We start from the raw sequence: 288,358 nt of genomic DNA on the forward strand, positions 1-288,358 counted from the left end.
CAAATTTAGAGAAACTGAAAGATTAATTTAACTTTGTTCATATCTTCTATTTACCATTTAACGAGTTTCTGTTTTATCGGTCGATCATCTTTTGAGCAACATTTACACGAAAAAGGGCTCAAGAAATCAAAAAGAAATAACGTTCGCAATTTGTTCAAATAAAATTTTGGCATATATATGTTACTATTAAAAGATTTGATAAAACTATCACCCAATCGGGACAAGGTTTACCCACTGAAAGTGTATATATCGTCATGTAACCTATTTTCGCGATGTGCGTTCACAATTTGTTCCATGCAACATTTTCTGGGAATCGTGAAAAAATTAAAGAATTTTCATTCAAATAAATCAAATACATGAATTTGTTGTTAATGAAAAATACCAAAAAAAATGCAAGAAATGGTCATAAATTTGGACTATGTTAGTTGAAGTAAGATTTTTAAATACAATTTATGTGGGTTTTTCCTTATATTAGTCGTGTCTGTAATTATTTTCAAGCGTAGTAATGTTAGTAAAACAATATACTCGGAGCGCATGCGTGTGACGTCATCACGAGAACCGCGTTCTTAATGTAAACAAAGTGATCGACTTTTGGTCATGCTCGACTCAAGGTAATTGGAGGATATGTAATTTTAATCTTACTTGATTTCAAAACGGAAACTACTGTGATCTTAAAAATGTATTCTTGTTTCATGCAGAAACATTTTGGAAATTGCTTTAGATGTTCAATAAAATGTTTGAGAATATTGAATGAAAAAGTGTTTCCCTTATACAGGAACTGCCAATTCTATGCTCATTAGTTTTATTTCGTTTTATGTGCCTTTTGATGCCGAGGTGAGAACCCGCCCGTATTCCCCGATGAATAACTGATTTTTTTTTGCATTTGTTTAAAATACCCAAACTATGCGAAATAAAAAATGATGTATCTCAACAGAATTAAATTATATTAGCTAATATAAAAACACTGGTTGACTATCTTAGTTGTGCAATACAGCCTAAGGATGTTGGCCGTCGGGATATATTTCTTCTCACGTATTCTCTTCACTTTACTAAATGCCTCTTTGGTGTAGAGGTAAAGCATACGCATAAGGCCATTTAGGTGTCGTTCCGATTGACCAGCTTTACACCTGTTATACATTCGTCGACGTTCCATGGACTGACTGAGGCTTACAAAACGGACGAGGATGTACACCGCCTGGTAAGGAGAGCAGCCGTTCTTCCGCTTGTGTCTCTCGAGTCTGTGGAAGATATGTGGTTCAATGTCCCCACAGACGTGGACCTTCCCGCAGCTGTAGAGAGCTTATCCGACTTTGTCACTGAACAGTGGGTCGAAGGCGAGAAGATAGTATAGAACCATTTCGACACACACTGTCCCACAACAACTAACAACCTAGAGGGATGGTAGTATGCTGAAGAACGTGGTTCATCGACCGCGACCAAACATTTATAGCATCATCCGAACGCAACAACAAATAGAAATTTAGCTACATCAGACAGCTACAGTACTCAAAGGGGGGGGGGGGGGGCACCCGACACATCAAGAAGAGAAAATACAAAAACGTCGACCAACAACGTGTTGCCATGAAAAGACTATGTACTCAGACTGTGAAGGTTGTTCAGTACGAGGATGCGTGCTCATACTTTGTACATCTGTGAATTTCTTGATTTGGGCAAATCTTAATATGGAAATGAAAAATCCCTGTTTGATACTAATAAATTTCATATGTTGTCAATGAAACAATTGTCTGAGATTGTCTGAATGTTCAATACATTCATATTACACTTTCTTTGGGAATTTAATCTATTGGTTGTAAGATATAATGTGTTAATAAAGAAAAGAAAAATGTATTGAGTAGCATTTTTGTGTTTATTATGCTAGAAGCATGTTTGTGTTTATTTTGTTAATTTAATGAATTAAATACACGAAATAAATACACAAAACAATGAAAGAAAAACTCCGCAGTTAACCCGTTTCCGATCGAGATCGACTATACGATGTAGCGTAGAAAGTGGACCACAATTTTAAGCTAACTGTAGTTGGATATTTGCCCCAGGCATGCGACTTACCTGTATTTTCCGATATAATTGATGTTTAATCCTAAAAATCAAAATGCGGGACAATCGGGAGTAAATCATCAAACCCCCACCCCCAAGTCAAAATTCGCCATTATACATCATAGAAAAAAGTTTTTAATTCCAGGGTTTTTGGCAATTAATGATAATTGTATATGTTTAAATGTTTGCCACAATTCTCAATTTCATCATGATTGTGGCATATTCATTTGTTCAAACGTTGGTACACTTGCAAGTGAAGCTGGTACTTAAAATTTGAGGGGTAAAATAAAATATATTTCTATTTTTCAATCATGGATACATCTCTAAAAAGTTATTTATTTCCAAAATGTATTGGTTTAATCACTCTTACTGGAACTGGCTTTTAAGAACATTTTGGGACCTGATATATACAAATTTCACTGACAACACGGCTTTAATTGCTTAAAATATAGTCCGTAATACAATTGTTGCGTTATAACTCGTATACAGATAACTCTATTGATAGTTCTGTGTTCTTTATTCAGTTCTTTACATAATGTTTCAAAGTCCAATACATCCAAGTCCAAAAGTTAATCAACAAGATATTACAAAATCCGTTCAAATCCATCCGTATGAAATTCTAATTAAATAATGTATTGAATTAATACATCAAGCAAATATACTCTAACTCTAACGTACATTTAGTCGTGATAATATGTCAATTGCGGAAGAGAAACCTATCACCGAAGACGTAATTTATCATATATATCGGTCATTTTGGTTTGCGTATAAAATAAATGGTCTTTTTAATTGAAAAGGCGGACGAAATCGACTAAGGATTTAATATAAATTGACATTTTATCTCTCCATTTGGAGACCGTTTACATAATTAACGAAATTGGCCTTTAAGTTGCGCTGCTTACCATTTTAATATTTATATAATTAAATAATAATAATCTTATACCTTAATGTATTTATTATAATTGAACATTTTCTTTGAGGCCAATTTCTACACAATTTAAAATAAACCGCTCTGTTTCATTTACATAATTTATGTTTATTTACTTAATCATACGCTAATAATCATATTAAAGATAATTTCTTAAAAAAAAATAATAATAACAGTTCTGTTTTATAAACATGATTTATGCATGCATCAATATTGAGTATATTCTTTAGGATAATAGTTTCAACTTAATAATCATATTCTGCATAACTATTTTCTATATGATTTAGACTAAATTTTAGTAATTGTTCTCAATGTTAACTATATCAGGTAAATACGACACTCAATCAATCAATTAACACAGACCGTTATCTCTTTAATCTCTTAATTAATCGACAACGATCAATAAAAGCCAGTTGCTACTTCACACGCGAGAATTATTGGAAGTTGATCAGTTTAGTAAATTGAATATTGATGATGTTTTTATTGAGATTTAATGATATTTATAAGAATTTTAAATTCATTTGCCTATGCAGGGATCGACAAGATTACAAGAAATTAGATAATCCGACAGACGGTGGTTATATATTGCTGAATGAAAGAACCATAAACAACGCAAGAAGTTACACTCAAAATCTCTTTGATGCACTTTATATTGTGTACATTATAATTTAGAGTTTACATACTCACAAGTTCCAAATAGTTTATTATAAATGATTATAGCTAGTAATAATGATAAAATAATAAAAACTGAATAGTTATATTTTATTGAGATGTCTTTATTATATACAATTGACAAATTAAATTAAACAAACCAGTTCCACAGAGCCGATGCTGCCAACGTTCACAAACGTCGCATGTAACCGCATGTTGTCTAGGTCGTACCGCCAAATTGCACGAAATGCACAACACATTATCCATTTTTGAAATAATAGAACCAGACATTTGAGCTCCATTTTATATACTGGGATAATTCACAGTTAGGTTATTCCGAACATATCAAACAAAAAAGTATTACCAAAATATAAAAGACGGCGCTCTTTAACTTGTAAGCGTATTTGTAACAAAGGCCAGTAATATTCCCTAATTGCTTATTATATTAATTAATGATGAAATCTAAGGTACAAACTTGCTTACATGTGTGAAAAATCAAGACGGCGCTCCATAACTCGTAAGCGTGTTTGTAACAAAGGCCAGTAATTTTCACTAATTGCTTACTATATTAATTAATGAAAACTTAAGGTTCAAACTTGCTTATATGTGTGAACAATCAACAGTTCCCGATATGCAAATGATAATATAGGGCGAACGGACCCAGGGCGAACGTGTAACTAGGGCGAACGGACCCGATACCGGACCTGACTTTCAAACTACAAACAGATCGTTCATATGTTAATGGGTTTGACACGATATAATAAATACTCATCTTTAACAAAGTTTATGTGTCCTTCAATATTATAGATTTATAGCATTTTATGTGGGCGCAATTTAAGTGTTTTCTTATCCACATAACTTACTGTAGCCTTATACTTGTGTTGTTCAAAAACACCTGCCAACCATCTGAATCTATTAATCTACATGTATTTTTTAGAAGATAGGTTGTGGGCTGGCTCATATACGATATAATAGAATATTTATCAGCTCTTTTCAGTAATATTTTAATACATTTAATGTTTTATTCTGATATGAACTTTTGTTTGACCATTCTTTTTTACCGTCTTTTCAGAGGATGCAGATGTCAGAGGGCGGTAATAAGTGCATTTGTCGTTGCAGTATTTGTAATTAGGCACGAACCAAACACAAAAATATAAAGCTGATGCTTGTAGTGTTATTATATAGTATACATACACAAATCTGAATATAAGTGCTACTTAAATACACTTTTTGTTCCGTATACATGTCAAGACGCTAGTTCATTATGTTTTTTTTTTAATTTAAATAAACCATTTTATTATGGTATATATAAATGTGAAACAACACTTTACGAGTTTTTATTATTGTAAGGGAACACGAATTTACTTTGAAGTTGACTATGTAAACAGCAAAACAGAACAACATTTATAACCATCTTCTTAAAAGAAGTTTTTGTAAATATTGCCAAGTATATTTTGTTTATTCGTGCCGTGATTTATATGCTCTTGTTCATTTGTTTTGGCCATGAGGCCCAGTTTATTGATGTTTCAAGTGTCTAAGGGAACAATTTTGGAGGTTTGTTGAGTGTTTTTAGAATGCATCAACGACATTTATGTGTTTACTTATACCATTGATTTATTGCATTTGTGTGATGTTATGCGAAAATCCCTTGTAACAGACATGTGGCAGGCTGTAAAATGTATGATTTAAGTCCACATTAAGTGTTTGCAATTTATTATTGAATTTAAATGTTCAAGGTTATAATACCCTTGTTTTATAACCAGACGTCTCGAATGTAAATATAACTCTCTCGGTTAGACAATGTCTCTGCAAACATTTTCAAGTGTACTCGGCACTTACATACATGATACAAAAACCAATAAAAACCAACACTGTACATCTTAAAAAAATGTATTTCTTGTTTATAGTACGCTTTGACAAATTGACTAAAAAAAATAAATTGAGACATGTCCAGTTTCTTCATTTCTATGTTTTACTCTGGGAAAATGGGGTTTAATGCATGTGAGAAAAGTGTCGTCCAAGATTGGCTTGTGCAGTCCACACAGGCTAATCAGGGACATCGTTTTCCGCTTTTATGGAATTTTTTGTTTAAAGTAAGACTCTTCTTGCCGAAAATCCAATCTCAGAGGAAAGTGTAAGGACTGCACAGGCTCACATGGGACGACACTTAACAAACATGCATTAAGCCCAGTTTTCCTAGAGCGTAGCTCATATGTCCTAATGGTTCATCTGGATAAAAGTATCAAGCCTTTAACGCTGTTCAATACTGTTTTGGATATACATGGCACATGTTTTGGCCAAGTTTCATTAAGATTAGGCAAATGTTGCCTTCAGAGGTTTCACAAGGCAAATGTTTAGGGCAGATGACACACAGAGAAATGTTTATCATAAAAGCTCACCATATGCACTGTGACCAAAAACACATTAATATATATGCAACAACATACCCACTAAGTCACAGACAGAAATATAAGAAATTAAAATAATAACAACAATAAGTAAGTATTTAATTTATTACTTAGCGGAATTATTTAAAACTCAAAACAAACAATTGCATTTTAAACAAAGAGTTCTAACAAACACAGCAACACCATAATATTTGACAGATTTAAATCAATACACAAGTAAATATATAAATAATGAACTTTTAAATCAAGCACAAACATGGAGATTAAAAAGTAACTTGGGTCCATAAAACAAAGTACTGTTAAACATTACATATTTAGAATACATGACTGTGGCTGGAATGGAGAAATAATGAAAAGGAAAACTTTACCGAGAGCCCACATGCCCTGCAACACTAACTTAAGACCAATACAAACTTAATTGTTCTGGTCAGATATTCCTTTCTCTGGCAGTCAAGTTTTGGTTTCAATGGTTTGGAACCATTCAAGCTTGGATGAGATATCATAAAGACATATATTTTGAGCAAGATTAATGTTCATTTGGTAATATAAGTGGCATTTAGAGTGCTCATAAGGTAAATGTTGATGATGAACAACGACAACAAGTACACGTACCTTATCACAAAAGCTCCAAATGAGCTTAAACAAGGGCTGTTTGTAAAACATGCATGCTCCCCCCCATATGGGCTGTCAGTTGTAGTGGCAGCCATTGGGTGAATACGTTTTTGGTCACTGTGACATTGACCTTTGACCTAGTGACCTGAAAATCAATAGGGGTCATCTACCAGTCATGATCAATGTACCTATAAAGTTTCATGATCCTAGGCGTAAGCTTTCTTGAGTTATCATCTGGAAACCATTTTACTGTTTCGAGTCCCCGTGACCTTGACCTTTGACATAGTGACCTGAAAATCAATAGGGGTCATCTGCGAGTCATGATCAATGTTCCTATATAGTTGTATTATCCTAGGCGTAATCTTTCTTGAGTTATCATCCGGAAACCATTTTACTGTGTCAAGTCACCGTGACCTTGACCTTTGACCTAGTGACCTGAAAATCAATAGGGGTCATCTGCGAGTCATGATCAATTTACCTATGAAGTTTCATGATCCAAGGCGTAAGCGTTCTTGAGTTATCATCCGGAAACCATTTTACTGGTTGGAGTCACCGTGACCTTGACCTTTGACCTAATGACCTAAAAATCAATAGGGGTCATCTGCGAGTCATAATCAATGTACCTGTGAAGTTTCATGATCCAAGGCGTAAGCGTTCTTGAGTTATCATCCGGAAACCATTTTACTGGGTCGAGTCACCGTGACCTTGACCTTTGAGCTAGTGACCTTAAAATCAATAGGGGTCATCTGCGAGTCATGATCAATGTACCTATGAAGTTTCATGATCCTAGGCGTAAGCGTTCTTGAGTTATCATCCGGAAACCATTTTACTGGTTCAAGTCACCGAGACCTTCACTTTTGACCTAGTGACCCTAAAATCAATAGGGATCATCTGCGAGTCATGGTCAATGTACCTATGAAATTTCATGATCCTAGGCGTAAGCGTTCTTGAGTTATCATCCGGAAACCATTTTTCTGGTTCTAGTCACCGTGACCTTGAACTTTAACCTAGTGATCTGAAAATCAATAGGGGTCATCTGCGAGTAATGTTCAATATACCTATGAAGTTTCATGATCCTTGGCGTAAGCGTTCTTGAGTTATCATCCGGAAACCATTCGGTGGACTCACCGGCGGACGGACGGACGGACCGACCGACATGTGCAAATCAATATACCCCCTCTTCTTCGAAGGGGGGCATTAATATAACAGAGCATCTAAGTATGCAATACATAGAATAGTTTTTAAACAATTAATCATATGCGTGAACATTTCTAAATATGTAAGTACTGTTTAAACCATAATACTGACTCATCCTGAGAAGAATGTATACCTCAATTCAAATAAAAAATAATAAAACACACCGCAAACTCAAGCACACTATGTCATCTTTAAAGAAAAGATATGCCATTTAATAGCTAAACAGATATACAAAGCTATGTAAATCAATAACCAACTATTTGAAATTTGTTAACATAACAACTGCAACAACATGTGGAGGTTACAGTAACAACCAATTGAAGAAACTAACTTATCCCAGGAAAAAAGGGCATACACATGTACTTGTATGCAAATAAAGCTAAAATGTCAAGATTGCTACAAAGGGACTTATTACAAACATCAGACACAAGCTTTCCATTTGACCACAGCAAACACTTGCAGACCCATCATTTTGAAACATACCATGCTAAAACAAGACAGCTGTCACAGACGGAGCATCCTTGGCTATCCGTTCATTGTTGTGGAAAGGATACAATAAGAATGTTCATGAGTCCTGATATTGGCAGTTGAAATTCATCAAACAATAAATACTATAATCTATAAATCTTAATATGCAAGCAACGTAAGAATGCACCATGAAAAAGAACAATTACAGTTTGGATAAATCAATAATACTGTATAACACACACTTTCTGCAGAAGAAACTTAATAAACGTTGAAAAATATACACCTTGCAATTTATGTTAACACCACTATAAAAAAGCGTAGTATGCAGACAAAATGATAGCAATGTCTCTATATCTAATGTAAATGTGACAAACAATATGGTTTTGTTATAGTTCCCAAACAAAAGATAACGCGTTTCTTTGAGAAACACCATAGAGTGTGATCAATTGCAAAAGTTTGTCTAGGCTTATGAGCTAGTTGTTTTCATGGCAAGTTCTTGTCAAGGGAAAATGAGACATATTTGTGAGGGTCACACCTGTATTGCACACCTTCCATCTCCATTATCATGTGTTTTAGTCACTAGGTCATAAACGCCTTCTAAAAGATGAAATCACAGTCTAGAAAAGCTGTAATGGTCACATTTGACCTTTGACCTCTTAGCATGACCTTGACATTTGAGCTAGAGACACAGATTTTCTGCACAACACACAGTCTCCCTACAGATAATTTGTGGAAAGTTATTTTGGAATTGCATGATAAGTGATTAAATTACTGATCAAACAATTTTTAAGGATGTACATGCGTGTAGACAGGCACAAATTGCATTCCATAATGCCCCCAGCTATGTGCGCATGTGTGTGTGTGTGGGGGGGGGCGGGGTGGGGGTTATAAAAAATATCGAGAGTAACTGCTTTTTTATGGAATTATTATGTTTAGAAGGTCCCAGTAATGGCAGGTTACCAGCAGATCCTGGTTAAAAAAGGACTCTGATTAATGGCAACAGCTTATCTAGAAGAGGTCAGAATAACTGGCCAATAACTCCTCGACTTTACCATTGTGGGTGTGAATCTCACTCACAGGTACTTGAAAAAAAATGTTTGGTCCTTTTAAAGAATGCCACTTAGACATAATTATTACCTAAAATATCATTTTCCCAAGGATTGCTCAATTTCTGTTTTCATAGCAATCCTATTATGCTGTGATTGTGTTCCATACATGTTGCTTTGGTGCTTTAATACACATTACAAGTCCCAGGTAGAATAAGTCAGGATGTTATCTGAGGAAACATTATTGAAAATGTCAGCAGGAGACTATTAATGCTAATTGATCCCTTAAAATGAGGTAGGAAGTCAATAATTACTTAAGATGAGGTAGTAACTACATAATTACTAACAACTTTGTTGTTATCAGACTTTTTATGCCTGTGCCAGACTTATTAATTTATGTAAGACATGAAGCTTGTGTTATAAACTCCTCTGTTACTCCTGGGTGGATTGTACTCAAACTTTCACAGTTAAAAATAATGTGTAGATGATCGTTAGGAAAGCCATTATGGCTGCAGCTAGTTTTGGCAGAATTATGGCCATTTGTCTGTTTATCCATATAAGAATATATATTCACCATAAGCTTGTGTTTTAAACTTCTCTATGGATCCCACTCACACTTCCACAATTAAGTGACCTAAATGTGTAAATGATCTTTGAAGAAAGGAATTTGGGCTGCAAAGAGTTTTGGTAGAATTATGGCCCTTAGGTTCTAAGTTTTTGAAAAAACACAGCTGCCAGAGGCGGGATGTTGATTTAATGGTTACTGTGTATTGTTAGACAAGGTTTGATCAATAGTTTCTTCTGGCTTAAGTTGAACTGATGGTATTTGTAGCTTCTTACTTTTATGTCGATTTGTTACCTGTGCTTATTGTCATAACAGTCTTTGTACAAACGTTTTCCATAAAGATACATCTTAGTTTTATAATATTTATTGCTTTTCTTAAAGATTCTTTTAAACAGTATTTTATATTATTGAATAACAAATTAATAACAAATGTCATATATATTGGTTTACATTGAAAGTCTGGTTCCAACTGTTCATCTTTTATATATTAATCATACAAACTGAAAGTAAGATCATAACATAAGATGATCAATAACACAACTGACAATCACTCATTTACAATCTTAATTTCTTGAAATTAAATAATTTCTTAAATTTTGATATAGTTTCATTAAATTATTTTATTGAAAACAGTTGAAATAATTATTTAAAAAAAGCTTTTACATTTTAAAATTTCAATATATGTCCTTGTGACAATATTGTTTTGATTTAATGTGTCATTTTGGAAATGATAATTATTGTTAGATTCCCTTCTCGAAAAAGTGCACTAAATGCGCATTTAATGCGCATTAAATGCACATTAAATGCGCATTTAATGCGCATGTTATTGGCACCGTATTTTTTGCTTAACAAGTGCATTTTAATCTGTTAAAAAAAAACACTTTTTACTAGTGTGTTTATACATTTAAGTGTATTTTTTTTCCACGAAATAATACACTTAAGTGCGTTTATTATGATAATAAGTGCGCTTAAGTTTATTTTTAAGTGCATTTATACACTTGAGTGTATTTTAAGACATACAAATAATACACTTCATGGTCAAAGTAAATTTTTTAAAGCGCATTAATACACTTGAGTGCATTTCCAGTCATTCAAATAATACACATTACAGAATTAAAAGCAAATTATTTAAGCGCATTAATGCACTTGAGTGCATTTCCAGTCATTCAAATAATACACTTCATTGAGTATTCAAAGTGAATTTTTGTAAGCGCATTAATACACTTGAGTGCATTTCCACTGATACAAATAATACACCTTACAAAATTGAAAGTGACTTTTTTTAAGCGCATTAATACACTTGAGTGCATTCCCGGTCATACAAATAATACACCTTACAATATTAAAAGTGAATTTTTAAGCGCATTAATACACTTGAGTGCATTTTCAGTCATACAAATGATACACTTTTTGAAGTGTTGGAAGTGAATTTTTTAAGCGCATTATATGCTCAAGTGTACTTTTCATCACTTCAAATTAATATGCTTAAAAATTAACCAAATTTAAAAAAAATCCCAGCATTTTGAAGTCAGCATTCATTCTTTAAATGAAAGGTTAGTGTAAACACATACATAAAAAACAAAAAGTACAATTCAATAGATAAATACACACTTTTATTAGAATGTTAAACCTTAAAAAACAAAAACAAATGTTACATATCTACATAAAAGAGAGGATTCAAACGGGCTATTGCCTATCTGGAATTAACAATTGAAAATATCAAGCTCATACCAGTGATTTTTCTCCCCCCTGATTATCGGTAACTGATTAACAGCCAAATACAGGTGGTTTCCACTTCAAAAATATTAAAGATTTCCCCTCCTTAAGCTGAAATGTTTTCCCTATCATTTACTAGATTTTTATATATTACATTAATTCCTTTTTAATATGGACAAAAGCAGTACATTTAATTCAATCATATTCTGGATCCTAATATATGATAAATGAACAGTATTCATGAAATTTATATAAATCTATACCTTATTTTTAAGATCTTCCTTTTTTTGTTCATTATTGCGCTAAAACATGCCCTTCTGAGAGCCAGTACGTACAGGTTGTTTTGAATTTCCAAAGAAAATCACTGCATACATGCTGACAATATTTAGCAGCTTAGCCCCTGTCACTATATTTGTTGTTATACACTGTTCCTTACAAAGAATGCATTCATAAACAACCCTTATAGAGCACTTCACCAGCTGATCAGGTCTGAATACTACTGTCATGGTCTGCGAGGCGCTTCTCGTGCATGATCTCATTTGAGATCAGGTCCTGAAAGATATTTTATAATGTAAGTGTTAAATATTGCTGTTATGGTAATCTTGTTCAACAGTTGCTATAAATATCATAAATTTAAATCAAAACAAGTTGTTGTTTTTGTTTGTTTATTTTCGCAATTTTAATCTCGTGATCACATGTGACTTAACGCTTTTCATAAATAATTTAAAGAAATTACGTTTGATAGAAAATACTGTTAATAAATGTACTAATATATGTGGTCTCCTTTGGCTGTGTGGACTGGTCGGAAGTGTGACTTCTTTGAATTGCAATAACCTTTATTATATAGTTTTACCTCTCAACAAATCCATCTTTTCTTGGTCAAGGACAAGCTACAGGGCACGGTTTCCCACTCCTGTTCCCCTCAAGTTGGCCTGGTATACATGTCCATACATCAGGTAGTCCCCTTTTTGCTCCCTTTTTTGGCAGGCGATGATGCACATTCTGTCCAATGGATCTTCCGATCAATGTAAATTTCACCTTGGGGTTTAACCTTCAAATATAAAATATTAAAGTTCTGATTAAATATGGGGGAAAGAAATCTGTTCATTAATGACAAGAAATAGGTATAAATAAATTTTAAGATGACAATAACCATAAAATACAGCCATAATAATTCAAATGGTGTTTTTTTCCTTAAAATTGCATTACATTTACTCATCCAGTTACATTTCCCAGTGACAATACATAAATATGATAATGATCATAATTAATTTAATTAAAAAGAGATGCAGAAATGAAAATACAAACCTGTTACAGCTGTTCTTCAGCATTCCAAAAAAACAAAAACGGCAGTTGTTGATCACTTTAACCACCCACTTTGAATCTTCTTTGCAACAAACTTATTGTTGATTTACACATTGTAGTAAATACACATTGTTTTCATCACACAATAGTTCATGTGCTGAAAGAATTTCAAGACATTTGACACTAGAATTAATGTTGCTGAATTATACCTAAAAATTTAGCTCAATTTAAGTTGCTGAAACCAAATTGTTTACAAAAATAACTTCCTGTGCTCCAAATAACTTGCTGTGCTCCAACCAATCAAAAGTGGTTTGTTTTCAAATAGATGGTCCCAGAACCAATCAAAATTCTATAAACACCCCTTTGTTTTGGCTAGATGGAGCACTGATAGGGATTAGTGTTTATGATGCTAATTGATCTCTTATCTGATCCTGATCTTATCTGATATTTATTGAATAATACACAGCACACTTAGCATATTATATTTAATTGTGAATATTTCAATATAACATACTGAATGGTGTTAGGAAATAAATATAATATTATAAATATTATTTAAATTGTCTTTTAAAATGTATGTTAATAGTCAATGTGGTAGACATTAATTGAATTGGGGTTAAATATCAGTGTAAGAAAGTTCAAATACTTGTTTTTTATGTTGTGAAGATATAATTGATTCTGGCAAGACCACATAATTTTTTTGACACTTTCAATATTTTTAATTATTTACCCACAGCCTGATTTAGTTGTACTTTTCCCTTTAAAAGCTGCTCTACTGAATCACATATTTTATGAGCAGACAAATTGTAATAATAAGACCATAAACATTATGTGAAGATAAAAAAGAATTCAGTACAATCCTCCTATTAAACACTATATCTCTGTCCTTTAACTTCAGTTATTTGCTATAGTGTTGCTCTTTTTTATGAAGATGCACTAAAACTACACTTGTACAGAAAGAATATTTTTTTTGCAAATCAGAAGATACACTAATATGCACAAAAAATGCACTTCATTGAAAAAATGCACTTATTGCATAAAAAGATGCACTTTGTCTACAGAAGATACACTTAAAGTACAGTAAAATACACTTAAAGATAATGAAAATACAGAAAAAATGCACTTTAGTGCACTTAATTATGAAAAAAATGCAGAAAAAATACACTTTTCGGTAAAAATGCAGAAAAAATACACTTTTTAAAGCGTATTTTGTTAAAAAGTGTATTTTATTTTGAGAAGGGTTTGATACTCACATAAATATGTTTGAACAATAGCTGACACACAGACAAAATTAATGAAAAAGTATAACAGTACTTAACATGCATATTATGAACACAATCATGATATAATATATAATATGCATGAGTAAACTAATTATCTTACACAAAATCATTCCATATACTTAGTTAAAATTAAAGTAAGTAGTCATTTCCTATGTGCATTATCAGTATATATAGTTTAATTCGAATTTCATAATGATATTGATATGGTGAAGACTGGTTTTATGGGAAATTTCTATTTTTTTCCTACATGAAGATAATTAATGTGTCCTATTACAACAGGCACTTTGTCTTATATGCACTGTATACAAAACTGGAACACCATTTTAAATGACAACTCATATATATGATTGTAAATATTATTATAAATGAGCATCATCCTACACCAACAGTCACTGTGACTCAAACACTATAATGTCATCATTGCCACTCATTCCCACAATGAGTGAGCCTGTATGCTTCCTGTAGTAAACAGATGAAGGGTAAGTAACACCATCCTTCTCTGTGACCACCTCTGCCAGTCTCTGTCTCCCATCCCTGTCTACCTGGATGATTTTGCGGGACCGTACTCCACACACCAGAACTTGTCCTGAGTCTGTCACATGGAGGGCAGAATGGGCATTCCATCTCCAGTCCAGTGCAGGGTCAGTGAATCTGGAGATTACTGTGCCATCCCTGGACAGTGTCACCAGCTGATTACTGGTCAGGTTGGCCACATATATCCTGTCTCCATCTGGACTCACTGCACAGGCTCCAACTGTGGTATAGAAGACAGGGATGAGTTGTTAGTTATATAACAAAGGTCATGATATAAAAAGTAGTTACCGGTAGTCTAAAGTTCTTCTATAAAAAAAATCAGCTTTGTGTAGTATTTGGAACATATGTTAAACACTTGATAAAATTAATAAACATGCGTAAATATGCATACACAAATTATTTTGACATAAAGTGCAGTTAATATCAACTTTAAAGTCCAGTTGCATTATGAATGTTACTTATTGAGGTTATTTATTTCGATAAATTGGTTTATTATTTGGGAATAATTATTTAAGATATCATCGTCTAGCTTTAATATTATATTGGTAATTGATTAAAAATAATACTCTATTGATTTTCAAATCATCTGTATTTGTTAATATGCATGAAAAACACATGTTGTAATTTACTTCAACATGTTCTGCTACTTATTTACAAAACATACATTGTTTGATAAGATTACTGGTATATGAAGCTTATTACTTCTTTATTTAAATTACAGATGAAGCATGGGTGTTAAAAGTTTAGAAAATTAGAATAATGACAGTGAGAATTATTACCTGTCCATAAATCTGATGTATTCTCATACATCTTGCTCACCATGAGTCTTCCAACCACAGTATAGCGATACAGAGCACTACCACCTGCAATGTACAGATTACCCTTGTGATGGGCAATACTCGTGCAGCTATGTTGGAGCTTCAGTATTTTGTTCTTTACCAGCTGACCATTGGTCACTCTGATGAAATGGACCTCACAGTTATTCAGAATAACAGCCACAGCACTTGAGTCAATGCTGCACATGGACCATGGTGAATCAGGCAAGTCACAGTGGGCCACCACCTTGAAGGTCTGATCCAGCAGCTTTGCACAGTTGTTATCGTAGTCTGAGATGAGGAGTTCTCCAGTGGCTGTCTCACATATACCAGATATAAAGCAGTTGGATGAATCCCTCACTATCTTCACATTATACTTCTTACTTCTATTCACTTTTATGATTGGATCAGGTTCGATTACTCCACCTGGTTGACATCCCTGGATCAGCAGGTGTGATAAACTTGCTACCGGATCTGACACATGACCTGACTTGGTCACATCACTCGTTTGGTTTCCAGTGCTATACTGTCTAGATGAACTGGATTCTGGATTGGATTTTTTTACTTTGAATCCTGGAGTTGTTTGGTTTTCAGTGTCAGACTTGCTGGATGCTGAAAGTTTATTCTGTCTGGTTTCTGTGTTCTGTGTTGTCCTTTTAGCAGGTTGTGATTGTTTCACTGTGCTCAGTATTTGTCCCAATCCTGAGAGGGTGGACAGGGTTTGTTGGATGGTTGTAGCAGGATTAAAGGTTAGTGTCCTCTCATTCTTATATGTCATTTCTTGTAAAACTGCTTCTACGTTGTGGGACTGGTCAAGGCATTTTCTATACTTGATAAAACTCAGTGCTTCACTTTTGTCTTTTATTGTTTGCAAATCTTGTTCTAAGCATGTTATATTTGTGATGGACTTTGAGCAGATTTCAATGTCAGTTTGAATAGATGTCCTCATGGTGGCCAGTAATGTATCCAACTCCTTCTTGGTATTCTTCTCCAGTAGATCCAAAGAATCATTAATTGTCTTGCGTAAAGCATTCATTTCTTCCAGAATTTTTTGGTAAGATTTCTCAAGAGACTTCATATTTTCCTCAAAGTCGTCTTTCTTGTGTATCAAATGCTGTTGTTGTGTTTTAACAGTGGCTGACAACTGCTTGAAGTCTCCTTTTTGATGTAGGTTTTTCACTTTGTCAGCTATATGTACCACATGACTGCATTTCCTGCAAAACAAACCCACTTTTCATCATGTATGTGCTGTGCTAAGGATTGTAAATATTTTAAAATTAATTTTGAATAATATTTAGTTTTCACATGTATTTTCTTTAAAGAGACACATTTAGCCTTATTTTTGTAACGTAAGAATGTGAATTTAACTTCTAAGAGAAATATCTAAACTGTAATTCTTATCTTATATCTTGAGAAATGCTTTGACCTAGGATCAACCGGTTTCTTGGGTGGAAAGGAAAACGCATATGGAGTTTAAGGTCATCAGGTCAAATTTAAGGTCACATGGGGCTTGTATAATGAAATTAGTTTTTACTCATCTAAATTGTTATGCTGGTTACTTGGGAGGACAGAGAGTTTCCTCTTGAATTCGTCAACAAATCAAAGATCAAGGTCACTTGTGCTTGTAACATGAAATTTGTTTCCACACAATATAGACTAGAAATGGCGCGGCAGAGGCCGACGCATATCCCCACGCTGCATGTTTGACCCAGGGGACACGCCAGGGTTGGTAATAGGGCCATGCATAGTTGAGATTGACCGTATTGTCATAAGAGATGTTCAGTATCAATTGGAAGTGAATCGGAGAAGAAATGAAGAAGTTAATGTAAAATATCATAAAACACAATGTCCCCTCCTGCGCTGCTTTGGTTTATTAAAAAAAATCATCATTTGGCAGGTTCATTACTTACCTCCCTTTAAAGCTTATTACTTCCCTTGACCTTTCACCACTCAAAATGTGCAGCTCCATGAGATACACATGCATGCCAAATATCAAGTTGCTGTCTTCAATATTGCAAAAATTATAGCCAATGCACCATACCGGGGGCATAAAAATGAGTGAAAATCTCTGACCCGGCCCACACCAACCCCCATAACTTTTGACTCAGGGGTCAGATCAAAATCCAAATAGTGCAGGGTCCCACATATGCTCATAGCTACCATGTGTGTAAGTTTCAAGGTTCTAGTGCTTATAGTGTAGGAGGAGAAAGTGGCCAGGACAGACGGACGGACAGACGGACGCTTAGAATCATATTAATTAGTACACTGGTTGGTCTTGATTAAGGATCACCCATTAGTATTTTAAAGTCAAGAGATCAAAGCTGATGGTCACAAGTACAACTTTTCTGCATTCATGTTTTACTAACATCTCTTGTTTTTTGAGTGATGTGGTGTATAAACATTTATGATCTACCAAATCCAACAAATATTCTTTTATTTAATGAGTTTATGAATTTTCAACAGTCTAGGGGTCACCGTGGTGTAGTGGATATGGTGTCCTCTTAGCAACCAGGAGGTCATGGGTTCGATCCCCACTGTTGGCGTGTTCATTAGATAGACATCAAGTACTTATTCCAGTCCCAAGAAACAGACTCAAAAGCGTTTCAAATAAGCCTAAAGTAAGGCTTTAGATGCAATCGAACAAATAAAGAGGTTTAAAATAACAATCTAAAAGTATTTATGATCAAATTTCTGTGAATGAAATACCTGATGTCAAAACAATGAGGTAATTTCACAAGTTTTGAATGCGATACCATCACTTATACATTTACTGTATTCATTTGGGAATCAGGAAAATGTTGTTTCAGTGAAATGTCAAAATTAATGACAATGTTCATATTTCTTTACTTCAAACGCAAGATAATTGCTTCAGGCAGCTCAAGAGACCTATGTTATGCTTTCAACCCTGCCCAAAGCCAATCTCGCGTTGGCTGGTAAATGTTTGAATATCAACTCCGGATATTCACGTGGAATTTATTGTTACAAAAAAAAAACAACTAGCATTTTGTATCTCGTTAAATTTATATTACCATAGCACATCTAGCGTTGATATTTTGGCTATTGCTATGAGGAAAACTGCTTTTTTTATGTTGTTTTTTTTATACAAAATACGTATATTTGTTGATTTTTTAGTATTTATGGGGCTTTAATTACCTTTAAATCATGGTTTGCAGAAAATAACTTGTATTATAAAATACTTTATGCTGAAAGATGTTAGGTCCCTGAAAATTGAAATACATGTATCAAGAGAATAATTTGACCTAAGAATATCCAAGTTTGTATGTTGGGTGCCAGTGAAGTGGAAGAAACCTATCAGTTTTTAGGTTGACCAGTTGGTGGTCAAGGTCACAACATTAACACATATTTAGTATGACTTTTCAAAAGGCTGCCAGTTGGACACACAATTGCTTTATAAACATCTTTTGTTATGATTTTGTCAACGCATAACTTTTAATGTATATGCTAGAATGCCAACATGCTGTTAGTATTGCATTAATGCTTTACAACTGCGCCTACATTTGAGGGATAAACGTATTTTTTATCCCGCTTTTTTTGTGAACTTTTTTTTGAATTTTAGGAAGATGTTAAGTTATATCTGATACTTGAAATAAAATATCAGGTATCAGGTGAGCATTCTGTGTCCTTTAGGGCAATCTTGTGTCATTTTTACAATGTTAGAAGAGATATGAAGGTTGATCAAAGCTTGGTTGAGCCGTGTGCAAAATTTGATAAAGAGTACCTAGTACTTACTGATGATTGTTGATATGGCAGGCATGACATATCAGCTCACTGTGGTCCTCACAGAATCCTGTCAGTTTTTCTTTCTTGTGCTCCTGACATAGCTCTTGTGAATCCACATTGTTCTCTGGCCACTGGCTGATGTTTACCTTGCCCAATGTTGCATGCTTCTTAAAAAGTGAGTTATGGAGCTTCACACATTTCCCACAAAAAAACTTGGCACATTCCTCACAGTAAAATTCAGCCTCTGTGTTTCTTTCATTTTCCTGACAGGTGAAACAAGAAAAATCAAAGTCTGATCCTTTATTAATTGAACTCTCCAAATAGGAAGCCATTTTTGTCACTATTGATAATTTCTTTCGTTGTTAACTTAAATATTAAAATTTTATCTGAGTTACCAATGTAAGGTGATATCGGGTCATGTGACTGTGTATCGTGTCCTACTTTTGTTGTTACAAGTATACCCTTATCAATGGATCGCTTAACTTAACAGTTAGATGAGGTTTAAACAAGTTTAAAGAACACTTTGTATACACTGTTCTATTTGATTAGTCTAATCAATTATCAATGGGTTGATTAGCAAACATGTAGAAATATTTACAGTATGGCAGAGTTTAAAAGGTTTAAAGAGCACTTTTTATATATGCTGTTAAATTTGATTAACGGTAGTCAATAAATTATATACTAGTATTTATCACAGATATACATGTATATTTGTGACTGTCATTGTCAGATTTAATTTATTAGGCACTTAATAATTATATGTGTAAAAAGTAAATAACAATTGAAATTGAGTAAATAAACTCTCAATCTGAAATTGAGGGCTGCTGTTCATATAACTTATGAGATCTGGGCAACTGCACAAGTTAACAATAAAGTTATCGGGTAGTAGTCACCTCAGAGCAACGTGTTCATGGGGAGCTTAATTGTTAGGTTCAGTGTTATGTGTTGTTATCAGTCCATGCGTGAATGAGTGTGTCACCTTTTTCTGTTAATGACTTCTCCTGAACCAAAATGCAAATTTTAATGAAACTTCACAGGAATGATCCTTGGATGATTCTTTCAAAGTTGTTCTAATCATTCTTGTCCATTGCACAATTATGTAGTTCACCGGAGCTAAAAATAGATTTTAAGAATTAAAATATCACAAATCTTCTTTGAAACTACAAGGGTCAGGGCTTAAGTATTTGGTTTGTAATATAGTCTAGAAGTCCTCTATGAAGTCGGTTGAAGTCATGCACCTGGAGTCAAATAAGATTACTCCCTAGAGTTTAAAAACCTCTCTTCAATAATACAGCTCAGGAGTGAAATATTTTGCATGTAATATGTATTGTTGTAATCTACCATGTTTGTATAAATAATCTCAGGTCAAATTTGCCCTGACCAAGAGCTGTCTGGTTATAATATGTATATAGTAATACATTTAAAAATCTTCCATGGGAAATAAAATAATTGTATTCAAGGATTCATCGGTTGGCTCAAAAAACGTTTTATTTGGCAAAGATGTGGACATGATACAAATGTCTACCTTTTAGAATCTTTAGCTCACCTGAGCACAGTACATCTTTTTAAAACGATATTTCTTGTTTATAGTATGCTTTAAACACATTTACTGAAGACAATAAATTGAGACATGTCCAGTTTCTTCATTCATAGGTACATGTATTACTCTGGAAAAATGGAGTGTAATGCATATGTGAGAAAAGTGTCGTCCAAGATGGGCTTATGCAGTCCACACAGGCTAATCAGGGACATCGTTAGCCACTTTTATGGATTGTTTGTTTAGAGAAAGTCTCTTCTTAAGGAAAATCCATTCTCAGAGGAAAGTGTGAGGACTGCACAGGCTGACCTAGGACAACACTTAACAAACATGCATTAAGCCCAGTTTTCCTAGAGCATGGCTCACATGTCTGAATGGTTCATATGGATAAAAGTATCAAGCCTTTTAACGCTTCAATACTGTTTTTGATATAAATGGCACATGTTCTGATCAAGTTTCATTAAGCGCAATAAATGTGGCCTTTAGAGGTTTCACAAGGCAAATGTGAAGTACAGATGACAAACAGAGAAACAGTCATCATAAAAGTTCACAGTATGCACTTTGGCAAAAAACCATGTGAATATATATGCACCATCATACCCACTAAGTCACAGACACAAAATTATTAGAAACGAGCTGTCAGAGGACAGCGCGCTCGACTATTCGAGTGCTTGACAGTATAACGTAAGCCATCATGGAGAGGGGGGGGGGTATAATGTGGGTGTGTGAACATTTAAAAGATGATCTTTCAAAAATAAGAAAAAAAAAAGATAAAAAAATAGTGGTTTTTTTTGGGGGGGGGGGTTGTTCTGGGGTGGGGCGTGGGGGATGGTTCGGGTGGAGTGCATTGTGGTATGTCAGGTAGGTAAGTGTTGTTTTGTCAAAGTATGAATCAAATGTGATCGTAAATAAAGGAGTTATGGCAATGTAAGCTTTTGACCTTGAGAGTCAATGTCATTCAAAGGTCAAGGTCAAATAAAACTTGCCAGGTACAGTACCATCATGGTAGTAAGAAAGTATTTGAAGTTTGAAAGCAATAGCCTTGATACTTTAGAAGTAAAGTGGACGTAAACACAAAATTTAACAAAATACTGAAAGTTACTAGGACAAAAAGGGCCATAATTCCGTTAAAAAGCCAACCAGAGTTATGCAACTTGCCCAGTACAGTCCCCTTAAGCTAGTTAGCGAGTTTACCAAGTCTGAAAGCAATAGCTATGATACTTCAGGAGTAAAATGGACCAAAACACAAAACTTAACCAATTGTTCAATTATCGAAGTATAAAAAGGGGCCATAATTCTGTCAAAATGCTTGATACAGTTTCTTCTCTTGTTTATAGATTGGGATCATGTTGGTAAAGAAGTATGCAAAATATGAAAGCAATATGTCAAAGGACATAGGAAATATTTGGGATAGTACGCAAACTTTAACATAGATTTATCAATAATATGCATATTGACATATTCTAAGTATAAAAGGGGCCATAATTCTGTCAAAATGCTTAATACAGTTGTCTGCTCATGTTTATAGATTGGGGTCATGTTGGTTAAGAAGTATGCAAAATATAAAAGAAATATGTCAAAGGACATAGGAAAAATTTGGGGTAGTACGCAAACTTTAACATTGATTTATCAATAATATGCATATTGTAAGTATAAAAGGGGCTATAATTCTGTCAAAATGCTTGATACAGTTGTCTGCTCTTGTTTATAGATTGGGGTGATGTTGGTTAAGAAGTATGCAAAATATAAAAGCAATATGTCAAAGGACATAGGAAATATTTGAAGTAGTACGCAAACTTTAATATTTGCACGCTAACGGGAAGGCTAACGCCGACGCCGGGGTGAGTAGGATAGCTCCACTATATATATTTCATACATAATAGTCGAGCTAATAAAAATAACAGCAATACGTAATTATTTAATTTATTACTGAGCGAAATTATTTAAAACTCAAAACAAACAGTGGCATATACAACAAAGAGTTCTAAGAGACACAGCAACATCATAATAATTGACAGAATTAAATAAATACACATGTAAAGATCATAAATAAGTTCCTTGGATCCATGAAAACAATGTTCTGGTAAACATAATATATTTAGAATACATGACTGTTGCTGGAATGGAAAAATAATGCAAAGGAAAGCTTTACGAAGGGCAGAGTTGCCCATACAAATGCTTACCTAAGGTCAATAGGAACTTAACTGTTCTTGTCAGGTATTCCTTTCCCTGTCAGTCAAGTTTTGGTGTCAATGGTTTTGGAACCATTTAATCTTGGATGAGATATCATTAGGACAGATATATTGAGCAATATTTATGTTGATTGGGTGAGCAAGATTAGGTAAATGTTGATGATGCACAACAACAAGATGTACATGTATCAAATCACAAAAGCTTTAAATGAGATTTAAACAATAACAGAGTATCTAAGTATCCAATATATAGAATAGTTTTCAACAATTTATCATATTTGTGAACAATTCTTAATATGTCAGTTTTGTCTAAGACCATACTGACTAATCTTTATAAGTAGGTATAACTCAATTCAAATAAAAAAAAATAATAAAACACACCACAAACTCAAGCACATTATGACCATCTTTAAAACGCGCTATTACCATTTAATAGCTAAACAGATATACAAAGCTTTCTAAATCAATTACAAACTATTTGAAATTTGTTAACATTACAACTGCAACAACATGTGGAGGTTACCCACTGTAGAAACTAACTTTTCCCAGGTTAAAAGGGCATACAAGCATATACATGTAGCTGAATGCAAATAAAGATGACTAGCCAAGTTGGCTACAAAGGAACTTATTATGTTCATTAGACACAAGCTTTCCGTTTAACTACTGCAAACACTTGCAGACCCATCATTTTGAAACATACAATGATAAAACAAAAAACTGTCACAGACAGAGCATCCCTTGCTATCCGTGCGTTGTTGTTGACAGAATACAGTTAGAACTTGGGATGGCATTTTAACAAAAAACAAGAACTCGTACATTTTCATGAGTCCTGAAATTGGCAGTTGAAATTCATCAAATAATTCGTCAAATAATAAATACTACAATCTATAAATCTTCAAATGCAAGCAAATTAAAAAATGCACCAAACATTATGCAACAGAACAATTACAGTTCGGAAAAATCAATAATACTGCATAACACACACTTTCTGCAGAAGTAACTAAATAGACATTAAATAATATACACCAAACAGTTTTTGTTAACACTATAAAAAAAGTAGTATGCAGACAAAATGATTTCTCTATGGCTTATGTAAAGGTGACAAACCATTTGCTATTGTTATAGTTCCCAAACAAAAGATTACGCTTTTCTTTGAGAAACACCATAGAGTGTAATCAATTGCAATAGCCCATCTAGGCTTATGAGCTGGTTGTTTTCATGGCAAGATCTTGTCAAGGGAAAAACTAAGACTTATAAATAGCGTATTTCCATGGCAATACATAATCTAGAAGAGGTCAGTGAAATAAGCTGGTATCATTGCAAACTTTATATCCTCAATAACAGTTCATTGATACTGTTTCTATAGTTTTCTATGCCATAATTGTGAAGGACACACCTGTTTTGCACACATTCCATCTCCATAATCATTTGTTTCAGTCAGTAGTTCATAAACGCCTTCTAAAAGATGAAATTACAGTCTAGAAAAGCTCTGTAATTGTCATATTTGACATTGGACCTCTTAGCATGACCTTGACATTTGAGCTTGAGACGCAGATTTTCTGCACAACACACAGTCTTCCTATCAGATCTTTTGTGGAAAGTTATTTTTAAATTGCATGATAAGTGATTAAATTACTGATCAGACCATGTTTGAGGATGTGCATACATGCAGACAGACAGAAATTGCATTCTTTAATGCCTCCAGCTAAGTATGTGTGTGTGTGTGTGTGGGTGAAATATATATACATGTATCAAGAGTAACCGATTGTTTTTAAGGCATTATTATGTCTAGAAGGTCCCAATAATGGCCGCTCAATAGGAGATCCTGGTTGAAAAAGGACTCAGATTATAATGGCAACAGCTTATCTAGAAGAGGTCAGAATAACTGGCCAATAACTCCTCCACTTTGGCATTGTGGGTGTGAATCTCACTGTTCTTCTCACCGATGTAAGCGGTGATGAAGTCCTCTAGAGCTGAAACAACAACAACTCACAATTACCCACAGGGTAGTGGCTTATGTTTGATGGATTTTATCTAAAATGTGGTTCTGAAAAAACACAATAAGTAATATAATAGAAAATTGATGTGAAATTCATTGATAACTTACAGAACTATAATGTTCTTATAATTATGTGAGTCATTGATTGAAAAGAGTGCTAAAATTATGGTGAAATTACAGTAAATGGCGATGAAATGTTGCTCCTTAATATAAAATGAGCAGAAAAGTGGTTTGGTGATTGTAATGTGAGTCTAGATGTTGCTCAATGTTTGTAAATAATCTAAACCAAACTGAGGCGTGTCTTTTTTATACAAAAGAGAGCAAAGATGTTGCTCCATGTTTGTAAACGATGTTAAATGAGCAGAGATGTGACTCAGTGACTTGTATGAGAGTCTAGATGTTGCTCCATGTTTGAAAATAATGTAAACTGAGCTGTTGCATAGCTAATTGATAGTTTAGTGTGTCTAGATGTAGCTACGTGTTTCTACTGCACATGCCAATGCAGGGGGTACCTGGGTGCTGGTCCTGCTTGGTTCCATCAAAGCTGATGAACTGAGTGCCGTTGTAGAACCAGCCTTCTGGTAGGGGGTCCAGATGATGGTCCTTCTGTAATGTTGAAGGAGAGGAGATTATGAAAAATGCCATGCAAGTGGAAAGTGTCGTCCCAGATTAGCCTGTGCAGTTCTTAACCCACATGTATTACCTCCCGATTTCGTAGAACAAGGCTCATGTAAACTCTTATTTATGCTTAAATGGAATTTTACATTTAAAGGAATTCCCATTTAACCGTAGGCCCAGTTTAGGCACAGTGTTGTCTCTGATTAGCCTGTGCAGACTGCATATATTTATCTCAAATGTCGCTGTACACACATGCATTTAGCCGAGTGTTTCCAGAACAAGTGTCTATTCTGTCATTTGGCAATAACTCAACTGTTTGGTTTCCCAACTGTATTCGTACATGGTCATTTTAAAGGACATCAACTACTGGCACCTTTGCACATGCTCATCAGGGGTTCTTAATTTAAATCCATTTCTATACACTAAGTGTATTGTAAACTAATTTGATAAGTAGTTATAAAGATATTTAGAGACTTAGCAGACTATATTTGAGGTAACGGTATTACGCATCTATAATGAAACTTAAAATCACCAACACAATCTAATGACCTACTTACATGTATTTTCTTGATCACATCCTGTCTGACATCCTTCCTTGAGATCAATACCTTCTTTTCTGGCTTCTGAAACAGATTGAAACAGATTTAAATAATGTTCCACCTAACCCTCAGCTCCAAATTCTGGGGAAACTGGGCAAATATATGTGCGTAAAGAGTCAGCCCTGATTTGCATGTGCAGTCCAGTCCGCACTGGCTTATCATGGTAATACATTGATTTGATGATCAACAATTGATTTCAGAGAGCAATAAGCTTATTTTTAATCCATAACAAGAGATGTGTTTGTCAGAAACAGAAACTGCGCCGCTTTGAAGCCATATATTTGACCTTTGACCTCAAAGGATGACCTTGACCTTTCACAACTCAAAATTTGCAGCTCCATGAGATACACATGCATGCCAAATATCAAGCTGCTATCTTCAATATTGCAAAAGTTATCACAAAAATTTAACAAAGGTTAAAGTTTTGGGACACACAAGACAGACAGACAGGCCAGAAACAATATACCCCCGATCATTCGATCCGGGGACATAAAAAATGCATCCAAGGAGACACGTTTAAAACAATTAAGGGACCTAGTAAACATTATAGGCGTATTTGATACATGAACAGTGTTTATTTTTAGTAAAATATCAGACCTAAATTCTGCTCCATTCCCAATATCAAAAAGTATATAATTTTCCCAATTGACAATCTAATATACCCAATAAACAGGTTCCACACAAACAATTTTTATTTACATTAATGTCACAATTTAATTTATTCAGTTTAGTTCCCAATCCAGCTGCATTAGCTGAACCTTAATAACGCTTGATTGGTCATTGTTGGCACTGGGACTACTTAAATGTACCTGGGTACTCTTAAGTATACTTAAATGTACCCCGGGTACGCAAAATATACTAACACGTACCCAGCCAATTTAGATAGTACCAGAGTTTTATTCCCATACAAAATCATATGTTGTAAAACGCGTGAAGGAAATTTTTTTTATATATCTTTGAGCAAACCTACCTCAACCGTTTTTTTTTTGAGTAGGTGTTTGGATAATATTTAGGCCTTTGTACAGAATTTTGACATAAATATTAATAAGGGCTGTTTAGAAAACATGCATGCCCCCATATGGGCTGTCAGTTGTAGTGGCAGCCATCGTGTGAATACTTTTTTTGTCACTGTGACCTTGACCTTTGACCTAGTGACCTGAAAAACAATAGGGATCATCTGCCAGTTATGATCAATGTACCTATGAAGTTTCATGATCCTAGGAGTAAGCATTCTTGAGTTATCATCCGGAAACCATTTTACTGTTTCGAGTCACTGTGACCTAGTGACCTGACAATCAATAGGGATCATCTGCCAGGCATGATCAATGTTCCTATGAAGTTTCATAATCCTAGGCGTAAGCATTCTGGAGTTATCATCCAGAAACCATTTTACTGTTTCGAGTCACTGTGACCTTGACCTTTGACCTAGTGACCTGAAAATCAAAAGGGATCATCTGCCAGTCATGATCAATGTTCCTATGAAGTTTCATGATCCTAGGTGTAAGCAGTTTTGAGTAATTATCCGGAAACCTTTTTACTGTTTTGAGTCACTGTGACCTTGACCTTTGACCTAGTGACCTGAAAATCAATAGGGGTCATCTGCCAGTCATGATCAATGTACCTATGAAGTTTCATGATCCTAGGCGTAAGCATTCTTGAGTTATCATCCGGAAACCATTTTACTGTTTCGAGTCACTGTGACCTAGTGACCTGAAAATCAATAGGGGTCATCTGCCAGGCATGATTAATGTTCCTATGAAGTTTCATAATCCTAGGCGTAAGCATTCTTGAGTTATCCTCCAGAAACCATTTTACTGTTTCGAGTCACTGTGACCATGACCTTTGACCTAGTGACCTGAAAATCAAAAGGGATCATCTGCCAGTCATGATCAATGTTCCTATGAAGTTTCATGATCCTAGGTGTAAGCATTTTTGAGTAATTATCCGGAAACCATTTTACTGTTTCGAGTCACTGTGACCTTGACCTTTGACCTAGTGACCTGAAAATCAATAGGGGTCAACTGCCAGTCATGATCAATGTACCTATGAAGTTTCATGATCCTAAGCCTAAGCGTTCTTGAGTTATCATCTGGAAACCATTTTACTATTTCGAGTCACTGTGACCTTGACCTTTGACCAAGTGACCTGAAAATCAATAGGGGTCATCTGCCAGTCATGATCAATGTACCTATGAAGTTTCATGATCCTAAGCCTAAGCGTTCTTGAGTTATCATCCGGAAACCATCTGGTGGATGGACAGACAGACAGACCGACGGACCGACATGTGCAAAACAATATACCCCCTCTTCTTCAAAGGGGGCCATAACAAAAATAATTTGAAAAAAAACCAACAACGACAAATTTAGCGTAAGAATTCCCGGGTACGTTTAAGCATATTTTCCGCACCCAGGGTACATTAAAGTATACTTAAGAGTACCCGGGGAACATTTAAGTAGTACCCAAGCCAACAATCACCAATGGAGCCGTAATAACTATAATAGTAAAACACATTTATAGGCTATTTTTAAGTATTTGTTAGCAAAATAACTATAACACTAATTTTCCAATTTTAGTAAAATCAACACAATTTTTTCTGAATCCATAGGGCTCCGGCCCCATTGCCAAAATAATGAGAGAAAAAAGGATGAAATTGTGTGCTGTAAATCATTGAATTTCCACAAACCGGTGGTGCACACTCTCTCAGCCAGTCTTTCAGGTTCCTCTGTGACAGCTGACACCCCGTGAACACGACCACGTTGCCAGGACTCTGTGACTTCTCTTTGGCCGACTCAGTGTAAGGGAAGAGAACAAGCCTCCCACTCAGAGTCGTGTACCTTAGCTCAACACACTCAGAGGCCTTTGAGTCTACCAATTTAACAAACAGAAATGATGACTGTCATATATGAGCAGTTTTCTTGGAAAACAGGGCTTAATGCATTTGTGTAAAGCGATGTCCCAGATTAGTCTGCAGAATTCACACATGCTAATCAAGGATGACACTTTCTGCCTTAACTAGATTTTGTTTAGAAAGGACTCCGTTTATACAATGACTTTGATAGAAGCGTCAAGTGCCGTCCCTGATTAGCATGTCCAAACTGGATAGGCTAATCTAGGACGACACTTTATGCACATGCATTAAGCCCAGTTTTACCAGAACACGTCTTTTTTGATGACTGTTAGTGTAATCTAGAGTAAAAAATATATCCCCACATGTGTTGCTGTATTCTATTGCACATTGCACAAATTCATATTATAAGAGAACTAATTAAAAGGTTCTATGTTGAAAAATAAAAAGTGTAAATGTCTTCGTCTGACAAGTTTGTGTGTACAGACAGAAGTACAGACAGCATCCTTGGTGATTGAAGTTACACAATAAATCATTTATATTTAACTAGCATTATCTACTAAGGTATCGTTACTACTGAGTATTAATACTGTCTGTTGTACTAATTATGCATAACATGTAATCTGGCAATGACCTTATGCTTTGGTGACCTTAAAAACACATTTATATAAATGCAATTTTCGCTTGACAGGAATGTTTCAATTTACACTTTCAAACTTGTTTTCTCTGAACGTAGACAATATATAATTAATAAATGGTAAAAAGAAAGCTTAGTGTAAAAGCTGTTCTTATATGATAAATGAGAAAACCAACATTGTGCGAAATAGATAAACTCTACAAACCTGTCAATTTAATTTTTCCATGAACATTATAAACATTGCCTGTAAATGGTGGCCCCACCAACTGAGCCTTTAGACCTGAAAAAAACAACAACATGTTTTGTTGTTAAAGCAGAAATGCATAAAAAGTCACATAAATATAGGATCTGGCACGAGTTGTCATACCATACCATATTCTATTAAACGAGTTCAGGAGTTTTGTTAGTAAGCTCGCCAAATAACGAATTTCCTGGACGAGTTTAATAAAATATGGTATGATATGACAAGTGTCAGATTTTTTCCCCACATGCTTTTAAATGAGCAAATTTAATAAATATTTACGCAAACATAATGATAAATCCCGAATGTTGTTTACATTTTGTGATGTCATTTGACGTTGCAATGTCATTTCAGCAAAATAACAAAATGTGATTGGTCAAAAAACGAAAACTAAGCCAATGAAAACGCTTAAAACGTATATTACATATGTGTAATATAAAATAATATATAATTGTTATATTAGATGCGAAAGAGGGTATGGCATGTGATAAATACTCAAAATCAATGAATATTTTGTCAATAAAGTTAACCCATAAAAAAATCAGTGTTCCTTATAGCAATAGCCAAAATTTCAACACTAGATTTAACGAGATACAAAATGTTTGTTTTATTTTTTGTGTCACAATATATTCCATGTGAAATTCACGTGATGATATCCAAACATTTATGAGCAAACACGAGATTGGCTTCGCTCGTAAATGTTCAGATATTTTCGCATGTAATTAGCAAGTTTATTTCCCTAACCTTGCTTAAACCAAGATGTTGTACTTATTTGTTTGTTATATGCCTGTATTAAATTGGTGGTATTTAACCCTTTCCCATTCAGAAGCAAAGTAAAAATGGAAATACACATCCAGCATAAAACCAGAACAGCCTGCAAATTACTTGCATTGTGTTTATGTTTTATGCTGTTTGCTGCTGATCAGTATGTCAGAGTAAGAAAGAAAGCCTTTAAAACTTGAGTAAGAAGTGTCTATATTTAATTTTGATTTGGGACTACAAAAGCTTCAAAATGTGTATCTTGGTTGTGAAGGAATAAAAAACAATGTTGCTCTGCATCATTCTGTTATAGCGCAAGTAACCAACATACTGTCCTTACTTGATTTACATCAGAGGAATCACACTCTATTGTGTGTATCTAAACTATGTAATAAATAATTACCACATCATTATTATTTGACCTATGTCAATTCAGGTTTTTTAATTTTTGGTAGCTATAAGTGATTAAGATAAAATTTATGCAAAGTTTTTGTTTAATGTTTGTATGAATTCCATTTCAAACAATACATATCAAGTTAAACATGTCCTGGGAGAGGAATTGAGCAGCGTTCAGGAAAATATGGGCTGAATTAATGTGAGTAAATTGTCATCCAAGATTAGCTTAGGTGCTTTGCACAGGCTAATCAGGAACAAAACTGTCTGCTTTCATGGAATTTTTGTTTAAAGTAATTCTCCTCTAAACAAAAATCCAGTCTAGGCTGAAAGCCTCGTCCCTGATAGACCTGTGTGGACTGCACAAGCTTATCTGAGATGACACTTTATGCACATCCATTAAGCTCTATTTCCCAGAGCAAGGCTCACATCCAGTTTGAGCCTACCCCTGAGCCTGTTGATCAGTTTCTGTCGGTCTAGAGGCAAAGAAAAGTTCAGCTGAACCGTCCTCATTATCAGGAGGCTGGGTGATGCGGGCACAAGGGTGCTGCGCCAATCCGGGCACGACAGGTAGCGGGCTCGAACCTTCCCAGCTTGTGTAAAACTGTCCTCACTTAGAATTGCCTCTAGATCCATGCTCCTGTGTAGTAAAGGAGGCACATTTGGAAACTATTCACATTATATAATTTAAGTTGATTTTTTGTTTTTGATATATGGCCAATTACAAAAATGGCTATTCTTATGATATATGGCAAAAATAGCTAAATTGCTGCTCTCCTGTTTAACTAGAAATGTGTCAATAGAACAGGGATGCCCCTGCTATACATGTATGTCACTGGAAACAAATAAGGGTTGTTGTGACAGATATAAAGTGTGCCCTCGTGACATGACCGTCAATGTATCCAAATTATTTTGAAATCCCAATATGTACAAGCTAATAGACATGGCAGTAACACACATCTACTACAGTCAAACCTGAGAACAGCAGTCAGTCATGACCAAAGTGACCATTGTCCACAGGTGACCGTTGAATTCGGATCACAATTTTAAGATGGTTGGTCAGTTGGTAGTATTGCTACGTCGTTACCCCACCCAGTCGTTTGCATACAGTGTAAAACAAAGGCTCATTGCCATTAACTAAGCATAATAACAGAATTAACTTACATTGAATAATACAGAATAATATCTTATAGATTGATTTAATTGCAATTATTAAACTAAAGCAATGACTTTATCAACGTTAGTATAATTGTTTACTAATGCATTTCGTTCATTCAGTAAATAAAGCTTGTCACGTGCTGTTGACATACTCAATGTTGTAAACACATTTACTAATTAGCGGTCATTTAATTAGCGATAATTACTTTAAACGTGTCACAAACTCTGACATATTTTCTTTTGAAGATACCCCCACAATTATCCCCATAAAAGAAACCTTCTCAACACCTTAATATTTGTTTACTCAAAGCGGGCCGCTTTTATAATATCAAAGGCAATTACCGCTATCAGACGCTTTAACCGCAAAATAGACGGACACATGATGTGCTGTCTTTTTAATTTTCGCGACTCGAGGCAACTGACGGGTGACTGTTGATTTCAGGTCAAACATGAATTTTGGAGTTGAATATAGTGGCCGTTGGCCGTTATGGACAGGTGGCCGTTATTTTCAAGTGTAATTTAGTGTTTTTCGTCGGGGGGATTCCAGACTGACCGTTGTCTGCAGGTTACCGTTATTTTCAGGTGGCCGTTAGGTCAGTTTCGACTGTATTATTATAATTGAGCCGTGCTTTGTGAAAAGGAGGTTAAATGCATGTGCATACAGTGTCATTCCAGATTAGCCTTGCATTCCGCACAGGTTAATCTGGGACGACACTTTCCACTTTCATGATATTTTTTGTTTCAAGAAAGTCTTTTCTTAGAACAAATCCTGTTTAAGCAGAAAGTGTCGTCCCAGCTTGATTAGCCTTTGTGGACTGCACAGTCTAATCTGGGATGACACTTTACACACATGCATTAAACCCCTCCAGGCAACACATTTTCTTCATATGAATATAATATGCCAGTTGATTTTGAAATCCCATCATGCACTATAAAGTTATGGGCTAAATAGGAACATCTACTTTCACTTCATTCATATGTAAATATTCCCAAGACCTCAAGTTTCCTCCCAGACTGTCACCTGAAAGTAACTTGACTGTCACAATGTCCCTGATATTACACAAATTAGTTATCTATAAGCAAAGCTGCATGCTTTCATTCATTAGAAATATTATATATGATTTAGGTTGTAGAATGTGCTGTCAAAGAAACTACTGTCAAAGTTAATAAAGAGCCCAAACGGCAGATAAAGGTCATTTAAATTGGCAGGTTCAACAAATTTTAACATGTGTGTGTGTGTATCGGGGGGGGGGGGGGAAGGTCAGTAAGAAGGTCACATCACTTTTGACTCACCTAGACACATTTCCTTGCTCTGCCAGTAAGAAGGCCACATCACTGTTGACTCACCTGGACACATTTCCTTGCTCTGCCAGTAAGAAGGCCACATCACTGTTGACCCACCTGGACACATTTCCCTGCTCTGCCAGTAAGAAGGTCACATCACTTTTGACTCACCTTGACACATTTCCTTGCTCTGCCAGAAAGAAGGCCACATCACTGTTGACTCACCTGGACACATTTCCTTGCTCTACCAGAAAGAAGGCCACATCACTGTTGACTCACCTGGACACATTTCCTTGCTCTGCCAGTAAGAAGGCCACATCACTGTTGACTCGCCTTGAAACATTTCCTTGCTCTGCTAGTAAGAAGGCCACGTCACTGTTGACTCACCTGGACACATTTCCTTACTCTGCCAGTAAGAAGGCCACATCACTGTTGACTCACCTTGACACATTTCCTTGCTCTGCCAGTAAGAAGGTCACATCACTGTTGACCCACCTTGACACATTTCCTTGCTCTGCCAGTAAGAAGGCCACATCACTGTTGACCCACCTTGACACATTTCCTTGCTCTGCCAGTAAGAAGGCCACATCACTGTTGACCCACCTTGACACATTTCCTTGCTCTGCCAGTAAGAAGGCCACATCACTGTTGACCCACCTGGACACATTTCCTTGCTCTGCCAGTAAGAAGGTCACATCACTGTTGACTCACCTGGACACATTTCCCTGCTCTGCCAGTAAGAAGGCCACATCACTGTTGACTCACCTTGACACATTTCCTTGTTCTGCCAGTAAGAAGGCCACATCACTGTTGACTCACCTTGACACATTTCCTTGCTCTGCCAGTAAGAAGGCCACATCACTGTTGACCCACCTGGACACATTTCCTTGCTCTGCCAGTAAGAAGGCCACATCACTGTTGACCCACCTGGACACATTTCCCTGCTCTGCCAGTAAGAAGGCCACATCACTGTTGACCCACCTGGACACATTTCCTTGCTCTGCCAGTAAGAAGGCCACATCACTGTTGACCCACCTTGACACATTTCCTTGCTCTGCCAGTAAGAATGCCACATCACTGTTGACTCACCTTGACACATTTCCTTGCTCTGCCAGTAAGAAGGCCACGTCACTGTTGACTCACCTGGACACATTTCCTTGCTCTGCCAGTAAGAAGGCCACGTCACTGTTAACTGATCTCAGCAGGTGTTGGATGGTCTCCAGGTCCTCATTCTGAAAACACAACACAGGCAACTCCATGATGATTATATGAGCCGTACTCTGGGAAAACAGGGCTTAATGCATGTGCGTACAGTGTTAACCTACATTTACCTGTGCAGTCAGCCTCTGCAGTTCGCACAGACTTATCAGGAACAATATTTTAAGCTTAATGGATTTTTTTTTATGAAAGGAATCTCTGAGTCCAAGCGCAAAATGTAGTCCCTGATAAGCCTGTACAAACTGAATAGGCCATTATGGGACAACACTATCAGCACATGCATTACGCCCAGTTTTCCCTAAACAAGGCTGAAATGTATTTGGATAATTTAGCCTTGGGCATACATTATCTAAAAACTACCACATTTACATGCAAAATATAAAATGGCCTACTTGAGTGAAATCAAGATGGAGGATACCTTGAGTTCGGTTGATGAAGTCATGACAATCTGGTTGACCCAGCCCTGGGCGCACATGTTCAGAAGGTATGGCAGGGTGCGGCAGTGTTCCATAAACACATTCAGAGGGTCAACACACACAGTTATGGAACCTGGAGGCAAAACATATCAAAATCTTCTGTCACCTTGTTTGTTTGTTTGTCAACCTTTTTGATTGTTTGCCATGTTCAGCAGTTGATTGTCAATGGCTCAAAACTGAACAGCTCGAAGTCTCAACTAAGGATCAATTTTTTATTGCTATAAACTTAAATAAACTATTATTGTTTGGCTTGAATTTGTGAGTGTTGAATTTTCTGAGGGCTCAAAATGTTTGCTCAGTCCCAGTCACAATTTTCATACCTCTAAAAACAAGACTATTGCCAAGCAATAAAAGTCCCCTACCGGCTCCACCATTGAAAGAAATTCCACCATTGTCAGAATATTTTGTTTATTTGTTGCCATAGCAACCAGAATTTTTGACTGGGAACAAAATGAAATGACCTGCATAATGTACATATTGCCATCTACCCATGTTCCAAGTTTCATGAACAAATATTAAGAACTTTTAAAGTTATCGCAAGATCCAGAAAACCACCATTTTCAGCAGTATTTCTAGTCTATTTGTTGCCATAGCAACCAGAATTTTTGACGTATGAACAAAATGAAATGACGTGCATAATTTCCATATTGCCATCTATCCATATTTCAAGTTTCATGAAAAATATTAAGAACTTTTAAAGTTATCGCAGGATCCAGAAAAAACACCATTTTCAGCAGTATTTCTCTATTTGTTGCCATAGCAAACAGAATTTTTTACGTAGGAACAAAATGAAATGACGTGCATAATTTCCATATTGCCATCTATCCATATTTCAAGTTTCATGAAAAATATTAAGAACTTTTTAAGTTATCGCAGGATCCAGAAAAAAACACCATTTTCAGCAGTATTTCTAGTCTATTTGTTGCCATAGCAACCAGAATTTTTGACGTAGGAACAAAATGAAATGACGTGCATAGTGTCCATATTGTCATCTATCCATATTTCAAGTTTCATGAAAGAATATTAAGAACTTTTTAAGTTATCGCAGGACCCAGAAAAGTGTGACGGACAGATGGAGACAAAACCATAAGTCCCCTCCTGTGAAACCGTTAGGGGACTAAAAATCAGTTATTAACCTGTTTTTTCTGGTCTAGCAATACTCACCTATTGCACAATGAGCCCTGACCTCTGCATCAGGATGACACTCAATTGCCTGCACAACAGCCACAATATCTGTGTACCTATCAATATAAGTACAGGAATACACATTTAGCTATATCATATCAGATTTCATACCATAATGTAATGTTATTTCATATGCAAATGTTGTTGCTACTTAAGTGCATGCAAAAAATAACCACAGATATTGGGTTAAATGTTCACAAACATACTTTTAACTAGCCCAACTTTTTTTACACATGAATCTTTGATAGGATAAAGACATAATAAGCTGTAAAATAAGCAAGAAATAAAAGCAGGACAATTAATTTAGATAAAAATTGCTCAAAGTTGATTTTTTCCATGCAACTTACAATGTGGTAACTGAATTTATTGTTCATCCTTAACATCGGGAATATAGGAAAAAGCTGCTGGTATATAACTACACATTTGCAATTCTTGAGATATGATATGAGATGCATTCTGGGAAAACTGGGCTAAATGCATAAGAGTGAAAAGTGAACACAATTCCCGATGTTGATGCTGTGAGGACAGCACAGGCTTACTTAGAATGACACTTTATACACATGAATTAAGCCCTGGTTTCCCCGAGCGTGACTTTTATGCATACATGTTATACATGTTATTATTGACTGAGTGAATGACACTTTAAAGTAGTCGATACATACTTACAAACGACCATACAGAACAAGTACATACCCTGGTACGATATACAAAACACGCGTGTTCTTCAAGGCCATCTGGGCCTGCTTGCGACGCCTGTGTACGTTCAGGGTGGCCTTCAACTTGGCCTGTATGTCTAGAGGCTGAAACTGTTGACTGCTGTCCACACTGGGCTTCAGTACGACATACCTGCAACGTAGGAGAGATCGACAGTCAAGCCTTGTTCTGGGAAAATTGGCTTAATGCGAGTGTGTTAAGTGTTGTACCAGATTAGCCTTTGCAGTCCACACAGACTAGGGATTTCTCCACTTTTAGGGAATGTTTTGTTTAAGAAATAATATGTTTCTATCATGGTTTGTTGTCGAATAACCCACAGTAAGGAGTATAGATGCGTAGGAATTAAATCACGAGTGCGAAGCACAAGTGATTTGATAACACGCATCTATACTCCCTACTGTGGGTTATTCGACAACAAACCATGATAGAAAAATATTATTTCGATTCTAACACGATTCTGATTGATTTGGTTCAAGCTTTTGGACATGAACTATATTTTTCAATACTCCGCCCTTTTTAGTACAAAGTTCACTATTTAGTGACGTCATTGAATTGTACAAACATATGACGTCGTTTTCATTCATAAATATTTTGCAAATGACGTCACTTTCATTGAGAACAAACATCATAGAAACTAAATGATGTCACGTTTATTGATGCTACTGAAAAGCTTACATGCTATATATTTATCTTAATTACGTTTCCTAACAAATACATTCTTTGCAGGCGTGGTTATGCCACTTATCACCAAATATACAATTTGTTGTTTCATTACATTTATATACATGCTACATTTATTACATTTCTTTTAGAGCGGGTTTTAGCACGTGCATTCTACTGCAATATTTTCTTTATGTATTCGGAACTATTTTCGAAACATTAAGCTCCGCCCATACATTATTGCAGAATAACCCACACTTGATTTCCTTCTTTGTCTATAGAAAACAAGTCGCGTGCCGTGTTAGAATTAAAGATATACTGCACAGTCTAATCTTTGATGACACTTTATGCACGAGCCTTAAGCCCAATTTCTTAGAACCAGGCTTAGTTGATAACTTTTAACACAGTTAGCACTCTAATTTTGAAGGAATAATGTTTATACATGCTTCAATTTTGTTTTGTTTGTTTATCTGTAAAACAGATATCACCGATATTTTAGCTTACTCAAGTGTAAAAAAGCACATACGATGAAACATTGATTACAAGTTTGACCTGATTGACCAAATGTACTGCAGTGTCTTCAAATGTTATCACTGTTTAATTTGTTTTATGCAGCAAAATCACCAATCCTTTTAACACAATTAAAACTGTACTTACAATTTAAGATTCCATTGGCGAGTTGAAATAAATGTGATGCAACAAAGAAACTTCAAACTGAATTACAAAGTGATGTGTGGACTGCACAGGCTAACCTGGGAGCATATGCATTAAGCCCCGTTTTCTCAGAACGATGCTTGTTTGTTCCAATGAATCCAGAATGGACTGTGCTATTGAAATTACATTGGTGTATTCAATGACCTTTTGTATTTGGTCATATATCTCTTAATATGACTTACTATTGTAGTTTAATTACCTGTTTTGTTCCTTTGAGAGGCTTGTAAGAACATCACACATGTTTTGTTGGTGTGACCCTGGTACTCCACTCAGTATGGTCACCACAATCTGAAACATACAGAGAAGCATAAAAACATACAGGAACAAATATGATGACAATGCGTGTATCACACATATTTCATTGGTGTACTAGTAAATGTGAATGTTAATGTGTGTAAATATATACAGGAATATACAGGACACATCATCTCTGTACTGGTTCCATGTTCTTGAACCATGGCTATGTCAGACTTAGGTATCGGTTCCTAGCCTATACTACTCACTCACCGCCATGCCTGATTCTGAGTCTGTACTGGTTCCCTGTCCCAGGACCATGATTATGTCAGACTCAGGAATTGGTTCCCAGCCTATAAAACTCACTCAATCAATCTCTGTTTCTGTCTCTGTACTGGTTCCCTGTCCGTGGACCATGGCTATGTCAGACCCAGGTATCGGTTCCCAGCCTATACTGCTCACTTACCTCAATGTCTGTTTCTGTACTGGTTCCCTGTCCCAGGACCATGGCTATGTCGGACTCTGGTATTGGTTCCCAGCCTATACTACTCACTTACCTCAATGTCTGTTTCTGTCTCCGTACTGGTTCCCTGTCCTTGGACCATGGCTATGTCAGACCCATATATCTATTCCCAGCCTATACTACTCACTTACCTCAATGTCTGTTTCTGTCTCTGTACTGGTTCCCTGTCCCAGAACCATGGCTATGTCGGACTCTGGTATTGATTCCCAGCCTATACTACTCACTGCCAGGTGCTCCAGAAAACTGAAAGTTGATAGCGCAGATACAAATATGAGAGAAGAGACAGAACAGTGTCATCATAATAAACATTTTATGTTAAAGTTTGTCATAGAATTATTATCATTAGGTTTTCATGTTAAAGTCTAGGATAGCTGCAATCCATGAAATTTGATCATGTTGAAGTTTGAGATATAAATTATGTGAACCTTCATCTTCTGAAGGTATTATTAATTTAGTTATCTGTGACTTTATCATGTTGAAGTTTCATATAGCTTCCTTATAAGCAACTTCATCATGTTGATGCACAAGATATTTTAATAATGTGGAATTTATAATGTTGAAGTTTCAGATAGGTTTATTATCCAGAAATTCCTCAGAAATAGCTAGATAATCTGGAACTTTATCATCTTAAAATTAAAATTAGCTTGATTATGCAAAACTTACTACATGTATGTTGAAGTTTGAAATAGCTGAAATATCTGGAATATTATCATGTTATAGGTAGATTATTTGGAACTTGGTTTTTGTTTGTTCAGTTGGAATTTTTGCAATTTTCAACAGTGTATCCTTGGCTTGCTGGTTTATCAGTACTTGGTGCACACACTTAATACAGTAACAGACAACTGCTCAACTTGAATCAGAAGTACGGCAGAATGGCTGTAGAAAGCATTTCATGCCCATTTTCACACAAGGTAAAGGGGATGGTACAAGCCATCCTTGTATGGAACACTATTACTGACTTCATATGACTGTTGTTGTTGTTTGCAGTACATTAATCATTATTTTCAGTGGAATATACATTATGCTTTGTGCAATTTTCTTTACGTTCGGTACATTCGTCGTTGTATGCAGTAGTTAAAGCATTACGCAAAGTAGTAACAACATTATGTTCTGTCCAAACTTCTTGACGTTCTGTACATTCAACATTATGTGTAGTAGTTATATCATTATGCGCTGTGCAAACGTCTTTACGTTCTGTACATTCGTCATTGCGTGCAGCAGTTACATCATTAAGTGCAGTAGTAACAACATTACGTGCTGTGCAAACTTCTTTCCGTTCGGTACATTCGTCATGACTCATTATGTGCAGTTGTTTTATCATTATGCGCTGTGCAAACTTTTTTCCATTCGGTACATTCGTCAGTATGTGTAGTAGTTTTATCATTATGCGCTGTGCAAATGTCTTTACGTTCGGAAGTGTAAAATGTAAAGAAGTTGCACAGCACGTAATGTTGTTACTACTGGACTTAATGATGTAACTGCTGCACGTAAAAGCGAATGTACCAAACGTAAAGACGTTTGCACAGCGCATAATGATAAAACTACTACACATAATGAGTCATGACGAATGTACCAAACGGAAAGAAGTTTGCACAGCAGGTAATGTTGTTACTACTGCACTTAATGATGTAACTGCTGCACGTAATGACGAATGTACCGAACGTAAAGACGTTATGACAAATGTACCGAACGTGAAGACGTTATGACGAATGTACCGAACGTAAAGAAAATTGCACAAAGCATAATGTATATTCCACTGAAAATAATGATTAATGTACTACACACAACGACAACAGTCATATGAAGTCAGTAATGGCGTTCCATATCCTTGGGTTTGTAGTCAGCACTCTACCAACTGAGCGGTTCAGAACTTATTCATGATAACATTTGAAAAAGCTGGAGTATAAGAACTGAGAATATTTGAGATCTTGACCAAACACTGAACAGCCTGTACATAACCACAGAGGAACAGAAGAAACTAAAGCTTCTCCAAGTAGTGAGGAATACCCCCTTTGATCAAAGTTAGCATCATAAAGTAGAAGAAATTATATGTTTAAAAAGGATTGTAACTAGAGCAAATTTTGAAAGTTAGACAAATAAAAAAAACAAGAAAAATAGCATATCATGGGGAACAAAAAAAGCAAGATTGAAGGTTTTATGCTGAAAAAATGTAGAGGTACTTTGACTGACAAGTTCGTGTTTGTATTTAAGGACAGACAGATGTACAGATGTCAATGCAACAGGGTTTTTTTCTTCAGGCAAATTTGGGCCCAAATTTCAGTTCACTTCTCACTCGATAACACTTCTTTTTCTTCTTAATAGGTTCAAACATTTAGTTAATCTTCTTATGACATTCTATAAGTTGATAAGATGGTTAATTTAATATTGAAAACACTTTTATTATATATATTAAGTATATATAAAGTATTTGTTACCCTAAAAATCAAAAACACTCAGTTAAAACGTGATTTTTCCCAATCCAAAATGCCCCGGCCCCATTCCAGAAATGATGGAAAACACACAAGATGATTTCATTATATCCCCCCTACTTCATAGCAGGGTGAACCCACTTTTCCATGCAGTGTTCAGGTACCTGTTGAGGTGAGGCAGAGGTGCTGCAGCCTTCTGTAGGGCAGTCTTCACCTTGGTGCCGGTACCGAGAGAGTACTGGTGCTGGAGCAGTCCATGACTGGAACACAATCCATTGTTTAAAGCCCACAGGTAAAAATCAGCTATGTTCTGGGAATACCAAGCTAAATGCAAGTGCCTAAAGAGTCTTCCCAGATTAGCCTTTGCAGTCTTCACAGGCAAATCAGGGACGGCACTTTCCATGTACACAGACAATACAAGCTGATCTTGGAAACACTGAATGAACATGCTTTAGGCCCAGTCTCACCAGAACAAGGTTCAAATAAACAAAAAAATATGTGTAAGCAAAATCTTTTTTTATGTCACACAGATTGAAATTAATAAATAAGACTATTGCCAAGCAATATATGTCCCCTACTGGCTCCACCATTGTCAAAAATTCCACCATTTTCAGAATTTTTTTAAATAAATATTTGTTGCCATAGCAACCAGAATTTTTGACATAGGAACAAAATTAAATGATGTGCATGATGTCTATATAGCCATCTATCCATGTTTCAAGTTTCATGAAAAATATTAAGAACTTTTAAATTATCGCAGGATCCAGAAAACCACCATTTTCAGCAGTATTTATAATATATTTGTTGCCATAGCAACCATACTTTTTGATGTAGGAACAAAATGAAATGACGTGCATAATGTCCATATTGCCATCTATCCATGTTTTCAAGTTTCATGAAAAAATATGAAAAACTTTTAAAGTTATCACAGGATCCAGAAAAGTGTGACGGACAGACAGACAGACTGACAGACAGAGCACAAACCATAAGTTCCCTTCGGTGAAACCTGTAGGGGACAATAAAGTTGACCATATTGAATATTGTTAAAACAAGATATGTGTTTGTCAGAAACACTATGTTTCCTTTTGCGTCTCTTTGAAGCTATATATTTGACCTTTGACCTTGAAGGATGACCTTGACCTTTCACCACTCAAAATGTGCAGCTCCATGAGATACACATGCATGCCAAATATCAAGTTGCTATCTTCAATATTGCAAAAGTTATTACAAATGTTAAAGTTGGGGCAAACAAACACACAAACAAACAAACCAACAGACAGGGCAAAAACAATATGTCCCCCATTATTGTGGTGGGGGATATAAAAATTTGGTCCAACACATTTAGGTGTTCTCCTTCTCAACTGCAAATTTTATGAAAATCCGCCACTTAAAAATGTTAATTAATCAAGTATAGCTTCCTGTTGACCATCAATAATCTTAACAAATCAACAATGTCATTATACTTTTCTAATTTTTAATATGACATTCAAAAATGTTCGAGGTAAACTAAACAATTTAGCAAAAACAAAAAAAAACTATAATAAGAAATCCATGATCAAATGTTAATATCCAGTAAGTGTGGATGTTCATACAGCAATGAGCAGTTATCAGGCATGGTGTCTACCCTGCGGACCTTGGGGGAGTCCGAGTCTGCCCTCCACTTGTGTAACACCTATAACAGCATCACAATATATGATTATCTCTGGAATACAAAACAAGAGCACCGAATAATGGGTGCCACGCTCGGCTGCAGTTGCAGTTTTGAATAAATGAAAGCTTGTCAGATTTATTTTATATTTTAAGAGGTCACAGTAATCTTGACCTTTGACCTAGTTATGGGTGTCGCATGTAGAACTCCTCTAGGTGCAGCTACTTATGAAGTTTAAAAGTTTTAAGCACTTTGATTTTAGAGCAAATGTTCAAAACCTTAACAAAATGTTAAGGTTTTAGCACGAAACGGACGTCGGAAGACCAGCTGGCTATGACAATACCTCTGGTTTTCTCCGAAAACAGCTGAGCTAACAAGAGCTGTCTGAGGACAGAGCGCTGGACTTTTCTTGTTCTTGTCAGGGTTTCTGAGCTTTGTAAAAGATCCTCTAAACATTGATTTTAACTTGAAACCATTTTCTATAATACTAGCCTTGATTGTTGGCATTGACTGTTGGCCTTGACCCAATATGCCCTATATGCGAACAAAAATAAAATTGTACAATGTATATGCTTGCATCACAACAGCATAATTTTTTCTTAAAAAGCCCCCTCAAAGGTGATCACATAATTTGTCAAGACTTTTAAAAACTGGCCTATAAAAAGGCAAGTTTAGACTTATCCAGTTAAAACAGTTTTAAGCATATTCAGCAATTCATGATATGGTATTCATTCCATTCTTAAGCATCTTAACACAATTGGGACATGGTATTGATACTCACTTCTGAAAACAGATGTTTGTAGGCCTTGGATTTAGGAGTGAACATGAGTATCAGCTGACAGTCCTCGTTATGCAGGTGGAAGGGCAGGAAGGGAATGAACGTAGACTGGTACTGCAGGACAAGCAGGGCCACTGTGTTGGACGAGTCCTGAAAATAGGTGATACACACAAACCGGTCACAAAAATAATTATCATGGTTCAATGAACCAAACACGTAAACCAGTCAGGGATATAATGATCATGGTTCAAATATGATAAAATCTTAACCATTCACAGAAATGATTATCCAGTTTCAAATGAACCTACCTAGTAAACCAGTCAGGGAAAAAAGATCATGTATTTAAGATATGTAAACCAGAGAAAAAATTACCAATGCTTTGTGTAAGAATTATCATGGCTTAATAAATGCATCATGTACATAAATATAAATGAGCGTAGAAACTTAGCAGTTACTGTTAATTTTGATGCCACATTTGAAATAATAGCTAAGATTTAACAAATGAACTTATACAGCTTTGTATGCATTTAACAAAACATGGCAAAATTCATAAGAGATCATAAATTGAAAAATATAATTCTTAACTTAATCTAAATTAATTCTTTTATGAGCTTTGATTTTAGATAATTTGTACTTTAGTGGTCCTTGGATAGGCTACATTTTGCGTATGCATAAACGTTGCTACGCCGGACATGTTTAGTTCCTGTCAGCTGCCTTTTCGTCATAGTATTTATTGCAAAAATATCTTATCAACCGGGACAAATATAATCAATACAGGGTTTGAGTTTTAATAAGTGGGGATATGGGGACTGCAGCACACAAAATAAGTCATTCAGTAGGATTAAAAGCATTTGATTTGTGGTTTATGCATAGAACAATACTGCAGAGTAAAACAACTGTTGTTTTGGAATAAATTTGCATTTAAATAATAAAAGGTAAATGTGTGTTAATATTCCAAAGTATTTTTATCTAACTATCAGTAAAATGGTTTTTGTTCTTTTCATGTTATGGGTTATACTTAATTATATTTTACATTTCTATATTATTATTTTCAAAATGTCTGCAGTTTTTGTAGAACGCTGTTAAATATTAAAAACATGCACAATCAATTTAATATTTTGTGAATGCATTATAAAGTTAATTAAACCTTTTCAAAAAAAATCATAATCATAATTTTTGGTTATTTTTGAATTTTGTGAGCAATTTTTTAAAATCTTCGGCTATGACTCAGATCCCTTAATAATAATTTATATACACATACTTGGTCCTTAGCTACGTAGAATACAAGTGTTATTTCCATGTAATGCTAGAGTAAAATTGTCCCTCCGATTTCTATTATTTAAATCTTTAAAAATTAAAGAGTTAAATTCAGAATGTTCATATTTAAGGAATATGGTCTTCTATCTCTATGATAACCCCCAATACTTACCCCATCATAGAACTCTGCTGTGCGTATATGGATTCCATGGAGAATTATAGCACCATACTGTGGGCATATTATCACCAGGCCGTTCTCAAAGGCATACAAGATGGCTGAAATACATGCACGTTAGAAGTTGTATAAGCAATACAGCTAAACAAAAATTATTATCTCTTCATTTAGTGAACCCCTTTAACGGATTGACACATTGACAAATTATCAAAAATTTGGGTCATATATTTAAAAAACAAAACAAAAACACTATGCTTATATCAGCGTCAATCTTGACCATTATAGTCACCAAGTCAGACTCTTGATGGTTGTTGTGTGTTTGCAATCCAGCAATTTTCTTTTTTAACGCTTACTTTAAAGGAATAAATATTGGGGTGGGGGTTGCTCTGCATCACAAACTAATCAAATTGAAGACATTTTAAGAGCCTTTTACAAGTTTTGAGTCAACAAAAGGTTGTTACTCCTTTTTTCTGAAGACATTCTTCCCACTTCCATTGTGTGACTTTTTTATAATCATGAAATGCATGCCATAACTCTTCAGACCAATTCTGGGACATTGAGCTCAATTTTCCGAGACTTTTGCCGATTTTCCGGGACATGTATACATATAGCGATATATATAGACATATATGCACTTTGGGTACGCATTTTTTTTCACATCGTAAATTGCTAAGTTCGAAAGCCTATCCGAAATACACTAGATCTATTAACGTCAAATTAAACATTACTATTTCCGTTACTAGATACAAGCAAGGTGTTTTTCGTATTAGAAAAGAGCACCAAATTGCCTTTGTGGACATGTCACGTCATCTGCATCAAACGCATGGGCGTATCCACGGCCGCATAAAACTTTGTAGCGCATTTGTTACTATTTAAAGATGTGATGAAATAACCTCCAATCGGGGCGTTTTTTCCTCATTGAACACGCGTAAATCGCCTGACGTGATGTTCATGTTTTTATACAACACAAAATACATCCACACTTTCCATGCGACGTTAGATACATGTCTGCATAATTTTCACGCGCTTTTTATTGAGACAAAGGATACAGCACTGTTTATTTGACGCAAGTACTTGTCTATGTCGCGTAAGCATTTAAATTGCGTGTTTCGGATTACAAATTGAAAAGTGCTTATTGAGAATCGAATGAAACATTTACAGTTGTGCGTAATTAATTCAATAAACTGCAATATAATCACACCAGTATGAAAATTACGTCACTCGTCGTCTGCATGATCTTACTGCAGGTACAGATATGACTGCTTACGAGTGTTGTCGCTCATTCAAAGCGTGCGCAAACAAACTGCAATAAAATCAGTATACAAGTATTCAAGCCAATTAACAACCACATTAAACAATGACGCCTTTTCGGTTTGACTGCCAACGTGAGACAATCAATATGATAAGAGGACCCCTGTTAATTGATCGAGTTTGACACATAGCGTAGTCACCTATTTGGGTTGGCATTGCCATGGAAATGCTGTGGATCAGTGTGAATACAGATTCGAGGTGCAGTTATGCGTAAGATAAGGTACATGTATATATGGATTTTGTAAACTCCGGGACATTTGACAGATTTCCGGGACTGCAGGACATGTTATTCATTTCCGGGACAATCCTGGACAAATCGGAACGTATGGCCTGTATAATCATGAACATGATCGCATAATTTGTTTTAACAATTGCATAGGCACACGTATTTCAATCAGATTTTATGCTAAAGTTATGAAATATATTTTGATTATTTATAAACCTATATATCAAACATCTATAAAATACTCCTTTTAACAAAATAAGAAATTCAATATTCCTATTTGCTGTACACTGTAAAAACTAGGCTTGATGCATATGAATAATTATTATCCCAGATAAGCCTGTGCAGTATGCAGTAATAAGGGACATAGAACGCGGCTCAAATGGAACCCAACAAACCTTCTTCTGGTGGCAGACAGAAGGTGCGACCACACCCCAGATGGACTGTGTCCCCAGATAGAAGCAGGGAACCAAAGTTCTCATGTAGACTGGGACCCTCTAATTTGTCTTGAAGGCACTTCCTGTCATCTGGCAGACTGGTACACTGTTTATAAATATGAGCTTAAGTTTGTTGTAGAAAGTTAAGAAATGTAATAAAGGTTTTGTATGACTAAGCATGATGTTGAAGTTTGTTTTTTTAATTTGCTTATATAGTTCCTGTCATAATAACACTGCCATCAAATACTGTATGACTGCATAACAGTTATTAAAAAAAGAATCAAATAAACATTTAATTATTATTATTTCCAAATTTCTAAAAATTAAAAAAGGCTTCCTAGCAAATAAATTGAATTTTGCAAGCAGAGGTTCAACAATTTTGGATGTGATTCAATACGGCAGTCATCTAAGAAGTTCAAGCTCTTGCTAGTATTATTACATTATATTATTGCTGGTGTGATAGAAATCGCAAGTAGCCTGTCTATATAAATTATATATGAGATTGCCAGTTAATCATAATCCTTGAAAATTTTGTCAGTGTGTCAGGCATTTAAAAAAACATTTTATATTGATTATAAGTCCTTTGTTTATGTCTGGATGCCCTTTAATTATTTGTTGCTATTAGCCTTGTTAAAAGTCTGTCATGCCATTCAATGAATAGAGGATTATTTTAATTTTAACTTCAAAATATTATTCTGTGCACTGCAATGTTCTGTTAGACATGCCTTATCCACTCCAACATAGTCAATTATGGCATTAAACATTTTGCCCATAAAACTAAACAGGTGATGTTTATTTCATTATGATAAATGTTCTTTGTTATGCTCGTTGTAAACTTCATCCCCGATCCAAGTCATTAAAACTTTGCTTTTAAGAAAGGCGGTGATACATTTAATTAAAATTATTTTATGTGATTTTTAACTGCATGTTTCTTTTGTTTACCACATAACATCCACCCAACTCATTCAATACTGGTCGTGATTAATTTCCATCAATATGTGACCCTGATCCTAAAAAATTACAGCAAGAAAAAAAGAGTCTTCTTGATTTTGTGTAAAACTCAGCCCTGTATTATTATAGAGCACAATTTGGGCAGAAAATATAGGAGCCTGCCAGACAGAACTTGGAAAAGTAAAGCCCTACCTCCATCCATAACATTTCTCATTAAATATACATCATTTTTTTAAAGTACCCCAGGCAGCTTTACAACCTGAAATCCACGAGTTTGTTGAAGATACTGTTCCCTGATATATCAAGAGAATCTGAACTAGCCAGTTGTGCAAAATTGAACAGTGCAAGACTAATGGGGTTGTTATGCTTTCTATCAGTGTGAGCCCTGTCCTGGGACAATAGAGCTTAGTGCAGTGCATGGGCATTAAGTGTTGTGCTAGATTCAATTGTGCAGTCTGCACAGGCTTATCAGGGAAGACACTTTCCGCTTATATGGTATTTTTGTTTTAAAAGAAGACTCTTCTTAGCAGAAATCCAGTATAGACGGAAAGTATTGTCCCAGATTAGCCTGTGCAGAATACTAAATCTGGGACGACACTAAACGCATTTGAATTAAGCCCAATTTTCCAAAACAAGGCTCCAATGAGGACTTACCGCCCAGGAGCGATATCGGGGGATGTGATCTGTCAGCAGCAGGAATGAACCGTCCAGTCGACAGCTGCCATCTGACACAGCAAGAATAAACAAAGAATTTGTTAACCCTTTTATCCCTCACATCCAGCATAAGGCCATAAGAAAAGCACATAAAATTAAAGATCCTTCTTGCTAGATTCTAGTTTGAAAGGCTTCATTTCCAACCATAAGATTGGATTGATGAGCACTAAAACCTGAACGAACTACAAGATATTTCCAGACTGGTCTGGTTTTATTTTGGTTGCATGTAGTCATTTTCACTATACTATTGAGCAGGCAACTGTTAAGTAAATGCAAGTGGAAGCAAGAGTGATGGTGACACACTTCTTTTTTCAATTTAATAACAAATAACTGCTTTTAATGAACACATTTGCAGCACAGATTTTACAATCCTAATTGTGTCAGAAAATAACATAATCAAGTCTTCTTTAACAGAAACTGTGAATATGAGAACGTCCTTTTTAAAATGTAAGCATTACATTAAAACAGTTTTAATATTGACACTGCATTCTCAACAAAGAGTGTCAATGTCCTAACAGTCTGTTAAACTCTGATGTTTGAGTCTATAAATGACTCTGAAAAAACAAGTGATTCCAGGGTGATGAAGTAGTCCGGCACTCAACCAACTGTGCACACTGACCCGAGAAATGAATCTGAGAGGGCCATCTTAAAGAATTTACCAATTTATGTCAATTTGCATTAATATTAACCACTGAATACTGTAACAAAGAATGTGAGCAGCGCCCTTGGAAAATGGATCTTAATGCAAGTGCGAAAAGTGTTGTCTAAGATAAGACTGTGCAGGCCGCACAGGCTAATTAGGGATGACACTTTCCGGTTTTATGGTATTTATTTAAAGAAAGTCTCTCCTTCTAAACAAACAAGATTAGGCAGAAAGTGTCTTCCCTAATAAGCACCTGCAGTCCGCAAAGGCTAATCTGGGACAACCCTTTACGCACATGCATTAAACCCTATTTTCCCAGAGCGTCACTCTATGTCAATGCTGTACCAGTCTGCAAGACCCTGATCTCTGAGTCTACAAACGACTCTGAGAAGACGAGAGACCCCAGGATGTGGCCAGGCTGGGAGACGCTGTGAACGTCAGAGATCACTATGGAGGCCATCTTGACCAGCAGGCTCCTCTCACCCTCCAACAGAGGCTGCTGTCTGGATACAGGGATAACACATTGTTGATAGTATGAGATGCATTCTGAGAAAACTGGGCTTAATGCGTGTGCGTAAAGTATCGTCCCAGATTAGCCTGTGCTAATAATATGAGCCTTGTTCTGAGAAAACTGGGCTTAATTCATGTGCGTAAAGTGTCATTCCAGATTAGCCTGTGCAGTCCGCACAGGCCAGGGACGACACTTTCAGCTTTTATGACATTTTTCGTTTAAATGAAGTCTCTTCTTAGCAAAAATCCAATTTAGGCAGAAAGTGTCGTCCCTGATTAGCCTGTGCAGACTGCACAGGCTAATCTGGGATGACACTTTACGCACATGAATTAAGCCCAGTTTTCTCAGAACAAGGCTCATATGATAATATGAGTCTCGTTCTATGAAAACTGACTTATGCATGTGCGTAAAGTGTTGTCACAGATTTGCCAAAGCAGTCCACAGAGGCTAATGAGGTAAAAAACTTTCAGCCTAAAAAGGATTTTTATTAAGAAGAGACTTTATTTGAACAAAAAATCCATAAAAGCGGAAAGTATCGTAACTAATTAGCCTCATCTGACTGCACAGGCTAATCTGGGACTACAATTAAAGTACAATTAAGCTTTAAAGTCCCGTTTTTTTTTCAGAACCTTGCTCATATCAAAATTTAGCAATTACACCAAGTTTAACATGATTTTGCAACTCTTAAATGTAAAAACAATTAATAATCTTCATTGTTAACAATTATTTTATGGTTACAAAAATATATGACATTAAAAAATTACACACTACATGCAGATTGCTTAATCAGCATTGCAATTAATATATATATTCGCTGATTCAAAACTGTCTGTCCTTTATTCATGTTTGAAGTCAGAATGACTGTGGACAAAATTTACAAATGTTATTGAATAAATCTGGAAGCAATGTTCAACAAGAGGTCCATGGGTCCTAAGGCACTCCCCTGAGACCATAAGGATATAAACTTTTCTGACAAGGTTGAGTTCAAAATATTGAAATACTTTATGAAACATAAAGTATACAGTATAAAGATGCTTTTAAAAATCTGACCTAGTGACCTATTGTTGGTGCCAGTTTCAACCTCAGCCAGATGTTCATTAGGACAAATGTTCTGACCAAGTTAAATTAAGATTGGCCAATAAATGCCATTAGTGTTAACAGGGTTTCAATATACCCATAAAAGGAAAACTGACCCGCCCCATGGCAGCCATGTTTTTTAAGGAACTGAAAACATTCTTAGAATTCAAAGATATCATTAGAGCAAATGATATGAGCAATGTTTTGTGAAGATCGGACTGTAATTGTGCCTTCTACAGTGTTAACAAGGTTTACTATAGCTATAAAAGAAAATTGCCCTGCCCCCTGGCGGCAATCTTTTTAAATGGACCAAAACCATATTTAAACTTGGCAAAAATATCATTAGCAAAAATCTTCTTACCAAGCTCCATTAAGATTGGACAATAAGTTGGTGTTATTAAGGTTTTACTACAGCTATCATAGCAATATTAGGAAAACTGCCACGCCCTCTGGCAGCCATGTTTTGCACCAGACTGCCACCATATTAAAACTCAGCTCAGATATCCTTTGAACAAATGTTCCCCCAAGTTTAATGAAGATTGGACTTAAAATGTTACATCTGCAGTGTTAACAATGTTTTACAATAGCTAATATAGCCATATAAGGAAAACTGTCCCGCCCACAGACAGCCATGTTTTTTTTTAACAGACCGATACCATTTAAGAACTCAGCCGAGATATCTTTCAAACAAATATTCTGTCCATGTTTTATGAAGATTGGGCTAAAATTAAGATTTGTAGAGTGTTAACAAGGTTTTACTGAAGCCATATAAGGAAAACTACCCCGCCCCCTGGCGGCCCTGTTTTACAACGGAATGGAACCTATTTCCAACTCAGCCTAGATATTACAGGCACAAAATGTTCTGACGAAGGTTCATGAAGATTTGACAATATATGTGGCTTCTAGAGTTTTAACAATTAGGGTAAATGTTGACAATCCACAACGGACAAAAGGCAATCACAAAAGCTCACCATGACCATGTTGTGCTCAGGTGAGCTAAAAATGCGAGTATCAAGCACACAGTCTATAGATGACAATCCTTACCATACTTGTCATCAGCACACATTCCCTATATAACATTACCTGCAATTCATGTCTGTAGCACACATTCTTTATATATCGTTACCTGCAATTCATGGCTGTAGCACACATTCTCTATATGACATTACCTGCAGCTCATATCTGTAGCACACATTCTCTATATGACATTACCTGCAGTTCATGTCTGTAGCACACATTGTCTATATAACATTACCTGCAATTCATGTCTGTAGCACACATTCTCTATATAACATTACCTGCATTTCATGTCTGTAGCACACATTGTCTATATAACATTACCTGCAATTCATGTCTGTAGCACACATTCTCTATATAACACTACCTGCAGTTCATGCCTGTAGTACACATTCTCTATATGACTTTACCTGCAATTCATGTCTGTAGCACACATTCTCTATATAACATAACCTGCAGTTCATGTCTGTAGCACACATTCTCTATATTAAATTACTTGCAGTTCATGTCTGTAGCACACATTCTCTATATGACATTACCTGCAGTTCATGTCTGTAGCACACATTGTCTATCATTACCTGCAGTTCATGTCTGTAGCACACATTCTCTATATGACATTACCTGCAGTTCATGTCTGTAGTACAAATTCTCTATATGACATTACCTGCAGTTCATGTCTGTAGCACACATTGTCTATCATTACCTGCAGTTCATGTCTGTAGCACACGTTCTCTATATGACATTACCTGCAGTTCATGTCTGTAGTACAAATTCTCTATATGACATTACCTGCAGTTCATGTCTGTAGTACACATTCTCTATATGACATTACCTGCAGTTCATGTCTGTAGTACACTTTCTCTATATGACATTACCTGCAGTTCATGTCTTTAGCACACATTCTCTATATGACATTACCTGCAGTTCATGTCTGTAGCACACATTCTCTATATGACATTACCTGCAGTTCATGTCTGTAGTACACATTCTCTATATGACATTACCTGCAGTTCATGTCTGTAGCACACATTCTCTTTATGACATTACCTGCAGTTCATGTCTGTAGTACACATTCTCTATATAACATTTCCTGCAGTTCATGTCTGTAGCACACATTCTCTTTATGACATTACCTGCAGGACATGTCTATAGCACACATTCTCTATATGACATTACCTGCAGTTCATGTCTGTAGCGCACATTCTCTTTATGGCATTACCAGCAGTTCACGTCTGTAGCACACATTCTCTATATGACATTACCTGCAATTCATGTCTGTAGCACACATGGTGAAGAAGGTCTTAGATGATGACTGCTTGAATGTGTCTACCACACAGTCTTTGGCAGACCTGCAGGTCTCTTCAAATGTCTCCAGGGCAACTTCTTCAGCCTGAGAACAATTATACAATATCAAACTGGCTTTGCAATTTCTTATTCATTATTTTATATTATACATTTATGAACAATTAACTAGAATAACATTTCAGTAGAATTTATTTCAGAACATTTGTGTACATAAGATATGAACAACGTTTGGAAATCCCAACTCAAACACATGAACAGCAAACATGTTAATATGTTGGTTTTAGCACAACACTATGAATTTCTTTGTCAGTTATTTCCGGAAAGAAATCAATGCTGGAATTATTTTACATTCATCTATCTATTTATATAAAAAAATTAATATTGTTCATAGATATTCAGCGTTTTTATAAGCCATGGTCTTACAATGCAATTGAGCAAACATAAATATTAGGGATGGCAAAATTATTCGAATAACCGAATATTCGATGAATGGTCAGCATTCGAATAATAACAAGAGCACCGCCTTGCGGGTGCAGACCGCTCATCTATTTTCTTTTTAAAGGTTCATTTTCAATCACAAAGGAGGGAGGGGTGGAGTGAAGAGGGGTGTATTGTGTGGGGGTGTGGACATTTATTACATTATCTTCCAAAAATGCGAAAAAAAAATGGGGGTGGGGGGTGGGGGGGGATTCTTGGGTGCGATGGTTGGATGGTATTTCAAACATAAAACGTTTTTTTAACCGTTTCAAAAAAAAAAATGGGGGGTGAGGTGGGGGGGTATAGTGTGAGGGTGTGGTGGTAATGATGATCTTAAAAAAAAAAAAAAAAAAAAATTAGGGGGGGGGGGGGGGGGATTCGGGTGGGGGGAGGGTGGGTGGGGGTGGGGATTCTTGGGTGCGATGGTTGGACGGTATTTCAAACATAAAATAATCAAAATAAATAGTTTTGTTTTTTAACCGTTTAACAAAAATAATTTGGGGAGGGGGTGGGGTGGGGGGGGGTATAGTGTGAGGGTGTGGAGGTCATTTGTGAGATGATCTTAAAAAAAAAAAAAATAGGGGGGGGATGGGGGGGGGGGAAGGGGGTGTCACGGGCGATGGTTTGGGTGGAGTCTATTGTGGTATGTCAGGTAAGAGTAGTTTTGTCAAAGTATCAATCAATTCTAATCATAAATAAAGAAGTTATGGCAATTTTAGCAAAATTTAATAATTTGACCTTGATAGTGAAGGTCATTCAAAGGTCAAGGTAAAATTCAACTTGCCAGGTACAGTAACCTCATGATAGCATTAAAGTATTTGAAGTTTGAAAGCAATAGCCTTGATACTTAAGAAGTAAATTGGATCGAAACACAAAATTTAACCATATATTCAAAGTTACTAAGTCAAAAAAGGGCCATAATTCCGTAAAAATGACATCCAGAGTTATGCAACTTGTCCTTTTACTGTACACTTATGATAGTTTGCGAGTGTTCCAAGTATGAAAGCAATATCTATGATACTTTAGGGGTAAAGTGGACCAAAACACAAAACTTAACCAAACTTTCGATTTTCTAAGTATAAAGAGCCCATAATTCCGTCCAAATGCCAGTCAGAGTTACATAACTTTGCCTGCACAGTCCCCTTACGATAGTTAATAAGTGTTGCAAGTATGAAAGCAATAGCTTTGATACTGTAGGAATAAAGTGGACCTAAACACAAAACATAACCAAATTTTCAATTTTCTAAGTATAAAAAGGGCACATAATTCTGTCAAAATGCCAGTCAGAGTTACATTACTTTGCCTGCACAGTCCCCTTATGATAGTTAGTAAGTGTTGCAAGTATGAAAGCAATAGCTTTGATACTTAAGGAATAAAATGGACCTAAACACAAAACTTAACCAAAATTTTCAATTTTCTAAGCATAAAAAGGGCACATAATTCTGTCAAAATGCACGCCAGAGTTATCTAAGTTTGCCTGCCCAGTCCCCTCATGATAGTAAGTAAGTGTACCAAGTTTGAATGCAATAGCATTGATACTTTCTGAAAAAAGTGGACCTAAACGCAAAACTTAACCAAAATTTTCAATTTTCTTAGTATAAAAAGGGCACATAATTCAGTCAAAATGCACGCCAGAGTTATCTAACTTTGCCTGCCCAGTCCCCTCATGATAGTAAGTAAGTGTACCAAGTTTGAATGCAATAGCATTGATACTCTCTGAGAAAAGTGGACCTAAACGCAAAACTTAACCGGACGCCAACGCTGACGCAGACGCCAAGGTGATGACAATAGTTCATAATTTTTTTTCAAAAAATAGATGAGCTAAAAATGATATTCGCATATTCGCATTTTTTTTCCAAACATAATTTCACCAATATTTAATGAACTGCGAACCGCTTACTAAAAAGCAACCAAAATCACTTGGGAGTAACATGTTTGACGTGACGTTCTTCGTGTCAAACTGATAACGCGGCCCGTATCGGTGTTGATTGCGCAATGCAATATACACGCTCTAAGAAAGGCCCTGACTGTTGTTTGCCAATGGGGTGCCAATTCATGGTTTCAATAGACTGGCGAATAATAATTAAGTTTTGTGATCACAGTATGTACAGCCATTAAAATGTGTGAATTACTCAAATCGCGCAATGCAATATACTAACTATACGAAAGGGCCCGAACTGTTGTTTGTCAATAAGGTACCAATTAAGGGCTTCAATTTACTTATGAATAATAATTTAGTTTTTGTGATCACAGTTTGAACAGACATTTAAATATGTAAATTACTCAAAAGTAACAGATGATATAAATTAAACAATCATCAAGGAATCATAATTCAAATCTGAAAATGCCACCAGCCCCTTCTGCAGTATGGAATACTTTACATGGTCTGTGGATAAGAAGACCGCAACGTGTAATGTGTGTAAACTTATTTTTACATATGCGCGGTCTGCTACAAATCTTTGGAATCATTAAAAAATAAATAATCTATGACACGATGTTTTTCATTCTATTTGTGCCCGATTACAGTGTCGGTCATAGTATTAGTCGAAAGCGATACAATTATTCGATAGCAACGTTAATAAACAGCCTCGTATTTAGCAAACGGATATAACTTACAAACCAATGGAAATTAATACATAACAAGGTAAAAGCAATCCAGCCGTATTATGCAAATATTCGAATATTCGATTGAATGAATTTGCGAACATTCGAATACCGATATTGGTATTCGATGCCATCCCTAATAAATATATTTAAACTAAAATTATTTATAGAAGAATGGATTTTATACCTGTTTGCAAGACAGTGTGCTACTATATGCCTGTATGCCTGTAAGTACTGCATCCACCATGGCCCCATAGAGCACAGCTAGCAATCTACAAATAGAGCACATGACAGCCATACATGAATGTGATATTGCTCTTATGACATTCTAAAACAGCAATCTAATACGATACTTGCTAATTTTCTGAAAACAAACTTATCCGCAACAAAACTATTTATCAATAATGAAAAAACAGAGACTAAAAACTTTAACTTTGTAAAAAAACAAGATGTGTTTGTGAAACACAATGTCCCCCTATATGCCGTTTGACCTTGTAAAATGACCTTGACCTTGACCCTTCACTTCTCAAAATGTGCAGCTCCATGAGATACACATGCATTTCAAATATAAAATTGCTAGCTTCAATATTGCAGAAGTGACATTACATGAGCAATTTTGACCCATATATTTGACCTTGAAGGATGACCTTGACCTTTCACCACTAAAAATTTGCAGCTCCATGAGATACACATGCATGCCAAATATCAAGTTGCTATCTTAAATATTGCAAAAGTATTCATAAAATTAGCGATTTGGGCCACATATATTTGACCTCTGACCTTGAAGGATGACCTTGACCTTTCACCACTCAAAATGTGCAGCTCCATGAGATACACATGCATGCCAAATATCAAGCTGCTATCTTCAATATTGCAAAAGTATTCATAAAATTAGCGATTTTGGCCACATATATTTGACATCTGACCTTGAAGGATGACCTTGACCTCCCTTGACCTTGACCTTTCACCACTAAAAATGTGCAGCTCCATGAGATACACATGCATGCCAAATATCAAGTTGCTATCTTAAATATTGCAAAAGTATTCATAAAATTAGCGATTTGGGCCACATATATTTGACCTCTGACCTTTTAGGATGACCTTGACCTTTCACCACTCAAAATGTGCAGCTCCATGACATACACATGCATGCCAAATATCAAGTTGCTATCTTCAATATTGCAAAAGTGTACATTAAATGAGCAATTTTGACCCATATATTTGACCTTTGACCTTGAAAGATGACCTTGACCTTGACGTTTCACCACTCAAAATGTGCAGCTCCATGAGATACATATGCATGCCAAATATCAAGTTGCTATCTTCAATATTGCAAAAGTTATTGCAAATGTTATAGTTGGCGCAAACCAACCAACCAACACACCAACCAACAGACCAACAGACAGGGCAAAAACAATATGTCCCCCACTACTATAGTGGGGGACATAAAAATAATCAAATAAAGGATATTTTGCAAAAATGAATCACAAATTACTGTACGTCTTCGCTTATAAGACGGTTTGACTATAAGACGAGACCCCAACTTTAGGTCCCAGATCAGCTGTATTTTGCTTGGCCTCGCCAATAAGACGGGGCAATTTTTTAAGTACGAAAATCGGTAAAATTTCAATAGTCAAAATTTGTTGGTCGGCCATTTTGTTAGTAAGTACAATACACCAAGTAAGCTCGTTATCGGATTTGTTCCCTGATTTATGTCGTCCTATTTTAATGCCGAGTTATATGTATATTAATATTTTTTAGTTTAGTTTTTCAGGTACCTGTACTCGACGTTTATGGCTATTTGTAACATTTATTTATACTTACATAATAATCATTGTATTATTCTTTATCGCACGCTGACAATGCAACTTCAACAAGAACAACAGAAGATGGAATTCCTTTTATATCAATTGTATTTGTAGAGCATTTTTATAAGTTTGGCATGATCATATGTATACATAAACAGCACGGCAGCACAGTTGGTGTATGATTTCGCATACTCAACAACCTTGAGCTTAAAATTTACGTCATATGATGCTCTCTTTTCCTTCATGGACATCTTTTAGCGTAATGATCAATCGAGTGCAATATAATACTTTGGAAATTAATGACGATTATGAAAATCGGTGCGTGTAACATCTCTGATTGTATGATTGCGTTCTGTAAGTTTGCAACCAATCAAATTACTAAACAATTAATGTATGCATCATTTTGACCTATCAAATACAAGGTAAGTCACTTTATCTTAATAAATAAGTGTTGGAGGTATAATGCCATCTGCGTCAATTTAACACCCAATTAACGGCTAAATAAACACAAGTATCGTCTGTTAGTTAGTTGTTGGCTGTTTATAGCACCAGGCCATGTGTAAGCCAGTAAGGGGTCAGTACTATCTGTACTATGTGTCAATAAAATTGCGATTTAACGGCTAGATAACGGGTACACATGTTGATAGTCAGGCAATAAACAAACTGTCATCTTTGAGAATAGTGTTTTTACAACATTGGGAGTTTTATGGGAATTTGACGAGTGCTTTTTGCAACAATTATTATGGTGGTATTATTATTGTGGCATGCTGGTAATTAGATGCCCTTTTTTCTGTAAACACTGAAACAAATAGGTGCTTTATTTTTGAAAAATTACTGGTACAGATTTTGAAGAATGACGTTCGGTTACCCTGCATTCCCTGAAAATAGAACAAAATATGCAAAACAGTATTCATCAAAATGAAAGTGATAAATATAAATAAATAAACCTATATTTTGGATTTTTACAACAAACGCCTCCAAACTAATCAAATTAATGACATAAGCGATCTAACGCTGATTCTTCACCGCCACAGTAGAAACGATCCGCAGTAAATTGCTGCAAATAGAAAAAATAATAGAACACTGATAACAGTTTTTACTCATTTATACACATGTGTTTAAATAAATCTATATTTTTATTTAATAATAAACTCGCGTGTATTCCAAACAGATTAAAAACATAATGATATAAGTGGCGTATCTGCTATCAGAACGAAAGTAGTTTCTTATTGTCATCAGAAATACGGTTATCACATCGCAAAAATCGGTAAAAACTCAGTTTTTTTCTGAGGACGCTCTTATAAGACAATCCCCCCACATTATGCCTTACAATTTCAGGAAAAAAAAACATCTTATAAGCGAAGACGTACAGTAAATAATATTCTTTTTCAACCCATACTACGGGTACAATGTGCTCTGTAGAACATGTCCCGTCTGTAGATCTGCCGCGGAATCATATGGAATTCTATGGAAATCGTTTGATGGAATTCCGTGGAGTATTGGCACTAACTTTCCATCCGATTCCATGCAATCAATGGAAAAGTGAAAAAAAAACAGAAGAGGGACTTGATATGGGATGGAATTCCATAAAATGCCGTGGAATTCCATAGAATTCCGTGGCATTCCATAGAATGCCGTGGAATTCCATAGAATGCCCTGGAATTCCATAGAATGCCGTGGAATTCCATAGAACGCCGTGGAATTCCATAGAACGCCGTGGAATTCCATAGAACGCCGTGGAATTCCATAGAACGCCATGGAATTCCATAGAATGCCGTGGAATTCCGTGAAAAGGTATGGAATTTAATAAAATGCTGGAATAAAATAGAAAAAAAACAGATTATAGATTAAAGGCATTTCATTGATTTTGAAAAACAAATGTGAATGTAACTAAAGGTTTCATCATAGAAGTTAAACAAGAACAAGATATGGCATCAATCATAAATCACACACGTGCAGTCACAGTACATATTCAAAAATGAGTGGTTTTACATTTTCTTAAAGTACCAACTCTCTTAACCACAGGCATGCATGCACACATTCAAAAACACATCCATAAACATGCACACATATACAGGTGAGAAAAGAAAAACTTATAAAAGGCACAATATAAAACATAGAAGTAGAATTTTACATTTCTCTTATGACAAGTATACTTCCTTTCTCACATATGTTCATAAACACACACAATTACATGCACACACACACATCACGCACAATTGTTCTCAAGTTTTTTCTCATAAATTTTAACGTTCAACAACTGTTCCTTATTAATTCTAGAACACTTTCAGTATGATAACAGAAGTTCAGTTTTAGTTGATGTGTTCCAGTACAATTCTAGAAAAGTTCCGAAGGTTAACTTCAAATATTTAAGTTTGAAACCAACTTTCTAGAAAACAAATTCGCATGCAGACAGCCAGTATTCAAGTACTGAGCATAGTTAATAATAATACATAACAAATTAACAATTGTTGTAAATTTGTTATTTATTATACTATGCTCAGTAATGTTGAACACGGACTTTATTCAATTATCCAAGTTTCAAATTCCTAAATTAAAAAAATATAATAAATTAAGACAAAAAACAAACACAAAATACAATTCACAAAATAAATAACTGGTCTTTTTTATACAAGAAGTAACCAAAATAAAACATGTCACCAGCCACAGACTGCCAGGCTTAACACAGAGGCTAGTTTTTAAAAATGTTTGTCCAAGTCTTCCACTGCCATTTTCCTTTTCTTCTGAGAATATTGAACACCAGTCACTGCCTCCGGGTTCTTTTTGGTATGAGGTACATTGTATACTGCTCACATGTGCTCTACAGAATAAAAAATCATAAAAATGTCTAAAGCAAAGAGTTATTTTCATTCAAACTATAACAAGAGATTGCAAAGAAATATGGCCCCCTACTTGTTAAACTTCACTATTTTAAGTTTGTTAAATATATTTGTTGCCATAGCAACCAGAATTATAAACAACATGAAATGACGTGCAAAATGTCCTTATTGTCATCTGTTCATGTTTCAAGTTTCATGAAAAAATACTTAGAATTTTAAAAGTTATCACAGGATCCAGAAAAGTGTAACTGACTTAGACCAATATATTGAATTCCAAAAAGACAAAATACTTTCAGGTGGTTAACATTCAATAACTTATCTAGCCCAGGGCATGACAATATTTACCATGAATTTGTGGCCCTGTAAGTCCTTTAGGTAAATGCGCTTAAAGAGCCGCTTTGCTGTTGGATTATTTCCCTGCCAAACTCTGCAGTATCTTCCATCAACTGGTCAATGGTAATTAAAGCACATTATGAAAATGTATAGGGAACGTAATTCATGAATTGTTTTAAATATTTAGTTGTTAAATGGTCTTTAGAAAGAGAACTAAAAACAAAGTGAATTCATCGCAAAGCACTAAGCATAACTTAATTTGTTGGTATGATTAGTACAAATTCATTATTGCTATAATTAGAATGATGTGTAATTCTATTGGTATGAAGATGCACACTCAGATACCTAAAAACCAATTCCATTGGTTTAATTTTTTATTTACAAGCAAATATGTTGAATTGATATCCCCCGCCAATATGCTTCTGGACACTATTATATTTGACACTCAAACAAGCATTTTTTAAAGATACAAAGGGCCATAACCCCGTTTTTAACAGATGGTGTACAGTGCCATTTGGCGTGCATCATCCTCTTATCCATATGTATACTCGAACCAGGTTTCAATGAAATCCGCCAAAGCACTTCCAGGATATGGCCTTGGACACACAAAAAAGCATTTTTTCAAGATACAAAGGGCCATAACTCTGATATTAACTAATGGTGTACAATGCCATTTGGCATGCATCATCCTCTTATCCATATACATACTCACACCAAGTTTCAGTGAAATCTGCCAAAGCACTTCCAAGATATGGCTACGGACGGGGGATAATAATAAACATTAACACCATTAATGAGCATTGAGTGCTCAACATGCACAGTACAAAACTTCCTTAGCCTCAGGTCTATAACCTTGCTAGATAAAATTCTGATACTACATTCAACGTTATTAATTTCTCCACATAGGTCTTATTACTTCCTTTTTCAACCTGCAAACTCCACTAAGTGAAAATTTGGGTGACAGCTGCTTTTTAACTAATATTTGCCATACTAAAACCTCAAATATCACATAAAAAGGTCTACACTAATGTCATAAGAAGATTAAATTTAAAGGAATATTTAGAAATAATAAAAATCACAAACCTTCAGTTGTTGTTCTATTCCTAGACAGACTGCTCAAACACTGTATGCATCACTCTTTAACAATAATTCATGTCACTTTCCAAATGATATAAATACATAAGTATTTTAAGAAAGTGTTTTTAATGGTAAAAATAATGAACTCTTCTGTTTGTTAAATTTCTTTAACTTTATTTTAACAAGTTAAACCAGTACATTTTCCACCATGTTTCATGTTTCAATCTAACAGGTAAACTTTCTGTATTTGAATTCAGCCAATTAGAAAAGGCTGTTATATCTTATAACCAATAGATTTGCAGCAAACATACCCAACATCTGACTCACTGCACAAGCTGGGCTTATCAGATAGATTGTTATTTGACAACCTGGACTGGCTGAGTTTGATATTGAGAAAAAACAGTGTGTATACCACATGGACAGGGTTAAGGAATTTAAACTTGTAGAAATTGCTTTGAAAGTAACAACTACTCCTACTTCTGCAGAACTACTACTTTAATTACTACAGCATCAACAACACCACCACCAACAACAACAGCAACAATAACAGCAGCAACAACAACATCAACAGCAGCAACAACAACAACAGCAGCAACAACAACAGCAGCAGCAACAACTGCTACTACTGCAACAACTGCTACTACTGCTACTTCTATTGCTACTACTATTGCTACAGAAACTGTTAATGCTACTACGTCTACTACTACTACTACCACCACAACCTCTACTGATATAAAAAACACTACTGCTACTACATCAATTACTACAACAACAGCACCTACTACAACAACAACAACTACTACTACTACTAATACAGCTACTACATCTACAACTACTACTGCTGCTGCTGCTGTCGCTACTATGAAGTCTATTTGGCTATTTGTAAGTGTAAGGTGTTCTATATGTGTTCTTATTCCCAATTAGAACTTTTGTAGAACTTACTGGTTCTTAAAGCATTCTAGATGTGTTCTAGAACTACATTTTAAAACATTTTTAGAAATTTCTTGACCATATTTTTTCCTTGAAATGTTCTAAAAAGGTTCTTGAAATTATTGGAACAGTTTCAGTCCTAAGCCATTTTCCATAAATGTTCTGGATTTATTCTAAAAAAACTGTTTTGGAACAATTCCAGAACATTCGTTTTAGAACACAAATATGGAACAGTTCCAGAACTGTTCCAATTTCTAGAACAAATTTATATAATCTTTATTGCATTTTCTTTTAAATACAAAATACATGATGCAAATAAATTCATACATGTTTTAAAATACAAATACATTTCAGACAACCACAAAAATTTTCTAAGTTATTTTCCATTGATTTCCATCCAAAAAAATGTATAAGTTATTTTCCATAATGATTTCCGTTGATTAAAATGGCTAAGTCCAACTTTCCATGGTGTTTTCCATACATTCCGTGGAAATGCATGGAATTTTAGTCGAGATTCTGTGGAATTCCATAACAGCTTCAGATGGAAAATTGGCAAGTGGATGGAATTCCATCAAATTCCATGGATTTCCATCAATTTCCGTAGAATTCCATAATATTTTCTATGGAATTCCATAGAAAAGTGCTAATGACTATGGCAGATCTACAGACGGGGTAACAGCTATGTGTGCTGAGAAAATATTACCCTTGCATGGAAAACAGGGCTTATTTTGCAAAGGCTTTACCTCATGTCATTGTGCTCTGCATATTCAGTGATCTTCTGCTCTGAAATAATAATAATCACAAAGACATAATTAACCTAAATAAAACAAACTCTTACAAATAAAGCCTAGAATACAACAAAATGTATCACTAAGACACTAATGTCACCACTAAATAACTAAATAACTCTGGGAAAAGACACAAGTGTTGTGTTACAGACATAAGGTGAACTTAATTTATAAAGAAAAATCACTTTGTTATAGTGATCATTTTTACCATGTATTTCCTCCCCAATGCCAAATTACGTTATTCTTCAAATGCAAACATCTATTTCATAATATCAACATAAATGCATAAACTTAAAATTTCTAGTGTGACCTTAACCTTTAAGCAAGCAACATAGTTAATGCATGCAACGGTTGGAAAACCTTTGTTCCAACTCTGGCGTAAATTCTTTTTAACCAGTCAAGGAACAGGCTTCATTCACCACCACAAAACCTCATTAACCTGCACACTGAACATGAAAGAAAGCAACTTTTTGGCCAGCAATAACAAATACCAAAACATAGAACTACTCAAATATTTGGTAGATTAGGATAATTGGATGCAGTTATTGTCAGAAACAAAAGAGAAACAATGTTAATTTGCCCCTTAACCATAATGGTATGTCATTTTCAGGAATGCATTTACTGGAACAATTTTTCACAAATATCAGTTGGTTCTGTTATTGGCAAATCACCATTATGTTGGTGACACATGAGTTTTAATTTTTTTAATAAATCTTATTGCAAATATATTCTTGAACATAAAATAGTCTCTGTATTGGTATAAAATAATATTTACAACTGTACATGAAGTACTCTAAAACCATCAAAAATAAATTCAAATAAACACTAAAACATGGCCACCAAATTACCAGATACGATTCATGTATCCTTTCAAAATCATAACGTGTTAAGACAGATGAAAACGAGAAGTATGACAACACTACAAAACCAGGTTTGAAATGATTAGCTTGTTAATTAACTTTTATTTACAAAATATAAACTTCAAGCGCATACGCAATTTTGGAAACATTACTTAATCCAAAATCAAAATTTTCATGAGCAAAACACCATTTTTGAATTTTTCAGTTACAGTGACCTTGACCTTGATCTGACTGGCCAGAAATGGCATTTTAGGCAAGGTATGCATGTAAACACAAAATGAAGCTATTTTAGGCAAGGTATGCATGTAAACACAAAATGAAGCTATATTTTAGGCAAGGTATGCATGTAAACACAAAATGAAGCTATTTTAGGCAAGGTATGCATGTAGACATAAAAAGGAAGCTATTAAGCAAAAAACATTTTTCTATTTAAAAAAACAGTGACCTTGACACAAATTGCCAACAATACAAGTTTGTTGCTTGATTACAAGATTGTAGAACATTTTATTCATTGAACATATGTTAGATAAACTTAAACAGTAGTAAACCTTTTTAATAAATTCTATTAAAGCCACACACCTTGAAATAAAATACACGTTAATTAATACATATGGATGCAATTTGAAAGTGTGCAAAATTGTCGTTAAATCTATAGCCTAGTTAGCAAGTAATTTATTATTTTTCAAACGGCTTGTAAAACCGAAAGTAGGATTTCCACGTATACATGTGTGCGTCAATTTCGAAAAACGTGATTATTTTTAAGTTTTAAAGCTCAAAAAAGACGGATTTCTATCTTCTAACCACCATATATATTATAATTGGCTTAGATAAAATTAAATCTATAGCCTTGTTAGCAAATAATTTATTATTGTTCAAAGGGTACCGCTTTTTAAAACCGAAAGTAGGTTTTCTAGACGTATACGTCCGTTTCGACAAACGCGATAATTATTTTTTTGTTATTAATCGCAAAAAAGACAGATTACTTCATTGTAACCACCAGATATATTCTAATTGGCATATATAAAATATGTTTCTTATTTATTCTTAAATTTACTATGCCAAATAAGGTGTGTGGCTTTAACAATTTAACAAGTCTCTATTATATTGGTCATTTTCTTCTTTTGAGAAACATGGGCACATAAAAGTGCTCAAGAATTTCATAAACACAAATGTTCCCTCTTTGTTTCAAGTCTAAAATAAATTTGGGCACATACAATTATGTAAGTATTGAAAGATTTTATGAAATAAACGTCCATTCGGGAATGGGTATTCCAATTGAACATGGGTATATCACCTATGTGTGCACACAGTTCTAATGCAGATAATTTCATGCACAATTTTCTGAGACAGTGTAAGTAGTTTTTTTGGAAATCAAATAATAAAAGTGTTTTGTTTACACTAGCTAGTGCAGTCGTCTGCTCCATTTGCAATCTATGTGGAAGTTTAATGAAGAGGACAAATCAAATGTATGGAATATGGATACATTTGGATTATTTTAGTTGAAGTAAGATTTTGAACTGCAATCATACCTAGGTTTTTTTATTTTTGTTGTATTTGTACTTATTTTCAATCGTAGTATTGGTAGTTAAACAAAATAATCAGAGCGCATGCCTGTGACGTCATCATGAGAATTTTGCTTTTAATGTAAACAAAATCGTAGATAATAGATACCTATCGATTATAGGTCACAGTTAGATAATTATGTGACCCTGGGGTGTGACGATTTTTGACCCCAGGGGTATGATTTGAGCAATATTTGTACATTTTTGACCCCAGGGGTATGATTTGAGCAATATTTGTAAAGGACACAAGACAATGTTTCACACCAAATGTTAAACCACTGACCCTTGTGGTTTATGAGAATAAGATTTTAAAAGTTATATACTATATAAATAATGCGAACTCTGGGGCACTGCGCGTTTTCACTCCAGGGGGCATTATTTTTAGCAAAATAAGTTGAGGACCAGTAGATGATGTTACAAACCCTGATCCTTAAATCATGTGACCCCTAATAATGGCCAGTTTCCACCTCAAGAGCATGATTTCAACAATAGTTGGGGACCACTAGAAAATCTTACAAATCAAATATTAAAGTGATATATATTATGGGCATCTAACTGTTTATAGGTGTCTATATTTTTGGTGTTTTCACTTCATATATACTTATATTTGTTAATACAGCATCAACATACTAAAACAATATCCCTGAAAGAGAAAAATAATGCATTTGAATATCAACCGTATTTTAGTTTTGACAGCTGACAACAGAAATGATTCGATTTACGATGTGAATCTAAATTGAGTTTTAGTGCAGATTCGTTCATACGATACAAAGAAACTATTTTGTTTTACGGATCATTTCGCCTTAGAGGACTGGGTTAGTCATGTAAAATATTGAATATAATATATATTTATATAAACAACTGGTAGACAGAGGAGTTGCAGATAATTGGTCAGTAACCACATTTTAACTAACTATTTTAACCTGTTAATTCCTTTCAGCTCAATACAACAGTAAAAAATGCACATAATATCATTTTAAACTTAGCATTGCTGTTAATTAAGGAGAAGATTTGTTAAGTTTCCACTTTAAAAATCTAGTTTTAGCTCTGACAACCTCAATATGCAGTGGACCAGAAAGATTCAAACAACTGTGAAAGAGGGTCATCCAAGGATCAATCATGTGACGTTTTGTAAAAAACAACAACAACCAAGCAACCACCATACAGTGTAACACCAAATATATAACCATAACACTTGTGGTTTCAGATATTGTTTAAAGTTATTTACTGCGTTAGTCATTATAACTGATGTAACCTGTGAGGCGTAGCCCCTTTTTACCCCGGGATATAAAAAATTAAGTAGAGGACCACTCGACAATCTAACGCACTTAATATTAAAGCCCAGACTCTAGCAGTTTTAGAGAAGATGTTTTTTAAGTTTTCTGTCAAAGGGTTAAGGAGAAGAAGTTCTTTGAAGAAAAAGTTAGTGCACAAACCTAACACACTTCAGCTACTAACTGAGATCTGACATCGCAGGATCTTAAAAGCTCCCCATGGGTCCTATGTACTCAGGTGAAAGTGAATGACCCAAGGGTAAATTCTGTGAAGTTTCATTCAAATCTGCCATGCGGAGAGGTCCTTAAAAAAAAGGGCTTTTTGTAAAACATGCATGCCCCCCCATATGGGATGTCAGTTGTAGTGGCAGCCATTGTGTGAATATGTTTTTTGTCACTGTGACCTTGACCTTTGACCTAGTGACCTGAAAATCAATAGGGGTCATCTGCCAGTCATGATCAATGTCCCTATGTAGTTTCATGATCCTAGGCGTAAGCATTCTTGAGTTATCATCCGGAAGCCATTTTACTGTTTCGAGTCACTGTGACTTTGACCTAGTGACCTGAAAATCAATAGGGGTCATGTGCCAGTCATGATCAATGTACCTATGAAGTTTCATGATCCCAGGCGTAGGCATTCGTGAGCTATCATCCGAAAACCATTTAACTGTTTCGAGTCACTGTGACCATGACCTTTGACCTAGTGACCTGAAAATCAATAGGGGTCATCTTCCAGTCATGATCAATGTACCTATTAAGTTTCATGATCCTAGGCGTAAGTATTCTTGAGTTATCATCCAGAAACCATTTACTATTTCGAGTCACTGTGACCTTGACCTTTGACCTAGTGACCTAAAAATCAATAGGGGTCATCTGCCAGTCATGATCAATGTACCTATGAAGTTTCATGATCCTAGGCATAAGTATTGCTGAGTTATCATTCGGAAACCATTTGACTATTTCGAGTCACTGTGACCTTGACCTTTGACCTAGTGACCTGAAAATCAATAGGGGTCATCTGCCAGTCATGATCAATGTACCTATGAAGTTTCATGAACCTTGGCATAAGCATTCTTAGAGTTATCATCCGGAAACTGTTTTACTGTTTCGAGTCACTGTGACCTTGACCTTTGACCTATTGACCTGAAAATCAATAGGGGTCACCTGCCATTCATGATCAATGCACCTATGAAGTTTCATTATCCTAGGCCTAGGCGTTCTTGAGTTATCAGACCGACAGACTGACGGACCGACATGTGCAAAACAATATACCCCCTCTTCTTTGAAGAGGGGCATAACAAGTTGATAGTACATTAATATATAATTATTTCCAAACCAATTTTCGCGCACCGAAAAACAAAAAACTAGTTGGCTAAAAGAAATTTTGGGACAGCGCTAGCCCTGGTAGATAGACCCCACAACACCAGTACATAATATAATCTGCAAATGTGGTCCTTTGGAAGCATAAACTGCATCCAAGAACGAGTCAATGTGACCTTGACCTTTGACCTAGTGACCTGAAAATCAATAGGGGTCATCTGCCAGTCATGATCAATGTACCTATGAAGTTTCATGATCCTAGGCGCAAGCGTTCTTGAGTTATCATCCGAAAACCATCTGGTGGATGGACAGACTGACTGACCTACCAACATGTGCAAAACAATATACCCCTCTTCTTCGAAGGGGGCATAATAACGCACATGTACAGACTGACGGACAACTGACAACATGGTTCCCTAACACCTCTTTATGTAGACTTTGTGACTTTCTGATTATATTTAAAGACCACCATTCAGTTTGTGTGTATATTTAACGAAATATTGATTTGAATCGACATTTGAATTTTACATTTAAACATATTTAGTTCCTGAAGTTTAACACTTTCCATTAGTCAACAAGAGATGGGTTTGACAGAAACACAATGCCCCCTACTGCACCGCTTTGAAATAAAATTTCTATTTATCATTTGGCAGGTATAGAAATCATATCCCTTTAAAGCTTATTACTTCCCTTGGATTTTGTCCAACCCTTATCAATGGACATATTTTTTTCTTTTTCATAAAATAATTAAAATAATAATAAAATAAAATAAAACATAAGTCCACAGGTATGCAATGAACCCTACAATTCACAAATTAGTACAGGAAAGAAATGATAATTATATCATTTAAAAAAAATCTTTGACAAATCAATGATTTGAGTTATAAATAATCAAAATAAAAAATCTGTACAGTAACTGTGAAAAGAACTTAAATTCTTGGTAAGGATATATATAATCTGAGATTTATAATTATATAAATTACGTCCCTTGAAAATAATTGTCTCTAACAAATCTCTATTTTTAGTAGCAAAAAATTAAAAGCCTCTACTGTGACTGTAGATTCGCCACTCAAAATGTGCAGCTCCATGAGATACACATGCATGCCAAATATCAAGTTGCTATGTTCAATATTGAATAATTATCTCCCTTTAAAGCCTATTTTTTTCCCTTGGATTTGTATTTTTGACCTTAGACCTTGAAGGATGACCTTGACCTTTTACCAGGATGTGTTTGTCAGAAACACAATGCTACCTACTGCACCGCTTTGATTTATTTAACAAAAATATATACGTGGGCAGGTCAGATAACTATGTCCATTTAAAGCTTATTACTTCCCTTGGATTTGTTTTTTCGACCCCCTGACCTTGTTTTTGACCCGGCATGACCCATATTCGAACTTGACCTAGATATTGTCTAGATACAACTTCTGACCAAGTTTCGTAAAGATTGGATGAAAACTATTTGAATTAATGAGCGGACACAAAAAGTGTGACAGACTGACAGACAGACAGACAGACAGACAGAAAGACAGACAGACAGACAGACAGACAGACAGACAGACAGACAGACAGACAGACTGACAGACAGACTGACGGACAGTGCAAAAACTATAAACCCCTTTTCTTCGAAAGGGGGCATAAAAATATACTATGTATTTCAGTAGATTATTTTATCATTGATGTGTCTCATCAAATTAAACAAAATATACAAAGTGATCTTTAATCATTTAAAACCATATCACACTGAAAATAGATTAACAATACCAGTACCAGTATGGTATGGGTACCTGTGATAACTGAAGTAGGACAAGATACACACTCACATGACCAGATTTCGCATGACATGGGTCAACTTGATTGAATATCAACATTTCAGCTAACACAAGACTTGATCAATAGTGGCGAAATGGCTTCCAATCTGGAGGGCTCAATTCACAGAGGATCAGACTTGTTCTATGAATTTTATTGTTTCATCTGTCAAGAAAATGAAAGAAATACAGAGGCTGAATTCCACTGTGAGGAATGTTCTAGATTTTACTGTAGCAAATGTGTAGAGTACCATAACTATCTTTACAAGAAGCACACAATTCTGGGCAAGGAAAACATCAGCCAGTGGCAGGAGACCAGTGTGGATACACTAGAGCAATGTCAGGAGCACAAGAGGGAACTGACAGGCTTCTGTGAGGACCACAATCAGCTGGTATGTCACGCCTGCCATATCAACAATCATCAGTAAGTACTAGGTACTCTTTATCAAGATCTTTTTGCGCACATCTAAACCAATTTTTAATCATCCTTCATATTTCTGCAAATGCTGTACAAATAACACAAGGCCCTCAATTAAATTGTTTGCCCATTAGTAAAACATAAAGAGTACTTAAATATCTTTTAAAAAGATATGCTTTGACAAAATCATTAATTAAGTATTGTTGAAAATGGATGCTCGCCTTGGTTTGACCTTGAGAAAATCTATTATTAGCCTTGATGAACTTGACCCTAGTGACCTCAAACCTCATCAAAAGGTAGAGGTCCATGCAAGATACCTACATGCCAAATATGTAAGAGAGCGCTTAATGAGAAACTGTAACAAAAGTGTGACGAAAGGAAGGAAGTAAGGAAGTAAATAAGGACAAACTGGCAACTAAATGCTTCCCGAAAATTTTCAGGGAGCATAAAAATATTTTTCTAAAAAAATCAGGTCCACATTTCAAGCCATAACAAAGTCATCATATTTGGGATAGTGTTGTAACCTTGACAACCAACTTGTTGATCTGAAAACTGATAGGCTTCCTTCTTTCCTCACTAGTAACAAGCATACTAACTTGGGTATTCTCAGGTCAAGGCATTCTCTAAATACAGTGAAACCTTGCTATTAAGACCACCTGTGGGACTTTTGAAAAGTGGTCTTAATACAGAGTTGGTCTTTTTATTAATTTGATGGACAGATAATACAAAAACATTAATATTCTATGAATTTTAATATTTTTGCATAAAATATAACAGTAATTCATTTATGCAGTGTACAAAGATAATATGTCCAGTAAGGGTATCACGTTTACCAATTTTTCTAAACGTTTAAACGAAATTAAATAAACGAAACGTTACCGTTTAAACGGTATCCCTATGTCTGTTTTAAAAGCATCAGTGCCATCGCATCTCCAAACTGGAAGTAGCAATTATTTCCGGAAATTATTTAGTGCATATCCCATTCGCGCAATGACGTCATATTAAAACCAACTGTTCTCGTCGTTGTCGAACCATTGGGTCACACTTTGTCTACTTACATGCCGTAATATTTTGTAACAAAGACGAATTAATATCGAACCAACATTCCTTAAATAAGAGTAAACCGGTTTTTAAGTTGTCAATGTTTTACTTAACACGATGTACATCAAAAGATGCATACTTCAATTTACTTCAAAATATTCCTATACGGAGATTGTTCGCCATATATCTTGAAATGAATGTTGATGAAGAAACGTCGGAAAAATTTCCTCGTGCACTTTGTGCCGACGCGCGTCCAATGGTCAAGGCGATTCGAGTCATGCTCATGCAACAAAAGGCGGGAATTTCGTGATGACGTGCGTTAAATATTCAAGACCTCTAGTCCGTACATGGTGTATTGTTATGTTAACGGTATTGTGAATAAGGGGCATGTGGTGCACGTGATACAATAAGTTTTTAATACGAGTCTTTGTCAGCAGCTGTTAACAAGCTTTGCAACGTCGTAACGTAATGAACTAAACTGATTTATATTGATATTGACTTTCGTTTAAACGTTTACAGTTTTTGTAAACGTTTTTGACCAAAACACGAATCGCAACCATTTAAACGTTGAAACGTGATACCCTTAATGTCCAGCTTTTCAAACAAAAAGTGGAAAATACGTGTACATGTACTTTTCATCATGACACTATCCTTTAGGTTTACTTAAAGAATTCAGCTGTTTTTTTTAGAATAGCTTGAACCTACAAAGTAAAATAAGAATATTTAGTATGGCTTATACAATTAAATGCTAGGATTGCAGACGACATTTCACATCTGACATATTTTTTCAAACAGCTAGAGCTTAAACAGTAGTTTATCACAACAGGCAATTTCTATTAAAAGCGCAATTTTTTTCTATGTTTTTTTTAGATTTTCCATCACTCACGTTGATCAAATCAATCTTCTTTTAAACACCACAATTTCCGTTTTCCCTTATCCCTTTTGAATAACAATATTGTATACAGGTTAGTTATTATATGCATCACGAACAAAACCATCTTACTCAATTATGCTAACTGTTAAATTATTTGCCGTATTTAATCTTCAAAGTGTGTACCAAACAATGACCAATTCACCCATTAAATAAGCGATTATAATAGCTAATTGTCAATCACGAATCAAATGTTAAAAAGAATAACAATTGCCGAAAATCAAACACCTGCATCGCAAATCGATGCCAAAAACAGTTGTCATGAATTGTGGTTAATTGGGTCACAATTGCTTCGTACACAAACCCATTCGAATCACAACACAAAATCAAGTAACTTGTGAAAATTACTGGTTGTTTGGCCGGTGTCAATTTAGAGCAATTTTGTTCATTGGTACTGATTAAAGTCAGGGGCGTAGATAACCTCCAAACATTGGGGAGGCTGTCCAGTTTCTGTACTGGGGACATAAAGAGGTTTTAGTGTATTGTCCATTACCTGGGTACTTTGTAGTATACTGAAAAGTACCCGTGGTACTTTTGAGAAGTACTGAAGCGGACAATAACCAATCGTGTGTTATTGACTCATTTGGCATTTGATATATATACTAATACACCGGTACCATGTTATATTATATTCTACTTGTGAATGTCTCATCATTTTCTATGGCCCACTTATCTATAAGAGTTCTTAAATATGATCAGGTATGTACACCATTTTAAGGCAAATAAATCTAACAATATATGTATTCAGTACCTTTGTCCAATTCAAGAAATTTGTGAACCAAATGCTGATGTGATCCCAGGACGGTTTTGTTTAACGGTAGACCACGTCACACACAGCATACCAAGTCTTAATGTCAGACTAGTTAAAACATTATTTATAACAGTGAATAACAATAAAGTCAACGTTTAAGATGTATAATAATAACGCAATGCGTACTTTTATCCAATGCAAATGCAGAGCTGAAACTAATCAGCAAAATTAGAAGAATAGCCCGTCCTTTATCAAAACACCAACAGTGCAATCACAAAAAAGAAAAAGAAAACAATTAACGCAATGACATTTACCAGGGACCCTGGTTTATGACACCTAACAAGGGATATGGACACATCACTATTGGCAACCTCGGAGCAGATGGAGAGGGGACACATGGCTTCTGCACTGAAAGCGCGTGATTACAAAAATACTGGGTTTGGGGAGGCGATTTTTTGGGGATTTTACGCTTTATTTATATAACGATGACTAGCCGAAATATTGGGGAGTCGGCCGCCTCTTCTGCCTCCAAATTATCTACGCCCCTGAAAGTGATCGTAATAGCGGATTAGTGGGTTGGTCAGATTAGTGAGTGTAATGACCATTAAAATATAGAAGGAAAAATCAGGACTATAAAATGGTGGTCGTCTTAGCGAGTTGGTCTTAATACCAAAGTGGTTGTAAAGAGAGTTTTTACTGTATCTAAATTTCAATTATCTTTCAACATTTAATAGTTTTGAACAACCGTTATTTACTGCAAACCATGGTCAAAAGGTATTTATTTAAATCAAAACAGGGAAATAAATCTTCCCAAAGTTGTGTAATTTGTAACCATAAAAACATATCTGTATTTTATTTTGTTACAATATGTAACAACAAGAGCTGTCCCATAGGATGACTTATGCCCCCTACAAACGCTTGATAGAAGTTATGAGCTTTTTTTCGAAACCTTAACGCAGATTTCGAAACCTAAACAAAGATTTCGAAACCTAAATGCGGACCCTAAGTTCAAGGTAAAGGTCACAGGGGTCAAAATGTGTGTGCGTCAAGACTTTGTTGTGTTACCTTTGGTCTGTAAATCATGAAAAACTAGAGCTTTGTCACAGACGTGACATATACCCCCATGTGCCGCATTGACACAGATTATTTTGCATGCTGTCTTCACAAAACAAGAGAATCTAATTTATGGTGATTTTTAAGAATTATTATGCCATTATCATTTATGGCCATATTTGACCTTAGAACTAAAAGTGTGACCTTGACCTTAGAGATATTGACGTAATTCTTTCGGACAACACACTGTCCAATGATGGTGAACAAATATGCCAAATGATTTTAAAATCTCACAATGAACAACATAGTTATGGCCCAGATAAGCTCATTTATGGCCTTTTTTTACCTTTGAACTCAAAGTGTGACCTTGACCTTGGAAATATCAACGTAATTCTTTCGCGCGACACACTGTCCAATGATGGTGAGCAAATGTGCGAAACGATTTATAAAATCTCACAATGAACGACATAGTTATGGCCCAGACAAGCTCATTTATGGCCATTTTTGACCTTTGAACTCAAAGTGGGACCTTGACCTTGGAGATATCGACGTAATTCTTTCACATGACACTATGTCCAATGATGGTGAACAAATGTGCCAAATGATTTTAAAATCGCACAATGAACGACATAGTTATTGCCCGGACAAGCTAATGTATGGCCATTTTTGACATTTTAACTCGAAGTGTGACCTTGACCTTGGAGATATCAACCTAATTCTTTCGCCTGACACACTGACCAATGATGGTGAACAAATGTGCCAAATGATTTTAAAATCTCACAATAAATGACAAAGTTTGAGCACGCGCGGTAGGTACAAACAAAAGCTGACTAGCATATTTTAAAAGAGAGTGAATCAATAATTTCTCTCATCCCTGAATAGTAAACACCTCTTTTTTTGCTCAAACGTTTGTTATAGTTGTTAAAAATACCATGATTTAATCATTTTTCTGTAGATGAACTTATCTCAAACGTGTTTAATTTATAAGTATACTATGTAACAAGATATAGTGCTGCATGTACATGTATACAGCTTCTGTCTCCTAACTATGTAATTGCATACTGTGCGTAGGCCTGGGCATACAGTTTTAATGGAAGTTTTTCAACCAACCTACCAAGACATTGACTCCATTGTATATATATTATACTATTAAAATATATTTTAAATCATACAGACAAGTACCAAACATCAAAAACCTTACTATCCTCAGTCCATGCGTAGTAATAGAACTAATATATCATTCCATATCAGTTGGATATGTATATGTCTTTTGATATAGCTCTATTGTGATGCTTTTCTTTAATCTAATCTGAAAAGTAAAGAAAATTATTCGCTAAATATTAATATTAGAAGACACATCACTAACGAGCTTTACCATTTACATCACTTTTATTTGCTATATCTATAAAGCGTGCAAAAAAACCAAGAACATGAATAATGTTTTTCAGAACAAATATTGCATATGTCAAGCCGTTTGTATATAGGTTCCTTCATTACCATACAGCTGACAAAGTCTGTTTTTCATGTCCTTTAAGGATCTTAGCTACTGGACCCATTTGTATAGGCGGCTGCACATCTGAACGGTGTATTTAGACTTTAATTCTGTATTAAACGTCTGACATACATGTATATCAGTGTTAGATTTGTTATGTGTAATTATTCATAATAATAGTAATAGTAATAACAACAAACGACTTGAATTTTGACATTTCCTAAAAGAAACACTACTGTTGTTTAAATACTTATTATCCACTACTAAATGTGAAGCAAAAAAGATATCAACGTAACTGGTCATAACTGTATAAATGACAATGTTTGTACCTCCCGCGCGCGCTCAGGAATCGGAAAACCCAACAGCGTTGAGTTCCGAATTAAATCTATTACTTTGACATCCGAAATAACATTTAAAAGAAATTTGCTTGCAAAGATTGTTAAAAAAGCATTAAAGCATAAAAGAAAACGTGTTGGTTATAGTAAATTATTGATTTTACCCACTACATCTCTCATGAAAGAAGATATATTTGTAAGATATTTAAAAATTAACGTTGCCCTGTGACCTTGACCTTTGATCTCTTGATTTGAAAATCATTATGGGTCATCCTATCAAGACAAACCAGCAATCAAATGTAAATGATTCTTAGTATTCTCTGGATATTGTGTGGAAGCAATTCTCATGTTACAAGCACATCTGACCTTGATCTTTGTTCTGTTCACAGGGTCCAGTAAAAAAAAAAAAAAAAAAAAAAAAAAAATTGTTTATGTAAGAAAAAGGAATTCCTTTTATTCCTTTTTCTTACATAAACAATTTTTTTTTTTTTTTTTTTTTTTTACTGGACCCTGTGGTTCTGTTGACATAAAAATCAATACAGAAAAAAACACATATAGCGTGCAGTTTTTAAACTCAAAGTATCAAATAAATAGTTGATGCTTGTAGTACATTAATACAACACTATCCTGGCTGTATCTTGGCTGCTTACTTTCTAAAAATGTACTACATTATCGTAAATAATCATAAAAGATCTTTTAGACCTATGTGCCCTTCTGGTAAGTGTAAGAATTACCCTGTTAAAATATTTATTTTAAAATTAAATTCCCATCTTTAAGTTAAAACATCACAGGGAATATGTTTTTTTAAGACATGTCATGTGACAAATTTATTTGATTCAAAATAATTTGTTTATTAAATAATGCTTAGCAAAACACATACATGGCGTTAAATGGGTTTGTTTTTGTAGGAAATGCAGTCATGTGGTACTTATAGCTGACAAAGTGAAAGACCTTCATCAAAAAGGAGACTTTGAACATTTGTCAGCAACTGTTAATACGCAACAACAGCTGTTGAAAAACATGAAAGATGACTTTGAGAAAAATATGAAGTCTCTTGAGAAATCTTACAAAAAAATTATGGAAGAAATCTATGCTTTACGCAAGTCAATTAATGATTCCTTGGATCTTCTGGAGAAGAATACCAATAAGGCGTTGGAAACATTATTAGCCACCATGAGGACATCTATTCAAACTGACATTGAAATCTGCTTAAAGTCCATCACTAATATAACATGCTTAAAAGAAGATTTGCAAACAAGAAAAGACAAAAGTGAAGCACTGAGTTTTATAAAGTAAAGAAAATGCCTTGACCAGTCCAATAAGGTAGAAGCAGTTTTACAAGCAATGACAACAAAGAATGAGAGGACACTTACCTTTAATCCTGCTACAACCATCCAACAAACCCTGTCCACCCTCTCAGGATTGGGACAAATAATCGACAAAGTGAAACCTGCTAAAAGGAAAACACAGAATACAGTTACCAGAAAGAGTACACTTACAGCATCCAGCAAGTCTGACCCTAAAAGTCAAATAACTCCAGGATTCAAGGTACAACAGTCCATTCCAGAATACAGTTCATCTCCACAGTACAGCACTGGAAACCAAACAAGTGATGTGACCAAGTCAGGCCAGGTGTCTGATCCAGTATCAAGTTCATCACACACGCTGGTCCAGGGATATCAACCAGGGACAGTAAGCGAGTCTGATACAATCATAAAAATGGAGAGAAGTAAGAAGTATAATGTGAAGATACCTTTGGAATGGAGGAATTCAGTAAAATGTAGTGTATCAAGCATCTGTGAGACAGCTAATGGAGAACTCCTCATCACAGACTATTTTAACAACCGTGTAAAGCTCCTGAATCAGACCTACAAGGTGGTGGCATACTGTGACTTGCCTGGTAGGCCATTTTCCATTTGCAGCATTGACTCAAGTCTTGTGGCTGTTACTCTGAGGAACAGAGAGGTCCATTTCATCAGAGTGACCAATGATCAGCTGGTAAAGGACAAGATACTGAAGCTCAAACATTACTGCTATGGCATTGCCCATCACAAAGGTAACCTGTACATTACAGATAGTGGAGCTCTGTATTGCTATACTGTGGATGGAAGACTGGTGAGCGAGATGTATGAAGAAACATCAGGTGGAATCACAGGTAATAATTATCCCCACGTTTTTTTGAGAAAAAGTGGGGATATTGTATTGATGTGTGTCCGTCCGTCCGTTCGTCAGTCCTGGCCACCTGCTCCTCCTACACTATTAGCACTAGAGCCTTGAAACGTACATACATGGTAGCTATGAGCATATGTGCGACGGTGACAGTGACGGAATTTTGATCTGACCCCTGGGTCAAAAGTTATGGGGTTGGGGCGGGGCCGGGTCAGATATTTTCACTCATTTTTATGTTATTTTACATTAACTTCTTCATTTTTGCACCGATTTACTTCAAATTGATACTGAGCCTCTCTTATGACAATTAAAGGTTGATCTCAACTATGCATGGCCCCATTACCAACCCTGAGGCGCCCTGGCCACATAGGCCACGCCCACCCATAATTGCCTTTAACTATAATTTCTTCATTTCTACACTGATTCACTTCAAATTGATACTGAACTTCTCTTATGACAATACTGTCAATCTCAGCTATGCATGGCCCCATTACCAACCCTGGGGCGTCCCGGGGACATAGGCCACGCCCAAATCGGCCACGCCAACCCAAAATTGCCTTTTACTATAATTTCTTCATTTCTACACCGATTTACTTCAAATTGATACGGAACCTCTTTTATGACAATACAGTTAATCTCAACTATGCATGGCCCCGTTACCAACCCTGGGGCGCCCCTCCCACATAGGCCACACCCACCCAAAATTGCCTTTTACTATAATTTCTTCATTTCTACACCCATTCACTTCAAATTGATACTGAACCTCTTTTATGACAATACGGTCAATCTCAACTATGCATGGCGCCATAACCAACCCTGGGGCACCCCGCCCACATAGGCCACGCCCACCAAAAATTGCCTTTTACTATAATTTTTTCATTTCTACACCGATACACTTCAAATTGATATTGAAACCCCTTTTATGACAATACGGTCAATCTCAGCTATGCATGGCCTCATTACCAACCCTAGGGCACCCCGCCCACATAGGCCACGCCCACCCAAAATTGCCTTTTACTATAATTTCTTCATTTCTACACCGATTCACTTCAAATTAATACTGAACCTCTCTTAATTATGACAATACGGTCAATCTCAGCTATGCATGGCCCCATTACCAACCCTGGGGCGCCCCGGCCACATAGGCCACGCCCACATAGGCCACGCCCACATAGGCCACGCCCACCCAAAATTGCCTTTTACTATAATTTCTTCATTTCTACACCCATTCACTTAAAATTGATACTGAACCTCTCTTATGACAATACAGTTAATCTCAACTATGCATGGCCCCATTACCAACCCTGGGGCGCCCCGCCCCCATAGGCCTTTCCCACCCAAAATTGCCTTTTACTATAATTTCTTCATTTCTAAATTGATTCACATCAAATTGATACTGAACCTCTTTTATGACAATACAGTCAATCTCAACTATGCATGGCGCCATTACCAACCCTGGGGCACCCTGCCCACATAGGCCACGCCCACCCAAAATTGCCTTTTACTATAATTTCTTCATTTCTACACCCATTTACTTCAAATTGATACTGAACATCTCTTATGACAATACGGTCAATCTCAACTATGCATGCACCATTACCAACCCTGGGGCACCCCGCCCACATAGGCCACGCCCACCCAAAATTGCCTTTTACTATAATTTCTTCATTTCTACACTGATTTACTTCAAATTGATACTGAACATCTCTTATGACAATACGGTCAATCTCAACTATGTATGGCCCCTTACCAACCCTGGGGCGCCTGCCCATAATAGGCCACACCCACCCAAAATTGTCTTTTACTATAATTTCTTCATTTCTACACCGATTCACTTCTAATTGATACTGAACTTCTCTTATGACAATACGGTCAATCTCAACTATGCATGGACCCATTACCAACCATGGGGCGCCCCTGGGTCAAACATGCGGCGTGGGGATACGCGTCGGCCTCTGCCACGCCATTTGTAGTTATCACTGTCATTATTCTAATTTTTGCAAACTTTCAAGACCCATGCTTCTTCTGTAATTGAAATAAAGAAGTAATACGCTTCATATACCAGTAATCTTATCAAATAATGTATGTTTTGTAAATAAGTAGCAGAACATGTTGAAGTCAAGTCCAACATGTGTTTTTTATGCATATTCACAAATACAGATGAATTAAAAATCAATACTATTATATTGAAGTTAGACAATGATATAGTTAATAATTATTCCCAAAGTTTAAAACTTAACCAATTTATCAAAATAAAGAACCTTAATATGTCAAATACATAATACAACTGGACTTTATAGTTGATCTTATCATCTCCTTAGGTAAAAAGAGTTTTCGTCTCCTGAGGTAAAAAGAGTTTGTGTATGTATAGTTACGCATCTTTATTAATTGTATCAAAGCTGTACTTTATTATACAAAAAAAAACTTTAGACTTACTACTTTTCACATCATGACCTTTGTTATATAACCAACACCTGATCATCACTGTCTTCCATACCGCAGTTAAAACCTGTGCAGTGAGTCCAGATGGAGAAAGGATATATGTGGCCAAGTGGATCAGTAATCAGCTGGTCACACTGTCCAGGGATGGCACAGTAATCTCCACATTCACTGACCCTGCACTGGACTGGGGAGATTTGGGTGTCCTATCTGTCCTCCATGTGACAGACTCAGGACAAGTTCTGGTGTGTGGAATAGGGTCCCACAAAATCATCCAGGTAGACAGGGATGGGAGACAGAGACTGGCAGAGGTAGTCACAAAGAAGGATGGTGTACATAACCCTACATCTGTCTACTACAGGAAGCATACAGGCTCACTCATTGTGGGAATGTATAATAATTATGACCTATTAGTGTTTGAGGCACAGTGACTGTTGGAGTAGGATGATGCTCATTTATAATAATAAATACATTCATATATAGAGCTGTCATTTAATATGGTGTTACAGTTTTGTATACAGTGACACAGTGACTGTTGTAATAGGACAGATTTATTATTTGCCTGTATGAAAATAAATGAGAAATTTCCCATGAAACCAGTATTTACCATACCAATATCATTATAAGATTTGAATTGAACGATGTTCATATATTATGCACACAGGAAATAACTATTTATTTTTTGGTAGAATGAGGAATTTGCAAGGATTTTGTATGAGAGAATTTGTTTACTTATTCATTATATGTGTATATTATTATTATTTTGTTCATAAAGTGCATGTTAAGTACTGTTATCACTTTTTTATGAATATTGTCAAAGTCAGTGTGTCAGATCACAGGTGGTTAGCGTGTTGCTATGATATTAACTAGTGAAAACATCATTTTGAATGATAAAAAATCATATTATAACGAAAAAAAATTTTTTTTTTTTAATAATTCACTATCAAATATATATATAACAAGGTATGCAACTCAAAATCACCCCAAAACGGGGTGCTTTGCTTTGAACAGCCATATCTTCATAAATTGTGCAGCGATTTTCACGATCTTGGTCTTATTCGACGCAGAAATGAATTTCCTTTCTGGAAATGTATATGTCTTGCAATATGTTTACAAATGCTGGGTCAACTTTTAAGAAATAACACGATACACAACTCGCATGACCCAGTTGACAATGATCATGCAGTCTTTTAGACTGAAATCTTCACGGAGTAAAGGGCATCTTCCCTACAAAGGTCATGTACCTCGATACCATAATTCAATAAAACGTATGAAAAAACATTATTACCGTTCTTGTCGTTACATTATGCATCAAGACTAACTGTCCAGCGCCGTTTGAAACCTTTGTTTACATACATTTCAACTAACTGACATTTTAAACACACGAGTGATTTCATTGGTCCAATTCGGAAGTGTGTCTTTAAAACTGGAGATTTCATTCATAAAGACTGCATGATCATTGTCAACTGGGTCATGCGAGTTGTGAATCGTGTTATTTCTTAAAAGTTGACCCAGCATTTGTAAACATATTGCAAGACATATACATTTCCAGAAAGGAAATTCATTTCTGCGTTGAATAAGACCATGATCGTGAAAATCGCTGCACAATTGATGAAGATATGGCTGTTCAAAGCGATGCACCCCGTTTTGGGGTGATTTGGTGATTTTGAGTTGCATACCTTGTTATATATATATTTGATAGTGAATTTTTTTTCCATGAAATTTAATTTTTCGTTACAATATGATTATTTATCATTCAAAATGATGTTTTCACTAATTAATATCATAGCTACACGATAACCACCTGTGTGTCAGATTACTCAACTATTGTTTAAACATATATTTAAGCGAGTATGATATCTAACAATTTTTATCATTTTCCAAAAGGACACATCAAAACAAAACAATATTGTCGAAAGGATACATTTTGAATTTTTATTTAGTTTAAGTTTGTTTGTTTTTTAAATAAATATTTCAACTATTTTCAATCAAATAATTTAATGAAACTGTATCAAAATTTAAGAAATTATTGAATTCCTAGAAATTAAGATTATAAATTAGTGATTGTCAGTTGTTTTGTTTATCATCTTACTTTCAGTTTGAAGGGTGAATATTTAAAGATGAACCAGACATTCAATGTAAACCAATATCAATGACATTTGTTTGTATTTGCAATAAAATAATATAAAATACTGTTGTTAAAGAATCTTGTAAAAAAAGCAACAAATATTTAATAATTCAGATGTTTCTTTATCCAAATGTTGTACAAAGACTGCTATGACAATAGCCAAAGGCGATAAATTAACATAAAAATAAGATTAGCTACAAACACCTTCAGTTCAACTTAAGCCAGGAAAGACTCTTTATCAAACCTTGTCTTATAATACACAGTAATTCCAAAAGATCAACATCCCCGACTCTGGCGGCCGTGTTTTTCAACAAACCAGAACCTAAGGGCCATAATTCTGCCATAACTCTTTGCAGACCAAATTTTCTTTCTTACAGATCATTAATACATTATGGTCACTTAACTGTGGAAGTTTGAGTGAGATCCATACAGCAGTTAAATAGAAGATCAAAAGACAAGCTTTAAGGGACTGTATATTCTTAAGTGGATAAACAGACAAAGGGCCATAATTCTGGCAACACTAGTCACAGCCAAAACTCCTATCTTTACTATCAGCTACACATTCAGATCATCTAACAGTGAAAGTTTGAGCGCCATCCACCCAGCAGTTAAAGAAAAGTTCAAAACACAAGCTACAGGTTTTAAGCACATACACATGTAGGGACAAGAGCAAAACTTAATGCTCCCTTTTCTCTGGGAGCATTAAAAAGTCTGAAAGCAACCAACTTGTTAGTAATTATGGAGTTACTACCTCAGCTTAAGGGAACAATTAGCAATGATAGTCTCCTGCTGACATTTACAATAATGTTTCCTCAGATAACATCCTGACTAATTCACCCTGGGACTAGTAATGTGTATTGGAGCACCACAGCAACATGTATGGAACACAGAGCAACATTATAGGATTGCTTTGGAAACAGAAATCGAGCAATCCTTGGGAAAATTATATTTTAGGTAATAGTTATGTCTAAGGGGCTTTTTCTTAATGATCATTCCTTTGAAAACTTTAACAACATTGTAGGATATAGCAGGTTTTTTTTTGGCCCGATTTTAAAGCCGAAATTCAGCTATGTTCCCAATCCCAAAAAGTATACTTTTTTCCCAAAATGTGGCATAAAATTCCCAAATTAAAATTATTTTTTTTTTGAAAGAAGTGTCTTATGCGTATTTTATCTCAATTTTAATTCAATTACATCTAACAAAGTATTATATGATTTTGTTCTTTAAATTTGAATGATTATAAAGAGTTATGTAAAATTTAGTATTTCCATAATCAGTGGACTTTTCGTGTGGAAAAAAATGGCTCATGAATTTATTTTCCCAATTTCATGAAAATGCCGATAAAATTCCCAATTCCAAAGCCATGGGCTATCTTCCCAAAGAGTGGGAAAAAAACCTGGATATAGGTCATATTGATAAAGCATCACTGCATAATTTACAAACTAGGCAAAAAGAAAGAAGCACAATGACAATATTAAAGTTGCATCATTATAACACCATTACTTGCTACACCTTAAGGGGACTTATTAAAGGAGCACCATATACCGTATTTTACCATGCATAGCGCGCAGTTTTTTACCTTCAAATTTCAAAATAAAAATTCAGTGCGCGTAATACATTGACACAACGCTTTCCTGGTTGCTAAATTGCAAAAAATCCATTTCGTAATCGTAAATCTTCACAATTGCCGCCATTTTTGTTATTGCAAAAAAACTACACCCTATAATGTTATAGACTGAAGGGGCCGTTGTAGAAACAACAAATAGCGGGAAAGGTTAGGAATGAACGGGGTAGTAATTGTTTTGACAAAAATTAAAAGATGAAAAAAAAATGTCTTTGTTGGTGTTTTCACACTTCTTCATTGATTGTTCATTAAAAAAAATCGAGGTATATCGATCCCTGTGCGCCGCGGTATTGTTTGTTAAAGTTTTCGTTGTCATGAAAACTCGTTGATTTACAACGCAAAACGTCTTATTTGAACTAAGGCTAATTATTTCAATAAGTATTTCTCAACTTCGCTTTTGCTTTATTTTGATAATTTAATCCAAAGTTTAATGTTAGCATTTCCGAAAATTTGCACTCCATGTGAATTGACAGTTTGACGTCATCAAAGGAAAGCCGCTTCCTGTCTGAAGCAATAAAGCGACAAGTTTCTCGCCGACAAAATTGGCTTCCTTTGTCTAGCAATCAACATGCCGAACCAATCGTGTGTTTGCTCCTCAATGGCAATCGTCCAATTTAATAATAGCACGTGCAAAGCTCCGCCTTCGAACCTTTTGCAAAGAACGGAGGTGGAGTTCAACGGTTAATTGAGCAAGTGTTTTACGTAAGTTGAGTTCCGATTTGCCAAAATTACTAGGCCCTAAGCATTGAAACGACGAATACATTTATCAATGATTTTCCGATCTCTGCATAAATATGCTACTGTGCGAGTATACTACGTAGGTTACAAACCAACAATAGAGATATAGACTCGTTTTATTTTCTTTCAATAGAGACAAGCAAATGATATTTGTCAAATGGCTTTACGCGGATAACGCCAACTGTATGGAATTGAGCGTTCGGGTGTATTGTTTGTCTTACTATAAATACTTATCAACTAGACGCAGTGAAAGCGCGAAATACTGGGTCAAACTGGATTTATTGGGGAGCATCTCTTAATGGGGAAATATTTAAGTCGATGAAAAATAAAATGGGATCCACGGACGATTTGCGTAAAATTGGACATTGAGATGTTGCGGGTCTGCAGAAGAAGATGTCATACGATGTTGTGAGCGGCAGGTAATGAAAATGTTACACTGTTCAAATGTGAGGAATAGGTAATAGTGGTTCGAATTTAACGCAAACATGCGCAGCGGAAATAAGGACATAACGGTGTTCTCGAGAGAATAATCTTAAAAATTGTCGAAAATATAGTGCTTTGCAACCCATGCTCCTGATCGTATAAACGCTCCCTACTTTAAAACAAAAAATTAAGCGCCCGAAAAACTCAGATTAAATGATTGCGCAATATAAGAATGGCGGCCATTTTCGGCCAAATTTTCAGGTTTTTGGTCTTGAATTTTTTTTTTCTCCATTTTGGCTTTAAAAAATCGCATGCGCGTTATACATGGTAGCGCGCTATACATGGTAAAATACGGTATACATTACAGGAGCACTACACATAGATTAACATCCCATGCCAAAGACAAAAAATCTTGCAAGACATGAGGTTCGAAAACTTTTTAAATTTACCATGCAATATTTGACTGGTTCTAAGAATAGCATTTGGAGGTTGTTACGTCGCCAGAAAAGATAGCAAGATTGATAGGTTGTTAAAATCCATATTAATGCAAACAATCTATTGAAGAAAAACAAAAACAATCCAGTCCGTATTTTGTTCATATTCCTATTTGTTTCCATTTTCATCCAAAACAGTTTTACCTATTGTGTTTATTTTGTTGTTTTTTTTGTCTGAAAAATGACTCACAGTTTTAGGAATACAACCAAACCTCAGCAAATATTATCGGAAATGTGCGAGGTCCCACGTTTTTTGCATCATGGGTTGCATTAAAGAAGTGCCATAGATATATTAATGGAGCTGCATATATATAATGAAAGAGCAGTATAGATACATTTAAGGAGTGTCATTGATATACCAAAGTAGCACCAAGTTAATGGAGTGCTGTACATATATTAAAGAAGAACCATAGATATAACAGGAGCTGTGTTTGTAAAACACAATGCCCCAACCCATATATCTGACCTTCGACCTTAACCTTTGACCTTGAAGGATGGCCTTGACCTTTCACCACTAAAAATGTGCAGCTCCATGAGATACACATGCATGCAAAATATCAAGTTGTTATCTTCTATATTTGACCTTTGACCTTGACGAATGACCTTGACCATTCACCACTCAAAATGTGCCACTCCATGAGATACACACGCATGCCAAAAACCAAGTTGATATCTTCAATATTGCAAAAGTTATTGCCACGATTAAAGTTTTCGGACAAACACACAAATACAATGACAGACAGCCACACACATACAATGACAGACAGACACACACATACAATGACAGACAGACACACACATACAATGACAGACAAACAGGCCAAAAACAAAATACCCCCGATCATTTGATCTTGGGGCATAATAAAGAAGAACTAAAGAGACATTAAAAGAACAGAAGATATATTAAAGGGTCACATACACACTTTAAAGGACCACCAAAGATATATTAAATGAGCACCATACAATTATTAAAGGAGCACTATAGACACATTAAAGGAGTGCTGTAGATAAACTATAGGAGCACCATAGAATTATTAAAGGAGTACATAATAGACACATAAAAAGGAGTGCTGTAAATAAACTATAGGAGCACCATAGAACTATTAAAGGAGCACTAAAGACTATTTAAAGGAGTGCTGTAGATAAAAAATAGGAGCACCACAGATTTACTGTCCAACCTGCCTGAGAGACCGCCTGTTAATAGCGACCACCTGTCAATCGCATCGTTTTCCCCCGAATGATTTCACTATACATTGAACCTGTACATAAAGCCTGCCTGTCAACAACCACCAGCGACCACCATTTTTAAGTCCCAAAGTCGATTTTGATAGCTAACAATGACCACTTCAACGACCACCATTTTACATTCCCAAACATTTATCGACTTACACAATCGTTTAAATTCTCGTAATATAACGTTTTATAACAAATAATTTGGATTTGACAAAACACCATACATTTACATAATAAAACAATGAAACAATATTTTTTGCAGCATTTTCTATTAAACACTGTACGTTTTCATCGGTTTGAAAAAATAAAAAATCTTGTATTACTTGAAAGAGGCTAACAACGACCACTTCAATCATAACAATTAACGATTTCACAATTGTCAATAAAACAATGGCTGCCATCATGCTGTGATAGTCACGTGATAAACATCTTACCAGTGCACTGGTCGGACGCTATGGAGATATTGGCAAGTGACAATTTACTCAACTCTATAGCAGTTTTTTGTTTATTTAACACACATTGCTAATTGGTAACCGCCTGCTTCTTTTAAGCATTTGACACTTTGTCGAAAGCGTAAGAAGTTTCCTTTTAATTTTAGTGACTCGCGATTAAGGTACTTATTGCCAAAAAATATAAAAGAAAAGATTTTGGCCCACATCAATTACTCATTAAGGAAATTTATGGTTTTGTTACAATTACGTTTGCAATTACACACATACATTATGATATTCATTCCCTTCTTAAATTTCTCCGTGATAAGACGTGCATAAATAATAGAAAAAAGTAAATTGTCAGTTACCATTATGGTATCCAAGCGTAAGTTCTTGATGTTGGATGAACACGTTACAGTGATTAGTATGTTAGACATAAGACACAGTTGTAGGCAAGTGGCTAGTGATCTTGGTGTAGGCAAGACTCAAATCAAGAACATTCTGAAGCGGAAACAGGAGAACGCCCTAAGCGTGAGTCGGAATACACATCAGTGAATGACTTAGCCCACAAGTGGTTTATGGACGCTAGTGCAAGGCTCGTGCCTGTGTCTGGACCTATGATCCAAGAGAAAGCCTTGAAGTTTGCGAGTGAGTTGGGGCATTTAGACTTCAAGGCAAGCAATGGCTGGCTTGAATCATTTGTAAAACGAAACAACATTGTGTTTAAGACTCAGAGTGGTGAGCGTGGTGAAGTGAAGAGTAACATTGTAAGCGAGTGGAAGCAGAGGCTTCCCACTGTTTGTGCGGGGTACGAAGCCAAAGACATTTTCAATATGGACAAGAGCGGCCTTTTCTTCAGAGATTCAACCAGGTCAACTAACTTCACCAAGGGTGAATCGTGCACCGGCGGCAAGCGATCCAAGCACTTTTGCATTCTGCTCCTCCATGACTGCCGAGAAGCTGAAGCCGCTCGTTATTGGCAGGTCCAGGAAGCGGCGCTGCTTTTGTTCCAAGGACATACGGAAGCTACCGGTCCGTTACGAGGCGAATTGCAAGGCTTGGATGGTCATCCCCCTGATGGAGGATTGGCTCAGGGACCTCGATCGTTAGATGAGGAAGCAGAAGCGCAACATCCTGTTGCTGCTGGACAACGCCCCAGTCCACCCCGACATCACACTTAAGATCGTACATCTACATTTCCTTCCGCCAAACACGACGTCTTTGGTGCAGCCTATGGATGCGGGCATCATTCAGGCGGTAAAGCTTAAGTTCCGGAAACGGCAGCTCCAGCACGTCCTTGCAGAGATTGAGCGTCATCCAACCAAGCTTGGTCCCAAAATTTTACGCAACATCTCGATCCTCGACGTCATCTATTGGACCTCGGCTGCTTGGCGCGAACTTTCAACAGAGACGATTTCCCTAAAGAGTTGCCTCACACCTGACTTCCTAACAACTGGCAACAATGCGACCCTCATGAGTGATTACGCTGATTTTGACCCTGAAGATGATGTACCCCTCTAAATGATCTGTGTGTCTAAGGAACTCTTCGACTGCGCAATCAATGAACTCGGCCAGATTGGCAACAACCTGTCGACTTGCAATACGGAAATGGATTTCTGGGAGCAACCGGCACCCCAGATCCTCGCCAACCTCAATGGCAATACCACCACCGCCAAGAGTGACGACCAACATGAAACAGAAGCACCCAAGTGTGTAAGTCTTGGTGAAGCAGCTGAGTGCTTTCAGAACCTGCGCACGTTTGCACTACTCAAAAGTACTGTTTACTTAACTCAATTATGGAAGCTCAGAATGTGTTTGACAAATTTAGGATGGACTCTAGTGTCAAGCAGAGTAAAATCAGTGATTTTTTAAAATAAGTGATTTGATTATGTGTGTGTTTGTGGGGGGGGGGGGATGTCGTTGTGCTTATTTTTTGTTGCTGTTATTCTTTTATGTTTCAAAATTGAAATAAAACATGTTAATTCAAACATATTTGTTTAAGTAAGTGATTTGATTGTGTGTGCGTGTTTTTGTGGGGGAGGGGTGGTTGTGTTAGTTCGTATTGTGTTTTGTTGTTACTACTGGTATGCTGATTATCTGTCTGGTATCTTATTCTTTTATGTTTTTAAATTGAAATAATACATGTAAATATAAAAACAAAACTGTGTTTTCAATCCTTTATTACATTATACATGCTTTAGTATTCCCCTATTTAAACAATAGAGCACATACATAGATAAAGTACCTGGTAGAAGCCTACTAGCATACATGTATTTTGCAAAGTTTCAATCGACCCTGCCAATAAAGACCACCTGCGAACAAAAGCCACAACGACCAAATCCCTTGAGTGGTCTTTATTGGCAGGTTGGACTGTATTAAAGAAGCGCCATAGATATATTAAAGGAGCACCACATATATATTAAAGGAGCACCACATATATATTAAAGGAGCACCACACATATATTTAAGGTGCATCATAGATACATTAAATGAACAACAAATATATATTAAAGGAGTGCCAAAGATACATTAAAGAGCCTCATAGAAAAATGTGGGGGGGGCTGAGGATAACTCAACTTGAACCTCGTTCTGGGAAAAACCTGGAATGCTTTTGCATTATCAGCATCATCCCAGATTAGCCTATGCAGTCTGCACAGGCCTATAAAGAACAACACTTTCTGCTTTTATGCAGTTGTGGTTTTAAGGGTGTCTTTTCTCAATGAAAATACAGTCTTTGCGGACAGCACAGGCTAATCTGTGACTACACTTTAGGCATACATTAAGCCCAGTTTTCGAAGATCAAGGCCCATTAAAATGTTGTACCTGTTTTGATACCGAATTACTAAATAAGGGACTGCTTAACATTTACAAATGAGACATTGATCACATTTTAACTATCCTCATTAAAGAGAAATAGCATTTTGAGATTATATTTTTATTTATTTTAAACTAGCTTCAAGGTACCAAGTTGCTGTTAAACAAATATGCTTGATCAAAGCAACACTGATCACTCCACCTTTCTGTTACTTCAACAAAATTACATGGTTTTTCATCATTTTCCACTTTTTTATTTACCTATATTTTCAAACTCCATCCTTACATGTATACATTTTTTAAGTGAATACATTTTGAGGCACAAACACTTTCTATGACCGTCTGCACCTATTAACCTCTATTTACACCTTTTAACAAATTAATATTGCTGCACATAATAATATTTTATAATATATTATAATTTTGTAAGCAGAAAACATTTGCCATCAAGAAGAAAAATATTATGTTTTCACTATGATACAACTGAAGATCCGATATCCCTTGGGAGCTATGTGACTACTGGCCAAGGTCACATGTCACATGAGTTTTGAGATCTTACCGTATTTCTTCGATTGTAAGACGGGGTTTTTTCCCGATTTGTTAAGGCATAAAGTCGGGGGGTCGTCTTATAAGAGCATCCTAAGAAAAAACTTATTTTTTTTACAATATTTGTGCAGTGATAACCTTATTTCTGATGAAGAAAATAAACTACTTTCGTTTAGATACATTATTTGCCGCTTATATCCTTTTGTTATTATATATTATAAATGATATGTCTGTTTGAAATACTCACGAGTTTATAATCGAATAAAAGTTAATTTATTAATTTTTCCATTACATTAATAAAAATGCATTGATTAAAATAATGACATTCAAAACAATGTATTACCGGTAATTATAGACCAAATCGGCAGAGTTGTAATCATACATGTTAATCCCTTTTGTATAAACACCCCAGACAGCAGTCTACACAATAATTATGTCAGTAGACGTGCTATGCGTGTTTTCATAACGCCCAACACCTACTCCAGTTCTGTCCAGATGTTCTCTTGAATCAGTAAACAGTACAATTACTGTTTCAATAATTACTCAAATAATAGACCGTAACGATAAGGATACGGCGTGTTTGATTTGAAATCAATTTAAAAGAAATATCAAATTATTCGCGATATAATTGTGTTAAAAATACCGATGAAACATTTAACCGAAATCAACAGAATTCAATGTTTTCTGCGCTACACAGTTTGTATAAACAAGAGGGCCATGATGGCCCTGTATCTCTCCACTGTTTTATTATGCGAAAAAAAACGTGCAATGCGCATGGGTTGAAATGTACTCAAGCATGTGACTTTCTCTTTCTTTCCCTCGTCCCACTGGGCGCTTAAAGTTGGAAGGGTGAGCATTTATATATGGAAAAAGTTACTACCGTGTTAACTAAACAGACTAAAAAGCCCGTGAATTGTTGCACAGGTCCTTTGCTTATAACGAAGGTACATTTATCTCTCCAAAAGATATATACTCGTTCTTTCTATTTCACATATTTTTAGATGCTGAAGATCAAATCTACGCATTTGATTTGAAACAGATTCACAAGACCCATATGAATCAAAATGCCTTAACCCTTTACCAAACGACACATTTTGGACATTCCCAATTTGAAAGAGGTTGCAGATGACAATAAAATTGTAATCGAATCTGAAGGAAATGATCAGGTAGGGAAGAAATCATTGTGATAAAAGGAGAAATTGCTCATCTTGAGCAATTTCTCCTTTTATCACAATTATTTATAAAGTCGTCAGCTACAAACCTTTAAAATCCTGTTAGTGTTTGGTAAAGGGTTAATAATCTCTGGTTCCTTCTTAAGAGCCTTTCACACATTTATAACAAATACAATAGACGCATCTTTCTTTGTAAAGAATCATCTCAAAATATAACAAGGGCTGTTTGTAAAACATGCATGCCCCCCATATGGGCTGTCAGTTGTAGTGGCAGCCATTGTGTGAATATGTTCTTTGGCACTGTGGCCTTGACCTTTGACCTAGTGACCTAAAAATCAATAGGGGTCATCTGCGAGTCATGATCAATGTACCTATGAAGTTTCATGATCCTAGGTGTATTAGCTTTCTTGAGTTATCATCCGGAAACCATTTTACTGTGTAAAGTCACCGTGACCTTGACCTTTGACCTAGTTACCTGAACGTCAATAGGGGTCATCTGCAAGTCATGATCAATGTACCTATTTAGTTTCATGATCCTAGGTGAAAGCCTTCTTGAGTTATCATCCGAAAACCATTTTTCTAAGTTGAGTCACCGTGACCTTGACCTTTGACCTAGTGACCTGAAAATCAATAGGGGTCATCTGCGAGTCATGATCAATGTACCTATGAAGTTTCATGATCCTAGGCATAAGCATTCTTGAGTTATCATCCTGAAACCATTTTATTATTTCGGGTCACTGTGACCTTGATCTTTGACCTAAAGACCAAAAAATCAATAGGGGTCATCTGCGAGTCATGATCAATGTACCTATGAAGTTTCATGATCCTAGGCATAAGCGTTCTTGAGTTATCATCCGGAAACCATTTTACTATTTCAGGTCACCGTGACCTTGACCTTTGACCTAGCAACCCATAAAATCAATAGAGGTCATCTGGGAGTCATGATCAATGTACCTATGAAGTTTCATGATCCTAGGCATAAGCCTTCTTGAGTTATCATCCGGAAACCATTTTACTATTTCGGGTCACCATGACCTTGACATTTGACCTAGTGACCTGAAAATCAATAGGGGGTCATTTGCGAGTCATGAACAAATTTGATAGAGGACTATTAGATATCACTACATACCAAATTTAGTAGCCCTAGGCTCTATAATTATGAACAAGAAGATTTTTAAAGTTCGCACAAAATAGGCTTTATTTAAGCATATGTTCATTTTTGTGACCCCCCGGGCCAGGGTCAAATTTGTCCCCAGGGGTATAATTTAAACAAACTAAGTAGCGACCTTTTAGATGTCACTACATACCGAATTTGGTAGAAATAGGCCCAACAGTTATGGACAAGAAGATTTTTAAAGTTTGCACAAAATGGGCCCAATATAAGCATATGTTCAATTTTGTGACCCCTGGGGAACGGTCAAATTTGATCCCAGGGGCTTAATTTGAACAAACTTGGTAGAGGACTATTAGATGTCATTACATACCAAATTTGGTAGCCCTATGCCATACGGTTATGGACAAGAAGATTTTAAAAGTTTGCACAAAATAGGCCTTATACAAGAAAATTTTCAATTTTTTGACCACTTGGGGCAGGGTCAAATTTGACCCCAGGGGCATAATTTGAAGAAACTTGGTCAAGGACTATAAGATGTCACTACATACTAAATTTGGTAGCCCTAGGCCCAATGGTTATAGACGAGAAGATTTTTAAAGTTTTCACAAAATAGGCCTTATATAAGCAAATTTTCAACTTTTTGACCCCCAGGGCAGGGTCAAATTTGACCCCAGGGGCGTAATTTAAAACAAGGGACAAAATTGTCACAAAACCAGGTTTTCATTGTGAAAAAAAAATCTGATAAAGGGAGAAAACTCAAACTGAACTTTTGAAATGACCAAAAAAAATTAACCCCCTTTGTAAGTTTTTTTTTTTTTTAAATCTATTTTTAGTCGTGGCGACCTTGACATTGGAGATATTGGCGTGATTCTTTCGTGGGACACACCGTCCCATGATGGTGAACAAATGTGCCAAATGATTTTAAAATCTCACAATGAATGACATAGTTATGGCCAGGACAAGCTCATTTATGGCCATTTTTGACCTTTGAACTCAAAGTGTGACCTTGACCTTGGAGATATCGACGTAATTATTTCGCGCGACACACCGTCAAATGATGGTGAACAAATGTGCCAAATGATTTTAAAATCTGACGATGAACGACATAGTTATGACTCGGACAAGCTCATTTATGGCCATTTTTGACCTTTGAACTCAAAGTGTGACCTTGACCTTGGAGATATCGACGTAATTATTTCGCGCGACACACCGTCCAATGATGGTGAACAAATGTGCCAAATGATTTTAAAATCTGACAATGAACGACATAGTTATGGCCCGGACAAGCTTATTCCGCCAGCCCGCCAGCCAGCCAGCCCGCCCGCATTCGCCAATCTAATAACCAGTTTTTTCCTTCGGAAAACCTGGTTAAAAAACTTGGTAGAGGACTATAAGATGTCACTACAAACCAAATTTGGTAGCCCTAAGCCCAATGGTTATGGACGAGAAGATTTCTAAAGTTTTCACAAAATAGGCCTTATATAAGCAAATTTTCAAATTTTTTACCCCCCCCCCCCCCCTGGGCAGGGTCAAATTTGACCCCAGGGGCATAATTTGAAGAAACTTGGTAGAGGACTATAAGATGTCACTACATACCAAATTTGGTAGCCATAGACCCAATGGTTATGGACAAGAAGATTTTTTTAAAGTTTTTACAAAATAGGCCTTATTTAAGCAAATTTTCAATTTTTTGACCCCCTGGGGCAGGATCAAATTTGATCCCAGGGGCATAATTTGAAGAAACTTGGTAGAGGACTATAAGTTGCCACTACATACCAAATTTGGTAGCCCTAAGCCCAATGGTTATGGACGAGAAGAGTTCTAAAGATTTCACAAAATAGGCCTTATATAAGCAAATTTTCAATTTTTTGACCCCCCAGGGCAGGGTCAAATTTGACCCCAGGGGCATAATTTGAAGAAACTTGGTAGAGGACTATAAGATGTCACTACATACCAAATTTGGTAGCCCTAGGCCCAATGGTTATGGACAAGAAGATTTTTTAAGTTTTTACAAAATAGGCCTTATATAAGCAAATTTTCAAATTTTTTTACCCCCCCCCCCCCCTGGGCTGGGTCAAATTTGACCCTAGGGGCATAATTTTAAGAAACTTGGTAGAGGACTATAAGATGTCACTACAGACCAAATTTGGTAGCCCTAGGCCCAATGGTTATATACAAGAAGATTTTTAAAGTTTTCACAAAATAGGCCTTATATAAGCAAATTTTCAATTAATTGACCCCCGGGGCAGGGTCAAATTTGACCCCAAGGGCATAATTTGAACAAACTTGGTAGAGGACTATAAGATGTCACTACATACCAAATTTGGTAGCCCTAGGCCCAATGGTTATGGACAAGAAGATTTTTCAAGTTTTCACAAAATAGGCCTTATATAAGCAAATTTTCAATTTTTGACCCCCCAGGGCAGGGTCAAATTTGACCCCAGGAGCATAATTTGAACAAATTTGGAAGAGTTTCACCCCAGGTACATTCCTGAGAAATTTCATCAGAATTGGACCAGTAGTTTAGGAAAAGAAGATGTTTAAAGAAAAAGTTAACGCACGGAAGGACGGACGCACGGACGCACGCACGACGGACACAGGACTATGACATAAGCCCCGCTGGCCTCTGGCCAGTGGAGCTAAAAAATCAATGCACGCACGCTCTCCATGACCTTGTACATAGCGGCATAATTTTCGCGCTCTTATGTCGGGAAATATACATGATGACTATATTGGAAGCATTTGTAAACGTTGTGTTAACATTAAACAAGAGCACCGCCTTGCGGGTGAAGACCGCTCATCTATTTTCTTTTTAAAGGTGAAGGGACTCTCATTATCAATCACAAAGGAGGGAGGGGTGGAGTGAAAAGGGGTGTATATAGTGGGGTTGTGGACATTTATTACATTATCTTCCAAAAAAGCGAAAAAAAAAAAAATCGGGGGCAGGGAAGGGGGTGGGGGGGGCGATGGGGGGGGGGGGTATTTTTTGGGTGCGATGGTTGGACGGTATTTCAAACATAACCATTTTTTAAAAAAAATGGAGGGGGGGTATAGTGTGAGGGTGTGGTGGTAATTTGTGAGATGATCTTAAAAAAAAAATAAAAAAAAATAAAAATAAAAAATAAAAATTGGGTGGGGGGTGGGGTGGGGGGGGGGTGGGGTGGGGGTATAGTGTGAGGGTGTGGTGGTCATTTGTGAGATGATCTTAAAAAAAAAAAAAAAAAAAAAAAAAAATTAGGGGGGGGGGAGGGGGGAGGGGGGGGAGGGGGGGAGGGCACGGGGGATGGTTTGGGTGGAGTCTATTGTGGTATGTCAGGTAAGAGTAGTTTCGTCAAAGTATCAATCAAATCTAATCATAAATAAAGAAGTTATGGCAATTTTAGCAAAATTTAATAATTTGACCTTGAGAGTCAAGGTCATTCAAAGGTCAAGGTAAAATTCAACTTGCCAGGTACAGTAACCTCATGATAGCATGAAAGTATTTGAAGTTTGAAAGCAATAGCCTTGATACTTAAGAAGTAAAGTGGATCGAAACACAAAATTTAACCATACATTAAAAGTTACTAGGTCAAAAAAGGTCCATAATTCCGTAACAATGACAACCAGAGTTATGCAACTTGTCCTTTTACTGTACCCTTATGATAGTTTGTGAGTGTTCCAAGTATGAAAGCAATATCTATGATACTTTAGGGGTAAAGTGGACCAAAACATAAATCTTAACCAAATTTTCAATTTTCTAAGTATAAAGGGCCCATAATTCCGTCCAAATGCCAGTCAGAGTTACATAACTTTGCCTGCACGGTCCCCTTATGATAGTTCATAAGTGTTGCAAGTATAAAAGCAATAGCTTTGATACTGTAGGAATAAAGTGGACCTAAACACAAAACTTAATCAAATTTTCAATTTTTAAGTATAAAAAGGGCACACAATTCTGTCAAAATGCCAGTCAGAGTTACATTACTTTGCCTGCACAGTCCCCTTATGATAGTTAGTAAGTGTTGCAAGTATGAAAGCAATAGCTTTGATGCTTAAGGAATAAAATGGACCTAAACACAAAACTTAACCAAAATTTTCAATTTTCTAAGTATAAAAAGGGCACATAATTCTGTCAAAATGCACGCCAGAGTTATCTAACTTTGCCTGCCCAGTCCCCTCATGATAGTAAGTAAGTGTACCAAGTTTGAATGCAATAGCATTGATACTTACTGAGAAAAGTGGACCTAAACGCAAAACTTAACCAAAATTTTCAATTTTCTAAGTATAAAAAGGGCACATAATTCTGTCAAAATGCACGCCAGAGTTATCTAACTTTGCCTGCCCAGTCCCCTCATGATAGTAAGTAAGTGTACCAAGTTTGAATGCAATAGCATTGATACTTTCTGAGAAAAAAGGACCTAAACGCAAAACTTAACCGGACGCCGACGCCAACGCCAACGCCGACGCCAACGCCAACGCCAAGGTGATGACAATAGCTCATAATTTTTTTTCAAAAAATAGATGAGCTAAAAATCGGGAGTGTGTTTCGGATTATAAATTATTATTCTCATTTGGGAATTTAACGGAACATTTATACTTGTGGTATATTTGTTATGAATTAAATATTAATTTGTTACAACGCTTTACGTGTCTAAAAATATGTTTTGATAGCATTATGCATTAAAAGCACAAATTCCAGGAGGATAACACCGGTTGACTATCATCAGCCTCTTACGTAACTTGCCATGATTTTATCGAGGTGAAGTGCACTGAACAGACCGTTTAATGTGGTAGGTAAAACAAAGCCATAAAACTGCAATAAACCCCTGAAATAATCGATTGATATTGACATGTTGCCACCTTGGGGTGGGCTGTAAAACACGCATTGTGTAAACCATTACAGGTATTTTGACTGTTGAAATTTTACCGATTTTCGTCCGTAAAAATTGCCCCTTCTTATTAGCGAGGCCATGACAATACAGCCAATCTGGGACCTAAAGTTGGGGTCTCGTCTTACAGTCAATCCGTCTTAAAATCGAAGAAATACCGGTTTCTCCTTTTATAGGATTCCCACCATTCCCAAAGTATATCCGAGTCCATGAAAATATCATCCATGTATGATAATAACAAGTGTGTCAAACAATAATATAATATAAGAAAGCAATATGATGTAATGATGATTTCCATATAAGACATAAATGACAGCATTTGGCTGCCACTCCTAAAACTAGTAAAAACAAGGGACAAAATTGTCACAAAACCAGGTTTTCATTGTGAAAAAAAAATCTGATAAAGGGAGACAACTCAAACTGAACTTTTGAAATGAACAAACAAAATTAACCACCTTTGAAAGTTTGTTTTAAAATAAATCTATTTTTAGTCGTGGCGACCTTGACATTGGAGATATTGATGTGATTCTTTCGTGCGACACACCGTCCCATGATGGTGAACAAATGTGCTAAATGATTTTAAAATCTCATAATGAATGACATAGTTATAGCCCAGACAAGCTCATTTATGGCTATTTTTTACCTTTGAACTCAAAGTGTGACCTTGACCTTGGAGATATTGACGTAATTTTTTCGCGCGACACACCGTCTAATGATGGTTAACAAATGTGCCAAATGATTTTAAAATCTCACAATGAACGACAAAGTTATGGCCCGGACAAGCTTGTTCCGCCCGCCCACCAGCCCGCCAGCCAGCCATGCAGCCAGCCAGCCCGCCCGCATTCGCCAATCTAATAACCAGTTTTTTCCTTCGGAAAACCTGGTTAACAAAACATGCTGTCAATCTTCAAGGACATGTTGACAGATTGAATGCTATTTAGAGAAATCTTGGCTAAATGCATAAGTGTAAAGTGTCAACCCATATTACCATGTGCACTCAGATTTCTGCTGCAACTGGAATTTCTTTAATAGAAGACCTCCTGTAAACAAAAAATACCATTAAAGCGGATATTTTTGTCCCTGTCCAGACTGCACAGGCTAATCTAGGATGACACTTTGCACACTTGCATTAAGCCCCATTTTACCAGAACAAGGTTCAATGAGTTAGTTCATGGCATACCAATATGACCATTAATGACCAATACTGACCACTTTGACCACTGCTGCCACTTTGGTAACTAAAACACTCTGCCAGATGGTCAATCAGGCACATGGGATCTCTATTGCCTGGTCAGTCATTATTTTACTATAATTGCTGTCTGTTTTCATTAGCTTTGATGGGCACACTTGTAAAGAGGGATAACATTTGGACATGTTTTAATCCTCCCATAACACAGGGGTGGCGAAATCTCAAAAAACTATACTTGTCCACGGACAACCATTTAGGAAATTTAACTTGTCCGTTGCTGAACTACACTTGTCCGTTAATGTTTATATAAATTATAAACGCATTTATTGATGAATGTAAAATAATGTGGAATATATCAAAATGAGTATGATTTGCTTGTTTTGTTTATAGTTGTATTTCAATGGTTCATTCATTATAACAGTATATTATAAACAATATAAAGACTTTGTCAAACTTTTAATCTTGCAAAGCTAGTGTTATTAAAACACGTGTTGAACATTAGTACATCGTTATCTTAACAAATTAGACTAGTCCAATATGTCGACCTCATCAGACTGAGGCTCTGCACCGCTACTGGTAGCAATTTGATTATCATCAACTGGTACCCATTGAAAATCTGTAAGCCAGGTTTTTTGAAAAGTTCTGGTGCGTTTACTTAGATCATATTTTTTATCATAATCTTTCTAGTATTTTTGGGAGGTGGACTGCTCAAGCTTCGTGTTTCTTCTCTGTTGTTGAATATTAAAAAAAAAAAATGTTCCATCTTTACCATAAAGTCGTCTGAAATAGCAAGGTAGACCGTGTTTTGATTATCTTAGTTTGATACTTTTATTTCCGTCTGATTGTAAATATAAAGAAACCAGTCTGTACACTGTCTAACAGTCGGGCCGAATGTTGAAAATGCGGCATGCTCCCGGTCTCTTGTAGAATAAGGGAGATCACTGCGCAGGAGAGTGCCCGTATTTTAGCTTGATTGCTCCGCAAATAGCACTGACAATGTAATCGCGTGTCAACATCCGGTTTTGTAAAACTTAATTACGGCTTAATACAATGTATTTTTTTGTATACCTGGACCCGACTTTAAAAAACTTGTTGTCCACGGACAACTTAATTGAAAAATATCAGTTGCCCAGACAAGCAAATGTACGACTCGGGCAACTCGGACATTTGATTTCGCCACCCCTGTAACACCCATGATCCCACCCCAAGGGATTGTCAGAAGTCATGACCCTTGCAGGATTCTGTGGAATAACAATGAGTGTCACACTGGGAAGAAGGGGCCTAATGAATGTGCGTACAGTGAAGAAGGGGCCTAATTAATGAGTGCACAGTGAAGAAGGGGCCTAATGAATGTGTGTACAGTGAAGAAGGGGCCTAATTAATGGGTGTACAGTGAAGAAGGGGCCTAATAAATGTGCGTACAGTGAAGAAGGGGCCTAATTAATGAGTGTACAGTGAAGAAGGGGCCTAATGAATGTGCGTACAGTGAAGAAGGGGCCTAATTTATGAGTGTACAGTGAAGAAGGGGCCTAATGAATGTGTGTACAGTGAAGAAGGGGCCTAATTAATGAGTGTACAGTAAAGAAGGGGCCTAATGAATGTGCGTACAGTGAAGAAGGGGCCTAATTAATGAGTGTACAGTGAAGAAGGGGCCTAATGAATGTGTGTACAGTGAAGAAGGGGCCTAATGAATGTGTGTACAGTGTCATCAATGATTAGCCTGTGCAGTCCTCACTGGCTGATAAGGGACGACACTTTCCGCTTTAATGTATTTTTTTTTTAAAGGAAAATTCTCTTTTTTAACAAAAATCCATTTAATAATTCTGATATTTCACACTCTGTATTCAAATTGGCTTCAATAACCAGGCAATTATATGACACCATTAATCTTTATATCATGATGATGTCACTATTAAATTAGACATTATCTAATTTTAATGTTCTGAATAAATGCATAATTTATTGTAATGTTGATCATGATTGCGAGAAGGTGTATAATAATTTATTGTTGCATGATTGTGTTGTTCTGGTGTATTGTATCACACTTGTTGATTGTGTGGCATTGTATGTGCTGTATTATTCTACAGAATCAAATTGTGCAATACATTCCATGGAAACACAAATAAATAGTAGTAGTAATAACTGTAGAAATAGTAGTAGAAGTAGTAGCTTTCACATAGTAAACATATCACTTTTACAAAATAGCGTAACAAACTGAGGGTATATGCAGATTTGAGTGATTCACTGTTGTTGCCCTAAAAAGGGTGTGACAACAAGAAAGCATATTACGACAACAATTTGTAAAATAATTGTATTTAAGTCTGTCAAGGAAGCAATGGAATTTAATAAAGTGTTCTGTTATTTCCCTCTAGTGTTAAAAACACTTCTTTTACAAAATCTAGGGTGCTTTTTGATTTAAGGAAGTCAGCATTGCTAAGTAGAAGGGAATTATAGACACTATTGAGCCATTTTTAGGGAAGAACAGGTACTTGGTGGCTATAGAGTTCATTAAAATGCTAGAACCCCTATTAACTTACAGTCTTAATGAACCCTTTCCCACTCAGAAGACAATTGAAAATGGCTATGTGCAAACAGCATTAAACCAGAACAGCCTTCGAGTTACTCCCAGTCTGTTCAGGTTTTATACTGTTTGCTGCTAATAAATAACTGAGGGTTGGAAATGAAGTCATTTAAATTTGAATCCAGTAGGGTATTAAATTACATATATCTTTCTGAGGGACTACAAATGCGTCAAAATACGTATATAAGCGGTTAAGGGTTAAAATAGTAAAAAAGTGGAGGAAACTGATTGGAAAATCTAAAATATTTGTTATAATATGTAATTCTTCTGAAAAAAAAAGCAATTAACACAATTAACAACCTTTGGAACACAGTTTTAAATTAGTAGGATTACAATATGTAATGCAAATTATATAAAAAGTTGCTTGGAATATATTGTCAGAAAAAATAGACACCATGTACTGGTAATAATTTCATCAGATATTAAAACAGGAACCTATAATAAATTGAATCTTCAACCTTAGTCTGTGATTGACGTATGCAATGTAAGTAAATTGGGACCAATTTTTTTAATGTTCAGTTCAGACAAGTTTCACTGTATATGCAAGTATTTTTATTGTTTGCTTCCTTTTTGTAAGTATATATTGTTGCATCCAAATAACAGGTTTAAGAGTGTTATGCAAACATTGTATCATTATTTTGTGTTTACTTTATCACTTAGGATTAAAATTAAATAAAATATTTGTTTGACTTTGGATTTAAGAAAAACTATTCATTAAAATTTCAAACAAGGCTATTAAATTACTAAACATAAAAATATTTGTATATTATATCAATTTCACATGGAGGATGCAAAGTGATTCTTAATCAACCCAAAAAAATATTTTCTGGAATAATTCTATTTTGGGACAGAGAATGTTATATTATTATTGGCAAGACACTAGAGTAAATTAGATGTCATCATAACGTCTTATTTCTTGGTAAATAGAGATTGATTTGACAGACTTGTCAGTAACAAATGTCATTACCACTGCCAGATACATTCTAATGAGATGGAAATGAACATTTCCTTAACAAGCAAAGCCAACATGAGTCTTAAAGTAAAAGCAATTTGTAAACCGAAAAAAGCGATTTTTACCCAGCAAGTGACAAAAGTAAAGAGTCAATAAAAACAATGCCTTGAGGCTGGTTGGAGTTACAGTATTGATCGTGAGGGACATAGAATACACCAGTATCCAATCACTCACTTGCAAATCACTATAGTAACTGAAGCATTTTTCTCCAATATTGTGGTGACTCTGCTACGACTACATAATCTATTTCCGAAGAAAGGCAGCAGGCCAATAGGATAGGGCAGGAAATGTGTGACTAGTAAGCACAGTGCAGAGAAGAGGAGATGTTTCTATCTGGGCGGATTATCATTGATGTATGGCCCTGCATTTCCAGTGGAAAATCGTTGATATATAGCCCTGCACATTTCTGTGGAAGTCTTGTTTGAAAATAGCCTGCAGATTGTTGTGTATATCATTGTGTAACCTCATGACAGGAGTACCCAGTTAAAAGCTGGTGATAGATTCCAGGTAAGCGCTGAGAGATTCTTGCAATGTGTTTCTAATAATACTGAAGATTGATAAAAACCTTGTAATGTATTACTTGCACAATGTATTGAGTTAATCTACTGTAATAGTAATTTTGTTATAGCGTTCAGTCATGCAAGCTTTAATTGCTTATATTAAAGTTCAAAAAGCTTATTATTATTCTGAATTATTATTTTTTTCTAAAATATATAATTATAATCATTTACGCTTATAACCATGTCATGTTATGCTACCAACACAAACTTTGTAAGGTATGAACAGGATGTTTTTGACCTGTATCATAACTTTTGACACGAGCAATTAATGTGTTTAACAATAAAATATATTTAAAATAATAAAAAAATATTATTATATTGCACCTCAGTTTTAACTCTCTATATATGGCACAATGTGCAATACTTAATAAAATTTCACTCAATGGACTCATAATATAGATTTAATTTACAACATGCAAAAATTATTTGTCAGAAACAAAATGTCCCCTAATGCGCCGCTTTTTTTTACCTTTGACCTTGAAGGATTACCTTGACCTTTCACCACTCAAAATGTGCAGCTCCATGAGATACACATGCATGCCAAATATCAAGATGCTATGTTCAGTATTTCAAAAGTTATTGCAAAAATTTAATGTAAGGATAAAGTTTTGGGACAGAATGAAAGAGTGACAGATTGACAGACAGACAGGCCAAAAACAATATACCCCCGATCATTCGATCTGGGGGCATAAAAAGATATACACGGTTAAACAATAACATGACATAAAATCAATATCATAGAAATATCAAAAGAAAAACATTGCCTGCCAATGTTCTAATTCTAAAGCATTCTCCCATGAACAGATTTTCACTTTCTTTCAGGGGCCCTACCATCATTCCATCAATAGCTTACAATATTTATTTTGTTGATGAAATAATGCAAGTGAGTCTCCCTCGAGGAAAACTGCGATGTATACATGTGGGTCAAGTGTGGTGACAGATTAGTCTGTGAATTCTGCAAAGGCTAATCAGGGAAGACGCTTTCTGCTTTTATAGCATTTTTATTTAAAAGAAGTCTCTGTGAAAATCCAGTTAAGGCGGAGTGTTGTCTTGATAAGCCCGTGTGAAACTGCAAGGGCTAATCTAGGAAAACACTTTTCACACATGCATTAAACCCCATTTTTAGAGAGCAATCAGGCTCAAGTAGTTAGAGCCACATATATCATCCCATTAAAACAGCTCTGTCACTAACTATGTAAGCTGCCATACTCATTATCACCTGCATGCCTTTGAGATGCATTTCATGTTGCACCAATATTGATCCTTGAATGCACTGTTTAACACCCTTGGGCACTGCACAAGCTAGTATTGCAGTATTTCAGCCTGGGCCTTGGCTTAAAATCAATATCTCACAGCCCAGTCCCCTGTATAACAAAGCACAGTTAAAGCACAATTGTTAATATAGAATAATAGGCTATAAATAGCAAGATATCACCTGTAATAATACAGTGTTAATGAGAAAGCATCAGGTGAAAGAAAGTCTGTTACTGCCTTCTTTGTTCATCATGCTGTTAACACATAATTGTTTTCGTTTTCAATCTTTTTCTGACCCAGTATTTCATGATGTGAATTCTTTCACATATCAGTTACTAGGTTCAGCAGGGGGTTTTTCACAACAACAAACCATGTACTTGCATGCAGACAATATAATATGCCAATGGCAATGGAGTCAACTATAAGAATGGTGAAGAGCTGCAGATAAAGAGTATTTCTCTCATGACTTTTTAAGCTGATAAGTAAACTACAAAATCAAAGACAAAAGTCTTTAATTTTGTATTTTATAAAAAAAAACATGTAAATGTATTAATAGTAAAGAACATCTACTCTTGTTTACATAAACATGCATTTTGAAATGGCTGATCAAATAATCAAAATTGGGGCACTGTTGGTCCAACTTATAATTGCACAACATGCGTATGCAAATTTTTATGATGATTTTCTTCACTCATCAAAAGTAAAATTCATGCGTTTTGGGAAATATTCCATGAGTATTTTACGCAAATACGCATATTATCTGGACCTCTGGAATGGTGACACTTTAAAATAGTTTGTATAGAGTAAAAGGAAAACCAAATAATGACTTATGCAATTATATTATTTACTATATTAAATAAACGTTATTTCACTAAATGAGCCTGAATACAATTGTTGATCTATGAATAATCACTTTAAATTAGAGGTTTCTCGTGATATTGCTTGAATCGTTCCAAAAAACACTAATAGCACTTTACCGTGTCAATTTAAATTGAGACCTATGAAGAGGTTGGTGTGTATTTCACAGCAGCAATCGGAATCAGCCAATAAGAATGCATATGCACATGAGAGTTGTTGATTACGTTATTCTGGTCTGACCTCACTCAGAACCCACACTATGTCATTGATATAAAATTTGGAAATGCTGAAATGACTCCCCCCCCCCCAATCGCGTAAAACATATAATTAGCACTTAACATAACTACAAATATCTTATGAAAACGTAAGGCCAGCAAATTTGTAGTGGCCATAAAAGACAGTTCATGTACTAAGTCAGTTGGTTTCTTTATTGAAAAAAGACTGCAAATGAACCCTCTTGACATGGATTTTATTTTGATTTATCAATAATGCTTTGTTGTTCCTTTTTTAAAAATAACGTCCTATTTAATTGTTATCATTTATAGTATAACAACATACAGTTAAAGTCATTTAGATGATGCGAGTTGCAACAAGTTTTTTGTATTTGTTCACAGTAGGTGGAGTAACATTTTAAGGTTAGGTAAGTTAAAACACTTACTTTCCTAAGAAAGAAGATTTATTTTTGACTCCATGCTTTGAAATTCTTGTGAGAACTCTTTAGTTATAATTGATAACAATGTAAATGATGTGACTCGATTTTTCCTAAATCTACAATATGCAAATTCCAAGTTTCAAGGGTACCAGACCCATTCCCAAAAGGACCAAACGGGCTTTTTAATATTTATATCATTTTATGAGAATGTAAAATAGCAAAAATGTAGGATAATTTTGATACAGTAAGATAAACTATTACAAGAAATACAACGCTGTTATGTGAACAAGAAAGCCCTGTATATTACAAAACAAAACACCTCCAATATTATTGCTATTATTGTGGTCCCACAATGACAACACATGTTAATTTCATTCAGACCACACATGCTATTGTTAAATCTCAGTTCCTTCACAACCAATTAGAACCATCTGACAGTATATTCAGTTACTCTTACCCACCCACCCTCCAAACTTAACCCTTTCAGTGCTGGAACCGAATTTTGAAGGCCTTTGCAAACAGTTTGGATCCAGATGAGATGCCACAGAACGTGGCGTCTCATCAGGATTCAAACTGTTTGCTATTCTGATAGTATTCTTTGAAAAAAAATAAAAAAAAAATGCTAATTTTAGAAATTCAGCAGACAACATTTTAGCAAACGACAAATTTCCCAGCATGCAAAGGGTTAACCAAGTCCCTGACCCAAAAGAATTCATCATAAACTTGCTAACTCAGTTGTATTATAAAAGTGTTACCTAATTATCTCTTGTAAGCTTAAATCTATACCCTCATTGGGAATAATTGGAATATTCTCAAACTGACGAATGGTGTAATTGAGCAGCGTACTGGGTAAACTGGCCTTAATTAAAGCTCATAAAGTATCATTCCTGTCCACAAAGGCTTACAGGAACGACACTTTAAGTATCATTCCTGTCCGCAAAGGAATGACACTTTCTGTCCAGACTGGATTTTCAGTCAGAAGGGACTTTCTTTAAATGACAAAAATCCATAAATTAATATGGAAAGTTTCATCCCTGATAAGGCTGTGCACACTGCAAAGGCAAATCTATGGGCAACACATTATGCAAATGCATAAGGCCAGTTTTCCCAGAACGCAACTTAATTTCACAACTTCTTTTGCCATTCATAAAGCCCATTTTTCTGTTTCGTGCAGATGTCTTTAAACACAAAGTTTAATGTTTACTGTAAACAATGTTTATTTGTTTTTCAATTTCAATTTTGAGTTTTGTTACAAGTATCTCCCTCTAGACATAAGCCTCTAGTGAATGTTTGCTAAACCTTTGATCTAAAAATGCACACACAGACATATTAAACCCCTTACAATATTTAACAGAGAAGACATTGGTCTTTTGGACAAGGGGCCTTTATGTGTACTACACTTAATCCTTGATATTTAAAAATGTAAAAAAAACATGGCATTGTCCACACAAGAACATCATATTTGAATGCAGGCATACTTGAAAAAAGTTAATTTGTTATAATCATTTAGTTAATGTTCATTCAATAATTTGTGTACATAAGTAAATTCTGTTCTATGGATTATGGGATTGGTGAACAAAACATATAAGAAACAAGAAATGTACGTGTTTGTCAGAAACACAATGCCCCCTACTGCGCCGCTTTGAAGCCATATATTTGACCTTTGACCTTGAAGGATGACCTTGACTTTTCACCACTCAAAAAGTGCAGCTTCATGAGACACACATGTATGTCAGATTTCAAGTTGCTATCTTCAATATTGCAAAAGTTATGGCCAATATTAAAGTTTTGGGATGGACACACAGACTGACAGACGAACTGACGGACAGTTCAATTTCTATTTGCCACCCTACTGGGGGAATACAAATTAAAAACATTTTTTTCCATGTAAAGAATTTGATGACGATATTATGGAATGTTTGTTTTGAATTTGCTTACTTTAAAGTATGTGGTAAATTTTGGCATTTTTTGACGATTCATCTTACGCATTTTGTATGCAACATAAATTTCAACTAGACTACTTTGTTTGCAACATTTGTGAAAATTATGCGTTTAAATGGTAATTTCACGGCCTACGCAGAACACTGCCAAGTAAATTACAGTGTCATCCATCTCTTATGATAAAACAGTTGAATTTCCGAAAGTCAGCAATACAATCTCTATTTTTAACCAAAAGATAAGGTTTTTTCAACACACCATTGATGTACCATTTCTTCGACCTCGTTGAAGCCATGAATATTTAATCACACAACTTCCAAAGCTCAATTATTTTGACACTATTTTTTGCAGATAACTAGCTTGACAAATCTCTTTTAACCATAATTTTCTGTTCAACACAAACCTTAACCCTTACAGTGCGGGAACCGAGTTGTGAAGGCCTTTGCAAACAGTTTGGATCCAGATGAGACGCCACAGAACGTGGCGTCTCATCTGGATCCAAACTGTTTGCTATTCTGATAGTATTCTTTGAAAAAAAATCGAAGAAAATGCTAATTTTAGAAATTCAGCAGACGACATTTTAGCAGACGACAAATTACCCAGCATGCAAAGGGTTAAACACTTTGGTTATGCACCATTCTTCAGACCTCTTCAAGCCATGAATATTTAATCACACAACTTCCAGAGCTTGATTATTTTGACACTATTTTCTGCAGATTACTAGCATGATAAATCTCTCCACAGCAAAAACAACAGCCAGAAAGACTTAAATAGAATCAGTAATTAGATTACTACTCCTCACCATTTTACTCCTTGTTATTCTGTATTATGTGCATTCGGAAGACATCAAACTTAGAATGGTCATCATTTTGGTAATTTTCGCTAACAAAACTTTGTATTCATGTTCCGAATATATTTTTAAATATTTTGTCAAAACTTCCAGTGTAATGAGCACTTTTCCATGACTTTTACCATAACTTATTTTAACTGTACTTTTTTATCATTTTAAGTGTATTTTTAAACTGTATTCAAGCTGTCATGGACGTCATTTGATTTTTTTAAGATGAATAAACAATGTCATTTAACATTAAGTTTTGTAGTAAAATCAATGTAAAAGATGTTATTAAATATACAAGAGTCTATTTTACTTTTCTTTGACACAAATTAATAAATACAACAGGTAAAACTGCATATAATGCATTTTGAAAAAACGCAGTTTATTCCAAGATTGATATCTTATTCCAACTTCACATTATTGTTTGTTTTGTAATTTTACTGTTACCTTTGACCATATGAGAGGCTGTATGTTTACCAGTTGATTTTTTTAGTATGAGTGATTATATGTTTAATTCCAAATGTTTGCAACATGTGCTTACCATATGCATGTGCAGACTGCTTAGGCTTATGGGACACCAATTTACTCAAATGTATTCAGCCCTGTTTGTCCAAAGCAATGCTCATATGTTATATACGGAATATGCTAAAACTATAGTGCATAATAGTGCTATAAATAGGTAAATAATTGCCAAAGAATAACTTGACACTAATCCAAATACTTGGCACAGAACAGCATAATAGTATGTTCTGATAATTGTAGGATAAGTCATGCTGCAAACAATTAACATAAACAACCAGAACATTTACATCGACATTTATTTATTACCAACAGCTCAAGAGTCAGTGAATGCCTAATTGAGTTTGAAGCGATGGGTCTATTTCAAGCAAACAATTACCTTTTGGTAATGAGTATTTTCTTATATCTTAGATACAAAAAGCAACAAGAATCCAACGTTTTACCCTTGAAAAGATGGAAGATGGCTAGAAGAATAATTCACAACAACAACATAGTAGAAAACATATCTGCTGTTTACAACCTATTGACTTTAAAATTCAAATTGCTGATCCATCTTCTTGGAAAACTGGGCTTAATGCAAATTAGTAAAGTGTCATCCCAGATTGTACTGTGCAGTCCGCACAAAAGATGGACAACGCTTTCCGCCCACACTGCATTTTCGTTCAGTATAGACCTTCTTTAAATATTTTTTTTATAAAGCAATTAGTGTTATCCCTGATTAGCCCTGCAAACTTGTCGGGCTAATCTGGCACATCACTTTAAGCACATGCCTTTAATGAAGTTTTTCCAGAACGCAGCTCAATGGAGGTTGAAATTCAAATGGTTCATATAATGAGTGCTGACATATCCCATAATAACATTTTTTCCAGAAGAGACAAATTATTCTGCCAGTCTTGAATTCACCGTGGCACCCAAAGTTCCTAATAATGTGGTCTCCCTCTGGGAAAATTGGTATTAATTCATGTGCGAAAAGTGGTGTCCCAGAAAAGCCTGAATAGTGCCCACAGGCTAATAGAGGACAACCCTTTTTTTCCTAGACTGAATTCTTATCTAGAAGAGACTTCATTCAAATGAAAAATTCCATTTAAACAGAAGAGTTATCCCTGATTAGCCTGTGCAAACTGCATAGGCTTATCTGGCATGGCACTTAATGCAAATGCATGTAGCCCAGTTTCCCCAGAGCATGGCTCACTTAATCTTAGACTTAAGCTTCTGTTGACAATTTAAAATCCTCCTAACAACTAGTGATCATAATTTATTGACGGTTTCTAATGTTTCTAGTTTAAACTTTAGAAAAGTTGAAACAAGAAATGTTTACTGTTACATGTTTTGAAAATTGGGGGAAAGAAGCCAGCTGGATAAACAATTCATCAGATACATTCCATTTGCTTCAAATAGACTGTTAAGCAGTAAAAATATCTTTTGGAAAATTAATTGATCTTATTATGATATACAATGCTGAAAAAGTATTTGTGTAGATTTCGTTTCCATGTTTATATGACATTGGATAGCAAGTAATCATAATCATATATGTACATACAAGCTCACAATGTATATCCTGAATGAAGCAATTGACCCGCAGCACCAGTCAGTCAACCTGTTCATCTGAACACAATATTGTAGAGTATATGTGTACACAAATTTCACTATACACTGTACTTAATATGAGCCTTGATCTGGGAAAACAGGGCTTAACGCATGTGCGCAAAGTGTTGTTCCAGATTAACTTTTGCAGTTCACACATGGTTAATCAGGGATCACAGATTCTGCATCTCTGGTATTTTCAATTTACATGTAGTCCCATTAAAGAAAAAATCTAGTTGAGGCAGGTGTCATTCCTGATTAGCCTGTGCATACTTTTAACACACATGCTTTAAACCCCATTTTCCCAGACCAAGGTTCATGCTATTGACAACGTCCATGTCAGTTATCTCATAACAAGCAATCTGCTAAACAAGATTTTCTCCTTTAGTTTCAGCTCCAGACACTGTGAAAGGACAATTATTCAAGCCAATTTTCAACCGACCTATATGCCGCACATCTACCATCAACTCGCATAAACAGTGCGACTCGCTGAACAACATTCACGGTCACGATGAACGGGGCCTATCACTCCACGGTGTACCGTGACAAACCCTTGGTGCTACTTCCCCCCTTGGAATGCATCACGCCCCACACAGACTGCTACCAGGGGGTTCAGAATGCGTCAGGCACTATGGAGCACTGGATGGAAATCTCCAACTATGTCTGCTACGTCGCCTTTCCGGTAATCCTGGGATTCGGACTGGTTGGGAACATCGTTAATTTTGTGGTGCTTCTAAAACAGTTCCGCACATCCATGGACACGTATTTGCTGGGATTATCCATAGCGAGTGTGCTCTTTATCGTGTCAACAATAGTTTACAATGTCCAGCATTATGTGGGATACCAGGATTACCTGGTTGCTGCACAGAAATATGCCTTAATTACTCGAGACTGGTTCTGGTTTGTTACAATATGGCTTCTTATATTGATGAGCCTGGAAAGGTCGATAACAGTCACATCACGTAAATCACAATCCTTGTGTTCGCCTACTCAGGCAGCTATAGTGGTGTTCCTAGTGTATCTAATCGGCGCTATAAGCGCCCTGCCGCGCTATTGGGAGTACAACATCGTTCGTCAGGGAAGCCTTTACCATGATCAAACATCCGCGCTTCTCCGTAAAACTTCAAACTCAAATATCGAGGATTACAAAGCCATATACTACTGGTACATAACCTCCATTACAATCTTCCTTCCAACACCCCTACTGTTCTTCATGCTATTCCCACTCTGTTATGGCACACGACAAACTGTCGTCTCAAGGAACTATCTGTTTATTAAGCACAATGCAAGCACCGCGCTCATTCTGAATCGTCGCCTGAAAGAAGAAATTATGCTGACCAAACTGGCGATTGTTATGGTGTTTCTATATCTGTTGCTTGTGGCACCTTTTCTTTTCTTTGATCTCCTCTCCCACTTTGCTCCAAGCCTAACACAAACTGGGACACCTTACTTCTTTGCTTTGTACAATATATTCACTGTTTGTTTTCACTCGTACTATATGTGGCACCAGCAAATCTACTTCTGTTGTAACAAACTGTATCGACTTCAGTTTCTTTCTTCCTGTTGTTGCTGTTGTTAGCATTATACTGTCATCTTGTTTTTCTCGTCATCAATTTAATTATTACCTTCATCATCATTCCAACTCTTGCAATCATATTTATTGTATCATCATTATCATCATCATCATAATCATCATCTTGTTTCTTTGTTATTGTTTCCTTCCTTATCATCCTTCATACTTGACATTAATATTTATTGTTTTTAACAGCACAATATGCCTAGGGCTTATAAGGGCGCAATTTAAATCCATTTTATATATTGTATTTAACCATAAGAGAATATTTATATTATCTTTATACAAGTATTTATTTATTAAACACATACAATATTGTGCATGGATTGGCTTTAGTTATATATATTGAGTTTCAGCTTCCTTGTAACATAGTCATTTTGAAGACATCACCACAAGCAGTATTTAATTGAATTTTAAGCCTCCAGCAATTCCAAAGATCAAAATTGACCATTGACAAGTTTCAAAGTCCATTTGATAACCATGTTAATGTGCATTGAGTTAGAATATTTTTTTTTTAGAAGACTGAATCATACCCCTGCATCTGCCTGATATAAAAAAGCCAGATATATTTTTATACAAGGGACAAAATTGTCACAAAACCAGGTTTTCAGTTGAAAAAAGTCTGATAAAGGGAGACAATTTTAAATTGTGTATTGTTAACCCCAATGTGTAAAATTGACCTTGATTTCAATTAGAAAAAAAAAGTCTGATAAAGAGAGACAACTCAAAATCAAAATGTGCATTGTTACTGATTGTTCATATTTACATAGTTGTTTTAAAATCAATCTATTTTTAGTTGTGGCAACCTTGACCCTTGGAGAAATTGACGTAATTCTTTCGCGCGACACACCGTCCAATAATGGTGAACAAATGTGCCAAATGATTTTAAAATGTCACAATGAATAACATAGTAATGGCACAGACAAGCTCATTAATGGCCATTTTTGAACTTCAAACGCAAATTGTGACCTTGACCTTGGAGATATTGACGTGATTCTTTCGCGTGACACACCGTCTAATGATGGTGAACGAATGTGCGAAATGATTTTAAAATCTCACAATGAATCACAAAGTAAGGGCCCGGACAAGCTCATTTATGCCTATTTTTGACCTTCAAACTCAAATTGTGACCTTGACCTTGGAGATAGCGACGCAATTCTTTCGAGCAACACACCGTCTAATAAAGGTGAACAAATGTGCCAAATGATTTTAAAATCTGACTATGACCGACAAAATTATGGCCCGGACAAGCTTGTTCCACCCGCTTTCAAAATCAATCTATTTTTAGTTGTGGCAACCTTGACCTTGGAGATATTGACGTAATTCTTTCGCGCGACACACTGTCCAATAATGGTGACAAATGTGCCAAATGATTTTAAAATGTCACAATGAATTACAGAGTCATGGCTCAGACAAGATCATTAATGGCCATTTTTGACCTTCAAACGCAAATTGTGACCTTGACCTTGGAGATATTGACGTGATTCTTTCGCGTTACACACCGTCTAATGATGGTCAACAAATGTGCCGAATGATTTTAAAATCTCACAATGAACAACATAGTTATGGCAACGACAAGCTTTTGGGACAGACCGACCGACCGACCAACCAATTGGACGGTGTGTCGCGCGAAAGAATTAGGTCCATATCTCCGAGGTCAAGGTCACACTTTGAGTTAAAAGGTCAAAAATGGCCATACATGAGCTTGTCCAGGCAATAACTATGTCAATCATTGTGAGATTTTAAAATCATTAGGCACATTTGTTAACCATCATTGGACGGTGTATCGCGCGAAAAAATTACGTTGATATCTCAAAGGTCAAGGTCACACTTTGAGTTCAAAGGTCAACAAGAGCACCGCATAACTGGTGCCAAGCTCGTCTGCGAAAGCTTGTAAGAATTATTATTTTTTTTAGAGGTCACTGTGACCTTGACCTTTGATCTAGTGACCCAACAAGAGATGAGTTTGTCAGAAACACAATGCCTCCTACTGCGCTGCATTGAAATAAAATTTATATCTATCATTTGGCAGGTATAGAAATCATCTCCCTCTAAAGGTTATTACTACCCTTGAATTTTGCCCAATCCAACCACGGGGGGGGGGGAGGGTCTCACAGTCAATTACATCACTGACAACCAAGGCCTGTGCTTTAAAAGAGATCATAGCCAGAGTTGATCATGTATCCATGGACATAAGTCCACAGGTATGTAATATACATCAAAGAAATGATAATTATATCATCTAAAAAAAACTTTGACGAATCAATCATTTGGGTTATAAATAATCTAAATAATAAATCTGTACAGTAACTGTTAAAAGAAGTTCAATTCTTGGTAAGGAAAAATATAATATGAGATTTATAATTATATAAATTACTTCCCTTTAAAATAATTGTCTGTAACAAATCTCTATTTTTAGTAGCAAATAATTAAAAGCCACTACCGTGACTGTAGATTCACCACTCAAAATGTGCAGCTGCATGAGGTACACATGCATGCCAAATATATAAAGTGGCTATGTTCAATATTGAATAATTATCTCCCTTTAAAGATTATTACTTCCCTTAAATTTGTATTTTTTACCATAGACTGTAAAGAATGACCTTGACCTTGTCCTTTTACCACAATGGGTTTGTCAGCAACACAATGCCACCTACTGCGCCGCTTTGATTTATTTAACAAAAATATATACGTGGGCAGGTCAGATAATTATGTCCATTTAAAGCTTATTACTTCCCTTGACTTTGTTTTTTCGACCCTAGACCTTAAAGGATGATGTTCAGCTTGAAATTTTACCACTCAAAATGTTCCATAAGATATCTCCAAGGTAAAGGTCACACTTTGAGTTCAAAGGGTCAAAAATGGCCATGAATGAGCTTGTCTGGGCCATAACTATGTCGTTCATTGTGAGATTTTAAAATCATTTGGCACATTTGTTCATCATCATTGGACGGTGTGTCGGGCGAAAGAATTACGTTAAAATCTCCAAGGTCAAGGTCACACTTTGAGTACAAAGGTCAAAAAAGGCCATAAATGAGCTTGTCTAGACCATAACTATGTCGTGCATTGTGAGATTTTAAAATCATTTGGCACATTTGTTCACCATTACTGGACAGTGTGTCGCCCGACAGAATTACATCGATATCTCCAAGGTCAAGGTCAAGGTCACACTTTGAGTTCAAAGGTCAAAAATGGACATAAATGCTAATGGCATAATAATTGTTAAAAATCGCCATAAATTAGATTCTCTTGTTTTGTGAAGACAGCATGCAAAATAGTCTGTGTCAATGCGGCAAGTGGGGGTATACGTCACGTCTGTGACAAAGCTCTAGTTTTATTCAAAGCCTGCACCTGATATATTACACAACAATACGGTAGTAACCTGCCATTCTCTATTTCTCCTAATATAATTATGTTCTAACATGGGTTAAATAAATATATACCTCTCAACTGATATTTTCTGAAAATTAGGAAGTTTGTCTGACACATTCATACATAACATCAAGATCTTATTTCACTAAAACAGCAATACATGTAGTAAGGACTTAAAGAAATGAATTCCAACATTTCACATTTTCTATGGAAATTGTTGACCACAGCCAGTCATAAAGAAGACAACACTGTTTTCGACATGAATATAAACATATTTGTTTATTCTACAAACAAAAATTAAGGTTACTACTCAAAGATCTAACACAAATAATTTGATAATACAAAAAAAATACAAGGGGTGACGAATGTATGGTGTCTGGCAAATGTCCCTGTGGTTCTTGTTTCAATCATTTATTGGAACCTTTATCAAGACCATTTTACTTAAACAGAGTACTTGTTCTACCCTGGACACAAACACAATAATATACACTTTAACACCGTTATTTCGAAGTCATCGGGACCGCTAAAAAAACTTCGGATTAACGATAATTCGAAATAAACATTTGACAGAACACTTCTTTGATTCTGTAAAAATAAAACCTTGTGGAATTCGCATGGTTGGGTTACACGCTACTATTAATAATTGTTTTACTTAAAAAACGTCAGATAGTCAGATAGCAATAGATTTCTACTTGTAACAAACAGAGAAATAAAACAATTATTTTTCTACTTTTTATTTTTTCTCTAATTACAGAACATATAAAATATAATGGATAACACAAATTATCAGAACATATAAAATATAACAAATAGCACATCATACATGTAAATACATATGAATACATTTTCGGAAATGAATTACTCAGAGCTAACTTGACAAGTTTTTTTGTTTCTAAAGAATGCAAAACTACATACCTAGTAATTATCGGCTTTAGACGACATTATAAAATTAACACGCTACGCGCAGATGGCAAAGGTGTAGTTATCGGCTTTTGACATGCAACGCACAGACGACAAAGGTGTGAAATTACACTCAGTGTTTTGCAGTTTTGACTTCAGATTAAAGATTGATAATTAGGTGCGAATTGGGACTGACAGAATCACTTCGAATAAACGATTTCTTCTGTTTAACGAAGTTCGGATTAACAATGAAATTTTACATTAAACAAAGAAGAACCACTATCGGGACCCGAAAAATACTTCGAAATAATGGTGACTTCGGATTATCAGTGTTTGAAATAACGGTGTTGAAGTGTACATATAAGCCTTAGGATTTCAATGCAATCTCATTAGTTTTGCACAACCATGCAACAGACACATACACAAGGTATAGGTGCAGCTACCAAAAAAATGCATCAAAATGCATGGAACACACACAATAAAGGGTTAAAGATATCCTTAAAAAGATACATCATTCCCACAAAAAACACAACTTTGTTGACAACTGTAGGACAGCATTATTGATGACATACAGCTATTCCTGTGAGTAAATCATTGCAGTGACCCTTTCTAGTTTGGATGACTCCAATCATATATTTAATCCTGTACTGACACCAAACTATAGCTTTAATGTCTACAAGAAGAATCACAGAATTAGGCTGGACTAACAGGGCTGTCTCACCCAGACCATGACTTAACACTTTTGCCACTTATAAACCCACTTTGATGTGTTTGTAGTCCCTTAGAAAATTTTATGAAATGTTAAATCTTCTGTACCATAATTAAGTTTGAAATGCTTCACTTCCAAACTTAAGATACTGATGAGCAGCAAATAGAATAAAACCTGAACAGACTGCGATTTACTAGCAGGCTGTTCTGGTTGTATGCTGGTTTCAAAAGCCATTTTCACTTTGCTTATAATGGGTAAAGGCTTAAGCTACAATATAAAATGTTCTTGAGTTCAAAAATGTCTAGGCATTTTGACTTGCTATATCTAAATCTATTATTATTATGTACATGTATTATTTGTAGAGGATAACTTACTACATTGATCGATACTCATGTTGGGTGAAATAGTTAAATAATCCAACATTTAAAATCATTTCCTTTTTTTCTCTTGATACTGCCTACTTCTGGGAACAGACTTTGAGTGTCAAAAAATAACAAATAAATCCTCGCCAGATACATACATAAGAATAATGCTCTCAATGGAGAAAAGAAACCTGAAATTGAAGTTTTATTGATGCTGAAAGGACGAAATATTACTTGTAATTACATTTCAGAGCAAAAAAAAGAAAACTCATTTCTAAAATGGCCATTGGTTTCATATCCAAGACAAATTTGAAATAAGACAATTTCCCATTCAACACAATTTTCTCTGCTATGAGATACAAAAACTGGCAATCAGGCAACATTGCAAACTTTGAGATAAATTTCCCAATAGATGCATAACAAATATTTTACTAAGGCTGGCGTTTGGGTCAGAATATTACTAAATGTATGAATGTTACTCTGAGCTGATATTTCAAGAAATCAGTTGCAGAACCTTGTCTTACAAGAGCACAAAACCAGTAAAACCAAGTGTAATCATTTTAGGTGACTCATAATCCCGAACACGCTTTCACCCAGTGCCAAATTGACACCGAAGGACTGAAAAAGATTGGCTTAACTATCACCAATTGAATCCATTACAAACACAAATTAGCTGGGCCTTATTAGTTTTTCAAAGAGTATGTTAGTAATTATTTGTCCCAGATCAGCCAATATAGTGTATTAAGTTAATAATAGTAAATTAATAATTAAATTATTTAATGCAACATTCTCCTGCATAAAGTGTCTTGTGTTAACAAAACACAAAACACCAATCACATTAATATAACAAGACATGCATTTTAGGCTAACATCAAAAAGGTTATCAAACACTGAAACAGCACAGCTGTCATGTTTGTATAGTTTCTTGGCTATACCCTTGCCTAATGAGATAGCAAAGAAATATGTTTGAGCATTGCTCTGTGAGACTGCACAGGAGATTCTGGGACTGGAACGGCACTTTACGCACATGCATACATTCCCCATTTTCACAGAGCGAGGCTCATATCTAAGCCTACCTTGAAAGGGGTCCACAAACTGCCTGTGCATGAAGTACGTCCGGGAGCAGACCAGGGGACTACGAGGGGACACCACCTTGCACACCTGTGGAATACACAGACAGTGAAATTCAGCCCATTTCCAATCTTAACAAAATATTATCAAATTACTGTCTAAAATTCCTTATTGAAGGCTTCCAAAATTAAAAACAAGAGCACCGCATCATGGGTGCCACGCTGGGCTACGGGTGCAGTTTTGAATAAATTAAAGCTTGCCAGAATTTTTTTTTTTCACAGGTCAGTGACCTTGACCTTTGACCTAGTGACCCCAAAATGGGTGTGGCGTGTAGAATCCATCAAGGTGCATGCATCTACATATGCATTTTCAAAGTTGTTGGTGTCAGCAATTTGATTTTAGAGCCAATTTTCAAAACCTTAACAAAATGTTACGGTTTTAGCATGACGCGGACGCCGGACGACGAGCTGGCTATGACAATACCTCGGGTTTTCTCCGAAAACGCCGAGCTAATAATAATAACATTTTTTATTTTAATATATGCTATTTAGTTTATTTCAGCTTTTTAATTTAAACTTTAGTAAATATAATATTGAAAATACATTTATACTCCATTTTGAATTATTTTTAAGCAGAAAAAAGCACAACACCAATTTGTCAACTTTAATCAAAGTGACATGATTCAATCCAATCAGATGGACACAAGCCCCATTCCTAAAATGGTGAAAACAACCACTGATAGAGAAATACACTCAAAACAAGTTCCATCAGCACCTGCCTGTTCATGCATCATTAGGCAGGTATTGTGGAAATAATCCATTTTAGAATAAAGTTAGGTTTATTTAAGAATTGCAAGAACGATATCAAATTATCAGATACAAGACTCATAAGAAACCATAAAATTTATCTTAACCCTTTGCATGCTGGGAAATTTGTTTTCTGCGAAAATGTCGTCTGCTGAATTTCTAAAATTAGCATATCTCCAAAAAAAAATCCAAAGAATACTATCAGAATAGCAAACAGTTTGGATCCTGATGAGACGCCACGTTCTGTGGCGTCTCATCTGGATCCAAACTGTTTACAAAGGCCTTTAAAATTCGGTTCCAGCGCTGAAAAGGTTAAAACAAAGTGTGAACCCTCACCATAAAATTGCAAGCATCTTTTCCGACAGTAGTGGTGTTAAAGCTGCCAGTGGGTTTCATGATCTTACTGGATGCCTGATCGAGCAAGTCGCTGTGAGTATTTCTGCCAAACAGCACGTACGGTGTGTTGGACGAAGGCTGGTCTCCCCCTGCCATGTTGGCCTGACCGTGCACGTAGAAACTCCTAAGCGGCTGAAAAAATACAGGTGAAGTTCATATGTGCCTTGTTCTGGGAAAACTGGGACTAATACATGTGGGTAAAGCATCGTCCCATATTGACCTTCAATACTTAAGTTACCATTCTTTCTTCTGTTTCTGCTGACTGTTTTTGAACACAATTTAAAGGATTTGCCTGTAAATATCATGGTTCAGGCTTCTATAAACAAAAGACTTTCTAACTTGAGTTTTTTTACTTCATTTGTTGTTTGTGTTAAAAAGTCTCTGAAGAAAAGATTTGCCTGTTTACATCATTGTTCAGGCTTCTATAATCAAAAGGCTTTCTAGCTTGAGTTTTATTTCACTTCTTTTGTTCCTTGTGTTTAAAAGTCTCTGTAGGAAGGATTTTCCTATAAAAACATTTTAGTCTGCTAGTTGTTTGATATGTTTTATGTGTGGTAAAACAAATACTATGTGCTTTAGGCAACTGCCAACAGCTAGGTTGGGTCAGGATTAAGGTTTCTTATTATAAACAAAAAATGATTGCGGTATAACATTTGGTTGCACATTTAAATAAAAGCCCCATTCCACCAGTACTAACACTTTTTCATTGAAGAGAGAGGGAGGGCAGTGCAAGGAAAAGTCAGTATGCTTAAACACTTGTCTTTTGGGTTGGCCTTAATCAGATAGTGAGTGCAGACATAACAACTTTCAGGAACAGTAAACACATTACATATTCTTTTATAAAAACGTTATTTTGCAGACAATTAAAATTTAACAGAATTTCTGGCCTGTCTAATCTTTCAAGAAAACTTTCCCAGACCATAGTCTTCTTAATGACCTGCTGTCAGGAACGATTTAACCAATGTATTTGCTTACTAGAAAAAGAGGCAGTATATAAACACTAATTAAAATTCTAGGGGGTCTGTTTTACCTCTCAATTAAGTGAGAATTTGTATTTCCAGGACAAAATGGGGAAGATCTTCCTTTTTAAAATTTGTTCAGGATATTATCTGATCAAAATATAAAGTGAACTTCTGCTAAAAATATGTATCAGATAATGAAACTTAAGATGTTAAAATTCTTCAAAAAATAATACACTATGCACTAAGTTGAAGCTGTTTAGCTAAACATTTTCAAATTGTAACAGATCCGCGCTCGATGATTACAGGGCTTAAGGCATGCACCTAAAGTGTTGTTGCAGATAAGCCTGTGCACTCTGCACAGGCTAATCAGGGAAAAAACTTCAACCTACACTGAATTTTTGTTAAGAAAAGAGACTTCCCTTAAAACGAAAAAAAAATCCATAAAAGCTGATATTGTAGTCCTGCATATTCTGAGCGGACAGCAACGGCTATTCTGGGATAATGCTTTAAGCCCAGTTTTCCCAGAATGCAGCTCACTCAATTATTCCTAGCATGCTTCTGTCAATTACCAACAGACATCCCAAGTATTTTTGTTTTTGTTTCAATCAAAGTTTTAAACAAGAGGGCCTGAAAGGCCCAAAGTTGCCCACCTGAGATAACAAGATATTATTGGGACAAATCTTTTGACCAAGTTTCATGAAGATTGGAAAATAAATGTGGCCTCTAGAGTGTTAACAAGGTTTTACTATAGCCATATAAGGAAAAATGCCCCGCCCCCTGGCAGCCATGTTTTTCAACCAACCAGCATCATTTTTGAACTCGTCCAAGATATTATTGGGATGAATCTTCAGACCCAGTTTCATGAATGATCGGACAGTAAATGTGGCCTCTAGAGTGTTAACAAGATTTTACTATAGCCATATAAGGAAAAATGCCCCGCCCCTTGGAAGCCATTTTTTTCATGCAAACATAATTATTTTCAAACTCACCCAAGATATCATTGAGACCAATCTTCTGACCAAATTTCATGAAGATTGGACAAAAAATGTTGCCTCTAGAGTGTTAACAAGGTTTTACTATAGCCATATAAGGAAAAATGCCCGGCCCCTGGTGGCCATGTTTTTTAAGCAACCAAAACCATTTTCGAACTCATCCAAGATATCATTAAGACAAATCTTCTGACCAAGTTTCATGATGATCGGAAAATAAATGTGACCTCTAGAGTGTTAACGAGGTTTTACTATAGCCATATAAGACCCGCCCCCGTGGTGGCCATGTTTTTCAACCAACCGGCATCATTTTTGAACTCGTCCAAGATATTATTGGGATGAATCTTCTGACCAAGTTTCATGAGGATCGGACTATAAATGTGGCTTCTAGAGTGTTATAAAGATTTTACTATAGCCTTATATAGCCATACATATAAGGAAAAAATGCCCTGCCCCATGGCGGCCATGTTTTTCAAGCAAACGTAACCATTTTCAAACTCATCCAAGATATCATTAAGACAAATCTTCTGACCATATTTCATCAAGATTGGAAAATAAATGTGGCCTCAAGAGTGTTAACAAAATTTTACTATATATAGCTATATAAGGAAAAATGCCCCGCCCCCTGGCGGCCATGTTTTTCAACCAACCAGCATCATTTTTGAACTCATCCAAGATATTATTGGGATAAATCTTCTGACCAAGTTTCATGAAGATCAGACAATAAATGTGGCCTCTAGAGTGTTAACAAGATTTTACTATAGCCATGTTAGCCATATAAGGAAAAATGCCCCGCCCCTTGGCAGCCATGTTTTTCAAGCAAACATAACCATTTCTGAACTCATCCAAGATATCATTGAGACCAATCTTCTGACCAATTTCATGAAGATTGGACAATAAATGTGGCCTCTAGAGAGTTAACAAGTCAAATGTTGACGCCGCACAACGCACGATGCACGACGGACAAAAGGCGATCACAAAAGCTCACCATGAGCACGTTGTGCTCAGGTGAGATAAAAAAAATCTGCATTCCATTGTTAAACCTGCGCAATAATCTATACAAATTTGTGTATAATGGTATGAGAACACATTTTAAACATGTACTTTTAATACTGAAACTAACATTTCATAGAAATGAATGTATCTTGATAGGTAAGATATTAAAAAGCAATTAATATAGTTTAAAATTATGTTAAAAATAGTACTCTTGGTGAACTTACTACTTCACAAGTCTGTGTGTAGCTGTCAAAAAACTAAGGATGCATCGGGTTACAAAATACACTAACCAGTTAACCTTTTACTGTTACCGGTTAACTGAACAACCTAAACAAGTTAAACTGTTAAGGTATACTTAAAACAAGAGATGTGTTTGTCAGAAAAAACAATGCCCCCTTCTACGCCGCTTTGAAGCCATATATTTGACCTTTGACCTTGAAGGATGACCTTCACCTTGACTTTTCACCACTCAAAATGTGCAGCTCCATGAGATACACGTTCATGCCAAATATCAAGTTGCTATCTAAAGGGACAAAGGAGTTATGAGCATTTTTCGAAACCTAAACGCAGAAACCTAAATGCAAAGTGTGACGGAAAGACAGACGGACAGACGGACGCAGGGTCCAATCACTATATGCCCTCCTTTGGGGGCATAAAAAATATCACAGTGCTTGTACATGTACTGTCTAGAGAAAAGAAAGATATTTGACATTGCTGGCATTGATAACATAAGCCGTCCCATCAGTTTCATATTACAAATGGATTATAAAATTTATTTTAATAATTTTTTAAATGTACTTTAGATTTTGTATTTATTTTTGTGGCGCAAAGCATATCAGTAAAAAGTTATCAGAGTTTCATATTATTCATTACAAATGTCATTATTTTTGGTGGAATGGCTTATATGGATGCTGTGATTCATTGTGCATTCTGTTGAAACTTCCAAGCAACATCAATATTATTTTTTATAACTATTTGATTGTTGTTTTGTAAATAAATTATTTTAGAACTTAACCTATTAATTAAAACTTTTATTTCACCTTTGTGGTAGCATCGTTGATGACGTATATTACTACTAATAATTTAAATTCTCGCAAATAAATACGGAGTTGAATGGTCAAGGTTTGAACAGCAAATGCCAATGTCGATTAAATTGCAACTTGTAAACATTTTATTTTTGCTAGCAAGGAGTGTTGAATATTGATTAACAAAACATCAAAATAAGCTTCACAACTGTTTTTAACTGCAAGTAAAATAAACGTGTCAATTACGTCCACGCTAATAGCCCCCAACATAACACAGTTTGCATGTTAATTTTTGGTGAGAACAAAACAGTGCAACTTATCAATTATCATATTTGTAACCACAAAGGTACCAGTGTATTGCTTTTTATCATACCTACGCATTGATATCTGCCTGATATAACGTTGCCTGATATATTTTTTTATATCATGGTCAACAGGAAGTTCTTATATCAGTCAATGTTTGGAGTTACGTGGGATTTGCAATAAAGTCAACTATTCTATCAACATGAATCAGGTTCAACAAAACAAACAATTTGATCCCAAAAACGTACATATTTTATTCTAGTTTAAAGTCATAAATCACAAAAACGTTTATTTTTTTAAATCACCACAGCCGCACTACAGAAGTTAAATGACGTCATCAATGGGACGATTAGTCTTAAATATCGATATAGTCGTTGCACTCGCAAGTGTAAGTGTTGCACAGAAAGTCAAGACAAATGATAACTGTATGCTAATTCTCAACTATTTGAACAAACGATTAAATGCGCTTATGTCAATGTTGACACCATCATAAAATGTCAATTTCAATACACATCTCCAAAATGGTGTCTCCAAACTATTCGGTGAAGTGTGTTCTTCGATTAAATTTGTCGTTGCAATCTATTCCTGATATCCAATTCAAGACGTTTATAATTAAAGCGGGTGTACTCTTCCCATTCGTAGTGAAAACAATACGATGTTTAAACTAAGCGATTATTCGTGTCGTCTTTTAGAACGCCGTCGCTACATGTATGTCAACGTGTAAAAGCCGGATCAGCAAAATCAGCATACATTTTAAATATCAAAAATGGATTGTTTTGCAGATTTTTAGGAAAGTGTGGTATGATAAACAGAAAAACAGGTTACTGTTCCATCGTTTTGTAATATATCAGGCTTGGCACGAATAAAATAACGGCTCGGCAAGCCTCGCCGTTATATTATTCTAAGCCTCGCCTGATATATTACAAAACGATGGGACAGTAACCTGTTATTCTCTATATGACTGTGTTGACTTGTTATTTATAACTATCTTTGGTATCGTGGCATGTTGTTCTAACTACACGCCAGTGTAAGTTAGCAGTATGTAGTGCGCAAAAAGTAAAATCATACAATTTATTCCATGAAAAAGCAAAATTTAAAAACAAATCCGAAAAATGTAACCAGTTAACTCATTGTTTTAGTAGGACAAATTGTGAACCTCTTGCATTCCTACAAAAAACAAATTTTCTAACTGTGAATGCCTACAGAAGACCCTCAAACTCAACTAAGGTTCAAGTTGAACCAGTTTGTGGCAGTTTCAGTATGGTTTAAAAGGAGTCAATTAATAACTGAGAGCATTGAACTATTTGGATTACATAATTTGAAGGTGAATTCTTGTTTTTATTAAATTGCCAAAGTGTCTTTACTTTGATGTTTTACCATGTGAATTCCAATCGATGTCAAATACATCAAAGTTGAAGCAAAATTCAGGACCACATCTTAAAGTCAAATCACCATATAACCAAGTAACAAGGGCTGTTTGTAAAACATGCATGCCCCCCATATGGGCTCTCCGTTGTAGTGACAGCCATTATGTGAATATGTTTTTTGTCACTGTGACCTTGACCTTTGACCTAGTGACCTGAAAATCAATAGGTACTGCCAGTCATGATCAATGTACCTATGAAGTTTCATGATTCTAGCCATAAGCATTCTTGAGTTATCATCCTGAAACCATTTTACTAATTCGGGTCACAGTGACCTTGACCTTTGACCTAGTGACCTGAAAATCAATAGGGGTCATCTGTGAGTCATGATCAATCTACCTATCAAGTTTCATGATCCTAGGAATAAGCGTTCTTCAGTTATCATCCGGAAACCATTTTACTATTTCGGGTCACCGTGAACTTGACCTTTGACCTAGTGACCTCAAAATCGATAGGGGTCATCTGCGAGTCATGATCAATGTACCTATGAAGTTTCATGATGCTAGGCATAAGCGTTCTTGAGTTATCATCCGGAAACCATTTTACTATTTCGGGTCACCATGACCTTGACCTTTGACCTAGTGACCTCAAAATCAATAGGGGTCATCTGCGAGTCATGATCAATGTACCTATGAAGTTTCATGATCGTAGCCATTAGCGTTCTTGAGTTATCATCCGGAAACCATTTTACTATTTCAGGTCACCGTGACCTTGACCTTTGATATAGTGACCTGAAAATCAATAGGGGTCAACTGCGAGTCATGATCAAACTACCTATCAAGTTTCATGATCCTAGGCATAAGCGTTCTTGAGTTATCATCCGGAAACCATTTTACTATTTCAGGTCACCGTGACCTTGACCTTTGATCTAGTGACCTGAAAATCAATAGGGGTCATCTGCGAGTCATGATCAATGTACCTATGAAGTTTCATGATCCTAGGCATAAGCTTTCTTGAGTTATCATCTGGAAACCATTTTACTATTTTGGGTCACCCTGACCTTTACCTTTGACCTGAAAATCAATAGGGGTCATCTGCCAGCCATTATCAATCTACCAACAAAGTTTCATGATCCTAGGCATAAGCGTTCTTGAGTTATCATCCGGAAACCAATTAACTTTTGGGTCACTGTGACCTTGACCTTTGACCTAGTGACCTGAAAATCAATAGGGGTCATCTGCGAGTCATGATCAATGTACCTATCAAGTTTCATGATCCTAGGCCTAAGCGTTCTTGAGTTATCATCCCGAAACCATTTTACTATTTCAGGTCACCGTGACTTTGACCTTTGACCTCAAAATCAATAGGGGTCATCTGCGAGTCATGATCAATGTACCTATGAAGTTTCATGATCCTAGGCCCAAGCGTTCTTGAGTTATCATCCGGAAACCACCAGGTGAACGGACCGACAGACCGACCGACAGACATGTGCAAAGCAATATACCCCCTCTTCCTCGAAGGGGGGCATAATTATGGCATAACCAACAAACATACATTTTACATTTAATATATAATGTACCCACCTCAAATATCTTTTCCTCAGTTAAACCACTAGAATTGCCAGATCCACTGCAAAACAAATCAAATGAAGATAGAAAAACACAGAAACAATAAAAAAAAAAATACAAAAGTAAAAACACAGTATGTCCATATTTTAACTATGCACGCTTAAACTAGCAATATAACAAAATTCTTTCAAACATGACTCAATTGTATTGCTGCTTTAAATGTTGCAAAAACAAGAGGGCCACAATGGACCTAAAGCGATCACCTGAGTTCTAGGTACAGTAATTTTAGAAGGCTTGACCTGGTGACATAGTTTTTGACCCCACTTGACATACCCATAGTGATACATGGCCTTGATATTGTAATAAAACAAGAGATGTGTTTGTCAGAAACACAATGCCCCCTAATGCACAGCTTTGAATTAAAAAAAAAAATAATTGACCTTTGACCTTGAAGGATGACAGTGACCTTTCACCACTCAAAATGTGCAGCCCACTCAAAATGTGCAGCTCCATGAGATGCACATGCATACCAAATATCAAGTTGTTATGTTCAATATTGCAAAAGTTATGTAGAAGGTTAAAGTTTTGGTCAAAGTTTTGGGACACACACACACACACACACACACACACACACACACACACACACACACACACACACACACACACACACACACACACACACACACACACACACACACACACACACACACACACACACATACAATGACAGACAGGCCAAAAACAATACACCCCCGATCATTTGATCCGGGGGCATAAAAATCAAGACTGAGTCATCAAAATGGCATTTAGAGTGGTTACATGATTTTCCTTATTTGTCCTGGGTACCTTATTTTTTTGGCAAATATTAACCAGAATCAAACTCAGCCTAGACATTCACCAAGTGTCATAAATACTGAATCTGACATAAATGTGGTTACAAGGTGTTTTTCTCAAATTTGATTAGTTTACCAAGTTTTCTGATGCATGTGATCAAGATTAAAGTTCAGACTAGATATTTTCAAGGTTAACACTATAACCAAGTTTCATCAAGATTGAGTCATAAATGTGATCGGTGACCTAGTTTTTCGGCACATTTGACACAGATTCAAAATCAGCCTAAATAATTTCAAGATAAATATTCTGAACATGTTTTTCTTCAAAATTGAGCCATAAATATGGCCTTTAAAGTGGCTACAAGATTTTTGTAAGATTTAACCAGGTTACCAAGTTTTTGGGTGCACCCAGAGTCTAATTTGGCCTTGATATTTTCAAGATAAACAAATACAACTAATGTGATAAAGATTGAGTCATGAATGTGGCCTTTCGAATTCTTACAATGTTTTTCAAAATAATGGCCAGGACTTAGTTTTTATACCCACATGATCGAGATTTTAAGTCAGCCTATATATTGTGAAGCTCAACAGTTTGACCAAGCCTGACCAATCATGACTGTCTCATACAATTGCCCAATAGCGTGGTTACAAGGTTTATCTAACATTTGACCTTGTGACCTGGATTTAGAATGCACGTAATCCAGATTTCTAATAATTCTAGATATTGTCGAGAGGTGAGCAAAAAGTAACACTTCTATTTAATGACCAACGTCTGTACTTAGTAACTTACACACAAATCTCCACAGTTGACAGCATTGTTTGCCACTGCCTTTCTAGTTTTGATACTTGCTGAAACAGTCAAAGTAGTAGTAATATTATTGAATTCATGTTTAGCTTCTGTATAAAAAAAGATAAAATTGCATGTGACCTTAGTCTTATCAATACAGTGAAGAAAATAGTTCCACACACTAAACATAAGAACTTTGAATTGCTTTCTAAAATGTTTACATACTTATAGATCATATTGTCAAAATCAGAGCAAAAATGACTATGATAAACAGTTAAATTAAAATAAATTCACATGTATAAGTTCTTTGTAGAACAACATGAAAATGTAAATTCAACATTTATAACATTTCTATAATTTATTTTACTCATAATATGTTTCAATGAAGAAGTATTCATACAACCTCAAATAAATCAACAAATTCAACAATTTAACATTTGTTTAATACAGCACACTTCTGACTAATCATGAAAGACCATTAGAGTCAGTTTTCATTCAAAAGGGACTGCCTTAACTCTTTCAGTGCTGGAACCGAATTTTGAAGGCTTTTGCAAACAGTTTTGATCCAGATGAGACGCCACAGAACGTGGCGTCTCATCAGGATCCAAACTGTTTGCTATTCTGATAGTATTCTTTGAAAAAAAAAATCAAAGAAAATGCTTATTTAAGAAATTCAGCAGACGACATTTTAGCAGACGACATATTTTCCAGCATGCAAAGGGTTAACAAACAAAAAATCCATTAAATGAGGAAAGTGTCATTCCTGATTAGCCTTTGCAAACAGCACAGGCTAATATGGGAGGACACTTTAAGCACATGCATTGTGCTCTGTTTTCGCAGGTTACAGCTCAACTGTAGTCAGACTGTGTACCTCTATGACGAGTGTCTCCAGTGCCACTGGGTCCATCCACGAGTACAGCCGGTGTACAGAGCTGCTCACGTCTACCACCTCATGTTGCATCGTGAAGAAGCCACCTCTGAAATCACATTCACAGAAGTATGACTGCAGGAATTTTAATCACTGAAATAACTGGTCTTGAATTGACAGAAGTTTGAAGGCATAATTTTTTGCCCCGCTCAAGGAAAGCAGGGCTTCATGCATGTGCGTATAGTGTCGTCGGAACCAAACTTACCGCTTTGAATGGATTTTCATTTAGAAGAGACTTCCTAAAAAACAAAAATTCCATAAAAACAGAAAGTGTTGTCACTGACTACAGGCTAATCTAGTATGGTATTGTATGCACATGCATTGAGTCAAGTTGTCAGAGCTAGGCTTATTTTCTTAGTATCCATACTTTTCTTTTTGCAGTCATTGAAATATGAAAACTTCCAAAAAAAATGCTCAAGATTCATGACATAAAAATAATCAAAAATCCAGAAACATTATCAGAAGAGTAATAGATGTAACCATAAGCTAATATTATATGATAAAGGAACAACAAACACCTTAAACTTTGAAGTTAGGACTTCAAATGTACATGCCATGATAATTATTATTCTATATTAAGCAATAGGTCTGAAAAATTAAGATTCCATTTTCTTCTACTTATGCATAATAAAATCCCAAGTATCAAGATTCTGAAAAAACAACAACAGACCAAGCTGCTTTCCCATGACCACATTTCCACAATTCTTCCAAACTCAAAGCCAAAAAAATATTCCCTGACTGTTGCATATCCCTGTATGAGGAGAGTACCTACCCTCCCACCTCCTCCACGCCGTACACCTGAATCATTGGCCATTCCTCTACCTTCCCTCCCACCTCCTCCACGCCGTACACCTGAATGATCGACCATTTCTCTACCTACCCTCCCACCTCCTTCACGCCGTACACCTGAATGATCGACCATTTCTCTACCTACCCTCCCACCTCCTCCACTCCGTACACCTGAATGATCGACCATTTCTCTACCTACCCTCCCACCTCCTCCACTCCGTACACCTGAATGATCGGCCATTTCTCTATCAACATGGGGTCGAACTTGTGAAGGCGATCTGCAGCAAATAAGGATGATATGAGTATGTTTATGAATGCATGCACAATGTCATTTGGATCATGGGTGTTTGATCCTGTGGCCTTTTGTTTTGGCTTAATTAACAACATGTTCTAAATGCAGGTTGATGTAGATAGAGGTGTTTAATTCCAATGTTGACTCAAAAGTACAGCAATTCTTGAATATTCCAATTGTAAGAGTATTTTTTATTTGTGGACTTCAGTTAAATAATTGTTAGGTAAATTTAATAGGTCATAATGCTCATCCTAGGGTAAAATTTTAGGGACAAAATCCATCATCATCATTATCATCATTATAATAATCAATTGATAATAATTATGGTTTAAAATTCTAACACATACTCTATTATTGCAAAACGCTCAATGAAATGCAACAAACAGTCTGCACAGGCTAATAAGGGATGACACTTCCCACCTAAACTGGATTTTCTCTTACAAGAGACTTCTATGAAACAAAAATTTCCATATTAGCGGAAAGTGTCGTCCCAGCTTGACCTGTGCAGACTGCAATAAAGCCTAGTTTTCTAAGAACGCAGCTAAATTTATAGTTTTGTTTACACCAAAAGAGAGGGTTTCATTAATGATAGTCTTACTTGAATTGCAGTAAGGAATTCCAATTTTCTTATGGTTTTTCACCATGGATACAAATGAGGAAATCTTGAAATCTTCTGCCTTCTCTTCATCTCCATACTAAAATATTTCAAACATTAATTCATCAAAAATGTAAGTGCCATGTTTATTGATCGATTATATATATAGAAAATACCAGTGCAACATTTATTCTACAATGAAAAAGAATACAACAAGCACAATATTTATTTATTAATAATGTAGAATATTAGAAACATGTAACAAATATTGATGCCCTGACAACATATTTTAAGCAAAATTCGCCAAGCAGTAACAGGAAATTGAAAAAATTAAATTATGGGACTAAATATTCTATAGTGGAAAAAACAACAAATGGCCATGATTTTGCTAACACTCATCGCAGACATGATCACCAGCAAAATAAGGTCATTCAACTGCGAGATTCACCCAATAGTAAAAGTAGAAAACATTAAATTTAAACCTGAGAACAGTGGTCAGTCAAGGGAAATGAAGAAAAAGACCTTTGGAGACAGGTGACCATTGTTCTCAGGTGACAACTTATTAGATGATTTGTCAGTTAGTAGTATTGCTAGGCTTTACCCCACCCAGTCGTTCACACATAGTTTAATGTAAACAAAGGCTCATTGCCAATAATTTAGTATCATTACACAAATTATATCCATTTAATTATTCAAATTAATATCTTATAAATTGATTTACATTCGTACCTATTATTAAACATATAAGTTTATCAACAACAATATTTATATTAACTCATGCATCTTGTTCATTAAGTAAATCCAACAGTTTGTATTACTTATGGAAGATATTTTTTAATAATGGTCATCACATGTAGTTGACATCATGTCCAAATCTCTGTTATAAACCAAAAGTAAAGCATAGCATTGTTCTCATTTAAAGAACCAGACACCAAAAGTTGGTAAATATTAATGTGTATGCAAACATCACACAATCCACATTTTCATTCAAACAACCACAAAAGCAATACAGGTTTCAGGACTTGCTGATAACATGTGGTGTAAGCTTGTTGCCTGGAAATTTAACAGGAGTTTTACATGAACAGATCCATTTGCATAAATGCAGAAAGTTTGTTGCAAAGGTTGCAATTAGATGTCTGTTTTGTCACAATTGACTATTATTAATCCTTTTATTACCTGCTAATTATAACACTCACTAGCTAATTCTCTAATTGTTGACATCTTATCATCGATAAAGATCTATTTATTTTGTCACACACTCACATGCTATGGTGTCATAGCCGCGTCAGAGATAAGAGAAAAGAAACGCAGATAAATTTGAGTGTTTACTTTTGCACCTCGAAACAACTGACTTATTACCGCTATAGACGTATGAAAAATGTCTTTGGGAATGAAAAAAACTGGGAGTTGGACGTCATAGACAGGTGACCGTTATTCTCAGGCTTAATTTAGAAGAATAATCATTAGGGGGAATGCAGACTGACTGCTGTATTCATGCAGGGGACTGTTGTTCTCAGGAGGCTGCTTAGTCAGGTTGAACTTTCTATCTTCCTTTGTGATAAAATTGACAAAAGGGCTATAATTTGCCAATACTCGTTACAGCAAAAGTTCCTTCTTTTAAATCATTAACACATTAAAGTCATCCAACTGTGAAACTTTAAGCAAGATCCATAAAGTAGATAAAAGGCATTTGAAAACACTTGATTTGGAAGACGTACAGATTGACAGACAAATGAAATGCTTCATGCCTCTTACCCCGTGGGGGCATAAAAACCAGCACATTATTTATTTCTAAATGACATAAAATAAAACAAGTGATACATTTATTAATTATCAATTACACAGAATAAGATATGTATATTTAATCAATGCTAAACAATAAGAGTAGTCCAACATTTAATAATTATAAATAATAGGCAAAAGGACACCATTGATTTAAAGACTGAGGCAAGTGCTATGATTAGAAATGAGAAGGACACTTTACAATCATGGTCGTATATAGCAGCATACAATTATACTTATTATATTTGCACCTTCAAAGATTAAAAATGTATAATTTTCTTTTTTTATTTCTGTAGTTATGCCTGCACTATAATACATCATGGAAGAGAAATGAAATCACTCTAGTCACTCTAGTCAGGGTGCAATACTTACCTCTAGTCACTCTAGTCAGGGTGCAATACTTACTGGGAAAACACAGGCTAATCAGGAATGACACTTCTGCCTTAACTGGATTTTTGTCTAGAAGAGACAATGCTTTGAAAACAAATTTCATTAAATGCCGAAAGTGTCATCACAGATTAGCCTGTGCAGACTGCATAGGCTAATCTTGAATTACACATTACACAGATGCATTTAGCCCTAAAGCCCTGTTTTCCCTGAGGGTGGCTCATTTTAAGGGTGCAACAAGTTCCTACAGCTACCTCTTCATCAGTGAGGCAGTGGAAGGCCACATTCCTCCAGTGGCTGACATAGGGCAGGAGGTAGTGGTAGTTCACGGGGTTACAGTACACGTCCACATGGTCATACTGTATGCACAGCAGCACGTCTGAAGCAACACACAAAAAACAGATGAGCTGTGTGCTGGAAAAACTTTAAGTAACCCTAAATTGAAAGGATGTGGACGGAAAAAGTCGAAAAAAATGACTGAGTTGATCTAACAATTATGTATGAACAAAATAATATGCAAAAATTATTGGACCAGGTCCTCGTATTAGGAAAAGGGGACGTCCCTAACTATATTTAAACCAAAAATCATAAAAAATTAAGTGTCAGAGGAACCCTTATATAATTGAGCCTCATTGTGGTAAAACTGATCTTAATGCATGTGCATTTAGTGTCGTCCCAGATAAGCCTGTGCAGTCTGCACAATGCACATGCATTAAGTGTCGTCCCAGATAAGCCTGTGCAGTCTGCACAATGCACATGCATTAAGTGTCGTCCCAGATAAGCCTGTGCAGTCTGCACAATGCACATGCATTAAGTGTCATCCCAGATAAGCCTGTGCAGTCTGCACAATGCACATGCATTAAGTGTCGTCCCAGATAAGCCTGTGCAGTCTGCACAATGCACATGCATTAAGTGTCGTCCCAGATAAGCCTGTGCAGTCTGCACAATGCACATGCATTTAGTGTCATCCCAGATAAGCCTGTGCAGTCTGCACAATGCACATGCATTAAGTGTCGTGCCAGATAAGCCTGTGCAGTCTGCACAATGCACATGCATTAAGTGTCGTCCCAGATAGGCCTGTACAGTCTGCACAATGCACATGCATTAAGTGTCATCCCAGATAAGCCTGTGCAGTCTGCACAATGCACATGCATTAAGTGTCGTCCCAGATAAGAATGTGCAGTCTGCACAATGCACATGCATTAAGTGTCATCCCAGATAAGCCTGTGCAGTCTGCACAATGCACATGCATTAAGTGTCATCCCAGATAAGCCTGTGCAGTCTGCACAATGCACATGCATTAAGTGTCGTCCCAGATAAGCCTGTGCAGTCTGCACAATGCACATGCATTAAGTGTCGTCCCAGATAGGCCTGTGCAGTCTGCACAATGCACATGCATTAAGTGTCGTCCCAGATAAGCCTGTGCAGTCTGCACAATGCACATGCATTAAGTGTCGTCCCAGATAAGCCTGTGCAGTCTGCACAATGCACATGCATTAAGTGTCGTCCCAGATAAGCCTGTGCAGTCTGCACAATGCACATGCATTAAGTGTCGTCCCAGATAAGCCTGTGCAGTCTGCACAATTCACATGCATTAAGTGTCGTCCCAGATAAGCCTGTGCAGTCTGCACAATGCACATGCATTAAGTGTCGTCCCAGATAAGCCTGTGCAGTCTGCACAATGCACATGCATTAAGTGTCGTCCCAGATAAGCCTGTGCAGTCTGCACAATTCACATGCATTAAGTGTCGTCCCAGATAAGCCTGTGCAGTCGGCACAATGCACATGCATTAAGTGTCGTGCCAGATAAGCCTGTGCAGTCTGCACAATGCACATGCATTAAGTGTCGTGCCAGATAAGCCTGTGCAGTCTGCACAATTCACATGCATTAAGTGTCGTGCCAGATAAGCCTGTGCAGTCTGCACAATGCACATGCATTAAGTGTCGTCCCAGATAAGCCTGTGCAGTCTGCACAATGCACATGCATTAAGCCATGATTTCCCAGAAAACAGAATCATCCATTCATGTTAAGTCTGGCGGTACAAATTTAATTTGTAATGGTTGCTTGTGGGTGATAAATATTTATCTAACAAAAACAGGTGATATTGTGTAATTTTCTTAAACTATTTGGTTTCTCCAATCAGATACAACAATTAATTTTTGGGTTGAAGAGACAACAAAAAAATGGATGAAGAAAAAAGGAGAGTGATGTCATCAATACTAGTATGTTGATCACATAACAACTAGAACAGTTGTGAAGCTTTAAATCAGGGGCAATAAGGCAGCAAGTCAATACTTCTGACTTACCATCAATTACTTCCTCTTCAAATCCAGAACTGAAAAACAATCATCACGTAAAGTATTTTTCACTATGTAGATTAAGCCTACGGACATTACAATCTAAATATTTGCATGCATATTTCTTTCATTTAATAGATCACATACACAATGCCACACAACAATTACACCATATAACATTAAAAGTGTAAATTACAAATAATGCGATACATGGTCCAATATTATTACAAACAAAAAATGAAAATGTAAGTACAACAACAATTTTTACCCTTCAAATTCTGATTTTCGTAATTCAAAAAATCCAAAGAGCAGGTAGTTGATGAGCTCCATGGACCCGTCATTGTATCGGCTATCAATCCCTGTAAAACAAGCAAATTTGTTGAATTGATATCCACCTCCAATATGCTTCTGGACACAAAAGTGTTATATTTGACACTCAAAAAAGCATTTTTTCAAGATACAAATGGCCATAACTCTGTTATTAACAGATGGTGTACAATGCCATTTTGCTAGGTATCCTAGTATCCATATATATACTCATACAAAGTTTCAATGAAATCCGTTAATGCACTTCCAAGATATGGCTCCTAACGGACGGAAAGACGGACAGACGTACAACACCAAAACAATTTCTAAAATATTTAGGTCGTGTATGAAATTTTGCAGTCTGCACATGCTAATCTAGAACAACACTTTAAGAACATGCATTAAACCCCTTTTTCACAGTGCGCGGCCCATTTCTTAATGGAGAAATATGTTTGTCATGACACTTAAAGCAGATACATTAAGCCCTATTTTCCTAGAGCTAGGCTGAAATATAGAGCATTGTATGGGACTATGATTAATTGTTATGTTCAATACTGCACCAAATCCAAAGTTTCATACCGAAACAAATCAATTGCAACACATTGAAATGTTTCAGACAGTTGTACACACTTTGAATACGTCTGACAGATAAGCAAAAAAGGTTTGTCCAACATAATTATCTCAAGTACTTAGCATTTGAAAGTACTTGCGAGTCTGAATTTCAATCTGGTTGTGTGAGATAATATCAAAGGCTTTTAGAGCCATAGATAGTGTCGGCCATCTGCAGAGCCTTTCTTATGTTGTGCATTGTCCAGAAATAATACTTATATAAACCTGCTATGCAGAGCAAAGCATCTGGAGCGTCTTTCTTCTCTGATGATCCATCATTTAGGAGACTCTGCACCCGTCTTAGTCGACTCCCACTGCAAAATATTAACTGAGTGCTAACAGTTCAAACCCAGGATTCCATTGGCCCAGAAAAGTTGTTGCAACTTAAATTTGCCAATTATATAAGGTTGCATTATTTTTGTGCCACATTGTGAACAAATAATTACCAAGTAATAACTGGTAAAAATAATTCTAAATAAATGTGCAAAGTTACATTTTGATTAAGTTTTATTGCGCCTAACCAATGTCAGAGATAAGCTTCAGCACAACTATGAAGCAGCAGCCACTCTTATCTAGAACAAATGAAATAGTTACATGATCTTATACCAAACAATGTCCCAGGTGAATGTATAAACTGACTAAATACATCCAACAGTTGACAGCCAAAATCTGTCTGTACAATAGAGCTGCTTTTACCATTTAAGTAACAGTACAAAAACAAAAATCGTCTTTTGAAAATGGCCAACTATGAAAACGTGTTGTCATTTCGTTTGATTGTGTCGCCATTGGTGACGATTGCCATTGACAGCTAAGACAAGAAAACTATTTATTTTGCCTATATTGTATGTAAAACTTATTGCTTATCAAAACTCTGTGGGGTACATTTCTTGGGTAGAGACAGTACTTAGAGCTTTTGAAGAAGATCGCGAGTTCACTCCTTAGAAGAGATGCAACTGAGGACCTCTGATTGCTTGGTGAACATACTATCAACCACAACCATACCACTTGTCAGTGTTAAATTGAGATTTATGCTAAAGGCAAGTTAAGTTTTTGGGTTAGAAATAACCAGTCAGTTAAGATATTATTGTCATCATAGTGTTCTAGACTAAACAAAACCTCAAAAGTATTTCTCAAACAAATTGTCTAACTCTGTTAGATTCTTGTCAGATATTAGGTCAATCTCTCTTGATTCATGTGCATTTTGCAAATGTATAGTCAGTTTTTCCAAAAAAACGTCGGTCCTCGGATTTTTCCGATAGTTGAAAAATCCGGAAATGATTCTTATATTGCAGGACCTCGTTTCCGATAATAAAATTATGGCAAAATTTGGAATCCCATAAGCTATTTTCAGAAAAGTTTCAAGTCTAAAGTTAGAATTTACTGAACTATTAATGAATACTCCAATGATGTAAAATGTTTTTTTTATTGGTTGCATTTTTTTATATTGAAAGTATCAGTTTTTTACGTCATCACTACATGAGTCCTTTCAGCAAAGGGAATCAAGACATGTGCGTTTTAGCTCCCGTTTTATTGGATTATTTCATACATAAGCAGGGCACAAAACAAAGGTCATTGTGAAATTATCGCAAACTGTCAACATCATTACAGGAGTAACTATACAGTTCCGTAACATTAATTAAAAAAATGAACACAAAAACAAGTATTTAAGTGAATTTTTAACTTGCTCACAATGTCATAAATAAAGTGAAGCTCTCAGGCGTATATTATTTGGTAAAGAAGAATTAAGTTTTAAATAAAGTGAAGCTCTCAGGCGTATATTATTTGGTAAAGAAGAATTAAGTTTAATTATTTGTCAGTGACATTTATGAATATTGATATTAAATAGTTACATTATATAATAATATTCAAATATTGTTAACAAATATCATTTTTGTCTTTAATGATCATTTTTATTTTTTGGGCCGGCAATGATTAGTCCAGGCAGGCAAAGGCTGCATGATTATAGGACCTTCTGGCCGGCAATTAATTTTCATTTTGGGAAGGACTGCATTAACACCGTTAAACAGTTTCCGGTACATGTGGTATTTAGGTTAGAAACCACTAAAACAGCCTGCCTGTCTTGGTATAATAATAATAATTTATTTTGTGCACATAACATAATACTACAATCCATATGAACAGTTATTAACAATTCAGAAATATCGCAGATAGTCACCATCATAGATAATAATACATATATTTATATGGTTTATATTCTATTACACTTTATCACACTTATTGGTCAAAATTAAATTATATTGAAATATAGATATAAAAGTGCACTGGATAACCCGTAAAGTTTTGACGAATGATCGTACAAAACTTATTTCCAACGGGGTCCAAAGCCGTCACATGTAGATCTGAGTGACGTAATATTATATCATAAATTCGTAATATATGATGGAAAACAGTGACAACGGTCTCACAATGTCATATTATGGTATTAATGAAATAATTCTTGTTTTAAAATACGAAAACACATCGTATGATGATGAACCTGACAGGATCGCATAAACACAGTTTAAAAATGTATTACAAAATAGTTTACAGTTTAAAAATGTATAGCAATATAGTTTACATTTTAAAAATGTATTACAATATGGTTTACAGATCTAAAACCAAATGATAAAAAGTTAATAATACAGATACTCTTGTTTCTCAACTTTTTCCATTTCTTCTAATAAATGTTTCTTAACAAGTTTTTTTAACGTATTCTTAGACTTTGTGCATCGTATATTTTTTGGCAAGTTATTCCAGTCTTATATTGCATTATGGTAAAAAGATTTGGAAGTAAAAGTATCAACTGGATGTACGTGATAATCACCCTTATCATTAGATCTAGTCCCGTAAGAATGGATATTACTACATTTAGTGAAATTGTTGTGCATATAACTGGGAGCTATATTGTTAAAAATCTTATATACATGATTAAGTCGCAATTGTTTACATCTATATTCAATATTCAGAAATGTAAGATCCTTAAAATCTGCAACACGAAGTGATGTTCTACAATGGTAGTTCTGAATAAAACGTACAACTTTGTTTTGAGCTACCTGCAGTTTCTTTTTTAAAGTTTGTGTAAGACCACAGAACCAGGAAGATGATGCGTAGTCTAGATGGCATTGTATTAAGGAATTACAAAGAGTCTTCCTAAGGGACTTATTTAACAAGAGCACCGCCTTGCAGGTGCATACCACTCATATATTTTCTTTTAAAAGGTAAAGGGACTCTCATTTTCAATCACAAAGGAGGGAGGGGTGGAGTGAAGAGGGGTGTATAGTGTGGGGGTGTGGAATTTATTACATTATCTTCCAAAAGTGCGGAAAAAAAAACGAAAAAAAAAATAAATAAATCGGGGGTGGGGGGGGTGTTTTGGGGTGGGGGGAGTGTGGGGGGGGGGGATTATTGGGTGTGATGGTTGGACGGTATTTCAAACATAAAATAATAAAAATAAATATTTGTGTTTATTAACCGTTTCAAAAAAAAAAATTGGGGGGTGGGGTGGGGGGGAAGGGTATAGTGTGAGGGTGTGGTGGTAATTTGTGAGATGATCTATAAAAAAAAAAAAAAAATTAGGGGGGGGGATTCTGGTGGGGGGAGAGGGGGGGGTGGGGGAGGGATTCTTGGGTGCGATGGTTGGACGGTATTTCAAACATAAAATAAAAAAAATAAATATTTGTGTTTTTTAACCATTTAAAAAAAAATTGGGGGGGGGGTATAGTGTGAGGGTGTGGTGGTCATTTTTGAGATGATCTTAAAAACAAAATTAGGGGGGAGGGGGGGAGGGGGGATGGTTTGGGTGGAGTCTATTGTGGTATGTCAAGTAAGAGTAGTTTTGTCAAAGTATCAATCAAATCTAATCATAAATAAAGAAGTTATGGCAATTTTAGCAAAATTTAATAATTTGACCTTGAGAGTCAAGGTCTTTCAAAGGTCAAGGTAAAATTCAACTTGCCAGGTACATTAACCTCATGATAGCATGAAAGTATTTGAAGTTTGAAAGCAATAGCCTTGATACTTAAGAAGTAAAGTGGATCGAAACACAAAATTTACCCATATATTCAAAGTTACTAAGTCAAAAAAGGGCCATAATTTCGTAAAAATGACAACCAGAGTTATGCAACTTGTCCTTTTACTGTACCCTTATGATTGTTTGCGAGTGTTCCAAGTATGAAAGCAATATCTTTGATACTTTCGGGGTAAAGTGGACTAAAACACAAAACTTAACAAAATTTTCAATTTTCTAAGTATAAAGGGCCCATAATCTGTCCAAATGCCAGTCAGAGTTACATAACTTTGCCTGCACAGTCCCCTTATGATAGTTATTAAGTGTTGCAAGTATGAAAGCAATAGCTCTGATACTGTTGGAATAAAGTGGACCTAAACACAAAAAATAACCAAATTTTCAATTTTCTAAGTATAAAAAGGGCACATAATTCTGTCAAAATGCCAGTCAGAGTTACATAACTTTGCCTGCACAGTCCCCTTATGATAGTTAGTAAGCGTTGCAAGTATGAAAGCAATAGCTTTGATACTTTAGGAATAAAATGGACCTAAACACAAAACTTAACCAAAATTTTCAATTTTCTAAGTATAAAAAGGGCACATAATTCTGTCAAAATGCACGCCAGAGTAATCTTACTTTGCCTGCCCAGTCCCCTTATGATAGTAAGTAAGTGTACCAAGTTTGAATGCAATAGCATTGATACTTTCTGAGAAAAGTGGACCTAAACGCAAAACTTAACCGGACACCAACGCCAACGCCAAGGTGATGACAATAGCTCATTTCTTTTTTTCAAAAAAAAGATGAGCTAAAAAACTTTGTTGACGATATAAAAATTTAATTCTTGAATTAACTTTACTTAAAATACTATCTACAATAGATATACCTGACAAATCTGAATCTAAAAATGAACCGAGATATTTAACTGTACTTGTAGATTTTATTTCCTGGCCATTACATGAAATAGAAAAATTTTGGATTTTGCTTAACTTTTTCTTGGATCCAAAAAGAATACATTCTGTTTTCCCAAGATGCAAAGACAGTTTGTTATCAATTAACCATTTACTGCAATTTTCTAGCTCTTTGCCTAGAACCTGGCTAATATAAGATGGATCTTTGTGGGAAAACAAAATGGCACCATCGTCTGCATAAAAAATAAGTTTGCAAAACGAACTAATGCTTGTGCTCATATCATTTATATATGCCAGGAACAATAAAGGCCCAAGAATACTGCCTTGTGGGACACCGCACAACACCGACCGGAAGTCTGACCTTGCATCATTTATGTGAACAGACTGAGTCCTATCAGACAAACATGAGCGGAACCACTCAACCGACTCCAAGCCCATCTCCAGGAGCTTTCGACAAATGATGTCATGGTCCACGGTGTCGAAAGCCTTCTGAAGGTCAAGCAAAATCGTACCCGTGAACATACCCCTAGAGGTCTGTGCACGAATGTGATCTGTAAGATGGATAAGGCAGGAGTCGGTAGAGTACCTCCCCCTAAACCCACTCTGATATTCGTACAAAATGTTGTTTTTGACAAAAAAAGACTCCAGCTGGTTGTATACGGTGCGCTCAAGAATTTTTGAAACTATTTACAATATACTAACTGGCCTATAATAACAAACATCAGATCTATCATTCTTCATAAAAAGAGGCTTAACTTTGGCACTTTTCATAGCATCTGGAACAGAATTATTTACAATAGAGCTATTAATTAAAAATGTAATGTGAATTTTCATAAAGGATGATGAATCTTTCAAAAATCGGCCAGGTATATCATCTAAACCTGTGCTTTTCGAACAATTTAACTTACGTAATTCCTTGTGAACAAATTGTTCGGAGATTGTACGGAGTTTAAACGACTTAGCTTCAGGATTTCTTTTTATGTAAAAAGCTTTAAAAGCATCAGAGGCTACATGAAAACAATTTGGAGCAGCTGGAAGTTTGTCTACCAAGACGGCGGCTACCGTGGTAAAGAAATGATTAAAATGATCAGCTATATTTTTAGCTTCAAAACAAAGACGGTCTTTTATTTTAAGGACAACATTTGGTGAATATTTACTTGTGTCACTATATCCTAATGATTTTAAATGAGCCCAGAGTGATTTTGGATTGTGTTTAATTTATTCTAGCTGCTCGTGGATATAGGTTGCTTTTGCCTTTTTAACTGCCTTTTGGACTTTATGTCGATAAAAACAGAATTGTTTATAAAATTCTTTTTCCCCATATTTCTTGAATTTATACATACCTATATTGATCTCTTTTTTTTATTAGATCTAAAATGTGTGAGTCAATCCATGGTTCTGTTCGTTGTTTTAAGCGCACTTCTTTTATTGGTGCAACCTCTTTCAAAACTGATAAAAAAGTGTCTCTAAATATTATCCAAGACTCTTGTGTAGATTCGGAAGTAAACATTTTATCCCAATCCTTTTGTTTTAACTTTGTGGTAAAATCGTCGGCATTATAGTTCTTCATGCATCTAACATTGACAGTGTTATGTTTAAAAAAATTCCCTTTTGTCACTTTCCTAGTACAAAAGATCGGAAAGTGATCGCTTAAATTCAAAGGAAGTACGCCAGACTGAGATATCTTATCTGTATGACTAACTAGAACATGGTCTAATAAAGACTGAGTGGTGTCTGTTACTCTTGTAGGATCAGTAATCAGTTGTGTAAGAGTGAATAAGTAAAGCAATTGACTATACTTAGAAAGAAGACTGTTCTTTTTCTTCAACTGACAGATGTTAAAATCACCCAAAATGAACCATTCTATATCACTTCTAAGTTTGGCTAAAACATTTTCAAATTCTTCAATAAAGTTATTTTGATCTGGTGGTCTATAACATCACGGACTCTAGATTACACAGTTAAGAAACGGGACCGTTACGCCAAATATCTTGTTGTGTCTAAGTCACGTGACCGTGTCGTAACTATCTATCTTTTATCGAAGCGCCGAGGTTAAACATTTGATGTACCCACTCATGTATTTTGTTAAATTATAGTTTCATTTCTAGGCCGATTTTGACAAATTATATATCATTAGAAAGCTTACGTAACGTAGTTTTCAGATATATAAATATATATTATGTTTTTCTTCTGCGTTCGGCAGCCCGGCGAGTTATAACTTTAACTTTTGCAAATGTCATACCGTTTTGGAGTTTTAGAATCTAGATTTACGGTTGACATGTTCGTACTTTATACCGATTCGTAGCGTTTATATTTGGAGTTCAGTTTTAAAAATAACATCTTGCTTAGGAGAATAGAATTCTGTATATGATAGAGAAAAAATAATGGTTTAAAAATGAAAGCAAGTAAGGAATGAAGGCGGAAGAGAGTAGCGCGCGGTCCTAACGAACCGAACTGATGCTAAGGTCTTGGCGAATATGCTTTTGTTTAGATACCGGCCATTGAATTTCCTTTGCCATGATTATTATATTATTTTATGAAATATATTGAAATATTTTGTTCTAGAGACATATCAACAAAGCTAAGTATTAATGAAGCTTAATCAATTAACGATTTCAGCTCTTGATTAGAACACAGAAAGGGTGTTAATTTTATGATGAAACAGCATGTATAGAGGACCCTCTTGATATTTTTCGGCTTTGCATACTTCAAATATAATGGGTGTCAAAACATTCATCGTTTGTTGTTTATTATCAAAAAGGTAATTATGTAAAATTATATGAAAGGTTATTAACCATAAATTATCAATAAATTAAAATTATTTAAAGATTCTTGAAAATCACGGTCAACTGTCTATGCATGTATATTGAAATATCTTTATAAGTTATCAGAGTTATAAATATATAGAATTCTAAATTAAAACTCTGTATTATTTGTATTTTTCGGAAAGATTATTTAACCCCATTGTGGTCAAATGAGAATGCTGTTTTTAATCATGTTGTTCCGTACACTACAATACACTCTTTATAGGACTACGAAATGACGGAGTTTTTTACCGGTACCCGCTAAATACGTTAAATGTTAAGTATTAGATTTTTTAAATGTTTAAAATGTACATGTATAGGTATTAAGCACTTATAATTATTATGATTAAGCTGGCTGATATCTATACAGTATTTAGTTTATGGCAATCTGTATGGGCAAATGACTATAAATGTTTTCGATACGCTACACATCTTATAAACGCAAAATTGAGTATTTGGCGTTACATTACTCCAAGAAATGACCACTAATACCAGAAGAAGACATGGAGGTATCATAAAAAGTGTAAACTGACCAGACATTGCCACCTGTGGTTAGGGACCAATATACAAGTATAGGTCCCTGCTGTGGCGTATGACATCATAGTGTTATTTAGTATTGGTCGGCACAGTATCTGATCATAACGAGATAGTTGGTTTGTGCTGAACACAGGCGCAATAAAACCACAGATCTATCAATAAACAAGATTATTGAGATATCTTTTATTGAACACGGCGATAAAAATGCTCAAACCCAGAGCTCCAGATAAGGATTTGTGAAATAAGTAGCGGTACTGCCACTGACAGAAAGAAAAGGAGTAACGCTTAAAATCAATTACCGGTAGTACCTGTACTACCGTATCCAAAAATACAGGTAGTACTGTACTACCCGTGTTCTTGGATATTGAAGGGTGTATAACTGACTTTACAGAAACATTTGCAGCAATTATAATAAATATATGTAGCTTCTTAAACAGTTACTTATTAGGTTGTCCATTCTGAATTATGATGCTAATACAACTACACATTAAAACTCATGACTAAAACTATTTCTTCATTTTTCTTGACAAGAAAACACAAGCCAACTAGTAAGCTAAGTAAATGAACACTTATTTCACTGTCTCATCCGTTTTCCATCGTGTTTTCTTATGGTTACAAGACAACGTATGTAGTCATTATGTGACAACAAAATGTTGTTTTGAGCCGCTTTCGGTTAAGCCGGCATTCAATTGCGCGCAGACATATCGTTTTTGATGGATTTACAAGTTACATGAAATCACGCGACAGAAAAGACAATAATATATAAACCCAGTCTATAACTGTTCGGTAATTTAAATTAACGAAAAGTGCCGTTAGGTTAGAGACCAACAAATCACGCCGCGCTGACTTAGACGTATCGGTACAGCCAGATTTTTTTCGTAAATGCGTAAAATGGATATTAATGTCGTAATTGTACGTCCAGATTATAAAAATAAATGCGTAAATCTTCATTAAAAAGGCGTATTTACGGCTGTACGGCCCTTATCTGGAGCTCTGCTCAAACCACGGACTCTAGATTACACGGATAAGAAACATGGCAACATTCTCAGAATTATCACTGCTATATCTGAATCACCTAACAATTCTTCTAAAAATAATTTATATAACTGATTTTTAATAGTTGGACATGATGCCCTGATGTCAAAATACGAAATGACCCGCGTAACACCAACCGTGATTTTCAAGAATCTTTAATAAATTGATAATTTAAGGTAAATAACATTTCAAATAATTATACATAATTACCTCGTTGATAATAAACAGCAAACGATGAATGTTTTTGACACCCATTTTATTTCAAGTATGCATGCAAAGCCAAAAAATATCGAGAGGGTCCGTTATATACGCTGTTTCATCATAAATTTAACACCCTTTCTGTGTTATAAAAAAGAGCTGAAATCATTAATTTATTAAGATTCATTCATAATAAGCTTTATTGATATGTTTCGTGAACAAAATACTACAATATATTCCATAAAAATATAATAATATGGCAAAGGAAATTCAATGGCCGGTTTCTAAACAAAAGCATAATCGCCAAGACCGTAGCATCAGTTCAGTGCGTTAGGAACGCTCGCTACTTTTTTCCGTCTTCATTCCTTAATTACTTTCGGTTTTAAACATTTTTTTTCTATTGTATACAGAATTCTATTCTCCTAAGCAAGATTTAATTTTTAAAACTGAACTCCAAATATAAACGCTACAAATTGGTATTAAGAACCAACATGTCAACCGTAAATCTAGATTCTAACACTCCAAAACAGTATGATATTTGCAAAAGTTAAAGTTATAACTCGCCGGGCTGTCGAAATCAGAAGAAAAACGTAATATATATTTATATATCTGTTTACTACGTAACGTAAGCATTCTAATGATATATAATTTGTCAAAATCGGCCGAGAAATGAAACTATAATTTAACAAAAGACATGAGTGGGTACATCAAAATGTATAACCTCGGCGCTATGCTGTACACTAATTGCATAAGATTGATAGCCACAACACGTTTAAACGCGCGTGGTAAAACATAAAATGTGTATTTCTTGTGTTTAACTCGCTATAAATCCATTAATAACAATGGGAATATACTAAAAGTTATATTTTTTTGAAAGAGGAATTAATAAGAAACAAGATAACGTATAAAGCAATAAAATCGGATGAATAGTTTTTGCATAAGATTGAATTTACTACAATAAGGGTCAAATACTCGATTCATCTCCTATCAATATACACTCCGTGATAACATGAACTAATTAAAAGTGGTTTGGTTTTCGCAAGGTATAGTTTTACCCATACAGCTTCAATTGTGTCACTCTGGAGTTCAGGTTTTTCCGAAAAAGCAATATCTTCATGTATATATAGACACACTCCACCTCCAGATCTGTTCCTATCGCAGCGAACAATATTGAATCCAGGAATAGCCACCTCATTGTTGGTGACTGAATGTGATTATATGACATTAAACGAAATTCAAACATCACTTTTTTCTCTTTTTTTTTCTTTTTGAAGAAATGGGGTGGCAGACGTTTCTCCCCCAAGATGTTTCCTCCCCAGACGGTTCACCCCCAAAATGGGGGTGAAACATCTGCATAATATGTAAATGTATATTTGCAGTAGTTATTTGTAATAAAGTGAAAATAAAGTATTAGTATATTAATTGAGTGCATTTTATGTGTAAAAAAAATGATGTTAGTTGAGTCCTGACTATTTAAAATATTAATTAACTATTTTATATGGTTGTTTAGGGAAGCCTCTAACAAATTTAACAAATAAATAGATCTAATTATACTTGATTTTATAAGTGCCTTAAATTGTTCTTGCATTAATTAAGCTCATTGAAACACGTCTGCATAATATGTAAATGTATATTAGCAGTAGTTATTTGTAATAAAGTGAAAATAAAGTATTATTATATTAATTTAGTGCATTTTATGTGTAAAAAAATGATGTTAGTTGAGTCCTGACTAATTAAAATATTAATTAATTATTTTATATGGTTGTTTAGGGAAGCCTCTAACAAATTTAACAATTAAATAGATCTAATTATACTTGATTTTATAAGTGCCTTAAATTGTTCTTGCATTAATTAAGCTCATTGAAACATTGAGTAAAATCAAAGCTTTGATGTTCTTTGATGGTCATTTTAAATGGAATAGTATGTTACAAATTAAAATAATTATAACTATTGTATTAATCAATTGAGTAAAAGCACGCCTTTGATGTTCTTTGATGGTCATTGTAAGTGGAATAGTATGTTACAAATTAAACAATTATAACTATTGTATTAATCAATTGAGTAAACGAACACCTTGTTTACATGACATTTAAATTATAATTTATTACAGCCAGTATTGAATTGTAGTTCTCAAAATAATTTTGATAAATAACTAAGAAATGCATGAGAAATTACTAAGTCAGCGTGAGACCGTCATTTCATGCCAAAAACCAAGAGACTCACGGCAAAACTGTGAGACTTGACAGGTATGAGAGTGTCGGGTTAAATTTTAACACTAGGTTCACTTTAGTTGCCACATCAATTTTAGGAATTACATCAGTTCCAACTAAAATATGAGAAATTCTATAAAGAAAGCATTTTAGTAATGCACTTTGCAGTATTCTTGTGAATAGTATATAGACCGGCGTCTCTCGTTAAAATTTGAAACTTTCCCCACCCACCATTTTAACAAATGACTTGTTGAAAAGCGTTATTAGCAACGAGGGATATGTCTGAACAATAAACGTTTATTTAGCGCAAGTGTATGTGCATGCAAAGGTGTACCTCACAAAGTTACTAAATGTTTCGTGTTGTATGTTCCTACGCGCAGACGAGGGCCGTTTGACTCTTGAGTTCATTTTAGTATCAAATTATTATGAATCTTCCATTTGCAATCGGGTAGTGTTTTATTAGAAACCAATACCGAATAGTACTCATTAGCCGTACAGCATGATTTTAGGTCCATTGTCGACATAATTCATACACAATTTCCGTAAACGGAACATTGCGTTCATGATTTTGATTTCTAACATATATATTTAAACTAAAATGTATTATTCAAACTAATAAGAGCATCACTCTTCCTGGTGTTTTAACGGATAACCTTTATTCTATGACCAGCTCCTTAATATGAAAATCGTCGTGGGAAAGACTTGAAGTGCATTTTCCGTACCCTTGGTACAATGATGCGTTTTTTATGCAGAATCAGGGACCTAAGGAAATTGTGTGATAATAAGTATGTTTTAAGGTTTAAATACAAATTTAACGCAGTTTATATTAATTGTTTTTATACATTAATCATAGTATGTTGAATTCCCATCAGCAGCTTGGGACCCTCACACACAGACATATATCCAACAGTTAGAGGCTGTGCAGCGAAGAGCAGCGCGATTCATCACAGGCAATTGACCAGTCGCCAAATTATCGATCGCTCCGCCCACATAGTCACGTGGTCTAGTGATTAGAAAACTCCGACAAGCAGATCGCAATTATAGCGGATTACGTGAGGGAAATTCTATACTTGTAATGATGTATTATGCTCTTTTCTATAATATAAATTATTAAAGCCGCACACTAAACTAAACTGCTTTGTAAAACGTTAATACAATCATAAATACTTTAGAGAGAAATGGCGTAATCAAAATAAATGAGTTAACGGCAGACTGACTATCAGAAACGTTTCTTATACATATTATATAGGGAGTTGATGAAAAATCCGTTGTAAAAATGAGCATTTATTTCATATTGAATTTGAACTTGTATTCAACCGTCTGACAGTGAACCCGGTGGCTATGCATATATAATTTTGAAAATATTTTTATTAAATGCAAATGATATATCCATATCATGATGGGTTTTTTGTTTGTTAAAAATGTTTAGATCTTTGTTTTATTGTGTTATTTTTAAAAAGACACCGATTTTTTTATTAAGATATAAATTAAATTTTGATTGTAACCATAATTTAATACAGGCCTAATTTCGTGGTTTCATTAACAGATAGTCTAATATGCATTTTATTTCATTTATGTTTAATGCGAACCTGTTACATATCACAATCAAAAAATGAAATGTTGGTATTACGGTGCTGTTCACGAACATTCGAATTGAATACATTTAGCATATTATGCATTTGCTTATTTATAACAAGATGGCCCTTATATGTTAATTGCAATTTTCACATTTCTCCCCGAATCAATATATGTTGTATTAGAAATGTTCTTGTTGTATTATAAGCCGTACATTTTACACTTGAAGTCGCTCTAAGCTGGCTAAGCCGCGTTGAAATGACCTTTTTTCGTTTTTACTTTAGTTAAAACAATATTTAAGTTAACAATTTATACTGATTTCCCTTGTTTATGATCCACAGAAAATAAATATATAATTGGGAATCATTTAAGTAATTAAATAGTTTTCTTTTCTTGTGTACAGTACCTAACAATGCCTTAATGTTCCTTCATTCTGAGATCCACGCAACATACTGTTATTTATTAATCATCGACAATAACGCTGAGATTAATAAGCACGTGTGGCAATTATTATGTTGCCCAAACTGCTTAATAATATTGTGCACCAAACGGTATTATAGAACACACACCTGGTGTGGTTAAACTATTTATTGTGTTTGTTTTCTCATAACTCGTTCATATGTTCAAGAAATAAAGATAAAATAATAACCTTTTATAAAGTATGTGTAGCACCTACAATTTTGAATAATGATCGAACAGTAATGATCATGCATTTGATATCAAATCAATGTAAACTCTTAAAAATTACGTCCATTCCATATGTACAACACGCTTTGTTTGTCGGACAAAATGGCTGCTAGATAAGCGTTGCTGAGGGGTGTGTGAAAAATCGATATATGATTGGCTGATCGACAAAATGTGGGCGGAGTTGGCGACTGGTCAATTGACCAGTCGCCAAATTATCGATCGCTCCGCCCACATAGTCACGTGGTCCCATTCTATACATAGATGGGACGTCACTACGTTATTAGTCAGAAAGACCGGTGTGACACAATGGTCTAGTGATTAGAAAACTCCGACAAGCAGATCGCAATTATAGCGCATTACGTGAGTGAAATACTATACTTGTAACGATGTATCATGCTCTTTTTATTAAAGCCGCACACTAAACTAAAATGCTTTGTACAACTTTAATACAATCATAAATGCTTTAGAGAGAAATGGCGTAATCAAAATAAATGAGTTAACTATCAGAAACGTTTCTTATACATATTATAGGAAGTTGATGAAAAATCAGTTTGAATTGAATACATTTAGCATATTATGCATTTGTTTATTTATAGCAAGATGGCCCTTATATGTTAATTGCAATTTTCACATTTCTCCCCGTATCAATATATGTTGTATTAGAAATGTTGTTGTTGTTGACAGGGCCGTACCCAGGATTTCTTGACTGGGGGGCCCAACCGGGAAGGGTTTGGGAGGGTTCCCCCCTCCCTATATATATACTTTTTTTAATTTGGCACTTTGCAGGTGAATTTTATGCTTATAAAAAAACGATGTTTTGTGATATGAATTAATGGAATATAACAAGTAAATCAGCACATTTCGGAAGTCTTAAGCTTTAAACATTGGTGTGAATTCACAACAATACTACAAGCTTTTGATTTCCGAAACTTACAGGTTTAAACTGACTATTATCCACATCAACTCTCGTATTGCTTCCACCATTTTTTTTTCACAAATCAATAAAGTCACAGTTTTTTTCTCAGATTTCTTGGGAAAGACCTTGCCTTTTTTAAGGAAAAAAAATGCGCAAAAAGCCTAATTTTGGGGGGAAATAATGAAAGACTTAAATAATCAATTTAACCTATCAATTCGATGGAGAAATTGAGTCTTCAAACAGGTACATCTACCTTATTACTTACTTGTTTTTAATCGGATTACGCCTATCATAGGGCCAGCCGGAACCGTTTTCGACTGGTTGGTCTGAGTGTGGAGATAACTCATGGAATATTTCGCGATTTCCTGACGGAAAACGTTTGAAGACTCAATTTCTCCATCGAATCGAGGCATCGGCGGCCATTTTTTATCAAATCTGACCACGTGATTCCCCGCATTGAATTATTTTAAATACTGAATTCTGCCAAATTCTTATCTGTTGCTCGGCAAATTTATGAATCTGTTTTTCTTTTCAACAGACATGTTAACTATCTCATCGTAGTCTTTTTCAGTGATTTCCTTGCAAAAATGATAAATACTAAGTTTTAATACCTTTGTCAGTGTTTTTGTTCCGGTTTAAATTCATGGCCCTATCTCAATGTAACAAGTATATATTGGGACCTAAAAATCCCCAAATAAAAGGTTTCCAAACACAAACAAGTTAACTAGCGAGCGCTAATCCCCTTGTTTATCAGGGACAATAAAACATAGATGCTCTTTTGTTTTGAGGGAAAGTGTACTGTGGGCCCTTGCACGAGAGAAAAAATTGAAGTGGGCCGATCATTTAAAAAAAAATCATAGTTCGACAGCCAGCTGGGGGGGCCCGGGCCCCTGGGCCCAAGGCCTGGGTACGGGCCTGTGAACTTGTTGTATTATAAGCCTTACATTTTACACTTGAAGTCGCTTTAAGCTAGCTAAGCCGCGTTGAAATCACCTTTTTGTTGTTTTAACTTTAGTTAAAACAATATTTAAGTTAACAATTTATAATGATTTCCATTGTTTATGATGCACAGAAAATAAATATATAATTAGAAATCATTTGAGTAATTAAATATTTCTTTTCTTGTGTACAGTACCTAACAATGCCTTAATGTTCATTCATTCTGAGATCCACGCAACATACTGTCATTTATTAATCATCGACAATTACGCCGAGATTAATAAGCACGTGTGGCAATTATTATGTTGCCCAAATTGCTTAATAATATTGTGCATCAAACGGTATAACACGTTTTATAGAACACACAACTGGTGTTGTTACACTATTTATTGTGTTTGTTTTCTCATTACTCGTTCATATGTTCAAGAAATAAAGATAAAATAATAACCTTTTATAAAGTATGTATAGCACCTACAATTTTGAATAATGATCGAACAGTAATGATCATGCATTTGATATAAAATCTGTGTAAACTCTTTAAAATTACGTCCATTCCATATGTACGATACGCTTTGTTTGTCGGACAAAATGGCGGCCAGATAAGCGTTGCTGAGGGGTGTGTGAAAAATCGATGGCTTATCGAAGAATGTGGGCGGAGCGATCGATACATTGGCGACTGGTCAATTACAGAGCCACAAGCAGCACTAGCCAGATGATCGCAGACCTTGGACTACATACCCTAGAACTCCGCCACCAGCACTCAAAACTCCTGATGATGCATCGGATCACCTATGGTGTTCTCGACATTCCAGCCACCGATCCCCTCCGGCGATCCATCACATCTACACGAGGACATGGATAGTGCAGTGGTCCGTTACTGGATACCATACTGAAGAACAGACACATACCGTCACTCATTCTTCATCTCTGGAGCTCGATTGTGGAACCAACTACCTAACCATCTCACAGGTCTATAGACCTCAGAGTCATTCATTGATGGACTGGCCGGCTTTCAATTTAAGCATTGGGCTTTCCTGACTGTATATATTATAAATATTATAGGTTTTCTTTTTATACTGCACTCTCACGATCACGAGTATGCTCCAGATTGAGATTTGTACATCACATGGAAAAAGAAGAAGTATTTCGCGCTGTTAATTTACGTGGAAGCTTGTTCAATATGATTTTTGATACTACATGTAGTCATATTGATAGCACACTGTTCAAATGGTGTACATTCAGTTCGCATATTTTAGAAATAGTGTAAATATGCTGACTGCATTTTTATTACTATACCATAGCATATCTTTAAGTGACCTAAGCATATTTTATAAACCTCTTTGTATGTGTCATTATATGACTCTACAGTTTTGAGGGACTTCTTTCTTAAATACGTTGGCGTGTGGACGCCAATATAAATATAATGTCAAACCATTAAGTATTAACAACTAAGATGGATTTGTGACCACGGAGGCACGAGCGACCAACAGTCATCACTCATCTCTCAACAAAACTTCCGTTCATTCAACTATGCACAAATGTACATTCCTTTTAACGATTACGTCATTCATTCGTGTTCATGTTAATTTCTTAACGAGGTATATAGCTTTTACTGTCAAGAAATCCCAGCGTTGCACTGGGGCCTATTCGTTGTTTTATGTTTTAAATTTTAAGAGTCTTACTATAGCTGAGTTGTCATCTTTGAATTCAGCTATATGTAGCATTCACGACCATATTTTCAGCTATATGTAGCATTCACGACCGTATTATGCTAAACATCGTAAAACGTGTCAGTACTGTCCCGTTCTGAACAATGTACCTTATGAGCATACATGAGCATTTTTGACAGGCGCTGTATTAGTCTACGAATAATGACACGTTTATTCTCTGTTCACATGTTAAATATAGTTGCCATGCATCATGTGAACTAATGGCAATACGTCAGTTACTTGTCAGAGTCAGTCATGTCAGGTTGCCGACAGAGGAGCCCTCTTACATGCGATGCATAATGCCAGGTTGAAAGGATTTAACTCGCAACTACACAAGGTTAGTAATAAAGTCGTAGATTTTGGATAATATTTCTTGAAATCATGGCTGAAATTCACAAGGCTCCGTTAAAGTTGTCGCAGGGGAGAAATTTCAAGTCAAATTTTATATAACATTTTAATGTATATGAAATAAACATGACACAGACAGAGACTTTTGGAATATTGTAAATTTAAGTAATTTCCGTAGGTCATACCATAGACGCCTGTTAGAAACGGACCTTGATTATTGCGCCATGTAAATGAAGCCTCTGATGAAACTTAGTGCAGGCAAACAAAACAGATGTACATGTATATGGTGCGTCCGAAACGCTGTAATAATAAAAACACGTCTGCAATTAATAATCTTCACTAAGAAATTTACGCTATAACGTTTTTTATTTAATTTTGATAAAATGGATTCATCATTTTCTTGATGGATGTTAGTGTGTCGCTACCGCAGATAATCTTGGTAGGTACACCTCTAAATACGTATACATTTAACGACTTAATTATTGACATATCAATGAAACTAATTGCTATCTCACTTAAATTATACGATATGGGTTTTGTTTTGTCACAATCCGTGTCGGAAACATGAATCCACCACATATCAGTAATTATTATTTTTAATATATTATAATTTTTATAACGTTGTATACAAACCATGAGCTATATTTTCAATAAACGGTCTACAATAAAAATGGGATTTAATGAACACATTGTTAAATAATACAGATTTCAAACAAAAATTAGGACACACCAGTTATACATAAAAACGTTTCTGCGGATGCAACAAAGCGATAAAATAGACATACTTATGACAGAAAATATTTAATTAAAACGCGTTTTTTACGTTTCAAATTTATCATGGCATACCAAGTTAAAACAAATGTAACATAACATAAAGTAAGGCATGACCATTTTTAAAAAACACAATCGAAGCCCGGAATACGGTTTTCCAAAAGTAAAATGTCCCGTAACTGACGGTCGTATGCTTTGAGCGATGCCAGCTTCTTGCAGCTATCAGAATTATTACTTTTTACTTAATCATAAATGAGTATTACTCAGAGAACGGCAATTTCCAAACGGAGACTTGTATAATTGGTGAAAACAAGCTTTATGATGGCATGTGTCATTCTGTTTCCAAATGCCTTTTCGAGCAGAAAACGCATGCACTTAATAACGTCTTGTCGTTACCAAACCGCAATACAGTATCCCAATAATTTTCAATTTAGCCCATGCAAAATCAGGATTGTGTATATGCTATACAACACAAAAAAGATAATCAATCAAATCATCTTGAATGAAAAAAGTCAATATTTTGTTGGTTGCACTATTGCTATTTCACGAAGTTATGTTCATGAAAAACAGTACGTTGACGACTGAAATGTGAATCACTAATAAACTTCCGCCCTGTCTTACACGTTTTAACTGATTTGGTATTAAGATTCGAATTGTCAAATAAAATTTTGTTCAATATTGGTGTTCTGGTATAAAACTAGTTAATACGCACGTGAATTTTTCTCCTGAAAAGGGAAGAAGTTTCATGGCTTGCTATACATTAAAGGGATCTTTTCACGCTTTGGTAAATTGACAAAATTGAAAAAAGTTGTTTCAGATTCGTAAGTTTTCGTTTTAGTTATGATATTTGTGAGGAAACAGTAATACTGAACATTAACCATGCTCTAATATTGCCATTATATGCATCTTTTGACGATTTTAAAACCTAAAAATTATAAAGCGTTGCAACGCGAAACGATTGAATAATTTGGAGAGTTCTGTTTTTGTCGTTAAATTTTGTGAAACTACGAAGATTGCTTATATAAGGTATAAAATACGTAAAGAAAGTGTACTCGGCGGAATAGCTCAGTAGGCTAAAGCGTTTTTACTTCAGGACACTGGTAGGACTCCAGGGGTCACTGGTTCGAAACCTGCCCCGGGCAATGTTCTTTTCCTTTTTTAAATTTTTTTCTTGATTTTTTACTGGAGCTTTTACGATCCAATGTTTACATTTATCAATATAAAGCATTTAATGAATAAGTTAAAAAAATGCCAAAATCTGTGAAAAGGCCCCTTTAATTTAGCACTCGAATGACAGAACTATTTTGCGACGATAGTTTTTTTTTAATTTAGTTACTTCAAAACCATCTGAAAAACTTCATCGAACATAAACATTTGTCCTGTTGTTTTTGCTGGGATGGTATTTTTGAGCATCCGAACCATATCAAAGTGGATTGACTGAAGAAGTTGATTTTGTTTGTAGGAACGCCGTTAAAATATTTTTAACGGTATTTACGTACAGTACTACTTTGTGTACGTACTTGGTGAGATATAACATCGAATTATGTCATAACATAAATAAGGAACATCGTTCCTTTCTAACGATCACCAATTTCAGTAAATTTGCCCATGTAGTTATATATTTAAAAATATTACTCAAATCGCAGCATTTAACTTGTTTTCATTTGTTTAGCTAACATATTATTTAACATAAAGTGACTAGTTTATATTAACTAAACCAACCGACTAAGCTGATCTCTAATGCCTACTATATTGCTATGTCTTTTATGTGCTGTACATTTATTTTGTCCCGACTTTATTCTGTTACGGAATTTTCCGCATTCCAATACAGAATATTGCTAAATTTGAATAATAGTTCTAAATACCTGGCAATGGTCATAAGGCATTTTTTTTGTATCTAGTATCTAGTTTGTCTACGAAACCTTACTTAAACTAGCTCCGTATATACGTTACGGTATTTATATTAAAATTACGCTTAAAATCGCTATTTTAACTATTTTTACACATGAAATATGTATATTTGTTTCATCTTAATCACTTCCATGTATTGAGTTTTTATCAACTTGTATTATTATGAAGATTAGATTGTATGAAAATATTCCTACCCCGAATATATTCAACATAATAGTTTTTGCTATATAACAAAAATTGCTACTTCGATTTATTTACTTTAGTGGCATTTTATCTCAAAAGCAAAAATGTTGCAGCAGTTCGTTTTATTTCCGAAAACCATTAGTAAAGTTTATTATGGTGTGTATGTTATTGTTATAATTATCCATATGTGACCCTGAAAGTGTTTTGGGGATCTTAATCATTGTTTGTTTAGTTTTTCGGTGACAGGAAGAGTTTGTATGTACTTGCCATCTTATTATGTTAAATGTAACCCTAAACTGGGCTCGAACCACTGACCCCTGGAGTAAAAGTTTATCGGTTAGACCACTCGGCCATCCGTGCTCATACACTGACAGATGCATTTTATACTTAATATTAGCAAGCCTCGTAGTAGCACACAATATAACAACAACAACAGAACTCTTCAAATTACTCAATCGTTTAGCGTGGCAACTCCATTCTATACATAGATGGTGACGTCACTACGTTATTGTCAGAAAGACCGGTGTGTACACAATGGTGGCAACTCTTTATAATTTTCAGGTTTTTAAATCGTCATAAGATGCATATAATTGATATCGTAGAGCATGGTAAATGTTCAGTATTACTGTTTCCTCAGGCAAAAATAAGCAAAAAAAATAGGTCCGTTTCCGGTCTCCTCGGAAAAAAAACAGGGTCGGTAGGTAGGGATTTTTTTTTGTCTTTCGGGTACTAGAATGGAAGACTACTAAAGCTTATAAGAAGAAATACATGTATATATATATATATATATATATATATATATATATATATATATATATATATTTATATATATATATATATGCGTTGTTTGCTTGATATTACATCTTATATTGATAAATATATGTATAATATTTGCTTTGTTTGCTTTTTTCCATATTTATTGCAGAATGTATTAATAAAATTTCATACTTTTATATTACACACTATTCAGTAAATATTGAAAAATTAAACATATACATTATTTTTTTCGGCACCCCAATAAAAAGTTAAGGGTCGGCACCGATTCGGGAGACACGGTCGGGCGACCGGAAACCGACCTATTTTTTTTGCCTCACTAATATCAGAACTACAACGAAAATTTGCAAATCTGAAATAATATTTTTTTAATTTTGTCATTTTACCAAAACGTGAAAAGGCCGCTTTAATAAAGTAATATAAACAGACATGGCATCACTATTTCCTTAAATAACTTTAATAACTTTATATTAAATTTGTTTTTATAAAAGGACTGCATTTTGTTAATGCAACTCAACAAAACAATTGTATATTGACGTCAAAAAGCAAACAAACAGAAAATACGTTATATAAACGTAAACGAACTTTAAACGCATGGATATGTGACGTAGATAGCAGTTTAACGAGCGGTTTGTATTCATCGTGCGACCTGGCGCCTTATATATGATACTTTATTACTACGCATCAGCGAAAAAAGCAAGTCCTTTGTCATGTTATTTAGGATTATTTACTAAAGCAAACCCATTTTGTTTAATTTTAACACAATGTCATGGGTTCAACACTGAAGACTAATTCCCAAAACTAAATAAAGACACCCTATCCTTATTTGACACGTGTTCACATATGACACATTTTTATTATGACACGTTTGTAGTTGTAGCGCGTTGATAAGAAACAACACAACTGACTTGTGAAAGAGTGTATGTTGTGGACAAGTATTGAAACATTTCAACAAGACAACACTCTTACAATTGTATTATCCCAAGAACTGTTAATTTCGGACTTTATATGACGATATTAAATTTGATAAAAAAAAGTACAATGAATATCCAACCCATGCATATGTCAAAACGTATTTTCAGTTGGTAGACAGACATTTGCACATATGAAGAGTTCCATAATTATTATTCCATCTGAGCCTTTGTTAAGAATCAATATGGCCCCATGAAATTTTATAGATTTTATTTCCACGCATCGTTATGTACACTTTGGGGTTAATCGATCAGTAAATGGGTCGTAATGGTAAAAACATTTTTATCTGGACACAAACTCAAAGAGCGTGCATAAATATACGCCTGATTAGCTTTTAATTAGCGAATCACATTATAAAAATAACTAATATTTTCACGGAAACATTCAATGAATTAGATGCATTAATACGATGTTTTTTTAATACAATTGAAAAAAATATTGATATAAAATATTGTTTTGTGCATTTTTAGTACATTTTTACATGTGTAAAAATATCATCGCATTCTTTGCAATAGTGAAAATTTATAAACATGCAGCCTTTTTCACACACTTTTGTCGTATTTTTTTTAAATTTCATAAGCATTTTAATCATATCATTTTTGTAATCATTTTCGCCCATTCTTTTCGCACATGCCTTTTAAAAATGCAAACGGTGATAATTCCATGTGCAAATATGACTCATGTAACCATATTCTTTGTAGATGTATGCTTAATATCATTTGTCAAAAAGGATCCGGCACAGTTGTATTCCTTATCGTCCCCGATTTAAATTTGGCAATCGTTTTTCAGGTCCATTCCGATCCAAATCGAAGATGAGGGGGATCCGGGCGGTTCTTGTTATCTGCATGCTGGTCCATGACGCTAGCGGCCAGGGGTGGGACATGTTTGCCCCCCATGGTATGGATATGTTCGCAACGGGAGTCGGAGGTGGTGGGTTTGGAATGTACCCACCTACAGCAGCTACGCCCGTACAGCCTGACCCTGCTGCGCGAGACGCCCAGATCACGGCCGCCGAGGAGCAGATGGCGGAGGCCATGTCGGAAACTTCGCGCAACAGTCCAGAGCGGCAGCGCATCGACAGGCTGATCCAGGCCTCCGGCGGGAGATTCACCGGCGATGCTGCGAATTTAAACTATTTGGTGCAGGAGTATATTGCAACGTCACCCGGTCCATCGACCCCTCCGCCACCGGAGAATCCACCTCCGCAACCAGTCGCTCCACGTGGTGCGCAAGGCCGGCAAGGTCAGGGTGGTGCCAAACAACAGAACCAAGGCCGGGGACGTCAAGGTGGCCAGGGTGCAGGTGGCCAGGGTGCAGGTGGCCAAGGTGCAGGTGGCCAAGGTGCAGGTAGCCAGGGTGCAGGTGGCCAGGCGGCAGGTGGTCGTTCGCGCCAAGGACAGGGTCGTCAGGGTCAAGCAGCTCAAAACCAATGGAGCCAGACGGCAACAACAATTGCTGGTGGTGCTGCCGGGTGGGATCAGACCACAGCCCTACCTGGGAACCCGTGGGAGCACTCAGCAATCGCAAAATGGGAAGCGCAACATTCGATTCCCGCTCGACCGAGACAGGTGAATCCTCAACCGGCCGATGCAGGGCAATGGTTCCATCAGACTGGACAAGGCACTAACCAGGCAAGTACTCTCAACCAACAGCCACCCGCAAATACCTGGGGCGTTTCTGAACCTGCTGCTGCGCCCACACAGCAGTTTCCCGTACCCGCCATATCTACTCCTCAACAGCAGCAGCAGTTGCAACAACCACAACAACAATCTCAGAACCATCAACAGTGGCAACAACCACCACAACAACGATTGAGCCAGCAACAGTGGCAACAACAACCACAACTACCATTGAACCAGCAACAGTGGCAACAACCACCACAACAACCATTGAACCAGCAGCAGTGGCAACAACAACCACAAAACAAGCAACAATTGCAACAACAACCACAACAACCACAAAACCAGCAGCAGCGGTGGCAACAACTACAACAGCCACAAAATCAGCCGCAGTGGCAACAACAACCACAACAGTCACAAAACCAGCAGAAGCAGTGGCAACAACAACCACAACAGCCACAAATCCAGCAGCAGCAGTGGCAACAACAACCGCAACAGCCACAAAACCAGCAGCAGCAGTGGACGCAACCACCCAAACAGCAAGCGCAACAGCAGCAGCATTTTTCCCAACCACCAGCACAGCAGCAGAGCAACCAGCAGTCTCAACAGCAAACACAATCGCCTCAACAAGGTACGGATTCCCAAGGCCCCGGACCGGCAGCTCAGCGACTGCAAAGGGTTCAAGACCGCCTGCATGCCATTAACCAGCAGATCAACGAGGCTCTGGCGAACCCGGTGAAGCTTGGGCTTGAGCAGGTGAAGGGTTTGCAGGACCAAGTAACATCGCTACTGTCTGTTCGTAACATTCTCACTGGTCAAACAAACGGCGCATCCACTCTACAAACAATAAAAGGACAAGGCGCCCCTCAGCCGCCAATCCGTAACCAGCGACAAGCACCTACCCCGGCACAACCACTTATTACCTTGACGCAGTCGAATTCAAATGGGCCAAATGTTCCATACAAAGTTTCCCCGACGCAATCGCATGCAACTAAACCAGCGGGCAGAATGAGTACCCCCCTTATCGCGCGTGCGAACCCCGCGAGGCGGCGACCAGTCGGATTTAGGCGGCGTCCATCAAACGTGCCAGCGCAAGGTGATCCGGTTTTCACGAGGAATCGCGGCACGATAGCCCCACCGAACGTAATTTCCCCATTAGAAATGAGCAAACTAAAACGTGGCGCAGGCACAACTGTGGCCCCAGTTGAGGGAGACATGCGAGAGGTAAGGGGCAATCAGTACCGCTACACAGACGCCGACGGTTACGACGTGTTTCAGTGGGTCTTATACACCGGGCCTCCTCCTACGGAAGTCCCGCAAACAACAGTGGATCCAGGTCAAGGACCGGGTCAAGTGAATCAAGGTCAAACGGAAGTGACACCACCTACCCCGCCTACCGAGCCAACTCCAGTGGACCAGGGTCAGGGTCAAGGGAATCAAGCTCAAGCAGAAGTTACATCGCCCGTGTAGGACGTGACATGTTTGTATCCCAAGGTCATACGCCGTTGTGTGCTTCTATCGCTCATGTATATATATTTGTAACTGTTATTCATAAGGCAAAAAAGTTACTCGGCGATCGCAGAGATTTTGCCGAGTGGAAGTGGAGCCTCGTTTTTAGATTCCGAGCTTCCGGTTGGCTGTCATGCGTGTCAGGGGAACGTTGTGCTGACGTTATCATGTTTGACTGCTGAGAATAGTTGATAAATGGTTTCATGGGTTTGCGAATGTTGCTTTATTAAATGAACGTTATGTTTGGTTTGATTGTGATATAATGTTCAATCAATATAACATCGTGTTGTAAACGTGTTTATTTTTAAATTATCAGCGAGTTGCATTTATTAAAGTTTAGGGTTCAATCAAGAACAATTTTAGACTCAATTTATTTGTTTACGTTATTGGCAGACAAGATGAATTAATTATAAAGTATTTTATTGGAGTCATTACAACTTTATGCTCATGTCGCGAAGACTGCCGTTTGTCCGTCTGTCCGTGCGGCCTTCTTTACGTGACATGTTCGTGTCCGCTCCGTAATTATCCCCTTACGCAGTTTAATGATTTTCTTTGAAACTTTGCTAACATGTGTGTCTTGTTCTGAGAAAACTGGACATAATGCATGTGCGTAAAGTGTCGTTCCAGATTAGCCTGTGCAGTCCGCACGGGTTAATCAGGGACGACTCTTTCCGCTTTTACGATATTTTCTGTTTAAAAGAAAGTCTTTTCTTAGCAAAAATCCAGCGGACTGCACAGGCTAATCTGGGACGACACATAACGCACATGCAGTAAGCCCAGTTTTCTCAAAACGCGACTCATTTTACAGTCACTGAGAAGATGCGCAAAAGGCACCAGTCAGTTAGGCAAAGGTCACACTTTAGAGTCAAACATTCTAGTAACCACTCCCTGTCAGCCACATTTCCCATATACCGTATGAAAGATGTTCATTAGACTTGGCTAAATAATAATAATAATTATTATTAATTATTCTAGGAGAACAACTTTTGTGCAGGTGAAATATATATTTTTACTCGAAAAAAATATGTAAAAAAAATGGTTGCTTAACGACCTTTAAAAAATATGTAGTCGAACGTCGCTGTTTTTAAAACCATTTGTTATCATAAATCACACAGCGTACAAGAAACCTCATTTACATTTAAACAAAACAGACGATAATCAATTTTCAAATACAAAGATCGTAAACATAGCAAAAGTGATCGCGATTGATTAAAGTTGATACGTTGTAAACATGGGACCCTTTCGGAAATGAATTAGTGCAGATCACGTGTCGCGGAACAACAACAAACAGCAATAATGAATTTTAATTTTAGTACATTTTGATAACATATTTCGAACAGTTCAGCATACGTGGGACTACGTTTTGTGCGAATTGTTATATTATTACAATAATATGTACAACTGCGTATTAATTTAAAAGACGTGCATTAAAGTTAATGTATAAACAATCATAGTGGTAATTAATACTTCTTCGCTGTATTTACATTTACCTGAACGAACATTTCGGAGTCGAAAAAGTAAATCGTTTAAAAAGAAAGGATTTTTCGTGTAATTATTTCATCAAATTTGCGAGGACACAAACAAAATGTTGGTGATAGCAGCTGAATTTATATGTGTATATGTATGTTCCGTATTTCGTATTTCCATCGCGCAGCTTCCGTTCGAACGCCCGTTCTATCCTTCTGAATCGCTCCGGATGATCCCCGGGACCGGAAGCAACGAATTTGCCTCCATAGATGAGACAGGACAAGGCCGATTTTGGGGTCAATATCCTTTTGAGAGACCCTCATTTTCGAATATAGGTGCGAATTTTGTGAACTTAAATATTGGCCCAGATACAAGGCAGCAGCCCAATTCGTTTCATGGACGCGTGGTTATTCATGGGACAGGAGTTTTCGGTGGTCAGAGTCGGGGTTTTAATTCCCACCAACATCCGCGATTGTCAACTGGAAATGCACGAAGACATCCGAATGTTATAACAGACAGGCCTGCTTCCGCCGTCAATCAACGACAAATAGCGAATTCGCTACATTCTGGAAATTCGGTACATTCTCGGAATTCTATACATTCTGGAAATTTAATGAATACTGAAAATTCAATACAATCTAGAAGTTTGCTTAATTCTGTTAATTCGGTACATTCTGGAAATAGTTTACATTCTCGAAATTCGTTAAATTCTGTAGATGCATTTCCATCTGGAAATTCGTTACATCCTGGAGGTTTGCATTCATCTGTAAATACGCTACGATCTGGACATGGGACACGAGCTCAGATGAATCGTAGTAGCTTAGGATTAAGGAATGTACGACAAGGGTCTAATCATAACGGAATGTCGAATCTGAACAGGGCACCGATCATTATAGTTAGGCAACACGATCAACAAAACAGATTGCTGCTATTTCGCGCACAAGGCAACAGAAATGCCCCGCATGTATGGAGCGTAAATCAACAGAGTAATGGATTAAACTATGTTACACCAAGTGACTACAGCCTACAGACTCCGGATATGAACGCTGGTGTCCACGAAGTTTCTGTTCAGCCGCTACCGTTCCCCGGTGAACGCAACGAAGCCATCGATTACAGAACGGACGTAAGGCGAATTCCCCTGGGCGCCGGAAGCCACGGTCCTAGAGCGCAAGAGTCGGTGTCACTTACTTTGCCTTTCGAACGGCTGTCACTTAGGTACCCACAATTTTTGGAAACTCAACGAAACAAGCAGCATTCCAATATCCCTCCCGGTCTGAATTTGATAGGTAGACGAAGGGAACCTCGCGTTCGGGAAAGCAAGAATCATGTTCGTGTGCCGTACCGCAGAGTGTATACTGAAGACGACGATGACGACGACGACGATCGTCCGACGGGTTTTGCTGACAGGAGAGCGCGCTTGATTTCCGAGATAGGCACCTCTATGAGACTGGCAGAAATGCTACAAATAGACATGAACACGCTCGGTTACCACGAGGAACCGGTCAATTCAGTTGGATCCCGATCTCATGACACGATGCGCATGCGCACCGACATAGACCGTCTGGACCCAGTGGTGAAAGTTACGGCACCCGAGCTCGCGGATTTTACAGCAGAAACAATACAAGTCAGTAAGATTCCAGGCGGGAAGTACAACGTGGATAACGAATCGTCAAATGAATTAATGTTTGGAGAGGAACGTCTAAGTAATAATAATAATGTTTTACACAAACAATCTGTGAATGCATCAGATTCACGTTCAGGTTAGGAATGATCTTAAGGGCTGATGTACAACGGCAAGCAAGAAAACAAAGCGATGAGATCGCGAAGTTGCTTATGCGCTTGAGTTTTTTTGTATAGTTCTCACTTTAAAGTGACCTTTTCACGTTTTGGTAAATTGACAAAATGGAAGAAATGGTTTCAGATTTGATATGTTTTGTTTTAATAATGATATTTGCAAGCAAACAGTAATACTGAACATTTAATATGCTCTAAAATATCCAGTATACGCATATTTTGATGATTAAAACAACAACAGAAAATTAAACAGCGTTAAACACGCCAAGCGATTTCATAATATGTAGCGGAATAAACCTGTCCATGTATGAGAAGGTATGGCCGAGTGGTTAACGCGCTAGACTTTCACTCCAAAACTCAGTGGTTCGAGTCAAGTTGAGAATTACTTTTTCCTCTCTTTAATTTTATTCTTATTTTTTTACTTGAGCTATTTAGTTGCAATGTTTAACATTTTATTATCAAATTTAAAGCAATTAATGACAAACTTAATTACATACCAACATCTGCGAAAATGTCCCTTTAAATGGAAAAGGTCGAACTAGATAATTGCGTTTATGGCGCCTTGAATTGATCCATAACGAAATGATCAAAAGAACACATTAACATGAGAACAATATGTAATTGATCTAAATAACGCTTACCAGTTGACTTTTTTCGGCGTAAGCTGCATTAAGCCAGCTTTTCACCCTGACTTGACCTTTGTAAGTGTCCAATAAAATTCAAATAAAATTTCCCGCGGCTAGGTACGAATGAATACACTTCATTTATTCCATTGGCTGATTTGAGTATACCACCAGAACATTGGAAACATATCCGCGTCTTTGTAACACTGTTTTACTGTATGAAACAATTTTATCTCGAATGAAAAGGCTTAATAGATAGAACAGTTTTACACTCAATTCTCGACATCAATACAGTTTGTGCGTACACCTTTTATTTTCAGAGTATTACCAGCGCAAGAGCGTTTATACTTAAAAGGCTATGTTCTCATATTTAGTTCTTACTTCCTTATTCCTGTCAACATGTTAACATGTAAAAGTATAAAGAGCAATGGAAGCGAGGCCTCACTTTAAAGCATTGCATTTCAACCCGCGAGGTATATTGGGTCAATTCGCGGACATTCAGAGTTTATATACAGGTCATCACCGGAGTTGGCGGCCAGTAAAATAATCGTTATATAATAAAGACGCTATCCGTGAACTAGGTGACCTGGAATTTTCTTTAGACCAGAAATATGTTAAATGAAGATATTCAGCAATATAATTATGGTATGTAAATAATAGATTCTTAATGTGTTTTCAACAATACAATGATAAATATTATTGTTGATAAATTTAACAATAATTATTCGTCCATATTGCCTAATGTACTAAAGTGATATTATGAGCATGTAACAGTTTATAGGTGTCTATCGCAACCGTTGATTATTTTTGATGTTTCTACTTCATATACACTTATATTAATTAATGCAGCATCATCATACTAAAACAATATACCAGAAAGAGAAAAATAATGCATTTGAATATCAACCGTACTTTCGTTTGACAACTGATCATGCGTTTACGAGTTGAACCTAAATTTAGTTTTAGTGCAGATTTGTTAATACGACACAAAGACACGAAATTGTTTTACGGATCATTTCAGCTTACAGGACTGGGTGGGTCACGTAAGAATATCGAATATAAAATATATTTTTATAAACAACTGGTAGCAAGGTGAGTTGCAGATAATTAATCAGTAACCACATTTTAACTAACTATTTTGACCTGTTAATTCTTTTCAGCTCAATTCAACAGTGCAAAATGCCCATAATATCACTTTAAGCATTAGCACGATGATAATTGATACTGTTAATAATCGAATCAAATAGCAATGCCCGACAAACCACTAAAACAGGTTTGTTCGAAGAACGCGCCTATAAATACGGATACTTCTCGTGTGGCCGGTTGACTCATATGTTTAAATTTCACTTCCATTCTTCTTTTGGTTTTCTGTTTTGTATCAATAGGTTTATGACCAGCAATATGTTATAATGTAAAATAAGCCGCGAAAACTCCCCGTAACATCCCGTACTGCGTGTGATGCAGCTAAGAACTGCACAGAAAAAGACATTCGCTATACTTGATCTCATTCATTAAACTATTTACGCCGTATATCTTTTTTAAAGATATTTCTTGTTAAAGATATTTCTTGTTTATTTATCATACTATATGCATCGAATCTTTTTTAAACATATGCCATTTATAGAATGATTTTGGGTTAATTAAAATAAATCTCACTGAATGTTTTTTGTATTAGAAACGATAAGTTAATTGCTAATGAGTTTGTACTCTTGTGTTAATGCATGAAAATGTGTGTATACATGTCAGCAGTGGGTTATGTAATTATGCATAAAACGGATCTTATGTACAGAAATTACAAATGCTCGTACAATTATACCATGGGTCAACCCAAAAGATAGAAATTATTTCTGAATTAAAAATAAAATGGAACTGAAATGTTCTGATACGCACTGACGATATAAAAGATATGACATTTCTTGTAAATGTCTGAATATCTTCATAATTATGACAAAGCAATTGTAACAAGGAAAATCGCGTATAGATAACATGTTTCAATTAAGCCCTGTATATGTAAGAATGAGAAGTTATCGTAGTACTGGCGCATACCGACATACACCCTCTAGTCGAGTGTCATAATATATGTGAGCCTCTTTGAGCGAACGTGGAATTTGACGCATGAGCGTACTGTGTCGTCCCATATTAGCTTGTGCAGTACGCTCAGGATAACCAGAGGGACACTTTTCGCCTAAAGTGGATTTTTGTTATGAAGGACTTCATTTAAACATTCCTGAATAGCCTGTGCGGACTGCACAGGATAACCTGTGACAACACTTTACCCACATTCATTAAGACCCGTTTTCCCGGCCCGGATGCCTAACAAGATTATCGTTAAATCGTAATAGAAATTATATGTTGACAAAAAGGCATTTCTTATCGCATTTTAATACAATGAGCATTTGCTAAACTTCTAAACATAAAGACGCGTGCTAGTTTAACCCATTTATGCCTAGTGAACTCTCCCATCCTTCTAAATTTGATCAATTTATTTAAAAAATTAGGGATGTTTAGTACATTTATGTCTATATTTATAATATTTCTTACAGAAATTCCTGTAAGCAAACAGCACAGACCCTGATGAGACGCCGCATCATGCGGCGTCTCATCTGGGTATACGCTGTTTGCCAAGACCTTTTTTCTTGACGCTAGGCATAAATGGGTTAAATATTGAGCGTCATTGTGTAGCGCTCCAACGTCGGACAGACTGACATCCGTGGTGAATCTAGTATATCGTCATGAGGTCGTGTTTATAGCGGAAGTAAAATTCATACCTACTCCTTTGTGGACACAATTCTTTATTACTTAATTACATATTTATTAGTTTAGTCGATTAACTCAGTGCGGGATTCAAAGCAAAGTCATAAATCGGACAGCCTGTCTGTACATCGTCAATCAAAGTCAAAATATATTAACGATGTTTGCTTTTAATAACAGTCTGGCACATATTCTCAATCAAAATGAATCTCAATTTTATTTTTCATTTACTCAACGCAATGTGATATTAATGTGTGATTTGAATTTGCGGAGAGAAAACTACGTCATATTGAAATGATAATACTAGTATACCACGTATTTATAAATATTTAAGAAACTAATGTTTGTACATAAAATGCAATTTTATGACACACAATAATATGATTTGATGTGGTATCATTTATATTAACGCATGCACGTTTTCAGTTTGAATATATTTACCTCATATCCCTACGCTGATTTCGTCCTGATACAAAGGTACCTGCTATGTTTTATTTCACTTTGGAGTTTTGGACTTATTCATTTTATTCGGAATCAAGTCATACAGTATGACATACTATTGTTGTATACAGGCTCGATATGCGGCTCAACACAATTAAAACTACTCATATGCAAGCCTCTCCATTTGTAAGCGTCACTTGATTAATAACACAACAATAGATCAATAAATGTTTTTCACTCTACATATATAAGTAATGGGGATATTTTCTTTAATGTCTTATATTATGCAAATACCTGAATATGTTAGTTCACACGTGCATAGGAAATGTGATATGAACTATGCAATTATATATAAACTGTATAGATACGAATTAAAATGTGAATGCATTAAAATGAAATACTAGTACACTGCATAACAAACATTTCGTGTGGCGGATAATCTACAAAAAAAACTTATAAAAGACAAACATATACATAATAATTTAATTATCTCAAAATGTTAATGTTCAATCTTTATTTTCAAAATCAGGATATACGCCGAATATCGTTTGAAAGATATTTATTGTTACTTGAATGCCTTGTATTGTTATGCTCGTAAGAAGGCATCAATTAAAGTACAAATTGTTTTAAAAACAGAATGCTTTTACCCATTCTTATGATAATATTTGTCGGGCTTTCTGAAAAGCTCATTCTTTTTTCTTTTCTTTTCTGAAAAGCCATCTCATTTTCAAATAAAATTTAGTAATTAAAAACGCAAGTAACTGTTTACTTGAACCTTTGTACATAAATAACACACCCTTTAAATAAACCGCCTTGTTTTGTATGTGTGCATTAATTTAAACTGATTATTACAATACTCGTCCGTCAAAATCCATCATTTAAGCACATCGTTTCAAATCATCATTATATGTATATCTGTGTTATTTCAACTAAATATTAGCTATCGTTGCCCATGGCCCAATACTTTTACATCATCAAATATAACTCGTACATCATTTGAAAAAAAAACACACTAGTAAACTTAGTTTCAAACAAGATAAAACTATTTGCAAACGTACTTATCTCAGACTATGCTGTATACATTTACAACTGGGCATAAAGATTTTTTAGAAAAGAAAGACACCAATACAGTCATGTCAATAACCAATACAGTCATGTCAATAACCAATACAGTCATGTCAATAAACGGTTTAACTCTCGGGCTAATCAAGGACACACATTTTTCTTTCAAGGAATGTTTCGTTTAATTGAAGTCCTTTCTAAACAAATTAGCATGGGGCATACACAATAATAAGGGCCGTACTCTGTGAATTAAGTGTTCAATGCACGTGCGTAAAGTTTCGTACCAGATTAGCCTGGGCATTCTGCACAGGCTATTCAGGGACGACACTTTCCGCTTTTATGGTATTTTTTGTTAACAGAAAGTCATTTCTTATAAAATATTTAGGCAGGTTAATCAGGGACGACACTTAACGCACATGCATTACACCCCTTTTCACAGAACATGGCCCATATTTTTTACTGTAAAACATTTTGCGGAAATGATTTTTTCCATCAACTCAAAATATTGACCAATAAATGAGACTGAGGCTAGTTGAGTATTGTTCTTGGAAACTGGGCTTAATGCATTTGCGTTAAGTGTTATCCACATACTTATCCGGGTCACCATTTTCCACACACATGAATTAAGCCCAGTTTGCCCAGAACAAAGCTTATTTTTTCTTACTATTAAAAATGATACTTAACATGTATTATGTGAGTCCATGACCATCAAGGCATTTAATTGTAGAGTCATCACATTAATGAATGAATACAAAACATCACTCACAATATCATAATCATAGCATTTTAAATCAAAGTAATTGTACATTTAAGTAATAGTATGTGGAAACAAATTCATAGAATCTGACTGTATAATTAATTATGAACCGAGTCAGCAGATGCACATGTATGAAGCACACACACATATATCACCTTTACAGTGCAAACTTGGAATATTAAACACCAAATAAGTATGATGTCTGTCAATCGTTAAACTTTAACTAAATGATAAATCAAACCTGATGCAGTCATTATGTTAATATTTATCATTTTAAAGGCATACTTATGGATCTCTTGTGTTTATTTTTTTTAAATAGATATACACCGCAGATAATAAAACGAAAAATGTATAAAAAAAGTATTTCAGTGATGGTGCACTTGATCTCTTTGGTTTATAATTAACACAAAAACATATTGAAACACGCGAGCATTGATGAAAGTTTTAATTTAAAATAGACGATGGTGATTTGACATACAAAATAGTTACGAAAATAGTTACTTATTTGACTAATAACTTACCTGTGTACATATTACTTCGCAACTGTTTATTTATAAGTAGGACCATGGTCCGGTATCTCAAAACACGTAACAAATCAGCAAGTAATCTGTGAACTAGGTGGAAGACATACAGTGATTCTGGGCACGCTAGACCGAGATCGCCGTCGAGGTCGTCAGTAGAAAAGCTAGATGGACAATGTGATGTGAAAGAGTGGACTTCCCTCACCATAGATGATCTATTCTCAGCAGCCCACATCAGAACTGACTGGCTGACGTATTTTAAGTAATGCAATTAAAACATATATATCCATAACAAATAACATGATTAATTCGTTTCTTGCGATATTCGGTCCAAAATGGCTTTAATATTTTGCAATGATATTGTACATCAAAATACTTATGTTTTGATACGAAATCAACAATATTTATACAGTCATTGAATTATTAGATCTATGTGTTCATATATAAGGGACCTTTTCACGTTTTGGTAAATTGACAAAATTAAACAAAATTGTTTCAGATTCGCACATTTTTGTTCAAGTTATGATATTTGTGAGAAAACGATAATATTGAACATTTTCCGTGCTCTAAAATATCCATTATATGCATCTTTTGACGATTTGAAAACCTGACAATTATAAAGCGTTGCAACGCGAAACGATTGAATAATTTGGAGAGTTCTGTTGTTGTCGTTATTTTTGTGTGACATACGAGGATTGCTTATATAAACTGTAAAATACATCACTCATTGTATAAGCATGTTTGGCAGAGTGGTCTAAGCGATAGACTTTAACTCAAGGGATCAGTTATTCGAGTCCAATTGAGGGTTACTTTTTTGTTTCTTTAATTTTTTTCTTGGTTTTTACTTGAGCTTTTAAGTTCCAAAGTTTTCTTTTATCAATGTAATGCATTTAATGATAAACTTCAATACATGCAAAAATCTGTGAAAAGGTCCCTTTAATACGTTCAGTACATTATTCGTCAAAAAAAACTTTTGTTATGAAACAACACCTTTTACAATTTACATATCAAAATAATTGTGGAGTCGTCGTGGGTATATTGTTGGTGACAATGAAGCCTAAAAAACTATTCACTCTGGATCAGCAGCAATCGTGATACATCGGCTATCAATCTGAACGCATCGGACAGTGGGCTACACCACACCGTCTCTCTGATGTACGTAGGCGGCCGTCATATTGGATTTGGAACTACTTTAGAAAACAAGATGGCGGCCCCCTCTTAAAGAGGAAAAATTAAAATGTGTGTTTTTAGCTCGTCTTTTTCAAGATAACATTCTGTAAGTAATAATTTAATGTAGATCTGTGAATTCCCACAACGTACTTAAAAACTTGTTAAAATTTTAAGATGCCATTACTGACATACTGATAGGAGTACGTTATAGTATTGACATCGAGTAAATTTAAAAATTAAATCGACTGTTTTCGTTATATTTTGTGAGATACGAGGATTGCTTACATAAACTTGATAAAGTATGAAACACATCACTCATTGTATGAGCATGGATGGCCGAGTGGTCTAAACGGTAGACTTTTACTCCATGGGGTCAATGGTTCGAGCCCATTTGAGGGTTACTTTTATATTTTTATTCAATTTTATTCTTGTTTTTTTTTATTGCAGCTTTTTAGATCCAATGTTTGCATTTATCAATATAGCATAGAGTCTATAATGAAAAAAATAACTTGGGGAGTTTTTATGTTATAGTTAGATTGTGTGACTTATCAATTTAAAGTATTTAATAACAAACTTCAATACATGTGACGTCTAATCTGTGAAAACGTCCCTTTGAAATTGCTAGTTTTCCTCTTAAATGCCCTTGTATTTTAAGATAGAATACTTTCCTCTCCAGAGGAAAGAGGTATGGGTTTGAATCCCATCGGGGGCTTCAGAGGATGATTCATTTTGAGACAAATGTTAATATTTGCTTTAGTGTATCCCAAAATTAACTTATATTAAATATATAACTGTGAAAGATAATTCAAAATAATGTTTGTTTCTATATACATTGTGATCCATGGACATGAACATTCAATTATGCAAGAAACATGTATGATTTTAGGGAAGAATACGACAGCAAACTTAGAATGAACATTCATTTTAGATTGTTAAGTAACTAAAACTATAAATGTTGTAAAACTTGTGTATGCCGTCCTTGCTTCTGGATAGCAGAACAGTTAAGGCATAAATAATTACTCTTTTTCTTTAGAATCAACATTGATGCATTATTACTAAAGCAAAGTTGAACTTTTTAAAAACTCGAATTGGGAACTGAATTTTTCATGTTCGTTGCTTGCAATTTACCGGTAGTGAACATTATGTTACTGGTGAACAAATGCCTTCTCTCTTTACACTTAACAGGGAGATGGTGTTTTTCAAAAATATCCAGGTTAATTTGTATAAATACTGGGTAAGTACTCGTAACATATTTATACTTTATATACATGTAAGCAATACATTTATGATGATGACATTATGTGTTTCGCTGTAAATTTACAGAGAAAATTTACTACAGCCGCATGTCACCAGAGTTGTTAAAAGGGCATTTAGACAGTATTGTCCCTGACTTTTGCCCATTTTGACATATTCTTATAAACAAGAGGGCCACGATGGCCTTGTATCGCTCCACTGCTGAAAAAAAGGCTGAAACAAATATTCTCAGCATGTGCAAATACTTAAATATAGGCCCTATTTGAGCACATGAACACTTTTGTGACCCCTGGGCTGGGTAAAATTTAACCCCAGGGGCATAATTTAATCAAACTTTGTAGAGGACTTCGATACCTCACTACTTACAAAATGATGTAGCCCTTGGTCCTAGAGTTAAGGATAAGAATATGTTAACAGTTTTCACAAAATAAGCAAGATATAAGCGTATAAAATGTTCAATTTTGTGACCCCCCGGGGCAGGGTCAAATTTGATCCCAGGGATAAAATTTGAACAAATTTGGTAGAGAACTTTAAGATGTCACTACATACCAAATTTGGTAGCCCTAGGCCCAATGTTTATTGACAAGAAGTTTTTGTAAGCTTTCACAAAAAAAGGCTCCATATAAGCGTATGTTCAATTTTGTGACCCCCAGGGCAGGCTCAAATTTGACCCCAGGGGCATTATTTGAACAAACTTGGTAGAGGACTATAAGATGTCACTACATACCAAATTTGGTAGCCCTTGGCACAATGGTTATGGACAAGAAGTTTTTAAAGTTTTCACAAAAAATTAGCCCTTTATAAGCATATATTCAATTTTGTGAACCCCGGGGCAGTTTCAAATTTGACCCCAGGGTCATAATTTGCACAAACTAAGAAGAGAACTATTACTTGTCGCTACATACCAAATTTGGTAGCCCTATGCCATACAGTTATGGACAAGAAGTTTTTAAAGTTTTCACAAAATAGGCCTTATATAAGCATATGTTCAATGTTGTGATCCTCGGCGCAGGGTCAAACTTGACTCAAGGGGCATAATTTGAACAAACTTGGTAGAGGACTATAAGATGTCATTACATACCAAATTTGGTAGCCCTAGGTCCAATGGCTATGGACAAGAATATATTTGAAGTTTTCACAAAATAAGCACTTTATAAGCATATATTCAATTTTGTGACCCCCGGGGCAGTTTCAAATTTGACCCCAGGGGCATTATTTGATCAAATTTGGTAGAGGACTATAAGATGTCACTACATACCAAATTTAATATCCCTAGGCCCAATGGATATGGACAAAAGATTTTTAAGGTTTTTACAAAATAAGCAATTTATAAGCATATATTCAATTTTGTGACCCCCAGGACAGGGTCAAACTTGACCCCAGGGGCATAATTTGAACAAACTTGGTAGAGGACTTTATATGACACTACATTCCAAATTTGGTAGCCCTAGGCCCAATGGATGGACAAGAAATTTTTTAAATTTTTACAAAATAGGCCTTATATAAGCATATGTTCAATGTTGTGACCCTCGGGGCAGGGTCAAACTTGACCCCAGGGGCATAATTTGAACAAACTTGGTAGAGGACTATAAGATGCCACTACATACCAAATTTGGTAGCCCTAGGCGCAATGGTTATGGACGAGATTTGTAAAGTTTTCACAAAATAGACCCTATATACGCATATGTTTAATTTTGTGACCCCCGGGGCAGTGTCAAATTTGACCCCAGGGGCATAATTTGAACAAATTTGGTAGAGGACTATTTGATGTCTCTACATACCAAATTTGATAGCCCTAAGCCCTATGGTTATCGACAAGGAGATTTTGAAAGTTTGCACAAAAAAGGCCTTAAAGAAGCAATTTTCAAATTTGTGACCCCCGGGGCAGGGTCAAATTTGACCCAGGGGCATAATTTGAACACATTTGGCCAGTGGAACTTAAAACTGATTCTTTGTTTAGCGTGCAAAGGGGATGGAGGAACATTTGTTGGTGCCTTTTAAAAAAGATGTTTCATTGTGTGGAAAATTGAGTTTAAAATGTATACATAATGCCTAATATGTGGCAAATTCCAACAATGTCTGTGGTTTTTCATGTAAAAACAAGAGATGTGTTAGTCAGAAACATAATGCCCCCTATTGCGCCGCTTTGAAGCCGTATATTTGACCCTTAAGGATGACCTTGACCGTTCAGTACTCAAAATATGCAGCTCCACGAGATACACATGTATGCCAAAAAATCAAGTTGCTATCTTCAATATTGCAAAAGTTATAGGAAATGTTTAAGTTTTCGGACAGACAGTTAACACATATAAGTTGGTTTTACAAATTCACTGAGTGTAAACATTGGGCACTTATATAGCTCAAAGTGACATGGAAACAAATTCTTGTGTTCTGATTTACATACATGTATTTACACTTGCAAAATTCAAAGTAAAGAATGGTAATTGTTCTCTTATTGCCAACAACTGCATAAATCTTAACATTGTAAACTGGTTGTTTTGTCTTTATTACTACTTTTGTACATTCTTTTGTATTGCCCTCTTTATATTAACTTTCAACATATATATTATATCCAGTTATTGTAGATATCAGATGTTTTGTGATGTAAATGTGTAGGGTTCTTGTTACTTGTCACACCCATTTCCATTTCATAATGCCTTAACACTGATATAGGATATTAGTGATTTTTGATTATTGTATTTATGTAAACTTATTCTTTATGCTGATTAAAGTGTCATCCTTTATTTTCACAAAGATCCTAGTATCCTCAGAAGTGTTTTTTGTAAAGAATTTGAAAATTGTATTAAATGGTTAGTGGATAACAAATTGTCTTTACGCCTTGGAAAAAATGAATGTATAGTGTTTGGTTCCAAAAGGAAATTATCTAAACTTCATAATTTTTATGTAAAATGTAATGATCACACTATTGTTTCTCAATCATCTGTTGAACATCTTGGTTCAATATTCAACACTGATCTTTCTGCTACATCTATTGTTAATAATATTATTAAAAAGGTGAACTCAAGAATAAGATTCTTCAGGGGCGTAGCTAGCATTTTTTGAGCTGTAGGCCCAAATATGTTACATAAAAATAGGGTGTGTGTGCGGGGGTCCTCCTCCGGAAATTGTTTAAATCCTATAACGCCTGTGGTGAGATTTAAAGCATATCTAGACAAATAATAAGGTTAAAAAAATATAAGACTTTGGCCTGTATTTCTTTGATATTTTATTGTTTTGTCTCAATGTCAGAGAACTAAATTTTACTGTATTATCTTTTTACCAGAGAACTAAATTTTAAAACAATATGGAACAGAGACCCATTTAAAATTGTAACACTCACTTATTCACAAGTCAAACCTTGGGAATTCTTTCCAATAATACTGTCTGCACGTCTATACAGAAAGAAGTAGAGTTGATAATTGGAAGATATGTCCTTTGAACAAGACCAGAATCCATTGCCTGAGGATCATGTCAATATGAAATGCAAATTTCTTACACCTCACCACCTTCAGGGTCAACATTTTAATGTGTTTTTCGAGTTGAAGCAATTTTAATTTTCTCATGTTTCCAAACAAAATTGTAGGCCCGGGCCTGCTGTGCCTAATAGCATCTACACCCCTGTTCTTGTATAGACAAAACCACTGTTCAAATATGGAATTAAGAAAATTGTTATGTAACTCATTGGTTAAATGCCATTTTGACTATGCTAGCTCTTCATAGTACAATGGTATTAGTAAACAGTTAAAAAGAAGATTACAAGTTGTATAGAATAAAGTTGTTAAATTTATTCATGGATATGACTCTAGAACATCTTTGAAAGTTAAAGTTTTTAGTAGTATTGGTTGGTTAAATGTTCAAAACAGAGTTATGCAAATAACACTCAACCATGTTTATAAAATTGTTAACAAGAAATGTCCTCCTAACATGACCTTTTTGTATAATAATTTTAGTTTAGTGTCTGATATACATAGTGATAACAGTAGACATAGTAAAGATAACTTTTATTTACCTCAATGTCCTCAAGTGAATGGTTTTACCAGCACTACTAACCGGTATATATATATATATATATATATATATATATATATATATATATATATATATATATATATATATATATATATTACTGTTGTTAAAAAAGTCATCAATAAAGTATTTGTACGTACATTTAAATGTGATGACAAGATAGTAGTATACATTGTGTAACTAATGCTCTCTAATAATATATGCTAATTACTATTTGATCTCAAGACTATAGTCTCAAGTTTAAATTAATGATATTTTTATGCGTATTAATGCCACCATTTTTGTACATTTTCCACCCATCTATAGGGCCCCATTGGAAATAAGTTGCAAACCTTTCATGGGACATCCTGTGGTATACATATCATGTCTTGATTTCAACATCTTGTAACTACTTGTTATTTCAGATCTCTGCCAAATACACTGACTATTTACTTGTAACTGAATATAAATGATTAACTTTGAATGTGATATTCAAAATGTGATATATCAATGCATTGTGATCCAAAACCTGTGATAATTGTTTTCCAATTGTTAAATGTTGTAAATTGACTGTATTGTATGATCTGTACTTGTATGACATGTATATAAATATGCATGAATAAATCAATATTTAGAAAAGTGTGACTGACACTGTTTCCAGACATATTACAGTTAAATTACTTCATGTCAGTAATGGCAGTCAGGGATGGAAAATATCTTTTTACAATTGTTGCCTGCACTGTCGACCATATTTAGTGTTTTTGTTTCCCATCTAAAGATTACCGAACCAAAACCATGGGCATGCCTGTGATAAGTATCTTAAAGTTTCTTAAAAGATAAATAATATAAATTTTAACAACACCACTGCTCAGTTTTAACATTTCCAATACAGTATGTCTTATTTTGAGAGGCCATTCTGAATTGAGTTCATTTCCAAGGGCAAAGTTAATATATTAATATTACCAAACTGAACATTGTTACACTGTCCCTAATTTTAATGGCACTGGATTGTTTAAGGCTTTGAAAAGCTAGTTGCCTCGCCGGGATAACAACATCTGGAATTAAAATGCCTAGGATAAAATATAAACAATATCTGCCAGAAGTACTGTATGGTTGCCATAATCAAATGTACAGAAAGAATTGTTTTTCAAATTCAATCAAGCCCCACTCATTCCATTCCATGAAACCTTTCAGGTGTCTAAATACTGATAATAGCCCCACTGAGGGCTGTATGGCTATGGTCCATATACAGTTTGTGACTGCCTGGCTGGTCACTATAATGGCATTGGGACCAACGTGGAGTTTACTATTTCTTATATTACACCAAAGAGTTTTTTCTGTAACACTGTACAGTGTTGTACGATTGTTTATGGTATAGAACATAAATATTGATTAAATCTCAAAGTTTGTCGCCTGCAGCCGAACATCAGCAGTGTTGCAATGATTATAATTTAGGAAATACTGATTCTTTTAAGTTTGAATAATGTTGCTGTTTTCACTTCAATAAACAACTAATTGGCTTTCTTAACATTTTATTAAAATTTGAATATTTTGCATGCAATAATATCTAATTTTAAACAATAACATTAATGAATATTCTATTATATTACTCCTTAAAGATATTGGTCCTTATATATCTATATTATCAGTTGATTTAGTGCAAATTTATTGGTGTGTAACCCGAACTATATTTTCGGTGTAATATCTTCCGCCTAGAGGCGTTAGACATATCCTTCCACCAAATACACCCGAGAGACGATCGCCGATATGGCGGAATTGTCCGAGGTGTCCCGATTGATCGGCTATCTCGGATTTGTGCAATAAATCGTCTGCTGATCCAGAGTGCTGGTAGTTCATCGTATTTACGGATATGATTAGAGATGTATCAATCTCCAGAGTTGTCGTTCCTTTCCATCACACAAATCTCTGCAATCACAAGAAAATCCTACCAGATTACTCCTTTAAGATTTTATACTTGAATCAGGTCAGCTCGTTGACGAGTAGGTTACGCGAGTTGTGTATCGTGTTATTTTTTTTTAATTTGACTCATCATTTGTAAAAATATTGCAAGATATGTACATTTCCAGAAAGGAAATTATTTCTGCGTATGTAATAAGACCAAGTTTGTGGAAATCACTGCACAATTGATGAAGTAATGGCTGCTCAACGCGATGTACCCTGTTTTCGGGTCATTTGGAGTTAAATACCAAATAAATATATGATGGTGATTTTTTTTTCCAGAGAAGTTGATTTTTGGTTATGATTTGATTATTTTTCATTCAACATGAAGTTGTTACTAATTAATACCATAGCCACACGCTAACCACCTGCGTTCATAATAGTATTAATAATTAATAAAAAAATAAACCCTTCCAGATCTGTACAGATTTTCTTGTGTGTTTGTGTGTGTGTGTGTGTGTGTTTTCCGATGTTTACGAGGTCCCTCCGCGCCTGAGGCTGCATTATGTGAGGACCCGAAGTGTGTCCTAGCACTCCTTCCTAATCAGATTTTATTCTCACAAAAGCTGGGACGAATTTTGAATGATATATGCAATTTCCAGCTATTAATTGTTTAATGAAATGTTAAATTTTTAGGTGGTCTTGTGCTGTGGGGGGAAACCGGAGTACCCGGAGGAAATCCCACTTGTCCGGTATAGTGACCACCACATAAATTCATATGCGCCAGGACCGGGAATCGACCCGGGTCGCCTGGGTGAGAAGCGAGTGTGCCAACCACTGCGCTTGCCGGACAGCTGGACAGCTTTTCTTGTCATGGCATAGATTTTTATAAGAGCATGGACCGACAACTCTGTGTTGAGATCGTGTTAACATATATAATATAGTTTTACTAGTGAAATTGTTTTAGCTCCATCTATCTATCTATCTCTGTATACTGCCAACCGCTCTTTCGAGTATTATAGGCAGGGAAAGGGTGCACGTCACGAACATTAGTGAGTGTGAAAGGTAAAAAAGACCCAGCAAAGGATATTGTTGGGTAGTGAGACTAAAAGCTTGAAATCTCCAGGAGAATGCAGAGAAGTCAAGCGGTTAAAAGAGTTTAGTGAAGGTGAAAGATAAAAGTGAGGGTTAAAAACATCATTTAACAGACTAGTACCGCACATTTACCACTGCCCTCTTGAACTTTTCAAGATCGGATAGGGTAGCGATATCAGCTGAGAGCTTGTCCCATAGTGTGATGCTGTGTGGGGAAAAGGAGTAATAGTGGTAGAGTGATCCTGTCTGTATCTTTTGTAGATACAGTGGGTGCATGTGTCTAGTAAAGCGGATTGGTGCTTTTATATATTGTGGGAGAGGTATGGCAACAAGGTTGTGCTAGATTTTGTAGAACATGATGACTTTGCTGTCATTTCTACGATCTGCGAGCGATCTCCAGCCTAGATCTTGTACCATGGCCGAGACACTGGAAAAGGGAGAGTAATCTCGCTGCATCCAGCGTGCAGCCCGGTTCTGCACTTTTTCCACTTTATTGATGGCAGTTTTGGTCCATGGGCTCCAGACAGTGGAAGCGTATTCAACTTGTGGTCGGACCAGAGACTTGTATGCGAGTTCTCGTACCTTTTTATTATGTGTTGTGATGTTCCTTTTAATGAAGCCTAGTGATTTGTTTGCATTGTAGGTGATTCTGTCAATGTGTGTATTATAGCTAAGGTCAGAAGAGAGATCGAGTCCAAGATATTTAGCATCAGAGACGGGCTCAAGACCTTGGCCATGGAGAAAGTAACCGTGTTCAATGACGTTGCGGTTCCTTGTGATGTGTAGGACCTGGCATTTGGATGGGTTAAATTCCATGTCCCACTCTTGTTCCCATTCCTGAAGCTTGTCTAGGTCTTGTTGCAGAGATGCACAATCTGAGAGAGAGTTTACAGCGAGGAAAATAGCCGTATCGTCTGCAAAAAGGCGAACGTTGGATTTAGTGACGGAAGAAGGGAGTTGGTTTATATATATAAGAAAGATAAGTGGTCCAAGGACAGAGCCTTGGGGACACCAGAGGTTACTGGGACTTCTGTTGAGCACTCACCATCGAATACAACTGTCTGACTTCTGCCAAAGAGGAAGGAACGGGTCCAGCCTAGAACCTGAGAGGATACGCCATATTCTTGGAGGAGATAGAGGAGTTTCAGATGGTTTACCTTGTCAAAGGCCTTACTGAAGTCAAGAAGGATGAGATCAGTTTGGCGGCCTGTTGCTAGGTTGTTGACCATCCTTAAGTTCCTTTTTAATAAAATTGTGTTTAGATCTGATCAAACACTTTCCATTATTTTACACCCACTTTGAGAATATGTTTTGACATCTCTTCCTAAGGCAGAGTTTAATTACCAGATTAACAAGGATACTTTAGAACTTATTTATATTGTGTGTATATAAAGTATAGTCTATGGATCTTGATTATTTTATTGTGTTTCTCAGTTTGTCATGTTGACATTAAAAGTCTATTGTAAATCTTTTTAGATTGGCAATGTACTGTATTTAAAACTGTGATATGTATGTGATTATATACTGTGTACATTGATGAGAGTATTAAATAAATAAATATATAAATAAATAAATAAATAAATAATAAATAAATAAATAAATAAATAAATAAATAAATAAATAAATAAATAAATAAATAAATAAATATATTGTATTTATATATAATTCATATTGCGTATTTTTTAATGTACCGTAATTATTTCTTTAAAAGCATTGCAGAGAAGACATAACAATTACCAATATTCGTTCATATTCGCTCTTTACGTTCATAATATAGCGAATATGAGTCATAAACGTGGTTTATATGGACTGGTTTCTTTCGAGCGATTTTGATTGGTTGAGAATTTGACAGCGGCCAGTACAAAAGTTTTTGCGTGAAAATAATAGGTCTAGCATTTTGCGATAACTATTTCTTATCTATTGCAAAGTTCGACGCCTTCCATAAGTTCACTTTTCAATCCGTATCCCTGTAGACGAGTAGTCCATATAATATATAACCTGTATAGCAACGCTATTATTAATGTTACATATTTTCGCGATGTCAGAATGCCATCATTTTTGTATTATTTAACAGTGAAGACTTCATTTTTCTTTTTTTTTTGCCTGCGATGTTTCTGATATCCAAACCCTTTATAAAACTTAACATTGCAGGAAAGACACGAGAAGATGGCTTTGTCTCTCACAACACCTAGGTCAGCCCTACGCACGCTGAATGAGGCGAACATACCCATACAGAAGATGCAGCCTCAGAAGGCCATGTCAGCTCCTTCAAATTCCTTCAAAAATGTCGCCAAACAACAGTTCAAGCCTTTGGGTTCAGCTCCTGATTGTTCAAAGCCTGGACTGAAAATTCATGTATGCAAAATTCTATCAAATTTGAAATTACTTATTGACTATTGCATTGAAAAATGTTGGAAAGCTACACGTTAATGTGAAAATACTGAGCTCAGGCCAGGGATTGAACCCACCACCTCCAGAGTGGTAGTCCGACACTCAAACCACGTCGCTAAAGAGCCCAGGGCCCTCAATCCATTTAAGGGGAAGCGGGTCGCTATCCGTAGCAGGGGGAATTTTCGCGGCGTTTTCCCTTTTCGGGGGATTTTTTACTTACTATCTAATTATTACATTTGTACATTTTTGCACTATATTCATTGCTTATTTAATAATTTAGTATGTTTGACAAAATTAAATTAAAATAGAATTGAGATTTAATAATCATGAGACAGCTATCTATATAAAAAAAAAAATATTTTTTTTTTTTTTAGGGGGAATTTTTCCCCAAAAAAGGGGAAAAAAGTATACTTTTCAGGGGGGGGGGGGGAATGCGGCCAAATTTCGGCCGTGGATTTGACAGATTGAGGGCCCTGAGAGCTAGCCCAACAGCAAGGCTGTTGGAAGTGACCTTACTTTTACTACACTCCTCCCCCTTTTAATGATTCAAGGCCCAGACACGCCCGCTACAACATGTCTTGCTAACGCATGGCCCTACCAGAATCCATTAAACAGCCCAGACCGACTCCCGCATTCACAGTACCTTTTTACCTCGTCGCCATTAATGTAAAAAATGCTGAGCTCAGGCCGGGGATTGAACCCATGACCTCCAGAGTAGTAGTCCGACACTTAAACCACGTCGCTAAAGAGCTAGCCCAACAGCAAGGCTGTTGGAAGTGACCTTACTTTATACTACAACGTAAGTGATTCCTTTGAATTTTCAGTTTAGTAGATTGAACGGGACGATTGAACTTTACCAGTACGCAACACAGCGTACCCTAACCCTTAACACCTTACACATAACAACTAACATAACACCCTATAATCTTTTTTATCCTATATATTTCCTTAGTATCGGGGTACCGCCCCCAAACCCCCGTTTTGTCGATAGTGGTAAACAACCACGTACCGGTAAAGTTCAATCTAGCTGATTGAACTGAATAGAAACATTGGAAATAAGTTCTTGCAGTTTTTAAACATAGGATTTCTTCGGAAACATCATTTTTATTGCCCCGGATCGAATGATCGGAGGTGTATTGATTTCGGCCTGTCTGTCATTCTGTCCCAAAACTTAAACCTTGGTTAAAGTTTGATAACTTTTGCAATATTGAAGATAGCAACTTAATATTTGGCATGCAGGTGTATCTCATGGAGCTGCACATTTTGAGTGGTGAAAGGTCAAGGTCATCCTTCAAGGTCAAAGGTAAAAAAAAATCAAAGCGGTGCAGAAGGGGACATAGTGTTTCTGACAAACACGTTTTTCTTGTTTTTTTATGAATATGTTTGCGTTCAATAATGCACGCTAAATGGTTGCCTGAAGCTTGTAACATTTGCGTGCATTAATAGTAAATGATCATGTTCTTTTTTTTTGTGAAAGATTTAAATTAGAGACACAGTAAGAAGTCACTCTTCAATTTTTGCTGCATTTATAAATTATTTTAAAATCAATTAGTATTAAATCATTACTAAATTATAATGAGTAAATTCATTAGTGTTTACTAGTTAATAAACAACACAACTTACACAGTTTATTAAATAACACTTAAAGGTCAGGACAACTGACTTTTTGGTTAATACAAGGAACTTTTTGGTCAAGGCAAGTGACTTTTTGGTCACAGCAAGTGACTTTTTGGTCATGGCAAGTGACTTTTTGAACCGGACAAGTGACTTTTTGGTTAGGACATATTAAATCTTAGGGTACCAGACCAAGTGAATAAGTGTATGGATATAAAGATAAATGTCAGGTTCTAATACGGAATTGTTATAACAATATCTCCGTTCACACCCACTTTATAAGCGTACTATAAGATATACATATATGTACAATGAACAATATTAGAGCATGGTTGTGGGAAAACATGATTTTTATCTATGTGCATAAATTGTTGTTCCAGTTAGCGATTGCAGTCTGCACAGGCTTAACAGGGATGATGCTTTCCACCTAACCTGGACTTTTTCTTAGGAAAGATATCCTTTAAAGGAATATTCCACTTTATTTAGCCCAGTTTTCCGGCGGGACAATGCTCATTTGTATGTTGACTTTATTGGTAGGTTGATCCAGCACCTGTGAAAACAAAGTCAAAAGTGAAAGAAAAAGTCATAGTTGTGGAGCAATTACCAGAAATCGAAAAACTCTTCATTTGTAACCCAGAAGGTTAGTGTTTAAACAAAATATCTGGCAAAACAAATTGTGAAGATGTCACTTAGGCGAGAAGTCTTTATATCCCTGGTTTTCAAAACAAATTCCAAAATTACCTTAAATGGCTCCCTCTTAAGTCTTTTCATGCATTAATCAGAAAAGATCATACAATAATATTATTTTCATGATATATTTCATTTCTAGGGAAAGATTGAGGACTAAATAGATTGATGGTGCACATATGAACGATTTGCTTCTCAGCTTTAGGCCCTCTAATGGTCAATGCAAAAAGTAAACTAAAATCTTGTGAAATTTCATGTATTTAATATAATATTAGTATGCAAATGAACATAAATAAAAGTGAATGAAAGCCCTGCATTACTGCATGATCAGATTTTTGTTCTGTTGTGGGACCCCACGGTTCGATACTAAGGCACGTCCGACAGACATTGTCTAATAAGATCGGTGGTCGGGCTAGTAAAACTGGGCTAGCTTGTCCGACTGGTCGTACATAAAAAATCTAGCGTATATAAATAAAAGGCTTTACGCGGAGCATTCACATGATTCATCGCTATTTTTAGACGCAAAGGGGAGCTTCCCGCAGAAATTGCTCGTTTCCATTGGTCAAGAAGTCATGAATATTAATGATTTTCTGCAGTGTCGTAGAACTTTACACCATGTTTTTACGACTTCTATCTTAAATCAGTATCGTCAATGTAAACATTTTGGCATAGCAGACGAGAGAATGTAATTTAAAGAATGGCTTTGTTCAAGATTGGATTTTCCATTGACAAATAAGTTAATAAAGAAGAATCTGACGGTAAAACTGACTCAGATTATGATGGGAAAAGGGCCTTGGAGCTGTGGTAGCATGGAGCACAGTGGTCCAGGAGGCTAGAATTTGATGACGTTGAATAAATGTCACCTGCTGTACAGACATCATTTGTTTAACTGGTGATAAACAGTGAAATTATAACAAACAATTTATGTTGCTAAATAGTTTTATTTTATTTTTTACTCTGTGCATCAAAATAACTTTCTTGTGTTCACTAATTATTTACTGATAAAACCTGATTAAACAGTTACACGACATAATTGTGTTTATTTGCTATGTCATTTATGGTCTAGTAGACATCAGATTCGGGCTAGTACATTTTAAGAGGAGCTGGTCCGATAGTCTGGCTGTAAAAAAGTTAATGTCGAATCCTGGATCCATTCCCAATAACAAAATTACTTTTTTCAAATGGGATCTGAAATTCACAATTGAAGGTTTGGGATAAAAATAAAAATATATTTTTGTATACCATTAAGTCTTAACATTTGTGTTCATCTCCCAGCCAGTTACCGGTATATAGATTTAACCCTAGTAAACTTAATAATGTACTGTCTTCTCTCGTTATCTCGAAGTCAGCAGGAGCAAGAAAAAATATCGAGATAACAAGAGCTTGAGATATCTGACTGGGCGTTTTCAAAGAATGAGACGAAAATTAACTTTTTTTTAACATCTAAATACCTGCTAAGTGGTCTAGCTAAAGCCGTCACCATGTGGCATAAAACTCACAATGGCGTAATTATTACAGTATGAGATTCAATGTGCGTTTCTTACGATTCTTTGATGTTAAAAAATACTGTACATGTACATTTTGTAGTTTGAAATGCAAAGTATTGATTATTAGTACAGGATAAAAAAAAATGAAAAGCTATTTTGAGTCTTATCTTTATTAGCATTTCAACCAATTGTCATGCAATAAAAGAGCCTTACTCAAGTGTTAATGGCTAACGACATTAGACACATGTCATTGATGCAATTAACGGATCAATTATCTACCGCACAGTATCAGGAGCAGCCTGGCGAAGCGGGACGTGAAGTATCAAAGAAATATTGTCTCACCTTTGCCGACACTGGGACAGTTATGCGCACCTCGAGATAAACCATAGTAAATACATGTAAAATTGGGACTCAGGACAAATGTTTATATCGAGATATCAAATTATTCGAGATAACAAAAATCGAGATATGCGATGTTTATTAGCATAGATAAAGAAGGAAAAAGTTGCGACATTGAGCTTACCTCGACATATCGAGAAAATCGAGATATGGGATGTCGAGATAACGAGAGTAGACTGTAATTGAAATATTTATAAACAATCCAAACTGAAAGGGACCCAACCCCCGATTTCAAAATGGTATTACAAAAACTGCTTTATTTCAGATGAAATACGTCCACGTGTTGATGAGCGTGCAGAGAGCATGTTGAGGAAGTTGACCCGCTGGGGTATGCCGTGTCTGTACGGGAGACAGGAACTTGACAGTTCCATGTCAGATGACGAGAGTGATGAGACGGAGCATGGCTGCAAACTCGGAGATATTGATGGTCAGTGAACAGTGCAGTAAGATTCTGATAGATGAGCAGCCCTTTGGGAAAATTGGGCTTAATTTATGTGTGTAAAATGTTGCCCCATATAAGCCTGTGCAGTCTGCACATGCTTATCAGGGACTATACTTTCCACTCATATTGCTTTTTTTTAAATGAAGTTTTTTTAATAAAAATTTAGTTTAGACAGAAAGAGTCCCTGATTTGTTTGTGCAGACTGCATAGGCTTATCTTGGGTTGCATTTAACGCACATGCACCAAGCCCTGTTTTCCAAAAGTGTGGCCAAATAATATGTCAGGGGTAGTTTACAACGATAGAAATTTGTTGAGGGCTAAATTGGAAAATAGCACCTAGGTTTTGTGATAAATCTTGTATGTGTAATGCACAAGAAATATTTGAAGACATGGGAAGAAAACTATGTTTAAGTAGGATAACTTTGTTACATTTAGATTTTATTGACTTTTTATTTTATTATAAACATTAATTTTGTTAAACATAAAACACAATTGTATTTCAGAAAAAGAACAAAACACAGGACATGAATATGTTGATTTCAGTGTAGGTTACAACAGTTTCTTTATTCCAGTCTGCACAGGCTCATCAGGGACCTCACTTTTTCCATAAACTCGATTTTCTTTAAGAAGACACATTCTTTACACAAAAAATTCCATTTAAACAGAAAGTGTTGTCCGCACAGGCTAATCTGAGACAACACTTAACACACTTGCATTAAGCCCAGTTTTCCCTGAACAAGGCTTCACTAAACAAATATCTTCTATAGTCATTCACAGGTTTTCACTACTTGTAAACCGCATAGCTTGAAATCAATAATAATATCTCATTAATTTTTTGCCCAGAATTCGACCGGTTCATGGCCAACGACCTTGCCACTATCCCAGAGATAGAGGAGATCCCACTGCCACCCCTTGATGAGATTCCTGGCATCGAGGACCTTCCCCTCCCTTTCCTGGACGACTCCATCGACATCGAACCCAACATGGGCACCCTGGAGGTGTGGGATAGCTCCACGCCTCTAACTCTCTCCCCTGCCTCCAAAAATATGGGCATGGACAGCATTGGGGACGGCTCGGACACCAACATGAACACCTCAGTGTAATTGTCATCTTGCCTTAATGAGCCGGCTTCTTGGATAACGAGGCTTAATGCATGTGCTGAAAGTGTCCTTCAAGATTGCAGTCATTGCCAATCCTGGACTACTCTTTCGGCTTTTTTTTTTAATTTATAAGTTCAAGGAATTCTCTTTTAAATAGAAATCCAGTCTAGGCGCAAAGTATTGTCCCTTATAAGGCTGTGAGGACTTCACATGCTAATCTGGGCCAAGTGTTTACACACATGCATTTAACCCTCACTTGTTTTTGTAATTTTTTTTTAAATATACTGCAGTGTATTAACAAAAAGATAAAAGGTGATAACATGTACATAGTATTGGGTGTGTATGATATGTGCATTAGCTAGTTCAGTTAATAATGAAACGTATTGTCCAATTTCTATGATTTGGTTACCATTTGCTATTCACAAAATATAGGTTAACTTAATTTGATTGGGAGTACTATGTTTATATAGTGAGTAATCTTTGTGTAACAGTAACATGATATTGAGCCTAGCTATTGGAAAACAGGGCTTAATGCATGTGTGCACAGGGTTTTCCCAGATTAGCCTGTGCAGCGTGCATATGCTAGCTAATCTGAGATAACACTGGGCACATGCATTAAGCCCAGTTTTCCCAGAGCAACTCTCATATTTTTATTTGGAATGCCTATCAATGATTATTTAACCTAAGCAAAGGGAATTAAATTAATTTTTCTTTACATTGATATTTTTTGGATGATACAAATTAGATAAAAATGTATTTTCTTTTCCTTTAAATATATTTTGTGGATATTTTCAATAAGTTAAAATAATGTGTGAAAAAGTCTTGGCAACTTCAAATAATAACAAATTAATGAAACTAAGACTATTTGTGCTTTGGTTTTCATTGGCTTATGTTTTCTGATAAAAACTTAAGTGAGAGCTAAACGTTAATTGACTTATTGCCTGTAGTCTGTATTTCTTCTAATTTCTTTGTGAACAGTTGTAAGTGTAAATAGCATTGTCTAATATGTACATTTGTAAATAGTTTCATGTCGTTTTATGCTTAGTTTACTTTGTAATAAAATTATTGAAATAATACACGAGTTAAATTTAATCGAGGTAAAAGTGTTAGGCTGCGGACAACCATATAACAATGACGTCATTAAAGCATTTTAACAAATTATTGTTGAATTCATTACACAAAAGTGTACATGTTTTGTTGAATTTTCAATTAATTTTGTTATCAGAAACACGCTTCGGAATTTTAATATTGGCGCAACATAAATTTTAGCTTAAAATTAACAGTATTTCACATATATGTGTTGTTCCTTCGTCTCAATAACAAGCGCAAGAAAACTGTGCAGACATGTACAACGTCACATGAAAAGTGTGAGGGTATGTATTGCTATATAAAAACGCTTACAAAAAGTCAGGCGATATACACGTGCGAAGTGGGAAAACATAAAATCTTTAAATAATCACATATTCCACAATTAATTTGTTAAAGCACATACGAAAAAAGTCACATGTTTGTGTAATGCTTGCACACAATGATCCTCAGTATTTACCAGAATTTGCTTTAAACAATGGAATACACGGGATTATTTGGTCATAAAAAGCTACGGGAAATAAAGTTAGTATGCAGTCAAGTCGGGATTATGCGCACATGTATCTATGCGTGAAAGTGTTAAAACAATTTAAAGAAGTCGTTATCCATGACTTACTTGTATTTTTCTTGAAGAGTTATAACTTATAACGCAACAAATAATGTAAAAAGTAACTGTAAAACAATAACGTACAGAGGGGGCTGCCCTCCCGAACGGTCCCGGTTTTTTATGCCCCCGAAAGAGGGCATATAGTGATCGCGCTGTCCGTCCGTCTGTCTGTCCATCACACTTTGCGTTTAGGTTTCGAAAAATGCTCATAACTTCTATGTGGCTGCAGATATTACCTTCATATTTGGTATGCATGTGTATATGGACAAGGCCTTTCCATGCACACACAAATTTTTACCCCTTTGACTTTGAACTTAGGGTCTGTGTTTAGGTTTCGAAATCTGCTTTTAGGTTTCTGAAAATGTTCATAACTTCTATCAAAGCTTTTTTCTGGGGCATATGTCATCCTTAGGAGACGGCTCTTGTTTTTTTTTATCATGTGAAAAGCACTCGGCGGAACGTTCCTATATAAACGCAGACCAAATCCACATTTATACATGTTAAATGTATACTTGTAAGTGATGCCATCAGGGTATCTCAAGTTGGAGATAGGTCTGATTCCAATGGGGATAGAGGCGTGGTTGTTTTAGAGGGTCTCCGGCACTATCTTATGAAGGAAATCTTAATCAAGACCAGTAGAGAAGAAATCTCTGACAGACGTACACTTACCGGTATATCCTGAAGAGGTCACCCTTCTGTCCATAGAGAACTATTGCGCAGTTGGCGTTTCCGTACAGTTCTTGGATGACACCGACTTACTGTTAATTTTGAATCCTCTCAAAAAATGCTTTTTGCCATCATGACACCTCGAATTTTTTTTGCACGGTTATCTAGTTTCACGATGCAGATTACTTGGCCGTTTTAGCAAAATAAACACTTTGACAAATGCTATCAAGTTTGACAAATCCAATGTACATGAACACCTAAATAAAAAAATTGACAAAAAAAGTCTTTATTTTGTAGCGAATTGTACTCTTTGATCTTGCATTATATGTTTATTGCCGCCAAATATTTGATTGTGTTTTATGCTTCCTGTTGCATATATTCACTGCCTTGAGAAAGCAGTTTTACCTGTGATCATGAGCGATATTCTTGTAGTTTGTGGTTGTAATCCATCCGGTTGTAATCCATTTGGTTTGTACAAAAAAATATGGATAATATAACAGTATGTTTCTGTTTTCAAATCGTCACTATACACTCTTAGTGTATGCAGTTTAGTCTTTAACAAATTGTTACAAGATGTTAGTGGTGACAGACTTTGTTGTATTTGCTACAAAGTGGCAAGTTTTCAGTGGCGACGAATTTCAAACTAGGCGACAATAATTTGCGAATGAAGATTAATACTCTGCGAAATACCCGTATTTATAAAATATTTCAATTGCAAAACAAGTATGTTGTGGAAAGATGTAACACGCAGTTTTTCATTAAGCAATGTATATGGGTTTTTTCTGCAATATGTGTTTTATTGAAACAAATAATATGTTTTAAACAACCATGTCCATATATTTATTACAATCCATTTTTGTACATGGTTATCAAATAAGCTTTTGTCCGTAAATTAAATTAAGTATGTTTTAATGCAATGAATAATGTATGTGGATGTTGATTGCATAAAATCAAAACTAGTTTTTTCTGGATTTTTTTTTATGTTTTGCGATGTCTATTTCATGAAACGCTGGGAATCTTATGAATAATCCCGCAGTGGTTAAGTCCATTACTATATAGCGGCACCATTTATAAATGCCCGGAACCAGTCAAATGAGGTTAGTAAATGTAACCTTAGTAAGTGTAACCTTAGTTAATCGATTATTCATTTTGACGCAGTAATGTGATTCGGGAACGTCTCTTTTCCATTGTCTGAAATGTCTCTTTTCCATTGTCTGCAAAAAGGCAGTGAAACACCAAATTACGCAACATTTTTTTTTATTCAGCAAAACAGTTCAACGCTAAATAGTTTGTGCATGATGTTCAAAAGATTGAAGTTACATTTAAAAGCGAATACGTTTGTTCGTAATATGTACGGTACCGACGGACTAATACATTTAAAACAAAAAGTCTATTTTTTTAGTTCTTTCCTTCTAGAAGTCTAGCCACGGCGTGAGAAAATAATATTTCAAATTGCATTCGTTAGCACACCTCATCCTTTACCACTAAAGATTATTTTAAAATCGAATTATTGTTCTTGACTATAAATAGTCTATAGTCTTTACTAAAAGTCGAATATGGCCACAGTAAATAACACTGAAAATCGCACCATCTTTCATTTCTGAAAGTCGACTATGGCCACAGTAAATGGCTCTTAAAATGAGACCATCGTTCATTACTGCAAGTCGAATATGGCCACAGTAAATGACTCTTAAAATAACACCATCGTTCATTACTCAAAGTCGACTATGGCCACAGTAAAAATGACTCTTAAAATGACACCATCGTTCATTACTGCAAGTCGACTATGGCAACAGTAAATGACTCTTAAAATGACACCCATCGTTAATTACTACAAATCGACTATGGCCACAGTAAATGACTCTTAAAATGACACCCATCGTTCATTACTACAAGTCGACTATGGCCACAGTAAATGACTCTTAAAATGACACCATCGTTCATTACTGAAAGTCGACTATGGCCACAGTAAATGACTCTTAAAATCGGACCATCGTTTATTTCTAAAGGTTGACTATGGCAACAGTAAATGACTCTTAAAATAACACCATCGTTCATTACTAAAAATCGACTATGGCCACGGTAAATGACTCTTATAATAACACCATCGTTCATTACTGCATGAAAGTCGACTATGGTCACAGTAAATGACTCTTAAAATAAGACCATCGTTCATTACTGCAAGTCGACTATGGCCAAAGTAAATGACTCTTAAAATGACACCATCGTTCATTACTTCAATTCGACTATGGCCACAGTAAATGACTCATAAAATGACACCACCGTTCATTACTGGCAGTCGACTATGGCCACAGTAAATGATTATTAAAATGTCACCACTGCTCATTACTGCAAGTCGACTATGGCCACAGTAAATGACTCTTAAAATGAAACCATCGTTCATTACTGCAAGTCGACTATGGCCACAGTAAATGACTCTTAAAATGACACCATCGTTCATTACTTCAATTCGACTATGGCCACAGTAAATGACTCTTAAAATGACACCACCGTTCATTACTGGCAGTCGACTGTGGCCACAGTTAATGACTCTTAAAATGTCACTACTGCTCATTACTGCAAGTCGACTATGGCCACAGTAAATGACTCTTAAAATGACACCATCGTTCATTACTGAAAGTTGACTATGGCCACAGTATATGACACTTAAAATGACACCATTGTTCATTACTGGAAGTCGACTATGGCCACAGTATATGACTCTTAAAATAAGACCATCGTTCATTACTGCAAGTCGACTATGGCCACCGTAAATGACTCTTAAAATGACACCATCGTTCATTACTGAAAGTTGACTATGGCCACAGTATATGACACTTAAAATGACACCATTGTTCATTACTGGAAGTCGACTATGGCCACAGTATATGACTCTTAAAATAAGACCATCGTTCATTACTGCAAGTCGACTATGGCCCCAGTAAATGACTCTTAAAATGACACCATCGTCCATTACTGCAAGTCGACTATGGCCACAGTAATTGACTCTTAAAATAAGACCATCATTCATTACTGCAAGTCGACTATGGCCACAGTAAATGACTCTTAAAATGACACCATCGTTCATTACTAAAGGTCGACTATGGCCACAGTAAATGACTCTTAAAATGACACCATCGTTCAGTACTAAAAGTCGACTATGGCCACAGTAAATGACTCTTAAAATAACACCATCGTTCATTACTGAAAGTCAACTATGGCCACAGTAAATGACTCTTAAAATGAGACCATCGTTCATTACTGCAAATCGACTATGGCCACAGTAAATGACTCTTCAAATGACACCCATCGTTCATTACTTCAATTCGACTATGGTCACAGTAAATGAATCTTAAAATGACACCACCGTTCATAACTGGCAGTCGACTATGGCCACAGTAAATGACCCTTAAAATGTCACTACTGTTCATTACTGCAAGTCGACTATGGCCACAGTAAATGACTCTTAAAATGACACCATCGTTCATAACTGCAAGTCGACTATGGCGACAGTAAATGACTCTTAAAATGAAACCACCGTTCATAACTGGAAGTCGACTATTGCCACAGTAAATGACTCTTAAAATGACACCACTGTTCATTACTGCAAGTCGACTATGGCCACAGTAAATGACTCTTAAAATAAAACCATCGTTCATTACTGCAAGTCGACTATGGTCACAGTAAATGACTCTTAAAAAACACCATCGTTCATTACTGGAAGTCGCATATGGCCACAGTAAATGAATCTTAAAATGGAACCATCGTTCATTTCTGCAAGTCGACTATGGCAACAGTTAATGACTTTTAAAATGACACCATCGTTCATTACTGGAGATCAACTATGGCCACAGTAAATGACTCTTAAAATAACACCATCGTTCATTACTCAAAGTCGACTATGGCCACAGTAAATGACTATTAAAATGACACCATCGTTCATTACTAAAAGTCGACTATGGCCACAGTAAATGACTCTTAAAATGACACCCATCGTTTATTATTACAAGTCGACTATGGCCACAGTAAATGACTCTTAAAATGACGCCATCGATCATTACTGAAAGTCGACTATGGCCACAGTAAATGACTCTTAAAATGACACCATCCTTCATTACTAAATGTCGACTATGGCCACGGTAAATGACTCTTAAAATGACACCATCGTTCATTACTGAAAGTCGACTATAGCCACAGTAAATGACACTTAAAATGACACCATCGTTCATTACTGCAAGTCGACTATGGCCACAGTATATGACTCTTAAAATAAGACCATCATTCATTACTGCAAGTCGACTATGGCCACAGTAAATAACTCTTAAAATGAAACCACCGTTCATTACTAAAGGTCGACTATGGCCACAGTAAATGACTCTTAAAATGACACCATCGTTCAATACCAAAAGTCGACTATGGCCACAGTAAATGACTCTTAAAATAACACCATTGTTCTTTACTCAAAGTCGACTATGGCCACAGTAAATCACTATTAAAATGACACCATCGTTTATTACTAAAAGTCGACTATGGCCACAGTAAATGACTCTTAAAATGACACCCATCGTTTATTATTACAAGTCGACTATGGCCACAGTAAATGCCTCCTTAAATGACGCCATCGTTCATTACTGAAAGTCGACAACGGCCACAGTAAAAGACTCTTAAAATGACACCATCGTTCATTACTAAAGGTCGACTATGGCCACAGTAAATGACTCTAAAAAATGACACCATCGTTCATTACTAAAAGTCGACTATGGCCACAGTAAATGACTTAAAATGACACCCATCGTTCATTATTACAAGTCGACTATGGCCACAGTAAATGACTCTTAAAATGACGCCATCGTTCATTACTGAAAGTCGACTATGGCCACAGTAAATGACTCTTAAAATGACACCATCCTTCATTACTAAATGTCGACTATAGCCACAGTAAATGACTCTTAAAATGACATCATCGTTCATTACTGAAAGTCGACTATGGCCACAGTAAATGACACTTAAAATGACACCATCGTTCATTACTGCAAGTCGACAATGGCCACAGTATATGACTCTTAAAATAAGACCATCGTTCATTACTGCAAGTCGACTATGGCCACAGTAAATGACTCTTAAAATGAAACCACCGTTCATTACTAAAGGTCGACTATGGCCACAGTAAATTACTCTTAAAATGACACCATCGTTTAATACTAAAAGTCGACTATGGCCACAGTAAATGACTCTTAAAATAACACCATCGTTCATTACTGAAAGTCGACTATGGCCACAGTAAATGACTCTTAAAATGACACCATCGTTCATTACTGCAAGTCGACTATGACCACAGTAAATGACTTTTAAAATAACACCATCGTTCATTACTAAAGGTCGACTGTGGCCACAGTAAATGACTCTTAAAATGACACCATCGTTCAATACTAAAAGTCGACTATGGCCACAGTAAATGACTCTTAAAATAACACCATCGTTCATTACTGAAAGTCGGCTATGGCCACAGTAAATGACTCTTAAAATGACACCATCGTTTTTTACTGAAAGTCGACTATGGCCACAGTAAATGAATCTTAAAATGGAACCATCGTTCATTACTGCAAGTCGACTATGGCAACAGTTAATGACTCTTAAAATGACACCATCGTTCATTACTGGAGGTCAACTATGGCCACAGTAAATGACTCTTAAAATAACACCATCCTTCTTTACTCAAAGTCGACTATGGCCACAGTAAATGACTATTAAAATGACACCATCGTTCATTACTAAAAGTCGACTGTGGCCTCAGTAAATGACTCTTAAAATGACACCCATCGTTTATTATTACAAGTCGACTATGGCCACAGTAAATGCCTCCTAAAATGATGACATCGTTCATTACTGAAAGTCGACTATGGCCACAGTAAAAGACTCTTAAAATGACACCATCCTTCATTACTAAATGTCGACTATGGCCACAGTAAATGACTCTTAAAATGACACCATAGTTCATTACTGAAAGTCGACTATGGCCACAATAAATGACACTTAAAATGACACCATCGTTCATTACTGCAAGTCGACTATGGCCACAGTATATGACTCTTAAAATAAGACCATCGTTCATTACTGCAAGTCGACTATGGCCACAGTAAATTACTCTTAAAATGAAACCATCGTTCATTACTAAAAGTCGACTATGGCCACAGTAAATGACTCTTAAAATGACATACATCGTTTATTATTACAAGTCGACTATGGCCACAGTAAATGACTCTTAAAATGACGCCATCGTTCATTACTGAAAGTCGACTATGGCCGCAGTAAATGACTCTTAAAATGACACCATTGTTTAATACTATAAGTCGACTATGACCACAGTAAATGACTTTTAAAATAACACCATCGTTCATTACTAAAGGTCGACTATGGCCACAGTAAATGACTCTTAAAATGACACCATCGTTCAATACTAAATGTCGACTATGGCCATAGTAAATGACTTAAAATGACACCCTTTTTCCATACTAAAAGTCGACTATGGCCACAGAAAATGACTCTTAAAATGACACCATCGTTCATTACTGAAAGTCGACTATGGCCACAGTAAATGACTCTTAAAATGACACCATCATATTTTACTGAAAGTCGACTATGGCCACAGTAAATGACTCTTAAAATGACACCATCGTTCATTACTGCAAGTCGACTATGACCGCAGTAAATGACTCTTAAAATAACACCATCGTTCATTACTAAAGGTCACTATGGCCACAGTTAATGACTCTTAAAATGACACCATCGTTCAATACTAAAAGTCGACTATGGCCACAGTATATGACTCTTAAAATAAGACCATCGTTCATTACTGCAAGTCGACTATGACCACAGTAAATGACTCTTAAAATAAGACCATCGTTCATTACTAAAGGTCGACTATGGCCACAGTAAATGACTCTTAAAATGACACCATCGTTCAATACTAAAAGTCGACTATGGCCACAGTAAATGACTCTTAAAATAAGACCATCGTTCATTACTGCAAGTCGACTATGGCCACAGTAAAAGACTCTTAAAATGACACCATCGTTCATAACTAAAAGTCGACTATGGCCACAGTAAATGACTCTTAATATGACACCATCGTTCATTACTTCCAGTCGACTATGGCCACAGTAAATGACTCTTAAAATAACACCATCGTTCATTACTGAAATTCGACTATGGCCACAGTAAATTACTCTCAAAATAAGACCACCGTTCCTTACTGCAAGTCGACTATGGCCACAGTAAATGACTCTTCAAATGACACCCATCGTTCATTACTGCTATTCGACTATGGTCACAGTAAATGAATCTTAAAATGACACCACCGTTCATTACTAAAAGTTGACTATGGCCACAGTAAATGACTCTTAAAATGACACCATCGTTCATTACTGGAAGTCGACTATGGCCACAGTAAATGAATCTTAAAATTACACCATCGTTCATTACTGCAAGTCGACTATGGCCACAGTAAATGGCTCTTAAAATGACACCATCGTTCATTACTGAAAGTCGACTATGGCCACAGTAAATAACCCCAATTATCTATGTTTAAGCATTAATACGAAAAAGTGAATGAGATTTTGTATAAAGACAAAGGCGCTCTTATGCCATTATAAGCATTAATACAAAATTGTGAACGAGTTTTAGGCAAACCACATAGGCGCTCTTATCCGCCATATAGCCATTAATACGGAAATATGAACGAGATTTAGTCAATATACATAGGCGCTCTTTTCCCTTGATAAGCATTAATACGGAAATATGAACGACATTTTGTTAAAACAAATAGTCTCTTTTATCATCCATATAGGCAATAAATACGGAAATTATAACGAGATTTAATGAAAAGACAGACGCGCTCTTATCCCATTATAAGCATTTATTCAAAAGACATAGTCGCTCTTATTCGCCATATAGCCATAAATACTGAAATATGAACGAGATTTAGTCAAAAGACATAGGCGCTCGTATCAACCATATAGCCATAAATATAATACAATGTAAGAGTACTATATTTTACACTTGTATGTATAATGAATATTCCTGATTCACGTATGAGTTTGAGCGCTCATTAACCTGTTTAACCTGCCCAGTAGTTAACATTGACCGTTCCAAAGCGGTGACACCGGCTTTATTGTACTCTTTTTGTATTTTGTTTCGTTTTGTGCCGTTCTGTTTTGGCAATTCATCACCTGCCATGAATAAAGGACCACGTACGTATGTATAATACAGGGTAAGATCTTTGATCCCAAAAGGTACATGGTGCTGCTAGAAAGAAGCACGGGGGCGATTCGGAACAGAAACTGACATATTCATATAATATCCAGGTATTTTATTAATCAAATATAAACATATTGTCATTAAGAAACAAATTACCTATGGAAAAACGTATGATTGCGTCACTATACACACGCACATACGTTTGCAAATGTTTTGCTAAGATTTGCAGTAGATTTACGCTTGTTGCAAGAAAGATATTTATTTTTGCATGCATTTATTATTGCATGTAGAATACGCATTTAATCCGAATGCGCCAAGTCTTGTAAGTAGACAAAATGACACCTCCATTATGATGGCTTTTTACCCCTCTAAGACAGTGAAGGAATATTATTTTGGCGATGTCCGGAGGTGTTTATCAATAATTATTTATTAAATTTCATTAAACTTAATATGAATGTGTTCAATCATACTGCGGTGCACGCGTTATTAATTTATTGCCCCTTAATAGATTGAAATTCAGGAAGGTTGTACGTCCGGAGCTATTTCACAGTACCTATTTCACGAAACTTAAAACAAATATACATCATCATTCGCCGATATTGTTTCTGTGTGGTTCTCCGTCCTTCCACTTTCAATGTCCGGAGCTGTGTGACAGTAACTATTGCATGAAAGTCTATAAAACTTAAATGTCATCATACTGCAGTGGTGCACACTTAAGTTCTGTCCGGATCGATAACTCAACAGTTAACAGTAAACCGGTGTCTGTAATGCAACGATCCCACTTTTGTCCTTACACATCTTCCGACCGTACGGTGTTGTCAGCCATGTTGAACTTTTCTGCAGGATGTTAGCGTCTTTGTGTTCACCAGGCTTTACCTTTGAAATAGATTGCAACAAAATCCAATCTGGTACGACATATTGACTAGGATTCTCACACAGTTTTTGAGTACCATGAAAGTTGTGACATTCGCTACAGGAAAACTTGCTTTTTAACATGAATATACATCTACTATCCAGAAAAATTTCTTACATGAAATTTCATGAGCACCTACAATTTCATCTGTAAAATTTATGTTCCGTGTTTTACTTACGTCTATCAGCTAGGGCGCTTGATCAATATTCTTTTATGCTCGAGCCTGCATTAAAAAACCCAAAATATTTGTGAAAATGAACTAAAAACACATCAAGTTACATAACAAGTCAAACTTTTAAAGTGTCAAAGGCTACGAAGACACTTATAAGTAATTGTTTTATTTCGATGATACGATAAACTTTTACTAATCATAAATTGCCTGTGACTAGTAATTGTATCAATGGCTTGGTTATGCTAAAACACGTTACAGATATCTCTTTAAACCATTTTGTAAAACGTAAATCCGAATGAAATTTCTATGACATTTATACGAAAAGAAAAACCTAATATGACTGCTATATTTTTTACAAAACTGATCATTGTAGTATTAATGATATGGACAATACATACGGTGAGTTGTTGCCAGGCTATATGCTGTGAAAATACTTTTGGCCACCGTTCGTTGCAGAGCCTCTGTGGCCTCTTTATAACTACATCCAGTCGCGTGCAGTTTTATGATATGAAACAAACGATTATGAGAATATTTAACAAATTTTACATACATGTACTGTGAAATATTTTCTGTACGAATATGTAGTTTACTTTGACACCAAAGAAGAAAATAATTATTGTATGACATTCGAAACCGATATACTTTTTTCAATTAATTATATAACTTTAAATTTTTGCCTTTACTATTTATATTGTTCGGACTCGCCTTTAAAAAAACCGCGTAAAAAATAAAACGGGATTCTATGTCTATTGACAGTCTAACAGGCATGTTATATGGAGATATTGTACATTTTAAGAATTTGTTCTTCCCATTAACATTTAAAATATTTACATTTGACGAATTAAATTTACACAAACACAGCGCAAGTTTATACTTTCGTGAATAAAATGTGGTTGTGCACAAAATGAACAAAATGTTACGCACTCTTATAAATAAAATCATGTTTTGAAAACGTATATATTATTGTAAGATAATACTTGTTACAAAAAATAATCAAAGACCATACTCTTTACCTCTTGCATCATCACTGAACACGCTTCCTTGACGAGGACGGATTCTGTATACGATGAAACTAGTCTGTAATTTAATATAAAAATGGTATTGGTTTTAATTTTTATAAGTTTAAGTTTAGTTTTTAACAAATGTTGATGGCAGTCTCGATCGAGCACGACCTTAGATGTATATCTTTCCACATACTAATTTTTAACCTTTACAAAATCGGTCATATGCAATATTATGTTTATTTTTCACTTTCTAAATCCATTGTAAACGGCCCAATGATTATGTTATGGCTGACTGGAATAGTTCATGAAAAAAATCAATACTCAATAAAAAAAATATAATACGAAATACCTTTTGTTCTTCTTGTAAGCTGATTTCAGCTTTTCGTTAGCTACGAGCTTTACCAAAGGGTGGTTCCTGTAAATGTCGTCATTATTGACAGTTTAAGTAAGCAATCAATTTCCCATGTTTTGTGAAATTTGTATGAAATCAAAGAAAGGGAAAGTTTTACATTGTGTATGGTACCGTTTGTCAGGAGAAATTGTGAATAAGCGAATAACACATATTTTTTCTTTACAATCGAACCTCGACTTTTATCGTTGATTGATTCAAAATATTTCGGCTCTTATCCTAAATATAAAGTGGTTATATAAATAAGGGAACACATATAGCTTTCAATATAATTGGTATTTTGAATGCCAAGCGCTTATGCAATATACAGTTGCCATTGCTAGGCATTGTACTGTACTAAGTGCCTGTTCGTAATGCAACCGGATCATTGCGATACTTTGGTCTTTACGAATTTCTCATATAGAGTTTATCTATTTCGTTCGGATCTCATAGAATTCGAAGTAGCTATTGACTTTGGACAAGTAACAGACGCATCAAGACCAATTCCACAACACCGTCACACATAGGTTTCGGTGGCAAGACCGAGTTCGAATACTACGCCGTTTACAAAGCTTTTCTGCTGTTAAAGTCAGTTTTTGTAAGCATTAACGCACATTTTGAATAAGCTTAGTATATCAGTGCATTGAATTTAATTGCAGAAAAGCTACCTTATTTATGACAATTACAACTTACCCGTTTTCTGAAAAGGTATCTTGGATGTTTTTCTCCACGACAGTCAGTGCCTGAATTACATGAGGAAAAAACTGATAAAAAAGAACCAAATGATTATAGCATGTACACTGTTTCAAGAGTATGACAATATGTTAATGAAATTGTGCATTAATATTTGAATATGATAATCAATAGGCATGCAACGGAGAGTAATGTATGAATTAATACCTCTAACGTGAAAACGCAAAATCCATATCCGATGGAACTTTTTGGTGCCGCGTCTACGTTTGTAATAAATTTGCAATGGTTAAGCAACCACAAAACGTCACTGAAATATATATATAAAAAGATCGGAATGAAATGGCGATAGAACTTCGACCAAATTCCTATGAACTTATGTGATCCAATGAAGAGTAAAATATATATGACTTTCTTTTACATTATTGTAACCACTAGAACATGTAGAAATCCTATGAAACCATTGCTCACCTGTCTTCCACCGTCGATGTGACAATGGAAAATCACGTTTTGTATGCCACAGGGACCTAGATAGCATTTAATGTTGCCATAGTCGACTTGCAGTAATGAACTGTGATGACATTTTAAGAGTCATTTACTGTGGCCATAGTCGACTTGCAGTAATGAACAGTGGTGACATTTTAAGAGTCATTTACTGTGGCCATAGTCGACTTGCAGTAATGAACAGTGGTGACATTTTAAGAGTCATTTACTGTGGCCATAGTCGACTTCCAGTAATAAAAAAGGGTGTCATTTTAAAAGTCATTTACTGTGGCCATAGTCGACTTGCAGTAATGAACGATGGTGTCATTTTAAGAGTCATTTACTGTGGCCATAGTCGACTTGCAGTAATGAACAGAGGTGACATTTTAAGAGTCATTTACTGTGGCCATAGTCGACTTGCAGTAATGTACGATGGTGTCATTTTAAGAGTCATTTACTGTGGCCATAGTCGAATTGCAGTAATGAACGATGGTGTTATTTAATGAGTCATTTACTGTGGCCATAGTCGACTTTTAGTAATGAACGATGGTGTCATTTTAAGAGTCTTTTACTGTGGCCATAGTCGACTAGCAGTTATGAACGATGGTGTCATTTTAAGAATCATTTACTGTGGCCATAGTCGACTTGCAGTAATGAACAGTGGTGACATTTTAAGAATCATTTACTGTGGCCATAGTCGACGTTTAGTAATGAACGATGGTGTTATTTTAAGAGTCATTTACTGTAGCCATAGTCGAATTGCAGTAATGAACGATGGTGTCATTTTAAGAGTCATTTACTGTGGCCATAGTCGACTTTAAATAATGAACGATGGTGTCATTTTAAGAGTCTTTTACTGCGGTCATAGTTGACTAGCAGTAATGAACGATGGTGTCATTTAAAGAATCATTTACTGTGGCCATATTCGACTTGCAGTAATGAACAGTGGTAACATTTTAAGAGTCATTTACTGTGGCCATAGTCGACTTGCAGTAATGTACAATGGTGTCATTTTAAGAGTCATTTACTGTGGCCATAGTCGACTTGCAGTAATGTACAATGGTGTCATTTTAAGAGTCATTTACTGTGGCCATAGTCGAATTGCAGTAATGAACGATGGTGTTATTTTATGAGTCATTTACTGTGGCCATAGTCGACTTTTAGTAATGAACGATGGTGTCATTTTAAGAGTCTTTTACTGTGGCCATAGTCGACTAGCAGTTATGAACGATGGTGTCATTTTAAGAATCATTTACTGTGGCCATAGTCGACTTGCAGTAATGAACAGTGGTGACATTTTAAGAGTCATTTACTGTGGCCATAGTCGACGTTTAGTAATGAACGATGGTGTTATTTTAAGAGTCATTTACTGTAGCCATAGTCGAATTGCAGTAATGAACAGTGGTGACATTTTAAGAGTCATTTACTGTGGCCATAGTCGACTTCCAGTAATGAACGGTGGTGTCATTTTAAGAGTCATTAACTGTGGCCATACTCGAATTGCAGTAATGAACGATGGTGTAGTTTTAAGAGTAATTTACTGTGGCCATAGTCGACTTTCAGTAATGAACGATTGTGTCATTTTAAGAGTCATTTACTGTGGCCATAGTCGACTTTTAGTAATGAACGATGGTGTCATTTTAAAAGGCATTTACTGTGGCCATAGTCGACTTGCAGTGATGAACAGTGGTGACATTTTAAGAGTCATTTATTGTGGCCATAGTCGACTTGCAGTAATGAACAGTGGTGACATTTTGAGAGTCATCTACTGTAGCCATAGTCGACTTTAGAAATGAACGATAGTGTTATTTTAAGAGTCATTTACTGTGGCCATAGTCGACTTTCAGTAATGTACGATGGTGTCATTTTAAGAGGCATTTACTGTGGCCATAGTCAAATAGCAGTAATGAACGATGGTGTCATTTTAAGAGTCATTTACTGTGGCCATAGTCGACTTGCAGTAATGAACAGTGGTGACATTTTAAGAGTCATTTACTGTGGCCATAGTCGACTTGCAGTAAATTACGATGGTGTCATTTTAAGAGCCATTTACTGTGGCCATAGTCGACTTGCAGTAATGAACAGTGGTGACATTTTAAGAGTCATTTACTGTGGCCATAGTCGACTTTCAGTAATGAACGATAGTGTTATTTTAAGAGTCATTTATTATGGCCATAGTCGACTTTTAGTAATGAACGATGGTGTCATTTTAAGGGCCATTTACTGTGGCCATAGTCTACTTTTAGTAATAAACGACGGTGTTATTTTAAGAGTCATTTACTGTGGCCATAGTCGACTTGCAGTAATGAACAGTGGTGACATTTAAAGAGTCATTTACTGTGGCAATTGTCGACTTGCAGTAATGAACGATGGTGTAGTAATGAACGATGGTGTCATTTTAAGAGTCATTTACTGTGGTCATAGTCGACTTTCAGTAACAAACGATGGTGTCATTTTAAGAGTCATTTACTGTGGCAATAGTCGAATTGCAGTAATGAACAGTGGTGACATTTTAAGAGTCATTTACTGTGGCCATAGTCGACTTCCAGTAATGAACGGTGGTGTCATTTTAAGAGTCATTTACTGTGGCCATAGTCGACTTGCCGTTATGAATGATGGTCCCATTTTGAGAGTCATTTACTGTGGCCATAGTCGAATTTCAGTAACGAACGATGGTGTTATTTTAAGAGTCATTTACTGTGGCCATAGTTGACTGGAAGTAATGAACGATGGTGTCATTTTAAGAGTCATGTACTGTGGCCATAGTCGACTTTTAGTAATGAACGATGGTGTCATTTTAAGAGTCTTTTACTGTGGCCATAGTCGACTTGCAGTAATGAACGATGGTGTCATTTAAAGAGTCATTTACTGTGGCCATAGTCGACTTGCAGTAATGTACGATGGTGTCATTTTAAGAGGCATTTACTGTGGCCATAGTCGACTAGCAGTAATGAACGATGGTGTCATTTTAAGAGTCATTTACTGTGGCCATAGTCGACTTTTATTAATGAACGATGGTGTTATTTTAAGAGTCATTTACTGTGGCCATAGTCGAATTGCAGTAATGAACGATGGTGTCATTTTAAGAGTCATTTACTGTGGCCATAGTCGACTTTAAGTAATGAACGATGGTGTCATTTTAAGAGTCTTTTACTGCGGCCATAGTTGACTAGTTGTAATGAACGATGGTGTCATTTTAAGAGACATTTACTGTGGCCATAGTCGACTTGCAGTAATGAACAGTGGTGACATTTTAAGAGTCATTTACTGTGGCCATATTCGACTTGCAGTAATGTACGATGGTGTCATTTTAAGAGTCATTTACTGTGGCCATATTCGACATGCAGTAATGAACAGTGCTGACATTTTAAGAGTAATTTACTGTGGCCATAGTCGACTTTCAGTGATGAACGATGGTTTCGTTTTAAGAGTCATTTACTGTGGCCATAGTCGACTTTTAGAAATGAACGATGGTGTTATTTTAAGAGTCATTTACTGTGGCCATGGTCGACTTGCAGTAATGAACAATGGTGTCATTTAAAGAGTCATTTACTGTGGCCATAGTCGACTTGCAGTAATGTACGATGGTGTCATTTTAAGAGGCATTTACTGTGGCCATAGTCGACTAGCAGTAATGAACGATGGTGTCATTTTAAGAGTCATTTACTGTGGCCATAGTCGACTTGAAGTTATGAAAAATGGTGTCTTTTTAAGAGTCATTTACCGTGGCCTTAGTCGACTTGCAGTAATGAACGATGGGGACATTTTAAGAGCCATTTGCTGTGGCCATAGTCGACTTTCAGTAATGAACGATGGTGTCATTTTAAGAGTGATTAACTGTGGCCATAGTCTACTTGCAGTAATGAACAATTGTGTCATTTTAAGAGTCATTTGCTGTGGTCATAGTCGACTTTCATTAATGAACAGTGGTGACATTTTAAGAGTAATTTACTGTAGCTATATTTGACTTGCAGTAACGAAAAATTGTTTCATTTTCAGAGTCATTCACTGTGGCCATAGTCGACTTGAAGAAATGAGCAATGTTGTCATTTTAATAGTTATTTACTGTGGCCTTAGTCGACTTGCAGTAGCGCTCATCACATGCACGCGCACTATCATGTTGCCTGTTTATATATTTATTATCGATGTACATTAAACTTATAAACCATACGTGTAGTTTATTTATTTATTAAGTACACCATACACATCCATATTTGACCATTGCAGATAGAAGACTAGTACCAGTACATATAATTTCATTCGAATTTAAGAATGAAATTTATGTTATTACTATATACTTTTTATCTTTTAGTCCTCGGACGTCTTTCTAAAACTAAATGTTTTATAACCGGTCTTTCTCTTCCATAACCGGTCTTTCTCGTGTATGGCCATACAACTATTTTCCATAGCCGAAACAGCCAATGGAAACAGGGGACGAAACAGCCAATGGAATCAGGAAAATGGAAAAGAGTGTTTCCCATGTGATTCATTGAATGTTTACGTTTGAAGTCTCTACTTTCTGTTGTATTTAAAAGGTAAATCCCTTTTGTAACCAACGATAACTATTTAATAGTTTTCTGATAAGAATGTATATGTAGTATATATGATACTTAAAGAATAGAAACTTAAACTGCGTTGGTAATTTAAGTGATACTCACTTCACTCAATCACGGATTTAGATCTGGGCACTCTTGTGAAACACTAGTCCAAATTTTTGACGCTCTTAAATATTAAGCTACTTTTTATATGGGTAATATTTGGAGCGTACAAAGGGTGAAAGACCAATTATGTGGTGGGAATTTTTTGTTCTTTGTCTATATTGTTGCGCAAGGATTTTGTGCGCAACATTCAAGCCCCGATATAAGACACTTAATAACAACGGATTGCAATAATATTTACATACCTGTGTAGATAATTCATTTCTCGATAATGTTCCGTAAAAATTATGTAATGACACTTTGAATTTTGCACGCCTGAGCAATTTAAATCCAACCACTATTCAATTTTTCAATATCTCTCGATTCGCTCGCTGTGTAGATATAAATCGATAACACGACCTTGATGTAAAGCATCTGGTTTAAAGTGGAAGAATAAACAGCGTAAAATACAGTTTGCGTTCGTCTGTTGTGGTGCAGCGCGTTACATAGTAAACCGATGTTATACTTTTCTGGATTAATTTAGCATTGTTTTTTTTCTAAATTGACAATTAAAAAGTTCTGAAATAAAGTACATCTTTTATTGTTATACTGTACTGGTCATGTACGTAATTCCGGCCTGTACGTAAAAAATCGGCCACCTGTGTAAAATCATTTTCATGATCTTTACGCACATATTTTGTTTTTATTTAGAAAAATCAACATGAAAACCATCCCCACTCGCAATATTTTGCAAATGTAAGAACCATATCACCGTAAACTTTTGTGTTAAAATGTCACAAATATAGCAGGAAATATTTGGCTCATGGGGAAAGTGATGTCATCATATGTTGCAACAATTATAATCATATAAGAAACAAATATATTTGATAAAATTATTTTTATTTTATCTAATAAACTTTAATCAAAGTTTTACCAATTTATTGTACAAAAACTTATATTCAAAACATACAAATCAGAACCTAAATATAAATTTTTAATATATGAATTACCTCCCTTTATAAGAATTTTGCTAGATTACATGTTTAAATATTATATATAAGCGTTTACTAATAATCAACACTGAAGTCAACTTTTCAAACAAAATGTGTTTACTTTTTTAGCTATGTTTGAAAAAATTTATTAAACACATTAAAAACAAATATTTTTTAATGAACTAGCAGTTTCCCCATTGTTTATATTTATTAAAATAGGTAGGGGGAGTAAATGGTATAATAATTTCGCATTTATTTTAAATTTCAAGTCAAAAATTTTAATAGTATAAACATTAATTAATACTCTGAAATTGAGGACATTTGTCAAAAGATATTGCTTTGTAATTTTACCTGCAGATCAAACCGAAAAGTGGCCGATTTTTTAGGTACATTTAACCTACGAAAATGAATAGTTTACATGTCATCATTTTCTGTTCATTAAGTAACATTCACCGATCTAATTCTATTTAAATTTTCATGCTAGGTGAGTTTTGAACCCAGGATTATATATGTGAAGTTTAGTTTCAACCAGTTGCCTAACACTAAAGATTTTTCTTAAATAGTCCCAAAAGTGGCCGGAATTACGTACATGACCAGTACATAAATAATATTGATACAGATCGTACAGTATACCGTCCTTTGTAACGTAGAATGTAAAAAGACATGCATAAACACTTCCTGAAACTTAGAACAGTGAATAGAAACTGCACCGTATCTGTTTTGAACATATGCTTATTAAATCGACAAAGATTAGCATACTAGATCTAGTTAGGTAAAAGTCGGTGTTAAAAGCTTATGTTAAATAAAATTACGCGTACACGTTACACCGTAATGCCTTCTTCTGATTGGTTCATATTTAAATCAGTTTCATGACATGGCTACAGGTCAGTGATTGTTTTGCGATTTAAGCAGAAGTCTAACTGAAGAATTTATGCCTTTCTAATTGAATCAACGATATTTTATGTAAAAATGAACTTCTGAATTAAAACTGAATGAGTTGGTAATGTTATTTTGCAATTTTACGCAAATTGATGAAAATTTAAACTTTCTGGTTTCCACCATAAAAAAGGTCCTTCAACTATGAGACGTTCCAAAGAATTTAGCCCATATAAAAAGTATCTCTAAATTCTTTGCGCATCTTATAAATGAGACTAGTGAAACACCACAGGGATCGTTAGGTTAAAAATACTCTATTATACTATATACATATATACAAGGGATACAACTGTCAAATTTCCTGCACAACATCATGGTCTGAACAATAGCAAAAAAATCGCTTCCAAAAGCAATAATTACAGCAAAAAAACTGTATAACAACAGCTCATACATTTATCTATCAGATAATAACTATGTTTAAAGCAGTAAAAGTGTTCATAGTTGTGTTTGAAACGAAAGTTTCATGAAAAACGGTAAAATTTTTGAAATGCGACACAGGTGTGCACACCCACTTTGACACATTTTGTTTCATAATTTAATAATTACAGAGAAGTTGAGCAAATTTTACCTTGTTTTATTATCCATAGACACTTTATTAATCAAAGTAGACACCTTCCATAATTGCATGTAACTGCATATATGTAAAACACCGTAAATATTAAATTTGTTTACATTTCTACTATCTTCAAGGATTTGTATGCAATTTGTCAGGTAATTTTATGTGGAACGTGAATGGCTGGATTTATTACTGCAGTGGAATTTCAACCAATCAAATCGCATGTTAGAAATACATGAGAACTATCCAAAATAAAAGTAAAACATTGTCATTGTGAAATTGAAGCAGATTGATATGAATTTCTAGCAAAATATGCTCACTAAATAGTTATTATGTTCTATTTTACTATGAAAAAAAACTATCCAAGGAATATGTACCAGCAAAAGAGCTTTATAACAAAGGAATACGAAAATTACTTCTAGAATTCTCAGTTTTCAGCTGTGCACACCTGTGTCCAAGTAAGGATTTTTGAGCGTTTTGAATGAAACTTTCTCTCTTAGTTCAATGAAAAGCTTGTACTTTATTGCCAAGTGTATTATTTTCTGAAAGATAAATGTCTTGGCTGTTGTAATACAGTTTAATTGGTGTATTTATTGCGTTTGGAAGCAAATTTTTCGCTATTGTTTACACCATGGTTGTGTGCAGGAATTTTCACAGTTGTATCCCTTGTATATATATGTAGTATAAAAGAATATTTTTACTTAACGGTCCCTATGTGAAACACAACAAATAACAACCATCATTGACCTTCTAACTAACTATGACAAGGGAAGCCAAACTGACAGTCTTTCTCGATTTCTCTAAGGCATTCGACACTGTCCCACATGAAAAGCTTCCAAGTAAACTTGCCAGTTACGGTATCGATGGACCTCTGCATACATGGCTCCAAGACTTTCTCACAAACCTCCACGTGACATGCAAGTTGTACTAGACAGGGAGAATTCCTCATCTAGACTACCCATGTTGACTTGGGAGTACCTCAAGAAACCGTCCTTGGCCCAGTCTTGTTTTTGTGCCATATAAATGACCTCTCTGATACAGTCAAGTCACAAGTATCGTAAAAGTACCTCTTCTAGCTCGAACCTCACCTCTTTTTGAACCCTTTATTTGTTTACATGTTACACACATGTGCGCATGTGCCCTACGTCACCGTTTTTTGTGTACAAATGTTTTGCTTACGACGACTTGCAGTTGTCAATCGACGCAAATGCGCAAAAACAGGTAGAATAAGTAGATAAATCATAAAACAGGTAAAAATCATTGTATTTCTTAACACTTATGATTTACATTTAAAACCTATAAAAACATGATTCTTTTTTCGTTCTCTACTTTGCTTGACAATTAAACACATTTCGGCTACTTCAATAAGTCACGTGACCATGGTCAAATCATGTGACAAATTTATTTTTAATGTTGAACACTGAAGGGTTCAAAAGCAGGTTGTTTGGACGGCATCAACAGTTTTACATGATTTGGTACCGTAGTGCTTGTAACTATCAAAAATCTGTTATCTAAAGAGGATTTACATAGCAATTAAAGTTGCCAGCTATGTAGAAACAAGTTATTTATCAAATAGAGTACTTATTAATAAGTTTCACTATTTTCAACATTATATTTGAGTCAAAATGACGTGTCAAACATTAAGTGGTTCGAAAGATGGTTTGTGCATGATACTATTAGCAGATGATTGCTTTCTGTACAGGCCCATACAAAACAATAAAACAATGAAGACCACAAAGCCCTCCAAGACAAGTTGAAAGTGCTGGAAACCTGGGCATCTTCATGTGGAATACACAAAGAAGTGTTACATTCTGAGTATTAACCGATTATCAAACTTTTATGAACTAGATAAACATCCTCAAACAAATAGAAGAAAGTCCATACTTAGGCGTTACCATTTCTGCCAACTAAAATTGGGACACCCACATCAACAAAATAGTAAAACAAGCAAATTGTACCCTAGGATTCATATGAAGACACCTCAAACACTGCCCCATCACCTACAGAAAAACATACCAAGCTCTAGTCCGATCGACACTTGAGCACAGCTCCGTAGTATGGGATCCACATCTAGCCAAGCATATCGACAAAAACTAGCGCATCCAGAGACAATCCGCTAGATTTATCACGGGATCTCCGCTCACAAGATGAAGGCTGTGTTACATCCATGCGAATCAAACTGGAACTCCAAAGTCTACAGGACTTATGAAAGATAAACCGACTCACCTTCCTTTACAAAGTAGATGGGGGGGGGGATGCCAGCCTTACATAGTCATGACATATTAACACCACAAAAAATGAACGAAACAATAAACCTAGATCATTTCATGACTACCAAGCTACAAACATTCTAGAAAACCAGGTGACAAATAATACTAATTGTTTCAAAACTTTCTTTAAAACTGAGCAATTTAAAAACTCATTTTTTTCCCAGAACTGTGTCGGACTGGAACCAACTTACAGACAGTGTAGTATGTGCGTCCACCGTCAAAGGTTTAGTTAGTTTAAACATATTTATTTTAGCTCAATTGCATCAAAAGCCTCTGGCTTATTGAAACCCTCTTGAGTCTGTTTCCTGGGCCTAGAACCAGTACTTGGTGCCTTTGAAGGGGATCTAAAGAACGCTCCCACAGTGGGGATTAAACCCATGACCTCCTGGTCGCTAGGCAGACACCATATCCATTACACCTTGGCGACCTTGTCAAAGGTTTCAGGACTAGGCTGAGGAAACGACAGTTAAATTAATCACTCTGCCGCTGCCACCTATGCCCTACAACGCCCTGAAGCGTATCGATTCAGATTCAGATACTACAAAAGTTTTTAAGATCATCGCTACCCAATCTTCCCGGAATGGTGCTTTTCTGCGTCGGAATTACCTATTCAAGAATTTATCTGTCTTTCCTATAATTTCATCCATTAAAAAAAAATTGCAGCCCTCCCATTTTTGAATTAAAGACTGTTCTTTTAAAAGTTGAGTTAATGTTGAGCATTTACAGTCTGCAAAATAATCCGTAAGAGCTTAAGCCATTTCGGGCACACCTACCTAGCAAATTCAAAGACAAAAGCAGTTTTTTATAGGCCAAACATTTAAAATGCAAATTAAAGGAAACAGTTTGCTTTAAGTGTTATTCAGAGTTATCTCAACATCCTTGTTCTTCAACTGGAAATAAAAATAAATGCCAGATGCCAGCAATGTTTGTTATTGTGATGATCCCATAACAACAACCATATCAGAAAGCGTCAAATGTCACTTATGAATACAATTATTGTTTACTACAAAATGAGTACAAAATGAGTACATGTACCGGGTACTATAATTTATGCATGTGTTCTCAACCCTAGAATGTAAATTAAAAATATATACAGACAGCGATTTTTGGGGGGGAATTTCTAAAAGTACCAATTGATAAAAATCAGCGTTAAAAACTCTGATATTGGGAAAATTTGTGTCGTGAAAATCTTCAGATTGGGAATTCTGGGTCTTTTTAATTGCTGGGTATAAATTGCAATAATCAATTCAAATATTCATTTACATGCATTTCTGCATGCAATGATCAGTTTCTGTGCTCATTTTAATAAATAACTTACCCATAATGCACTGTCGGAACAAAATTTAAACTACAGCTTTTTTTTGTGCATGATTTTGGGGAATTTGGCCAGGGCCCTTCAGATTGGGAAAAGGTCAAACTTATAGAGCTGAATAGGGAAATGAACTCAATTTTACAATCTATTAAAAAGTCAATCTATGAAAAAATTGTTGTTTGTTTAAACCTTTAATTGGGAATATGGGGAGTCATTTGGGAAAAATGTATACTTTTTGAGATTGGGTATGGGGCCAAAATTCAGCCCCAAATTTTACTGAGGTGCCTAATTTTGTTTAAGATCAGTATCGTTTTTTGTTTTTAGACTTGCAATGGAGGATGATATCTCAGCTGGTAGCTATGACAACGTGATGACCCGCCCCACGGCTCAGGTGGATATCGCCCAGTTTGTGGAAGAGGTGGAGCGGTTCAATTGTATGACAGAACCATTCGCATTCCTGCTCTACCTGTGGGACGACTTGAGAAGGTAACACATTTAGATAATGGAGTTGCCTTATAAAAAAATTGGTCTAAATGCATTTGGTAAAGTGTCATCCTAGATTAGCCTGTGCTTAAATCCGGCTTATCAGGGATGACGCCTTACATCTAAAGTAGATTTTTATCTAAAAGAGAATATCATTTTCTGCCTACACTGGATTTTGATTAAAAAAAGACATCCTTTAAATGAAAAATAGTGAAAAAGCTGAAAGTATTGTCCCTGATTAGCTTGTGCATACTGTCCTGACTAATCTGGGATGACACTTTATGCACATGCATGTAGCCCTGTTTTCCCAGAACATGACCAATTTGATTTTGGTTGTTACTAAGTATATATAGAGAGAATACTAGGTTAGCGTTGAATACAGAGAAGTTTATGTTGCAAGGCTTAGAACGCCGGGAGCGCGAGCCTTGGTGAGCGCTTTCGGTGTTCGAGTCGAGCAACATAAACTTCTTTGTATTCAACGCTAATCCTAGTATTCAATTTATCCCATTTGATTTTTTTCAACGTGACATTTAACATAAATAGATCTAATAACCTAATAATCTATTGATCTAATAGATCAATAATTTTAATTCATTCTTAAAAGCGCTTAAAATATAACGAATGTAACCATGCGTAGTGATAGAAATGTATTTGTTCTGGTACGCAAAATAGTCTTAAAAACATCACACACAAACTGTAAAATGAGTAAAAATACCACCATATGCCTCGATTTAATTTTACGCAGCATGCGAATTGTAACACATTACGACCGCGAAAAGTAGATTTTACTTTACTATAATTCATTTTATTTTCGAAAGAAAATTATCAAAATCCAATATGGCGGCGATTGCTCCTGACAAAATGATGTTGATGTCAACATTAATGTACACCATTGACAACCTTCACAATTTCGACGAGTAAACAGACAATTGCGGCGACTGACACTTTATTTGACTTAATAAACAGGGCAATACGTTTTCCGACTTCGGACGACGAATTTAAGGACGCCCAGAACATGTTTTTTATATAATGTTATGGGTATGCCGTGTGTGATCCGATGCATCAATGGCGCCCATGTTAAAATCATTTCCCCGAGAACAGGGAACGACAAAAGTACAAACAAAAACCAAAACACATTCAAACTAGTATCTTACCTTTAATTATCCTTTAAAATACATCTAATAATCCTTTTAACTCAATAATTGAAGATTTTGCATCTAGGGTCTTTAATAACTATTTTAGCATAGTTAAATAAATACACTTATGCCATCATATCACTATATTCAAATGAGAATTCAAAAAACTTTCTTCTTGGTCACACGCTACGTCATGTACTCTATGTACATTACTGCTGTTAAAATGAACCGGAGCAGTTTATCAAATAATAGCCGTTGGTAAACTCTGTTGCATTTGCAGATTTCTGCATGCAAACATAATTATGTTTAAACTTGCACAATGTTTTATTTGTCTATGGTAAATGCCTTATTATACAAGAAAATAATGTAATATATAAATCCAGAAATAATCGAAAACATCCCATTACACAACAGATAAATGAGTGGATAATACCTGTGTACAAAATGGGATGTTCCGAATTCCAGTGTGGTGCTATTTTTACCATCTTATACTTTACACAGCTCTATGCCTAACGTGAATTAAATCGGAAAGCAAATATTGCAGAGTATTTATGAATTGTGCGATATTTGTACGGATTGTTGTACATGCTTAAATGTCATAAGTACATGCATGGCTTATATAAACAATGCACTTTACACGAAATAAGGAAAATGCCATAAATTGACAATTCAAATATGTCGATATACAGTACATGTACGCGTTTATAATAAATCATCAACAAATTTTTTTGGAAAATGACGCAATAAGTACGTCATTTTATTCAACCATCAATCAGCTTATTATCCCCCGCCAGAGGCGGAGGGATATTGTTTTGGCGTTGTCCGTCCGTCCGTTATCCCCCGCCAGAGGCGGAGGGATATTGTTTTGGCGTTGTCCGTCCGTCCGGCTGTCTGTCCGGCACTTTTGTGTCGGGAGCCATATCTTGTAAGTTTTTTTGCGGATTTCATTGAAACTTAGTATGAGTATATATATGCGTAAGAAGATGATGCATGCCAAATGGCATTGTACCCCATCTGTTAAAACAGAGTTATGGCCCTTTGTATCTTGAAAAAATGCTTGTTACTATAGGCACTTTTGTGTCCGGAGCCATATCTTGGAAGTGCTTTGGCGGATTTCATTGAAACTTGGTATGAGTATATATATGCATAAGAGGATGATGCACGCCAAATGGAAATGTACACCATTTGTTAAAAACAAAGTTATGGCCCTTTGTATCTTGAAAAATTGCTTTTTACTATAGGCACTTTTGTGTCCGGAGCCATATCTTGGAAGTGCTTTGGCTGATTTCATTAAAGCTTGGTATGAGTATATATCTCTCGCCAGAGGCAGAGGAATATTGTTTTGGCGCTGTCCGTCCGGCTGTCCGTCCGTCCGTCACTTTTGTGCCCGGAGCCATATCTTGGAAGTGCTTTTGCGGATTTCATTGAAACTTGGTATGAGTATATATATGGATAATAGGATGATGCATGCCAAATGGCATTGTACACCATCTGATGATAACAGAGTTATGGCCGTTTGTATCTTCAAAAAAATGCTTTTTTTAGTGTCAAATATAACACTTTTGTGTCCAGAAGTATATAGGCGGGGGATATCAATTCAATTGCTTGTTCATTATACGGATGGCAAAAAATTATGTCATATGACTAGATTTAAAGGTTGAAGGTCATATAATTTTGAAACTAAAGTTTTCTCAACTTTATTTCTTATGAAAAATCATTCAGTGGTAAAGTAAAAAGTAGTCCGTGCACGCGACAGGTATATCCCACAAGGTTGAATACAGGCTAGTATAGTCCATAAGGTCTTATACCCTCAATGTCGCGTTAAAAACGGGATAAAGTATGTATATCACTCTGACTTCTTAAAATTATTATTTTAGTGCACTTTATTTTGATGATATTCTGTATCCCATGTATTGTAACTTTTACTGTTTAGAAGATTGAACTGAATATTTTTCTGGGAAAACCTGGATGTAAAGTTGTTGTCCAGGATTAGTGTGTGAAGTCTGCACAGGCTAATTAGGGATGGCACTTTCTGCTTTATGTTGTCCCCGATTAGCCTGCAAAGACTGCAAAGGCTAATCTGGGATGACACTACAGTGTATGAATTAATCCTAGTTTTCTCAAAGCAAGGCTAAATTTATTGTTCTTGTAACTTATTATACTGTATGATGTATAATATGTTATATCTTATATGTATTACATATTGCTCTTACTTCATAAATAATAATTGAAATGCACTTTCATTTGATGATATGCTGTGCCCTATGTATTGTTACTGTGACTGTGTTACTGTATACAACAAAATAGATGTTATTAAGTAAAGAAACAGACTTTTGCCTAGGATTTTGTTGAGGCAAAGTTCAGGGTGGATAGTGTTCTGGGGGTTGGTACCTCTTGGCCATGTTTATTTTGTAGACCTGTTTTAAGCATCATACAGAATCAAAGCCTAATAAACAGTATTTCAGAGCATTTTATCTGGCTTAAATGTGTTTTGCTTTTATTGCTACTGGGGTATTTTGAATTAATTGCCCTCAGGTGGCTATTATTGTGCAAGTGCTAAATCTTAAGTACATAGTTGCTGTTGTTTGAAAAGTAAGAATAAACACATGTAAGGAAGCACCACTGACCTCAACCACACAAATACTGCAATTCAATTTGTAACTGTGCGTTAGTGAAATCTTAGAGAAATACCTGCTGTGTAATGTATACGTGTATATGTTATATCAATGATGGTATCACTCATTTACTGATGACAAAAAACAACACAGACACTGTTATAAGAATGTTTAGAAAAAAGTGCTTAATGCTTGTTCATTCATCATCATCATAGATAAGCTTGTAGACTTATCAGGGAGGAAACATTCCTCCTCAACTTGACTTCTGATTAGAAGAGATTTCTGTTAATTAAAGGAAAAATACCATAAAAGCGGAAAGTGTTGCCCCTGTTGCGAATGGCAATCATTTCTGTTAAGAAACATTGTCAATTATAATAAAATATTAACATTTATGAAACTATAACGGTGACCAATATGAAAAGCATACGTATTTCGTGTATTTCGAGAATTGTATTTATTCATGAATGTTCTTTGTCACTCAACGTCATCATCATTGGTGCAATGTCTCATATATAAACTGTGATCATTTGTTAATAGAAAAAGATTTTTTCATATGTATCCATATGTATAAGATTTATAGAACAAATGTTAATATTGTAATAATGCAATTGTGATGATAAAATTTAAGAATAAAAATAAAGTAAAACAAAAGTTGAAGCAGTTTGTTTTTTATAAATATGAAATAAATTCCCAATGTGATGGAGAAAATAAAATAAATACAGTCAAACCTGAGAACAGCGGTCAGTCAGGGGAAATGACCAAAGTGACCATTGTCCACAGGTGACCGTTGTTTTCGGATCACAATTTTAAGATGGTTGGTCAGTTGGTAGTATTTCTACGTCGTTGCCCCACCCAGTCGTTTGCATACAGTGTAAAACAAAGGCTCATTGCCGATAACTAAGCATAATAACATAATTTATTTACATTGAATAATACAGAATAATATCTTATAGATTAATTTAATTTCTTATTGTTAAACTAAATCAATGACTTTATCAACGCTAGTATAATTGTTTACTCATGCATCTCGTTCATTCAGTAAATAAAGCTTTTCACGTGCCATCAACATCACGTCCGAACAAGTCTAAACAGCAGATTCGCTGTCATAAACCGATAGTACGGTGTAACTGTACCGTTCTCATTCAAAGAAAAAGACGCAGACATTTTGTTAACATTTATTCGTAGGCAAATATCACACAAACAGCATTTTCATTCAATAACCTAATACAAAATACAAACATTAATTCATTCTTTATAAAAAAAAACATAGCACATCATGCACAAAAAAGATAACTAATCACGCAAAAAACTTCAAAACACACACAACCATTCTCTTTTGCAATAATCAAAACAATTCACTCCACGCTAATAACTTGCTTTTCTTCTTTTGAAAAGTAGAACACTTGACCCGGTGTGCAAAGAACTCGTATTTACCACTCATTGTTATTCGGTGATGTATTATTCCGATTGCTTTTAAAAGTGTTGTGTATGCTAGAAAGCTCTTTTAAAGAATGATCCAAAAATGTTATTTTCAAATCAATACTCAAGGTTACAAGTACAATGTACTAATAAGCGGTCATTTAATTAGCGAAAATTACTTTGAACGTGTCACAAACTCTGACATATTTTCTTTTGAAGATACCCCCAATAATTATCCCTGGAAAACAAACCTTCTCAACACCCTCTCATTTGTTTACTCGCAGCGGGCCGCTTTTATAATATCAAAGGCAGTTACCGCTATAAGAGGCTTTACCCGCAAAATAGACGGACAAATGATGTGCTGTGTTTTTATTTTTTGCGACTCGAGAAGACTGACGTGTGACTGTTGTTTTTAGTTCAAACATGAATTTCGGAGTGAAATGTAGTGGCCGTTGGTGATTTTTGTCGGGGCGATCCAGACTGACCATTGTCTGCCGGTGACTGTTATTTTCAGGTGGCCGTAAGGTCAGTTTCGACTGTAGAAAACTCTGCCAAAGCCCCTGATAAGCCTGTGCAGTCTTAACAGGCTAATCTGGGATGATACTTACATATAATGCGTATATGCATTAAGCCCAATTTTCCCAGAACAAGGATCTATTGATTTTAAGGTGGCGCTATCCAGTGCTGACAGGCTGTTTGTGGTTGCTATGTAACCTGGCCTGCCTGATTTTATCCCAAGGTAAGGTTCTCTTTTTTCTCGTGTCATCAGTTGTATAACATGTTTCAATTACATTTGAAGTAACCCCCCCCCCCCCCCCAACAAAAAATAATGAAGAATGAATTATTTTTATTTAAAAAAAAATGTAAATAATTTATGTCTAATGGCCTTAATGGGTCCCAAGTATTTTAAGTCACAATTTGTTTATACAAAAACAAACGGAATGACAGCAAATAATGATTCATAATGTGAAAAAATTGTCTATGTAACAATCAGTTTGTATTACTTACTTCGGGCATTCCAAAGGACCTATAATTTGTTTGCTGACTAAGATGAATTTTACTTTTGGAAGGCATGATTCTCAGAGATACAGTGTAAGATGTTTAACGATTCTTGCACACTTTTGTTGCAATTATTTAGGTGGTCATTTTTATAAAAAAAATAGCTTTGACAAAGTTAAAGAACCTTTTTCTATTTTCTTGTATACAATTGGATGCATTAAAAGAAATACCTTGCCGTTTTTTGTGCCCCTGAAGGAGGGCATATAGTGATCCCACTGTCCGTCTGTCCACCACACTTTTGCGTTTAGGTTTCGAAAAATGCTCATAACTTCTATGTCGCTTCAGATTTAACCTTCATATTTGGTATGCATGTGTATATGGACAAGGCCTTTCCATATGCACACAAATTTTGACCCCTTTGACCTTCACCTTGAACTTAGGGTTTGGTTTAGGTTTCGAAATCTGTGTTTAGGTTTCGAAAAAGCGTTTTTCGGGGCATATGTCTTCTGATGGAGACAGCTCTTGTTGTTATGTTACATCTCTAAAACTAAATGTATACTGTTCAAATTGATGCATGACTATCAATAAAATGAACTGACTGTTGCATGAATCAATCAAATTGATGTACATTTACTTACAAATGTATTTAACTGTTCCTCTATTGAAATTACGTTTTGCATAAAATTATTGGTAAAACTTTTACAGGACTTTTATTAGTTGTACAAACCAGTAACTATTTATGAAATTAATTCTGTTAAACTGTTGCACAGCTTTGTATTACAGTTGAACTAATGGTTCAACAATACCAATGCTATAAAAAGTTGTACATTATGGTTTAGCTGCAACTATTTTCAATAGTTTTGCTATCAGACTGAAGGGTTGTATTACCATGATTAGTTATACTAATTTGTTCAAATGCCACACTATTATATATTATTTTTATTGATTGGTGTAACACTTGCCTCTTAGCTGCGGTGTTCACTCTAGTCGCCTTAATTGTGATTCTGATTGCCCTGGTGTGCTTGATTCAACTGCATACCCGTCTGCTTGACAAATTCCTACCAGTAACCACGACAACAGAATTCCAAGATGATTTGCTGGACGAACATTCAGCTATTCAGACAATTAGAGATTTCAAATGGAGGTATATAAATTCTGAGTTATCTTGTATCTTGGTAGATGACAAATCATAATAAATCCTTGACACTCTAAACCAGTGGTCAAGAAATAATAAAAAAACACATTTACATTGGGAAAATGACTCAAAAGAAGTTTTAAGATGATTTCATGTATTAAGATTATAACAAACTTAGTATTATGTTGGTTGCTACTGGATATGCCTTGACATCATATTTCATAGACTATTCTGTATGTGTCATATACATGTAGTAATGTATTTGCAAAACAAATATTTCTGTACTTGAACAAATATGCTCAAGAATGAAATAATTGTTCTGGGATGGTATTCCAGAAACATCTTAAGTCATTTCTTAAATATTTTCACTTAAGTTCTAAGTTACAATGTTTTGTATTTCTTTACTAAATATGGAAACACATGTTTTTTGGAATTCCTTAAATAACATTGGCATAATGATGTTATTTAAATGTATATTTTGATGCCAATCTAGTGCAATATGAAATGAAACACTTAAGAAAATTTCCCAATTTAAAGTTAAGAATACAATTTAACTTAAGGTGCTTCTGGAATACGACCCCTGATAAGTTATGTTGTATTTCAGTCTGCTTCAAATGCATGAGTTTATCTGCAAGTGCAATCAATACCTGCGGTATTTCTACTGTCTGCTGAAATGGGACTTCACCTTGCCTTCATTAAGGTGAGTGAAGTGTACAGTGAAAACAGTTGAACCTCGTTCTGAGAAACTTGGCTTAATGCATGTGTCGCCCTAAGTCTGCACAGCCTGATTAGGGATGACACTTTCTGTCAAGAATGAAATTTAATTAAGAAGAAACTTCTTTTATATAAAAAAATACCATAAATGGGAAAAGGGAACTATCTTGATTTGGAGCCGGGAGGTCCCGGGTTCAATCCCCATGGTGGTTGTATTTTTTCTGGCTGGGTTACATTGGTGCTAAACGTATCGTGGATCGCCTTGATTGGAGCCCTCATGTGTCAACTAAATATTGAAAGAAAAAAAATGGGAAACTGTGGTCTAAATGTTTGCTGATTGGTCTAAAAGATGCAAAGTAATGGCCCTTGATTTATAGGCTGACAGAATGATGATGTTTGTTTCAGGTTCCACATGGAGGTGTGTTTCCTACTGCTTTGCCTTGTCGTGTGTCCCACTCGCTGGACGGCTTTTCTTCTCACTAACTGGTTCTTCCTGGCCACAAACCAGGTGTATACAGGTAACAGGTTGCATAAAATCTGAATTTAAATTCAGTTGTCAATTGGTCATTGTAATCAAATATGACCAATACACAATGCACTCACATGTGATTCATGCCAGTTCATTGGCAATCCCCCTGTCTTGATTGGACGTATATTTATTTTAATCTTTGAATAGTTACATATGCCACAAATTATTAAATACTGTAGAAATAAGTGTATGTTTGTGTTTATGAAATTCTTAAGCACTTTAATGGTCAATATTTACCAGAAGTTGGTTTTAAAAGTGGAAGTCATGATTATATGGGATGATTGGGTAATGGATAGAGATGAAAAGAGTCGTTATATGCCAGATATTAGATCATGTCCGGATTCTATGTATTTATGTGTGAAAGGGTTAAAACAAAGTGAATATTTGTCATTGTCACTTTATAGCTGATCCCTTTAAGAGTCATAATGCACCAAATCATATCATTTTGCCCTATAAATGGCCAAAAAAATTAAATGTAGGGAGGCGCCCCCCTCCCTGACTCACCCCTAACGGTCTTGGCGTCTGAAAAACCCCTTTGCAAAGCACTGTTATACACATGCAACTAACCAACATAGCAACTAATCATTTGTTCAAAAGAAACTAGTCCTCCTATCAACCAGGCTGTCATACACACATAACCAGTCTACTTAGCAACCACTCAGAAATTTTCAAAACGTTACTTATTTGGTCATAATATTGTAGTTAGGTTTGATGATTGACCTAGAAAGTGCAAAGTCGTGGCCCTTGATTTATAACAATTTCTATTCACTATGTTCAACAACTTTATGATCACATGGTATTAGGTACTAGAGCCTTGTTTGCTGTAAAATTTGAAAGGTTTTATTGGCTACGTTTTTACTGACCATTTATATTGCATAGTTTTGCCTAAATTGCCCTTTTTTGTCCTGTAAAATGTCTTAAAAAATAATGTGAACCTTGTATTTTCATACCATATATAATTGAACTTGTCCATAAATGTGTTGATCAACTCGCCAAAGGCTCACTTCCTTAGAGAATTCCTTTACATCATGAAAATATTACCTCAAGATTGCTTTGAATCAGACATTTTATAAAGAGCGCTTGTTCCTTTTACACCCAGGTTGCCGTCGAAGAGTGTTCAACTTCATTGAGTATACACAGGGGAAAAGAAGCCTTGCTGCCATTTTTGAAAATCAAAACCAGTCAAATAATGCTGGCCCCACTCAAAAGGTATGCTTGATTGTTTTTTGTTATTTTTTTGGATGTCAATAAATTGAGTCTTGTTCTGGGACAATTTGGCTCAAAGCATGTGCTTCTAGTGTTGTCCAAGATAAACCTGTGCAGTTCCCACAGACTAATGGGGGAAGACACTTTCCACCTTTTGCTGGAAGAGACTTCCTTAAAACAATTTTTTTTATAAACGAGGAAAGTGTCGTCCCTGATAAGCCTGTGCAAATGCAGTCTGCAGAAGCTAATGTGAGATGATACTTTGCGCACATGCATGAAGCTCAGTTTTACCCAGGACGAGGTGCACCATGATCTTTTAATGACAAGTTTAAGCTTTCAACTAATTGACTTATCTGGGACAACACTTTCTGTTTTTTTTGGACTTAGTCATTTAGAGAAAAGTTTCTTCCAAGCGAAAATCCAGTATAGGCACTTGTGCCTAGTCTCTTCTAAGGAAGTCTCTTCTAGGCAAAGATCCAGTCCAGGTAATTCTGCTGGATTAGCTATAAGAAGAGACTTCCTCTGAATGACAAAATCCTAAAAAACGGAAAGTGTTGTCCCTGATAAGCCTGTACATTCTGCATAGGCAAATCTGGGTCAGCACTTTATATGCATGCAATGAGCCCAGTTTTCCCAGAACAGGGCTCAATTAAATGTTAAACTTGTCATAAGAGGATCATGGTAATGACATGACCCTGCTGTGTTTGCAATCCTAGGAGTGTATGAACGGAGGAGCCTTGTCAGAGGGGGTCGAGGCCTTGGGGGAGGACGGGGTCAACTCCTCCCTCACTGATGCTGACAAACTCTCTGATGTAAGTACCTGCAAAGAGTGTAGTGCTTGTCATGTTGATTTATACATGAATCTAGGGAAAGGGGGCTTAATAAATGTTTGAAAAATGTTGTTCCTGTTTAGCCTGTGCAGTCAACTCAGGCTAACCAGGGAAGACACTTTCCGCTTTTATTGTATTTTTCATTTCAAGGTAGCTCTAGTCTCTTAGCACAGATCCAGTTGATGCGGAAAGTTGTCATCCCTGATTTACTTTCCAGACTGCACAGGCTAATCAGGGACGACTCTTTCCACACATGGATTAGGCTTGGTTTTTCCAGTTCGAGGCTCATTTATGTATACTGGCTTTAAGTTATTGTCAGGTAGATATCGCAATACTAAAAAGCATATATTTTATACTCCAGCAGGTAGAGGGGATATAACAGACAATTTATTTGTTTGCCAGTCAATTTGTGAACATAAGTGTACAACCTTCTTTTTCCCTAGTAGGTCAAAGTCACACTAAAAGGTGGAAAGTACAATTATGCAATTAAACAGCTTGATACGACTGTTACTTTGTCATTTATCATGCAATTTAATAATAAATTATCACAACTTATCCCCAAATGAGGAGTCACTGTATTATGCACTTCACCTGTCTCATTACCTAAGAGGTCAAGGTAAACACGGAAGTCAAAAGTCAAATTAAGCCGTTAACAGTTTGTTACATAAGCAAAGTTTTTAGATTAAAGTGGATCGTGATGGCGTCCATGCTCAATTGAGACATGTCTTGATATAGAAAATATTTATTGTCTGTATGAATGAATGTTGTGACATTCTCACGAAATATGTTCAGGAAATATGTTTATTTCCTGTTTATTTAAAATTAACTGTCTTTAAAATGATGTGTGTTGTGTGTGTACTTCAATGCATGTTGTTATTTTATATGAATGTTAATGAGCTTAACATGCTTAAGTCAAAATAAATTATTTAGTTCTGTTCTATAAAAACATAAGTTATTTAGATGGCTATTGTGTATAAACCAATGTTTGGATAGCAGCTTTTATCAATTAACATAATCATTGTTTTCATAATTGCAATACAGCCATTATACAGGTGGGTATCTTAGACTAAGGCAAGTAAATCATTGATAAGTTTGTGTCCAGCAGGGATGCATGTTGTGCCTGTTAGTCCTAAAACCATTGACTTATACAATGACACAACAATTAACCACACAGGAATAATCCCTTAACTCACAGTCTGTTCAGGCTTTATGCTGTTTGCTGCTCATCAGTATTTAAGGGTTGGAAATGAAGCCTTTAAAATTTGACTCTATTAAGAATGGTCTTTAATTAAATTTAACTTTCTGAGGGACTACAACTACATCAATACGTATTTAAGTGGTAAATGGTTAATTGACGTCAATGACGTGTAGCCATGTCACCAAAACAGATTATTGTACACACTTAGCTGTAGTTGCTAATTGATAATAATCAAAGTTAGACTGCCAGTCCCACCCATCCCGACCTCTTGTCATGTTTATGGATGACTTTAATAAGAAGCATTAGTAGCAAAGTAGGAATACCATCCATAGGAGGGGGTGTACAGGAACTGTTAAATATCTTAACGATAAGGTTGTGTTTAAGTTGGAATGGTTTCTTCGTTGAAGTGGAAATATTAAGTGCACATCTTTCCTGCTATTGATACCTTATTTTGTTTTAGTTCACTATGAAACTGTTATACATAAGTAAAGGTATCATGGTCATCGTTGCAACGTTTTTATTTAGTCCCACAATGAGTCCACAATGTCCATGATATCCACTCTGATGATGTGACACTGTACATGTCTGCACATGATTCCTGTTCTTTTTGTTGCAGATGAAATAATTAACAGAATTACATATGCAATTCATTCTAAAATATTCATGAACATTGATATTTGGACAGGAGTTCTAGATTTCTTTATAATAAAATTGTATAGCAATACTAGACGATGGAAAAGTACCGGTACTGAGAATTTTAATCTTGAGTTGTTGAAAATCAATATTTGAATATATTTTAATAAGGAAACAACAAATATTCAACAAATTTAACAGTCCATGCCATCCCTAGTAATTGCAAATTGTAAATACACAGAAATTTTAATGACAATAAAATAATGCCAGAGAAACAAAGTATACATATTCAGTCAGTGTTATTCCAAGAATTGCACTCAGTTAAAAAAAACCATGGGCATTTTATTTGATGTTTTCTTATTATGCTGTCACCAAGAAATTTTGACATTTTTAAGATTAATTATACAAGATGGTTGTGAGAAAACTGGTTTTAATGCAAGTGCGGCAGGTGTCATCCCAGGTAAGCTATGCAGTCCCCACAGACTAATCACTAATCAGGGGACAACTCGTTTGGCCTAAAATGGGTTTTCATTTAGAAGAGACTTGGTTTAATCCAAGACTGAAAAGACTAAACAGGGGCGACACTTTACGCACATGAGCCCCATTTTTCTAGAATAAAGGTCATACTTATTCTTTTTAGACTAATACCATATTATTAAAATGATTTTTTTTGTATTAGACTGGCCACCAAAGTTATAGCAATGTGTGAATACTTATGATTTATTATAAACATGGGCGGCGCTCTTTAAAAACGGGGTTAAATGCATGTGCGTAAAGTGTTGTCCCAGATTAGCCTGTGCAGTCTGCTTAGAAGAGACTTTTTGAAAACGAAAAAATACCATACAAGCCAAAAGTGTTGTCCCTAATAAGCCTATGCGGCTTGCACAGGCTTATCTGGGACAACACTTTACGCACATGCATTTAAACCCTTTTTTAAGAGAGCACTGCTCATATGTATTTAATTAAAATTAGACTGGTGCGGAGGGAGAAGACGTGGAGCTGCAACCCAGCAGTGACAGCAAGCCAGGAATGGTGGCCAGGCTGATGGACCTCAAGAGGAGGCGTAAGATCATCAATACTTGTATCTGCTGTATTGTTAGATCATCTGAGATGCGTTCTGAGAAAACTGGGCATAATGCATTTTTGGAAAGTGTCTTCCCAGATTAGCCTGTGCAGTCCGCACAGGCTAATCTGGGACGACACTTTCCGCTTTCATGACGACACTTTCCGCTTTCATGGTATTTTCGTTTAAAGGAAGTCCCTTTTTACCGAAAATCTAGTGTAAGCGGAAAGTGTTGTCCCTGATTAGCCTGTGCGGAACTGGGACGACACTTTCCGCACATGCATTATGCCCAGTTTTTTCAGAACACATCTCATATGAACACATAGTGGTCATAAGAGATTTTAGGTCCCTGATTTCAAAGCTTTTAGGATGCTATTGATGTCTGTCGTTTGTTGGTGTGTGCGTGAGTAGTTTTGGTGCATGTAGGTGCTTGTGTTAAAGTTAAATGATTATACCTTGTTAAGACACTCCCCCTTAATGATATTTTTCTTTGAAAAAATCTCTTCTTAGCAAAAATCGAGTTTCGGCGGAATGTGTTGTTCCTGATTAGCCGGTGCAGACTGCACAGGCTTATCTGGGACGACACTTTTCGCACTTGTTATTCTTATTCTCTTGACAGTGTGTAACAAAACTTCAAAGGAATAATCCTTGGGTGACAAGATTTCAAAGTTGTTCAAATCATTTTGGTCCATTGCATTCATAGGTCACCAGAGTTAATAATGGATTTAAAAAGGAAAACTTCACAAAAACTTCTCTAAACCGCAAGGGTCAGGGCTTAAAAAAATGGTTAATGACATTATCTAGTGGTCCTAAACTAAGTTTGTTTGAATCATGGCCCTGGGGTCAAAACTGCCCATATCCAAGGTCATATCATTTATATCAACTTATAACTTTAAAAATCTTTTTCTCTGAAACCACAAAAAATAGATACAAACCTTTCATTATAGCACAAACATCAGCAAATCTTCACATAACAGTTTAGTTTCTACATGTCTCTGGTAAGTTGCTTAGTGCCTTTGGGCTCTGTTGTTTTGAGAATCATGAAAATTGACCAAAATAAATAAAACGTGTTTGTATGCTTTCCAAACTTTCAGCAAAGAAATCATGTTCTATATTAAATTTGGATAGATCTTATATTGCAGCCTTTGGCCTTACGATCAAAATATTGATGTTCTTGTTTACATTTATAATACCTGTTTTTGCTCTTTTCCAGAGACCTGTTTTGAATGCAAGGCATCGTTTTCATCTATCCTGAAACGCAGGGTAAGACTGGGACTTCATTAAACATTTAAGGATTGCATCTGTCTGTCTGTTCTGTCCATCTGTACATACTTACATAACGTTTGTCTGGTCCTTAATGTTTTCAACTTGTCTCTAACTTCTGAATAAATGTCGCTCATACTTTCAATTTGCTGAATGAGCCGTATGTGTAAATGATGAAAAGAAAGGAATTTTATTTTGGTTTTTGCACTATTGAATATATAGTCTTCTGATTGTGTTTGTAGCTCACCTGAGCATGAATTGCTCAAGGTTAGCTATTGTGATTACCATATGTTCTTCGTCCGTTGTCGCGCAGTTTGCAATGTATGTGTCTTGTTTGTTCAAAAACTAGATCACCAGGTCAAATCCTAGAAAACCTTGTGAGACAACTCTGAATATAGGATTAGCGCAGTTACTCCCTTTAGACCCCAATGGTATTCATGATAGTTCAGTGTGTATCATTTTTGTGTTATGGTCAGTTGAGATTCAATTAACTGTATGCCCCATTGCCAAGATGGGAGCATATAGGAGTAACACTGTACATCTGTCTGTGTTATTGTCTGCCTGTAATTTCCTGTCTCGGCCATAACTTTGCCATGTATAGAGAAGGATTTGTAAACAACTCGGCACAAAAATGAAACATCATAAGTAATGTGTGGCTTTTAACAATCGTTTCCTTACCTCAAAGGTTAAGGTCTTATGAACAGTTAATCAAATTAAACAGTTCAAAATACTAATTCGGCCAGCTTGAAAATTCCTGTCTCAGCCATAGCTTTGCAAAATATTGATGGATTCTCAAATAACTTAGCACAAACACTACCCTTCATAAGATGTATCCCAACCTAAAAGGTCAAGGTCTCACATAAAAGTTCAAAGACCTAATTGGGCCATGAAACAGCTTGTTCAGACTGTTTTTTTGCCATTCATCATGATATTTTAAGATAACCAACCACATACTAGATACTTGAATAGACAGCATTTTTTGTGTAACAACCATCTCCCTCAAAGGTCAATGTCACATGTAGAGATCAAAAGTCTATTTGGTATTAAAACAGTTTTCCATGCATTGATTGATTTTATAATAACGTGGCAAAAAATGCAATTCACCATAAGACGACGTGGTTCATGTAAGACTGGTCTCAATACTCAAATGTCAAGGTCACATTTCAAAGATTGAATTGGACATAAAACAGTTTATTCTCACTGTAACTTGGTGATTCATCATGCTATTTGTAGATTACTTACAACTACCTTAGAGGTCAGGGTCACGCTAAGAGGTCAAAGGTCGAATTTACTATAAAAAACAGATTGTTCAGGCTGTAACTATTTAATTCATCATTTCATTTTAAGACAACTTACCACAAATGACTACAACGAGGAGGCCAAATGTTGCATGTATTACTGGTCTCGTAATCTCAAAGGCTCGCATTTAGAGTTCAAAAGTCAAATTTTGGCCATAGAAAGCTTGTGTTTGACATGAGCTGATTTTTATGTCCCCCACCCACTATAGTGGGGGACATATTGTTTTTGCCCTGTCTGTAGGTCTGTACGTTGGTCTGTTGGTCTGTTTGCTCCAACTTTAACATTTGCAATAACTTTTCAATATTCAAGATAGCAACTTGATATTTGGCATGCATGTGTATCTCATGGAGCTGCACATTTTGAGTGGTGAAAGGTCAAGGTAATCCTTCAAGGTCAGAGGTCAAATATATGTGGCCAAAATTGCTAATTTTATGAATACTTTTGCAATATTGAAGATAGCAACTTGATATTTGGCATGCATTTGTATCTCATGGAGCCGCACATTTTGAGTGGTGAAAGGTCAAGGTCATCCTTCAAGGTCAGAGGTCAAATATATGTGGCCAAAATCGCTCATTTTATGAATACTTTTGCAATATTGAAGATACCAACTTGATATTTGGCATGCATGTGTATCTTATGGAGCCGCACATTTTGAGTGGTGAAAGGTCAAGGTCATCCATCAAGGTCAGAGGTCAAGTATATGTGGCCAAAATCGCTCATTTTATGAATACTTTGGCAATATTGAAGATGCCAACTTGATATTTGGCATGCATGTGTATCTCATGGAGCCACACATTTTGAGTGGTGAAAGGTCAAGGTCATCCTTTAAGGTCAAAGGTCAAAAAAAAAAAAATTTCAAAGCGGCACAGAAGGGGACATAGTGTTTCTGACAAACACATTTTTCTTGTTGAGTCTAAACCGGAATCTATCCTTTTAAATTTAAGTTTTATAACATTAAATTCAAGTAAAAAAAAATACAAAGAGGCTTCAAAATCTTCAAGTAAATCATCGTTTCAGAACACCTGTTGTCACTGTGGAAACAGCTTCTGCTCTAAGTGCTGCAACCAGAAAGTACCCAAGTCCCTTCTCGGTGTAACAGGTAAGTCTTGCACTTTGTTCTGATATAAATTGCCATGGAGTTATTTTACATTTCTTTCCATCTTTTTTTTCCACAAGCGGAATACTTGTTAGACCTTCACTGGGAGTATATTTGAGTCTCATTCTGGGAAAACTGGGTTTAACGCATGTGCGTTAAGTGTCATCCCAGATTAGCCTGTGAAGTCTGCACAGGCTGATCAGGGTTGACACTTCCCCCTATACGTGGGGAGAAAAAACTTTATTTAAAAAAAAATCCATAAAAGTTTAAAGTGTCTTGCATGAATAGCTTTTGCGGACTGCACCGGCTAATCTGGGATGACACTAAATGCACCCTCTGTCAGTCAGTCAGTCTGTTTTTCAATATAAAAAGTTTGTGGATCAAAATTCTTCGCCATTTCTCAAGCAATTGTATGAAGACTTCTAGCAACTCGTAACCACAAAATGTTTATGTTAATCACGTTTCATCCCCACTTATCTTCACATTTGTGAGTTGTTTGCCCTTAGACATAGCCGACGAAGCACAGTTTGTGGAATTAACTACTGTACATGTATGTTTCTAGTAAGAAAGTGGAACTGACAATATTCCATTGCCATGAAGTGCCCATGTCAAAGACCCTTTTTTCACCCAGGGTAATGTCCAAAAAGTCCAAATATTTACCCTTGTAGATAGCAGCCAAAGCTGTACAGTATTATTAAATGCATAGTGCAGACCTCACAGGCGAATCAGGGATGACGCTTTCTGTCTAAACTGGATTTTTGCAAAGAAGGGACTTCCTTTAAATGAAAAATACCATAAAAGCAGAAAGTATAGTCACTTATTTGGGATGACACTTCATTCACATGTGTTAAACCCCGTTTTTATAGAGCTAATCTCAAATAATGGAAAATTTAAAATAAAAGTTTGCTCTCTGAATAATGAATTCTTTGTGTTTCAGCACCGTCTACCCAGACAGACCTGGTGTTGGTGTGTGTCGTCTGCCTCAATCTCTTAATGGATGAACAGAAGGACAAGATGTCATAGCAATTATGTCCCTTGACAGCTGAGAGTTGTTGCCCTTGATGGGCTAGAGTTGTGTAACTTAATTGATGGTTATTACTTGGGATGAAGAAACTATATGTTCCTTGTTCTGGGAAAATTTGCTTAAATGCATTTACTGAAAGCATTGTCCCAGGTTTATATGTTTAGTCTTCACATCGTCCCAGGTTAAGATGTTTAGTCTTCACATCGTCCCAGGTTAAGATGTTTAGTCTTCACATCGTCCTAGGTTAAGATGTTTAGTCTTCACATCGTCCCAGGTTAAGATGTTAAGTCTTCACATCGTCCCAGGTTAAGATGTTTAGTCTTCACATCGTCCCAGGTTAAGATGTTTAGTCTTCACATCATCCCAGGTTAAGATGTTTAGTCTTCACATCGTCCCAGGTTAAGATGTTTAGTCTTCACATCGTCCCAGGTTAAGATGTTTAGTCTTCACATTGTCCCAGGTTAAGATGTTTAGTCTTCACATCGTCCCAGGTTAAGATGTTTAGTCTTCACATTGTCCCAGGTTAAGATGTTTAGTCTTCACATCATCCCAGGTTTAGATGTTTAGTCTTCACATCGTCCCAGGTTTAGATGTTTAGTCTTCACATCGTCCCAGGTTTAGATGTTTAGTCTTCACATCGTCCCAGGTTAAGATGTTTAGTCTTCACATTGTCCCAGGTTAAGATGTTTAGTCTTCACATCGTCCCAGGTTAAGATGTTTAGTCTTCACATCATCCCAGGTTAAGATGTTTAGTCTTCACATCGTCCCAGGTTAAGATGTTTAGTCTTCACATCGTCCCAGGTTAAGATGTTTAGTCTTCACATCGTCCCAGGTTTAGATGTTTAGTCTTCACATCGTCCCAGGTTTAGATGTTTAGTCTTCACATCGTCCCAGGTTAAGATGTTTAGTCTTCACATTGTCCCAGGTTAAGATGTTTAGTCTTCACATCGTCCCAGGTTAAGATGTTTAGTCTTCACATCATCCCAGGTTAAGATGTTTAGTCTTCACATCGTCCCAGGTTAAGATGTTTAGTCTTCACATTGTCCCAGGTTAAGATGTTTAGTCTTCACATCGTCCCAGGTTAAGATGTTTAGTCTTCACATCGTCCCAGGTTAAGATGTTTAGTCTTCACATCGTCCCAGGTTAAGATGTTTAGTCTTCACATCGTCCCAGGTTAAGATGTTTAGTCTTCACATCATCCCAGGTTAAGATGTTTAGTCTTCACATCGTCCCAGGTTAAGATGTTTAGTCTTCACATCGTCCCAGGTTAAGATGTTTAGTCTTCACATCATCCCAGGTTAAGATGTTTAGTCTTCACATCGTCCCAGGTTAAGATGTTTAGTCTTCACATCGTCCCAGGTTAAGATGTTTAGTCTTCACATCGTCCCAGGTTTAGATATTTAGTCTTCACATCGTCCCAGGTTAAGATGTTTAGTCTTCACATCGTCCCAGGTTTAGATGTTTAGTCTTCACATCGTCCCAGGTTAAGATGTTTAGTCTTCACATCGTCCCAGGTTAAGATGTTTAGTCTTCACATCGTCCCAGGTTAAGATGTTTAGTCTTCACATCGTCCCAGGTTAAGATGTTTAGTCTTCACATCATCCCAGGTTAAGATGTTTAGTCTTCACATCGTCCCAGGTTTAGATATTTAGTCTTCACATCGTCCCAGGTTAAGATGTTTAGTCTTCACATCGTCCCAGGTTAAGATGTTTAGTCTTCACATTGTCCCAGGTTAAGATGTTTAGTCTTCACATCGTCCCAGGTTAAGATGTTTAGTCTTCACATCATCCCAGGTTAAGATGTTTAGTCTTCACATCGTCCCAGGTTAAGATGTTTAGTCTTCACATCGTCCCAGGTTAAGATGTTTAGTCTTCACATCGTCCCAGGTTAAGATGTTTAGTCTTCACATCGTCCCAGGTTTAGATGTTTAGTCTTCACATCATCCCAGGTTAAGATGTTTAGTCTTCACATCGTCCCAGGTTAAGATGTTTAGTCTTCACATCGTCCCAGGTTAAGATGTTTAGTCTTCACATCATCCCAGGTTAAGATGTTTAGTCTTCACATCATCCCAGGTTAAGATGTTTAGTCTTCACATCGTCCCAGGTTAAGATGTTTAGTCTTCACATCATCCCAGGTTAAGATGTTTAGTCTTCACATCATCCCAGGTTAAGATGTTTAGTCTTCACATCGTCCCAGGTTTAGATGTTTAGTCTTCACATCGTCCCAGGTTAAGATGTTTAGTCTTCACATCGTCCCAGGTTAAGATGTTTAGTCTTCACATTGTCCCAGGTTAAGATGTTTAGTCTTCACATTGTCCCAGGTTAAGATGTTAAGTCTTCACATCGTCCCAGGTTAAGATGTTAAGTCTTCACATTGTCCCAGGTTAAGATGTTTTGTCTTCACATTGTCCCAGGTTAAGATGTTTAGTCTTCACATGCTAATCATGGGGGACACAAAATTCCATTAAAGCGGAAAATGTGTTCCCTGTTTAGCCTGCGCGGACTGCAGAGGCTTATCTTGGATGATACTTTATGCACATGCAGTAAGCCCTGTTTTCCTAGAACCAGGCTCATTTCAGCTGCTGTTGTAGTTGCATAACCAATTAAAGCAGTTAGTTCTATTATAGAAATCATATTTAGAAATCTTAATTGTACATGAAAAGGCTTAGTTGTGTCACACTGTTGGTACTTTTCTGGTTGTCTTATGATATTGTTTTGAATTTTTGTTTGTTATTTTCTTTGTCTAATATTTTGTAGCTCACCTTTGCACATAGTGCTTTTTGTGAGCCTTTAGATTACTGAAATGTTTATGCATGCATGCATGAGTGGGTTAACTTGTTCTCTTGAACCACTTGACAGATTTAAAACTTAATAGGAATGATCCTAAGGTGACTATCTTTCATAAATCTTAAAATCCTTTGGGTCAGCTGCATTTGCCAGTCACCAGAGTTAAAAACGGTGATAAACATTCAAAACTTCTTTCCAGTAAAAGCTAAGTCTAGGAGTTTGACACTCTAGAAGTCAAATTTCATACCTCATCATAATTAATCTTTTTCAGAACATTTGTTTAAATGTTAATTCTGCTGATTTCTAAAATATACATAGGCGTATTGATTGTGGATAAAGTAATGGAAAACACAGCGCACTGTTATTTTTAGGTTATAGATGTATTGTTGATTAATCAATCTTTTTGTTTTACCTCAGTTTAGTTCAAGGGTTAGTTGATTTAATTTTAGTATAGTTTTGTGTCTTTTTGCCTTATTAATAACATTTTATACAACCACACATATAGATATATATTATTTTTATCTGTTTTTTCTATAAGCATTATGAAATGTTATCCAACTATATAAACTTTTATCCAACATAGACAGAGATAAGTTTACTTTCTATATACTTGAAATTTATTTCGCTTCTATATAATTAAAAGATGTTATGATTGTAAACCAACTTGCATGAAAATATTTACAAAAAGATTTAAAGATATACATGTATAATCAGTTCATTATATGCTAGTCAAGTTTTCATCATCATTGTTGCACAAGCTGTTCTCATGTTGTTGTGTGTCAAATTTGTATTTGTGCCTGAATGGTCTGGAAGGTCAATACTCAAAGTGCCATCACATGGAAACGGGCCTTGCTCTGGCAAAACGGGTTTAATGTATGTGGGTTAAGTGTTATCCCTGATTATCATGTGCAAACTGCACAGGCTGATCTGGGATAACACTTTACCCACATGCATTAAACTCATTTTCCCCATACGAGGCTCAAATATTGGATACAAAATTACCAGTGCAAGGTATTTCATCAAAACAGCCCTTATACAGGGGTGTCAATTTTCCGGATTATTCCGGAAATCCGGATTTGAGCCGGCCAGGGTTGATTTTGACGTGAATGTAAATCCGATGAGTTTGTTTAAGGCGGGTGGGGGTAGGGACAAAATTCTTTTAGTGCGGGATCATTTCAGAACGAATATTGTTATAGCATCGTCGGCATTCCGGACATTTGCGCTTGGTACCGATTTTATTTATTGATATCTGATTGGTAAGCGGCTGGCACTGACATGAGCAGTAACTGGCTAAGTAAAGCACTGCAATATCATATTTTAAAACAATATGTTAATCAAATTATATATTGACTGCGTATTTGCTAGGTTACTGGTTACTGGTTTTCATTTTCTGCAGTCAAACAATATGCATATTTTATTTCATTTGCAAATGATGTATCGTGACATGTTTTTGGACAGTCGTTTTCGGATACGCTGGTTTGTCGATTTTAATTTAATTTCGAAGTTCTTAATATCATTTATTTAGAATGACAAATACACATGCGGTGTTATGGATGGTTTGGTTTATAATATTTCGCATTGTACTCACCAGAAATTGCACCTAGAAAGACTATTAAAAAAAAGAACAATAAGCTAGGGCTCGGGGGGTCGGGCCCTCTCTTCCCTTTATCCTACGGCTTAATTTTCCGGATTTCAAATTTGGGACAATTTACACCCCTGCTTATAGTTGTTTTACTCCCCCTAGCAGTAAATAGTAATCACTGTCATAAAAAAAGTTCTTCTCATGATTACCTCTACTTATTCAATTAAACACATTTTCCAGTTTGTTTTTTCCGACATGATATTTCATTCATAGTCATCAAATAAAGAAGAAGAAATAAATTAATCAAAATCATAACAGTCAATATACTTGACTACATTCTCATCACATTGTGTTGTATGTGGACAGAAATACCATTTCAACACTCGTATCTTCATATATTGAATAGTAGTTTTTTGTAGGCTTGTTTTTATTTTCATTAGCATTTAATCATGAATTATTTTTTTTTAATCATTCTTATTTTACAGACCATGGGAAAGGCATTTGTAAAGTGAATTCCACTAATATTATCATCAACTTTTGTGTTGCTTGTAGTCCATGTTTTCATTGGTGTGCTCTTAGTTAAGAAATTCTATGTTAAATTAAATATTTTAGATTTTTATTTGATGTCTTTTTTATTGCCATTTGTTAATTTTGCTTTTAAAATTTGTTTATATTTATTTTACGGATAGTTATTTAGAATATACTTTTTGTTTTTATTTATTTTATTATAAGAATGCTTAATAGATTTATTTTCCTTTAATATCTGTCAGTTGCTTGTTTGCTTTCTTAAATAAAAATGAAAGATCTACCTAGAAGATCCTAATACTTTGATTTCCTTAGTTGCATTTAGCCAGTGTCTGGGAAAACTGGGCTTAATGCAGTCTGCACAGGCTCATCAGAGACCACACTTCTTGCCTTAACTGGAGTTTTGTTTAAAAGTGACTTGCTAAAAAAAAACAAAAAAACGTTAAAGCAGGATGTCACTTAACACACATGCAATAAGCCCAGTTTTCCCAACAGTCCTCCAATGTTTAATATAAATTCACTTTAAACATTCTGTTAACTTTGTGCAAACTGGGCATAACATTGTATTATGTGAATTGGGAATAAGACATCAAATTGGGAATGGACATCATTTTGGTGATTTTCTCAAACAAAACTATTCATTTCATGATCTACATTTATTTTTGTAATATATTATCTATAATTTAAGCTTAATAAGCAATTTTCCATGACTTTTTCATTAACAGTGATTGTATTTTTATCATTTAAAGTGTATTTTTAAAACGTGTCCATGCGCAGCATGGACACAGTTCATTTCATGAGGATTTTTTTTTTTTATTACTAAAAAATCCAGTTTTGAAGTAAAATCAATTTAAATGATGCTTCTATATATGCAAGTATCTGTTTTAATTATAATTTGTCAAACTAGATAAATACAACATATAAAACTGCATATTATGCACTTTTGATAAAACACAATTTATTCCCAAATTGATGTCTTATTCCCAATTCACATAATACAGTGTTGCATGTATTTGTGTTTTTTAACAAGATTTAAAAAATAATGCAAGGAACTAACTCATGCCATCAATCTATGCATGTATGCATGTTATTCAGACCACCTTTACTTTCTCTTGAAATACTCTGTAGTGACTGTATTTTGTCAAAGTAAGATTGTAGCCATGAATGTGTTTGCAATATTTGGGTTTTTGTAATAAGAGGACTACTGGTTTGTTGGAAACAAATATATTTTGATGCACATAAATCTCTGACCAAATTGAAAGCATTTCTATCTTGGCATTGACTTGGCATTTGTAAATGTAAGCAATTGATAGGGCATGTCAATATATACATATACGTGGATTGAGTGTGGATTTAACGAGGCGAAACGATAGCTTCAATCGCATACATTGACAAAATCGTACATGTATTTATATGTATACAGAATGACAAGAACAGGTGTACAATGTTTTGTATATAATCCTTTCATAATAGTTATAGCAGAAGTTGACATTTTGTTTTTACTTTCTAGTCATTATAGAGCTCATGTTTGTATTTGCTTTCATAGTCAGCATTATGTAAATGGCTCCTTACTTTAAATGGTGTTGGTATATACATCACACTTGTCAATTGTAAATCAAAAATCGTGTTTGTGTGCGGTGTAATCTTCAATATTATCCGAATGTTGGTATTAATGGTATAAGACAAGGCACACACAATATTTGAGCTTCAATATTTTACACTTAATGCATGTGCGTAAAGTATTGTCCCAGACGTTAATCAGGGTCGACCAATTCTGACTAGACTGTATTTTCATTTAGATTAAACTTTCTTTAAATGAAAAAGTTGATACAAGTGGAAAGAGTTGTTCCTGATCAACCTGTGTGGACTGCACAAATTAATCTGGGAAGATACTTTACACACATGGTTCCTTGTTTTTTAATCATGTTTGTCACCATTTTTGGACGACAGATTTTACATTATACCTTTTAATATGTACATGTTAAGAATTGTCTTTTGTATACATTTTATCGTTTTGAAGTCCTTTAGTATCCAAGTTTAACCATTTGAATCCAGCCATTTACCTCGCAATCTTTCAAAGTATTTCCTTGTACATTTTCTTGCCTTCTATTAGTGTTCTTACATGTACTATGCCATTTGTAGATACATGTACTGTGCAATAAAACAACTAACCATGCACTTGTTGTGTTTATTTTTACAACACTTTTGACTCGAGCCGTATTTTTATTAAAAACATGTATGTAACAAGGAATCCATTAGTGTTTATATCAATGACGAAGTTGACAAAGCTGTTATTATGTTTTTAGTAAAAACTTTTTACTTTAACATTGTTATCCCCTTTCAAAGGCGGAGGTATATAGAATGGCGTTGTACGTCCGTACTTCAGCTTCCTTCTGTCACAAACTTATCTATTTCTCAGAAACCATATAATACATCAACATGAAACTTATTGGTGTATAGATATCAATGAGAAGAAATGCCATGCACAAGAACCATAACCCTACACTTTCTTAAATAAGAGTTTTTGCCCTTTGTGTTTTTAGCTCACCTGATTGCTCAGGTGAGCTTTTGTGATCGGTCTTTGTCCGTCCGTCCGTCCACATTTCGCAAACACTCTAGAGGCCACATTTCTTGTCCGATCTTCATGAAACTTGGTCAGAAGCTTTGTCCCAATGAAATCTCACTAGGTAAAACAAAGGAAAAACCTTGTAAATGCTGTAGAAGTTACCTTTCATGCCCAATCTTCATATAACTTTGTCAAAATGTTTGTCTTAATGATATCTTGGTTGAGTTCAAAAGTGGTTCCGGTCCGTTGAAAAACATGGCCGACAGTGGTCGGGGCAGTTTTCCTTATTTGGCTTAAGAGAAACCTTGTAAACACTAGAGGCCACATTGCTTGTCCGATCTTCATGAAACTTAGAAGATTTGTCCCAATGATACCTCGATCGAGTTCGAAACTGGGTCGAAAACTAGGTCACTAGGCCAAAAAAAAGAAAAACCTTGTAAACACTGTAAACATCAAAAATGATGCCGGTTGGTTGAAAAACATGGCCGCCAGGGGGCGGGGCATTTTTCCTTATATGGTTATAGTAAAAACTTGTTAACACTCTAAAGGCCACATTTATTTTCCAATCTTCATGAAACTTGGTGACCAGGTCAGAAGATTTGTCCCAATGATATCTTGGATGAGTTTGAAAATGGTTTCGGTTGAACACTCTAGAGGCCACATTTATTGTCCGATCATCATGAAACTTGGTTAGACGATTTGTCCCAATGATATCTTGGATGAGTTTGAAAATGGTTCCGGTTGGTGGGAAAACATGGCCGCCAAGGGGGCGTGGCATTTTTCCTTATATAGCTATAGTAAAACCTTGTTAACACTCTAGAAGCCATAATTATTGTCCGATCATCATGAAACATTGTCATAAGATTTGTCCCAATGATGTCTTTGACAAGTTAGAAAATAGTTCCAGTAGCTTGAAAAAAATATGGCCACCAGGGGTCTGGGCATTTTTCCTTATATGGCTTCATGAATCTTCATGAAACTTTGTCAGAATATGTGTTTACATGATATCTTGGATGTGTATGAAAATGGTTTTGGTTTGTAGAAGAACTTGGCTGCCAGGGTGTTCACTAGTCATGAAAATTGGTAAGAACATTTTGTTCTTATGACATCTTGGGCTGCACAGAACAGGTCAGTTCCTTTGGATCTCAGATGAGCGACTTTGGGCCTTTCAGGCCCTCTTGTTATAAGATTATACAATATCGATTCTATCAAAGGATTTGCACACATTTATAAAAAATGAAGTTGTTTTTGGATATCAATTCAAAGAAATTTCTTGTTCTTACAAGAAGTATACGTGTGTACCAGATGGTATATTCCAGTGTTAATTATCATGAGTCATTGTTTCCAAGTCTACGAGCAGTAATATTCGGATATTAAATGAATGTCTTTTCATAAATCATAGACGTCGAAAACGTAGCGGCAGCCGTGGGCACACTATTTTGAGAAGTAGCCGCTCCGAGATAGTAAGTTTTCTGCAGCGGCTGCAATAGATACTCTCCTTTACACAGTCAGCTTTGTACTCGAGTATAAGAAGAATCAATTTTATTGATTTTATGAATATGCAATTGTATAATCGCCCCTCAGTCGAGGTTAAGGTGGCTTCCCACTGCCGATCCGATCAACTCGATCACCGAAATTTCCCGACCAAACCCGACCAAGCTCGACTAAAAAGGGTATACACGACTTCTTCTCGACCTCTTGTCGATAACACACGACCCCCACACGACTATTTCACGACGTCCACTCAACCATCTTTCCGATTTCCGCTTGATCATCTCGACCCATACGCGAGCCCTATACGATCTCAGCTCGATCGCCACCAGATCTTCACACGACCAGATCATGATGGTCGTACTACAGTCTTACAAAGCGATCTAAAATAACTCGGGTAGAGGTCGAGCGGATCGGGTACAGAGCTCGTGTATAGTCGAATAGCAATCGGAAAGTGATCGTGTACGGTCGAGTAGCCGTCGGGTAGCAGTCTAGTAAACCTGTACATCAAATCGAATATAAGTCGAGTGGATCGTGTTGCGATCTATAATAACTCGGGTAGAGGTCGAGCGGATCGGGTACAGATCGTGTAAAAGATGTCAATCCGATCGCCACACGATTGCTTCACGATCAACTCGATCTTCTACTCGACTAATACACGACCACTTCCCGAGCGCTTCTCGATCCATTTCCTACTCGACCGCTACTCGATTTTTTGACATGTCAAAAAATATCGGGTAGGAAGCCCGAGCAACGCCGACCTACTCGACCGCCCTCGACCACGCATGGCGACCGAACCAGACCAGTACCCGACCGCTTGGTCGGCCTTGATCGAGTTGATCTGATCGGCAGTGGGAACCCAGCTTAAAGCGGCTACAAAAGGGTTCAAAAATGGGTGTCATATTCAATAAATGTTACCTAAAATACCTTGAAACGGTTACCGGTACTTCATACATAATGCACGATTCTAAATGTTTACAAACTGACCTATTAACTTAGGTCCCAGAGTAGAGATCGAAATCGGAACATCTCGAACCCAGCAGGTGGGCCATCACATACGCCACGCGACAACAACTAAGGCTTAACGTAAAAAAGTTGTTGCTTCAACTGAACCGAACGACGCTTAATTTTGGTGTCAATTCTATACGTTGGTTTGTAACCTAGGTGTCATGCACAATTGACTTAAATATAAAAGACGCGACTTTGACGATTTATGTCATGGAAAAACCTTATCAAGGTGGGAGATACCTTTCGTAAAGTAGAAAAATGTTAACAAGATAATCTAAACTTAGACGACCTACCACTCTATGGTTTTGGGCAATGCTAGTTGAGAAAAACTTTATTTTTATCAACTTAGTAAGGTATTTTGTCATGCATTGTGATTCTCTATTTAAAGAACACATTTAAAAACGTGTTAAACCAGTATTTCAAGTAAGTTCTACTAAATAATGGGAATGAACGATGTTTTTATTGTGTCAATATTCTAATTATATTATTGATCATAATTAACGAAAAAGACTGTTAATAATTTATCTTATTTATTTCACTTTTAATAACTTCTATAAATAAGGTTAGTTATTGATCCAACGCAGTTATCCTTTAGCTTTTATTATCCAAACGTCAAAAAATTTGCAATAAGAATCCCGCACGTTATATCGGTTCAGTTTTAGTAATTTGATTGCGAAACACCTGTTGATCTATTTTTACGAGGTACGTGTTATTGCTATATACAGTCGGTACAACTAATTATAAAGAAGCACGTTTAATATGAAAATAGCAGGGAAAACATTTAAAACGATCGCTTCGTTGAACATTCGCTTTACACAACATATATATATATATATCGCTTCGTTGAACATTCGCTTTACACAACATATATATAGATATATATATATATGTTGTGTAAAGCGAATGTTCAACGAAGCGATCGTATTAAATGTTTTCCCTGCTATATATATATATATATAAAGTTTGAAAACAACGTAGATCTTACTAATATTTTATTTCGTTTTGGAAGAACATTTGTTTTTTATCCAACCACTTGAACTTCGTCGTTTTGCACTTGCAAAAGAAATCCAGTAAAGGTGGACTGTCCAGCAATATAGACTCCTGCTAAGCTATGATCATTGTCAATGTGTTTCACGTACACTGTATCTCCTTTCGTCAGAGCTACGGTGACGGTTGACGATGCAGCGTCCCAAACATGGCCGTTAACTCCATTTACGAATATCATTGAAAGCGGGTCGTTGTTTTTTTGCAAGGTGACGTGTGTACTGTGTGCATCAACTGCCATAATTGTGCACGAGAACACATAGACACCACTCAATGGAGCCGTGAAGACACCAGTGGTGGCACTGTAACCTCCTAAAGAATTTGTTGAATCGATATTGGTCAGCACACGATCAAACACGACTGTCTGACCCTGACCCATGTGTTCAGCAGCGGTACCAATCACAGCATAAAACGCCACTGCCTCGCCTTCATATGAACGACGCTCAACACCTAGTCGTAAATGGTGACATTGTAAACATTATCTGAATATCTAAATTCATTACGAAACGGACGATCATTATCAGAGCATAAGCAGTGTCCATACATAACGGAAAAGAACAAAAGCACACATAAATGTTTGATTACACAATATACACTTGCACTGTTTAATATATTTACATTTGATTTATTTCTTTCGTGCGTGTTCAATAAAAGAATTAACATATACTTATATAGTTAGATACGCTTCAAAGTATTTAAATCGTCGTAACGGTATTTTAATATACTCCTGCAAAAATGTCAGGTGGATACTCTCGATGTATAATAGGGATTTCTTGAAGGAAAAACACAGCTGTGTACAAACCATGATTTAATCGCGCGTTGCGCTCTTTTTCGTGCTTCAGTTCTCCCCGAACCTCTGTCAGTTCTCCTTCTACCTTTGTCAGTTCTCCCTCGACCTTGGTCAGTTTTCCCTCAACCTTTGCAAGCCTCTCCGTGATGACGCGAATTTCGTCAACTTTAACCATTTCCGGCAATATGGCTTTAGCAACAACTCCATATGTCACACAACCGAAAATAATGATACAAAAACTGAACTTCATCTTTCGCTTCTATGCTCGCAACTGACACAGTACAATGTGTGTTTTGGAATGTAGCACAGAATAAAGTGACCGATAAGGACATAGCTCCCGGTTTTAGAACGCAATATCTAACACAGATTACAAATCTTATGGCGTAGCACATGTTGCGGTAAAGTAGTATGAATCCCATTTCAATAAATTTGGAGACTTTTCTAAAACTGGCAATGTCCGGATAATTTGTAGGGGACTGTGAAGGGACAACTAAGACGGGTCTATGCTTTTTTCAAGCTTAAACTCATCCGCAGCTTTAGTTCACAAACATCACCACGTCCTCGCTTTTAAATAACGCACAAACCACCCTTGCGTTCATGTATAACATATTTGATGATTGACTAAAATTCAAAATAATTTACAAATGATTGACACTTATGGAAGCATTATCCGTAGAAAGCTTATATCAAACACGTGTAAGTTATATGTAAATTAGCTCGCAATTGAGGGTTGCTATATCCATATCTGCATATGGCATACAGTTCTCAACATCATACCGGTATCCAAACACACGGGAAATCTTACTGTCGAAAGAAAAGTCTATTCCCTTTAGAGCAAGAGCAATACGACAGTACCATGCCCTTAACAATTGCCTTCACAGCGCGCTTCTGTACATGTATATGACCTTTGTGACTGTGGCGTTACATGATATTTATTAATAGAAACGTGTGACCTAATCTTTCAGAGATAAGAGCGCGATTTTAATTTTAATTGAATTAACTGTAAATACTGTATCTAATTTTAGTTATGCGAATGTCATCGCGAATTCTAATTGACAATACAAAATATAACATGTTCATATTCTTAACAGCTTCTTAAAGTTCAAGAAGTCGTACGTCATATAAATGGTTTAAACGAATTGTAAGATGAAAGAGGCCAAAGAGGGGTGAATTGAGGAGCAATTTATTAACATTTACAAGGAGATGACCACAGGCAGTCGTAAACAGGTATACAGCATCATCAATACCCACAGGAAGACCAGTCAGCCCAAAACAGTGTTGTAGCAGACGCTGATGGGAACCTCCTGACCCAGAGTGCAGCAGTTCTGAACAGATGAGCCGAATACTGTAACGACCTCTATACATATCCGCTTCAACCAGAGCCCAGTTTAATGTAGAACGATATCAGACCAGACGCGGATTGCAAAAGTCCGCCCTTACTTAAGGCAGAGGTAGAGAAGGCGATGTGCAGTCTGAATGACATTAAATCGTTGAGAATGTACGACGTTTCTTCTGAGCTGGTTAAGCACGTACTAGAGGCAACGAATTATGCAATGCCAGATGATCTGGGAGTAGAAGTGGCCCACGGAGTGGAGCCATTCTCTGGTCATCTCCTTAACGAGAACGGGCACTCAAGCTGTGTAAGAATTGCCGGACCATCAGCCTCTTTAACCATCACAGCAAAGTCATGCTACGCATCATACTCAACCGATGGAAAAGTAAGCCGTGTAGCTGCTGGCGGAAGAGCAGGCTGGATTCAGAGCTGGACGGAAAACAATGGGAAAGATCTTCAACTGCAGAGTCATCATTGAAAAACACTTGTAACACAAACGTGAGCTCTTCCAAAACTTCGTCGACTTTAAAAAAGCTTTCTATCAAGTATGTCTTGATGGCATATGAGAGGATTCAATATTGACGAAGTGTTGGTGCAAGTCATGTTGGAATTCTATGGAAACGCAGGCAGCACAGTACTTCTCAGTGGACAAAAGGGTGACTATATGAGATCAATTGGCGTCAGTCAGTGATGTCTGCTCTCCCCCGTCCTATTTAATATTTTCATTGAGACAATAATGCAGGAGACCCTCCAAGACCACCACATCTCTATCTCAATCGGTGGCAGACTCATCTCCGACTTCTTATTGGCTGTGATGGCATTGACTTCTTGGGTGGCACCAGCAGTGAATTTCAAGACCACAACAACGGACTCCTTGAAATAGCAGAAGCATACGGGAAGGAGGTCAGCAGGATGAAATCGGACATCATGGTGAACAGCACGACCAACACCATTGCAAACATCACCATGAACGGCGAGAAGCTGGAAGAAGTGACCAGCTTCAAGAACTTGGGAATAACCCTTAAGGATGGTACCCGTACCACTGATTACTAAGTACTACCCATTACGAAAGGCCGTGGCAAATGCAGTGATGGCCAGACTTTGCAGGTTGTGAAAAAGCAGCTCATTCAGCTTCCCCACCAAGTACAAGTCCATTGTAGTATCCATCCTACAATACGGCTGCGAGACCTGGACGCTTTACGCGGACACAGAAAGCAGGATTCATGCCTTTGAACACGAGTGTCTCAAAAGACTGCTCCGTATCTTCTACATGGAGCAGAAGACCAACGAGAAAATCCGGAACATGAAGGCAGCACTTCTTGGCACACAAGAGCCCCTTACAGCGACCGTCAAACGGCAAGACCGGTGTAGGGAATGATGATGATGATTATTATGATGATGCTTATGATGATGATGTGCTTAATATCAGATTGCAGGATCACGTGACTTTGTGGGGTTCCCCCTTTGAACATAATGGATGTAAACACGAAGGTAAGTGGTGCTTAATTTCAAATAACATTTTAATATAATTTGTTTTAAGAATTTCAACTAGTGCATAAAAGACAGATTGTTATGCTGCTTATGGGAATGTAAAACACATCAAAATTAATTTGTAGAATAAGTCTGTGCTTTTTTTTCAAAATTCGATTTGTACTACAAGGTTATGCTTCACACAACGTGAAATTTTGTCACCGATTTCAGTCGTATTCAAGGATTTATTCTCATACCTTAAGCTATCGGCCCAAACCGCACGAAAACTGTCTTTTAGATTTAAGAATACACATGTACATTATCAAATAAGCCTGAAATAAGTGCCAACATTTCACATGGCATGCAGCATAACCGTGTATATGAATTTATTACACATCGAAATTTTTGCCAAGAAAACAGGCTTATTAAATAAAGTATTTCATATGTTGTTGTTTTGACACTTTTTTTTGCAAAAATAAAGTTCTTAACGGTGTGTTTACATTATGTCCAGCCCGTGTGTAAATCCTTGTGAATCCCGGTGACCCTGCACCTTGAGAATGTTAGGGTCAGTAATAGGTCAGTAAATCTTCAGTGGAAGACAGCAAGTCACGGGTGTTGAAAGTTTGGTTAACCTAGAATGCGTTCACTCAAACACTGTCATCGAGCCTGAGGTCAGTCGTATGTAAAGTCCATAATTCAACAAGTTTATCATAATCTTGTGATTACTGAAAGAAAAGCAGCTATCAGTTGATATCTTAAGCTCGTTAGAGCTTCCTTCCTTCCTTCCTCCCTTCCTCTCTTCTCCTTCCTCCTTCCTTCCTTCCTTCCTTCCTTCCTTCCTTCCTTCCTTCCTTCCTTCCTTCCTTCCTTCCTTCCTTCCTTCCTTCCTTCCTTCCTTCCTTCCTTCCTTCCTTCCTTCATTCCTTCCTTCCTTCCTTCCTTCCTTCCTTCCTTCCTTCCGTCCGTCGTTCCGTCGTTTCTTTCTTAGGTCCGTCGTTCGTTCGTTAGTTTGTCTGTCCGTACGTCTGTCCGATTGGTTATTCATCAATCAATTTACTCAGTCGGTCGATCGGTTGGCCATAAGCCCTTAATGTCAGCGTAAGGGATTAACTATATCAGGGACTATATATATGTTATAATATGCGCGTGAGAATGTTTTCATACCCAAGAGAGTGAAAGAAAGAGGGAAAAAGTGAGAAAACGAGAGGGAAAGACAGACAGGCAGACAGACAGACAGACAGACAGGCAGACAGACAGGCAGACAGACAGGCAGGCAGGCAGGCAGACAGGCAGGCAGGCAGGCAGATAGGCAGGCAGGCAGGCAGGCAGGCAGGCAGACAGACAGACAGACAGACAGACAGACAGACAGACAGACAGACAGACAGACAGACAGACTCTGGGTCAGTACACGATTTATTGCATAAATCAATAGATAAATAAAGATCAACAGATCAATAAATACATTATTAAAAAGCCCCGGATATTATTATTATTATTATTATTATTATTATTATTATTATTATTATTACCACATTTATATAGCGCCCTTTTCATATTCGAGATGTGCGTTCAAAGGCGCTTTACAGGATATAAGACTTACCTCCTACTAAGGCGATAACATACATGTATTAAATAAATATAAAAGGCAAATACAGATCATAAGAAACGCAGGCTACTTTTTTATTGTGAATAGTACACAGTCTCTATTAGGCCTACAAACTTCGTTCTGTTTTGGTCCGTTGAATCGACAAACGGGTTGAAGAACAGAATGACATTCCCAAGTGATGCGTAATGCGATTGCACAATAACGCATACACACCACGAAGAAGTTTTTGTTTTTAATGTATTTGGTTATTAACACAACGCTTCCAAGATCATAAAATATTCTAGTAAGCTAATAAAACATCCGGGACCTCCATAGGGACCGGAGGCCCTGTAACAACTTAGCAAAGGTATTGTTTTCTTAGCTGTGTTAGCCTTGACTGAAAATCCAAGGTTGTTCTATTTGATTATTTGTAAGTAATTACATAATGCAAGTTCATGTTTGTCACATTAATAGTGTCAAACCAATATGTTTAATGGCCAGACGAGCGTTCACATATTTCCGATGTGTGAATCATGTTATCCAACACGAAAACAAACACCTATTAAACCTGTAATCTAGTCACGAACTGTAATTAAAATAACCTAAGCGGGATTGCATATATATGTGTGTGTTGTCATGAAACACTTATCAACATTAGCTTTGTAAGAGATATGGCATTTTTTAAATACTTGTTGCTGTATTACTTGACACATATAGAAAGTAATTTATACAATACGGCGTGGTATTTTCGAGAATCTGCTATTTTTCGTTGATACAATTGACGCTTTTCATTTTACATACCCGTATCCGATTGTCAATGTAATATTTTGAGAGTTTCAAACACCTAGAGAGAGTAATTACGATACTTTATTCCTATTAGACTGTCGCGGAATGAGAAGAGGTGGAACTGCAACCCAGCAGTGACAGAAAGCCAGAAATGGCGACCAGGCTCATGGAGTTTAAACACCAGAGAAGCAGTATAAAAGGGCCATAAACTCACAAAATGTCTACTTTTCAGTTGTACACTGGTGTGTAAACAGCAGAAAACAAAACTGATTATTTTCATAATACTTAAGTTTGTATTTAATATTTTCCAATGAAATTTGGCATACATATATTTTAGTATACAAACAATATGTATGTGTAATTTGGTGGTTGAAAGTTATATAGTTATTGACTTACAGAAAAAAATGTTTGTTGTCTGCTTGAAATTCAAATTTCCCTGTTAATGCTAAGCACCGCCCACTAGAAAGGTTATGAACTTCTCTCAGCCAATAGCTAGCGAATGACTCAAATCAAGTTTACATGTAAATAAAGATGCAATGCTATTCCAAATTGCTGTCTGCTCAAACACGTGTTTCTATTTATAAACACTCTGATGTTAGCAGTGAATCACTAGCAAATAAACCCAGCCTACTAGTTAATGCAGGTTAACATTTTACCACCGCAAAATCAAGCAGTTCAGATCCGGCTTTTAAGAGGAGTCGTAAGATCATCAATACTTGTATCTGCTCTTTCTGTAGGTCATCTAAGCATATATTGCTCATAGGGAGCTTTTAGGATATTCAGATGTCAGTTGTCTTTCATTGCATGCGTGAGGTGTGTTAGGTACGTACGATAATTTATTCTTTAAACACCTCCTTCTCCTTAACCCTATCACAGATTGTAATGAAAATTCACACGAATAATCATTGGGTGAACCTGTTGTAGGATAAAAATGGAAAAAAATGAAAACGTAAAAAAAAAGTTTTTATGAACCACAAGGTCAGTGCTTTTGTAGCGAATTTGCCTGCCTTCGATCAGTTCTTTTAATAATAGTAGAGTGTAACCATTGCTTTATACGGCATCGTTCTCTTACAGTTATTCGGACAAATTCATAGATCGGACACTCGCATTTCAATTTGGGTAATACATATATTTTTATTCTGAAATTAATAAAACAATTTGCAGTATTGCCTTACAATATATCTTTTTACTGCATGCCTATAATGGGTAACTCACTAATGAGAATTGAATATTGTTAATAGTATCTCATTGCTGTTTCATAAGGTTGAAGTAAATTAGATTTTACCCATTTTGTAGAATAGTTTCGTCTAGGGTATCACGTGACTTATCTGTATATAAGCAGTGGCTTCTCTGCATTTTAACTGTTTCCCCGTTGAATATAACCGTTGACTCCGTTGACTATAATATACAACAGGTACAGGCTAATGCTAATGTATCGACGATTTTAATTGGATAACGCGAAGACCAATCGGAGGGTGGTTTATAACTATTTTTAAGGGAAACAGCATGTGCAGACATAAACATATTAACGTCACATTTCTATACAAAGATTCATATGCTCACAAATCAAGAATTTCCACTTTTAAGTAACGCGAGGATATTATGTATCATGTAGTATTTGAGTTGCATATGTATTGTGAATCTTATTTGACTAGAACGAGCTTTTATTCTTACCTGTCAGCTGTCAAAAAGTTCGGAAAAATACAGCGGAAATGGTACACGGATTACTTCCCCTGAACCTCGAATAATCTCGCGATATGTTTCTAAAAATAACCGGTCAAATTTTCGACCGGTAAAATTAGCCTGTACCGATCCCTATATAGAGTAATGCGATAGATAAGGGGAGGTAATCAATCTGCTCTGCATAAGGATGATTCCGAAGTTGGTTCTCAAGGCGTACACATCGAATATTATAAGGTAAATAACTGTAGCTTTCTGTCTACTGAGTAATTCCACATTGTGGTCGGAAAAGTGACAGATCTAGTTGTTAGCAAGGGCTTGTCTGCTGAGTAAACCTAGATGGAAAAGCGACAGTCTATATCTAACGCTTACAGTTTAAGCTTTAACGTTCGTCTACGCAAATAGTCTCAAACCAGTCTCATCCATAGATTCAGACTAGGCTCATTCATAGTCTCAGACCAGTTTCATCCATAGTTTCAGACTAGTCTCATCCATAGTCTCAAACCAGGCTCATCCATAGTTTCAGACTAGGCTCATCCATAGTCTCAGACCAGTTTCATCCATAGTTTCAGACTAGGCTCATCCATAGTCTCTGACCAGTTTTATCCATAGTTTCAGACCAGGCTCATCCATAGTCTCAGACCAGGCTCATCCATAGTTTCAGACTAGGCTCATCCATAGTCTCAGACCAGGTTCATCCATAGTTTCAGACTAGGCCCATCCATAGTCTCAGACCAGGCTCGTCCGTTGTTCTTATTGATAAGCTTGTTATATTGACCCGGTTTTGTTGATTTCTACTGTGATTTATCATATGCACCAATCATTGTTCCAAATCCTTTGTTCCTAATCACACTGGTAAAGCAGCCAGGCGAAAATATATATCCTTAGCCAGCATGAATTTCAGTCTGGTTAAAGTTACCTTCCACGTTACAAAATTTGGCGCCCAACGGGGGACACATTAGTACGTCACTGGACATTCGCTTATTCACGACCCGATCATGGACTTTAGTCGGAACCGAGAATTAGAGCTTGGAAATAGCATACTAAGACGAGAGCTGTATAACTTGAAACTAGAACATGAGATAAATATAATGCAGCATGAGAGTGATGAAACCAGCATGCGACTCGATATATTGGCATCTACCCCATTCAGAACAGATATAGAACGTGGCAGATCGAAAATTTACTCATTAAGGGATGGTATAAAGTCTTAGAAGAAAATGTCATCAGCGACTCCGATGCTCGGTTCTTCTCCAAAACCAAGGAGGCTACTGCCCAAGACGCCAGTCGTTGGAGCATCCAGCATGGACATGGCCTGTCAAACTGAACATATAAAAGACAACAGACTTGATAGATTTGTTACCAAGCGGAAACCTGAAACACATATGTCAGACAGGGAATCAGCCAGTCCCACAGCAAAAGAGGAGCCCCCAACTACTGCAAAGTATGGGGTGAAGGTTAAACCAGCCGCATACGGTGGGGTCGGAGCATGGGCCGACTACAAGGCGCATTTTGAAGCCTGTGCAAAGCTCAACGGTTGGGACAGTGACCAGAAAGCAATGTATCTATCTGTGTCTCTCAGGGGGCAGGCACAGAGAGTGTATGGGAACTTAGCATCAATGGATGCCACGTATGAAGACTTGGTGCGGGCGCTTTAAGAGATTTGCACCGCCTAATCAAACTGAGTTGTATAGAGTTCAGCTTAAAGAACGGTAGCAGCGAGCGACAGAAACCATGGCGGAACTTGGCCAGGATATTCGCAGACTGACTAACCTGGCCTATCCAAAAGCGCCCCAAGATGTAAAGGAGACGCTCGCAATGGAACAGTTTGTAAACGCACCTGTAAAGTCAGAAATGCACCTGAAAATTAAGCAATCCAGACCTGTAGATCTCAATGATGCTGTACGACATGCCGTTGAACTTGAGTCGTTCTACAGGGCTGAGCGTCGTCAGCAAGGCATGGCGAGACCTACTGTAACTCAACCCCACTCCAGTACGAACGAGATGGACGAAATGCGAAACACAATAAAAGGTTTGCAAAAAACTATAGATGAGATGAGCAAACGTCCGAGAAATGTTTTCTCGGATTAAAGACAAGGATATAGGCAACCGTCTCAGCATATCCAAACCTATCCAAATTCTAGCAGACAGTCCCCGCCTATCACTCATCTGAAATGTTTTATTTGTGGATCAGACAAACATGTTTAGAGAGATTGTCCCCAACAAAGGAATTTTAATAATCCCAAACAAAACGATATGCCATCCAACTTCAGAAAACTAGCATGATTAGTTCAGCAGGAATGTATGCGACGGGACAGGTTGATGGTCGAAATGTTGAGTGTTTGGTAGACACGGACGCCACACTCACTTTGATATCATGCGATCTTTGGAATCATATTAGGGATAAGCATCAGCTGTCAAGTTTTGAAACACCGCTCGTTAGTGCAAGTGGGAATAACTTGACAGTTAAAAGGAGTACAGAGATCGCAATTGGAATGTTATCCCTTTAGAGTTGTGATTGCTGAGCTAGACGTCGACATTGTTTTGGGTATCGATTTTATGAAAAACCACCAAGCTATGATAGATAAGGGTTTGCTGGTATTAGGTAAAAACTAAATTGACATGCATTGTATTTGGAAGGTCGGCTGCTACAGAGTAGTTTTGTCAGAATGAATTGTTGTTTCAGCAAACAGTGAGGTCATCACGACTGCAAAGATAGCGGATCATGATGCTGATAGCATGAAATGGGGAATAGTTGAACCAAGTGAACGCTTTGTTCAGCTGGTGGGGGGGGGCTAGTGGCTAGAACCCTGGTTGAACCAAAGGAGACTATACCTGTGAGATTAGCCAATGTGACTAACGTAGCACAGACTTTCTATCCGGGTACCAATGTTGCGACGATAAGTTCGGTCAATGAAGTTCAAAAATCATTAAACAAGAGGCAGAATTATGGAAGTTTGCCGAAACACATGCACGCCCTTTTTGACAGGGCTTCGGCTGGATAATCAGCAGATGATAGAAATCAGGTCATGAAGTTTTTGCAAAAATATTCAAACATATTCTCAAAGCATGATACAGACCTTGGACGAACAGGGATCATAAAACATCAGATTCACACAGGCGATGCTAGACTAAAAAAGCAACCTCCACGACGTGTGCCAGTACACATGCAATCCGAAGTGGATGATCAGCTTGATCAAATGCTTGAGAATGACATCATTTGACCAAGCACGAGCCCTTGGGCAAGCGCCATTGTCCTTGTCAATAAGAAAGACGGTAGCTTAAGGTTTTGTCTAGATTACAGACGTTTGAATGAAGTAACCACCAAAGACGCGTACCTTTTACCCCGTGTAGACGAGTCCCTGGATCAGCTGTCTGGCGCGACCTGGTTTTCATGCGTTGACCTTAGTTCGGGATACTGGCAGGTCGAGATGTCCGAGCAAGAAAAACCCAAAACGGCATTTGCGTCTAGAAGAGGTCTAATTGAATTTAATTTCATGCCGTTTGGTCTTGCAACGCGCCCGCTACATTTGAGCGCTTAATGGAAATCGTTTTGGCAGGACTCCACTGGAAGATATGCCTCGTCTACCTCGACGACATAATAGTGACCGGAAGGACTTTCATAGAGATAGTAGCTAACCTAGATCTGGTGTTCGGTCGGTTCGAATCAGCAGGCTTGAAACTTAAGCCACAGAAATGCCATCTATTCAACAGAGAGGTAAATTTCCTATGGTATGTCATTAACATATCAGGCGTGAGCACCGACCATTAAAAGACAGAATGCGTCAAGAACTGGCCCACCCCTCGAAGTGTAACAGAAGTCCGATCATTCCTAGGTCTCTGTAGTTATAACAGGCGGTTCGTTTTGGATTATTCTGAAATAGCAAAACCCTTGTATAAGCTTACCGAAAAAGACAAACACTTTATGTGGTCTGAAGCTGCAGAGACATCATTCAACACGTTAAAGGACAAACTTACCACGTCACCTGTTCTCGCTCACCCAGACTTTAGCGTGCCGTTTGTCCTAGATACAGATGCTAATGACAACTCGATTGGAGCCGTTCTTTCACAAAAGGTCGATAGTCGGGAGAAAGTTATCGCTTACGCTAGCCGCACATTGTCGAAGACAGAGACGAGATACTGTGTGACGAGAAAAGAAATGCTTGAATTGGTATACTAGAACTTTGTGAAATATTTTAGGCACTATTTGTACGGTCGAAAGTTTCTCGTAAGGACTGATCATGGTTCTCTGAGATGGCGATTTAAAAAAAACCAGAGGGGCAAGTTGCTCGTTGGCTGGAGGTGCTCTCACATTTTGATTTGGAGATCGAGCATCGTCCAGGACTAAAGCATGGGAACGCCGATGGGTTGAGTAGAATTCCCCGTCGTCAGTGCGGACTATCAGGGAGTATAAAAATTAAAATCGTTGATGAGCATGACTCCGAACCAGCCAAGATAACAAGTAACAGCTGTGACACAGGACAGAGAAATGGACGATCTAAAGGAAATTCAAGCTAGAGACCGAGATGTTAAAACTATAATGTCCTGGGTTGATGCCAAGTCAAGACCACCTTTCAGTGACGTGGCCTCAGGGAGTCATTATTTGAAGTCAATGTGGAATCAGTTTGAAACTCTAGACTTGCATGACGGAATTTTTGTTAAAAATTTGACACCCATTGAATCGACCAACGAGAATACAGAAGGTCATACCTATGGCATACAGACGGAAAGTTCTCGAATATGCTCACGATATTCGATCTGCGGGACACTTGGGTATGAAAAAAAACACTTGCGAAAATACGACAGCAGTATTACTGGCCCGGTCTACGAACTGATGTGCGAACATATATTGCGGGATGTGAAACGCGTGCAAAACGAAAAGGATCAAACCGCACGAAACAAGCACCGAGGCAAATCGTTCGAAGTGTCTATCCTATGGAGAGGATAGCTATTGATATTTTAGGAGAGTTGCCAAAAACAGAACGCGGAAACCGGTACATTGTAGTCATAACAGACTACTTCACAAAGTGGACGGAATGTTTCCCCATGAAAGATATCGAGGCCGCGACGGTCGCTAAAATTCTTGTAGAGGAAGTAGTGACACGGTTCGGAATCCCAAACATTATTCATTCGGATCAGGGGAGAAACTGTTCAATGAAATGTGTCAGCTGTTGCGTATCGAGAAGACAAGGACAACGCCATACCATCTCCAATCGGATGGTATGGTTGAAATGTTCAATAGAACATTAACAACCATGTTGTCTGCACATGTCAACGAAAACCAGACAAACTGGGATGATCAAATACCATACGTGATGATGGCTTATCGAAGAAGTTCAGACCACGAATCTACTGGAATGATCCCGAACAAACTTATGTTAAGACGAGAAGTTTGTTCCCCTCTTGACTTAGCGTTTGAGCTGCCAAGAGAAGAAAAGTCGGGTGGTGCGGTGGTCGAGTGGTAACACTCTGGTCTACCATTCCAGGGGTCCCCGGTTCAAATCCCGGACGGGGCATTGGACATTTCAGAAATGCTTCAAGTGTTTCCCACCCAACTAGAGATGTACTGGTATAAAATCCAGGTAATTCTTGCGTGTAATGGTGCTATACACTGAGCACGTAAAAAAAAACAAGGTATCTATTCGCAAAGAGCTATGGTATCGCACCCGGATTCCATGTATCTCAATACTGTCTCTTCTGATTGCTGTCTCTTCAGCAAAACCAAAGGACCCCATTGGAAATAAGTGCTTGCATTTTCATGGGTTATCCTTGACCGCAAGGTCATAATAAATACAATACATACAAATACAAAGTCAATCCCTGTGAAGAAATGGGTATGGGAATTACAGGAGAGGCATGAGACGGCACACCAGATTGTCCGGCAAAATACCGGAAACGCAATGCAACGTCAGAAGAGAATACATGACAAGAGGACATATTATGAGACCTTCAAAGAAGGAGACAAAGTTCTAGTATATTTTCCGGTAAAGATTCTTTGGGCTAAAGATAATGTATTCTCTATTTTAAGTGGAAACATGACTGAAATGGCGAAAACCAAAACAACCCCATGGAAACCACTCTGTCCAATTTGCAAAACATTGATTCCAGCTGGAGAGAGGTTCGAAGATCACTTGATCAAGTGCGCCATGACTAAGGAGAATGTGATCTGTGGGTTGTGTGATAAGGTATTTAAGAAGCAGGCTTATTTGCAAAAACACCTTAAGATTCAGCACGGCATCGATAAGAAGGCCGATAAGAAGAAGTCGGAGGATGAAATGAGTACGTGCAGTATTGAAGAGGATCCACGTGTTGAATTAGATTTCATTGTGGAGAATGAGGAACGGTTTGACAGAAATGATCAAAATTTGAGAGTTGGAAATGAAGAAGTAGCGTTGAAGGGGTTGGATGTCAATGCTAAGGTGGCCGTGAAAACGCCAATGCCGTCACCGCGCACAGTGATTGACGAAGATAGCTTAGAAGCAGCGCCTACGAAGAGAAAATCCACGACACCATTGCCACCAGGGATCAAGAAAAGGGTAGAGACTGTTAACAGTGAAAGTTTGAGGAAGAAGTGTGAGATAATCATCAAGCAGGACATGACTGAGTTAAGTAAAAGGCATAGCGTTAAGGTTAAAGAGGATGGGGAAGACGTTTTCGAAAACTCAGTGCTAGTGAGGAGGGATATGGCGACTGGTACCAACTGTTTTAATATTGGCCAGTACCTGCGAGCCAGAAATATCTGCCCTGCTAGTTTGCGGCTTGAGCTCGGGGAGAATGGACGTGTTAGGTGTGAATTTGACATGGAGTGATTTGATCTTCAAACTTCGTCCATTCAGAGGGATACGAGCCCCTCATTATACTATGACAATGTTGAACCCTTATTAAGAGGATTGTGTGTTGTTTTTTTTTTTGTTTTGTTAAACGTATGTATTGAAAGTCAAGTTTGTATCACGGTGGGCAAACATTTAAAAATAGTTCTGTTATTGTTTTGTTTGATTTTTTTATGTTCTTTGTTTTGTTTTTGATATTGATTATGGTCTCGATATTATATCTTGTATAGTTTCATATATTACCATGTGCAGGTAGCAAATAGAGTTTGAAACATTAAAAGTTTTCATCAATCATTGTTCGTTTATTTTAAAATCATGCACGGGGCGCATGAAACCGGAGGCGTGGATAATGTAGCGAATTTGCCTGCCTTCGATCAGTTCTTTTAATAATAGTAGAGTGTAACCATTGCTCTATACGGCATCGTTCTCTTACAGTTATTCGGATAAATTCATAGATCGGACACTCGCATTTCAATTTGGGTAATACATATATTTTAATTCTGAAATTAATAAAATAATTTGCAGTATTGCCTTACAATATTACTTTTTACTGCATGACTATAAAGGGTAACTCACTAATGAGAATTGAATATTGTTAAATAGTATCTCATTGCTGTTTCATAAGGCTGAAGTAAATTAGTTTGTACCCATTTTGTAGAATAGTTTCGTCTAGGGTATCACGTGACTTGTCTGTATATAAGCAGTGGCTTCTCTGCATTAGGATGATACCGAAGTTGGTTCTCAAGGCGTACACATCGAATATTATTAGGTAAATAACTGTAGCTTTCTGTCTACTGAGTAATTCCACATTGTGGTCGGAAAAGTGACAGAACTAGTTGTTAGCAAGGGCTTGTCTGCTGAGTAAACCTAGATGGAAAAGCGACAGTCTATATCTAACGCTTACAGTTTTAGCTTTGACGTTTGTCTACGCAAATAGTCTCAAACCAGTCTCATCCATAGTTTCAGACTAGGCTCATCCATAGTATCAGACCAGTTTCATCCATAGTTTCAGACTAGTCTCATCCATAGTCTCAAACCAGCCTCCTCCATAGTTTCAGATTAGGCTCATCCATAGTCTCAGACCAGTTCCATCCATAGTTTCAGACTAGGCTCATCCATAGTCTCAGATCAGTTTCATCCACAGTTTCAGACTAGGCTCATCCATAGTCTCTGACCAGTTTTATCCATGGTTTCAGACCAGGCTCATCCATAGTCTCAGACCAGGCTCATCCATAGTTTCAGACTAGGCTCATCCATAGTCTCAGACCAGGTTCATCCATAGTTTCAGACTAGGCCCATCCATAGTCTCAGACCAGGCTCGTCCGTTGTTCTTATTGATAAGCTTGTTATATTGACCCGGTTTTGTTGATTTCTACTGTGATATATGCACCAATCATTGTTCCAAATCCTTTGTTCCTAATCACACTGGTAAAGCAGCCAGGCGAAAATATTATATATCCTTAGCCAGCGTGAATTTCAGTCTGGTTAAAGTCACCTTGCACGTTACACTTTCATACTTGTTGTTAGATCGTTTAGTTGCTTTCTACTTAGTTTGGTCAACTCCTGTGGTCAAAACTGGCCAAGCCCCGGGGATCACATGATTTTTATTGTATTATATAGTAAAAAAGTTCTTATTCTTTTATCAACATCATATTTGGTTCATCTACAAGTCCTGTTAAGTTTTATCCATTGGGGTCAATAAGGGCCCTTCACTGGGGGTAACTTGTTTTCCTTATATGTATAAAGTGAAAACTTTACACTATTTTTCTTTAAACAACAAGGCTTAGAGGTTTGGTATTTGGCATGAAACATTGTCTTTTACCAAGTTTGTTAAAATCATGCACTTGAGGTCAAAAATTGTAAATTGTCTTTTACCAAGTTTGTTAAAATCATGCACCTTGGGTCAAAAATTGCGAGGCTCAGAGGTTTAATATTTGGCATGTAACATTAGTGGTCCTCTGCTTAGTTTGAACAAGCCTTGCCCAGGGGTCAAAGCTTGCCATACCCCATAGGTAAAATAGAATGTGATTATTCCGCCGATCCGAAATTTCCCAGGGATCATTTCTAGGATTCGTGTAAAGTTTTAAAAACTGGAGGTGGGAGGAACGACCGCTTCCGCGGCATGTTTTATAAGCCGACCGCACAATTATCTCCGCATATTTCACTGGCAGCCATATCCGCTTGCATAATCTTGAACATTCTATACATAGATGGTGACGTCACTACGTTATCTGAAAGAGCGTTTGTTGACACATTGTAATCTGGAACATTTTTGAGCGATTTTATAGGTTGCCAATCTCTCAATTAAAAACAACTTACAAGAAATTTCGGTGATTGACAAATCAGTGAAAAACTAATTGAAATGGGAAATACTTTAAACACGGGTAGGTATTAGTCAGAAAGCAATACCATTTCCGAATGCACGGTGTAGGTGCATATCGGTAGCCTTTCTGTCAAAATGCAGCCTCTCTGTTCATTCGTGGCTGCCCCTGAGTGTTCCCATGCCAGTGTCTATCGACGACAAGGCTTCCCGTGCCAGAAAATTGAGCCGATCGAGAGGCTTCCCGTACCACAACGAAAGCGAAAGTAGTCATTTTTTAAGTAAAATTGATGAAAATTACTATATAGCGTACATTAAACGTAAGGATTTGATCATAAAGATGATATCAATGACGCTAAATATTTGACATATTAGGGAAAAAGTATGTTAAAAAGTCATCAAAGTGGCATGTATGTACGATTGTTCCACCAACCTCGTCATCATTTCATCTTCGATAGAGTTTGTGATAAGTGTTTGGACCTGCGGAATACTGTGAACCTGTAGCTGAATAGATATGCTTCAACTCATGGACCACCTCTTTTTATGCACAAATGTGTTTACGGGTTTAAATATTAGATTGTCTTACCTTTTTTGTGAATTTCTATCATCCATTTTCTTGTTTATGACAGACAGGCAGCCAAGAATGCACAGAGAGGCTGCATTTTGACAAAAAGGCCACCGATATGCATCTACATCGTGTAACAAGTACGCCATAACACATTATTATATTTTAGGAATTTATAGTTTAAGCATGGTTAGATAATTTTAGAACATTTACAAATTGTTTGTATAATTCGAAGATGAACAAAATTTGAATTGAAAAACTTCGTCAAACGGGTTGAGATGAAATATAAATACATATTTTACTTATTTTTATTTTCGTTGAAATTGTTGTTTTGTTATGTTATTAAAGAGAACACTTTTTATTACGAAATCAGAAGAATTGACCACGATTTCGACTGCGCATTTAATTTGTGGAGCCTTAACTAAGTCAAGGTCGATCTATTTATAAACAGGACGTTGTTAATTTGAAAACGAAAGTACAAAACAGGTTCCAGAACTTTCGATTGAGTTATAATTATAGACTTAGTAATTTGTGTTTTTGATGATTTTAGTTATGTAATTTAATTTAAAAAATAGACGCACATATTATTTATTTACGTTTATAATTTATCTAATCAAAATAAAATAAAAACAAAAAGTGTGTATTTTATTTAATTAAAAGATAACACCAATGGGTCTCTGTATTTTATTTTTTGACCAGGTATAACTCCTTGTTTCCATATTTCATAGTTCAAGTGTTGCACATAAATCGGCTTGCAGCCAAGATGTATGGTATACATGTAAAAAAAATTGTATACAGTTTAAGAAAAATATGCCTGGAGTTACCAATGCAGAGTAAATGGACATGACCGAAATAAGAGGCATTGGTGCAACATGCACAGTTTTGTTAATGGTAGAAAAGGCAATACTAGAAAATGCTTATTGATCAAATCTTAGGAAAATCATATAACAAGACGAAGTGTCTACATTTGACTAAGTTTTGAGAGTTCAACTTAGTTTTAGTTAAAAACTTCTTAACGTAAGTACGAGGACATTGACATATTGATACATATTACAATTTTAAGAAAGGTGGTAAAAATTGCGTCTGTACAGGATGTTTAATGGTAAGTATATGACAGCAACATACCAGAAGGGAAGCTATTGCCGAACGTTCATGATTTTATTTTGTACCGATAATATCTTTTCAATACTTTCACAGAGTGATTGTACAGGTTCGCGGTGTGTTTGATTGCAGTTTGTCATTGTATTGCATGGCCTTTAATATCGTATATATACTTATTTACATTTATATTCATTTATTTATTATTCAGTAGACAAGTATGTTGCATCATAACACCAGAGTGCTAATTTCAAAACTCAACATGTATGTTTAGGCAGAAAAATCATATTTAAACAAAAGTCAAAGGGAGAAGACTCCACTTATGTTCAACCGATTTAATATTTCAGTTGTGTACTTGTTTCGTCAGTCCCTTCAAAATTATATGTTACATCAATAAGTTATAATCATAGTTCCAATTACTTAACAAGGCATGTGCTTTTTAGCACGGAAATCTTTTTTTAGGGGAATAAATCCACTTGTGTTCAACCGATTTTGGAAATTATTTCAATTGTGAACTTGTTATGTCATTCCCTTCAAAATTATATGTAACATTGTCAAGTTATCTTGAAATTTTCAAAGTGAGATAACTTCACGTATGATCAACCGATTTTCTTCTTTTTTTCAGTTGTCTCTTTGTTTTATCATAAATGATTAATAACAAAATGATATATTACATCAATGGGTTATGAAAAAAACCCATTGAAGTCGCTAGTGAAGGTCGTAATATTGACTGTCCTGGTATGGCAAGTTACTTGTTAAAAAAATCATGAACTACGGTTCCAGTGGAAAGGTGTTAATTGAAGTTCATTTAAAGCGGGTATATACGATCTTGTCAAATATTTATTGATTAATATAAAATGTGTAAAAAACTTATTATACATATATTGCAATATAAACTAAAATAAAAGTTAAGAAGAACATGTGTCGAAAAATGCTAAATAAGCCAGATATTTAATTCTGAAATCGAAAAAGGCTGTACAGCCGAATTCACCAGCATGTATATCATGCATGTACGATGTGAATCTAAATTTAGTTTAACGGTTCATTTGAAATTCCTGCAGCGATATCGATTCATACGACACATGAACACTTACTAATAAGACGAATGCATCGGTTATTGTAGGAAAACAATTACGAATTATCTTCGTCACAATCGGCTCGGGGCGCTAATTTGTATTTGCTGTATTTTATAAAATTCGCCTTAAATGTATCATTTTTCTTGCATATTGTGTGTTATTAGAACATATTTGTATCAATATTTTACAATTCAGCACATATAAAAATCGTATATACCCGCTTTAAAGACACTGTAAAAGTGCTGACCATATTTCAAAAGTAAAAATATTGAGCAAATATGAAGTGTTCGCAGGGATCTGGAAACAAAATGAAGAGAATTACAGAAGTCAACAAAATTATATTGTTATTGTTAAATTTGCATCCTTAAATAGCTATGTAGGGTTAAAAAAAGATTTTAAATGATTATTATTGAAAATGTTTAATTAAGTGTTTATTTATATGTCTGTTATAAGAGGTGTGTCACCTTGTTATGCACATCTGATTTTCCAGTAGACAAACTATTTCATCCACATCTTCACATCAATTATAACACTGTAGACGTATATCTCATACTGTGCCCCTATTCCGGTGGGCACCTAATTCCGATTACTTACTTGCTTTTGACGATGCTGCGAAGCAGCTCGTCTAAGTTATCATACCATGAACACATTCTTCACAATGGCGACCTATGTAAAAGACCGAGCCAGTCCGATTGAGATAGCTCGATTTTTCTAATCGGCATACCTCGCGGATTATCATTGATAAAGGTAAAGGAAGCTCAGCTATAAATAGGACAGCATATTCTGGGAAAAAGATTTAATAATAGTTTGAAAACGTTAATTTTAAATCAGTTATATTCAATCCATTATATGTTTATAGATCAATGAAACAACTATGCATTTTCTGTATTGTATTTGATATTTGTCGTGATTCAGTAAATAAATTGCGAAATAAAACGTGTATAATTAACATTCAACGCGATCATGAGTGTAAAGAAAACGAATAATTTCGAACCTGCCATTTGTAAGCGTTGTAGCGACTATGGTATATAAACAGCATAATAGCCGTATCACATCTGTGAAATTCGCTCTTGTGCGTGCTTTCTCATTTTGCATATTTAATAAGCTTTTCAAACAGAAATTACAGATCCACACCAGTGCTCATACTATGTTTGATAATTCATTCGTTTGTTGGATATTGTTTGCTGTTTTAAACACATATTAGGTCATATCGCGGAGATTTAGTTAACCTTACCATGTGCTCATGGGCGAACTCACGTATTCAAGTGCTCTTACGACTATGTGCTCATACCTACTTTCGGGAATCATCATGAAATTATTGCTGTACTTAACGAACACCAATACCTAAGCTTATTGAATTAGAGAAAAAAAAATAATAAAAGAGAAAAATTATATGTTCATGCACATGGGCATGTGAAATCACGTCCGTACAAACAGCATCATTAACTTAGGAAAGGTAACAACGAAATATAAAGTTTGGTATGATATACATGTGTAATTAAAGAGCATGGTGTTATTAAAGAGCATGTCAAGTTTTGAATTTATATGCTGAAACGTAATGTTATAACCCACAAACGTTTTACTGTAACAGAACGTTTTTTTAAGATAAGTGGTACAGTAAATACACGTCGAATATCTTTTTAATTTTTATTTCTTGTTATATTTGATCGAGAATGTAACCCGCCTCCCAGTTTCGCTGAATTGATCAAGTTCCCCACGGGTACTACTTCCCCGTAACCCCATTTTTTTTGTCGTACCCTACATTTTTCGTGCCCAATTTTTTCGTACCCAATTTTGTTCGTACCAAAATTTTTGCTCGTACCCATTTTTTTTCGTACCCAATTTGTTTTTCCTACCCAAATTTTCTTTCGTTTTTTTGGCATATTTTTTGTACCCAAAATTTTCGTACCCATTTTTTGGGCTACCCAAAATTTTCGTACCATCGTACACAATTGTGGTGATGTAGATAAACTTAAAAAGATGCTTTTATATAAATCATCTTCAAAAGCATCGTTACACCAGTACTGTCAGTACTTTGATTTAACATTACGAACGAGAATCTCGCGATGAGCTCCGTGTATGTTGTTTGACTATCATAACTGCGCTCGAAAATAAATACAAAAAACAACAAAAATGAGAGAAAAAACAACAGTTGTACGGTATTTCTTAATCTTAATCCTTTTGAAATAATCAAAAATTTATCATAGTCCAAACATGTTAAGATTCTAATGAAGAAGACGACCCCACTAGTGTAAACACAACACGTTTATTTCTAAAATGCAATGGAGTACTCTTCTATTCGTGTGATGTCACCGGAATTAGGTCAGCCATGAAAATAGTGAATGCTATTGCAGTGTGTAAAAAAACTTTCGGCTTTGCGTTGTTAATCATGCTGCAAATTAGCAACTTTGACATGGATATCATGGGACTTTAATAATTATTTAGTGTTTGTTGTTGCATTGTTTGCATTATTTCTGAAATAATTTTCTTATCACACCGGAATTGGGTCAATAAGGGATAGCAAATAATATCAAAATCTTCTCCTCTGAAACCCAAAGGGTCAGGGGAGTAATATTTTTGTTTAGCAACATTATATAGTTTTCATCTACTGAGTTTTTTTCAAATCATGGCTACATTGTCAACACTAACCACGCCCCAGGATCACATGATTTATATAGAATGATACATAAGATAACTTTAAAAATCTTGTTTTCTGAAAAAGCAAGCGTTAGGTGTTTTAAACGAGTTGTGCGACATATGGTGGTCTTCTAATTTCCCACACCCTAAGGTCTATTGTTTTAAATATATATTAAAGCGTTTACTTTATTTTTTTTAATACTTTCCCAAACCATAGCAAATCTGTGTCATACAGATTAAAAAAAACTAGATAAAAGCCACAGTTATACAAAAAACAACAAAATCTGCACATTACAGTTGGGTTTTTTTTATGACTTTAGGCTGTCTTGTTTTTGTTATCATGAACGTTGACCAAAATAATGGTTTTGTGTATGTACGTTGTGCAAACTTTCTGCAAAGGCTTTTATTATACCCCCACAAACGAAGTTTAGGGGGGGTATATAGGAGTGAGCTTGTCTGTCGGTCGGTCGCTCTGTCGGTCCATATTAAGTGTCCGCTCTCTAATTCAAGTTTTTTTCATCCGATCTTCACCAAACTTGGTTAGATGTTGTATCTTGATGATGTTTATCTATATCAATTACGAATATGGGTCATGCCGTGTCAAAAACTAGGTCACGGGGTCACTTAGTGCGTTTTCAACATTGAGCATGGTGTCCGCTCTCTAATTCAAGTAGTTTTCATCCGAGCTTCACCAAACTTGGTCAGCAGTTGTATTTAGATGACCTCTAGGCCAAGTTCGAACATGGGCCATTCTGTGCCAAAAACTAGGTCACGGGGTAACTTAGTGCGTTCTACACATTCATCATGGTGTCCGCTCTCTAATACAATTAGTTTTTATTAGGGATGTCAACGAATATCCGAATATCCGAATATTCGGTCCCGGACCGAATATTCGGATACTGTTTTCCGAATCGAATATTCGGAAGAAAAAAAGAAAAAAAAGCGAGTAATTTCCAAGACTTTGTATTCGTAAAATTTGCTTCAAACATTGCCAAAAAAGTTGTTCCTCGTGTCATAATGTTTATTCCGGTTGGCGCGATAATGCGTCGCTATGGTGATGACAGTATACCGGTCATAAATGCCGCTAACAAAGCCAGACACTTTGTGTCAAAATTATGATAGGTGCAAATCGCGTCGGCAATCAAAACACCGACCTGCACTTGATCCAATGACTCGAATTACATTTAAAATTATCAAAGATTAAATGAGTAAAGAAAAAGCCAACTTTGTGTAAAAATCAAATAAGACCGTATGGCAATTAAAACACCGACCCGTCTTGAACTAATAACTCGAATTACATTTAAAATGATCAAAGATTAAATGAGTAAAGAAAGGTGTGAAAAACTAAACAGATCGTATGATTATAATCACGTTGTCCAATCAAAAAAGCTTTTAGAAAATAATTTACTCAACCTCTAATGAGTATTTGCGTATCGTATGGTCCAAAAATTAATTAATTACTCAATATTCAATCAGGTATTATACTTAAAGAAATGTTTTTGGTATTGAACCCTCATTTAATTGAAAATATTATAATTGCTACACGCATAAAGTAAATATCTGTCCAAGCAAAATGCCACCTACGCCTTCCGCTGCTTGGAAGTATTTCACGACATCATCCGATAAGAAGTCGCCGATCCAAGTGTCTTTTAAACGTGGCAACTTTAAAAGACTAAATGTTTAGTCTGTTAAACAGGTTCAAAGTGTGTTGTGGCTATGTACATAATTCGTTTAAGTTCAGCTTTAATTATATGTAGATCTAACTGTTTTGTCATGTAATTATTTTGTCGTCATGTAATATTATGTTCTCGTTCTATTGTTGATGTACGATATTAATAGTTTAAAAACAGTTTTTGTCATTCAATTTTAACAATAAAAAGTAATCAACAAATTCAGCTTCGAATTAGCGACGGCAACGCTGTGTCAATATTTAGTCACTTCCGGCGAACTTCCGGTAAAAACGAAAGTAGAATTCATGGAGTAATGGTACGGTAAACAAAGTTGACTTTTTTCCAACAGATGTTGACCGAATATCCGAATATTCGTTCGGAAGGGTGACCGAATATTCGAATACCGAAATCGATATTCGTTGCCATCCCTAGTTTTTATACGATCTTCACCAAACTTGGTCAGAAGTTGTATCTAGATGATGTCTAGGCCAAGTTCGATCATGGGTTATGACAGGTCAAAAACTAGGTCATGGGGTCACTTAGTGCGTTTTAAACATTGAGCATGGTGTCCGCTCTCTAACTCAAGTAGTGTTCATGCGATCTTCACCACACTTGGTCAGAAGTTGTATCTAGATGATGTGTAGGTCAAGTTCGAACACGGGCCATGCCGGGTCAAAAACTAGGTCACGGGGTAACTTAGTGCGTTTTCAACATTGAGCATGATGTCCGCTGTTTTTTTGTGAAGACAATATGCAAAATAATCTGTATCAATGCGGCATGTGGGGGTACACGTCACGTCTGTGACAAAAGCTCTAGTTTTGTTCTATATTATTGGACAGATCGTGTGTTGCAGCTTAACCATTAAAATATTGATGTTCTAGTTTACATGTACAATATTGGCTTCTTTCCCAGGGACCTGTTTTTCATGCAGGGCACCGTTTTTTACCCATCCTGAAACGCAGGGTAAGACACTTACTTCATAGAAAATTAAAGCATTGCAATTGTCAGCCCGTATATACTTACGTCTGTATGTGTGGTTCCTTGTGTTTTCAACACATATAACTACTGGGTGGATCTCGTTCAAACTTTCATAGCTGGTTGACCTTAATTTGAAGGTGATGTAAAAAAAGAATATTAACTATTGGTTTCTGCTATATGTAATATATAGTCCCCAAATTGTACTTTCAAAAACCACTCTAGTAACAAATTAAGCTTATGCAACATGTGAGACAACTCTTAATATAGGATTAGCACAATTACTACCATTTTGCCGCAATGTTATTCATGATAGTTCAATTAACTCGTTTGTATGATATATATATATATGTTATTGCTAGTTGAGGTTCATTAAATGTTATGTCCTCTTTCCAAAATGGGGGCTTATAGTGTCCCACTGTTCATCTGTCTGTGTTTTGGTCTCCTTCGAATGTCATGTTTCGGTCATAACTTTGACATATAAAGAGGGATTTAGAAGTACATTGGCACACAAGTTAACCATCACAAGACGACATGTGGCGTTTAACAACCGTATTTCTTGTTCAAAGGTCAAGGTCCCACATAGAGGTCAAAAGTCAAATTTGGACATACAACAGCTTGGAAATTTCTGTCTTCGCCATAGCATAGCCATATATTAATGGGTTCTAAAATAACTTAGCCAACATGATATCCATTACAAGACGACAAGAACCGTTTATTATGTCTTACAACCACAAAGGTTATGGTCCCACTTAAAAGTTCAAAGATCCAATTGTGCAATTAAACAGCTTGTTTGGACTGTTTTTTTTTTCCATTCATCATGCTATTTTTAGATAATAACCACATACGAGAACCATGAAGAGACCGCATTTTGTGTGTAACAACCGTCTCAATCAAAGATCAACGTTACATGTATAGGTCTTAAGTATATTTGGTAATTAATCAACTTGATAATTCCTGTCTCAGCCATAACTTTGTCATATATGGATTGAATTTAAGAATAATGTACCAATAAATATTTATAACGTTTTCATTGTTTTTCACTAAAAAACCCACTTATGCTTGAACCCTCATATAGTTGTATGCCCCCCTTAGAAGAAGGAATCATATAAAAGTCATTCTGTGTGCGTCTGTGAGAAACTTCCTGTCTTTGCTTTAACTTGGTTATTTATTAATGGATTTCGACATAATATGCGCGAAAATGTCAGCAAGCGTATGAAAACATTTCACATGTAACACCTGTCTCCCTACCTCATAAGTCAAGGTCACGCTAAGACATCAATGGTCACATTGGCCATGTAAATTCCTGTATTTGCTAATTAATTGATGGAACACAAATATTTTGGCACAAATGTTAACCATTATATAATGAAGTGTCATCTGTAATAACCATCTCCTACCTAAATGCTCACGTCACAATTAAAGGTCAAATGTAAAAGTTTACCATAAAGTGGCTTTTATATATATATATTTAAGTGGAGTTTTAAGGCAATATTAGAATGCGAGGGAATCTGTTCCCTATAGACACATGTCTTGTCTTTGACGTTGTTTCTCAGTAGAATACATACATGTATATAGTTTCCCAAAAGTTTGTGTTCTTAACTTCTCTTCTTCTGTCTGGTGGATTTCATTAAAACTTCAACCGCTCAATAACTTAATGTTTAGTTGATTGTTAAGGAAGGAATGTCAGCTGCGACCCGTTTTGGCTAACTAATAAAACATTTGATTGTTTGTACAGTTCAGTATATAGAGTGGAGTGATTTGTGTTCAAACAGAGATTTTTTTATTTTTTATAAACAACCCGTACGAGGTACTTTCCCAGTTTATAAATAATGACACATTTCCTATTGCCCAAAAGGTAAGAGAGTTGCGTCAATTTTGTTCCAAAGGCGTATTATTATTATTATTAAACATATTTTCTGTTACATGTTTTACAGTATGTATTATGGATAAATATAACAACAATAGTAATTTCTTTTATCCTGTGTTTCTGTACAAAAACGAAAAGGCGAACAAATACGACATCGATATTTAAGTACATTGTGTAATTGTATGGGCATTGTTATATGAAAAACTATATATATGAATATTAAGTCTCACTTAAAACATATTGGTTGATGTGGATCCATTTTTGTTTGTGTGTTTCGATTTTGTTTTTAATAAGGGTGATTTCTTTTTCTGTCTGTATCCTTAACTTCAAATAATTTAAGAATATGTTAAATTTTGGAATGCATTTCTGTATTTTCATATTGAATATGAATACTTTCATCAAACAGATAATAAAATTGAGAACTTCACAGTGTAATTTAATTGCAGTATTTCCAAGGAAAGCAGTTGTTTTATTTATTGCATTGTATGAATAGTCGATAACACTGTCTTGAGACATCTCTTGTTAGAAATCTTCAAAGTGCCCGTCATACAAATGTTCTGATAAGTTCGGAATCTTGTCAATAATTTGGTGAAGCAGACATGCAGACATGATAGTTACTCACGATTATTTGTGTTTTTTGTGTCAGCCGAATGTGTGTCGTCAGCCATTGTATTTTGTGTCCCATCTGCTAGTCGAAAGCTCAATATACACTCAAAATGGCCAAGTGTCTGTGCGTGCGTGTGTCAAAGCTTGTAAAAATTTGCATAAATGTTCATCATCATAAGATGACGTGTCATGCGTATAAGCGGCCTTCTAACCAAACCATTTAAAGTCAAACTTAGAAGCCAAATGTTAAATATGTTCATGTATGGCGTGTCTGCACTGTTACTTTGTCATTCGTCATTTAATTTGAAAATAAAATTGATCACCATGAGAAGACACTGTGAACCATGTAACGCACATCTTCCCATCTCTAAGGTCAATGTCACTCTTAGAAATTAAAGTATGAATATGGGCATATATAGTTTGTCTAGACACTTTTTTGTCATTAAGCATGCAAGTTTTAGATATTTTAACATAAATGACTACCATAAGGAGACAAGATGTCGCATGTAACGGCGCATAGTTCAATGTGTTATTTGAGGTAAAAAGTCGATTTGAAAATAAAAAATGTAAAGACTGTAACTTCAACATTCATATCGCAATTTTAAAATAACCTACTCTCATGCATCTAGTTTGTTAGAATTATTTGTCTGACAGGGTTTCCAGCGTCTCCATGCTGATATAATTTGATAACGTATAACTTTGAATAACAGCCTAAATTCTAGTTTACTTGAGATTGTAAAAACAGTCAAAATAAAGTATTAAATTAGCATTAGATTAGGACATTTGATTGATGTTTCATAGTATAATAAGCAATAATTTAAACTTTGATTTATAGTAAACGCGACAAGTGTTGGCTGTTTTGGTGTAATAAACATGCACACGGGCTTTCTCCACAAAACTGGTTTATAGGCAGGCTTGAAATTGAAACATTTAAATAATTACTTTTTTTGAAATCATAATCTTAATTCTTTTAAATTACTGTTTTGTTCTCTTAATTCAAATGTGTTTAGCCAAGTAACAGATAGGCTTCATTAAAGAAAAGTAGATCTTCGTTTCAGAAGATCTGTGACCACTGTGGAAATAGTTTCTGTTCCAAATGCTGTAATCAGAAATTACTCAAGATGTTTCGTGGTGTAACGGGTAAGTCTTTCACTAAGTTCTATAATCCATTTTCATGGATGTTGTTTTTTGTACTTTACCCGTGTTCAAAAAGTGAGGCTGAAATGAATCCCTTTTTTGGTCGTTTTCTCAGTGTAAACAGTTTGTTTCTTTCCCATTTCTCAAGCGCTTGTATTGAAACTTCTAGTATTTCATTACGATGAAATGTTAAAATTTATATAGAAATAAACTTTAAATATGTCATCATCATAAAGTATACATTTTGAAGATACTTTTTTTTTCATCCACAGAAAGTCCTGAGTTATTTACCCTTGAACATAGCTGACAAAGCGGTGCAGTATTAGTCACGTTTGTTGCAAAACGTGTTGGGTGTGTGCTAACCATGTTTGTTTCTATGGTTGTCTGTATATTAGATCCGGCAACCATGAGTGACTTTGAGTTGACGTGTTACAACTGCTACGATATATTTCTGCTCGAAGAGCAGGCCAAGCACCCTATTGATCCGTCTTAGCTTACCTGAGCACAAAGTGCTTATTGTGAGCCTTTAGTATACTGTTATGTATATTTTACGCCAGTCCATTCGTAAAGTGCATATGTGAGTTAACTTTTTTAACGGCTTGTTTTTGAGCCACTTGACAGATTTTAAGAAACTTCAAAGGCATTATCCTAATGTGACCCTTTTTAAATATGTTCAAATCGTTCCGGTAGGTTGCCTACGAAGGACAACAGTGCTAAAACAAAACGAAAAAACAACAAATAACAACTTCAAAAACTTCTTGCCTTTACCCTCAAATGTTAGAAGTTTAATATTTGGTGTTTAACATTATCTAGTAATCCTTTATTGATTTTGTTAAATCATTCTTCGTGTAGTAACAATGGCCATGCCACAGCGGTTGTATGATTTATAGTATATAAATTCATATAGTAAAACAAAACTGTAAACATCATCTTAAACATGGCAAGGCCAAGACGTGTAATATTTGCCGTATAAAATGCTATGTAAGTCCCCTATCAAGTGTTTTCAAATCATACATCTTCATGGAAAGGTATATAAAATTTAATTTGTGCTTTCATTGATTTTATAATAAGCATGCTTATTAGTTTGTTTTTGTCCTTTTGTGTCAATCATTTGATTGTTTGATTTGTATGTTTTATGAAATTATCGTTCTTAAAGGTGCTACAAATTGTATTGCCTCAGTTAATTGTTTAATATGAATTCACGCCCTGCATAACATTAACTATAGGACAACTTGACATTGTTTTTGTAAACACTGTATAAGTAACATTTCATGCCCAATCTTTATGTAACTTTGTCGAAATGTTTGTCTTAATGATATGTTGGTTGAGTTCAAAATTGGGTTTGGTCTGTTGAAAAACATGGCCGCCAGTGGGCAGGGCAGTTTTCCTTATTTGGCTAAAGAGAAACCTTTTATAAACTCTACAGGCAACATTTCTTGTCCGATCTTCATGAAACTTGGTCAGAAGATTTGTGCCAATGATACCTCGATCGAGATTGGAACTTGGTCATGCTGGGTCAAAAACTAGGTCACTAGGTCAAAAAAAAGAAAAACCTTGTAAACTCTGTAGAAGTCACATTTCATGCCCAATCTTCATGTAACTTTGTCAAAATGTTCGTCTTAATGATATGTTGGTTGAGTTCAAAAAGGTGAGCGAACTAGGGCCATCTTGGCCCTCTTGATGTTATCAAAGGGCTGGATTGTTGCACTGACCAAATTGAAAGCATTCCTATCTGGGCACTGACTTGGCATTTTTCTATGTAACCAATTGCCAGTACATGTCACGATGTAAATCGTGGATTGAGTGTTGATTAACTGCATGCAAAACAATAGCTTCACGCTCAAATCTGTCCACATGGATTTACAATTGTACTTGTATTTATATGTATAAAGAGTGACCAGAACAGGTGTTAAACGTTTTTTGTGTGTATAATCATCTCATAATAATGATTGCAAAAGTTTACAAATAATGTTTAGTTTCTAGTCCTTATAAAGCTGACGTTATATTTGCTTTCAATGTTAGCAATTTTTTTAATGTATTGTTTTAATGGCGTTGGTAAATTGATCACACTTGTCATTTGTCAATCAAGAATCATGTGTGTGTTTGCCGTGTTATCTTCAATATAAGCTGAACTGTGGGTTAATGTTTAAAACATTGCACACAAAATATTAAAATTTAATTTCAATATTTTGGCGTTTTGGCATACGTTTATGCACCAAACATATCAACATTAACATGGCAAAATTAATATCTTTGTATATATTTTATCGTTTTAATGTCTTTGTTTTTTCTCTAAACGTAACCATTTCAATCCAGTCATTTACCACGCAATCTTTCAAAGTTTTTCCTTGTATATCTCTTTTTATGCGGTTTTGTATTTGTGTTCTGAAGTGTAGTATGCTATTTTTCAGATACATGTACTGTGCAATAACATAGCTAACTATGCGCTTGTTGTATTAATTTTAACCACAATGTTGACTCGATTATTTTTTATGTATTTTTAATATTTTTTATAATATTTTAAAATCAATACCTTAGAGTTAATATAAATGACACAGTTTGCAAAGCTGCTATAATGTGTATTACTTTCAAATTGATCATACAATTAGTATATGTTTACCAGACAGTAGATTCCAGTGATCATTATGATGACCCATTCTTGCGAAAGAGACATTTATGAGCAGTATTTTCTAATATTCAAAGAATATTATATAATAAATCATAGACGTCAAATTTGTTACAGTAGAGGCCGCGGCCCCTATATTTTAAAAAGTAGCCGAATCGCGATAGTGAGTTTTTTTTGCAGCCTCTGCAATAAATAACATGTGTCTAGTCTACACGGTTAAACAGCTTTGCACTCGGTTATTACTATATTCAATTTAACCCGATGTCATGGATACATACTTGTCCTCCATTCGCGGTCCAGCCGCTACTATACAATGAACAAACAGGAATTTTAGTCAAGGACTGTAACCATTAATACCTTAACACAGTTGCTTCAAACGTAATCACAGGCTGTCCAGTTGACTACAATCACTTCTCATCTAGGCGACCCGGGTTAAATCCCCGTACATAGAAGTATGTGGCATGTTGGGTTTTCTCCGCATTACGCCCCCCTCCACCCCCCCCCCCCCAAACACAAATAATTCAAGACCACACCAAAATTGAAATTCTTACAGTAATAACTAATTAACTGGAAATAAAAGTTATAATTTAAAACTCACCCCACCCCCAAACGTTATTGAGTCTGGTAATCATAATAGGTAGGATAGCAGAGACATACTCTCGGTTTTCACATAATGCAGCCTCAGGCGCGGAAAGACCTCTTAAACTTCGAAATACCCACTTTATACATAAAACATGATAATTATTGAAAGAACGTACTTTTTAACTTGGGGGTCCAGAGTAAGGAACGACATTGGAACCTCTCGAACTCAGAAGCTAAGTGGGCATTATATACTTAACGCGGAAACAACTAAGCCTTAAGATAAAAACTAGCTTGTTTCCACAAACCCGCCCGACTTCAGTTGTTTGTGTCGAGTCTTGACTTGTTTTGTATTCTAGGGCGTGTTGTCGATATTTTATTGCAAAACGGACTCAAATGTTAAGACAGATTTTACAATCGGATTTGTAAGATTTATGTCATAAACAGCCTTTTTTAAGGTGGGAAATGCATTTTAAAACGTGCAAATCGTTAACGAAATTTGCAAAGTTTAGACGCCCTTCCTACCCTATATTTTTGGAGATGTTAGTTGAAACAAACAAATTGCATTTGTTTTCCGAATTGAATGTTTTCGTGATGCATTATATTGTCCTATGTGTAGGACACATTCTTTAAAAAGTGAGACAATAATTGTTTTAAGCTGTTTAAATAGATATTAGAAATAAATTATGTTTAATATTTAGTCGATGTATTCTAGAGTATACTGATCATGGTGAATGAAAAATAATATTTCTGTCATAATTTTACATATGTATCTTTTTTTTTTTATTCAATATCATACATACATTGTAAACATGTTTATGATTATACAATATAGTGATTGTACAATGCAATAAAGTTCAGACATGTTTTACAAGATATGCCTATATATATATATTTTTTTTTGGAGAGAATAGAAAAGAACAACAGAGGAATAGTTATGAAAAATGATGAGTTGTATAAAGTCGGAAGAAAGCATACTGGACTTGTGTGTTGTATATTCACAATGATCTTGTCAGATAGAAAATTTAAAATTAAAAACAATAAACAAAACTATTTTAGAGAGAAAAACTAACATTAGAGTGAAATGTGTATAAGTGGACAAAACATTATGAGAATTTAATCCGATTCCATTTTTGTTCAAAGATTTGTAATGTGTCATTACTGAGGGCTATTTCTTTCTCAATCTGGATTTTTAGTTTAAGACTATGGACAAAGCAATTAAAATTTGGTACTTGTTTTTTGTACTTCATGTTTAAGATAAAATATTTCATCAATATGACCATAAAATTCACAATATTATTACAGTCTAATGATTTCAATGAGTTAATTCCGAAACTTACATTTAAGAAAGATAGTTTAACGTTTAGTTGATGTTGTTCAAAAAAAGATATTAATTGACTCCAAATAGGCTGGATGTGTTTGCACTCCCAAAAAAGATGTTCTATAGTTTCGATGTTTTCACTGCAGAAGTCACACAGATTTGAGTTAGATAATTTGCATTTAAAGAGATATTTATTTGTAGCTATAATTCTATGGATGTATTTATATTGAAAATTTCTCAGCGTGCTTTCAATAGTTGCTTTATATGGCATGGTAAATATGTGTTTCCAATTAAGTTCATTTTCTCCAAAGAGGACTTGCCATTTATTTTGGATTTTGGAGTTTTCTGTAGGGTTTCTAATTTGTATTGTGTAAAATATTTTATTTGTTTTGTTTTTTCTTCCAAGTATGTTTTCTACAAATGTTGTTTGAGTACATGGTGTATTGTTTGTATTGATTTCAGATTTAATATGTATGGGTATGCTTTTGATTAGTGTGTAGTACTTCAGAAAACTATTTGAAGGTATTCCGTATATGTAGCATATATTATCAAAAGAGTAGAAATCCCTAATTCTGTAGTCATATAATTGGTCGACATATTTAATGCTTCGTTCAAACCAGTCTTTATAGAAAAAGGTCTTATTGTTTGAAGTTATGTCTTTATTGTTCCATAAAATTGTTTTACTGCTGGTTTGGGTTTCTAAGTTATGAGTGACATCACTCCACGCTGATAGAACATCAGACAAAAATATGTTTTCGTTTGCAATTTCATGTAAGATAGTATTGCTGATGTTACATTCAAAGATGAAGGAGTCACCATATTTTTTTAGGATTTTCTGGTAGAATAATTTCCATTTACTCGTATTGGTATTATCTAGGTATCTTTTAACCCAGCTGCATTTGATTGCATTCAAGAATGAGTCAATGTTCGTTAATTGGATGCCTCCATTTTCTACAGATTGAATTAACTGAGTTGTTTTTATTTTATCAGGCTTACCGTCCCATATGAAATTAAATATTGCTGATTTTATATCGTTAATAACATCATTTGGTGGATTTGGGAGAACTGTTAAAACATATATTAATTTAGGAAGTGCAAACGTTTTCAATACTGTGTTTTTTCCGATAAGTGTAAGTTTACGATGATGCCATGATTTTAAGCAGTTTTTAAAATTCTGTAATTTAGGTAGTATGTTTTTAAGAACTGTATCCTTTTCATTATTTGTGAAAGTAATTCCTAGCGTTGTGGCTTCATCGGATGTCCAATTAAATTTCATTTCTTTTTTGTATTGAACATTGCTTTGTTTTAATTTACCTACTCGTAGCACAGTACATTTACTTTTGTTTAGTTTAAGACCCGATGTCATTCCGTAAAGGGTTAGCGACTCTATTAGGTTATGGAAAGAATCGTAATTGTCATTTAAAAAATAAGTTGCATCGTCAGCAAATAGGGATTGTTTGATTTCTTCGTCAGGTTCTAGTGATATGCCTTTTATGTGTTTATTTGATTGGATGTGATGTGATAGATACTCGATGCAAATAATAAATAGCGATGATGAGAGTGGACATCCTTGTCGAACCCCTCGTTCGATGTTAAAACTGTTTGAAAAGAAGCCATTATTAATGATTATACTGTTAATATCGGTATAGAATAGTTTGACCCATTGAATGAGACTTTCACCAAAGTTCATATTTTCTAAGCAAGAGAACATAAATGAATGATCAAGCGAATCGAATGCCTTTTCAAAGTCTGCAAAGAATATTAGACCAGGATTATTTGAATCGTTGAAATAGTTTATGCATTCTTGGATAAGACGAACGTTTTCACCAATGTAACGTCCTTTTATGAAACCAGATTGAGATTTTGAAATGATTGATGGTAATATTTTTTTAATTCTGTTTGCTATACTTTTAGTTGCAATTTTATAATCACTGTTCAGTAAACTAATCGGGCGCCAGTTTGATAAGGATTCTAAGTTTTTTCCGGGTTTTGTAATAAGTGATATAATACCTTGTCTTTGTAGCGTAGTTAAGTTTTCGTTGTTAAATGAATAGTTAAGTGAATTAATTAGATGTGTTTTTAAATCATTCCAGAATATTTTATAAAATTCGATTGTGATGCCATCAGATCCTGGGCTTTTGTTATTTTGCATTTCTTTTAGTGCTAATCCACATTCATATTCATTAAGCAATCCGTCGCACAGTTGTGTTTCCTCCTGGTTTAAAGCGTGATGTGTATTTTTAAAAAGGGTGTTATTTTCAACATTTTTTCGTTTATAGAGGGTTTCGAAAAATAAACGTTGTTCTTCTAGTATTTGAATTCTGTTTGTTATATCTTTGCCATTGACTACTAATTTGTGTACAGTTTTTTGTTCACTTCTACGTTTTTCAATGTTTGCGAAATATTTTGTATTTTTTTCATTGTGTTCAACATGCTGTGCACGCGCTCTTAGTATTATTCCATTGAGATGTGTATGATAGATTCCATCTAATATTTGTTTTTTTAATGTTATTTCATTTTCAATGTCGGTGGTATCATTTGTGTTTGTTTGATGCAATTGTTTTTCAAGTGTTTCAATGGTTTTGATGGTTTCGGTTTCAAGTTTGTGTGTTTCTTTTTGTTTAAATGATGTGTATCTAATTGTTGTGTTACGTATATTTCCTTTAATTACTTCCCATAAGGTGTTTGGGTTTGCATCTTTATTATTTTGAACTGTATTTAATATTTCCTGTTTTATTTGTGTTTGATATTGTGAATCTAATAAGATGCTGTTGTTAATTTTAAAGTATCCTGGGCCTCTTTCAGGTTGTATGTTGTGCAGTTTAAGTTCAACTAGAGAGTGGTCAGTCATGAATCCTGGTTTTATGTAACATGTGTCAATTATATTGCAAAGAGATTCAGATATTAAAAAATAGTCTAATCTACAAAATATTGTTGGTTTTGTGTTTGAGTGCCAGGTGAATTTGCTTTCGTTTGGGTATATTGTACGCCAGATATCTATCATATTGTAGTTTTCAATTATGTTATTTAATATGTTTCTATTTTTAGTATGAGTATAAAGGTTTCCATTCTTTTTATCTAATAATGGGTTCAGGACAGTATTGAAATCACAACCGATTATAATATTTTTATCTTGGTTATTAATTATGAAGGATTGTAATGTTTCGTAAAATGTGGAATCGTCTATGTTAGGGCCGTAGACGTTGATTAATGTTATTTGTGTTTCGTGTATTTTGATATCTATACTTGCTTGTCTGCCAATTATTATTTCCTTAAAGTTATCGGCTGTGACCCCTATATTATTTTTTATCAGAAAGGCAATGCCTTGTTTATTAGTATGTTCTCCACTGAGATAGATTTCTCCGTCCCATTCATCTTTTAAGGTTTGTGCTAAAGTATGTGTCAAATGACTTTCTTGTAAAAGGCATATACTATATTTTTTATCGTCTAACCATTTGAAGATTTTAATGCGTTTGTCTTTGTTGTTTAGCCCTTTAACATTTAAAGTACATAATTTAATCATTTAAAAATGTGGAGGGTGATGTTAATGATAGTTTGTGTGTGCTTGTCCAGTTAGTTTCTATCTTAAAACATGTCAAGTTTGTTTCTCTTATAAGACATAGGACGTCCATACATACAAACAAAAATAGGAAACAAAAAATAGGGATACAGAAAGGTGAATATTCCATAGATATGAAGAAGTGAAAAGAAATAATCACAGAAGTGAGAAGAAAACACAATGGACCACTGGTCCAAACTAAAAAACAAACATAATAGACAGAGAAAAACACAAATGTGAAAATGACAATGAATGTAGTAGCTTGGCTAAACATTACAAAGATAAAAAGAATAAAAGAACATATGCAATCAGTGGATATTAAATTTTTTCATTATATTTCGAACAGTTATGTTGAAATAAAGTATTTTTGTAATATTTTTAAGTGCAGATATCAATCAATATAATGTTATTTAAATTAATTAAGTCGATTTATTTTTAAAATAACAAAAATGTATTAATATTATGCTATTTCATTGTACGCATTTGTTAAATGCAGAAATGAACCAATATCAAGTTAATACGAAATAAATAATTTTGTTTCTATATATAACAAAAAACACACGTAATGAAACACTTTTAGAGTTCGTATGGAAGATTATTGTTAATTTCATGTGATCATAAGATCAAAAAAATTAACGTATAATTGCCATTTACAATTGACTATTTACAAATTATACATGTAATAGTAGCACTACACAAAAATCGATAACAGTGGTTATGCGACTGTTGGTTTAAGTTATGTACAATAAGGTAGGCAACAAGAGATGTCAATGGTTTAAGTTATGTACAATTAAGTAGGCAACAAGAGATGTCAAAGGTTTAAGTAGTGTACAACTAAGTAGGTAACAAGCGATATCAATGATTTAAGTTATGTACAAGTAAGCAGGCAACAAGAGATGTCAATCTGAAGCGGTAACAAATAAGATTTTTTTCCAGATATTTTCAGATTAAACATGGAAAAAATATACTTTTAAAAAAATTACTTAAAAGTAAGCAGGCAACAAGAGATGTCAATCAGAAGCGGTAACAAATAAGATTTTTTTCCAGATATTTTCAGATTAAACATGGAAAAAATATACTTAAATAATCACCTTCAATCCTTGTTTATTTGTAATATCAGTTTATTTTAATCGGCATGTAGGGGAGGTATATATTTGACAAGCATATTTTTTTAATAATATTGTAACTGATCTATATGAGGAAGAGAATACTTACAAAGACAGTGATATTGAATCAGACAGTGTAGTTGTCTTTTACATCCAAATTTTACTCAACACTTAAAAAAAACTTCATATGAAAGCGAAAATGAAGTAAGAGTTAATATATTATTGAAGAATTGTTACTTATAAAGTGTTAAGTGAAAAATAAAAGGATGATTTTAGTCCTCCACTGTTTACACCTTCATAAAACAATACAGCTTAAGAATGTTAATGAAGACAAACAGATAATCCTAAGTTCAGCACTTGTAATATCTTCAACAATATATTTTATTTAAATGTATTTATAGCTTGTTTAACATTCACAGATTAAAAAGAAAAATCATGTAATGAAGGTATCTTAGTGGATACATTATTTAGCAATGTGTAACACTGAATGACCATGTATTCAATTAAAAACAGCAATAAATAGTTTTGTTTATATGTTAGAACATGTATAAAGACTATTATTGTTATTAAAGATTCCCAATCATGTTCATGTTACATACATACAGTGATGTATCAATATAAAATCTTACCGCTACCATGTATATAAAACAGGTACCTGTAGAACAAGACTATTGCCAAGCAATAAAAGTCAATGAAAGTCTCCTACCGGCTCCACCATTGTCAGAAATTTCACCATTTTCAGAATATTTTTTGTTTCCATAGCAACCACAATTTTTGACATAGGAACACAATGAAGTGATGTGCATACTGTCCATATTGCCATCTATCCACGTTCCAAGTTTCATGAAAAAAAATAGGAACTTTTTAAAGTTATCGCACTATTTCTAGTCTATTTGTTACCATAGCAACCATCATTTTTTGACGTAGGAACAAAATGAAATGAAGTGCATAATGTCCATATTGCCATCTATCCATGTTCCAAGTTTCATGAACAAATATTCAGAACTTTTAAAGTTATAGCAGGATCCAGAAAAAAGTGACGGACGTACGGACGGAGACAAAACCATTATATTATATGCATATATATTTAAAACTTAATTTAAACGCATGCATATATTGGTGCATCAATATATATTATTGCTACTCTCCTGCATATAAAGTAAGTGCATGTTGGTTTAAATGTGCACAAAGGAGTACTATTTGTTTTAGAAGACACATACAACTTTTGTAAGAAGGGTCATTTTTATCTGAAAAAAAACTATAAATTATTTGTTAAATTATGACAGTAGTTTCATAAAATTTGTTATTTTAGTTGTTAAATTGCAGACATAAACTAAACATTTTATGATAACTAGCATACACAAGAATATACAAAAACAGAAGGTTAGCAACTAGGTTATAGTAATAATTATTGAATTGAAAAAAGAGTATTTAATTTTGCATTAAAGTGGCAAACATAAATGAATAGTTCATGTGCATATTTATGAACATCAGCAAACACAAGTATACACAAAAACAGAAGGTTAGCAGCTATATTATAGTAAAATGTACTGTATGGGAAAACAAGAAAATTTAAATAAGCACTAGAGTTGTATTACATGCTATGTACAAAAACACAAACTTAAGCACACTGACATGAAAATCATATCGTAAGACTTGTGTACATTTTCACATTGAAACAATAATATTTCTAGTGAGCCAGCTTGAAAGGGTCAAAGCCAAAACATAACAAACATGAAAAGGATAGGCAACATCATAGTTCAAAAGCAAACCTCTGTATGGAGAAACCATTTTACATAAAACGCTATATTTAATTATTGATATACTACATGCAGTCGTATTTACGTAGAGAATTAATGATGCATTTGATCAAAGGGACGTAACCGTGATAGAAGAAAACCTTCCAAATCCATGAGCATAGCCGGAAAATTTACGAATATTGATATGAAGAGGTGGTGTTTCATTTATATCATACTATTCTATTTTTTAATTAATGGTGTCTAGAATATATTAATATTGCTATAATAGATATTAATTAAGGAAGATTTAAGATATGAAAGCTGAGAGACAAATGGCCATTAACACAAAATACTAGCGCAGTTTGTACAGCCGTGTAATTGAAATAAATGTTCTTATATACACTGTATACTGTTTTTACAAAATATGTTCACTTGTTTGATGCCACTCTGGTTCTTGCACGATGTATCTTATTTATTACATTAAAACAACTTTCGTACATATGTCTATCTAGGGCTCCACCGCAGTACCCCATAGTTTTTTATTTCCAAAACGTACATGGGACAATTCGAATACCGCACAGAAATCGGTTAAGTTTAGATGATTTGACTGCGAAAAGCCTTTGATCCATTGTGACGTGGTATTTGCTTTTGCTATATGAACTCGATATAAATAATCGACGAAGTGTATGCTATCTCTACATTCAGTCCATTTAAATTAATTAAAGAATAAATAATGTGATTATAAGAGAGAAACATTAAAACCGATTTCTTCGATGAAAATTTACTTTCACAACATGTACAATAACTAACTATTTCAACAAAGTATCTCGTAATACTGTAGTATACCGCACCCTTAGGTACGGGCAATGTTAACCTTCTTCATTGTCTTCCAAGTGCCCGTGTCAGGATGGCACTTTCAATAATGTTAAGAACACTGTTTCACGGTTTCAAAATCTTGTTTTAATAGTTATTTAAATTATTCCATATGCATCAGTTCTCATATGAACAAAATATCATTGAACATTAAAATTACAAGTTTAATAATGCCGATAAACTTTCATCTTTAAGCTCTCTGGAGTTTCTAACGAAGCGCTCATTAAATCGGACAACATAACGCTTACCATCTTTGGAATGGTGAATGACGCCATACGAAGTTATAGTAATCTAAATTTAAATGAAGAAATCAATAGATTTTACATGAACTTTCAAAAAGTGATCTGAACTGATCTTGACAGATAGATGCCAAAAGTTGTTTATCGGCGCTATTTATACCCGTCGCTAAGCACTTAGGATTTAGGATTCTGCGTGATTCTGCGCACTAATGTCTTAGGAATTTGGCTGAGCCAATCAACATGACTTAGGATTGCGAAAACCAATCAAATGCATTTAGGAATCCTAAATCCTAAACAAAGTTCTCTAGCGGCAAAACATTCAACAATGATATTATATTTTAACTAACAAAAGAACATTTTAAGAGCAAATATAGATGCGCAGATGATTCTATTTCTAACAATAAACAAATGAACTTCTCTCTGACCTAAACGAACATGCAGTTATGACAGAGAAGAAATATTACGGTACAATATATCCGAAATATTTCAACAGCTGAAAAGTACTTTTTAGGAATGGCGAATTTTACACAAATAACAACATATATGAACATTTAATGACTATAAAATAGTGTCTTAAAGTAACTTATAGTCGTATTATTTTAATTATACAATTTTTAGTCACTTAAAAATGAATATAACCAATAGAATCATCGCAAGATGACGGTTGGACTAGCGTCCTTGAAGTTTGGACATTGACAGTAAGTTTTGGAATTCAAGTTCTGTTTATAATCATTAGACAAAACATATTTAAATGATTACTCTATCAGTTAATTTAACAATTAAACACTTCAACCATAATCTTGTGTATGGGATAGTGTAATGGTTGAGTAAATGATGATATAAACAATATAAGTTTGTTTACATTATGAAATAACAGATAATAAACAAGTTAATGAATACTCCAGGGCCTTACATTTCCTCTACCTTAAAGAAATAAACTTCTCCTGAAGTTTGAACAATAATAACAATGAGAAAAAAACATCACAAAATAAGAATTGCATAGTTATCAACAAAACATGTTATTAATTATAATAATAATAATTTCATTCTTACTTCAGTTCAGGTTTCAACATGCGGCTGTTCTTTCACAGTTTCTAGGTAAGAATAGCACTTTTCAAGACTTTAATGTTCATTATTTAAAATTAAAATAACATTGAAACACTGTTCAGAGGTTAATGTTGATGCCCATATGGTAGGCACACAAGTCCACGGAAACACAATTCAATATAACACATAAAAAGTCCATGTTTAAATTATTGTCTTTAAAGTTCATGGCACATAATTCATTCACAAGTAACTTGATAGTGTTAATTAGTTTCACAGTCAATGTTCACTGTTGACAAAATGTCCATATTCCATGAAAAATGTTCATATATAGTCCATCTTTTTAATTTTCACACTTAAATGTCCAACAAGGCAAGGATTTTCTTGTTGATGCGTACACACTAAATTATTATGAATACATTTAAAGACGTTTTACAAATTAACTTGATGTAATAACTTCAATTACATGAATTACATAAACAGTCCATTTTGACAATTTGCACTTTAACACTATATTTAAATTCTTACAGAAATGTGATTGATTTTATCAAGTAGCGTCGATGAATTCTTGGAGAGAAGAGTAAGGGCCATGAGGAGATCTTCTTGATGAGTAAACGGGGACTGGTCCTTTCCATTGGCAATGTCCAGAAGAGACTGATAAGTGTAGATTCTGGCCTTTGACTTGTTATCCAGGGGAAAGCCTGTAGAGCCAGGGAGCACAAGGAAGTGAAAACTGTGGATCAGGAACGATCGCTCTGGAAAAAGGAGTGAGGAGTGTTGTTCGCCCTGGGTGAGGGACATGCTGGCAAATTCAACAGCCAGAAGACGCTGGTCTGGGGTGAGTCTTCTCCAGTTCTTTGGGGGCCACAAAAGATTGGGAAGAAGAACGACAGACTTTTCTTCAACAGTTGCCCAGTCACGTTTTTGCAGATGGAAATAGAGGCATGTTAACCAGCAGGGATCTTGCTTTAAATCTAAGAAGTTTTGCAGAAGGAGTAGG

At 35.8% G+C, this 288,358-nt stretch overlaps 7 protein-coding genes and 2 long non-coding RNA genes across 14 annotated transcripts; 4 read left to right on the forward strand and 5 right to left on the reverse strand.

Moving 5' to 3' along the window:
- Positions 1–11,464: 11,464 nt before the first annotated feature.
- On the reverse strand, positions 11,465–12,646 carry LOC127856903 (uncharacterized). The gene is made up of 2 exons (XR_008038227.1): positions 12,500–12,646; positions 11,465–12,198 (listed from the first exon to the last, which is right to left on the reverse strand). It is a non-coding gene; the product is annotated as an uncharacterized LOC127856903 (long non-coding RNA).
- Positions 12,647–14,392: 1,746 nt separating this feature from the next.
- On the reverse strand, positions 14,393–20,026 carry LOC127856869 (uncharacterized). Of its 2 annotated transcripts, none has more exons than XM_052393042.1 (3): positions 19,334–20,026; positions 15,548–16,797; positions 14,393–14,988 (listed from the first exon to the last, which is right to left on the reverse strand). In XM_052393042.1, the coding sequence occupies exons 1-3, from the start codon at positions 19,654–19,656 to the stop codon at positions 14,624–14,626; spliced, it is 1,938 nt and encodes a 645-aa protein (XP_052249002.1). In that variant the 5' UTR covers positions 19,657–20,026; the 3' UTR covers positions 14,393–14,623. The 2 variants fall into 2 exon arrangements, with proteins under 2 accessions (XP_052249002.1, XP_052249003.1); XM_052393043.1 differs by having other exon boundaries at positions 14,393–14,982; positions 19,334–20,025.
- A 2,744-nt stretch (positions 20,027–22,770) lies between these two features.
- Positions 22,771–150,828, reverse strand: LOC127856857 (dynein axonemal assembly factor 9-like). Its single transcript, XM_052393015.1, has 34 exons — positions 150,695–150,828; positions 138,888–138,976; positions 138,016–138,106; positions 137,757–137,785; positions 135,704–135,828; positions 133,284–133,380; positions 132,593–132,671; positions 131,548–131,653; positions 130,680–130,738; positions 129,072–129,117; positions 121,790–121,981; positions 120,653–120,737; positions 64,599–64,638; positions 57,055–57,139; positions 53,744–53,871; positions 50,222–50,379; positions 49,174–49,244; positions 47,530–47,674; positions 45,595–45,698; positions 44,169–44,315; positions 43,332–43,411; positions 41,904–41,999; positions 39,442–39,553; positions 38,753–38,841; positions 37,159–37,311; positions 36,445–36,521; positions 35,223–35,353; positions 34,730–34,818; positions 31,591–31,784; positions 29,957–30,031; positions 28,953–29,134; positions 26,228–26,293; positions 25,565–25,658; positions 22,771–25,026 (listed from the first exon to the last, which is right to left on the reverse strand). Exons 1-34 carry the CDS (start codon positions 150,766–150,768, stop codon positions 24,920–24,922), a joined length of 3,495 nt encoding a protein of 1,164 aa, XP_052248975.1. The 5' UTR covers positions 150,769–150,828; the 3' UTR covers positions 22,771–24,919.
- On the forward strand, positions 71,457–114,553 carry LOC127856882 (rhodopsin-like). 4 transcript variants are annotated; one of them, XM_052393060.1, is made up of 3 exons: positions 71,462–71,891; positions 78,397–79,643; positions 82,160–82,983. In XM_052393060.1, the coding sequence occupies exons 2-3, from the start codon at positions 78,833–78,835 to the stop codon at positions 82,525–82,527; spliced, it is 1,179 nt and encodes a 392-aa protein (XP_052249020.1). In that variant the 5' UTR covers positions 71,462–71,891; positions 78,397–78,832; the 3' UTR covers positions 82,528–82,983. The 4 variants fall into 4 exon arrangements, with proteins under 4 accessions (XP_052249022.1, XP_052249020.1, XP_052249021.1 ...); XM_052393061.1 differs by having other exon boundaries at positions 71,462–71,859; XM_052393062.1 differs by lacking the exons at positions 78,397–79,643; positions 82,160–82,983 and adding an exon at positions 113,049–114,553 and having other exon boundaries at positions 71,457–71,891.
- A 5,584-nt stretch (positions 150,829–156,412) lies between the features above and the next one.
- Positions 156,413–164,634, forward strand: LOC127856862 (uncharacterized). Its single transcript, XM_052393021.1, has 2 exons — positions 156,413–156,523; positions 161,935–164,634. Exon 2 carries the CDS (start codon positions 161,958–161,960, stop codon positions 164,232–164,234), a length of 2,277 nt encoding a protein of 758 aa, XP_052248981.1. The 5' UTR covers positions 156,413–156,523; positions 161,935–161,957; the 3' UTR covers positions 164,235–164,634.
- A 20,227-nt stretch (positions 164,635–184,861) lies between these two features.
- On the forward strand, positions 184,862–192,306 carry LOC127856892 (uncharacterized). The gene is made up of 5 exons (XM_052393086.1): positions 184,862–184,999; positions 185,264–185,467; positions 187,655–187,757; positions 189,956–190,117; positions 190,976–192,306. The coding sequence occupies exons 2-5, from the start codon at positions 185,279–185,281 to the stop codon at positions 191,233–191,235; spliced, it is 714 nt and encodes a 237-aa protein (XP_052249046.1). The 5' UTR covers positions 184,862–184,999; positions 185,264–185,278; the 3' UTR covers positions 191,236–192,306.
- Positions 192,307–201,942: 9,636 nt separating this feature from the next.
- LOC127856900 (uncharacterized) lies at positions 201,943–212,772 on the reverse strand. Its single transcript, XR_008038220.1, has 7 exons — positions 212,631–212,772; positions 205,225–205,324; positions 205,018–205,067; positions 204,286–204,351; positions 203,331–204,009; positions 202,939–202,983; positions 201,943–202,723 (listed from the first exon to the last, which is right to left on the reverse strand). It is a non-coding gene; the product is annotated as an uncharacterized LOC127856900 (long non-coding RNA).
- LOC127856883 (protrudin-like) lies at positions 209,960–241,911 on the forward strand. 2 transcript variants are annotated; one of them, XM_052393065.1, is made up of 18 exons: positions 209,960–210,032; positions 216,525–216,686; positions 222,522–222,592; positions 223,822–223,996; positions 224,592–224,687; positions 225,107–225,219; positions 226,330–226,439; positions 227,153–227,248; positions 230,070–230,160; positions 231,374–231,423; positions 233,740–233,821; positions 234,756–235,023; positions 235,055–235,364; positions 235,489–236,232; positions 236,264–236,418; positions 236,512–236,604; positions 236,636–236,790; positions 236,946–241,911. In XM_052393065.1, exons 2-12 carry the CDS (start codon positions 216,532–216,534, stop codon positions 234,839–234,841), a joined length of 1,125 nt encoding a protein of 374 aa, XP_052249025.1. In that variant the 5' UTR covers positions 209,960–210,032; positions 216,525–216,531; the 3' UTR covers positions 234,842–235,023; positions 235,055–235,364; positions 235,489–236,232; positions 236,264–236,418; positions 236,512–236,604; positions 236,636–236,790; positions 236,946–241,911. The 2 variants fall into 2 exon arrangements, with proteins under 2 accessions (XP_052249025.1, XP_052249026.1); XM_052393066.1 differs by lacking the exons at positions 235,055–235,364; positions 235,489–236,232; positions 236,264–236,418; ... (1 more) ...; positions 236,636–236,790; positions 236,946–241,911 and having other exon boundaries at positions 230,070–230,178; positions 234,756–234,770.
- Positions 241,912–245,775: 3,864 nt separating this feature from the next.
- LOC127856893 (cerebellin-4-like) lies at positions 245,776–246,963 on the reverse strand. The gene is made up of 2 exons (XM_052393088.1): positions 246,647–246,963; positions 245,776–246,294 (listed from the first exon to the last, which is right to left on the reverse strand). Exons 1-2 carry the CDS (start codon positions 246,882–246,884, stop codon positions 245,822–245,824), a joined length of 711 nt encoding a protein of 236 aa, XP_052249048.1. The 5' UTR covers positions 246,885–246,963; the 3' UTR covers positions 245,776–245,821.
- Between the last annotated feature and the right edge of the window lie 41,395 nt (positions 246,964–288,358).

The sequence above is a fragment of the Dreissena polymorpha genome, chromosome 14 (assembly GCF_020536995.1).
Source record: "Dreissena polymorpha isolate Duluth1 chromosome 14, UMN_Dpol_1.0, whole genome shotgun sequence".
In the NCBI taxonomy this organism is placed as follows: domain Eukaryota; kingdom Metazoa; phylum Mollusca; class Bivalvia; order Myida; family Dreissenidae; genus Dreissena; species Dreissena polymorpha.

Coding starts and splice junctions, on each gene's coding strand:
- LOC127856869 (XM_052393042.1), bottom strand. CDS start 19,656: ATGGCTTCCTATTTGGAGAGTTCAATTAATAAAGGATCAGACTTTGAT. Junction 16,798..19,333: donor TGCCATATCAACAATCATCA/GTAAGTACTAGG, acceptor TTTGTTTTGCAG/GAAATGCAGTCATGTGGTAC. Junction 14,989..15,547: donor TACATCAGATTTATGGACAG/GTAATAATTCTC, acceptor TCTATACCACAG/TTGGAGCCTGTGCAGTGAGT.
- LOC127856882 (XM_052393060.1), top strand. CDS start 78,833: ATGACAACAAAGAATGAGAGGACACTTACCTTTAATCCTGCTACAACC. Junction 79,644..82,159: donor AACATCAGGTGGAATCACAG/GTAATAATTATC, acceptor TCCATACCGCAG/TTAAAACCTGTGCAGTGAGT.
- LOC127856857 (XM_052393015.1), bottom strand. CDS start 150,768: ATGAACTCAAGAGTCAAACGGCCCTCGTCTGCGCGTAGGAACATACAA. Junction 120,738..121,789: donor AAGATGCTTGCAATTTTATG/GTGAGGGTTCAC, acceptor TGTATTCCACAG/GTGTGCAAGGTGGTGTCCCC. Junction 64,639..120,652: donor GTTTGTGGACCCCTTTCAAG/GTAGGCTTAGAT, acceptor TTATTATTTCAG/AGCAGAAGATCACTGAATAT.
- LOC127856862 (XM_052393021.1), top strand. CDS start 161,958: ATGAGGGGGATCCGGGCGGTTCTTGTTATCTGCATGCTGGTCCATGAC.
- LOC127856892 (XM_052393086.1), top strand. CDS start 185,279: ATGGCTTTGTCTCTCACAACACCTAGGTCAGCCCTACGCACGCTGAAT. Junction 185,468..187,654: donor AGCCTGGACTGAAAATTCAT/GTATGCAAAATT, acceptor CTTTATTGGTAG/GTTGATCCAGCACCTGTGAA. Junction 187,758..189,955: donor CTTCATTTGTAACCCAGAAG/GTTAGTGTTTAA, acceptor GCTTTATTTCAG/ATGAAATACGTCCACGTGTT.
- LOC127856883 (XM_052393065.1), top strand. CDS start 216,532: ATGGAGGATGATATCTCAGCTGGTAGCTATGACAACGTGATGACCCGC. Junction 222,593..223,821: donor CTGCCTGATTTTATCCCAAG/GTAAGGTTCTCT, acceptor CTTGCCTCTTAG/CTGCGGTGTTCACTCTAGTC. Junction 230,161..231,373: donor GATGGACCTCAAGAGGAGGC/GTAAGATCATCA, acceptor GCTCTTTTCCAG/AGACCTGTTTTGAATGCAAG.
- LOC127856893 (XM_052393088.1), bottom strand. CDS start 246,884: ATGAAGTTCAGTTTTTGTATCATTATTTTCGGTTGTGTGACATATGGA. Junction 246,295..246,646: donor CAACGCGCGATTAAATCATG/GTTTGTACACAG, acceptor ATTTACGACTAG/GTGTTGAGCGTCGTTCATAT.